This window comes from Phoca vitulina, unplaced genomic scaffold (genome assembly GCF_004348235.1).
Source record: "Phoca vitulina isolate PV1807 unplaced genomic scaffold, GSC_HSeal_1.0 scaffold51, whole genome shotgun sequence".
NCBI classification, from domain to species: Eukaryota; Metazoa; Chordata; class Mammalia; order Carnivora; family Phocidae; genus Phoca; species Phoca vitulina.
Genome location: NW_022589754.1, coordinates 10,937,379 through 11,151,301, shown reverse-complemented (window position 1 = coordinate 11,151,301; position 213,923 = coordinate 10,937,379). Strand labels below are relative to the sequence as shown.

Here is a 213,923-nt window from a genome sequence, read left to right as displayed (position 1 = left end):
AGTGAAACCATATGATAATTGACTTTCTCTGCTTGACTTATTTCACTTAGCATCATCTCCTCCAGTCCCATCCATGTTGATGTAAAAGTTGGGTATTCATCCTTTCTGATGGCTGAGTAATATTCCATTGTATATATGGACCACATCTTCTTTATCCATTCATCTGTTGAAAGGCATCTCGGCTCTTTCCACAGTTTGGCTATTGCGGACATTGCTGTTATGAACATTGGGGTGCATATGGCCCTTCTTTTCACTACATCTGTGTCTTTGGGGTAAATACCCAGGAGTGCAATTGCTGGGTCATAGGGTAGCTCTATTTTTAAATTTTTGAGGAACATCCACACTGTTTTCCAAAGTGGCTGTATGAACTTGCATTCCCACCAACAGTGTAAGAGGGTTCCCTTTTCTCCACAACCTCTCCAACATTTGTTGTTTCTTTCTCTGTCCATTTTTGCCATTCTAACTGGTGTAAGGTGGTATCTCAGTGTGGTTTTGATTTGAATTTCCCTGATGGCTAATGATGATGAACATTTTTTCATGTGTCTGTTAGCTATTTGTATGTCTTCTTCAGAGAAGTGTCTGTTCATATCTTCTGCCCACTTTTTGACTTGATTATTTGTTTTTTGGGTGTTGGGTCTGAGAAGTTCTTTATAGATCTTGGGTACCAGCCCTTTATCTGTAGTGTCATTTGCAAATATCTTCTCCCATTCTGTGGGTGGCCTCTTTGTTTTGTTGACTGTTTCCTTTGCTGTGCAGAAGCTTTTTATCTTGCTGAAGTCCCAAAAGTTCATTTTTGCTTTTGTTTCACTAGCTTTTGGAGATGTATCTTGAAAGAAGTTGCTGTGGCCGATGTCAAAGAGGTTACTGCCTATGTTCTCCTCTAGGATTTTGATGGATTCCTGTCTCACATTGAGGTCTTTCATCCACTTTGAGTTTATCTTTGTGAATGGTGTTAGAGAATGGTCGAGTTTCATTCTTCTGCATGTGGCTGTCCAATTTTCCCAGCACCATTTATTGAAGAGACTGTCTTTTTTCCATTGCATGTTTTTTCCTGCTTTGTCAAAGATTATTTGACCATACAGTTGAGGGTCCATATCTGGGTTCTCTATTCTGTTCCATTGGTCTGTATGTCTGTTTTTGTGCCAGTACCATGCTGTCTTGGTGATCACAGCTTTGTAATATAGCTTGAAATCGGGCAACGTGATGCCCCCAGCTTTGTTTTTCTTTTTGAACATTTCCTTGGCGATTCGGGCTCTTTTCTGATTCCATACAAATTTTAGGATTGTTTGTTACAGCACTTTGAAAAATGTCATTGGAATTTTGATCGGGATGGCATTGAAGGTATAGATTGCTCTGGGTAGCATAGACATTTTAACAATGTTTATTCTCCCGATCCATGAGCATGGAATATTTTTCCATCTTTCTGTGTCTTCGTCAATTTCTTTCATTAGTGTTCTGTAGTTCCTAGAGTATAGATCCTTTACCTCTTTGGGTAGGTTTATTCCGAGGTATCTTATGGTTTTTGGTGCTATTGTAAATGGAATTGTTTCTCTAATTTCTCTTTCTACAGTTGCGTTGTTAGTGTATAAGAAAGCAACTGATTTCTGTGCATTGATTTTGTATCCTGCCACATTACTGAATTGCTAGATGAGTTCTAGTAATTTGGGGGTGGAGTCTTTTGGGTTTTCCACATAAAGTATCATGTCGTCTGCGAAAAGAGAGAGTTTGACTTCTTTGCCAATTTGAATACATTTTATTTCTTTTTGTTGTCTGATTGCTGTTGCTAGGACTTCTAGTACTTTGTTGAACAACAGTGGTGAGAGTGGGCACCCTTGACGTGTTCCTGATCTTAAGGGAAAGGCTCTCAGCTTTTCCCCATTGAGGATGATATTTGCTGTGGGTTTTTCATAGATGGATTTTATGAGCTTGAGGAATGTTCCCTCTATCCCTATACTCGAGAGTTTTAATCAGGAAAGGATGTTGTATTTTGTCAAATGCTTTTTCTGCATCAATTGAGAGGACCCTATGGTACTTCTCCCTCCTCTTATTAATGTGTTCTATCACATTGATTGATTTGCGAATGTTGAACCACCCTTGCATCCTGGGGATAAATCCCACTTGGTCGTGGTGGATGATCCTTTTAATACATTCCTTTTTTTTTTAAACAGAAACATCACTTTTATTGACAAGTTAGGGCCACAACAGACAGCTTCCAGAACAGAAATAAGACAGTCCCAAGACAATGGAGTGTAAAATTATAGCAGACAGGTTAATACTCTTCACCCTCATCCTCTCCCTCAGCACTATCCGCTCCAACCTCCTCATAATCCTTCTCAAGTGCAGCCATGTCCTACGGGCCTCAGAAAACTCTCCTTCCTCCATGCCCTCCCCCACATACCAGTGAACAAAGGCACGCTTGGCATACATCAGGTCAAACTTGTGGTCCAGGTGAGCCCAGGCCTCAGTGATGGTTGTGGTGTTGCTCAGCATGCACACAGCTCACTGTACTTTGGCCAGGTCTCCACCAGGCACCACAGAGGGAGGCTGGTCATTAATGCCCACTTTGAAGCCAGTGGGGCACCAGTCCACAAACTGGATGGTACGCTTGGTCTTGATGGTGGCAATGGCAGTATTGACATCTTTGGGAACCACATCACCCCAGTACAACAGGCAGCAAGCCATGTATTTACCATGCCGAGGGTCACATTTCACCATCTGGTTGGCTGGCTCAAAGCATGCATTGGTGATCTCTGCTACAGTCAGCTGTTCATGGTAGGCTTTCTCAGCAGAGATGATGGGGGTGTAGGTGGCCAGAGGGAAGTGGATGCGGGGATAGGGCACCAGGTTGGTCTGGAATTCTGTCAGATCAACATTCAGGGCTCCATCAAATCTGAGGGAAGCAGTGATGGAGGACACAATCTGGCTAATAAGGCGGTTAAGGTTAGTGTAGGTTGGGCATTCAATATCGAGGTTTCTACAACAGATGTCATAGATGGCCTCATTGTCTACCATGAAGGCACAATCAGAGTGCTCCAGGGTGGTGTGGATAGTGAGGATGGAGTTGTAGGGCTCAACTACAGCTGTGGAAACCTGGGGAGCTGGGTAAATGGAGAACTCCAGCTTGGACTTCTTGCCATAATCGACAGAGAGACGTTCCGTCAGCAGGGAGGTGAACCCGGAACCAGTTCCCCCTCCAAAGCTGTGGAAAACCAAGAAGCCCTGAAGACCTGTGCACTGGTCAGCCAGCTCCCGGATGAGGTCCAAGACAAGGTCAATGATCTCCTTGCCGATGGTGTAGTGCCCTCGGGCGTAGTTGTTGGCAGCGTCCTCCTTGCCGGTGATGAGCTGCTCAGGGTGGAAGAGCTGCCGGTAGGTGCCGGTGCGAACTTCATCAATGACCGTGGGTTCCAGGTCTACAAACACAGCCCTGGGCACATGCTTGCCAGTGCCCGTCCCACTGAAGAAGGTGTTGAAGGAGTCATCTCTTCCCCCGATGGTCTTGTCACTTGGCATCTGGCCATCGGGCTGGATGCCGTGTTCCAGGCAATAGAGCTCCCAGCAGGCGTTGCCGATCTGGACACCAGCCTGGCCCTCCTGGATGGAGAAGCACTCACGCATGACTGAGACTTATAGGGTTCCTCGGGGCGGGAGCATGAGAGGGGACGGCGACAAGGTTCTCCCGCTGACAGACTACCAAGGAGTCCGGGGGAGAAGTAACTGTATTCACATTCTGTATTCTTTTTTCTCTTTATTCTTAAGATTGCTTAATCTCTATTAATTTATCTTTAAGTTCACTAATTCTTCCTTCTGCCAGTTAAATATAGTCTTTAAATCTACTAGAGCCTCTCTAGTGAATTTTTCACTTTTATTATTGTACTTCTAAACTCCAGAATTTTTATTTTTAAAAAAATAATTTATCTTTGTATTGAGACATCGTCTTCCTTTAATTCATTAAGCAAGGTTTCCTTTAGTTCTTTCTTTTTTTAGTTTTTATTTAAATTCCAGTTAGTTAACAGTGTAATATTAGTTTCAGGCATATAATATAGTAATTCAACACTTTGATATAATAGCTGGTGCTCATCACAAGAGCACTCCTTAATCCCCATCACCTATTTTACCCATTCCCCCACACACCTCCCCTCCAGTAACCCTCAGTTTGTTCTCTATGGTTAAGAGCCTGTTTCCTGGTTTGCCTCTCTTTTTCCTCTTATGTTCATCTGTTTTGTTTCTTAAATTCTATATATGAGTGAAATCATATTGTATTTGTCTTTCACTGACTTATTTCACTTGGCATAATACTTTCTAGTTCCTTCCATGTCATTGCAAATTACGAGACTTCATTCTTTTTAATGGTTGAGTAATATTCTGTTGTATATATACACCACATCTTTTTTTATCCATTCATCAGTTGATGGACATTTGGGCTCTTCCCGTAGTTTGGCTATTGTTGATACTGCTGCTATAAACATCAGGGTGCATGTATCCCTTTGAATCGGTATTTTTGTATCCTTTGGGTAAATACCTAGTAGTGCAATTTCTGATGATGAGTGATGTTGAGCATCTTTTCATATGTCAGTTGGCTACCTGTATGTCTTCTTTGGAAAAATATCTATTTATGTCTTCTGTCCATTTTTAAATTGGATTATTCATTTTTGGGGTGTTGAGTTTTATAAGTTCTTTATAGATTTTGGATATGAATTCCCTCTAGTTCTTTGAGTATATTTATTATAATAGCAAATCTGCAATCCTTGTTTCCCAAATCTAACATCAAAACCCTCTCATTGGCAGTTTCAGTTTCTACCTCCTTTCTTGTATACAAGTTATACTTTCCTGTTTTTTTTTATTTCTAATATATATTTATATCTTAAATGGGATATTTTAGATAATATATTGTAGCAACTCTATACTGACCCTCCCTCTCTCAGAGTTTATTGTTATCGTTGTTTGCTTGTTTTTGTTTTTGTTTAGTGATATGGATGTACTATTTTAGTGAAGCCTATTTCCCCTATCATGTACAAACCCTAATGTCATTCCTTAGAAGGCACAGTTTTGGGTATGCATGCAGTCACTCTGAAATGACAGTGGTTTTGCAGAGCTCCTTTTTTTCTTTTTTCTTTTTAAATTTTATTTTATTATGTTATGTTAATCACCATACATTACATCACTAGTTTTTGATGTAGTGTTCCATGATTCATTGTTTTCGTATAACACCCAGTGCAGAGCTCCTTTCTGCCTATTTCTCTGATCTCTCTGTTAAGCTGTCTGCCTTTGTTGGTAAAACAGAGCGCTGTTAGGCACCACTAATTGCCGGCTAATTGCTCTACTGTTTTAACAATGCACTGTGGCATACATTGCTCCTCAGTCTGATCCAATTAAACTTGGACCCCTTTGCAGAGGTAGTTTTTGAGGCCAGCCTTTGAGTTTTGCTCTGACTCCAGGAGGGCTTTTCTTAGTTGTCTCTTTCCCTCAGTCTCTCTAGTAAATTGGTCTACAGTTAATTTAGTGTGGTCTCATGAAGCTACTAGCCTCTTAGTTACCTACCACAAAAATCTCCAGCATTTCAAGAGCATCCTTTGGCTTGAACTTCCCCACACCGTGCTCCAAATAAAGTCAGTTCTCTTTGGGAGAGTTTCAGAGTTCTCTATTCTTATGGCTGTCCTTGAACAAAATCTCTGTGTTACCGCTCCAGAGCTGGAGTTGGGAACAGTGACCTGTATCAGAGGTTACCTACTGTGTTGCCTTTCTTGATGTGGAAAATATCCTATAAGTCAGCTGGGGTGAGGGTGATAGATGACAAATGTTTTTGGCCTGCCATGCCTAGGTTAGAGCTTCCATACTATTAGTTAAGTCTGGTTGGGAGAAAGAAACCCCATCCTCTAAATCATGCTTGGTTGGAATAGAGCTGCAACATGAATCTGGGAAATTGAGAAATGCTGGTTGCCTACCCCTCCTGGAAACAAACCCCATCATTTTTGATTTACTTGTCCACAGTAGAGCTTATGGCACTGAGCTTAGATTCTCACTGCTTTTACCAAGATTTAGTACATTTTCTTGAATAAATATCTTTTCCTTTGCTCTATACCCTTAGGAACATTTCCAGAGATTTTAAATGGTTGTTTTTTAAAAATAATCTTCACCAGTTATGGTTGTTTTGCTGGGAAGAGGGTTCATGGAGCATTTCATGCCTCCATTTTGGAAGTAATCCTCTATATAATGTTTTACAAAACTTTTGTAATATTTTCTAGAGTGGCTGTATCATTTTACATTCCCATCATCAATATAGGGGAATCCTTAAGCTGGTGCATCCTCACCAGCATTTAACATTTATCAATATTCTCTGTGTTCTCACCAGCATTTGCCATTATAAATATTTTTTATTCTAGCCACCTGGTAGATATGTAATGGTCTTTATTTGCACTTCTCTGATAAGTGATGAATGTTTGCATATGCTTTTTAGTCATTTGTACATTTTCTGTGTACTTTTTTGTTTTTGTTTTTTTAAAAAGATTTTATTTATTTGAGAGAGAGAGAGAGTGAGAGGGAGCATGAGCTGGGGGAGAAGCAGAGGGAGAGGGAGAAACAGACTCCCTGCTGAACGTGGAACCAGAAATGGGGCTTGAACCCAGGACTCTGAGATCATGACCTGAGCCGAAGTCAGATGCTTAACTGACTGAGCTACCCAGGCACCCCCATCTGTGTTCTTAGTTTGGATTTTACTAATGGCTATTAATGTTGAACATCTTTTCTTGTGTTTGTTTGCCAACTGTATATTTTCTTTGGTGAAACATCTGTGTAAGTCTCTTGTCCATTAAAAAATAGGGTTCTTTGTTTTCTCACTGTTTAGAAAGTTATCTATACATTTTTTGTTGAATATGTGATTTGCAAATTTTTTATTTCACTTGATTTTTGACAAAAGTACAAAGGGGGGGCACCTGGGTGGCATAGTTGGTTAAACATCTGACTCTCGGTTTCAGCTCAGGTTGTGAGATTGAGCTCTGCATTGGGCAACATGCTCAATATGGAGTGTGCTTGAGATTATCTCTCTCTTTGCCCCTCCCACTTGTGCTCTCTCACTCTAATAAATAAACAAATCTTTTTAAAATAAGAATAAAGGAAATTCAACAGAGAACTGATAATTTTTTCAATAAATAGTACTGGAATAGCTGGATATCTGTATGGGGGAAAAAGCAAACTATGACCTCTACCTCACACCATACACATACAAAAATGAAATATACAGCAATATAAAGTGATGAAATGGAAGGAGTTAAACTTTCAGAATGGTGGAGTGAAGAACTTGGTAAATCCTCTCTTTTCCTAGTTTATTCCTTTTTTGTTGCTGTACAGTATCCCATCAAATGAATGTATCATGGTTTATCTATTTCGTGGTACATAAATAATATTCCAACAAACCTGTTTTTAAAAAGCATGAATACTAATACATATAACAACATGGATGAAAAAAACAATATGGATGAATCTCAAAAAATTATGCTGAATTTAAAAAGCCAGACATAAAACAGTACATACTGCATGACTTCACCTACTGGAATTCTAGAAAAGATAAAACTAACCAGTTATGGCCAAAAACAGATCAGTGGCTTCCTGAGGCTGGGAGTTGGATAAGGAGCATGAAGCAATATATTGGAGTGATAAAAATATTCTATTTTTTGATTGGGGTGGCAGTTACATGGGTGTATATATTTCTCAATGTTCATTGAACCATAGACATAAAAAATTGGTAAGTTGATTTAAAACACAGTCAAGGAAGACCATATCACAGGCCCTCATGAAAACCAGAGAGCCCATCTTACCTTCAGTGATGAGAATGAGGGCTGCCTCATCTTTACTTGGTGGAAGACAACAAGTTGAAGAATTCTGAGGCCACTCCAGAGACTCTGTCTTCTAGGAATGCAATGTAGCCCAACTGATTCTTTATCCACACAAACAAGGACCTCCAAACTTAGACTGGGCATTGTTCTTTCTGATATCAGCTAAAGATGTAATCTGTTGCATGTTCATAAGAACAAACTCAACTTTTTACTCCTGGATGTCAAAACTCTTTTTGGAATATGACCCAGTCTTGCTCTGTTATGGGAAGATGTTATTATTCCTGTTTTACATCCTGAGATTATCAGGGTCTTGTACTCTACTGGTATCTGGGATCTCTCACCAACATTTTAAGTACCATGTTTTGCCCGAAGAACATACAGGATAATTGAAAATAATCTTTTTATAACTTTCTCCCCTGTAGAAAGGGCAATTAAGACTGAAGGATAATAAGATAAAATCTAAAAGTTAGTTTTGTCTTTCAGAGAGTGTTTACACTTTGAGATAGCAACTAATTGTTTTGGGAAAAAACAATTTAGAAATGTGTTGGCCTAAAAATGTGAAACATGCAAATAGTATATTATTTATCATTTGTTATGATAGGCATCGTTCCTCATAATAGAATTTCAATATTTTTTTAAAAGATTTTATTTATTTATTTGACAGAGAGAGACACAGCGAGACAGAGAGCACAAGCAGGGGGAGTGGGAGAGGGAGAAGCAGGTTTCCCATGGAGCAGGGTGCCCGATGCGGGGCTTGATTCCAGGACCCTGGGATCATGACCTGAGCCGAAGGCAGACGCTTAACGACTGAGCCACCCAGGCGCCCTTAGAATTTCAATATTGACAGTTCTCCCCTGAGGACTATGGCTTTGATTTCCAAGATTTACCCAATTATGGGTAAAGATCTCTCTCTTTCTCTCTCTCTTAATTCAACCCCTTCGATTTACCAGATTTTTCTTTTTCTTTCTTTTTTTTTTTTTTTAGTTTCCTGATTATCAAGGTGGTGAATACACATTATAAAAAATTTTAGAAGTACAGAAAGCCTATATAAAGAAACAAATCACCCATCATTTCCCCAGCAAGAAGCCACATGAAACAGTAGACATGGCAACGAAAGGCTATTTCCAGTTACTGAGAAATCAACTTTTTGTTCCTCCACCCGCTATTGATTGATCAGCTTAGCAGTAAGAAGCTAACTCATTTCCACAGGGATTTCATTGATGTGGGGTTTTTAGAGAGAGATACTAAATGGTCATAAAAGGAATGCACTAGGGATGATAAGGGTTCTACAGCAAGTTTTAGCTAGAGATCAGAAAATAATTTATTAGTGACAGCGGTTCTAGGGACTGGCCAAATTTTGCCACATTTCTAGTTTGTTACTTGATCATATCCTAATGGATGTGGCCAGCCCTGTAAGCCCTGATGCTAAAAGTCCTGACTGCTAAAAGCTAGGATAAGGTTTTTGATCATAGTAATTTGGTGTTATAGACAAGGACTCAGGAATACTCATGTTTTGACTTAACCTCATTATGTCTCCCATAGTAAGAGCCATAAAGGATCCATACACACAAGGGACAAAGATAGATAGGAATTAAAACACTACTTTGTGATTACCGGAGTTAGTGCCCAGTACTCAGGTACAAGGCTATCTGTTAAAGCTGGATTTTAGTACATAACTTAAGCTGAAAGTCCAAAAATAGTTTCACTTTTTCCTGTCAAGCCTCAATCTTATTAGTAATTGACCACTGAATTGATAAGAACTATTAAGTACCTGAAATACCAAGTGAAGGAGGCTAGAAAGCAAAATGGCTGGGCATGCAGGAGACTCTGCTTAGTGTTTTAATTTCTCTAAATGACAAAAAAGCACTAAAGAGAAAGTCATCTGCAGTATATAACCTTTTAACTCATAGTGACCAACCCAAACACACTAGCAAATGTGGTTCAAGGGATCTGAGCCAATCATATTACTAGGTCCTCCTTGAGGGAGGGAGTGGAGGTGAGGAAGATGTAATCCTTTCCTTTTCACTCTCACTTTGCTTAACGACCACTCTCAAGGGTTTAGTTCTGTGCCACAGTGGCTGCTGTCATTGCTGTCTGCTCCATGTTCCTTAGGACTGCAAAACCTGCCTTTTAAGAAAGGCTCACCTCTTGGGGCGGGCTAAGCGTCTGCCTTCGGCTCAGGTCATGATCTCCAGGTTCTGGGATCAAGCCCCATATCGGGCTCCTTGCTCAGCAGGGAGCCTGCCTCTCCCCGTGCTTGTGCTCTTTCTGTCTCTCTGTCTCTCTCTCTCTCTCAAATAAATAAATAAAATCTTTAAAAAAAAAGAAAGGTTCACCTCTTGTCGTCACAAATAACTCAACAAGTAAATCACCCTCAAAAAATCCCTGAACGGAAGCTGATGTTATTGATGCTTCCAAAAGTTGTGCCACTCAGTGAGAACCAGTATGTTTTCAGTTGTCTTCTTTCCTGAAACCTTGTTTTCCCTAGGGTTTTTAATTTTCTAGGGCTTATGTAACGTGTAGTACAACATTCGTTTGGCTGTCTTTCTTTTTTCCTTAGCAGCAGTGGCATATGTCTCCAATTCTTCCACTTCCTTCTGTTTTTCCCTTATTTATTTCTTAAGGTCTTGTGTCTTCCCTAGCATGTGTAGGATCACACTATTTGCTGTGTCTATCTCTTTTGTCTTTTTTCCTTTCTTTTTGTTTTGTGATCTTGACGTTTGTTTTCCAAACATACTTCTTCAGGTTTATCCTTATGGAATCCCTCCTATAGTGAAAGTTATAAAGACAAAAAAAGTTCCAGGTCTGCAGAAAGCATCTGCTGGTCAAGTAAAACCTCCTTACCCACATTTACATCCCTGTGAAGGATAGGGTGGTTTCTTCTAGGAGGTATCTTTGCATCATTCAATTACCTAATGCAGACCATACCCATATATATATTGAAATCCAACTTTAGTGATTTAATCTTTTCTCCCCTTTCCTTGGAGCCCTAACTCCTTAAGTGCCGTGAGCATCTTCCCTCCTGGTCCAGGCTACCCCTGCTTCTCCAATGACAAGTACTGTGAAACTCACTAAATAATGCTTGAAGTATCCTATAGTGTTCATCATGATCTTTCTCTCTTGATTTTTTTCTGAATATTTTATAATCAGTCATCAAAAGGATTATAATCTGCTCTTATTATGACACTTTGCAGTTTTCAGAGGGCACCTAAATAGTTTTCTGGATGTGGGTTCCCTTGCAAGAGGGGGTAGGGTAAGGGAGGTCATTCCAGTTCTTCTCATATTTTTCCTTTTCTGTTAAATCTCTTAGATCTGAGTTATCTTCTTTGACTTAATAACAGAAAATATACTCTCCCCTTTCCTAGTCTCATATCAAAACGTTTCCAGGTCTAGGGACATCTTTGGGAGTACATCCTTCTTTTCCTTTTAATGTAAGCTGAATTTGAACTCTAAGGTATTACCTTCTCTACCTTTATTTCTTGATAATCTCCTGGTTTGCCTTCTGAAATTTCTAAAGCTAAACTAGTCTCCTGAGCTATGGTTATTTAAAACATATAATTGCTCTATTGCCAAGTTCCTTAAGCAGTTGTGCCAAGTGGATTCTCAAGGCCAAAGCATTATTGCCACACTCCTTTTTTAGTACACTGTTTTTTTGTTATATATTTTTCTTTTGGTTTTGTGGTAATTTATTTAATTGGTTTTTTTCTGCTACCCCAAACCTACAAGCAGCCATAGTCCCCATGTGTTTATAGCTGTCACACTTTTTGATCTGGTTTCCAATAAAGTCTATCACACTTTGGGCCTTTGAAATCTACAACCAGGATTAGGATCTACCTAAGGGATTACCAGAACAAATTCAAGAACCTGTTGTAGGGGACAGCAGCTCAGCAATGTGGCAGGATACAAATTCGATGCACAAAAATCAGTTGCACTTCTATATGCTAACAATGTGACTGAAGAAAGAGAAATTAAGGAATCCATCCCATTTATAATTGCACCAAAAACCGTAAGATACCTAGGAATAAACCTAACCAAAGAGGTAAAGGATCTGTACACTAGAAACTACAGAACACTTATGAAAGAAATTGAGGAAGACACACAGAGATGGAAAAACATTCCATGCTCATGGACTGGAAGAATAAACATTGTGAAAATGTCTGTGCTGTCCAGAGCAATCTACACATTCAATGTAATCCCTATAAAAACACCACTGATGTTTTTCACAGAGCTGGAACAAACAATCCTAAAATTTGTATGGAACCAGAAAAGAACCCAAATAACCAGGGGAATGTTGAAAAAGAAAACCAAAGCTGGGAGCATCACAATGTCTGACTTCAAGCTATATAACAAAGCTGTGATCATCAAGACAGCATAGTATTGGCACAAAAACAAACACATAGATCAATGGAACAGAATAGAGGGCGCAGAAATGGACCCTCAACTCCACGGTCAACTAATCTTCGACAAAACAGGAAAAAAATATCCAATGGAAAAGGGACAGTCTCTTCAATAAATGGTGCTGGGAAAATTGGACCAATTTCTCCCACCATACACAAAGATAAACTCAAAATGGATGAAAGACCTAAATGTGAGACAGGAATCCACCAAAATCCTAGAGGAGAACACAGGCAGCAACCTCTTTGACCTTGGGCACAGCAACTTCTTGCAAGACACACCTCTAAAGGCAAAGGAAACAAAAGCAAAAATGAACTATTGGGACTTCATCAAGATAAAATGCAGATTAATATAACAATGAAATAATCCTTTTACCAGCAGCCTGGCAAAAAATAAAGAAGATATATTCCTTTTAGAGATATGTGATCAGAGTACTCTCCAATACCGCTGGTAGAAATGTTAGAATCACACTTTCTGGAAAATAATCTGACAATAGCCAACAGTCCCTTTCTTGGGGACCTAGCCCATAGAAATAAAAGCATGTATGTTCTATGAAAAAAAAGACAAAAAGCTTCTGAACAGCAAAGGAAACAGTCAACAAAACTAAGAGGCAACCCAGGGAATGAGAGAAGATATTTGCAAATGACATATCAGATAAAGGGCTAGTATCCAAGATCTGTAAAGAACCTCTCAAACTCAACACCCAAAAACCATATAATCCAGTCAAGAAATGGACAGAATACATGAACAGACACTTCTCCAAAGAAGACATTCAAATGGCTAACAGACACATGAAAAAATGCTGCACATCACTTGCCATCAGGGAAATACAAATCAAAACCATGAGATACCACCTACCACCAGTTAGAATGGCTAAAATTGACAAGACAGGGAACAACAAATGTTGGAGAGGATGTGGAGAAAGAGGAATCCTTTTCACTGTTGGTGGGAATGCAAGCTGGTACAGCCACTCTGGAAAACAGTATGGAGGTTCCTCAAGATGTTAAAAATAGAGCTACCCTATGACCCAGCAATTGCATTACTGGGTATTTACCTCAAAGATACAGATGTAGTGAAAATAAGGGGCACATACAACCCAATGTTCATAGCAGCAATGTCCACAATAACCAAACTGTGGAAGGAGCCAAGATGCCCTTCAACAGATGAATGGATAAAGAAGATGTGGTCCATATATACAATGGAATATAAATCAGCCATCAGAAAGGATGCCTGGGTGGAGTTGCTCCACCCCTTGTCAGGGGGATGAGCTTAATGTGAGCTGGTCATCTGTGTGGATTTTGTTCCCGGGCAGCTTTCTGCTTCTCTTTAGAGGGTCATAATAAATACGGCTGTGCAGGAATCTCTGGCACAGAGTCACAAGGTCGCGATCCCCTTTCTTCAATAAACCCTCCAGGTTAAACTTTCTCCACATCTGTGTGTACCAAACTCCACAGACTCATGCTATTTGCACATGCTACAAGTCTCCCGGGGGAATTCTGGGGACCCGCCAGTATCTCTGTGCTTTGTGACTTTGCAATTGCTAGTGGCGGTGGGCTCGCTCATGCAACCTCTTCCACAGCTCCCAGGTCATGGCTGGCTGCTGCCCCAGTGTCCTTCCAGGGGTCACACCACCCTGAGAGCTGTTCCCCAGTTGTGGGCACAGCCTCTTTGTGCACCAAACCACTGAATCCCATGGTTCGCACCTGCTGCACCTCTCCCGGGGGAGTTACAGGGACCCTCCAGCATCTCTGTGCTTTGTGACTTTGCAATTGCGAATGACCATGGGCTCACACATGCACCCTCTTCCGCGGCTCCCAGGTCATGGCTGGGTGCCACCCCTGTGTTCTTTTGTGGGCCACACTGCCCTGAGAGCTGTTGCCCTGTCTTGGGCATAAGCCGTTTTATATCTTCCCTAGGATGTTAAGCAGCCCGCACCTTCTAGTCCTTGTCAGGGTGGTCAGGCAGAGAGCAATCTCCCTACTGGCCTGGCTCGCAGTTTATGGTGACCAGAACTGAGAGTCCCTTCTGGGCTTGCTGACCATAATCAGTCTCCCCGCTCCACTGCTTGGGCACTCTATGGGTTCAGGCTCCCCCATACTTTCTGAGTCTCCTGGAATCCTGAGACCACAATGATCCACCTAGAATTTTGCCCTATTCATCCCCTGTGCCCTTTTCAGAAAAGGATGTCTCTCACTGGAGCAGATTTCTAAGGGTCCCAATTTTTTGCTTCGGGTGTTATATCACTTTCTGGTGGCCAACTTATGGAGGCTCCCTCTCCCCTCCATTTATCTTCTGATATTTCCCGTGAAGATTCAAGGTTCCACACCTCCTACCTTGCAAAAAGTAGTTTTTTCTGTTTATAGAGATCCAGATAAATTTTATTATATATCAGGTTGAATTCGCGTGTGTTCAGAATGGTTTGATAGATATCCAGCTAAATTCGAGGGACCAGATGAAACAAGGTCCCCTACTCTGCTGCCACCTTGCCCCCCTCCTTTGTCTCTAATAGTAGGAGACTTTAACAGAACACTCACATTAATGGATAGATCATCCAGACAGAAAATTAATAAGGAAACAGTGGCCTTACACAACATAATAGACTATATGCACTTAATAGCTATAACAGAATATTCAACCCCAAAACAGCAGAGTACACATTCTTCTCAAGTGCATATAGAACATTCTCCAGTATATATTACATGTTAGGCCACAAAGCAATTCTGAATAAATTTAAGAAGAAGGAAATCATATAAAGCATCTTTTCTGACCACAATGGTATAAAACTAAAAAAAAAAAATTTTTTTTCAAGAAGAAAAATAGAAAAAACACAAACATATGAAGACTCAAGAACATGCTACTAAACAAACAATGGGTCAACATAGAAATCAAAGAGGAAGTAAAAAAGTACCTCAAGACAAATGGGAATTATAACATTCTAAAATCTATGGGATGGAGCATAAAGCAGTTTTAAGAAGGAAGTTTATAGTGATACAAGCCCATTTCAAGAAACAATAAAAATCTGAAATAAACAATCTATACCTGAAGAAACTAGAAAAAGAACAAAAATCCCAAAATTAAAAAAAAGAAAGGAAATAATAAAGATCAGAGTGGAAATACATGAACTAGAGACTAAAAAAGAAATAGAAAAGATCAATAAAACTAAGAGCTGCTCCTTTGAAAAGATAAACTAAATCAATAAACCTTTAAACTCATAAAAAAAAAGAGAGAGAGAGAGAGAGAGTACATAGGGACGCCTGGGTGGCTTAGTTAGTTGAGTGCCTGCCTTTGGCTTGGGTCATGATCCCAGGGTCCTGGGATTGAGCCACGCATTGGGCTCCCTGCTCAGTGGGGAGCCTGCTTCTCCCTCTCCCTTTGTAACTCCCTCTGCCGCTCCCACTGCTTGTGCTCTCTCACTCTCTCTCTCTCTCTCTCTCTCAAATAAATAAATAATTAAAATCTTTAAAAAAGAGAGAGTACCCAAATAAATAAAATCAGAAATGAAAGTGGAGAAGTTACAACCAATACCACAGATATACAAAGGATCATAAGACAACCTTAGAACAATTACACACCAACAAACTTTTCAACCTAGAAGACATGGGTAAATTCCTAGAAACATATAATCTTCCAAGACTGAATCAGGAAGTAATTAGAAAATCTGAATAGACAAAATTACTTAGTAATGAAATTAAATCATTAATCAAAAAAATCCCAAAAAACAAAAGCCCAGGATTAGACAGCTTCACTGGTGAATTCTACCAAACATTTATTTTTTAAAGATTTATTTATTTATTTGAAGGAGGAGGGGCAGAAGACGAAAGAGAGAGAATCCCAAGCAGACTCCGCCCTGAGCATGGAGCCAGATGTGATTCCAGGACCCTGAGATCATGACCTGGGCCAAAACCAAGAGTCCAACACTCAGCCAACTGCACCATTCAAGCACACCGAATTCTACCAAACATTTAAAGAAGGGTTAGTACTTAAACTATTCCAAAAAATTGAAGAGAAGGGAATGCTTCCAAACACATTCCACAAGGCTAGCATTACTCTGATACCTAAACAAAAACCCTACAAAATAAAGAAAATTACACACCAATAACCCTAATGAACATAGATGTAAAAGTCTTCAACAAAATATTAGCAGGCTGAATTCAACAATACATTAAAAGAACCATACAACATGATCAAGTGAAATTTATTTCAGGTTTGCAAAGATGGTTCAATATCCACAACTTAATCAATGTGATACACCACATTAACAAAGCAAAGAGTAAAAATCATATGATCATCTCAATAAATACAAAAAAAGCACTTGACAAAATTCAACATCCATTGATAATTAAAAAAAAAAAAAACGTCTCAATAAGTATTACAGAGGGAACATACCTCAACGTAATATAGGCTATATATGATAAACCCACACAGGTAACATACCTCAATAATGAAGAGCTGAAGTCTTTCTTCCAAGATCAGGAATAAGACAAGGTTGCCCACTTTTGCCACTTTTATTCAATGTAGTATGGAAAGTTTTAGCAACAACAATTAGGCAAGAAAAATAACCAAAAGGCATCTAAACTAAAAAGGAAGAAGTAAAATTCATTATCTGAATATGACATGATACTATATGTAGAATACCCTAAAGCCTCCTCCATAAAAGCTATTAGAACTAATAAGCAAAGTCAGTAAGGAAATGAAAGCCATAAGGGAAATGCAAATATGTTTCAGGATACAAAATCAATATGAAGAAATCAGTTGTGTTTCTATACACTAATAATGATCTTTCAGAAAAAGAAATTTTTAAAAAATCGCATTGAAATGAAAATCAAAACCACAATGGGATATCACTTTACACTTGTTAGAATGGCTAAAATTTAAAAGACCAGAAATAGTAAGTGGTTGAGGATGTGGAGAAAAAGGAACCATGCACTGTTAGTGGGAATGTCAGTTGGTACATCCACTGTGGAAAACAGCATGGAGGTTCCTCAAAAAATTAAAAATAGAAATACCAGGTGATCCAATAATTCCAATACTGGGTATTTACACAAAGAAAACAAAAACGCTAATTCAAAAAGATATATGCACACCTATATTTATTGCAGCATAATTTGTAATATCCAATATATGTAAGCAACCCAAGTGTTCATTGATAAATGAATGAATAAGGAATATATGGTATACATATACATATATATGTATATATACACACACATATACATACAATGGAGTTTTATTCAGTCATAAAAAAAGACTAAAATTTTGTCACTTGCAATATGAATGGAACTAGAGAGTACAAAAAGTGAAATAAGTTAGAGAAAGACAAATACCATGTGGTTTCACTTATATGTGGAATCTAAAAATCAAAACAAATTAACAAACAAAACCAAACAGAAACAGACTCACGAACACCAAGAACATAGTCATGATTGCCAGAGGGGAGGGTGTGGAAGGAGGAAGATGAAATAGGTGAAAAGAATTAACAAGTACATTCTTTCAGTTATAAAATAAATAAGATGGGGGATTTACTGTACAGCATAGGGAGGATAGTCAATAATATTGTAACAACTTTGAATTCTGACAGATAGTAACCAGACTCATTGTGGTGACCATATAATAATGTATATAAATATCAAGTCACTATGTACATCTGAAAGCGCTAAAATATTTTATATCAAATATTCTTCAATAAAAGAAAAAAATTCCTTTAAAAAATTTCTTGGGGTTCTTGGGTGGCTCAGTCAGTTGAGTGTTTGACTCTTGATTTCAGCTCAGGTCATGATCTCAGGGTTGTGAGATGGAGCCCCCGCATGAGATTGAATCCCAGCATGGAGTCTGCTTGGGAGGCTGTCTCTTCCCCCCCCCTCTCTAAAAAAATTCTTTCTTAATGCAGTATTTTAATGGTATCACTATCAAGGACTTAGGAAATATACAGTAGTCCCTTTATCTGCAGTTTTGCTTTCCACAGTTTCAGTTACCCTGAGGTCAACCACAATCTAAAAGCAGATGATACTCCTTCTGACATATAGTGAAAAGGTCAGTTGTAGCCTATGCTATGTTACAATGCCTGTCATTCACCTCACTTCATCTCTTCACGTAGGCGTTTTATCTTCTCACGTCATCACAAGAAGGATACAGCACAATGAGATATTTTGAGAGAGAGAGAAACTACATTCATATAACTTTTATTGCAGTATATTGTTATAATTGTTTTCTTTTATCATTATTGTTGTTAATACCTTATTGTGCTTAATTTATAAACTAAACTTTATTATAGGGAAAAACAGTGTATATAAGTTTTGGTATTATCCATGTTTTCAGGCATCCAGTGGGGGTCTTAGAAGGTATCTCCTGTGGATAATGGGGGGGGGCTAATGTAATATTAGCACCATACTATTCACAGTGTATTGAATCATTTAAAAATAAATCTTGGGGCGCCTGGGTGGCTCAGTCTTTAAGTGTCTGCCTTCTGCTCACCTCATGATCCCAGCGTCCTGGGATCAAGCCCCAAATCGGGCTCCCTGCTCCACGGGAGGCCTGCTTCTCCCTCTCCCTCTCCCCCCGCTTGTGTTCCCTCTCTCGCTGTGTCTCTCTCTGTCAAATAAATAAAATCTTTAAAAAAAAATAAAAAAATAAAAGTAAATCTTGTTTCTATAAATATCTTTTCACACAGGTACTGACAGTAGAACTTTTTGGTTATTTTTAATTACTGTGTAGTATTCTATATTCTATAGATTATATTCTAATCTATATTAGATTCTTTTTGTTTGTGTTGTTTTTTTAATTTTTATTTGAATTCCAGTTAGTTAACATACAGTGTAATATTAGTTTCAAGGTGTACAATATAGAGATTCAACAGTTTGATACAACACTGATTACTCATCACAAGTGCATTCCTTAATCCCCATCACCTATTCAACCCACCCCCCCCACCCACCTCCCCTCTGGTAACCATCAGTTTGTTCTCCATAGTTGAGACTGTTTCTTGATTTGCTTCCCTCTCTCTCTTTTTTTGGTCCCTTTGCTTATTTGTTTTGTTTCTTAAATTCCACATATGAATGAAATCACATGGTATTTGTTTGTCTCTGACTGGCTTATTTTGCTTAGCACAATATTCTAGCTCCATCCATTTTGTTGCAAATGGCAAGATATCATTCCTTTTATGGCTGCATAATATTCCATTGTACATATATACCACATCTTTTTTATGCATTCATCAGTTGATGGACACAGGCTGTTTTCATAATTTGGCTATTGTATATAATGCTGCTATAAACATTGGGTTGCATGTATCCATTTGAATTAGCATTTTTGTATCTTTGGGTAAATATCTAGTAGTGCAATTGCTGGATCATAGGGTAGTTCTATTTTTAATTTTTTGAGGAACCTCCATACTGTTTTCCAGAGTGGCTGCACCAGCTTGCATTCCCACCAATGGTGCAGGAGTGTTCCCCTTTTTCCATATTCTCACCAACACCTGTTGTTTCTTGTGTTGTTGATTTAGCCATTCTGACACGTGTGAAGTGATATCTCATTATAGTTTTCATTTTCATGCTGAGTGATGTTGAACATCTTTTCATGTGTCTGTTAGCCATTTGGATGTCTTCTTTGGAAATATGTCTATTCATGTCTTCTGCCCATTTTTAAGTTGAATTATTCATTTTTGGGATGTTGAGTTTTATAAGTTCTTTATAGATTTTGGATAGTAACCCTTCATCAGATATGTCATTTGCAAATATCTACTCCCAATCTGTAGGTTGCTTTTTAGTTTTGTTGATTGTTTCCTTTGCTGCGCAGAACCTTTTCATTTTGATGAAGTCCCAATGGTTTATTTTTGCTTTTATTTCCCTTGCCTCTAGAGACATATCTAGAAAGAAGTCGCTATGGCCAATGTCAGAGAGGTTACTGCCTGTGTTCTACTCCAGGATTTTTATGATTTCAACTCTCACATTTAGGTCTTTCATCCATTTTGGATTTATTTTTGTGTATGGTGTCAGAGAGTGGCCCAATTTCATTCTTTTGCATGTTACTGTCCAGTTTTCCCAAGACTGTTGGCTGAAGGGATTGTCTTTTTCCCCATTGGATAGTCCTTCCTGTTGTGTTGAAGATTAATTGACCATATAGTTGTGGATTCATTTCTGGGTTTTCTATTCTGTTCTATTGATCTATGTGTCTATTTTTGTGCCAGTACCATACTGTTTTGATCCCTACAGCTTTGTAATATAACTTGAACTCTAGAACTGTGATGCCTCTAGCTTTGTTTTTCTTTTTCAAGGTTCCTTTGGCTATTTGGAGTCTTTTGTGGTTCCATACAAATTTTAGGATTGTTTGTTCTAGCTCTGTGAAAAACGTTGTTGGTATTTTGATAGAGATTGCATTAAATGTGTAGATTGCTATAGGTAGTATAGACATTTTAACAATATTTGATCTTCTAATCCACAAGAATGGTGTGTCTTTCCATTTCTTTGTGTCCTCTTCAATTTCTTTCACCAGTTTTTTATAGTTTTCAGAATATAGGTCTTTCACCTCTTTACTTAGGTTTATTCCTCGGTATCTTATGAGTTTTGGTGCAATTGTAAACGGCATTGATTCCTTAATTTTTATTTCTGCTGCTTCATTATTTGTGTACAGAAATGCAACGGATTTCTATACATTGATTTTGTATCCTGTGACTTGACTGAATTCGTGTATCTGTCCTAGCAGTCCTGTAACTAGTGAAAGTTTGACTTCTTCCTTAACAATTTAGATGTCTTTTTTTTTTTTCTTTTCGTCATCAGATTGCTGTGGCTAGGACTTCCAGTATTATGTTAAATAACAGTGGTGAGAGTGGACATCCCTGTCTTGTTCCTGACCCTAGAGTAAAAGCTTTTAGTTTTTCCACATTAAAGATGATATTAGTTGGATGATATTTTTCCTAGATGGCCTTTATTATGTTGAGGTATGTTCCCTCTAAACCTACTTTGTTGAGATTTTTTATCATGAATGGATATTGTACTTTGTCAAATGCATTTTCTGCATCTATTGCAATGATCATGTGGTTCTTATCCTTTCTTTTATTAATGTGTGTATTACATTGATTGATTTGCAAATATTGAATCACTGATGCAGACCAGGAATAAATCCCACTTGAACATGGTGAATGATTTTTTTTAATGTATTGTTGGATAAGTTTGTTAGTATTTCCATGAGAATTTTTGCATATGGATGTTCATCAGGGATATTGGCCTATAGTTCTCTTTTTTAGTAGTGTCTCCATCTGGTTATGGTATCAGGGTAATGCTGATCTCGTAAAATGAATATATATTGACTCTTCTTTAAATGTTTAGTAAAATTCACCTGTGAAGTCATCTGCTCCTGGACTTTTGTTTGGTAGGAGTTGGGAGATTTTTGATTACTGATTCAGTCAGTGATTTTGCTGGTTATTAGTCTTTGCTGGTTATTAGTCTGTTAAAGTTTCCTATTTCTTCCTTTCTCAAGGAAGACTACTTTGGTAGTCAACTACGTAGGTAGTTTATATGTTTCTGGGAATTTATTCATTTCTTCCAGGTTGTCCAATTTATTGCCATACAGTTTTTCATAATATTCTCTTATAATTGTATCTCTGTATTGTTGGTTGTTATTTCTCCTCTCTCATTTGTGATTTTATTTATTTGGGTCCTTTTTATTTTCTTTTTGATAAGTCTGACTAGAAGTTTATCAATTTTATTAATTTTTTTCAAAGAACCAGCCCTGGTTTCATTGATTTGTTTTATTGTTTTTTTAGTTTCTATATCATTGATTTCTACTCTAATCCTTATTATTTCCTTCTCTCTGCTGTTTTAAGGCTTCATTTATTGTTCTTTTTCTAGCTCCTTTAAGTGTAAGGATAGGTTGTTTATATGAGATTTTTCTTGCTTCTTGAGGTAGGCCTATATTGGTATATACTTCCCTCTTATCACTGCCTTTACTGAATCCTAAAGATTTTGGACCATTGTGTTTTCAATTTCATTTTCATTTGTTTTCACATATTTTTTAATTTCTCCTTTGATTTCCTGGTTGACATTGGCTGCCTTACTTGCTTACACCAAGCACTGCCCCCCTGCAGTCTGGTGGGACTGCCCTTCTCAGTCAAGCTTGCCTCAGTTCCAGCATGGTGGGCTCTTCCCCCAGAAGAGCAGTGCAAATCCCTGCCCACACCTTGTCTCCAGAACACAGAGTTCTGGAGGACCTCAGTTCTAGTGGAAGTGGCATCAGGTCTCCTCTCACAAGCAGACCAGAGCACACTTAGTTAAATCTCACCACATTGAGGCCAAGGACCAAACACTGCCCACAAGCATGTTGAGCCTCTGCAGACAACTGGCCTGAAGGATAGAGCAGCCAAAACAAAATAGCAGAGAACACATAGCACACACAAGAGACACTACCTATAATAGCAGGCCTTGGGCTGAAAAAATAGAAAAGGAAGGAAAACATCCAAATTCAAATGCCCTCCAAGCTCTAGCACAGCAAAACCCAGTGACCTTTAAAACTCCAGGCTTTAAGCCCCAGTGATTGCAAGAACTCACAAAATTCAGCCCTTCTCACCAAGCCAATGGTTTTGGGGAAACGTTCTCCCTGTGTGTTACCTTATGTGCTCCCCTCTCTCTCACCCTTCTCTGCAACCATGCCTTCCTCTACTCTGCTGCACCCGGGATCTGCTTCTTCCCTAAACCATGTCTCTGCACTTGCTACCTTCTTCAGTGTGGCCTCCTTTCTCCCTTTAGTTGTGGAGTTTGTTCTGTCAGTCTTCCGGTCTAGTTCTGGGGTATTTAGGATTATTTGATAGTTATCTAGCTGTGTTTATACGATGAGGGGAGCTTAATATCCTCCTCTTCCATTGCCAGCTTCCTCTTTCTATAACTAGATTTTTAATAAATGGAAATTTAGATTTTTTCAAAACTTTTGCCATTTTAAATGATGATACATATCTTTTATAAATACATTGGAATTAACCTTTAAGTATTGCAGGGTTCCTGAGTATGTCATTTGAAATTTTGTTAGATATTACCAAATGAACACTATAAAGATTATGCTTTTGATAGCAATGCACAGGACTGCAAGTTTCTTTATACTTTTACAATATAGTATGTTGTTTTTTTAAAACATTTTTGCAAATCTGAAGGGCAAAAAATCTCTTTTGGAAATTTTTTATTACATTTGTTTTATTATGAGACTGTGTGCTTTTTCATCTGTATGAAAGCCTTTTGTATGCACTTTGCTGTGAATGTTAACTCATGTATTCTGCTCATTTTTATTAAGTTATTTTGGTAATTTCCCTTACTAACTATTTATTAAGGAAATTTGTTCTTTGCTCTATGTGTTACAAACTTTTCCTCAGTTTCTCACTTGCATTTGATTTTATTTACAGTATATTTCCCATGCAGAAAAATCATGGTTTTTATATAGTGAAATTCATCAATCTTTTCTCTTTCCTTTTGTAGCTTTATTATTTTGATTATTTTAAATTTTAATTGACATATAATGTAAAGAAAAGTGTACATTTTCACATATATTGTAAGTGTGGTTCAATGAATTTTCATAAACTGAACACTTCCATGTAACCAGCACCCAGGACAATAAATAGAAACAGCCTGAAAGCCTGTTGATGTTCCACACAAGGAATTAAATTAGTTTTGAAAGGCTTTATTCTTTTTATATAACATAAAAAAATCCATTTTTGGGTAAAGAGTGAGTCCAGGATACAATTTTATTTTTTCCAATGACTAGCTAGTTGTACCAATACCATTTATTAAATAATTTATATTTTCTTCATTGATATGAAATTATGCCATCATCACATACCAACCTCTTTTGTGTATTTGAAGCTATTTTTGAACTCTGCTTTGTTCTATTGGTGTGCCTATTTATTTATAATTTCTAGCAGGGGAGTGACATGGTCTAAGTTTTTAAAAGATCCCTCAGGCTGCTATGCGGAGAATGGACTGTGTGGTGGGGAAGTGGGCAGAAGGCAAGTAGGGAGACCATTTACAAGAACGTTGTAGTAATATAAGTGAGAGACAATTGTGACTTAGATTAGGAAGGTATAGCAGAATAGAGAGAAGTGGTCAGAAATGAAGTATGGTTTGGGCACTTGATATATCAGTACCACACAATTCTTTTAATTTATGTATTTTTATAATACACTTTAATACCTCATAAGACCAATCCCTCCTCATTGCTCTTCTTTTTTATACTTTTTCTGGATTTTTCTTGATATGAACATTTTTTATATGAATTTTAGAATTAATTTGTTCAGTTTCAAAAATCTTACTGTCTCCATAGGATCAAATTAAATTTATAAATTAATATAAACAAAATAAATAACATTTTTATACTATGACTTGTCCCATCCAATAGAAGGACATTTATTTAAGACTTTCTGTCCTTCAAAAGTGTATGAGAGATTTATACAGATTTTTCTCTTTCTCATTTTTCAGTCCTGAGGTTTTCTGTGGTTGGTATTTGAAACTGTATCTTCTCTGCCATTACCCTTTTATTGCCAATTATTAAGTATCTCAAATATACAGAAGGAGTTTAAAAGTCAGACACCCATATTTCTACCACCTAGAGATAATGAATGTTAAAATTTTTCATATTTGGGGCGCCTGGGTGGCTCAGTCATTAAGCGGCTGCCTTCGGCTCAGGTCATGATCCCAGAGTCCTGGGATCGGGTCCCACATCGGGCTCCCTGCTCAGCGGGAAGCCTGCTTCTCCCTCTCCCACTCCCCCTGCTTGTGTTCCTGCTCTCGCTGTCTCTGTCAAATAAATAAATAAAATCTTTAAAAAAAAAATCTTAAAAAAATTTTTTTTCATATTTGCATGATATCATTGTTTTTTAACAGTGAAAATTATGTATAAAATTAAAGTCCCCCATCCATCTCATTGGTTTCCTTTCCTCCCTACAGGTAACCTGATATAGGTGAGTATCTGTCCCTTCATTTATATATATCCATAAACATTATATAAAATTGTTTTGTGCATTGTTAAATTTTATAGTTATCAGAGTGTATATGTCATTTTGCAACTTGTTTTTTCTGTTTAATATTTTGTTTTTTGGAACTTATCTATGTTTCTATGTGTAATTTTATTTAATTCATTTTAAGTGAACAAGAGAATTCCATTGTATGAATACAATACAATTTTCAAAAATCCATTCCACTATTAATGGACATTTGACTGGTTTCTAACTTTTTGATATTCTAAACTATATCCTTGTATATATCCTGAAATTTACTGGACATTGCCAAATTTCTGGAAAACAATTCATTTAGGTCACAAATATTTACTTACTCCATAATATGTACCAGACACTATTCTAGGAGCTGTATACAACAGGGAACAAAAATAGACAAAATTTCTTGCCTTCTGGAGATTATGTTGAAGTTGGGGGAAACAGACAAAATCCAAAATGCCTAAATAAAATACAGAATATATTATATGCAGATAAGCCAGAGAAAAATAATACAGAGAAAGAGAATAAACAGTGTTGTGATAGTTAATTTTAATTGTCAACTTTATTAGGCTACATTATGTGGTTATTTAATCAAATACTAATCTAGATGTTGCAATTTTGTTGATTTATGCTCTTATCTTCATTATTTCCTTCCTTCTGCTTACTTTTGTTTTGTTTTGCTTTTTTTTAGTTTCTTGAGGTAGAAGCTTAGAATTTTACCCTAGAATATACTATACTTAAGAGTCTCACCTATACATGATTTAGATGGCATTTAGATATGAGATTTTGATCTTAGAGTTGATGCTAGTTAAGACTTTTGGGGATATTGGGATAAGGTTAATGTACTTTGCATGTGAGAAGGACATGAACTTTGGGGTCCAGAAGGCATAATTTTTATGGGTTGAATTGCATTCCTCCCAAAGGATATGTTTAAGTCCTAACCTTCAATACTTCAGAATGTGACCTTATTTGGAAATAAAGTTGTTGCAGATATAATTAGATAAATTAAGATGAGGTCATACTGGATTGAGGTGGGCTCTAATCCAATATGACTGGTTTCCCTATAAGAAAAGAAGAGAGGCAGAGAGAAACAGACAAGCAGATACAGACAAAGACACACATGTACACAAACACACACACACACGGAGAATGCCATGTGATGACAGAAGTAGAACATGGAGTTACACTCCCATAGGAATGCTTGGGGCAACCAACAGCCTTGCAGGCTTTGGAGGGAGCATGACCATGCCAACATCTTGATTTCCGACTTCTAGGCTCCAGGACTGTGAGGGAATAAATTCCTGTTGTTTTAAGCCACCAAGTTCATGGTACTTTGTTACAGCTACCCTAGGAAACTAATAAAGCATATGATTTAGAAAATTCACAAAAAGAAGCATAGTCTACTGTATTATCCATATTTCTGTTCTTTCCTTTGACCTTTCTTACTTCCTGATTCTCCAACATGTTTTCTTTTATAATTTACTTCTATTTGAAGAACATCCTTTAGACATTCTGTAATGGGGGTGTGCCAGAAACAAATTTTTAGTTTTCCTTCATCTTTTTAAAAAAAATATTTTATTTATTTATTCGACAGAGAGAGACACAGCGAGAGAGGGAACACAAGTAGGGGGAGTGGGAGAGGGAGAAACAGGCTTCCCGCCGAGCAGGGAGCCCGATATGGGGCTTGATCCCAGGACCTTGGGATCATGACCTAAGCCGAAGGCAGACGCTTAATGACTGAGCCACCCAGACATCCCTAGTTTTCCTTCATCTGGGAATGTTTTTGTTTCCCTTTCATTCTTGAAGAATAATTTTGGGGCAAATACTGAATTTGAGGCTGGCAGTTCTTTACTTTGAGAAATTAAAAATTTTGTGCCACTTTCCTCTGGATTCCATTATTTCTGATGAGAATTGGCTGTCATTCAATTGTTTTCCTCCTATAGATGATGTGTCATTTCTTTTTAGCTCCTTTAAAGATTTTTCCTTTGTCTTTAGTTTTCAGAAGTTTGACATGGCTTTCCTCAGGTTTATCCTATTTGTGAATCATTTAGATGCTTGAATCTGTAAATTTGTTTCTCCAAACTTGGGGAATTTTCAGCCATTATTTGTTCAAATACTTTTTCAGTCCCATTCTTTTTTTTTTCTTCTCTCTTTTGGGGGCTCTGATGATATGCATTTTGGATATTTTATTATTGTCACAGAGGTATATGAGATTCTGTTTATGGAATGAGAGTGGTAAATGGAAGGGAGAGGAAAATCTGAGAAGAGAAAATGAAGTGAAATTATTTTGGAGAATGGGAGAAAAAATTATTAGGGGAATAGTTTGGATTTCCAGGAATGGATAAAAGAAGTACTGAGTATGCATTCGATATTCATGGTCATGAATTTAATGAAAGACCCTACACTATATCTTGTTCATTTTGCCATGTATGGTGTTGCATGTGTGCACATGTGTGTAACTGTTCAGGCTCATATATAACTAAATAGTGTTTATCTATATTATTTTCTTTTTAAATATCTCATTTCAATTAAAGTCAACCATAATCTATTAGGATTTGTACTGTTTCTTGCAAAGCCATTTTATTCAATTTTCCAAGTAAGAAAGGCAGTAAGAAAATAATTTTTTTATATCATACCATAAAAAGACACAAGAGCCTCCAAAAATGTGTGTTTCTTGATTACTTAGACTTGGCTTTTGCTTTGGTCTTACAAAATTTAATTTTTAGTCAAAATTTAACAACATTTTTAAAAATTTAGCTAAAAATCAGATCACCTGTTTAAAATGAGTCCACTTAAAGCCCTTAATTTTCCACTGGTGACACACACGGACCATCATTATAGAAGGCAGGCAGGACAGCTAGAGAATTAAATATTGTGCTATGGAATTGGATAGTTTTGGTTCAAATTCTGGCTCTGTCACTTACTATCTGTGACTCTGGGCAAGTTACTTAACCTCTTTATGCCTCAGTTTCAAGATCTGTAAAATGAGGGTAATAGCAAAACTGGCCTTATAAGATATTGTGAAAAATTAAGTAAGGTATGTAAAAAACAGTAAGAATCAGATTTGTCAGTCAGCTTGTTGGTCATTTTTCTCTCTCATGGCCACTTTTGTGCATTCCTTCAAGAGCCTCCTACTGAGGATCTTTGACTGTAACTCCCATAATGGCAATGACACTTTTCAGGTTTCCCACTTCCTACTCCCCCCTCAGCCTCAGTTTATCCCACACAATTTTTTTGGTTTGTTTTACCTTTCTTGGGAAGTGTTCTCTTAGAAAGTGATCCTTGTTTTCCTCCCTAACTTGGAAAACATCTCTTCCCCAGAAAAGTACACACTGTTTGCTTGCTGTCTGGAGGAGGTGCTGTTTTCTCTTTGTGAAGCCCCTTTTGACTCTACTGTGGAACAGGCAGCACAACCAAGGCTCTGTACCTCTAGTCTTCCCAACTGTGAATTAAATACTAGTCCTTATGTTTCTCAAACTCCAGGGGGACATTTGTTATGCAAAAGGCCCCACCTTGAGCTTTCTCTCACTTGGCTTGAGGTGAAGAAAAATATCCAGTTTCATTACCCATGTGAATCAGAGGAGGGAAACTCAGCATACCAGTTCTCCAACGAAATCTTCCCACTGACTCTCTGACCTCAACTCCTAATATATAGATGAAAGTTGGCTTTATGACCTAATTCTGTTTCAGTCTTTTACCATGTCTTTTTGGGTGGTCTGGCACCTCACTTAAGGATATTGGTTGTGGTAGTGATATTCATTTGTGTTGTTCATCAAATATTTACAGCTTTCCTCCCTTTTGGCACATAATAAGAATGCACATCTCTGACCGCCATGAGGCAAGATAGGGCCATGTGACTTGCTTTGCCCAATAAACTGAGCAGAAAGCTTCCAGATAGTAGTTTAAAGAGCAACTACTGCAGTAGTCACAAAAATTAGTGTTGAGATTGAACCTCCATCAAGCTGAGACCCTAAATGACAAGGATAAGCAAAGCCCCCTTGATGATATGCATTGGACATCTTGTGTGAATGAGAAATATACTTTTGTGTGTAAAACCACACATATTTTGGGTTTGGTTGTTTTTACAGCAGAACCTAGTCCAGTCTGACAGGAAAGTATTTGACATTTTTTTTTCTTGGTCTTATGCTCTCTTTGTGAAATTCAAAAAGATAGAAAGATTAACGTTTTGCATTCTGTTAAATTATTATTATTTATTCTTATTCTTATCATTTTCATATTTACATTGGAACATGTGAGATGTGCTGTGTAGGGGAAAGAGACTAATCATAGGGTCAAGAAGGCAGAAAATCTGATTTCAAGTCCTGGTTCCAGCACTAATTTTATATAACTGAACTGTCTAAAATTTCCTCAAGTATAAAACAATGATATATGCCTGAATACCTAACTGAGTTGTCTTAAGGATCAAGGGGACCGTGGATAAGAAAGTGCATTGGCAACTCTAAAGTAGGACACAAACATAGCATATAAACCTGTGCAATGAATCCAAGCTGTGCATTGAACGGCCTATAGACCTTTTTCAAATGTATAATGTAAAGTATTGAGAAGAATATGCAGAAATACTCAGACATTATTTTTTCACTCCTGCGCAGTTATTTGTGCAGTGATATTTATCAATTCCTCACTAAACAGTGTAATAGATGATTGCTTTCAAAAGATCAAAAGCCTTTCAAGCATGTCTGATCTGTTCAGCACTGTACCAGGCAATGTGAGAAATATTAAATAAGTTTAAGGAACTACTCGTGGCATAAAAGATTAAAAAAATAAAACAATATGCATAATTCAGGCACAGTGAGAATGTTGGTAAAGCTTATTCTCCTAAAAGTAATGATAAGTGGGTAAAGTTTTTTAAACAACAATTTCAGAACTCTGGACATCAACCAAAAGCACATAACAAACCGAAAAGCCTATATTCAAGAAAAACTACTGAACATCAGTAAAACAGTGTTATCTGTTAACTTCAGGCTGCTCTTATTCCCTCCTCTGCAATCTGCCTAACTCTGTGATTATGGTGGCCTTCCAAAGACCATCAGCCTAGTTGCTTGTTGAAAGAGGCAGACCTGATTTAGAGCTCTGTTGAAACCCACATGCCCATATGACATTGTTGAAGAAAATAGTAAGCAGTGTCAAAAAATCAAAGGCCAATATGATTAGCTGCCTGAGCCTGCGATACTGGTTGAAAAAGCAAGAGACCAACCAGATTTTTAAAACAAAGATCAGGGGAATAAGACAACTGTAGAAGGTTTTGAAAAGACTGACATATTCTTGGGGATCTGGAAGTTGATGTACATGTATAGGACTAAGAGTATACTAAGATTAAGACCAGAGAGGGCCCCAATTATCTATTTATTTCCAGCTGATGGTGAGGCTCTGCATAAACAGAAATTAAAAGCCAAAGCAGAACAATTAACTGCCTGAAATTTGAATGCATGCCCTAACCCAAAAAATGCCTAAGCAAAGTGTGGAAGATTTACCACGTTCAAAGATCAAGGTCTTTAAGCACTTGTGACTAAACACTGGTTGACCAATAAGCACTGTTGACCCAGGGAAGACTCCTAGAAATCTCCTACAACAAATACATTCAGAGAAGTAGAGGAAGCCATGTTTAAAATAAGGGACAGTATGACAACAATCACTCACCAAATAGAGAATATCAATAAAGAGATGGATGGAAATTATTTTTAGAAAGAACCAAATGGAAATTCTAGAGTTGAAAAATACAATAACTAAATAAAGAAATTCACTAGTCTGGCATAGCAGCAAATTTAGTCTGAAAGAAGAAAGAATCAGTGACCTGGAAGAGAGATCAAAAGAGGTATGCAATTTTAAGGACACAGGAATAAAGAAAAATGAACAGTGACTCAGAGAAGTGTGACACACCATTAAACACACTAACATGCATCATAGGAGAAATAATGGCTGAAAACTACCCAAATATGACAAAACCATTAATCTACACTTTCAAGAAGCCAAACAAACTTTAATTAAGATAAACCCAAAGAGACCCAGACCAAGACATACCATAAACTGTTGAAAGACAAAGAAAAAGAGAAAATCTGGAAAGAAACAAGAGAAAATGACTCACAAAGGAACCTCAATAAGAATAGCAGTTGACCTCTCATCAGAAACAGTGGAAGCCAGAAGTCAGTGGGATGACATATTTAAAGTTCCAAAAAGAAAAAAAAAAAAAAAAAAACCAACACCTGTCAACCAAGAATTCTATCTTTCAAAAATTAAATTTTAAAAAAGGCATTTCTACCCAAAGCCTGAGAGAATTAACTGCTAACAGATCTGCCTTACAAGAAATTCTAAAGGAAGTCCTCAGGCTGAAAGTCATGATATCAGATAGTAAATTAAATCTGTATGAAACATATATAAAGAGTACAGGTAAGGTAATTACAGAGGTAAATATACTAGAGAGAATAAATATATATCTTATTCCTGTTTTCTCTTAACTGATTTTTAAAACCCCAATTAAGACAATAATTTTAAAACTGTATTTTTGGGCTTATAACATATAAAGATGCAATTTATAAGAAAATCATATTATCAGGGAGAAGAGATGGAAATGAACCTTAGTGGAACAAAGTTTCTATGTATTATTGTAATTAAATTAGTATCAATTCAAAGTAGAGTATTTTAAGTTAGGATGCAACTAGTAATCCTCAGAACAATTACTAAGAAAACTATTTTTAAAATATATTTGGGACATCTGGGTGGCTCAGTCGCTTAAGCATCTGCCTTCAGATCAGGTCATGATCCCAAGGTCCTGGGATCGAGCTCCTCATTGGGCTCCTTGCTCAGTGAGGAGCCTGCTTCTCCCTCTGCCTGCTGCTCCCCCTACTTGTGTGCTCTCTCTCTTCCACCCCACAAATAAATAAATAAAATCTTTAAATATATATGTGTTTATATATATTTATATATGTATATATTTATTTATAATTATATAATATTTATTTTAAAAATACAAACTAATGGAAATGGTACGTAAAAACATCTAATTAACACAAAAGCCAGCAGTGAAGGAGGAACAGAGAGCCAAAGAAGACATGAGACATGTATGAAAAAAATACCAAGCTAGCACACATAATCTGACTACATGAAAATTGCAATAAATAAACAACCCAATCAAACAGCAGAGATCATCAGACTGGATAAAATAAACACAAGATCTGGCTATATGCTGTGTACAAGAGATACACTTTTTTTCCAGCTTTTCGAGGTATACTTGACAAATAAAATTGTATATATTTAAAGCAAGTGACATACTTTAAATTCAAAGACATAAAGATATTGAAAGTAAAAGGGTGGGAAAAGATACACCATGCAGAGAGTAACCACCAGAGACCTGAAATGGCTACAGTAATATCACACAAAATAGACTTTAAGACAAAAATGGTTACTAGAGACAAAGAGGAATATTTTATAATGATAACATTGTCAATTCATCAGGAAGATATAATTATTATAATAATCATATTTGTACCTAACAATAGAGTCCTAAAATACATAAAACAAAACTGACAGAACTGGGAAATAGAGAATTCAACTATAATACCTAGAAATGGCAATACCACATTCTAAATAATTGATAGAAGAGCTACGGTTAATCAGAAGATTTTTAAAAACTTGAAAAACACTATCAATCACCTTATGAACTGATATCTACAAAACATTCCACTCAACCAAAGTACAATTTCCATCCTTTTTAACTGCACATGAATATTCTCCAGGATAGACTATATACAAGACATGAAAACAAGTCTCCACAATTTCAAAGAATTGACATTATGGAAAGTATGGTTTCTGACCACAAGGAAATTAAATTATAAATCAACAACAGAAGGACATGGGAAAATACAAAAATACTTGGAAATTAAACAATGCAAGTCAAGATAGTCCATAGATGAAAGAAGAAATCACACAAGAGATTAGAAAGTATTTTGAATGGAATAAAAATGAAAACACAATGTATACAAACTTATAGGATGTAGCTGAAGTAGTACTTACAGCAACATATATTACAAAAGAAGTTCTCAAACCAGTAATCTAAGATTTTACCTTCAGAACCTAGAAAAAGAAGAGTGAAATGAACTCAAAGAAAGAAGGAAAAATAATAAAGATTAGAGCAGACATAAATAAAATGTTAAACACAGAAATTATTGGCAAAAACCATAAACCAAAAGTTGGCTCTTTGTTTTTTTTTAAATTTTTTTAACTTTATTATGTTATGTTAGTCACCATACAATACATCATTAGTTTTTGATGTGGTGATCCACGATCCATTGTTTTCGTATAACACCTAGTGCTCCATGCAGTACATGCAGTCCTTAATACCCATCACCAGGCTAACCCATCCCCCTAACCCCCTCCCCGCTAAAACCCTGTTTGTTTCTCAGAGTCCATAGTCTCTCATGGTTCATCTCTCCCTCTGATTCCCACCCCCTTCATTTTTCCCTTCCTTCTCCTAATGTCCTCCATGCTATTCCTTATGTTCCACAAATAAGTGAAACCATATGATAATTGACTTTCTCTGCTTGATTTATTTCACCTAGCATAATCTCCTCCAGTCTCATCCATGTTGATGTAAAAGTTGGGTATTCATCCTTTCTGATGGCTGAGTAATAATCCATTGTATATATGGACCACATCTTCTTTATCCATTCATCTGTTGAAGGGCATCTCGGCTCTTTCCACAGTTTGGCTATTGCGGACATTGCTGTTATGAACATTGGGGTGCATATGGCCCTTCTTTTCACTACATCTGTGTCTTTGTGGTAAATACCCAGGAGTGCAATTGCTGGGTCATAGCGTAGCTCTATTTTTAAATTTTTGAGGCACCTCCACACTGTTTTCCAAAGTGGCTGTATGAACTTGCATTCCCACCAACAGTGTAAGAGGGTTCCCCTTTCTCCACAACCTCTCCAACATTTGTTGTTTCTTGCCCTGTCCATTTTTGCCATTCTAACTGGTGTAAGGTGGTATCTCAATGTGGTTTTTTTTTTTTTTTAAAGATTTTATTTATTTATTTGACAGAGAGAGAGACAGCCAGAGAGGGAACACAAGCAAGGGGAGTGGGAGAGGGAGAAGCAGGTTTCCCGCTGAGCAGGGAGCCCAATGTGGGGCTCGATCCCAGGACTCTGGGATCATGACCTGAGCTGAAGGCAGCCGCTTAACCGACTGAGCCACCCAGGCGCCCCTCAATGTGGTTTTGATCTGAACTTCCCTGATGGCTAATGATGATGAACATTGTTTCATGTGTCTGTTAGCCATTTGTATGTCTTCTTCAGAGAAGTATCTGTTCATATCTTCTGCCCACTTTTTGACTTGATTATTTGTTTTTTGGGTGTTGGGTCTGAGAAGTTCTTTATAGATCTTGGATACCAGCCCTTTATCTGTAGTGTCATTTGCAAATATCTTCTCCCATTCTGTGGGTGGCCTCTTTGTTTTGTTGACTGTTTCCTTTGCTGTGCAGAAGCTTTTTATCTTGATGAAGTCCCAAAAGTTCATTTTTGCTTTTGTTTCACTAGCCTTTGGAGATGTATCTTGAAAGAAGTTGCTGTGGCCGATGTCAGAGAGGTTACTGCCTATGTTTTTCTCTAGGATTTTGATGGATTCCTGTCTCACATTGAGGTCTTTCATCCATTTTGAGTTTATCTTTGTGTATGGTGTTAGAGAATGGTCGAGTTTCATTCTTCTGCATGTGGCTGTCCAATTTAACCAGCACCATTTATTGAAGAGACTGTCTTTTTTCCATTGCATGTTTTTTCCTGCTTTGTCAAAGATTATTTGACCATAGAACTGAGGGTCCCTATCTGGGTTCTCTATTCTGTTTCATTGGTCTATATGTCTGTTTTTGTGCCAGTACCATGCTGTCTTGGTGATCACAGCCTTGTAATATAGCTTGCAATCGGGCAACATGCTGCCCCCAGCTTTGTTTTTCAACATTTCCTTGGCGATTCGGGTCTTTTTTGATGCCATACAAATTTTAGGATTGTTTGTTCCAGCACCTTAAAAATGTCATTGGAATTTTGATCGGGATGGCATTGAAGATACAGATTGCTCTGGGTAGCATAGACATTTTAACAATGTTTATTCTTCTGATCCATGAGCATGGAATATTTTTCCATCTTTTTGTGTCTTCTTCAATTTCTTTAGTGAGTGTTCTGTAGTTCCAAGAGTATAGATCCTTTACCTCTTTGGTTAGGTTTATTCCAAGGTATCTTATGGTTTTTGGTGCTATTGTAAATGGAATCGTTTCTCTAATTTCTCTTTCTACAGTTGCATTGTTAGTGTATAAAAAAGCAACTGATTTCTGTGCATTGATTTTGTATCCTGCCACATTATGAGTTCTAGTAATTTGGGGGTGGAGTCTTTTGGGTTTTCCACATAAAGTATCATGTCATCTGCGAAGAGAGAGAGTTTGACTTCTTTGCCAATTTGAATACCTTTTATTTCTTTTTGTTGTCTGATTGCTGTTGCTAAGACTTCTAGTACTATGTTGAACAATAGTGGCAAGAGTGGGCATCCTTGACGTGTTCCTGATCTTAAGGGAAAGGCTCTCAGCTTTTCCCCATTGAGGATGATATTCGTTGTGGGTTTTTCATAGATGGATTTTACGAACTTGAGGAATGTTCCCTCTATCCCTATACTCTGAAGAGTTTTAATCAGGAAAGGATGTTGTATTTTGTCAAATGCTTTTTCTGCATCAATTGAGAGGATCATATGGTTCTTCTGTCTCCTCTTATTAATGTGTTCTATCACATTGATTGATTTGCGAATGTTGAACCACTCTTGCATCACGGGGATAAATCCGACTTGGTCGTGGTGGATGATCCTTTTAATGTATTGTTGGATGCTATTAGCTAGGATTTTGTTGAGGATTTTGGAATCCATATTCATCAGGGATATCAGTCAGAAATTCTCCTTTTTGATGGGGTCTTTGCCTGGTTTGGGGATTAAGGTAATGCTGGCCTCATAGAATGAGTCTGGAAGTTTTCCTTCTGTTTCTATTTTTTGAAACAGCGTCAGTAGAATAGGTATTATTTCTTCTTTGAATGTTTGGTAGAATTCCCCAGGGAATCCATCAGGCCCTGGACTCTGTTTTTTGGGAGGTTTTTGATCACTGCTTCAATCTCGTTACTGGTTATTGGCCTATTCAGGTTGTCAATTTCTTCCTGTTTCAGTCTTGGTAGTTTATAGGTTTCCAGGAAGGCCTCCATTTCATCCAGATTGCTCAGTTTATTGGCATATAGTTGTTCATAATAATTTCTAATAATTGTTTCTATTTCCTTGGTGTTAGTCATGATCTCTCCCCTTCCATTCATAATTTTATTAATTTGGGTCCTTTCTCTTTTCTTTTGGATAAGTCTGGCCAGTGGTTTATTGATCTTATTAATTCTTTCAAAGAACCAACTTCTAGTTTTGTTGATCTGATCTACTGTGTTTCTGGTTTCTAATTCATTGATCTTTGTTCTAATCTTAATTATTTCTCTTCTAATGCGTGGCTTAGGCATCGTTTGTTGCTTTTTCTCTAGTTCTTTAAGGTGTAGAGTTAGTTGGTGAATTCGGGATTTTTCTATTTTTTTGAGTGAGGCTTGGATGGCTATGTATTTCCCCCTTAGGACCGCCTTTGCAGTATCCCATAGGTTTTGGACTGATGTGCTTTCGTTCTCATTGGTTTCCATGAATTGTTTAAGTTCTTCTTTGATTTCCTGGTTGACCCAAACATTCTTGAGCAGAGTGGTCTTTAGCTTCCAAGTGTTTGAATTTCTGCCAAATTTTTTCTTGTGATTGGTTTCCAGTTTTAAAGCATTGTGGTCTGAGAATATGCGGGGAATAATCTCAATCTTTTGGTATTGGTTGAGACCTGATTTGTGACCCAGTATGTGGTCTATTCTGGAGAAAGTTCCATGTGTGCTCGAGAAGAATGAATATTCTTTTGTTTTAGGGTGGAATGTTCTGTAAATATCAATGAGGTCCATCTGGTCCAAAAAGCTCTTGTTTCCTTGTTCATTTTCTGCTTAGATAATCTGTCCATTGCTGAGAGTGGAGTATTGAGGTCTTCTACAATTAACATATTGTTATCAATATGACTCTTTATTTTGGTTAACAGTTGGCTCATGTAGATGGCTGCTCCCATGTTGGGGGCATAGATATTTACAATTGTTAGATCTTCTTGTTGGATAGACCCTTTAAGAATGATATAGTGTCCTTCTGTGTCTCTAACTACAGACTTTAGTTTAAAATCTAATTTGTCTGATATAAGAATTGCTACCCCAGCTTTCTTTTGAGGTCCGCTGGCATGGAAGATGGATCTCCATCCCTTCACTTTCAGTCTGAATGTATCTTTAGGTTCAAAGTGAGTCTCTTGTAGACAGCATATGGATGGGTCCTGTCTTTTTATCCAATCTGCAACCCTGTGCCATTTTATGGGAGCATTTAGGCCATTCATGTTGAAAGTGATTATTGAAAGATATGAATTAATTGTCATCATGTTGCCTGTGAAGACGTTGTTTTTATAGATTGTCCCTGTAAATTTCTGTTGTATATCACTCTTGAGGTATTTCTCCTTTTATAGAACCCCCCTTAATATTTCTTGCAGAGCCGGCTTAGTGGTCACATATTCTTTCAGTTTCTGCTGGTCTTGGAAGCTCTGCATCTCTCCAACCATTCTAAATGACAGCCCTGCCGGATAAAGTATTCTTGGCTGCATGTTCTTCTCATTTGTACCCTGAATATGTCTTGCCAGGCCTTTCTGGCTTGCCAGGTCTCTGTGGATAGATCTGATGTTATTCTGCTATTCCTCCCTTTGTACGTAAGGAATCTCTTCCCCCTAACTGCCCTTAAGATGGTTTTCTTGGTTCTAAGATTTGCAAGTTTTACTATTACATGCTGGAGATTGGCCTGCTTTCCTTGATCTTGTGAGGGGTCCTCTCTGCCTCTAGGACATGAATGTTTGTTTCATTCCCCAGATTAGGGAAGTTCTCAGCTACGATTTGCTCAAATATATCTTCTAGTCCTCTCTCTCTCTCCACTCCCTCCAGGATTCCAATAATTCTGACATTGGAATGCTTCATGGTGTCACTTATTTCTCTGATTCTATTTTCATGGATTCTGATTTGTTTTTCCCTTGCCTCCTCTTTTCCCTTTTTATCTATTAAATTGTCTTCCAGGTCACTAATTCGTTATTCTGCCTCGCTTACCCTAGTTGTTAGATTATCTAGATTAGATTGGATCTCACTGATAGCATTTTTAAGTTCTACCAATTCAGCTTTCATTTCTGCCCTTAGAGACTCTATGTTGCCATTAATTGATTTCTCCATTCTAGCCATTGTCTTCACAATTGCTAGCCTGAATTGCATCTCTGACATCTTGGTTATATCTGCATCCATTTGTAAATCTGCAGCATAAGTCATAATCTCGGAGTCTTTCCTATTTTGAGGGTTCCTCCTCCTAGTCATTCTGTTGAGTGGTTGTTGGGGGAATGTATAGAATCCAGATTATTGACCACAACCCAAGCAAGATGCACCTGTTTTCTAGGGACCTTAGGGTTGCTGGCCTCTTGTTTTCCCAGCCTGTCTTCTGGGGGAGGGGCCTGGTGCGCTGTTACTCAGGCAATCCTGTTATGGCAGCATTGCCCTGCCCCTTGTGGGGGGGGGGGGCTCACCTCAGTGAAAACCATTTTTGGGGGGTTTTTGTTCTCTGTTTGGGCAGAGTTGCCCTGCCCCCCTGTGGCGGGGGATGGGCTCAGTGTGAACCAGTTTTTGGGGCTTTTGTTCTCTGGCGGCTTTCCCTGGCACCTTTCCACATCTCTTCTGAGAGTCAGAGCAGAAGAGACCATTTCCAACCCTTTGCCTCAGAGCAGAGAGATCGCAGTCTGTTCTTCAGTGATCTCTCCAGGCCGCACTATTTCCATTTCTGTCTGTCCTGCTATAAACTGCATCATCCTGGGTTGTGGGTCCCTCCACAGTGCCCCCAGTCCTGCCTTCAGGTCGGGGCATGTCTCTGCCCTTTGTGCTTCTAAAACTGCCAGCTGCTCCCAGTCCGCTTGCGTGACCCCGCCACTCCAGGTTTCCCTCCCAGGAGCTGCCCTAAAATCCTTTCCTCGCTGTTCTGCAAGTCTGTGCCCCGTCCCCAGTGCGGGAGGCTGTCGCTCACTGGCAGCGTAGGATCCCCATGGCCAGGCTCCCTCCTGCTGCTGTTTATCCTCTGATATCTGCCCGCGGAATCATGGCTCCTTGCTTCCTACCTCAAAACCAACCACCTGCGATACTCTGTTTGTAGAGATCCAGATCTTCTTACATCTCAGGCTGATTTGGTGGGTGCTCAGAGTGGTCTGGTAGATATCCAGCTCAATTCCAGGGACCAGTTGGAATAGGGTCCCCTACTCCTCGACATCTTTTCTCCCCCCAAAAGTTGGCTCTTTGAAAAGACCTGACAAGCTTTTAGCTGTACTGAGCAAGACAAAGGAGAGAAGAAAAACATTACCAAAATTCTTTTGGTAATGAACATAGAAATTAAGAGGATTATAAAGAAATGTTATAAATGAATTTATTCCAACAAATTAGAAAATTCAGATGAAATGGACAAATTTCTAGAAAGATGCAAATTACCAAACTGACCCAAGAAAAAACAGGACATCTGAATAGATTTATAATGTTAAGGAAATTGAATTTGTAATTAAAATTTTCCCAAAAGGAAAAACCCAGACTTAAATGGCTTCCCTGGAAAGTTCGATCAAACATTTAAAGAAATAATTTCAGTAAATCACAAACTCCCTTCCCCCCACCAAAAAAAAATGAGAAGGAACACTTTCCATCTCATTCTATGAAGGCAGTATTAACTTGACATTAAGGCCTGACAAGACATCACAAGAGAAAAAAACTACAGACCAATATACTTCATGATTATAGGTGCAGAAATCCTCAACAAAATATTAGCAATCCCAACAGAACAACATGTAAACAGAATCAAACAAAATAAAAAAGTGGGATTTATTCCAGGAATGCAAGGTTGGTTTAACATATAAAAATCAATTAATGTAATGTGTTGTGTTAATAGGACAAAGGACAAAAAAATCACGATCATCTAAATAGATAAAGGAAAAGCATTTTAAAAAATCCAATATCCATTTATGATAGAAAGAATGAACAAACTGTGAATGGAAGCGTGCTTCCTCGACCTGACAGGACATTTATGTAAAGCCTATAGCTAACATCATACTTTGTGATGCAAGACTGAATGATTTTCCCTTAAGATCAAGAACAAGGCAAATATTTATGTTCTCATCACTTCTATTTCAACATTTTACTGGAAGTTCTAGCCAGGGGAATAAAGCAAGAAAAAGAAATAAATAGCATCTAGTCACAAAGGAGAAAGTAAAATTTTCTCCATTTACAGATGACCTGATGTCATTTATTGAAAATCCCAAGGAATCCAAAGAAAATCTTTTAGAACAATAAACAGGTTCAGCAAGTTTGCAGGAAACAATATCAAAATACAAAATTCAATTGAATTTCTATATAATAGAGGTTCCTCAAAAATTAAACATAGAACTATAATACAATCCTACAATTCCACTCCTAGAATATACCCCAAGTAATTGAAAGTCAGTGTTTCAACAAAAACTTGAATGCAAACATTCATAGCAGCCCTATTCACAATAGCCAAAAGGTAGAAATAACCCAAATGTCCACCAATTAATGAATGGATAACCAAAGAGTGATGTATCTATAAAATGGAATATGATTCAGTCATAAAAAAGGAATAAAGTACTGATACTTGCTATAACATGGATAAACTTCAAAAACAACATGCTAATTGAAAGAAGCCAGACACAAAGACCACATATTGTATGATCTCATTTATATGAAATGTCCAGTAAAGGCAGATCTATAGAGACAGAAAAAGCATTAGTGGTTGCCTTGGGATGGAGGTGAGAATAGGAAATCAATATAAACATAAATAAGATACCTTACTAGGATCATGAAAATGTTCTAAAACTGGATCTTAGTGAGTTGACTAATTTAGTAAATTTACTAAAATTATTAAGTTTTAGGCTTACATGGTAAATTTTATGGTATGTAAATTAATCTCAATATATGTTTTAAAGAATGTATCATTCAGATCTCCATTTTTCAACCACCTAGTCAACAGGACAAGTAAGCCATGGCTATGAGATTAAGAACTACTGATTCCCAAAAGTTTTTATGTTACTCATTATAGAATCAAAGGACGATCACTCACCTCTCATATAATTCTTTCCAAATAATTAATGGAAAAGATTTAATTTTAAGAAAAGGAAACTATTTGAAATTTATTATTTTTTACACCATCAATAGAAAAGGCTAAGATGGTCAGGTCTTTAACTGGTCAATAGGACACACCTGGAAAGAGTTGGCAAGTAAATGCAAAGTTACAGATTTGCAGAAGAACAGGTACTGCTTAATGATTACTTTTATCCATTGTTATTTTTTTTTCCTTTTGGTAATTTTAATACTTTATTTTTTTAAAATTTCAAACAACTTTATTAGATGTTGTCAAAATAAACAGATAAATTTGGATTGTTCAGCAAGTTGATTTAATTTTTTAATTATTTTTACTTTTTTAAAACCCTTATTTAAATTCCAGTTATTAACATACAATGTGATATTAGTTTCAGGTGTAGAATTTACTGATTCATCACTTACAAACAACACCCAGGGCTCATCACAAGTGCCCTTCTTGATACCCATCATATATTTAACTTATCCACCCTCCACCTCCCCTCCCATAACCTTCACTTTGTTCTCCCACAGGTAAGAGTCTGTTTCTTGGTTTGCCTCTCTTCCCCCCCTCCAAAATGTTCATCTGTTTTGTTTCTTAAATCCCTCTTATGAGTGAAATCATATGGTATTTGTCTTTCTCTGACTGACTTATTTTGCTTAATGTAATGCCCTCTAGCTCCATCCACATCGTTGCAAATGCCAAGATTTCATTCTTTCCTTTTTTATGGCTGAGTAATATTCCATTGTATATATACACCACAACTTTTTTTTTCCATTCATCAGTCGATGGACATTTGGGCTCTTTCTATAATTTGGCTATTGTTGATAATGGTGCTATGAATATCAGGGTGCATGTATCCCTTCACGTCAGTATTTTTGTATCCTTAGTGTAAATACCTAGTAGTGCAATTGCTGGCTCATTGGGTAGTTCTATTTTTAACTTTTTGAGGAACCTCCATACCATATCCCAGAGTGGCTGGGCCAGTTTGCATTCTCACCAACAGGGTAAGAGTATTTCCCTTTCTCTGCATCCTTGCCAACACCTGTTGTTTACTGTGTTCTTAATTTCAGCCATTCTGACAGGTGTGAGGTGATATCTCATTATAGTTTTGATTTGTATTTCCCTGATGCCAAGTGATGTTGAGCACTTTTTCTTGTCTGTTAACCTTCTGGATGTCTTCTTTGGAAATATGTCTATTCATATCTTCTACCCATTTCATAATTGGATTAATTGGTTTTTGGGTGTTGAGTTTGATAAGTTCTTTATAGATTTTAGATACTAAACCTTTATCAGATATGTCATTTGCAACTATCTTCTCCCATTCTGAAGGCTGCCTTTTAGTTTTCTTGATTGTTTCCTTTGCTGCACAGAAGCTTTTTGTCTTGATGAATCCCCAATAGTTCATTTTTGCTTTTGTTTCCCTTGCCTCCAGAGGCATATCTAGTAAGAAGTTGCTATGGCCAAGGTCAAAGAGGTTGCTGCCTGTGTTCTCCTCTAGGATTTTGATGGATTCCTGTCTCACATTTAGGTCTTTCATCCATTTTGGATTTATATTTGTGTATGGTGTCAGAGAGTGACTCAATTTCATTCTTTTGCATGTTACTATCCAATTTTCCCAACACCATTTGTTGAAGAGATTTTTCTCCATTCGATATTCTTTCCTCCATTTTCCTATTCAAATATTAGTTGACCATATAGCTCTAGGTCCATTTCTGGGTTCTCTATTCTGTTCCATTGATCTATGTGTCTGTTTTTGTGCCAGTATCATACTGTTTTGATCACTACAGCTTTGCAATATAACTTGAAGTCTGGAATTGTGATGCCTCCAGCTTTGGTTTTCTTTTTCAGACTTGCTTTGGCTATTTGGGGTCTTTTGTGGTTCCATACAAATTTTAGAATTGTTTGTTCCAGCTCTGTGAAAAAATGGTGGTGGTATTTTGATAAGGATTGCATTAAGTGTGTAGATTGCTTTGGGTAGTATAGACATTTTAACAATATTTGTTCTTCCAATCCATGAGCATGTAATGTTTTTCCATTTCTTTAGGTCATCTTCAGTTTCTTTCATCAGTGTTTTATAGTTTGCAGAATACAGGTTTTTTATCTCTTTGGTTAGGTTTACCCTAGATATCTTATTGGTTTTGATGCAATTGTAAATGGGACTGATTCCTTGATTTCTCTTTCTGTTGTTTCATTATTAGTGTATAGAAATGCAACAACTTTCTGTACATTGATTTTGTATCCTGCAACTTTACTGAACTTGTGTATCAGTTCTATCAGGTTTTTGGTGGAATCTTGGGTATTCTATATAGAGTATCATGTCATCTGCAAATAGTGAGAGTTTGACTTCTTCCTTGCTGATTATTTGGATGACTTTTGTTTCTTTTTCTTGTCTGATTGCTGAGACTAGGACTTCCAGCACTATGTTAAATAACAGTGGTGAGAGTGGACATCCCTGTCATAGAGGATCATAGAGGAAAAGCTCTTAGATTTTCCCCATTGACAATAAGATTAGCTGTGGGTTTTTCATATGTGGCCTTTATTATGTTGATGTATGTTCACTCTATCCCTACTTTGATGAAGGTTTTTATCATGAATATATGTTTTACTTTTTCAATTGCTTTTTCTGCATCTATTGAAAGGATCAGATGGTTCTTATCCCTTCTTTTATTAATGTGGTGTACCATGTTGATTGAGTTGCAAATATTGAACCACACTTGCAGCCCAGGAATAAATCCCAGTTGATCATGGTGAATGATTCTTTTAATGTTGTTGGATTCAATTTGCTAGTATTTTGTTGAGAATCTTGCATTCATGTTCATCAGGAACATTGTCCTGTAGTACTCTTTTAGTGGAGTCATTGTCTGGTTTTGGAATCAAGGTAATGCTGGCCTCATAGAATGAATTTGGAAGTTTTCCTTCCATTTTTATGTTGTGGAATAGTTTGAGAAGAATAGGTATTAACTCTTCTTTAAATGTTTGGTAGAATTCACCTGTGAATCCATGTGGTCCTGGACTTTTCTTTGTTGGGAGATTCATGATTATTGATTCAATTTCTTTGCTGGTTATTGGTCTGTTTAAGTTTTTTTATTTCTTCCTGTTTCAGTGCTGGTAGTTTATATGTTTCTAGGAATTTATCCATTTCTTCTAGGTTGTCTAATTTGTTGGCATCTAGTTTTTCATAATATTCTCTTACAATTGTTTGTATTTCTGTGGTTTGGGTTGTTATTTCTCCTACCTCATTTGTGATTTTGTTTATTTGGGTCTTTTTCTTTCTGATAAGTCTGGCTAGGGGTTTATCAATTTTATTAATGTTTTTAAGGAACCAGCTCCTGATCTCATTGATCTGTTCTACTGTTTGTTTGTTTGTTTTAGTTTCTATATCATTTACTTCTGTTCTAATGTTTATTATTATCCCTTCTGCTGGCTGTAGGCTTTGTTTGTTGTTCTTTTTCTAGCTCTTTTAGGTATAAGGTTAGATTTTTTATTTGAGATTTTTCTTGCTTCTCGAGGTGGGCCTGTATTGTTATATACTTCCCTCTTATGACCACTTTTGCTGCATCCCAAAGGTTTTTGACCACTGTGTTTTCATTTTCATTTGTTTCCATGTTTTTAAAAAATTTTTCTTTGATTTCCCAGTTGGCCCATTCATTATTTAGTAGCATGTTGTTTAACCTTCATGTATTTGTGGTGTTTCCAAATTTTTTCTTGTAGTTGACTTCTAGTTTCATTGCATTGTGGTCAACATAGGTGCATGGTGAGGTTTCAATCTTTTTGTATTTATTGAGGCCTGTTATGTGACCTAGTATGTGAACTATTCTGGGGAATGTTCCATGTGCACTAGAAAAGAATGTGTATTCTGAGAGGGGAGCTAAGATGGCAGTGTAGCAGGAGGACTCTAGGGTCGTCTCATCCCTTGACCACAACTAGCTAACTATAGAATCATTCTGTATCCCCAAGAAATTGACCTGAGGACTGGAAGAACAAACTGCAAAACTAAAGGGAGAGAAGAGACCACATCAAGTAATGTAGAAAGTTTGGAGATGTGGTTTGGAGGAGAAACAGATTGCGGGTGCTGTGGAAGGGAAGGAACCCTGGTCATGGAGAAAAATGAGAGAGATTGGAGCATGCAGGGATATACACAAGGAGAATACTTCCCCAAAGCCATTGGCTGGAAAAATGAGAGGGGCTGATTTTCTTGAGTTTTATAACCAGCAAGGCTCAAAGACTGGAGTTTTAAAGGTTGGCAGGCTTGGCTGAGATAGAGCCTTGAGGGCACTGCCCTACTCCTGGAGAGAAGGCAGGTATACAACCCCAGGGCAGAAAGTGTGATCTGATGATCACCTAAGGCACACAGGGAGAGACAGTTCACTCTTCTTGAGGTGCATCTGTAAGAGGTGGTGTTCACAGAGATGCCTCTCCAGGACAAAAGAGCTGGCAGGTGCCATTTCCCTCCCCCGCCCCTCAGCATAGGTGCACACACCTGCTGAGGGCAGGTAACCTGGACACTGGCTATTTAGCCTGCTTTGCTCCAAATCACATGCCCCTGAGCTCTGGTGCCACTGCCCTGCTCAGTCAAAGCTGCATCTGTCCTAGCATGGTTAGACTGTATCCTAGAAAACCAGGATGTGTCCCCACCACAGCACGTCCCTAAAGTTTAGAGTTTTAAAAGTCAGCAGGCTTGGTTGGGGTAGAGTCCAAAGTGCACTGCACTGCCCCAGGCAGGCAAGCAACCCAGACAGACAGTATGAAAACAGCAATCTGAGAAATGCCTGGGATGCACAGGGGGAAATTATTTGCCCTTCTGGGAGTGCTTCCCTCAGAGCAACAAGCACAGAGACCCCCTCTCCAGGGACAAAGGAGCTGGCTGGTGCCATTTCCCTCCCCCACCTCTCAGCATAAGCACAAAACCACCTGCAGTAAATAGCACAGCACCTACACTGCCTCCCTAACCTGCTTACACCAAGTACCCCTTCCCCCACCCCTGCCCTGCTGTGCTCTGCTGGTACTGCTTTTCTAGGACATGTGTGCCTCAGTCCTAGCAGAGTGGGCCCCTTCCCCAGAAGACCAGCAGAAACTCCCTCTCACACCATGTTTACAGACCAGAGGGTTCTGCAAGGCTTCAGTTCTAGTGGAAGTAGCATCAGGTCTCGTTTAACAAGCACACCAGAGCACACAAAGTTAAAACTCATCACACTCTGGCTAAGGTACAAACACTGCCCACTGCAGGTAAGGAGAGCCTCTGCAGACCACTGGCCTGAAGGATAGAGCAACCAAAACACAGCACCAGAGTGCATGCAGCATACACCAGAGACACTCCCTGAAGTCCCAGGCCCTGGACACTACATGACCTCTTCTTCATAAAGCCATTACTCTTAGGAACAGGAAACATGACAGGATTTTCTAACACAAAGAAGAAGATAGAGACTTAGACAAAATGCTAAGACAGAGGAATTCACCCTAAAAGAGAGAACAAGAAAAGGTCACAGCCAGAGATCTTATTGAATCAGATATAAGTAATGTGACTGATGGACAATTTACAGCAACAATCATAAGGATAATTGTTGGACTTGAGAAAAGTATAAAAGACATGAGGGAGCCCCTTACCACAGAGGTAAAAGAGTTAAAACACAATCAGTCAGAGATGACAAATGCAGTAATTTAGGTTCAAAACAGACTGGATATAATGACCACAAAGATGGAAGAAGCAGAGGAATGAATAAGTGATATAGAAGATAGAATAATGGAAAATAATGAAGCTGAACAAAAGAAAGAAGAATTATGGATCACAAGAACAGACTTAAGAAACTCAGTGACTCCATCAAAATATAATAAAATTCATATAATAAGAATCCCAGAAGAAGAGAGAGGAAAGGGGGCAGAAGGTTTATTTGAGAAAATAATAGCTGAAAACTTCCCTAATCTGAGGAAGGAAACAGGTATCCACATTCAGGAGGCACAGAGAATTCCCATCGAAATCAACAAAGGCAGGCCAACACAAAGACATATTGTTATTAAATTTGCAAAATATAATGACAAAGAAAAAACCTTAACAGCAGCAAAACAAAAGAAGTCTTCTTACAAGGAAAGACCCATAAGGCTAGCTGTGATCTCTCAACAGAAACTTGACAAGCCAGAAGAGAGTGGCATGATGTATTCAGTGGGCTGAATGGGAAAAATCTACAGCCAAGAATACTCTATCCTGCAAGGCAGAATAGAAGGAGAGATAAAGAGTTGCTTGTACAAACAAAAACTAAAGGAGTCTGTGAACACTAAACAAGCTCTGCAAGAAATATTAAAGGGGACTCCTTGAGTGGGAAGGAAAGACCAAAAGTGACAAAGACTAGAAAGGAGCAGAGAAAATCTCCAGAAACAATGACAAAACAAGTCATAATATGGCACTAAATATGTATCTATCAATAATTACTCTGAATGTAACTGGACTAAATGCTCCAATCAAAAGACATAGGGTGTCAGAATGGATTAAAAAAACAAGATCCATCTATATGCTGCCTACAAGAGACTCATTTTAGATCTAAAGACACCTGCAGATTGAAAGTGAGGGGATAGAGAAACATTTATCATGCAAATGGACATCAAAAGACAAATGGACATAAAGTTGTTATTTGACTAACTCTCTTGTAAAATGCAAATTGATAGTTTTGTTTTTTTTCATAAGTCTCTGAGAAAATATATAGAAACAGATGCATACTTTAAATATTGTAAGGTTCAGGATAGTTTGATATACTAAGTTAGGCTGATATAAGTTATTGTACATAAACCTTTATGTATTTTAAAGTTAGAAACAATGCCTAAGCTAGGTGGGCACTTGGAGGGCCAACTTCGAGAGGATATAAATTAGACCCAGTGAAATTAACTCAAAGCCAAAGACAAGTGAGGTCTGCATTTTATGTGAGTGTGTTTGTGAGGGGCTTAGCATAGTTCGAAGTTGGTATAATACTGATAAAGATGGAAGGCATTTCCATTTAATGGCTAAAATGGTATTGAAATGTGGCAATAACATAACAGCTTATTCTTCAAAAACCTGTCCATTATGAAATTAATTTATGCTCTTTCTAATGAATTTTTTATTTGATTTAAAGAATTGCACATAGTCAAACTCCCAAGTTTTTGTATTGTACAATGTGAAGTTTGCCTTGTTGGAATTTCTATAAAATGTGGCCAAATTGGAACACATGGAGCATTGCTTTCTGACCTCATCTCTACTCTTTTTTAGCCACACTGGCAGTCTTCTAGTTCCATGCTTCTTCCTGCCAAAGGTCTTTTGCTTGTGGCTCTTCTGAGATGTTTTCCACTCTCACTTCCATCTTCCTTTTTAACTAGGTAAATCCTACTCATCCTTAGGGTGCCAACCCCAGTATTGAGTAAAGTTTCTTTGTCAGTGGTTCTCACAAAAAAGTATATTCCTTTACTGAATATTTAGAGTTGAATACTGAATACTGAATACTGAACTATTCAGAGTTCTTATTTCAGTTTTAAAATATATTCATAATCAACGTGCTTTGTTGAGTACTATAAGTTTCATGAGGAGAGAGTCAAAGTCCCATTTTGCTCACTGTGACATTCCCAGTACCTAGCACAATTCTTGGCATATAGTTGGTGCTGAACAATAGTTTGTTGAATTAATGAATTGATTCATGAACAAATGTCCATGGTTAATTCAGTAATTTCTACTCTTGCCATAGCAACCCAGATGATACATTGAATCATGGGTTTTAAATTAAAAGACACAACCTTCCAGTATAATAGTAGTTAATATTTATTGGGCATTTATAATATATATATCAGCCACAATTTTAAATGTTTTATATGCACTATCTCATTTAATTCTCCTTCAAGTTCTATGAGAATGGTACCATGATTATTCTCATTTTATTGATGGAGAAATTGAGGTAGGTCTTATTGGTAGCAGGAGGAGAAGCTTGGATTTAATCCAAGGCAGTCTACTTCACATTTCATGCTCTTAAATGTTAAGCTATTTTCCAGGTGGGGAAATTGAGACCCAGAAGGGAAATGACTTGTCCAAGTTTTTATAACCAATTTAGTGGCAAAGCCAGGAATAGAACCCAGGTATCTTGATTAATAATTTGTAACTTTTAACTACCTCACTCTGCCACTGATAATAAATTAAGTCTATTAATGAAACTATTATGCATATCATTATATGTATTACATGCAATATTAAACACGTTATGTTAAATATGATGACTCTTAATTTTATCTTTATTTTTTTAAAGATTTTATTTATTTGACAGAGAGAGAGAGCACAGGCAGAGAGAGCTGCAGGCAGAGAGAGAGAGAGAAGCAAGCTCCCTGCCAAACAGGGATCCTGATGCGGGGCTTGATCCCAGCACCCTGGGATCATGACCTGAGCTGAAGACAGATGCTTAACAGACTGAGCCACTCAGGTGCCCTCAATTTTGTCTTTAAAATGACATCTTTCTCCAAATAAAGATCAAAGACTCTTTGAACTACAAGTTTACTCATTTTCTTAATTTGTAGCCTAATGAAAAAAAACCAAATACTTGAAGGTAGGGAGCTGGAGTGATTTCTAAGGAATCAAAATAAGTGCTATTAGGAAAATGCTGTTCACATCTGTTAAACAATAGTAAATGCTAATAAGTATTACCCAACTGCCCACTTGGTGCTGAATTCACAAGTGTAATCAAAATACGACTATGGGAGCAATAGTCTTGTTATACTAGGGTTTTTTGGGCAGAGACTCTGGGATACAGATATATTAATTTGTCCCAAATCATGTAGCTAGTAAGTGGTGGATTGAGGCTCAAACTCAACTCTGATTCCAAAATAAGGGAAGGGTAGAAGGTGAAATATTGGTTATTGGGAGTGGTATTATGTGATATTAGTTCCTCCATAACAATGGGTGGAAGTTTTTTTCTTCTCAAGTGCTTAAGAACAGCAAATCATTAGTTACTTTACATGTGATTATTCAACTTAAACTGATCAGTGAGTGTTTTTCTATTTCAATTATTAAATTGTACCTCTATGTTTTATCTCTGGGCTCCTAAAGGGCAAGTTATGTGCTTTATATATTTTTTATTTTCTTAGCATCTAGTACAAAGCTGATACAGAATCAAATATTTATTGAAAAATGATTAATGTCAGTATTAATATTTATCATCCTATTTTTGAAGTAGTATAGACAATATGGTTTATGTTAGAAATAAATGTCTTGAGTTAGAGACATGGGCTTTTGATGGGGCAAGCATGAAAGTCAGCTCTGGTGAAGTCTTTGAAAACTATTAGTTGTGTGTTCTTAAGAAAGTTTATTTGACCTGTGTCCCAATTTACTTAAAGATAGAATATGGAAGATACCTTCCTTGCAAGGTTGTTGCGAGAAATGATAATTCATGTAAAGTGCCTGGCACATAGTAGACAATAAATAAATGATAGTATTATCTTGGGTCAGTGGAGAAGAGGAGATAGACTAAGAAACTCCATTATGATGTGGGGAAGATGTTTTGGGAAATTGATGCCCTTCATACAGAAATTCCTAATCTGTAAATACTCTGAAATTCTATTAAAAAATTGAGTATGTTCATTTTCCTGGGGCAAAGCCCCATTGATTTCATTAGATTATCAAAGTGCTATGTAGCCTGAAAGGTTTAATAACCACAACTCTAATTACTTTAAATAGAATACCATATTAAAATAGTATCATAATCACTCCTCCCCTAAACTAAGTCTATCAAAAGGTCAGCTCCAAGACAGATCAAATGTCTTTAGACAAAGGATCTGCCACATTCACCCTAAACCTTGGTACTTTCTCAACTTTGGCCAAGAAAGAAAAAAAGGGATGTAAGACCACTGGGAAAAGAATGGAACCACTCATCTACTCCAACCCTGCGATTACTTTAGTTCAAGAAAAATCTTTTTCTAGGGCCATGTTCACCAGAATACACTTCTGAATCATGCACAGAGTGAAGAATATACATTTGTAATCTCCATCACATAGGGAACTCATTGAAATTGGGAGAAAGCCTCAGAGCATTAGACGGGTCGAATCCTGGGGGCTTCAACTGCTTTGCACCTTGTCGTTTGTCCTCCCCCAGTCCTCTAGCCCTGAAATTCAAAACTTCTTTTTACTGTTTAAAGCGTTTGGAAGCTTGGTTTCAGTCTCTTATGGTCCATGATGAAGAGAAAAAGACAACATAGTGCAGGGGTGCCTGGGTGGCTCAGATGGTTAAGCGTCACGATCTCCAGGTCCTGGAATCAAGCCCTGCGTAGGCTCCCAACTCAGTGGGGAGTCTGCTTCTCCCTCTCCCTCTGCCTCTCCCCCTGCTTATGCTCTCTCTCTGTATCTCTCTGTATCAAATGAATAAATAAAAAATCTTTTTTAAAAAAGATAACATAGAGCACATTTAATAAAGCATTGTCTCATTGTATTTTGGTGTTAAAATGATCTTCTGTGAATTAATAATAAATAGTTTTTTCCTAGTTTTTTAAAATGACTTTATTGAACAAAATAAAAAGTTGACAGTTCTATAGAGGTTCTCCTCTCCATTTCTTTCTCCTTATTGAAAATTTCCAGGGTGTGAAAACCAAGTCTGGAAATCACTGAATTAAGACAATGTTGCAATAGCCCAGGTGAAATACCATGAACATGAAAAACCATGAAATTAACGCAGTGCCAATGGGATAGAAAGGCAGGAGAATTGAGAGGCACCAATTGAATGAGAAGATGGAAGAGAAAGGAGTTGCTGGTGAACCTTGTTCCCTGGCTTGGGTCACTGATTGGATGAATGGCAGCATCATTCACTGAGTTAAAGCACACTCAGAGGGTAAAAGGATTATGGAATGATCTTGAATAGGTAAGTCTGAGAAACTTGCAGAATGTCCAAGTGGAGATAGCTAGCCTATAACTGGAAATATAGGCTAGGGACTCAGGAGAGATTTGCAAAAATCTAGGTGGTGGTTGAAGTGGTGGAAGTGAATGAGATCATTCAGTGAGAATAGAGGGCTACTATCTCATACACATTTTTCAATTTCTTTGAGTAATGATATTTAAAACCAAGGAAGTGGCTGTTGGCTTGTGTATGCCACAGTGACCAGGGCTCCAGGCTCTGATGGGTGGTTCACATGATCTGGGCACTTGGGAGCAAAGCCCAGCTTTTCTATACATACCCAATTTTAAAATACTGAGCACAGTGGGGATAGAGCTTGGGGAAGTCCTGATTAAAGGACAGGGTCTTTGGGTGGGTGGTAAGTAAAATGATGTAGGAATTGTAAGGAATTATGGAAAATCTGACATTTTTGGGGTACCAAGCAAATTAGCATTTATAACTTTTTTTTAGAGTATTCCAACAGAAGCATATTTATTTATATATTATATCGTGTTTTTTAAATTTTTTTTATTATGTTATGTTAATCACCATACATTACATCATTAGTTTTTGATGTAGTGTTCCATGATTCTAGCAGGAAGGGGAAAAAGCATTTATAACTTTTAATAAACAACTTTAACACTTTGAGAGGACTACATCTCTGCAAAATCCATCTGGACCACAAAACAAGGACACCATTTTTTCTAAGGTCTTTGAAGATGGGACACACTAGAAAATGATTCCTCAATTCGAGGAGCAGAAGAATCCCCTGCAAAAAATTCTAGCCCAGTGTTTCTCAAACTTTAACATGCACACAAATTATCTAGGCATCTTGTTAAAATTCAGATTCTGATTCAGTAGAATTGGTGTAGGGCCTGGCATACAGCATTCCTAACAAGTTTCCAAATGATAGTAATGCTGTTGCTCCTACTCAAAGTGTTACTCAAAGCACGGTTAGAACTTTCTATGGCAATTTAACATTGGTCAATGGACTTGTCTCAAATAGGGTACCAGATCTTTGCAATTCTTTCCGTTTTCCCTGTTATGTTTGTTTTGAAATGTAATTTTACATGTTGAATCAAATACATTAGGGCTTTTATTTCTTTTTATTTTCCATTCCAATTTTAAAGAAATTTATTCCTATTGTGTTTTATAATAGAATCAGTTTGTGATGGACAGAGAAAAAAAATCGGTCCCTCACCAGAGATAGTTTGAGAAACACTGCTCTAGACAACCAAGGTTTTTTAAAGTTTTTATTTAAATTCCAGTTAGTTAACATACAGTGTAATATTAGTTTCAGATGTACAATATAGTGATTCAATACTTCCATACATCACCCAGTGCTCATCACAACAAGTGAACTCCTTAATCCCCATCACCTATTTAACCCATCCCCCCACCCACATAACCTCTGGTAAACATCAGTTTGAGTCTGTTTCTTAGTTTGCCTCTCTCCCTCTCTTTCTTTTCTTCCCCCTTTGCTCATTTGCTTTGTTTCTTAAATTCCACATATGAGTGAAATCATATGGTATTTGTCTTTCTCTGACTGACTGATTTCACATAACATAATACTGTCTAGCTCCATCAATTTCTAGACAATGAAGAACTTTTTATTTGGGACATAGAATTTATTTAGAAATGGTTTGATTTGTTACATATGATTCCAAAGCAGTATTTTTAAAGTTTTCTTTTTATTTATTCCATAAACAATAACAAAACTCAGCTAGGTACATTATGACAGTTTCACCATACACTCAGTCACAAATATTTAAAACTTTGCAACAAGAACAACAAAACCAGAGGTGTTACAAGAATAATTTACAAGAAAATCTATAAAACAGCAAGAAGCTCACAAATGTTCATTTTCATTTGCACAAGATCACTACACTCTTTCACAACATGTTTTGTGTTACAAAATTCCCAACAAAAGTGTATTTTTTTCTTTGTATTATGGTTTCTAAAACCAGAAACTTTGAAGTAAATATCCTTTTATTAGCACCCAGTGGTGCAGAAAAAGGAAAACTCTCACATACAGACACTTCACAGCACTTTTCTAAGAAAAATATACACTTACAAAATATGTTACAAATTGGCACACTTAAAAATATACAAGATTTTGTAGGCGTCTTAAGAGTGATCCTTAAGCTTTATACTTCAATTGACTCTACAGATTATTTATAAAGCTTAACTCTGAAAAAAAAAAGGCAAACAATTTCCTAACATTTTAAAGTTGCAGTGTCATATGTCAAACAGAAACTTAAGTTACATTCATAAAAAGGGCCTCTAACATGTTTATTTTAAATTTTCTTAAATGTTTAAAGGGCTTGGGAGAGGAGAACAATGGAGATAATAGTTTCTTTAGCACCATAAATCAGTACTTTACCAAAGAGGTGCATTCAGTTTTATGGAAATTAAATTAAGGACTAGTACATTCAAAACTGTAGGCAGCAAACTCTAGTCAGTGCTACAGGTATCCCAGTACTGAGCATTTTAAGCTTTCTACCCTCCTCACTGGGAGTCAAAAACAAAAGACCTCTTCTAGTTTTTGTTCTAAGCCTTTTCTTTTGTGCTGTAAAACCAGGTATCTCTGAAAGAAGCAGAGTGATTTAAACATCTTCTTTCTTCTTTCTGAAGGGGATGTCTAAGACTCAGAAACCACTGAGCCTGATAGATGGACAAACATCTTTTCCATTTCATGTCGAGTGTTTCTTTTCTACTTACCCAAATACTGATTTTTAAAGCCTCATTCACACCTTACACTTTGTACCAAACCTCTTTCCTTTACATTGTCCTTCTCCAATGTGTCATCTCTTAGTTATGATTCTGAAATGAAGAGTACATCTCAAGTATCATGTAGCTGCAATGGGAGCTCTGCTTCATGACTGTAGCTACTGTTTAATGCTCTGAGTAAAAAAATGTGCCTTAAAGGGTAGCCTGTGTACTGCGATCAAAATAATTCTATGCTGGCTGAGGACCTTCAAGTTGATGACAGTGTTTCCCAAGTTAAACAGCACAGCTAAAAAATTTCCCCCCTTATTCGGGTCCTTGAGAAACCTTCACAAAAATCCCTGGCCTACATTGTGTTGACAAGATTCCTATTTATCCCTAGTTACTAAAATGTTTGGTTTTGGTACTAAATCTTCTAAACATAGTGGTGGGCTTAGTGAATTTTATGATTAGAAAATAAATTTCATATTAATTTTATTTCATAAAAGGACATATTCCTATAATAAGCTACCATTTAAAAAATCCTAAATAAAAATAAAACTCCAGAAATTAGATAATTTCTTAATAATCCAGGAGAAAACAAACACTTATAGTTCTAGCACTAGTTAGGACTAGCTAGTGCTCCATTCTCCTCTTCAGGGCAGAAACTCAGCTCTCTTCAATTCTTGGAACTGTTCTGAGAGCATCTGTAAATTGAAGATGTGGTGGATCTGCGTCAGACTGGTTCAGCTTGGTTAAGAGGTCCTTGGATATGGTTTTTCTCCTTTAGGCAGTAAATGCTCATCAGGACCCACTAAAACAGAAATTCACTAGAACGGCAGAACCTCACATAACAGGACATAGGATGCTAACCAGAGCTGTTTACAGCTTTTGAAGCATCCTTTATGCTTCTCTCTCTTACATACATGCTTAACCCGCTCCCTGTCCTCCCTCCCCCCTGCACACATACAGATGCTTCTCAGCAAGGAAAAAGGTCAGAGAAGGTGAAAGTTGTCACAAAAGCCCACCTAGCACCAAAGACTTCAGGGAGATGGCTGAAGAAGTGATGGTCAAGGTAGTGCAGGAGGTTTGAAAAGATTTAGGAGAAGGTAAGGCCTTAACACATAATTGCACAGAATAACAAGAAGTCAGAAGAGAAAGCTGAGAGGAAGCAGCATATGTGAGGAAGCTGGTATATGAGATGCTGGAGAGTCCACTGGTTTAAGCCAGTTATCACAGCCCAAACATAACCCCCAAAGTTTCAAAGAACCTTGGTCAAGGCTACTATTTCAGCACCCTCTCCACATAGTCTAGCACCTAACCAGGGCAGAAAGGGGATCAGAGATATTTTTACAGACCTTCAAGGAAAAGGAGTTTCCAACTTTCCTTAGTCATGCAATATAATTCTCTCTCTCTCTCTCTCTGTGTGTGTGTGTGTTTAAAATTAGATTTGAAAGTGGCCAAGACAATTAAAGGTAATTAAGAGTGAGAAGGTTGCCCTCTGAAATTCCAGAAGTAGCCTGGCTAAGGTTCTTAAACTCTGACACTTTGAGGAAGTGGAATATAAGATTATAAAAGAAGAAAAGTTCCAAGACCAACGACTGAAATTAAATAAGAAGAATAATGGAGAATACATTTCCAGGAAAATAAAGATTAAATGGGATTCTGTTGAGGAGGCATTAATAGGAAGCAGCGTCTCAAAGAGATGTTAGAAGGGAGTGGCAAGAAGGAATTTCAGACCAAGGAAAATTCCATATATCTGACTTGAAATATCAGTGATAGGGCAAAACACTATTTTTATATCAGTGGTCCTCACTCCACTAAGGCAGATGGTTGAATAGGGGGTCTCCAAAAAGTCAGGCCTACTATGTTGTGACAGGAGGAAAAAAAATTGTGAGCAGTGACAGGACCAAAAAAGCCATAAAAACTGAAGCACTCAGAACATAATATACTGAGAGGATATTAAGTGAAATTAAGAGAATAAGCATTTTCTGCCTTGTCCTATTGCTCATTAATCAAAACTAGTTTCTTGTTATGTTTTAGTAGAAAATGATTGATTACAAGTCACAGATACATATGTTAAAAACATATAATGCACTGTAGTAGGCCATTAAAAACGGTACTTTAAAATGTCAATTCTCTTTGGAGAAAGGGATGAACCATGCCCTAGAATTGGCCCCTAATGGGCTCCATAGGAGCAACTGAAAGAGCATCCATTCCAAAGGACTTGTGATAGCAAGTTCTGACAAGGAAACTGTTTCTGAAAGTTTCAGGCTGTCCTTCTACCCCACCCCCACCCCATTTTCCAAAGCTGAACTGAGAAAAACTGGGACAACTCCTCCCATATTTTTTTTATAAAACACATTGTACCCATGGAACATTTTCTTTATTTCTTCTTTAATTGCCACCTTTTGATTACACAGAAAGCACTCCATTCCTGTAAGTGACTTTGAGGTCTGGAGTCTTGGGGATCATAATACAGGTTGAGTTGGTAATTCCAAGCCAAAATTTAGCTGCAAAACAGAAAAAACAAAAACAAAAACAAAAACAAAACAAAATCTAGTTCCTAAGAACCAGCCATAGCATTAAGCATAAACAGCTAGCTATCAGAGTGGAGAAATAGAAGAAAGTGTTCCAGTTTGATTAATTTCCCTTCTGGATGGCAGCTGTAGAGTAGGAGACATGTTTCATCTGGTGCCTTTCCATTAAGTAATTGTCTAAGACTCACCACACACAGAGCATCAAAGCCTAGGAACAGGCCTGAAGCAGCCTCACAAAATGCTCCTCACCCACTCATTCCCGTAGACACACACAATCACACCATCAAGAACACAGGCTTGTTCATTTTACTACCTAGTTATAAGTAGTAGAGCAGGCTGGTGAAAGGAATCATGGACTGGGAAGTGTATGTACTTATATATGTGACAGGCTTCCTTCCATTTCTCTCTGACTACTTTCAAATGTTGCTTCTCTGTTTGTGAATATATTTAGGTGGCAATGACTAGGTAGGTTTTATATTTTGCTTAAAATTTTCCTTTTGAAACATCTTCCTTTTTTTTAATCTCCCTTTCCCCCACCCACTTATTCTCCACCCTCCCACCCACAGCCTATATATTCACAAGTTAATAGGTTAGTAACAGTATTAGTAAGAATAGTAAGAGTAACAAAGACAACAACCAACAACATTAATAATATTAATCCCCTATATCTGTATAGCACTTTATGATCTACAAAGCGCTTTTACATCCATTATCTCATCTGTGCCATAATGCATCAGTCATCAGACACACAGGCCTTCAACTGTGCAAGGAAAATAGATCAAATGTTAGAAGTCAAGTGGTGAATAAAGGGGAAGAAAAAGCAACACTAGTAGTGTTGAAGCTGTGAACTTGAAAGACAAAAGGGGGAAGGGCAGAATAAAAATGTGATTTCAAAAATGTATATAAAAATTGAAATTTAAGTTTAGTGTTTGGCATCAAAAACTAGTCATCCTCAGACTAGTGTATATATATATGGCCCTGATTAGTTGTTACCACAAATTGTTCAGCTTATCTAATATGTGTACGTAACTCATAGGAGTTGGACTGAGATGCCTTAACATTTTCTTTAAATGACATTGGCATTGCAAGATTAAACACTTAAAGAACACTAAAGCCATGATATGAGTGCAATTTTGACAAAACATTTATGAAACTACTTAAATAAAAGCAATCTATGTACTTCATTTATCATTAGTGTTGATTTTATAGCTATTTTATAATTTATCCCAGACTATTATAAAATATATAAAACTGAGATATAAAGTATCAGCAATATAACTTTGCACTTTAAATAATTTTCAGCTACAGATTTTGCTTTTAGAAAACAAACTTAAAGCAGCTGTTTTGTTTCCTTGTAAAAGGTTCTGTAAATGCATATATTAGGTCCCTGATGGACTTAGCTGTTGTGACTTCCAGACTTTTTCAACAATTGAACTTTTAGACAATGGAACAAACAAAACTTTATTGTGCCTTATTTGTTTATGTTTCCACACAGGACAGTAGAGTTTAAAATTTCAAAATAATGTATGTATGCATATATATATATATATATATATATATTTTAAAAATCCATTAATGAGCTTTAAACTGTGGGGTGAATCTGTGAGATGAGGTAAGGAAATTTGGCACATTTCAAACAGTATCCTTTAAGTTTTGGTAAATTGTGTAACACAACATATTTTTCCACTGTGATCTATAGGTGCTATCCACATAAGTGGGGGTGGTTAATAGCAAGAATCACTGGAATGTTTCTAGTAAATCAACAGGGACAAGCTCCCCAAATACTCACAACCAAATGTTGATATAGAAGTAAAATATATACAATACAGTCACTTGTTTGTAGTTTGGCACAATGTTTTCCTTTTTTTCCTTGGGTAAATAGTGCATAAACTACTTGTGCAACTGTATGACTTTTGAAGTCTTTTACATAGAACATCAGATTAAAATTTGCTTCCAAAGACTTATTCCCACACTTCAAAATTCTTTTCTTTAAGCACTTACATGTCAACATACATACCACAAGGCATATTTTGAAAGAAATAAAACACAAACATCAAATGTCTTTCTGGAAAATGTGAGTTTCTTCTTCAAACACAGGTAAAACCCAAAATGCTGTTTCTGCTTTTAGGAGATTGTAGTTGGAATCCCTGCAGAAAAACCAAACAATTTATGCCACCTTAGTTAGCTTTAGTGTATGTCCCACAAAGGGATCATACAATCTAAATTTGTTTACATCATACTAAATGCTGTATGATGCAGAAAGAGATACAGATACAGGGGGTACTAGAAAGCACTCCTAATTGCCACACGATGAGATTTTGTTTTCCAAATTATGCTCTTTTTGCTTAAATGATGTTGCCCTTTTGTCTATATAACTTTTTGATTCTGTTGTTCAAAATGTTTTTTACTGCAAAGCCCTTCCCTTCCCAAAATCATTCAAGAGCATATTTTAGTTCTATTTTCTCAATTAGTAAGAACTAATGCTGAATAGCAGAAAAAGTAGCCTTGTTAGAGTTTATCCCTAGTAAAGCCACAACAGAATTGCCCAATCTTTGGGTGGCTTAAAGGTATAGGGATTTTCATGCACTTTTTTCTTTTTAATTTGAGAAAGAAGGGAATGGGACAGTTTCTTTCATGCAAACTTTTGCTTTCAAGAAGGAAAAAATGAGGGACTGTGGGCTTAGCAGGTAGTAGGAAAGCTAAGGGTACATCATCTCAGCCATTTTAGTGCAGTATTACCTCAGTTTTTCAAAAGAAGCTGTCCCAGCCTCATCCTTGTGGACCTGTTCTCGCTCCACGCACTTTCCCTTACACTTTTCATCTCTCAGGGCCTTGGAGCTGGATTTGTGACGATATAACTTTTTGTGTGTTGGTCCATTATTGCCTAAAGTGCTCAGGTTATTATACTTTTTATCAAAGAAGGCAGAGCGAGAGTCCTCATAACCATGCATGTTTGCACGACCAGGATCACCTATCACTGCTTTCCCATTGCTTTTACTCACACCCTTGATGGACCTGTGATTCTTAGTGGCTCCTGGGGACCCACTGTTGACCTTTTTCTTAGATTCCTGTGGTGTCCCAGCCAATATTTTGAGGGTTTTTAATTTTAGGCTATTAGACTCTGGGGAGTAGAATATGTTGGGGTCCCCATGGTGCTCCATGGGTTCCCAAAGGGGCTCTATGGAGGCCATCATGAATCTCTGCACATCTGCCATACCAGAGGCGATGTTGGATAAGATATAGGAAGGCTCCTGAAATTCCCGTTGGTCATCATCAAGGAGGTTATTGGTGTTGGTGCCCATGTTCAGGTCGCTCCAGGCTGGGCTACTTTCCTTCCCCAAAGTCCAATCTCCAGAAAGTCCCTTTTGATTTGGCATCTTCATGGAGGTCACAGGGCTACCATGTTGGATACATTCAGCCAATGACTTCCCTGTAGAGGATATGCTGTTGATTTGGCCTCCCCCACGGCCAATGCCAATTTGCATTTTCTCTCCATTGATTGCAGCCATGTATTTCCCTTTCTTTGTTGACTTAGGGGCCTGGCGGGAGGTTTTGCCAGGTGGCTTTTCAATCCCTTTGTTGGCTTTGACAGATTTTTTCCTGGTGTTTTTCTGAGAAGAGCTTTGGTTCATAGCCCCACTCTTGTTGGGTGAACTTTTCTTTCTTGATTTTGACACTTTGTTGTTAGTACTCATTTGGCCAGATGGATCATTAAATGCTGATAGGCAAGGAGTTTTTTGGAGCAGGCTGACAGAATCCTCATCATTGAACATATGGAACTGAAACTGATGATTATTTAAAGTAAATCCATCATCCACTTGGACCTGCCGTGAAAGGGTACTGCAGTCCCACTTGATTTTCTCCATATTGCCCAATGGTCCTGGGACACCCTCTTGGAACCCCTTCAGTGTTCCTAATGTCTTGATACTCTCACATCTGGTGATTTGAGGGGAAAGACTAGGTGTGTCAGGTGGGGACATCTCTGAGAGAGATGAGTGGCGGAATTTGTCAGGAGTGAAGTTGGAGATATCCAGAAGGTCAGTGGACTCCTTTAATGGTGTTATCTCATCAATGCTCTGCTGGATCACCAGCTTGGGGCTGCAATGGGCCAGGAAGTCATCAGTAATATCATCATCACCATCTTTTTCACAGGATTTCAAGCTTAAGGAGCAATAATTGCTTGAGTTGACAGAGAGTGGGGCCATTGAATCAAAGCTAAAGAGCCGATCATCATCCATATTGGCTGGGCCCTGCTGGAAAGGAAAGCATATCTCTCCATTATTAAAGTGACATAATTGATAAGAGTCATCAGATGGGAGTTGGGTGTCTTGCACAGAGGCATATAGGACCTTGTTGCAATTACTGCCACCACTATTGAGGCAGATTCGATTGTATGTTGTAGCTGTGAGGTTATTTTCCATGGGGACTACTTGGGAGACTCCAAATTCGTTAGATTGGGTTGGAGCTATCTCCCTTGAGACTTCAGCCATGAATTCCTGGGGACCAGAAGTAGGCTTGTTGGGCCACACATTTCCATAGTTGCTTGATTCTATTTTGAAGTTTTGGGATGACTGCTGCAGCTCAGACTCAGAGGGTGAGGAAAGCACACAGTCCTGGGCAGGCTGGAGAGGCACAAAAGATTTTTCTGTTTGAGTGAGGCTGCCTTCATTTTGCTCTGGAGAATGGTGAGCGAAGTATGATATACCAGTATTATTTGACAAATCAGAAGCATCTAACAATGTCTGCAGATACCCTCCAGGGATAACAGGTATATTGGTGGCAACATTAGCAGATGATAGAGGCATTTCAGAAGAGCAGGTGGTTGGTAAGAAAGTAGAATTCTTAGCAACCTTTGCCTCATGAAATTCAGATAGATGAGAACTGTTTGAGGTCCCAGGAATAGCTTCATTCTTTAAATTAGCCATAGAGGATTGATCTTCCAAAAGAGGGCTCATTTGAACAATTGGTTTGTTTTCTTGCCCAGATTTGATTTTCTTGGATTTTAACCTGGCTTCACTTTTAAATTTGATTTTGTTGAGCACTTTCCTCTCTGGCCCCTTAAATCCTGCATCTTGGGCTTTGACTTTCACTGAGTCAGGGCCTGTGACGTCATTTAAATGTGATCCATTTGCACAGCCGGGGACAGCCAGAGGTGTTGACTTCAGTGTACCTTTCAGGCCTCCATCTTCTTTACGAGTACTACCTTGCCTCTGATCACTGCAGAATGAAATCTGCTTACCACTTGCAGAAGTTTCCACAGATGGGATTCTTTGAATCCTGTGCCTATTGCCAAGTTTAGATTTTCGTTTGCGAGCAGGTGGCAGGAATGGCACCTCAAAGCTACCTGGTTCAAAGTTTTGTTTTTGGCATAAGGGTATCTTGTTGGAGTCAGTGTTGCTGTTTCTCTGTTTTTTCTTCTTCTGCCAGAAACCCTTCAAGGGGGCCAGCTTGGCATATTTGTTGAGCTGATTCTCACTTAAATTCACTGTTGTCTCACTGGAATCTACCCTACCCAACTTCACCAGCATGTTCTTCTCACCTTTAAAGCGATTGATGATGATATATTTGATAATAACAGGAGGCTCCTTACGAGTTACTTTTCTTCTCTTTTTGGGACACCATTCATCATCATCTTCCTCTTTGGAACCACCTGGCAGCCATTCCTTCCTCTCATTTACTTTTTCACCCTCTAGTGAGTCAACATCATATAGATAATCTTCACTGTACCTGACTTTTCTCTTGGCTCGAAGCCCATAGTTCTGCTGGGAGGAGGAGCTGCCAGAATTAGTGTCCCGAGCCATATAGCGGCTACAGTCCTTGATCTCCCCCATGGCATCATAAGAGACCTCAATGAAGGAACTGTCATCACTGAAATTCCCTGATGCCTCCAAGGAATTGGTAAGACGGCCCTGCTTTGTATTCTTAAATTGCCCTACTTCAGTCCCACTGCATGGTTTATTTAAGGCAGATTTTTCTCCATTATCCTTTTCATCCTTTTTCTCTACACCCTTGTCTTCCTGTTCCTCTTCTTTGCCTTTCTTCTTGTCCAAGTTTTTATCCTCCTCCCCCCAGATGATATTCACATCAGGGACCTTAAACTGGGAAAGATCGCTGTTCTGCTTCAGGACCCCACTCTTAGACTCCCGTTTGGGGCAGGTAGTAAAGACACTGGGGAAAAAGTTGAATTGGGCATCCTCCTGCATTAGAAGGGTGGTCTTGTCTCGAACATTGTCTTGGAAGGACTCATATCGAATTTTCAAGGAACAGACATCACTGCCCAATGTTGACTCATCATCATCAAACATGTAGTTATCCACATCTTCTTCAGAGAATAAGTTGACAGACAGCTCATTTTTGGAACAGAGGTCAAGTAGTTCAATCTTACTCTCACTAATGAAAGTCTCAAAGTAACCCCAATCCTGATTGGAATTTGCCAGCAAAGCCTCTTCCGTATTACACTTGTCTAACAGTAATGCCTCATAATAACTTTTCTGAGCTGGATCCTCCAAGTCGATGTCAGATTTCTCAGCTTCCCGTTTTTCTCCCGCCCTTGATTTGTGCAGAGGAAAACCTAGGAGCTGGTCTGAGAGCAATTGCTCTCCGTATTTCATGTTTTCTCCAGCATTAATACACTGAATCCCTATATCAGAAACTGCACAGGTTTCATAATCCTTATTTAGATCACCAACTTTCAGACTGATCCCTGGCTCAGGATCTACTGCATCCTTGGATTCCATGAAGCAGCCCAAACAAGTCCGGCTTGGCTGCATGAGGCAGTCCCCATTCAGAGCTGACATGCCTGCAGGCTCCATTATGGCGAATGGAGCTTTCTCACACTCATTGGGCAGTGACCATGTATGCAGGCTTTTTGCAACACCAGATGTAAGGGAGATGGCATTCACAGAAGCACTATTAGCAGCATGCTCAGGTGCTTCAATTAGCCCCAAAGGAGATGGAGGGCTCTGCATACAAGGCTTCTTAGAAGGCAGAGGCAGGAGACCCCTGGGATACATCAGGGTCTCTTTCTGAACCACCGGTATAGGCTGGATTGGTGCAGCAGCTTCTAGAGCTGCCAATGACTTTATTGCCACATCCTGCTCCTCTGAATCTGGAGAAAAGGGAAGGAAATGACAGAAATAAAGCTAAAGGTCTTAGACCACACTCATTAACTCTCTTTCCCTTGATCAGTTTCTGGTACTTGATCTTATATAAGCTAAGGCTCAACTTCTCTGGCTTTAGAACTGGAAAATACAAAGTTAAAGAATAACACTAATTTTATATTGAACATTCACGCAAGTGAAAAATAGTACTTCTTTAGATTAAGCTTTTTCTTTAGACACAGACAGAGCTCTCCTCAGAAATAAGGAAATAATTGGACTTGATCAATTTGAAAGTCAAGGCTTTCAGGGTGGGAAAATGCTCAGGTGCGATAGTTATGGTTTTAAGCTATAAAACTTAGTCCTGTCATTCAGACCTCTGTTCTGGAAGCTCCTCTGCATCTGTACGTTCCAAGCCACACATCAGAGCATATTTCTAATTCATTATGAATTTTGAGGAACTTAAGTATTCATCTGACAGAGATGGTTTGCAAAAGCAAAGTGTTTGGATTAGCTAGCTCTTAGAAACCCTTCTAGCCCAGTTAGAAATTTGGTGGAACAAAATTTAGGATTAATATCAATCTCAGAAGCACCCTAGACTTAACCTACTCCAAGTATCCATTTTATGGACACTAAAAATCTACAGTAATAACAAAGGACTACTAGGAGAGATAGTATATACTATAATTAAATTCTTACCATTTTCTTTGACCCCATTAATCAGAGTGTTTTCTCCATTGGCTGAGGCAACAACAGCCTTATCTTGTTGGTTATCCATGAATGTAACCTCTTATTGTTTCATTCCAAGTCCAAATGCTGTCCAACCTGCACATTTCAAATATATAATGTTAGTCATTAAATGTATTTTTTCTCTGTTTTAAGGTTATTTCAGTTAGATAGGTCTTAAAAGGCTCACTGGAATTTACATTTCCAGACTGGCTTCCTTGTTACTATTGTTTTCTGTTTCATAGTTTATACCCACTATATAAATCAGTTTTTAAAATTTTATTTAAATTCAAGTTAGTTAACATATAGTGTAGTATTGGTTTCAGGAGTAGAATTTAGTGTTTCATCACTTACATATAATGCTCAGTGCTCATCCCAACAAGTGCCCTCTTTAATACCCATCACCCATTTAGCCCATTCCCCACCCACCTCCCTCCATCAACCCTCAGTTCTCTTAACTACACAGTATCTTATGGTTTGCCTCCCTCTCTGTTTTTTATCTTACTTCAATTTTAAACTTATACTTCATTCATACATCCTAGATACTTCTATCCCCTCTAGGCTACCATATTATTCATAATGGAAATCTGAAGAAGCAGGCAAACTTACACCTTCTTCCAGATAGGAATATATTTAACCTAATCATGGCCATCCGGTTAGAAAGGATGCAAAGTGAAGTCCAGAGTGACCTGAGATAAGGAATGTATGTGTGTAGTGATTGGCTTTATTTCTGTTTGCCTCATTTCCACTTCAGATGATCTAAAGCTCTTCAAAAACAAGGCAATTCATACACACACACACACATATATACGTCACACTCAGCTTTTCTCTCTCTGTGCCTTAAAATTCTAAGGATGGAAAGAGGCAGAGAATTCCTTTCCTGGTTTCTCAACTTTCATGACCTTAACTCTGTTATTGACAAATATTCCTCCCAGCCCAGCAGGATTTTAAAATGTTGCTACAAAGAAAATCTGAAATTTCTGAAAAGGTCCCTACATCATCTGGTATTTTAGGGCATAGAATACATATCTATAGCCCCTTATCTCCTGCCCACCTACCTGGGTGGTAGGTATATGCAAAACAATAGAAAACAAGGCCACCTGAGATGGAGTTGTCTACCACATGCCATCACAACATGTGGTAGACATATAAATCCTTATTTATTACAACCCTCCTTTTTCCTAGACCTTCTTCTCAGCCAAGTATCCATCCCTTTATTAAAAACACAAACTTCAGGGTGCCTGGGTGGTTCAGTTAGTTAAGTGGTCAACTCTTGATTTTGGCTCAGGTCATGATCTTAGGGTCCTGGGATCAAGCCCCAGGTTGGCCTCTGTGTTCAGCAGGGAATTTGCTTGAGGATTATCTCTCCTCCCTCTCCCTCCACCTCTCTCTCCCTCCCTCAAATAAATAAATAAATAAATAAATAAATAAATAAATAAATATTTTTTAAAAAAGCACAGACTGCTGATGGCCAATCAGCTATTACAAAAATCTCAAATGTATACTCACTTATCCTACCACATGAATAAACCATAAAAAGTAGGTACAGCTTTGATGGAACAAAAAGCAGTAAGCAGAATTTTACATGATTCAATCTCTATGGTATTTTACCTATTTCTTTATCTGTAAAATAAGAAGTCTGTATTAGGTAACCACTCAGTTTTAAAAATGTCAGATTGTCCTGAGTTTCCCTGAACATTTATATATCAGAATTGCCAAACTTTTTTCTCATTTTATACAAGACCTGATTTGAGAGTAGCTAATAAACCACAGGTGCCAGGGAAAAGAGAAAGATATGCTTACTTGTATTTACACAAAAAGAAGGGCTGAAGATTTCTAAAAAGTGGAGAGGAATGACTAGCAATTTCAAAGTCTCCATCCCTTGGCAAGAAGGGCTCATTTGTGGTGGAACTGAATAAACAGGTCAGATGACTGAGCTTCCGCTGCAGATAGAATCATATGGGTCAGATGGAATCATACTACTATCATGGATTCCTCTGTGCAACTTTCTTTTTAAGAAACTCAGTTGGAGGGTGCCTGGGTGGCTCAGTCTGTTAAGTGTCTAACTCTTGATTTCAGCTCAGGTCATGATCTCAGGGTCATGAGATCAAGCCCCGCATCCAGTTCCATGCTGGGCTTGGAACTTGCTTAAGTTTCTCTCTCTCCCCTTCTCCCTTTGTGCCACTCTGCTCATGCGTGCTCTCTCTCCCTCTAAAACAAAACAAAAACAAACTCAATTGAACTTCAGGTATCATTTTACTCTTAACACCCCCCTTCACTAACTCCATCTTGGCAGGGACTTGATAAAGGTCAAATTATTTGTAGATTTCAACAATTTAGTGCCTTATTGTGCCTTATGCCTAAGTCTAGTTACAAGGAAGTCTATTTTCATCACCAGGAAGACCAAGACACAGAAAAACAAAAAACAAAATAAGGTCACAAAATAACATAATAGCAATCTATGAAAGAAACTCAAGTCTCCTGACCAAGAGACTAAGTATTTTTTTCTTAAAACACAAAATGCTTTCTCTATAATTCTTACCACTTCCAACCCCTGGCCAAAACAAAGATATAGAAATATAAGTTTCCACATGTTATTGATCTATACTTTCACCCTCTTTCAGGTAATAAGGAGCAGCTGCTTCAGACAAGGATTAATTATTAGTAAAAATTAATATACCAGAAAATATATGTAGGAGCAATATACTTAAGTATCCAATTATCCAATGTTCTTGTCACGCAGGACAAGAACACTATGTCAGGGGACATATTAGTGCCATTGTAACTTTACTCTGGGATATTATTTTTCTAAGAACAAAATTTTCCTCTAATAGAAAATCTGATCAAGTACCCAGGATTTATGGTTCTAAGTTAAAGGGAATCGTAAAGGGTTTAGAATAGAAGAAATACAATTTGGCAAGAAATAAAGAAGAGGTGGAGAGGGTGATGGGAGCTTAATGAGTTGGAAAGGGGAGAGTAAAAGAATGAATGAATACCCACCAGGTGCTAGGCTGGATATAGTTACAGATGTTATCTCATTTTGTACTTATAATTATCTTTTAGGATTGGCTCTATTAGGTTCACATTTTCTTTAAAAGGGAAAAGTATAGATATTAAACTTAATGATTATAAATTATTTGGGCCTTTGTTCTGCAGAATTAGAAGGCTAAACCCTGGTCCTTTCCTATATCTTTTCAAAGCTCAGCTATGAGACAACTTAAAGTCATATATTTTCCCATATTTTTATTTATTTATATCTTGGTTGCTTATAAAAATGATTTGGGAGAGGGATTATAATTTTGTATCATAGTAATACAAACAGTTCTTGGCTTGCTTTAGTTTTTCCCCACTGATTAGCACTTTGGGCAACAAATTTTGTGAGGTTTTAAAAATCTATTTTGAGCTAAAATTGATGAGCACTTTTGGAATTATGTACAACAAATTGCTTTGCTGATCATGGTAAATCATGCATGTAATGGCATTGAAATAACATTAGCATGGAGACAGGTATTTTGAAGCAAGGAAATGTTCAATTAAACTGGAAAAGCAACCCTGCCTACCTGCCCTTCCCCTCAGTTGGACCTGGAAGGGGACTCATATATCCTATCCCAGTCGGCTGCTATGTTCTTCCCCAAAGGTATTTAAGCCTCAGGTCTCAGAGTCTAAGTGACCTGCCCTAGCATTTGTGCTGTCCTTGACCTTTAAAAAAAAAAGCAAGGCAAGAAAGTAAATCATGTTTCTGCCTATGGACCTGAGACAACATAACCTTTGGGGTTTGAGTAGTGCTGATCTTCAGGATACCAGTTTAAATCAATTCAACAAATTGACTAGGTACCACCTGTGGTAATGGTAGTGTACCAGGCACTGCAGTGGAAAAGACAGGTGAATGAAACTAGATCCATGTTCTCAAGGCTCTCAGAGTCTATTGGGGGAAACAAGCCATAAACAAATTCTAATAAATGTATAATACACTGAAAGAGGAGCAAAACTTTTCTATGGGAGTTCCAAATGGAGAGAACTATTCCACTTCTAGGGAGGAGGGGGATCAGGGAAAGCTTTACCAGTAGCAGCAGCATTTGAGATGGACCTTCATGGATGGTCTTTCAGGAGGTAAGGATGGGGAAGTATAGAAGAAAGGCATCCCAGACTGAAGGAACTTCATGAGATGCCATGAGTCTCTACCCACTCTAGTCTATCTTTTAAACAACTGCTGCAGAATTAATAGGTCTGACACCTTGCCTTAAATATTTCTGTTTTGACTTGTATATAACACCCCTCTCAATCAATCCTCAACTTCTCAAGTTATGTTCTCCTTTCATTCTTTTTACCTCTCCCTATACTTCCAAATATTCTAGCCATCTCTGCCCCCTTAATATGCTAGATCGTTTTTTGCTTCCAAGTATCTTGCACTTGATATTCTCTCTCCTTCCACCCTCCCTCCACCTTCTTCCCTTCCCCTACTCCTTCCATTCATTCTTTCAGCCTCCCTTTCATCTCCCTCTTCTATTCCCTACTCAATTTTTTTCTTGATACCTTCCTTGATTCTCCCCACCCAAACAAAATTAGTATCTTCTCTGCATTCCCAAAGAACACTGATCTTTGTCTTGATCACCTTATATAAACATGACCTCTTTATATCTGATTGCCTCAATAGACTAAGCTCCCTTCACCTCAACAGAGTGTAGCTCACACGTAGTGCTTAGCACATGGCTTGTACTCTGTAAAAGTTGATTAGACAATTATGTTGAATCATAGGAAAAGATGGGGAAGAATTTGGTGAATAGTAAGAATTTGACTAAAATATTAGGTATACACAAGAAGATACGACTGAAAAGAGCTATACTGTGGAGGCCACCTAAATCTTAATTCAGGAAGTCACTGAATAGTTTTGAGTAGGACATTAAGACCAGTGAGAGTGGGAGAATCAGAGAGGTAGGGAAATAGGTTAGGAGATAATGTTCAGGTGTAAGAAGTCAGGAAGATTAGAATTAGGAAGGAGGAAACAAGAATGGAAGGATGTTAGATTTGAGTAGAGCTGTAGAGGTGTGTTTGGAAAATAATTTAAATGTGGCAGGTGAGGGGGCAGGAATCAGCATATACAGAGAAGGGAGAGGTCAAGGAGTTAATAGATGGTTGTGAAAGGAGCATTAGAGATTCTTGGATTCCAGGTCAGAGTAGCCTCAGAAATACAGGTGCCAAGATCTTCATGAGAATAAAACAAGGTAAGTAATAAGTCCAATCATCAGGTCCAACATGGACAATGAAGCTGGCAAGGGTCTTAGCTGTCATACTGGAAAGGAGGCAACTGACCAGCAAGTTGTTATGGATGGGGAATCTACAAGTTTAGTTAGGAACTGAAATGGAACAAGGAGATGGGACTGCTGTAGCCAACAGGTCCAGAGAATGTTTCCAGGCTAGCCTAGCCAAGCTCTGTCTAGTCTGACTCTTCCCAGTTCAATTTTAGTCAGTATGATGGATGGCAGAATCAGCAATAGTTCAGAGAGCACATTTTTATCCATAATGCTGCTTAGCTAATTCCATTTTCTAAACTTGCCAGGACTTCAAGATACTAGGTTAGGAATATGGAGGTATGATGCTTTTAAGTACAGAAAACATGCTTAAATGAGGAGCCATGTAAGTTTAAAAATATCAAGGGTGAGAGAGGCATGAAAAAGAGATGATCACAGTTAAAGAATTCTGTATGTCTCAAAAGTACAATATAAATCTATTTCATTTCTCATTATAAAGATTCCAAAACTCAAAAGCTATAAACAAAAAAACTCTTATAGAAGAAAGGATATTGTCTAATGGACGGAGTACAACCACTTACTAGTTGGCTGTCCTCAGACAAGCTCCTTCCCTTCTCTGGTCCTAAATATTATTAGCTATACAATAAGGGAATTGAATTAGATTATATCTAAGGACTCATCTAGCTTTTAAAAAATTATAATTTATTTAATTTTATTTTTTAAGATTAAAATTACATGTGCAAGAAAAAATTCACATATAGGAAGAGTCCTGATTTAAGTTTTATATGATTCTGAGATGAGCCTATGATGTATACTTGAGGGAACTCTTTACTGTCTTCCATCTCATGTCCCTTCCTGTATTCCTCTGATTTTTGTACATTCCTACCCCAATCCTATCAGAGGTAGGAAATAGGGTGCTGCTGTTGGTGACAGGGCTCTGTATATTCCACATGCCTTCATTTTTAGCAACCACCAATCTGTGGGGAGGGCTTCTTTGCTGTCAGGCTCCTGGGCAACAGCTATAGTGACTGCATTTTTGTCCTAGATTAGAGGTTCAACATTTGGGTGTCCCTTCCCCCACTTTCCTTTTCTCCATTCACCTATTGTTCTTAGCTACACCATCCTTCGTGACATCACTCCAAAGAGATTTCCAAAAAGAGCAAGTGCATAAGACCATAAATCATTGAGAAAGTATGTGAAAATGCATTGTCTATGTTAAAGCTCTATGCCAATGCCATAAAACCTAATATTCAATAAGACTTGAAGTAGGGCTAGAAGGAAACAAACAAAAGTACTCATGCACTCAAGTCAAGAATAGCCAACCTCCCTACTAGTCTTAATTTCTAAACTTTTAGACCATAGGTAGCTCCACTTGATGGGCACATCTGAGTCCCTTTGCCTTTGCAAGTTAATTTTATTTTTAGGTTTTCTCCTGCTTACTTTCTCTCTCAAGTTCAAAGAACAAGTGGTAGATAATAAGTCCAATCACTGTCAGGTAAGGAATGGGTATTTCCAAAAAGAGTCTCTTTCTTCTTGCTGCCAGACCTAAATGGGCAGTATAATGGCATAGTAAGCACAGAGACCTGGGACACCCACTGGTGTGTACAAGATGGTGTCCTTAGAAGGAGCATGCCACTGTAACCTGGCACTCTGTTAGAATGGGTTTATACAAAGACTGTGTCCTAATCACAGAGTGCCTTCACTGACAGGCAGCATTGAGTTACATTTAATGCTTGAGTGCAATAACTGTAGGTTGAGTTATCCTTTGACTTTCTCCATATGGTTTCTAATGTCTTTTCTTACTACTAATCTATCCTGTTAATTGAATTTTATTCTATTCTATTTTATTTTATTTTTAATTAATTAATTAATTTTATTATGTTATGTTAGTCCCCATACAGTACATCATTAGTTTTTGATGCAGTATTCCATGATTCATTGTTTGCGTATAACACCCAGTGCTCCATGCAGTACATGCCCTCCTTAATACCCATCACTGGGCTAACCCATCCCCCTAGCCCCCTCCCCTCTAAAACCCTCAGTTTGTTTCCCGAAGTCCAGAGTCTCTCATGGTTCATCTCCCCCTCTGATTTCCCCCCTTCATTTTTCTCTTCCTTCTCCTAATGTCCTCCATGCTATTCCTTATGTTCCACAAATAAGTGAAACCATATGATAATTGTCTTTCTCTGCTTGACTTATTTCACTTAGCATAATCCCCTCCAGTTCCATCCATGTCGATGTAAATGATAGATATTCATCCTTTCTGATGGTTGATTTATATTCCATTGTATATATGGACCACATCTTCCTTATCTATTCGTCTGTTGAAGGGCATCTCAGCTCCTTCCATAGTTTGGCTATTGTCGACATTGCTGCTATGAACATTGGGGTGCATGTGCCCCTTTTCACTACATCTGTATCTTTGGGGTAAATACCCAGTAGTGCAATTGCTGGGTAATAGGGTAGCTCTATTTTTAACTTTTTGAGGAACCTCCATACTGTCTTCCAAAGTGGCTGTACCAACTTGCATTCCCACCAACAGTGTAAACAAAGTTGGGGGCATCACATTGCCTGATTTCATGCTATATTACAAAGCTGTGATCACCAAGACAGGATGGTATTGGCACAAAAACAGACACATAGATCAATGGAACTGAATAGAGAGCCCAGATATGGACCCTCAACTCTATGGTCAACTAATCTTCGACAAAGCAAGAAAAAATATCCAATGGAAAAAGGACAGTCTCTTCAATAAATGGTGCTGTGAAAATTGGACAGCTCTATACAGAAGAATGAAACCAGACCACTCTCTTACACCATACACAAAGATAAACTCTAAATGGATGAAAGACCTTAATGTGAGACAGGAATCCATCAAAATCCTAGAGGAGATCATAGGCAATAACCTCTTCAACATCAGTCACAGCAACTTCTTTCAAGACACATCTCCAAAGGCAAGGGAAACAAAAGTGAAAATGAACTTTTGGGACTTCATCAAGATAAAAAGCTTCTGCACAGCAAAGGAAACAGTCAACAAAACTAGAAGTCAACCTATGGAATGGGAGAAGATATTTGCAAACGACCCTACAGATAAAGGGCTGGTACCCAAGATCTATAAAGAACTTCTCAAATTCAACCCCAAGAAACAAATAATCAAGTCAAAAATGGGCAGAAGGCATGAACAGACACTTCTCCAAAGAAGACATACAAATGGCTAACAGACACATGAAAAAATGTTCAACATCATTAGCCATCAGGGAAATTCAAATCCAAATCACATTGAGATACCACCTTACACCAGTTAGAATGGCAAAAATTAACAAGGCAGGAAACAACAAATGTTGGACAGGATGTGGAGAAAGGGGAACCCTCTTACACTGTTAATTTAATTTTAAAAATTCTATTAAATTCTTTTCAGAAATATAATCACTGAGGTTCATATATACAATAGAATATTATTCAGTCATCAGAAAGGATGAATACCCACCATTTGCATCGACATGGGTGGGACTGGAGGGGATTATGCTAAGTGAAATAAGTCAAGCAGAGAAAGACAATTATCATATGGTTTCACTTATTTGTGGAACATAAGAATAGTGCCGAGGATCACAGGGGAAGGGAGGGAAAACTGAATGGGAAGAAATCAGAGGGGGAGATAAACCATGAGAGACTTTGGACTTCGGGAAACAAACTGAGGGTTACAGAAGGGAGGGGGGTGGGGGATGGGGTAACCGGGTGATGGGTATTAAGGAGGGCACTGGGTGTTATAGGCAACTAATGAATCGTTGAACACTACATCAAAAACTAATGATGTACTATACGTTGGCTAACTGAACATAATAAAAAAAGGAAATATAATTACTGAATCACAGGGTTAGAAGGATCTTAGAAGATAGTCCAATCCCAAACTCCAAGTCCCGGAAGTGGGAAACTACTTGCCCAATATCACACAGTGAGTTAGTAACACATACACATCCTTGGAAATATCCCCCATGGCACCATGTTACACATCAGAAGAAACAGAATTTATAAATAAAAATAACCACTAATTAGAGCACTACTAACTTTTTGTTTGTCTTTATTGGAGGAAATGCTGTCACAGATAAGAGAAATGTCCTTGCTTGTCTCAAGGGGGTGTGAAAGGGAGTGGCGGGAAGGCCAAACTCCAAATCCACCTGGGAAGGAGGCACTGCTCTTCTAGGCTCTGGATTCTAGAGCTCTGTGTTGTCACCCTGAGGTGTACCAGTCCAAACACCATCTTTCTCCCATTCACACACTCACATAATTTTCATGTACATTCAAAAATCATAGTGCCTTCTTCTATTGTGGAAGCAGGATGGTGCATACTGGACCAGTTGGAAGACAAGAGGAGCTGGGAGTTCATTTGATCTGAAAATACTAAATAAATTTAACTATTCAATAATGCCTAGTTACAACACCACTCAAAATTTTGAATGGGGAGTTGAGGGACCAGGGATACCATGACAAATAAAATTTTTGAAAAAGTCCCAAGTGATCATAGTAGTTTTCTTCTATAGTCTTGTACTTAATCTCTTATTATTACCCCCAAAGCAGAAAATAAGAATATAAAGAAATAAACATCAAATTAATTAATATGTTTATTTTGAATCCCTACAGAATTAGATATATTTACTCATTTTCTGATATATCAGCTCTTCTTAGGTAAGTAGACAAGAATCATCTATCAAGTAAATTGAAAACAACACATAAGTGGCGCCTGGGTGGCTCAGTCAGTTAAGCGGCTGCCTTCGGCTCAGGTCATGATCCCAAGGTCCTGGGATCAAGCCCCACATCTGGCTCCCTGCTCAGCGGGAAGCCTGCTTCTCCCACTCCCACTCCCCCTGCTTGTGTTCCCTCTCTCTCTGTGTCTCTCTCTGTCAAATAAATAAAATCTTAAAAAAAAAAAGAAAAGAAAACAACACATAAACAAATACAAACCATCCCGTGAACAAAAGTGATACTGTTAGCCTGGCCCAGGAATTTTGAATCAATCTTGGTCCTACTAGAATCTTCCCATGAGATGCTGAGCTAGCTGTTACAGATAATGGGGGGGGCCTCAGTTTCATCATTCATAAAATTCCTGGCCTTCTTTTCTAATTTCAGAAATAGTTCCAATGCTTTCTCAACATGTGTACTTGAAGAGGTGCACCTGTCCTCTATTGTAAGTAGTGAAGAACAACAAAGTTCAACACTGATGAAAATCTGAGGATCTGGGGCTTAGTTGAGTACCCTACTTCCTTACCCTCCTGGCTATATGGAGATCAGTATAAACAGCTGGTTGGAAGGCTGGAACTGTCACAAGAGTGTGAACATATGTTAACTCCTTCTGCAGTTATTAAATACCTGTTTTATATGTTAGACTACACCATGAGGAAAACCAAAATGAGAAACACAAGCTCTACAGCCAAGGCACTTAGAGTTTAGGAGACGTAAAAGTATACTTGGCATAGCAGGTATCTCTCAGGGTCATAAGTCTTAGATTGGTTCAAATATTTATTTCTGTATTTTGATTTTACTTTCAAATTATTCTCTTAGCTTTGTCAACCTCCAGGATAGGTCTTCCAGATATTGGTGCAACTGGGATTTCTTTTATCAAAGAAAAAAAATCCCTCTAGTCCATATGCCTAAGGCTTAGTAAAAATGAATCCATCTTTGATCATTCCATGAAGACAAGTGCAACTTCCCACTCAAGTCTGGGCTTGTTCCTATTAAATACATAGCTGCTAAGCAACCCCTAACAAGTGGTAAGACTACTGTTTCAGATCTCACCCCACCTTCATCATACTCCTTTTGCAGACATGTTTGTAGTCGAGTTTGGCAGTTACTGTCAAACTGATAGGCTGGTAGATGCTTGGACCTTTTTACAACCAGAAGATTTGTCATTACCAAAGGTCAGCGGGCCTAGACATTCTCCACAAGTAAGTGGACTCTTTGTGTAGCTACTTATATGTAAAGAGAGATACTTTAAAATGAGTTTGTTTATAAAAATACATAATTTTGACTACTATAGAAGTCTTATTCAACACAGGAAAGGAAAATTCAACAACTCCACAAAATCACTCAGGAACCTAATGCCATATATTTACAAGGTCATGCACCCCCCTCCCATCAGAAGAATTTTTCGTATACTCCCTTAATTTTCTACATGGGACCAGGAATGACTATCCAAAAACAAGGGAAAGGATAGGGGTATAAGGTGGGGAGACATCAGAAAAGAAGAGAGGTTGGGCCTAAGAATAGGTGAGATGTCACTCTAGTTAGAGTTCTCCAATAACTTAGGAATCATCTATCACTATTATCTCTCTGTTCTGCCCCTAGCAATCTATTACTGTCACCCATAGCCAATTCAGCAAAAAAACTTTCATAGTACTAGAGTCTCTGAAATAGCCCCCCTGGGGTATTTTCTCTAACACCCAGCTCACGCCAACCTGGCTCATGCCCAAAGCAATACAGATGGCATTCTGGGGCCCTGTGCTCATTAAAGTCTATTTAGGAAACACCCATTGCATGTGTAATTCCAAAGCTCACATTAGCTAAACAGCAGCAGTAGGACTCTTCCCAATTCCAACAGCCAAGTCCACAGTAGGGAAGAACTTCCCAGGCTTCTGGAGGTTCAACTACTGATGGGAAAAACAAGTCCTGCAGAAGGCAAGGATGGAGTGTTGTTCTTTCCTAGTGATCTTGGTTTTCTCAGATTCCTTTGCTATCTTCTCATCTACTGGTAGGTTTGAGGGTTTCTTAGGAGTGTTGTCTGCAACTACAGCATCTATTTACCTTTTCTGTGCCAATATCTGGGCTCACTTGCAACCTCTAACCTGTCTTATACAGTAACCACTAGTAACACATAGCTATTTAAATTTAAATATAAGTAAATAAAAATTTCAATTCCTCCATCACATCAGTCATACTTCAAGTGCTAATCACATGCAGCTAGTGGTTATCATATTGGACACCACAGACACAGAACATTTTCATTATCAAAGAAAATTCTACTAGATAACACTATTATTCTTACTTCCTAATGATCTAGTCACTGTCTTTATTTGTACAGGATGGCCTAGCATTTTATTTATCTTATTGGTCTCAGGCACACAGGATTGATGTTATCATATTCCTCATTTCATCAGTAATCCAAGCAAAGCTTCTTTCTTGCCATTATTCACTTATTCCCATTTATTCCTACATTCTTTCATACATAGCTATTCTAATGTGGTGAATGTGTATGTATTCTTTTAAAAGGTGTATTGTTCTATGTGTATATTTTTTAAAATTTATGTAAATGGTATCATGCTACAGATCTCATTCTTTTAATTTTTACTATAAATCATGTTTTTAAAGACCCATTCATACGTCTATGCATATATCTAATCTGTTGCTTTTATCTGTGCATAATTTTCTGTGGCATGCACCCACCACATTTTATCTATTTGTTTTCATTATGAAAAGCTTAACGCTTTATAGAACTCTTTTTTTTTTTAAAGATTTTCTTTATTTATTTGATAGAGAGAGAGAGACAGCGAGAGAGGGAACACAAGCAGGGGGAGCAGGAGAGGGAGAAGCAGGCTTCCCGCGGAGCAGGGAGCCCGATGTGGGGCTCGATCCCAGGACCCCAGGATCATGACCTGAGCCGAAGGCAGACGCTTAACAACTGAGCCACCCAGGCGCCCCTGCTTTATAGAACTCTTAGCAGAAGTTTCTGGCTTTATAGAAAATCTTCAAAAAAAAAAAAAAAAAAACCAGACAAACAAAAGTACTTGTTATCTTAGTATGTGACCTTCTTAGTATGTGACCTTTAACTGAGGGTATCTTAACCCCCTAGAATATATATCCTTGTGCTCTCCTTCAATATTCTAACTTACTGGTATCACTCTGCCTGTTATTGATCATTGTCCATTTTTTGTTTGGCTTTGGTCATATATGAGGTTTCATCCTTATTTTAAATTTCAAATAATGGTTTTCCATTGGTCTTTAGCTCTGATTACCTGGACTCAGGTTATTAGTTTATAAAGTCCCTTATTTCTTCTGTTTATTTCTGATTCTTCCTGTAGCTCCTTTTATTCGCCTTGGTGCCACTCAGGATTCATTCTGATGGGTAGTTTTCTGGCTAAAGTTTTCACTGAGGAGTGGAGGTTTAGGAACCTAATGGAGACAGGATTGCTGTACTGACAGCCAGAGACATCCAGGGCCTAATGGGAGGTTTCACATTCTTTGTTAGCTTGACACACAAGGGAAATAACCTTTTAATCCAGTGTAGCATACTTCATTTATTACAGTGTTATCCAGTTTGAAGATGTTATGAAAAACATCCCCAGAGAGATTTAAGATTTCAAAAACATCCTGAGTTTGAACTTAATTCAACTACTCCAGAAAGCTGAAACAAGGGAAGATGACCTTTTAGGCACTTCATATACTGGCACTGTTAGGGCAGATAATGTCATGCCAAATTAGAATGTTTGTCTCCTGGGGAGGGAGGAGGGTTAGTCAGAAGGAAAGGTTGAGGGTATGTGTTTTAGTTAAAATTAGCTGTCAGTGCTAATAATGTAACATTAAAAAATATATTAATCTACAGACATACAAAGAAAAAATTGAACAAGGGACACTTGATGTCTTTAAGGTAGCAGAAAGAGAACAAATATATGTTCTAATCTACTTAGATAGGGATGATATAGACAAATTGGAACTCATTTAGAGAAAAATGTCCAGAAGAAGGGGACCCAAAACTGATTTTAAATTCAGGGAAGAAAATTCAAGAAATGTGTTTCCTGTCTTCAAATACTTGAAGAGCTATTACAAAAAAAGTGAAACTAAACTTGTTTAGTTAGACCACAATGGGAAGTTACTTGAGATAGGAAGACTATAGTTCAACATATGAATCAACAAAGATGTCCAAGGACGAAATGGGTCATGGGAGAGGGGCATAGGGGAAAAAAAACAATCTCCCTACCACTAGCAATATTCAAGCAAAGGCTGGGCAACAGGTAACAATAAAGAACAAATTTAAGCACTGGATGAAGAAGCTGGACTAGACGATTCTAATACTTTATGATTCAATGTAACAACAAGAAGATCAGTTGTACAAATCTGAAACAAATTCAAGGAGCTTTTAGAATGATGTAAAAGAACATACAGCAAAGCTAATAAAATTACTCAAGCTACCCAGTCATCTGTGTGAGAAGAAGAATAACAGAAGACATTCCCACACTATGACACCAAGTGCCATAGCAACAAAGAGCATGGCCTTGTTGGATATGGGCCCGTAGCAACAAGGAGCATGGCCTGCCCATGGACTCAAGCCATGTTGAGGCACGTTTTTATAAAGGACAGAGAGATTCTCTCATGAACAAGGGGCTTTGGTCACTGAAGGAATGCTGTAGTTAAAAAAAATCTTAAAGATCGTATATATAATTTTTTCTTAGCCACAGTCATGACAGTTTTTCAAAGCCACTAAGAGTTATGTAAATTGGCCTAATAGGTAAATGAGGGTTCTTGCTTTTAACTGGCACTACCTCCCCTCCCAAACTGAAAAAAGAAGTGATTTCTACAGGAAGGCTCCGCCACATTTCTCCAGGACTCTGCCCAGAGATTGAAAGCCCAGTGACATGACACTCCACTTGGCTGGATTTTATTGCTTGCTGTACTCTTCTATTTCCTTTTTAGCCCAGACTCAATTATAATCAAGGTTTGCAAAAGGAAAACTACATGCAGTGAACCTGCCATAGTTCCAATTAAGTGCAAACATACCCTGAAAATTAAAATGAAAATCAAATGCCAATGCTATGAAAACACTAACAGCTTCCTCAGAAATGATGAAGAAATAAAGGCAGAGAGAAAAAAAGAAAAAAAAAAACTGCTCTTAGCCTAGCAATGCAGCCCCAGTCTTGTTATGTAATATCCCATGATTGCCCACATTTGCATACTCTATCAAATTGTCTATGTTTTAGCACACTTATAACAAATATATCTTAATGTTGATTTCATAAATCTTATTTAGTGGCATACGTCTGCTCTAGGTTTCCAAGACAACAAATTACTTTGCCCCAGCCACCCAATAAATCATGATTGTCCACAATCTTCAGTTCTCACCTGTGTGTTGACAGGACAAGAGGCACTTTGTGGTCTAAAGAATGGCTCCAGCATGATGGTGGTAGTGACTAGCATTAGAATTGGTTGGTAAGACATGTATTATATGACCTCACTGATATGAGGAATTCTTAAGCTCAGGAAACAAACTGAGGGTTGCTGGAGTGGTGGGGGATGGGAGGGATGGAGTGGCTGGGTGATAGACATTGGGGAGGGTATGTGCTATGGTGAGCACCGTGAATTGTGTAAGACTGCTGAATCACAGACCTGTACCTCTGAAACAAATAATACATTATATGTTAAAAAAAAAAAAAGATAACAGGAAGGGAAGAATAAAGGAGGGAAATCGGAGAGGAAGACAAACCATGAGAGACTATGGACTCTGAGAAACAAACTGAGGGTTCTAGAGGGAAGGCGGGGGATAAGTTAGCCTGGCGATGGCTATTAAAGAGGGCACGTACTGCATGGAGCACTGGGTGTTATCCGCAAACAATGAATCATGGAACACTACATCAAAAACTAATGATGTAATGTATGGTGATTAACATAATAATAATAAAAAAGAATTGGTTGGTTTGGAATCCTGGATTTCATAAACCTACCTTAGGGCTACACTTCAAAAATAGCTACCTGTTACTGTTTGTTATATGTCCACTCAGTCCCTAGTACAGAGTTTAGTAAATATCTGTTTCATTTCTTTTTCTCCCTTTTTCTCTCTACACTTACTTCAGTTCCAGAGGACAGTGATACATAATATAATAATAAGAGTGATAATGACAATAATAACTAATACTTAAATAGTGCTATCTTCCTTCAGAGATGGGTAGAAGTAGGGGTGGGGGAAATAAATTAATTAGTATTAAAATGAAGTAAGTAGGCTGGCTTCTAGTCCCAGCTCTGCCACTTAGGTCTGTGATGGTGGGGACATCATTTAAACACTCTGAGCTCCAGTTTCCTTATGTCAAAAGTAATAGTTACCTCATGGTGTTACTGTGAGTGTTAATTGGTTTATATATATAAAGTAGTACAGCACCTGGCTCATAGTGGGTCATCAAAGTGATAGTTCTAATATTCTTCTCTTTCCCCACCCCAGAATACCATTTAAACAACTCTTGACAAGATACTTTTAAATTGGGAGGTGGAATTCCCCAAGATCTTGAGATGGTTCATGACAGGGTGCACAGAAACCAGTGTTCAAAGTAACTCAACAGCTTGATAGAGGAGAACTACCTGAATGGGGAAGTCTGGTCCTTCTCTTATCTTTCCTCTTGATAAGACATTTTGTGATACCAAAAGCAATGAGAGTAGTTAAGTTTCTACAATCTATTTGGTGCCTTCAAAGTATTGCTGAGCAGAGGGGGCTGCTAAATTGAAAAACTTTACCCTCTGCCATGCAGCTGAGCTGCCCCATCACTGCACACTGGATGGTTTTACATGACCCTAATATAATCATACTTTTTATTCCCTGCCTTCTAGCCCCTCTCCACTTGGGCTATCCTGGTGACTGTATCTTGCCTTTACCCCACATCTTGACAAGTTTATTTTGTCAAATATTAAAAGAGCCAGGGGTAGAATCCAGAATTCATCTGGGTTTTTAGGTGGAGATAGAGGACAGAGGGGAGAGGAACCACTGGTTTTCTGCCCCCAGAAAGTTGACAAAGCCTCTGCTATCTTTCCTCTCTAGCCCTTCCTAGGGGAAAGAGAAAACTATTTCCACTACCTGCTCCATTTAGCTTCCTTTACTCAATGACAGTTTCTCTCTTGCTTATTGCCTCACTCAGCAATGCAACAAGGAAGAATCAAGCTTTGATGTATTGTCTCTAGCATCATCTGTTTCCTGCAGATATGAAGGAAATAGGAGCTTCTAGGAGAAAAAAAAGTCATGAGCTTTCATTCTGAAGTCCTGAGCTCCTTAGCTCCTCAGGTATCCACTTTCCTCATGTTCTTCAAATGCTTACCCAGATTCTTATTCAGATTTTACGAAGGAACCTAGTTCTTGGGAGGATGTCTGGGATATGTGTGTGTGTGTGTGGGGGGCTGCGGGAAGATAGGGGGAATCAAGATACAATTACACTTTTTAGCCAGAAAAAAAAATCAAATGGTGATGAAATCCCAGGAGAAACCATAGATTAAAGTCTACACTTTCTAAATATGTTACTTAACACAGCTGTTGAAGATGATGTCTTTGCTGTGCATTTATACCTATAATTCTGTCATTAGTATTCAGATATGATGCTAACCCTTCCCATTCCTAAGATACATATTCAGAAGGACTTTCTCTAGGAGTGGGTGATTCTACACTGATCCATCCACACGTTCAGCTTGTTACTCTTTATGGCCACAGTATGCGAAGGGAAGGAGACTAACATTCATTGAGTGATATCCTAAGTACTTTAAATACATTTATTACTTTAATTTAGACAACAGTCATAATGAGATACGTATTATTATCTTCGCCAATAGGTAAGGAAACAGACTCAGAGAAAGTTAAGCAGCTCTTTCAGGCCCACCTAGCTAGCTGGAGGGGAATCAGGATTCAAACCTAGCACTGAGTTACTCCAAAGCTCACAGTCTTCAGTCTTTGGTGGGACCATAAAAGTGGACTGACTTACCCCAAGACTGATAGGGCAGCTCCAGTTACATAACATGCTTCTCTAAACATTTAAGTTGAATTCTTTATGTATAAAATATCCCTTGAAAGAAAAGTAAGAAGGACAGGAGAGAAGAGGTTGCAGTAGACTGCCTATCTGAAGACAACCTGAAATCATGTGTTAGCATTTGAGGTACTTTTGTCAGGTCAAACTTAAAAAACAAAACAAACAAAACCAATACAATAGTGTCTTACCCAGGAACAATTTTTGCACTGCTAAGAAAGTCATGCATATTATTTTTCCACTGCTCGTTCTAATTGAAGTTAAGGGATTAAATGAATAGGGTTGACAGGACTACAGAGGGCTTTACAATTTAGTAAAATTATAACACCCATCCTGACACCTGAAAATTACCACACTGTGAGTCAAGAAAATAAGTGTCATCATCTCTATTTATGGATAAGAAAACTGAGGACCAGGCAAGTAATAATATAAAGTTGTTGAGATGGGGCTTGGTGGGTCCTGAAGTCATGAATGGCATCCTTCCTTTAATACATTTTTAAGTAGGGTGGGGGTGACATGATCAAAGTAATACCTTAATACTAGTTGACTTACAATGAATCATGAGAGTCAGAACTGTAGACTAGAGTAATGCTAGGCTAAGAATCAGAGGTTCTGGGTTCTAGTCATGGCTTTATCACCTTTATTAATGTATGATCCTGTAAAATTAAGATGAATATCCCTGTCATTTCTACTTAACAGAGCTACTGGGGACTCAAATGAGAGAAATAATGGATATAAGAGTGTTTAATAGGTCATTAGATACCTTGAAATGAATTAGACCCTTGGTGACTAGAGGAGTTAAAGTTAGTTTTTAATAAATATTCTGAGCACCATCCATTCTGTTGTAACTTATGGTACATATGTACATTGTTGTGCCAACCTAAAACATTTTTAGGTTAACAATAACTCACCTGAAAATATGCTCCATAGCTTTTGGATACTTAAGTACTTTTCTTGACCTAGCTAGGAATAAGATGGATGCAATAGAATTGCTGACTCTTCCCTTATCTGGTTACCTCTTTACTCAACCCAAGTTTCCTCTGAACTCTAAGGACCACTAGGGTCCTAAGGAAGCAGCCTCATTTAAAGGCCAAGATACAAGCAAGAAAGCAGGAACAGTGAGCTTATGAGTCACAGAAGAGAGAGGTACAACAAAATGCCTCTTATCATCTGCCATCATGAAGTTGTGGGATGAAGAAAAAGAAAATCTGCACACACATTTTGATCTTTTCATAGTGCCAGATACAGTTTAATTAGCTCTCAATATATACCTAGATAAAAATATTAGTATACACTTAGATCAAATGAGTTAACTATTATGTCTTCCTATAGACTGTGGGCAAGCAGCAGCATCTTGACACCTATGACAAAGTTTTTTGGGAGAAAAAGGAGATTGTTATCTTAACCCATGTTTTTATATTCCCCTCTTCCTGCCTTTCCATTTTTGCTCCACCTATTTTTCCAATTTTCTTGTCTCAACCAGTTTTGTGCTATCATCCACCTCTTCTGCTCACAAAATGTTCCAACATGTTTACAACAGTTCTGAAATAATTGTACCACATTCAGATAGGTTATTCCCATTTCTGCCCTACTCTACAATTTGTCTAAATTGGTGTTTTGTTTTTGTTTTTTGCCAGGATGCCTGGACTTGAAAAGGTGAAAGCCCCATTATAAAGACAGGGTCCAAAATGTAATCAAGTAATTAACAATTCAGAACCCCTACTGAGACTGTCTAATAAAAGTTGCCATTTTCAAACACGTCATAGAATCAGTTTAGAGCCTGTCATTTTGCTAATGCCTTGCTCATTACTGAGTTTGCTCTGCCAGAGAAGTATTCTTGAATTCTTGGAATATGAAGAACTGAGAGTAAGGAACTGGAGTTTTCCAAGCAATGGGTATGGAAACTTGAAGAATTTTTCAGGTAGGTTAACATGAAAAAATCTGTTGCTATTTCTTACTTCTGCCTCCAACTTGAATATACTAGGGCTCAATCCTGTTACCTTAGGGTGGCAGCTCTAGGTGCTGACACTATCTAAAATTTCTACAGTCACCCAGACGCCTTGGAGTGATAAGGCAATATTGTGATTTGATTCCATTTTGATCAAGTGGCCATAGTAGGCTCAGCATTGTATTATCTACTTAAATGACTGAAGAGAATTAGGTGCTAGAGCTAATGATTTCTAAACACTTAATTTCAGCTAAGTGGTTTCTTTGGTATTTTCTGTACAATTTATTTATACTGAAAATCACATTTATTTATTTATTTAACCATAAAAGTGATCAAGGGCAAGGGGGCAAGATGTGTAGAGTACTTTACCTGGAAAAAGCCTGTTGGACTTTGTACTCCCTTAGATAAAATCCTGGCCCTGTTGAACAGAGAAGGAAACTCATCCGAGCAGAAGGGGAATTTCTTTCAAAATATGAGCATGCCATCATTGCTCCATGTACTGCAAATAAAAGGAGAGTGTTCATGTGTCTGATGTGCATGAACAGGTGGCATAGACAGCTCTCGCAGGTGAATGGCAATAAACAGATCTCACTGTCAACACCTCTCATATGATATCTTTCATTCTCTTTTGAGGTCTGCCAAGTGAAGTCACACCATAGTCAAGGTTCATGAGGAAATACAGGGATGTAGATTTCGAACCAATTAAACTGGAGTCACATCACCCTTAGACATGGGCTCACTTAATTCCTAGAGAGTAGGATTATTTTGTACTACAATAAATAAGTCAATTTTTTAAGGGTAAAAATAAAGTATTCTCCAGAACAAGTTATACATTGGATTTACTAGCTGCTGACCATTCCTCCAACATAACCCCAATCGAATTGTAGGCAGATACGTGAACTGAAAGCCAGACTGCTATTTAAGTAGCTGCTTATGCAACTGGGTTAAATTCTAAACATTAGCAACTACTTAAACAGCAAGCTGGGGAAAAGTTTTGCTACCTTTAGATGAATGTAAGTAAGTCCCAACACTAAGCTAACCTATCACCTCATGATGTCTAATGATAAGGGTATTAACATTTATTTATCACTTACTATGTACTAGAAGCTTTATATTGATTTGCATTTAACCCTTTAAAAAGCCCTGTTAAAGTAGGTAGGAATTAGCATTGCTATTTTATAAATGAGAAAACTAAATCTCAGAGAGTTTAAGTAACTTGCTAAAAGTCACACAGCCTTATTACCATCATTCTAGGCCAATATGTTCAGGTTACATGCAGAAATTTTAATAGAAGAGACGTGTGTGTGTGTGTAAAAGGGAACAGCAGTTTCATGAGTAACTACAGCATAGGGAATATAGTCAATAATATCGTAATAACTATGTATGGTGATAAACAGTAACTACACTTACTGTGGTGAGCATTTCATAATGTATATAATTGTTGAAACACTATATTGTACACAAAAATTAATACTGTATGTTAACCATACTTCAATTTTTTAAAAAAGAACAAATTGCTACTTTAATATTTTTCTCTTATTTTCATGTAACTTCCCCTTCCTTTACAGTCTTTTTGTACTAATATTTTGTTCATTTCTGGTACTTTCTTAATTTCTCCTCAGAGACAATAGTCAAAATAATTCAGTCATAATAACATAAATGCTAGGTCCACCAGCTCTGGGAAAGCCCAGAGAAGAGAAATTGTCGCACATGCTTGCTGCTGAAAACAGGTCAGGTGTAGAAGACATTCACTGATTCAACTCTGGGAACCCACTACATTTTTTCTTTAAAAAAATTTGAATATAGTTGACACACAATTTTACGTTAGTTTCAGGTGTACAAAATAGTGATTCAACTTGTCCACATGTTATGCTATGCTTACAAGTGTAGCTACCATCAGGCACCATACAATGCTATTAAAATTTCATTGAAAGTATTCCCTATGCTGTATCTTTCATCCTTGTGACTTATTTATTCAATTAACTGGAAGCCTGTATCTCACTCCTTTTCACCCATTTTACCTAACTCCCCCCATCCCCTTCTTTCTGGCAACCATCAGTTTGTTCTCTGTTTATAGGTCTGATTCTGCTTTTTGTTTGTTTATTCATTTGATTTTTTTTTTAGATTCCACATATGAGTGAAATCATATGGTATTTGTCTTTCTCAGTCTGACTTACCTTACTTAGCGTTATACCTTCTAGGTCCATTCAAGTTGTCACAAATGGCAAGATCTCATCCTTATTAATGGCTGCATAATATTCCACTGTATATACATATATACACCACGTATTCCTTATCTGTTCATCTATCAATGGACACTTAGGTTGCTTCCATATCTGCATATTATAAATAATGCTGCAATAAACATGGGGATGCATGTATCTTTTTGAATTAGTGTTTTCATTTCCTTTGGGTAAATGCCCAGTAGTAGAATTATTGGATCATATGGTTGTTCTATTTAATTGTTTTGAGGAATCTCCATACTGTTTTCCATAGTGGCTGTACCAGTTTATATTTCTACCAATAGTGCATGAAAGTTCCTTTTTCTGTACATCATTGCCAACACTGCTTATTTCTCATCTTTTTGATTTAGCCATTCTGACAGGTGAAAGGTGATATCTCATTGTGGTTTTGATCTGCATTTCCCTGATGATTAGTGATGTTGAACATCTTTTCATATATCTGCTGGCCTTCTGCATGTCTTCTTCAGAAAAATGTCAATTCAGGTCCTCTGCCCATTTTATTAATCAGATTATTTCTGGTGTTGAGTTATGTAAGTTCTTTCTTTATTTTGGATATTAATCCTTTATTGGATATATCATTTGCAAATATCTTCTACCAATCAGTAGGCTGTCTTTTTGTTTTGTTGATGGTTTCCTTTGCTGAACAAAAGCTCTTTATTTTGACATAGTCCCAATAGTTTATTATTGTTATTATTTTTTATTTTAATTCCAGCATAGGTAACATACAGGGTTATATTAGTTTCAGGTGTACAATATAGTGATTCAGCAATTCCATATATTATTCAGTGATTATAATGATAAGTGTACTCTTAATCCCCTTCACCTACTTCACCCTTCCCCCCACCCAACTCTCCTCTGGTAACCATCATTTGTTCTCTATAGTTAAGAGTTTGTTTTTGCTTTATCTCATTTTTCCCTTTGTTCTGTTTCTTTTTTAAAAAAGTTTTTATTTTAAATCCAGTTAGTTAGCATACAGTGTAATATTAGTTTCAGATGTGTGAGTGATTCAACAATTTCATACATCACCTGGTACTCATCATGACAAGTGCACTCCTTAATCCCCATCACCTATTTCACCCATCCCCTCATCCCCCTCCCCTCTAATACTCATCAATTTGTTCTCTATAATTAAGATTTTTCTTCTTATATTTGCCAATGACATATCAGATAAAGGCCTAGTATCCAGCATCTACAAATAACTCATCAAAATCAACATCCAAAAAATAAATAACCCAGTTAAGAAACAGGCAGAAGACATGAAGAGACATTTTTCCAAAGAAGACATACAAATGGCTGACAGACACATGAAAAAATGCTCAACATCACTCATCATCAGGGAAATACAAATCAAAACCACAATGAGATACCACCGCACACCAGTCAGTATGGCTAAAAGTAACAAGTCAGGAAACAACAGATGTTGGTGAGGATGTGGAGAAAGGGAAACCCTTTTGCACTGTTGGTGAGAATGCAAACTGGTGCAGCCACTCTGGAAAACAGTATGGAGGTTCCTCAGAAAGTTAAAAATAGAACTATCCTATGATCCAGAAATTGCACTACTAGATATTACACAAAGGATACAAAAATATAGATTCAAAGGGGTACATACACCCCAGTGTTTATAGCAGCATTATCTACAATAGCTAAACTATGGAAAGAGCCCAGATGTCTATCAACAGATGAATGGATAAAGAAGAGGTGGTATATATATGCAATGAAATATTAGCCAGCCATCAAAAAAGAATGAAATCTTGCCATTTGCAATGACATGGATGGAAATAGAGTGTATTATGCTAAGCAAAATAGTCAGAGAAAGACAAATACCATATGATTTCACTCATATGTGGAATTTAAGAAACAAAACAGATGAACATAGGGGAAGGGAGGGAAAAATAAAATAAGATAAAAACAGAGAGGGAGGCAAACGGTAAGAGACTTTTTAAAAAGATTTTATTTATTTATTTGACAGAGAGAAAGAGAGAGCACACAAGCAGGGAGAGCGGCAGGCAGAGGGAGACTGAGAAGCAGGCTCCCCACAGAGCAGGGAGCCCAATATGGGACTCCATCCCAGGACCCTGGGATCATGACCTGAGCTGAAGGCAGACGCTTAACTGACTGAACTACCCAGGCGCCCACCATAAGAGACTCTTAACTATAGGGAACAAACTGAGGGTTGCTGGAGGGGTGGTGGGTGGGGGATGGAATAAATGGGTCATGGGCATTAAGGAGGGCACTTGTTGGGATGAGCACTGGGTGTTATATGTAAGTGATGAATCACAAAATTCTACTCCTGAAACTAATACTAAACTATATGTGAACTAAGTTAAATTAAAAAAAAAAAAAAAAGAGTCTGCAGGTGCCTGGGTGGCTCAGTTGGTTAAGCACTGGACTCTTGGTTTTGGCTCAGGTTGTGATCTCAGGGTCATGAGATCAAGCCCCGCATGGGGCTCTGTGTTCAGTGCAGAGTCTGTTTGTCCCTCTCCCTCCCCCCCAAGCTCCGCCCCTCACTTGCACTCTCTCTCAAATAAATAAATAAATAAATAAATAAATAAATAAATAAATACAATCTTTAAAAAAAAAGAGTCTGCTTCTTGGTTTCTCTATTTCTCCTTTGCTTGTTTTGTTTCTTAAATTTCACATATGAGTGCAATCATATGCTATTTGTCTTTCTCTGACTACTTATCTCACTTACCATTATAGTGGCTAGCTCCATCCATGTTGTTGCAAATGGCAAGATTTCATTCTCTTTTATGGCTGAATAATACTCCATTGACTATATATACCACTTCTACTTCATCCATTCATCTATTGATGGACACTTGGACTGCTTCCATAATTTGGCTATTTTAAGTACTGCTGCAAAAAAATAGGGGTGCAAATACCCTTTCAATTTAGTGTTCTCATATTCTTGGCATAAATAAATACCCAGTAGTGTGATTATGGATCATATGGTAGTTCTATATTTAATATAGAAAGGAATTTAATATATAATTTAATATATTTTGAGGAAACTCCATACTGTCTTCCACAGTGGCTGCCACAGTTTGCATTCCCACCAACAGTGCATGAGTGTTCCTTTTTCTCCACATTCTCACCAACACTTGTTGTTTCTTGTGTTTTTTATTTTAGCCATTCTGACAGGTGTGAGGTGATATCTCATTGTAGTTTTGAATTGAATTTCCCTGATGATGAGTGTTGCTGAGAATCTTTTCATGTGTCTGTTGGCCATCTGTATGTCTTCTTTGGAGAAATGTCTGTTCATGTCTTCTGCTCATTTTTAAATTGGATTATTTGGGTTTTTTTCGTGTTGAGTTGTATCAATTCTTTATACATTTTGGATACTAACCCTTTATCAGATATGCCATTTGCAAGTATCTTCTATTCAGTAGGTTGTCTTCAGTTTTGCTGATTGTTTCCTTTGCCATGCCGAAGCTTTTTACTTTGATATAGTCTCAATAGCCTTGATTTCCCTTGCCTCAGGAGACTTATCTAGAAAAAGGTTGCTAAAGCTGATATCAGAGAAATTACTGCCTGTGTTTTCTTCTAGGATTTATGGTTTCTAGTCTCACATTTAAATCTTTATTCCATTGTCAGTTTATTTTTCTGTATGGTGTTAGAAAGTAATCCAATTTCATTCTTTTGCAGGTAGCTCTCCAGTTTTCCCAGCACCATTTACTGAAGAGACTGTTTTCCCCCATTGTATAGTCTTGCCTCCATAGATTAATGGACCATGTAACTGTGGACTTATTTCTGAACTCTGTATTCTCTTTCATTGTTCTATGTGTTTATTTTTGTGCCAGTACCATACTGTTTTGATTACTACAGCTTTGTAGCATATTTTGAAATCTAGAATTGTAATACCTCCAGCTTTTTTTTTTTTTTTGGCCTTGTAACTTTATATCTTAATTCTAATTAGTTAACATACAGTGCAATATTAGTTTCAGGTGCATGATAGAGTTATTCAACAATTCCATATGTCATCTGGTGCTCATCATGACAAGTGCACTCCTTAATCCCCATCACCGATTTCACCCATTCCCCCATCCCCCTCCCCTCTGGTCACCATCAGCGTTTTCTCTATAATTAAGAATGTGGTTTGGTTTTGCCTTGTTCACTATATTTTCCCCTATATATTTCTCTTTTTAAGTTTTTATTTAAATTCCCGTTAGTTAACAGAGTGTAATATTAGCTTCAGGAGTACAATTTAGTGACCCAACAATTCCATACAACACCCAGTGCTCATCACAACAAGTGCACTTCTTAGTACCCATCACCTATTTCACATATTCCCCCACCCTCCCTCTGGTCACCATCCGCTTGTTCTCTATATTTAACAGTCTGTTTCTTGGTTTGTACCTCTCTCTCTTTTTTTCCCCTTTGCTCATTTGTTTTGTTTCCAAAATTCCACATATGAGTGAGATAATATGCTGTTTGCCTTTCTCTGACTGACTTATTTCACTTGGCATAATATCCTCTAGTACCATCCATGTTATTGCAAATGGCAAGATTTCATTCTTTTTGTATGGCTGTGTAATATTCCATTGTACAATGGAATATATATATATATATTTGGCTATTGTCGGAAATGCTGCTATAAACATCAGGGTGTGTGTATCCCTTGAATTAGTGTTTTTGTATTCTTTGGGTAAATACCCCATAGTTTGATTGCTGGATGATAGGGTAGTTCTATTTTTAACTTTTTGAAGACCCTTCATACTATTTTCCACAGTGGCTGTGCCAGTTTGCATTTCCACCAATGCTGCATGAGTGTTCCTTTTTCTCCACATCCTCGCCAACACCTGTTGTTCCTTGTGTTGTTGTTTTTAGCCATTGTGACATGTGAGAGGTATCTCATTGCAGTTCTGATTTGCATTTCTCTGATGGGAAGTGATGATGAACATCTTTTCACATATCTGTTGGCCATCTGGATGTCTTCTTTGGGGAAATGTCTGTTCATGTTTTCTGCCCATTTTTAAATTGGATTATTTGGTTTTTGGGTATTGAGTTTCATAACTTGATTATATATTTTGGATACTAACCCTTTACTGGATATGTCATTTGCAAATATCTTCTCCCATTCCACAGGTTGCCTTTAAGGTGTGTTGATTATTTCCTGTGCTGTGCAGAAGATTTTTATTTTGATGAAGTTCCAATGGTTTATTTTTGCTTTTGTTTCCCTTGCCTCAAGAGACATATCTAGAAAAAAGTTGCTATGGCTAATGTCAAAGAGGTTACTGCCTGTATTCTCTTCTAGGAGGTTTATGGTTTAAAGGTCTCACATTTAGGTCTTTCATCCATTTTGAATTTATTTTTCTGTATGGTGTAACAAAGTGGTCCAGTTTCACTCTTTTGCATGTAGCTGTCCAGTTTCCCCAACATTTGTTGAGGAGACGGGCTTTTTCCCATTGGATATTCTTTCCTGCTTTGTTGAGGATTAATTGACCATATAGTTGTAGGTTTATTTCCAGGATTTCTATTCTGTTCCATTGATCATTGTGTCTATTTTTGTGCCAGTAACATACTATTTTGATTACAGCTTTGCAGTATAACTTGAATTCTGGAATTGTGATGCCTCCAGCTTTGCTTTTTTGTTTCTCAAGGTTGCTTTGGCTATTCAGGGTCTTTTGGGGTTCCACACAAATTCTAGCTCTGTGAAGAACCCTGTTGGTATTTTGATAGGGATTGCATTAAATGTGTAGATTCCTTTGGTAGTATAGACATGTTAATAATATTTGATCTTCCAATCCATAATCATGGAATGTCTTTCCATTTCTTTGTGTCATCTTCAATTACTTTCATCAGTATTTTATAGTTTTCAGAGTACAGGTCTTTCACCTCTTTTGTTAGGTTTATTCCTAGTTACCTTACTGTTTTTGATGCAATTGTAAATGGGATTTATTACTTAATTTCTCTCTCTGCTGCTTCATTATTGGTGTATAGAAGTGCACCCGATTTCTGTATGTTGATTTTGTATCTTACAACTTTACTGAATTCATGTATCATTTCTAGCAGTTTTTTTTGCTAGAGTCCTTTGGGTTTTCTATATAGAGTATCATGTCATCTGCAAATAGTGAAAGTTTGACTTCTTTGCTGATTTGGATTTTTTTTTTCTTTTTGTTGTCTGATTGTTATTGCTAGGACTTCCAGTACTATCTAAAAGAATAGTGGTGAGAGTGGACATCCCTGTCGTATTCCTGACTGTAGAGGAAAAGCTTTTAGCTTTTCCAAATTGAGGATTAGAATTGCTGCCGGTTTTTCATAGATGGCCCTTTTTATGTTGAGGTATGTCCCCTCTAAACCTATTTTACTGTGGGTTTTTATCATGAATGGATGTTGTATTTTGTCAAATGCTTTTCCTGCATCTATTAAAATGATCATACGGTTCTTATCCTTTCTTTATTAATGTGGTGTTTCACCTTGATTGATTTGTGAATACTGAACCACACTTGAAACCCAAGAATAAATCCCAGTTGATTGTGGCGAGTGATTCTTTTAATGTACTGTTGGATTTGGTTTGCTAGTACTTTATTGAGGATTTTTGTATCCATGTTCATCAGGGATATTAACCTGTAGTTTTCTTTTAGTGGAGTCTTTATCTGATTTTGGTACCAGGGTTGTGCTGGCCTCATGGCATGAATTTGGAAGTTTTCCTTTCTTTTCTGTATTTTTTGAATAGACTGAGAAGAATAGATATTAGCTCTTCTTTAAATATTTGATAGAATTCACCTGTGAGGCCATGTGGCCCTGGACTTTTGTTTGTTGGGAGACTTTTTTTGAATTACTAATTCGATTTCTTTGCTGGTTATTGGTCTGTTCAAGTTTTCTATTCCTTCCTGTTTCAGTTTTGGCCCTTTATATGTTTCTAGGAATTTATCCATTTCTTCCAGGTTGTCCAATTTGTTGGCATATGGTTTTTCATAATATTCTCTTATAATTGCGTGTATTTCTGTGGTGTTGGTAGTTATTTCTCTTCTTTCATTTGTGATTTTATTAATTTGGGTCCTTTCTCTTTTCTTTTTGATGAGTCTGGCTAGGGGGTTATCAATTTTATTAACGTTTTCAAAGAACCACCTCCTGGTTTCATTGATCTGTTCTTTTTTTTTCTCAGATTCTATATCATTTACTTCTGCTCTAGTCTTTCTTATTTGCTTCCTCCTGCTGGGTGTAGGCTTCATTTGTTGTTCTTTTTCTAACCCCTTTAGGTGTAGGGTTAGGTTGTTTATTTGAGATTTTTCTTGCTTCTTGAGGTGGACCTGTGTTGCTATATACTTCCCTCTTAGGACCTCTTTTGCTGTAAGATTTTGCATAAGATTTTGAAATGTTGTGTTTTCATTTTCTTTTGTTTACATTTTTTAAATTTCTTCTTTGATTTCCTGGTTGACCTGTTCATTGTTTAGTAGCATGTTGTTGAACTTCCATGTATTTATGGTCTTTCTAAATTTTTTCTTTTGGTTGACTTCAAGTTTCATAGCCTGTGGTCTGAAAAGATGTATGGTAAGGTTGAATCTTTTTGTATTTATTGAGGCCAGTTTTGTGACCTGATATGTGATCTATTCTCGAGAATGTTCCATATACACTTGAAAAGAATGTGTATTTTGCTGCTTTAGGATGAAATGTTTTGAATATGTCGGTTAAGGCCATATGGTCCAGTGTGTCATTCAAAGTCATTATTTCCTTGTTGATTTTCTGTTTAGGTGAACTGTCCATTGATTTAAGTGGGGTGTAAAAGTCCACTGCTATTACTGCATTATTATCAATTAGTTCCTTTATATTTGTTATTAATTGTTTTATATATTTGGATGCTCCATGTTGGGTGCATACTTATTTGCAATTGTTAGATCTTCTTGCTGGATTGTCCCCTTTATTGTTATATAGTGTCCTTCTTTATATCTTTTTACAGTCTTTGTTTTAAAGTCTATTATGTCCAATATAAGTATTCCTACCCTGGCTTTCTTTTGACATCCATTTGCATGATAAATATTTCTCCATCCCCTCACTTTTAATCTGCAGGTGTTTAGGTCTAAAGTGAGTCTCTTGTAGGCAGCATATAGAGGGGTCTTGTGTTTTTTAAATCCATTCTGACACCCTATGTCTTTTGATTGGAGTGTTGAGTCCATTTACATTCAAAGCAATTATTGATAGATATGTATTTAGTGCCATTTTAATCTTTTTTGTCATTGCTTCTGTAGAGTTTCTCTGATTCTTTCTTTTCTTTATCACATTTGGTCTGTCCTGCACGTTCAAAGAGTCCCCTTTGATATTTCTTGCAGGGTTAGTTTACTGGAACTCCTTTAGTTTTTGTCTGTCTGGGAAACTTTTTATCTCTCCTTCTATTCTGAATGATAGCCTTACTGTATAGAATATTCTTGTCTACAGATTTTCCCATTCAGCACATTGAATGTATCATGCCACTCCCTTCTGGTTTGCCAAGTTTCTGTTGAGAAATCTCTAGCTAGACTTATGGGTCTTCCCTTCTTTTCTCTTTCTGCTTTTAAGATTTTTCTTTGTCACTATATTTTGCAAGTTTAATTACAATATGTGTTGGTGTTGGCCTGCTTTTGTTGATTTTGAAGGGAACTCTCTGTTCCTCCTGGATAGATGTCTGTTTCCTTCTCTGGATTAGGGGAGTTTTCAGCTATTATTTCTTCAAATAAATTTTCTGCCCCCTTTTCTCTCTCTTCATCTTCTGGGACTCCTATAATAGGAATGTTATTACTTTTTATGGAATCACTGAGTTCCCTAAGTCAATTCTCATGTTCCATAATTCTTTGTCTCTTTTGTTCAGCTTCATTATTTTCCATTATTTTGTCTTCTATATCACTAGTGCATTCCTCTGTTTCTTCTGCCTGCTGTTCATTGCATCAAGCTTGTTTCCAATCTCATTACATTCTTCATCTCTGATTGACTCTTTTTTAACTCTTTTATCTGTGTGGGAAGGGTCTCACTGATGACTTCTATTCTTTTCTCAAGCCCAGTGAGTAGCCTTATAATTGTTGCTTTAAATTCTCCATCAGGCATTTTACTTATATCTGTTTCACTTAGATCTCTGGCCATAGCCTTTTCTGTTCTTTCATTTGGGACAAATTTCTCTGTCTACTCATTTTGTCTAGGTCTCTGTGCCTCTTTCTCTCTGTTAGGAAAGTCGGCCATGTCTAATGTTTTTGAGGGTAATGGCCTTAGAAGAAGAGGTCCTGTAGTGCCCTGCTGTGTAATGACCCCTGTTCCCCAGGGCCTAGTGCTTCAGGGAGTGTCTCAAATATGTTCTGCATGTGCTCTGCTTTTGTGTCCTGGTTGCTTTATCCTTCAGGCCAGTTAACTGCACAGCCTCTCTTTGTCTGTTGTGGGCAGTGTTTGTTCCCTGGTCTAAATGTGGCATGTTTTAACTGTGTTTGTTTTGGTCTGCTTATGAAATGAGACTTGTTGCCACTGCTGCTGGAAATGGAACCTTGCAAAATTCCTGGGTTGGGATATGTAGTTCAGGCAGAGTTCTGGGCTGGTCTTGTGGGAGAGGGGGCCCACTGCACTGGGACTGAAGCAAGTGTGACTGGGAAGGTTGGTTCCACCAGAGAGTAGGGGTGGGTGTGGGGCTTGGTTTAATTAAGTTAGGGAACCAGTGCCTGTGCTGCGCTAATTCCTGTGCTTATGCTGAGGGATGGGGGAAGGAATTGGTGCCAGCCAGTTCCTTTGTTCCTGGAGGGATCTCTCTGTGAACACTGCCTGTCTGGGACACACTCTGAGATGAACAAATAACCACCCCATTTTGTGTCCCAGGCACTCTTCAGATTGCTGTTTCCATGCTGTATGTCTGTGGGCTGTTTCTCCTGCCTTCTCTCCAAGAGCAGCCCAATGTCCTCTGGGCTCTATCCAAGCCAAGCCCATTGACCTTTAGAACTCCAGGCTTTAAGCCACACTGGTTGTAAGAACTCACGGAATTCAGCCCCTCTCACTTTCCAAGCCAATTGCTATGGGGATTCCTCTTCCTTGTGAGGGCTCCCCTGTGGGCTAGTCTGTCTTTTGTCCTTCTCCTCGACCATGACTCCCTCCCCACCACAGCACCCATGATCCATTTCTCTCCTAGCTGCATCTCCACACTTCCTATCTTCAGTGTGGCCTCTTCTCTACCTTTAGTTGTGGTGTTTGTTCTGCTAGTCTTCAGGTCGATTTCTGGGGTATTTAGGATGATTGATAGTTATCTAGTTGTATTTGTGGGATGATGCAAGCCTAGGGTCTTCCTACTCTGCTTCCATCTTCTCCTCTACAGTCTTTGTATTAAAGTCTCTTTGTCTGATATAAGTATTGTTACCCTGACTTTTTTTTCACTTTCATTTGCATGGTAAATTTTTTCCATTCCTTGATTTTCAGTCTGTCTGTTTTTCTCTTTAGGTCTGTGGTGAGTGTCTTTTAGACAGCATACTGTTTTTTTATCCATTCCATCCCCCTATACCTTTTGACTGGAGCATTTAGTCCATTTACATTTAAGGTAATTGTTGAAAAAATAATTACTGATAGGTGTGTACTTATTGCCATTTTGTTAATTGTTTTCTGGTTATTTTTGTAGTTCTTCTCTGTTCCTTTCTTCTCTTTCTTTGTGATTTCTGTAGTGTTTCTGTAGTGTTTTGTTTGGCTTTCTTTCTATTTATTTTTTGTATCTATTATAGGTTTGCTTTTGTGGTTACCACAAGGTTCCTATATAACGTCTCAAGTGTACAGCAGTCTTAATTAAGTAATGGTCATTTAAGTTCAAATTCTAAAAGAAAACCCTTTTTTATTCCCTTTTCCACTTTTTATGTATATGTATATGCTATCATATTTTATATCTTTTTATTCATAATCTTCTCATGTGGAAATATGGACATTTCTTTTCCACTTCAGTCCCCTTAACATTTCTTACAAGGCTGGTTTAGTAGTAATAAACTCCTTTAACTTTTGTTTTTCTGGGAAGTCTTTATCTCTCCTTTAATTCTGGATGATAATCTTTCCAGGCCAAGTATTCTTGGTTGTTAGTTTTGTTTTTTTTTTTCTTTTCATCATTTTGAATATATCATACCACTCCCTTCTGGCCTGCAATGTTTCTGCTGAAAAATCAGCTGATGGCCTTACAGGGTGGCTTTGTGTGTAAACTTTTGGTTTTTCTCTTGCTTTTAAAATTTTCTCTTTATCTTTAACCTTTAACATTTTAATTACTGTGTGTCATGGTGTGGACATCTTTGAGTTCATCTTGTTTGGGACTCTGTGCTTCTTGAATCTGGATGTCTATTTCCTTCACTAGGTTAGAGATGTTTTTAGCTATTATTTCTTCAAATAAGTTTTTGGCCCCTTTATCTCTTTTCCTCTTCTAGGACCTTGATAATGTGAATGTCTGTTTGCTTGATGTTGTCCAAGAAATCCCTTAACCTATCCTAATTAAAATTTTTCTCTCTTTTTGCTATTCAGCTTGGGTGCTTTCCACTACATTGTCTTTAATATCTTTGATACATTCTTCTGCATCTGCTAATCTACTGTTGGGGAACCCACTACACTTTAAGCCTATAAACTATTTAATGTTATTTGTTTCTGACAGAAATTTTTTTTTTCATAAAAATCACCTGATGCCAGAGTCCTGACTAATTAAATAAAATGTACTCTGACCTTCTGACCCCCATTGTCTTTGTTCTCTTTTCTTTAGCCACATCTTGCTTTCCATAGTCCTTCTCCATGCCTACCACCACATCCTACAAGGGGAGCCAATAAATGAGTTTTTGGTAGTAGGTGTCTGTCTATAGTTAGACCTGCTCATTGCTTCTAACAACACTATTCTCTTTTCAGTTTTTTGGCTCAAGAACTCACAGTGAATCATCACTGCTAATCATACCAAATCCAGTCTCCTTTACAAGGCTTTCAAGGACTTCTGTAATCTGACTCCACCATACCTCAACAGCCTTACCTGGCATCATGCACAGCACTTGCAACGCTTACTATCCTAACACAGGCAAGGTTTCTTTGTCTTCTTCTTTGCCTCTCTAAACTCTACCTCTCAAGGCCCATCCCACAAAAAAAGAACTTTATTCTTCCTATGTTTTGTGGACCCAACCAGCATTGGAGCTCCTGGAAAGCAGGTTTTCAGGATTTTACATCTACCACCCACCATGCCCATAGCAGAGATGGACATGCAACAAGGGATCAGTAAATCCTTGTTTCTTGATTCCCCGAAAATATTTCCTTTGGGTAATTTAGAACACAGATTTATACGGTTTATATTTTGAAATGGCTGGGAGAATGTAGATTCAGTTTTTATCGAAGTTTTTAATATTTTACTAATTGTACTTCCTCCACCAGAACCAGTCTGCTTTAATTACTCATGGGTATACTTTCAGGAATTTCACCAAGAACCAAAGGAAAATGAACTACATTCAAGTGATGTAATGGCTATTGGCCTTTGTATCAAACACAGATAAAGATTGGATTTTTTCTTTCCTAATGTTAACTTTAATCAAAGTGTCCAAATGAGCTGAATCTAAGCAAACCTGGGTCTGTAAAATGGGCCTGGAATGACACAACATAATCTTTTTGGAAGCATGGTTCACAGATGTGATAAAATTCTGTGCTTTTTGATATTTCTTGACTAATATGATAAAACCACTTTACATTTTTCACAGTACTTTATGGTCATAAAACATTTCATATCTATTATTTTATTTGATCTGTAATAAAACTATAAAGTAAGTATTATGTGTGTTTTTTGTATGGTGAAACAAATTCATAATCAGAGAAGTTAAGAAAACTACCCAAGGCCTCAAAGCTAGGAAGTGGGGGAAGCAAGATCTAAACCCAAAGAATAGAGAAATTGGGCAGGGGAAGGGAGGGTACAGCACATGGAGGCCCTAGTGATTCAACTGAACATCTACTGCATGCTAGGTACTGTTAGATGATACAAACATTAACCATAATCCTGACTCTAAAGGAATATAAATGTGTGAGAAATATATGTAAAGCCTAGACAACTGTTAGTTAAAAGAAAACTAAGTCTAAAGTGCAGTCTTCCAACCTATGCTCCTTCTATTATTCCACATTGCCTCCCACAATTCTGTTGCAAAGGCTCAAATCCCACTAACCACCTTCTGTCTTTTCTCCCTTTAGCTTTCAGAGCCTGCCTTTTGGAAGAGTTAACAAAGTAGACTTTAGTGAAGCTCCATGGCTCTTCAGATAAAGGATAAGAGTATATTTGTTGGAAAGAAATATTAGGACAGGTTGCTATGGTGTTTTGCAGAGACAACTGAAAGCAGGTTAGTGGTATGAACAGATGAGAGCAGGATTTTTGTATTTCTGTCCATTGTCAAATATGCAATTTGTATCAAACAACAAACCATAAGAAGTATGCTTGAGAGGAGGTGGAAGAAGAGTAGAGGAAGAGAGAGGTAAGGAAGGAAAAGAGGGAGAGAGAACCCACAGGTTTGGTGTATATGGAATTTATATTAAGATTTACCCTCTTGTGTTATACACAACTAATGAATCATTGAACACTACAACAAAAACTTATGATGTACTATATGCTGGCTAACTGAACTTAAAAAATGAAAAAATAAATAAAATGAATAAAAAAAGATTTACCCTCTTACCAGGTGTGATGGAGCTTTGTTAGTGGAGGCCAATGTGTTTTTGATACTTGCTATTTTTGAGGACAGGGTAGTGATGGACTGATTAAAAGTTTGGTAAGTCTTTGCAATATAGGGGACCAACCAGATGACATGGACATTTAAAAGCCTGGACAGTAGGTAAGAACTTAAGTGCCATTAACCAAATGGTGAATGATAGTGTTCCCCAGAGGCTAAACCCAGATGTTAAAAGGTTGAGAGGGGTGGCTTAAGGAGGTATCCTCTGTCTCAGAAGCTCCTTTTACTTTAAACTCCTCTAATTAGAGTGCCAGAGAGAGGCTTTTAGAAGCTGGCAGTGGCTCCTAGGCAAGGCAAAATCCACATTACCATGACAAAGAGTTCTGAAACTCTTTCAGACTTGTAAGATGGCCGTCTCTGAGCCGAGGTTTAGAAATTTGGCAACTGATATTTTATGCACTGAGCAGGTTAGAATATTTTAATAAAATATATTTTATATTCAGAGCTGACCAAGCCAGGAGGCAAGAGGTTCAGGGGCTTAGGTCCCTGCCATCATTCCTAACTTCCAAAAGAGTTAGCAGACCAGAAAACCCCAAGTCCTCCCTACTACAGACCATTCCCTCATATGAGGCTGCCTGCATGGGCCCTTATTTTCCTACTACGTAACATCTTAACATTTCTGTATGGCATTCAAGACCTGCCCCCAAACAAGTCCTGATACCCTGATTAAGTTTAGCATCTCCACAGATCATGCTCTTCCACCTACCTACTTATGTACTTTTAATGTTAGCTCTGTCTGGAACACCCTCCCCTCTGCATCTCACCTAGTGAAATTATACCCATGTGTCAAAATCCACTTCCTCCTTAAAGCTTTTCTTGACTATTAGGGACTTTGCTGATCTTCCTCCTTCTGAAGAGTAAGTGTGATCTGCAGTAAGAAGTCAGGATAAGGGAAGTAGTGTGGTAGAAAATTTAAAATAGTAGTATAAAATTAGGAGATAATTTGAGTTCAAGTTCACGTCTTCCACTAACAAAAGTAAATGACTTTGGCAAAGTTATCTAAGCTTCAAGCATTTGTTTTCTACTCTATTTCTACTCCATTATTCATTATTTGTTTGATATAGGTTAAGTTGTTGATGGATCCTATCTAGATCTTCCCATTGAAGATTTTACAGTCTAATAAACTTTATATATAATTAGAACAAAAATAGGAAAAATGGTTAAATATCAAGAAAGCATCATAGAAAGATCCTCAAGAGGTCAGAGGAGGTTAAAATTAAATTTCCCTTTGTAGAAAATAACATTTGAACTTGGCCTTGGAGCATGAACAAAAATATTCTAAGGATCAAATAATATACAGGAAAGTGTTAGAAAAATATAAGATGTCATACAAATGTGAGGGTTAGTATTTTAACTGTGGTGAGTGTTAGAAGAAGCTGTTCTAAGGAATGATAAGGTGGGGCAAGGAGTGCTTCAATCCCTTAATTCTTTAGGCACAACCTGCCAAATCCGTTACCTCAGAAGAAGCAATGGGCTCCCTTGATGGAAGGGCCTCCATCTATTCTCTGTCCTTTTCTGCCAGCACACAAAAGATCCTACAGTACATTGTGCATGAAAACTTCCAGGGCCACCTGGAGCAGGGGGCTCAGAAACAGCCTTAGATAATGTTCTGAAAGTCTGGAAGCACAGGGCCAATTTGAGGAGAACTAGTGACATGGCTCACATACCTCAAGGATAAAGAGTAAAAGAACATACCAGCAAGACAAATGAGCTAATTTTAGCTTAAATGAAGAATAAAAGTAACTGCCTCAGGTTTTACTCTTGGGTGGTTTGGGGGCAGGGAATGACAGCAGCTATGTTGGTATAAAAGAAAGGAGGAATCTGACAGTAGCCAAAATACTCTTACCAGGCTCTCCCCTACCAAAGTACCATCAAGGGGCTGGTTGTCCATCTGTAAGATCTACTCTCCTCCAAGCTGTTCTCCAATCTACTGGCTGCCATTACCACCTGGGTTCAGATTGTAAGACTATCCTTTGGTATATGCTTCTAGCAGTTTTAGGTATGAGTATGTGTGCCTCCTCAAGATGACCCTCCTTGTTCCCCTCCACACTAGGAAATCATCCTAGTGCATGATGCCCAAGTTTCCTTTCCATAGCGTTTTTCTTCATCCTTAGAAGGCAATTTAAAAAAAAATCAGGGTTTAGCTGGGCATATAGCCCAGTATCTAGCTCAAATTTATACTCCAACAGTATTCAGGTTCACATAGATTCATCTCAATTCAATTCAGATTCAAATTCACTGTTGGTATTAGCTATATTACTAGTCATAGTTTTTCACTGGGCCTGGATCAGGGCTTTCTGGGAAGCATCTGTCTATGCTTTTCTCCAGAGGCTCAATTTTGCACTTTCCTTGGGAGGGTAACATCTTTGCCAAAACTCTATTATGGGTGGTGGAGCAATTTGGCTTGTGCAACATCCCGCCCCCCCCCCCCCGGGAATATAAAGCTACTGATAAGAAAGTACAATGTCAAATTGGAGAGGGACAGAATGGTTCCAATGACAAAATTATCTCCATCACAGAGAAAAATAAAATCCTTGGTGAGATTTTTTTATAGCCTCCCATTCACTGCTCTGTTGAGTTGCCTTGCAAAACTTCCATTCTTACTGCTTTCAATCATACCCTAAAACACCTCTAGCCCTCATTACCCATTTGTAATAATAATAATCCTTCATGTGTAATGTACTGCTTATCATATATATATGATGATGTCTATGATATATATTTATTTACATTTAGTAATAATTTAATACACTTCATGTACTACTTTATCATATATATATTTGACATGTATATATGTCATATATATACACCATATATATACATGTATATATCATATATATGATAAAGCAATGCATTAAATTCACAATAATTTAATGCCTATTTGTGAAGAAAAGAGTTAACCCAGCATGCCTGCGTTGCTCAAATCTTCTACATTCTCAGACGGGCCTACTTATACGACTGGCCTTTGGCTGGCTCCTGGGAACTGAGGTCTTAGAATTCCCTATGTTACTAACTGATAAGGGCACTGTGTATGCTTAAAGCCCTTAACCACACTGTACCAGCTTGCTTAGATTATATAAAAAATGTGATTTATGGTGAACATCTGCTTTCCTTCTGGGGGGTCTGGAATTTCCATAACTGCAATCAATCACCATAGTTATCCCCAATAAAAACCCTGGACTTTTAGGCTCAAGCAAGCTCCTCTGGCAGAAAATATTTTGCATGTTTCTGGAGTTTGTTGCTGGGGGATTAAGCACATCCTGTGTGACTCCATTGAGAGAGGACTCTTAGAAACTTGCACCTGGTGTCCTTTAGCCTCTGCCTGATTGTACCTTTTTCCTTTATTGATCTTCCTTTTTATCCTTTTGCTGCTGTAATAAACCATAGCCTGATTATAATGACTTTCAAGTCCTGTGAGTCATTCTAGCACACCAATGAGCCTGAGGGTGGCCTTAGGAACCACCAATACAGTCTTACAATGTTATAAGTATTATCACCTCCATTTTACATATAAGGAAACTGAGTTCCAGAAAGATCAGATGGCTTCCCCAAGAATAGAGTTAGTGCTTGAACTGGAACTAGAACACAATTCTTGCCAAATCCCACACTTTTTCTACTATACTAAATTCCCTCTATAAATTTTGTTCAGGTTGGAGGGGTAGATAAAGTGGTATCAGAGGTCTCTTTCAGCTCTGAAAATCCATAACTGTATGTCCAGAAACCCACACACACACAAAAAAAAAAAAAAAAGAAAGAAAGAAAGAAAAAAAGGGGGGGAAGTACAACTAAAAATAATGCAAAGTTTTTTCAGGTCATCTCTACCTATTCCCCCTTTGCCCACCTCACTTCTGTCCTAGGGTATACAGGGCTGTACTGACACTGCAATAATGTGTAGGCAAGGAAAAAAATTACACTTTAAGGAAAGACTAGTTCTACAAAGCAGGCTTTTTACCCAAGGAATCTACCTAGTTCTTGAAAAATAAAACTGTACACATGGATTTGAGAAAGATTTCGTTGGGTTTATAAAGGGAAAATTTATAGCCTTCTCTGACCTGATAATACCAACATAAATTTGCCTTGCTTTAAACTCCCAAAGGACTGGCTTTGTCACTCAACACTTCCCATACACCTGTGTAGTCTGTCTCACTCACTAAGTTATATGTTATGCATATGATGGGAGAGAGATTGTGACTAAGTAGGATAATAGATAAAACGTATGAAATGAATTCCCTTTCATTAAATTTAATATGTATAAAATATGTATTATGTTTTAAAAAGAACAATAAAGCAAATGAACGAATTAGGCTGAAGCCTTGCTTTTATCCCCAACATAAAAATATAACCAGGTGAATTTCAAGGTCCTGGGCTTAGATTTTTTTTTTTTTTTGGTCAGGCTAGGCAAAATTTCCCACTGAGAGAGGAGAGTGGACAGACACCCACCTATGTAACAATTAGTCTTATCCTTGACAATGGCTTCCTAAAGGGTCTTTCTGCTCTGCATTTGGCATCAGCAAGTCCAGTTTCACTGCAATGTATGAGAGTTTTCACATATTTATATCACTCAGAAAAAAAGCATGTTTGTCTATGTGGAGAACTGAAATAATGTGGATTTTGTAAGGGCAAAGAATAAATCAGCTCAATCTGGAGTCAAGCTAATGTATTTTCTACAACTGCTAAAATAAAAAATTACCTACCCACTAAGTTGTGAGAAAAATACTGGGTCATTTTAAGAACTAAATGTACCGATTCTGATGGAGGGAAACAGATTTTATCTTCAAGACTGACTTATTAATGTATGATACAACTTAAAATGTGTAGCATTTTATGTTCTGATTTGATCATTAATAATAATTCACATTTTTGTGATGCTAAATTTATAAAGTACTTCAACATATTTCATACTATTTATCTTATATTGATCTCTGCCAACAGTCCTGTGAGTGTAAATAGGTATGTGTTATTATCCTTATTTTACAGATGATGAATAGGAGGCTGAGAGAGGTTGAGTACTAGACAGCTGGCATTAGAATCCAGGGATCAAGATTCCAAGCTTCTCCTACTTTGAGGTAAGGTCAGCAACGGACACAAACATGATGTTGCATACCCTATTCCAGCTCAAAGTTTGTTATCTAACCCAAGGTTTATCATTACACAAGTTTACCTGTTGGAATCCTTGCCAACATGAAACCCAAGCTTAACTTTCTTTTAAGTTTTTAAAAAGTTTTTAATTTAAATTCAATTTAATTAACATATACTGTATCATTAGTAGAATTCAGTGATTCATCAGTTGCATACAACACCCCGTGCTCATTACTTCAAGTGACCTCTTTAATGCCCATCTCCCAGTTACTCCACCCCCCTACTTCACTCCCCTCCAACAACCCTGTTTGTTCCCTATAGTTAAGAGTCTCTAATGGTTTGCCTCCTATTTGTTTCCTCTCATTGTATTTTCCTTCCCTTCCCCTATGCTCATCTTTTTTGTTTCTTAAATTTCATATATGAGTGAAATCATGTGTTATTTGTCTTTCTTGGACTGACTTATTTCACTTAGCATAATACACTCCAGATCCATCTATGTCATTGCAAATGGCAAAATTTCATTCTTTTTGATGGCTGAGTAATATTTCATTATATATATATTCCACATCTTCTTTATCCATTCATCTGTCGATGGACATCTGGCTTCTTTCCATATTTTGGCAATAATTAAGATTGTTGTTATAAACATTGGGGTGCATGTGCCCCTTTGAATCACTATGTTTGTATCCTTTGGATAAATACCAGTAGTGTAATTGCTGGGTCATAGGGAAGCTCTATTTTTAACTTTTTGAGGAACCTCCATACTGTTTTCCAGACTGCTGCACCAGTTTGCATTCCCACCAACAGTTCAAGAGGATTCCCCTTTCTCCACATCCTCGCCAATATTTGTTGTTTCTTGTCTTGTAAATTTTAGCCATTCAGACTGGTGAGAGATGGTATCTTATTGTGGGTTTGATTTGCATTTACCTGATGCTGAGTGATGTGGAGTATTTTTTGATGTGTCTGTTGACCATTTGGATGTCCTCTTTGCAGAAATGTCTGTTCATATCTTCTGACCATTTCTTGACTGGATTCTTTGTTTTTGTGTGTTGAGTTTGGTAAGTTCTTTATAGATTTTGAATACTAGCCCTTTATCTGATATGTCATTTGCAAATATCTTCTCCCATTCTGTCAGTTGTCTTTTGGTTTTATTGACTGTTTCCTTTGCTGTGCAAAAGCTTTTTATCTCGATGAAGTCTCAATAGTTCATTTTTGCCCTTGCTTCCCTTGCCTTTGGCGATGTTTCTAGGAAGAAGTTGCTGCCTGTGTTCTCCTCAAGGATTTTGATGGATTCCTGTCTCAGATTTAGGTCTTTCATCCATTTTGAGTTTATCTTTGTGTATGGTGTAAGAGAATGGTCCACTTTCATTCTTCTGCATGTGGCTGTCCAATTTTCCCAACACCATTTGTTGAAGAGACTTTTTTTCCATTGGATATTCTTTCCTGCTTTGTTGAAGATTAGTTGCCCATAGAGTTGAGGGTCCATTTCTTGGTTCTCTATTCTGTTCCATTGATCTATGTGTCTGTTTTTATGCTAGTACCATACTGACTTGATGATTATAGCTTTGTAATACAGTTTGAAGTCTGGAATTGTGATGCCTCCAGCTTTGGTTTTCTTTTTCAACATTCCTCTGGTTATTTGGGGTCTTTTCTCATTCCATACAAATTTTAAGATTGTTTGTTCCAGCTCTGTGAGAAATGTCAATGGTAATTTGATAGGGATTGCACTGAATGTGTAGATTGTTTGGGTAGCATTGACATTTTAACAATATTTGTTCTTCCAATCCGTGAGCAGGGAATGTTTTTCCATCTCTTTGTGTCTTCCTCAATTTCTTTCATAAGTGTTCTGTAGTTTTTAGAGTACAGATCCTTTACCTCTTTGGTTAGGTTTATTCCTAAGTATCTTATGGTTTTTGGTGCAATTGTAAATGGGATCCATTCCTTCATTTCTCTTTCTTCTGCTTCATTGTTAGTGTATAGAAATGCAACTGACTTTTGTGCAGTGATTTTATATCCTGCAACTTTGCTAAATTCCTGTATCAGTTCTAGCAATTTTGGGATGGAGTCTTTGGGTTTTCTACATAGAGTATCATGTCATCTGTGAAGAGTGAGAGTTTGACTTCCTCTTTGTCTACTTAGATGCCTTTTGTTTATTTTTGTTGTCTGATTGCTGAGGCTAGGACTTCCAGTACTATGTTGAACAACAGTGGTGAGAGTGGACATCCCTGTCGTGTTCCTGACCTTAGAGGAAAAGCTCTCAGTTTCCCCCCATTGAGGATGATATTTGCTGTGGGTATTTCATATATGGCTCTTATGATATTGAGGCATGCTCCCTCGAGCTTAACTTCTTGAATCAGTAGGGAGGCACATGCTAGGAGACAGAAATCTTGTATTATTTCCTGATTTTGTTCAAATATCCTTTACCAAGAAAAGAGAAGAGGAAGATACAATTTTAACAAGCTTCCGGAACCTTCCAAAGATTTCCAGCTCCCAGGGCTCTCACAAGTACCCTGCCATCTAGTGGTCATTTGCAGGAATTTCATCTCCGTCTATGCTAGGGAGGAGACGTACTGTGGATATTCCATTTTCCATCCACATGGAATATGGTACTAAAGTGATCACTCTTCCAATTGAGTTCAGCAGCAGATATACCACTGCACCATACACACATCCTCAAGCCAGACTTCTTTGAAAGGGATAATGTTAAAAGTTAGTAGTTTAAACATAGACATACCATACAATCCAGCAAGTGCACTCCTAGGTATATACCCAAGTGAATTAAAAACTTATGTCTATACAAAAACCTGCTTGTAAATGTATAGAGCGACTTTATTCATAATTTCCAAAAGCTTTAAGTATTCAAGATGTCCTTCAACAGGATAATGAATAAACATTTTTACAATGGAATATTATTCAGTGGTATATATATGGATATATATATGTGTGTATATATATATATATATATATATATACACACAAATGGACAGATATATAGAAGATACAGAGACTATGGATATATGTGTATACATGGGTTAACATACAAATATACATTTCTTAGATCTGAACACTAAGAAACCTAGAAACAATGATAGCTTAGTAACAATGACCATTCCCAGATCTTAATTTCTAAATACAATTCTAAATAAAAGGAACTAGCATTCCTTGGAGAAATGGCTGAATCTAGGGCTAGGAAAGGGTAAATACAGGATGAACACAGAATAGCTTGTAGTACCAGAAAATAAGGAAGTACTGAATAGATAAAAGGTAGGGGGGCATTTCAAAGGCACACAGGAGCCAACCTAAAAGAATTCCCAATGGTCAAAGCTGGAACATTTTGAGCAACAAAATAAATGAGGTAGTACTGAATGAAAACTCAAAGGATATAATAAATATATATGAGTCCATACACATATAAATGAATGATTGAACAAATAAATAAATGCTAAAGAAGAAAATATCTTCCTTACAGATAATTTCAAATAATGTGTGTGTGTGTGTACTCCCCCTTCCAGAAGGGTAAACTTGGGTGTGAGCTAGACTTAGTGACTTACCTCCAAAGAATAAAGAATGGAAAAAACAAAAAATAGTAACTTTACAGTGGACAAACATGGCAAACACTACCTTAACCAAGTGATTAAAATTAAGTAGTGATAATTACTAGTGACAACTCTTGTTTGTATTATGGACCCCTTGATATAATGTGATGAAAATGGCACTTTATCTCTTTGGTATTCTCCAAAACCAATAACCCCAGTGTAATCATGAGAAAAATATCAGACTAACACAAAGGGAGGGACATTCTGAAAAACAACTGGCCAGTACTCTACAAAAATGTTAAAATCATGAAAAACTGAGAAACTGACAAAGACCACAGAAGACTAAAGACACATGATGATTAAATGCAATGTGGTAACCTGGATTGGATCCTGCCATTTTAAAAAGGATATTAATGGTAAAACTGGTGACATCTGAATGAAGTTTGAAGTTTAGTTAATAGTAATATACTAATGTTTGTTTCTTAGTTTTGATAAATGCTGCATAATAATGTAAGTTGACAATATAAATGGGTGAGGAATGTATGGAAGTTCTCTACTATTTTTGAAAATTTTCTGTAAATATAAAATTGATCCAAAATACAATTTTTAAAAACTTAAACCATATGGAATATATGGAAATGCTCACACACACACACACACACACATACATTAGTAGTTTAAATATATATATATATGTATATGTATATACATATATCAGATTCCTCCTTAACATACAATTAAGGATTGACACAATCTTCTGAAGGTCAGAGGTCCACTATTATCTGACCTTTGTAACCTTGAGTGAGTTCCTTTTTTCAACTCTGAGCTTGAATTTTCCATCTGTACCATGAGGGGTTGAACCAGATGGTCTCCAAAGGCCCTTTCAGATCTACGTAGTTTAGGCTCCTTTTTAGCTGTGTGGGAGGCAGGAACAAAACCCAAAAGCTTCCTTTGGGTTTGCTTAACAATACCAGCTGCTTTACCAACACAAGCTCAAAGTAGAATGTTCCGTGTGAGTTCTAATTGCTAGTAATCCCAGAGAGATGGGTTCAGTAAGAAGCAGGATGGAACTGAGCATGGTAGAAGCCTCCTTTCTGAGCAGAGTTCTGTGTTCTCCAAGAAATGAGGGCAATATGAAAGCCATATATAGGTGGGGTTTAAGAAAAGGGGAAAATGAACCAAAACTTGTATTTGTACAGTTAAGAGATAAGTTGTTTTTTGTTGAGCCACCACTTCTCAACCACTCTAGCTAAGCAAGGGCATATTGCAAATAAACCAAGGTGCTTTCAAAATGTCACTCTTTCTTCCGTTTTTAAAAAAATATTTATTTATTTTAGAGAGAGGAGGGGAGGGGCAGAGGGAGAGAGAGAGAGAGAAGCAGACTCCCCACTGAGCCAGAGCTTGGCTTGATCTCATGACCCTGAGATCATAGCTGAGCCAAAGTCGAGTCAGATGCTTAACTGAATGAGCCACCCAGGTACCCCCAAATGTCACTCTTTCTATTCACCAGACATGGGGAGGTAATATTTGAGAGCAAGTAATGCCTAATTCCCAGGGGAGAGTTGGGGCCACTCATGGCAATCACACTAATATTACTCCCTATTCGTAAAGGAACTTGGCCAGGTCAAACTTTTCAAGGAAATAACCCTTGACTGCCTAGAATCAGAATGTGCTAGTTTCAGAACTTGACATTACTTCAGTGGCTTTATAGCTGATATAATGTGATGAAAATGGCACTTTATCTCTTTGATATTCTCCAAAACCAATAACCCCAGTGTAATCATGAGAAAAATATCAGACTAACACAAAGGGAGGGACATTCTGAAAAACAACTGGTCAGTACTCTACAAAAATGTTAAAATCATGAAAAACTGAGAAACTGACAAAGACCACAGAAGACTAAAGACACATGTCTTTAGGCAAAGACCCCATCAAAAAGGAGAATTTCAGACCGATATCCTTGATGAATATGGATTCCAAAAACCTCAACAAAATCCTAGTTAAGAGGATCCAACAATACATTAAAAGGATCATCCACCACGACCAAGTGGGATTTATCCCTGGAATGCAAGGGTGGTTGAACATTCACAAATCAATCAATGTGTTAGGACACATTAATAAGAGGAGAGAGAAGAACCATATGGTCCTTTCAATTGATGCAGAAAAAGCATTTGACAAAATACAGCATCCTATCCTGATTAAAAATCTTCAGAGCATAGGGATAGAGGGAATATTCCTCAAGTTCGTAAAATCCATCTATGAAAAACCCACAGCAAATATCATCCTCAATAGGGAAAAGCTGAGAGCATTTCCCTTAAGATCAGGAACACATCAAGGATGCCCACTCTTGCCACTATTGTTCAACATAGTTCTAGAAGTCCTAGCAACAGCAATCAGACAACAAAAAGAAATAAAAGGTATTCAGATTGGCAAAGAAGAAGTCAAACTCTCTCTCTTTGCAGATGACATGACACTTTAAGTGGAAAACCCAAAAGACTCCACCCCCAAATTACTAGAACTCATACAGCAATTCAGTAATGTGGCAGGATACACAATCAATGCACAGAAATCAGTTGCTTTCTTATACACTAACAATGTAACTGTAGAAAGAGAAATTAGGGAATCGATTCCATTTACAATAGCACCAAAAACCATAAGATACCTTGGAATAAACCTAACCAAAGAGGTAAAGGATCTATACTCTAGGAACTACAGAACACTCACTAAAGAAATTGAAGAAGACACAAAAAGATGGAAAAATATTCCATGCTCATGGATCGGAAGAATAAACTTTGTTAGAATGTCTATGCTACCCAGAGCAACCTACACCTTCAATGCCATCCTGATCAAAATTCCAATGACATTTTTCAAAGTGCTGGAACAAACAATCCTAAAATTTGTATGGAATCAGAAAAGACCCCGAATCGCCAAGGAAATGTTGAAAAAGAAAAACAAAGCTGGGGGCATCACGTTGCCTGATTTCAAGCTATATTACAAAGCTGTGATCACCAAGACAGCAAGGTACTGGCACAAAAAGAGACATACAGACCAATGGAACAGAATAGAGAGCCCAGATAGGGACCCTCAATTCCATGGTCAAATAATCTTCGACAAAGCAGGAAAAAATTTGCAATGGAAAAAAGACAGTCTCTTCAATAAATGGTGCTGGGAAAATTGGACAGCCACATGCAGAAGAATGAAACTCGACCATTCTCTAACACCATACACAAAGATAAACTCAAAATGGATGAAAGACCTCAATGTGAGACAGAAATCCATCAAAATCCTAGAGGAGAACATAGGCAGTAACCTCTCTGACATCGGCCACAGCAACTTCTTTCAAGATACATCTCCAAAGGCTAGTGAAACAAAAGCAAAAATGAACTCTTGGGACTTCATCAAGATAAAAAGCTTCTGCACAGCAAAGGAAACAGTCAACAAACCAAAGAGGCCACCCACAGAGTGGGAGAAGATATTTGCAAATGACACTACAGATAAAGGGCTGGTATCCAAGATCTATAACGAACTTCTCAGACTCAACTCCCAAAAAACAAATAATCAAGTCAAAAAATGGGCAGAAGACATGAACAGACACTTCTCCAAAGAAGACATACAAATGGCTAACAGACACATGAAAAAATGTTCATCATCATTAGCCATCAGGGAAATTCAAATCAAAACCACATTGAGATACCACCTTACACCAGTTAGAATGGCCAAAATTGACAAGGCAAGAAACAACAAATGTTGGAGAGGTTGTGGAGAAAGGGGAACCCTCTTACATTGTTGGTGGGAATGCAAGTTGGTATAGCCACTTCAGAAAACAGTGTGGAGGGGCCTCAAAAAATTAAAAATAGAGCTACCCTATGACCCAGCAATTGCACTACTGGGTATTTACCCCAAAGACACAGATGTAGTGAAAGGAAGGGCCATATGCTCCCCAATGTTCATAGCAGCAATGTCTGCAATAGCCAAACTGTGGAAAGAGCTGAGATGCCCTTCAACAGATGAATGGATAAAGAAGATGTGGTCCATATATACAATGGAATATTACTCAGCCATCAGAAAGGATGAATACCCAACTTTTACATCAACATGGATGAGACTAGAGGAGATTATGCTAGGTGAAATAAGTCAAGCAGAGAAAGTCAATTATCATATGGTTTCACTTATTTGTGGAACATAAGGAATAGCATGGAGGACATTAGGAGAAGGAAGGGAAAAATGAAGGGGGGGGGGGGAATCGGAGGGAGAGATGAACCATGAGAGACTATGGACTCAGAGAAACAAACTGAAGGTTTTAGAGGGGAGGGGGTTGGGGGGATGGGTTAACCCGGTGATGGGTATTAAGGAGGGCATGTACTGCATGGAGCACTGGGTGTTATATGAAAACAATGAATTGTGGATCACTACATCAAAAACTAATGAGGTATTGTATGGTGACTAACATAACATAATAAAATTAAATAAAAAAATTCAATGGATATTTCCAAATCTTATCAACCTGCAAGAGAATTAAGGAGTGCTTTACTCAGAAAGGAACACAAGGCTATTACTGCCACCGCCATATTTAGCTGTGCTTAAATCCAATAGCTGCTATTATATTTCATTCTTTCCCCCAGTCAGCCAACAGTTCTGTCAGTATAATAGACAACCTGAGGAACTCTGGCTTTTGCCAGGAGTTCACAGCTTTGAAGCCAAAGGGGATTTCTGCAGAGGTATTTCTTAGAGAAGAGTTTCACTTCCCTCTTTATATTTAGATAATTTTCATAAAGAGCAATGTGGACATTTGGGTCCAGATAATATAATTTTCTTAACAGATTTAAAAAAATTTAAACCTTTCTTTTTAACTGCTGTCAACACAGAAGCTCCAGTTAGACAGTGAGACAGCATTGGCTTTTTATTTTAATTTGTACACGTTTTCCCCACAAAACAAAATTATGTTTATTCCTTCTATTAACATATCTCTATTGATGCTAAGTTAAAATGTTTAGTCTCACATCCAGTGTGCTATAATGCAACAGTCAGAGGGTAAAGGAAATAATAGAGAAAAGAAGAAATCAGAGAGAAAGGTGCAAGAGAGAAAGGCAAGAAAAGGGGAAGTGGAGAAGAAAAAAGGAAAGATGGAAAATGAAATGGCTGGAGAAAAACAGAGAAAGTTAAAGAAGAATTAAAGAAAAAAGATAACAATGAAACAAGAAATCAATGAAGAAAAGCCTCAAATTGCCACTTATTTTTAATCTTATTGAGTAGTGATACTGTAGACCTAAGATATTTATTGCTGAGTGTGGAATAGATTGAATTCCAGTTGTCGTTTCTGAATACAGGGAGATTTTCACAAAGGCCTTAATGAAGGTCTGGCTCTCCTTCACAATAAGTCCACAGACTCATTCTCAAACCAGCTATAGGATTTTATTAGAATAGGAAGTTAATGATACAAGTTTGTGCTCATTTCAGAGCTGCCAACAAAAAATGCTTATGACATCTCCTGGAGTTAAAGAACAAGTAAGCCCTCTACTCCTACTGGCCAGTAGCATATGAGTACACATGTACAGAAACATACACACACACACTTCCTCAAATTGGGGAATTTGGTTGGCTCCAAACACTAAAAACTCTCAAAATCCAGTACAGATTACATATTGATAGAAGAGTCAATTCATCAAAAAGATAGAACAAAAACATATACACACCTAACATCAGAGCCCAAAATATATGAAGCAAAACCTGACAGAATTAGGAGGAGAAATAGAGACTTGGATGGAAGAGTTGTATAATAATAGTTGGAGACTTCAATACTCAACTTTTAATAACAGATAGAACAACTAAACAGAAGATCTATGAAGAAACAGAGGACTTGAACAACACTGCAAACTAAGACCTAACAGAAATATAGAGAAAAATTAACCCCACAACAGCAGAATACACATTGTTCTCAAGTGCACACGGAACATTCTCCAGGATTGGCCACTTTTTTAGGCCACATAACAAGTCTCAGTAAATTCAAAAAGACTGAAATCATACAAAGTATCTTCTCTAAACCATAAATTAAAAAATATAAAACTAGAATCACACAAATATTTGGAAATTAACACACTATTTTTTAGATAGTTTGAAGATACTTTATATATGTTTTTTATTTAAACTCAATTAGCCAACATAGTTTCAGATGTAGTGTTCAGTAGTTTATCAGTTGTGTATAAAACCCAGTGTTCATCACATCATGTGCCCTCCTTAATGCCCATCACCCAATTACCTCATCCCTCCACCCACCTCCCCTCTAGCAATCCTCAGTTTGTTTTGTATAGTTAAGAGTCTCTCATGATTTTTCTCCCTCTCTGATGACTTCCCAATCAGTTTTCCTTCCCTTCCCCTATGATCCTCCACACTGTTTATGTTCCACATATTAGTGAAACCATATGATAATTGCCTTTCTCTGAGAGACTTATTGCACTCAGCATAAAACCCTCCAGTTCGATCTACATCGAAGTAAATGGTAAGTATTCATCCTTTCTGATGGCTGAGCAATATTCCATTGTATATATATATACCACAACTACTTTGTCCATTCATCTGTTGATGGACATCTGGACTCTTTCCACAGTTTGGCTATTGTGGACATTGCTGCTAGGAACATTGGGGTACAGGTGCCCCTTCTTTTCCCTACATTTGTATCCTTGGGGTAAATATCTAGTAGTGCAATTGCTGGGTCGTAGGGTAGCTCTATTTTTAACTTCTTGAGGAACCTCCATACTGTTTTCCAGAGTGGCTGTACCAGCTTGCATTCCCACCAACAGTGTAAGAGGGTTCCCCTTTCTTTGTATCCTAGCTAACATTTGTTGTTTCCTGACCTGTTAATTTTACCCATTCTGACTCGTGAGAGATGGTATCTCATTGTGGTTTTGATTTGTATTTCCCTGATATCAAGTGATACGGAACATTTTTTCATGTGTCTGTTAACCATTTGTATGTCTTCTTTGGTGAAATGTCTGTTCATGTCTTCTACCCATTTCTTGACTGGATTATTTGTTTTTTGGGTGTTGAGTTTGAGAAATTCTTTGTAGATCTTGGATACCAGCACTTTATCCGTAATGTCATTTGGAAATATCTTCTCCCATTTCATTGGTTACCTTTTAGTTTTGTTGTTTCCTTTGCTGTGCAGAAGCTTTTTATCTTGATGAAGTCCCAATAGTTCATTTTTGCTTTTGTTTCCCTTGCCTTTAGAGACGTCTCTTGAAAGAAGTTGCTTTGTCCAAGGTCAGAGAGGTTGCTGCCTCTGTTCTCCTCTAGGATTTTAATGGATTCTTATCTCACATTTAGATCTTTCATCCATTTTTAGTTTATCTTTGTGTATGGTGTAAGAGTTTCATTCTTCTGCATGTGGCTATCCAATTTTCCCAACACCATTTATTGAGGAGACTGTCTTTTCTTCCATTGGGTATTCTCTTATGCTTTGTCAAAAATTAGTTGACCATACAGTCAACTGCACTCTCTATTCTGTTCCATTGATCTATGTGTCTGTTTCGTTGCCAGTACCATGCTGTCTTAATGACCACAGCTTTGTAGTATAGCTTGAAGTCAGGCACTGTGATGCCCCCAGCTTTGGTTCTCTTTTTCAACATTCCTCTGGCTGTTTGGGGTCTTTTCTGGTTCCATATAAATTTTAGGATTGCTTGTTCCAGCTCTGTGAAAAATGTCAATGATATTTTGATAGGGATTGCATTGACTGTGTAGATTGCTCTGAGTAACATAGACATTTTTAAAAATATTTTATTTATTTGACAGAGAGAGAGAGTATAAGCAGGGGGAGTGGCAGGCTTAGGGAGAGGAAGAAGCAGACTCCCCACTGAGCAGGGAGCCTGATGTGGGACTCGACCCCGGGACCCTGGGATCATGACCTGAGCTGAAGTCAGATGCTTAACCAACTGAGCCACCCAGACGTCCCAGTAGCATAGACATTTTAACAATATTTGTTCTTCCAATCCGTGAGCAGGGAATGTTTTTCCATCTCTTTGTGTCCTCCTCAATTTCTTTCATAAGTGTTCTGTAGTTTTAAGAGTACAGATCCTTTTCCTCTTTGGTTTGGTTTATTCCTAGGTATCTTATGGTTTTTGGTGCAATTGTAAATGGGATCCATTCCTTCATTTCTCTTTCTTCTGCCTCATTGTTAGTGTATAGAAATGCAACTGACTTCTGTGTATTGATTTCGTATCCTGCCACGTTGCTGAATCACCTCTATCAGTTCTAGCAATTTTGGGGTAAAGTCTTCGGGTTTTCCACATAAAATATCATGTCATCTGCGAAGAGTGAGAGTTTGACTTCTTTGCCAATTTGAATACCTTTTATTTCTTTTTGTTGTCTGATAGCTGAGGCTAGGACTTTTGAGTACTATCTTGAACAATAATGGTGAGAGTGGGCATCCTTGTCATGTTCCTGACCTTACGGGAAAAGCTCTCAGTTTTTCCCCATTGAAGGTGATATTCACTGTGGGCTTTTCATAGATGGCTTTTATGATATTGAGGTATGCCTATACTTTGAAGAGTTTTAATCAAGAAGGGATGCTCTGTTTTGTCAAATGCTTTTTCTGAATCCATTGAGAGGATCATATGGTTCTTGTTCTTTATTAGTGCAATGTATCCCGTTGATTGATTTGTGAATGCTGAACCACCCTTACAGCCCAGGAATAAATCCCACTTGGTCGTGGTGAATAATCCTTTTAATGTACTATTGGATCCTATTGGCTAGTATTTTGGTTAGAATTTTGGCATCCATGTTCATCAATGATACTGGTCTGTAATTCTCCTCTTTGGTGGGGTCTTTGGTATCAGATCAAGGTAATGCTGGCCTCATACAATGAGTTTGGAAGTTTTCCTTCCATTTCGATTTTTTGAAACAGATTCAGAAGAATAGGTGTTAGTTCTTTAAGAGTTTGGTAAAATTCCCCTGGGAAGCCATCCAGCTGTGGATTCCTGTTTGTTGTGAGATTGTTGGTTACTGCTTCAATTTCCTTGCTGGTTATGGGTCTGTTCGTGTTTTCTATTTCTTCCTCTTTCAGTTCTCGTAGTTTATATGTCTCTAGGAATACATCCATTTCTTCCAAATTGCCTAATTTGTTGGCATATAGTTGCTCATAATATATTCTTTTTTAAAAAAGATTTTATTTATTTATTTGACAGAGAGAGATATAAGAGAGCAGGAATACAAGCAGGGGGAGCGGGAGCGGGAGAAGCAAGCTTCCCACCAAGCAGGGAGCCTGATGTGGGGCTCGATCCCAGGACCCTGGGATCATGACCTGAGCCGAAGGCAGACGCTTAACGACTGAGCCACCCAGGTGCCCCTCATAATATATTCTTAAAATTGTTTGTATTTCCCTGGTCATGATCTCTCCTCTTTCATCCATGATTTTATTTATTTATTTATTTATTTGGGTCCTTTCTCTTTCCTTTTTGATATGTCTGGCTAGTGGTTTATTGATCTTTTTAATTCTTTCAAAGAACCAGCTTCCAGTTTCATTCATCTGTTCTTTTGGTTTCTTTTCATTGATTTCTGCTCTATTCTTTATCATTTCTCTTCTGCTTGGTTTAGGCTTTATTTGCTGTTCTTTCTCCAGCTCCTTTAGGTATAAGGTTAGCTTGTGTATTTGAGACTTTTCTAATTTTTGAAGAAAGGCTTGTATTGCTATGTGCTTCTCTCTTTTTAAAATTATTTTTTTTTAAGATTTTATTTATTTATTTGACAGAGAGAGACACAGCGAGAGAGGGAACACAAGCAGGGGGAATGGGAGAGGGAGAAGCAGGCTTCCCACCGAGCAGGGAGCCCGATGTGGGGCTCGATCCCAGGACCCTGAGATCACGACCTGAGCCGAAGGCAGACGCTTAATGGCTGAGCCACCCAGGCGCCCCTAAAATTTTTTTATTAACATATAATGTATTATTTGTTTCAGGGGTACAGGTCTGTGATTCATCAGTCTTACACAGTTCACAGCGCTCACCATAGTACATACCCTCCCCAAAGTCCATCACCCAACCACTCCATCCCTCCCACCCCCCTCCACTCCAGCAACCCTCAGTTTGTTTCCTGAGATTAAGAGTCTCTTATAGTTTGTCTCTCTCTCTGGTTTCATCTTGTTTCATTTTTCCCTCCCTTCCCTTATGATCCTCTGTCCTGTTTCTCAAATTCCTCATATCAGTGAGATCATATGATACTTGTCTTTCTCTGATTGATTTATTTTGCTTAGCATAATACCCTCTAATTCCATCCATGTCATAGCAAATGGCAAGATTTCATTTTTTTGATGGCTGCATAATATTCCATTGTATATATATACCACATCTTCTTTATCCATTCATCTGTGGATGGACATCTTGGCTCTTTCCATAGTTTGGCTATTGTGGGTATTGTTATCATAAACATTGGGGTGCATGTACCCCTTATGATGACTACATTTGTATCTTTAGGGTAAATACCAAGTAGTGCAATTGCTGGGTCATAGGGTAGCTCTATTTTCAACTTTTTGAGGAACCTCCATACTGTTTTCCAGAGTGGCTGCACCAGTTTGCATTCCCACCAAAAGTGTAGGAGGGTTCCCTTTTCTCTGCATCTTTGCCAACATCTGTCACTTCCTGACCAGTTAATTTCAGCCATTCTGACTGGTGAGAAATGGTATCACATTGTGGTTTTGATTTGGATTTCCCTGATGCCAAGTGATGTTGAGCAATTTTTCATGTGTCTGTTGGCCATCTGGATATCTTCTTTGCAGAAATGTCTGTTCATGTCTTCTGCCCATTTCTTGATTGGATTAGTTGTTCTTTGGGTGTTGAGTTTCATAAGTTCTTTATAGATTTTGGATACTAGCCCTTTATCTGATATGTCACTTGCAAATATCTTCTCCCATTCTGTCAGTTGTCTTTGGTTTTGTTGACTGTTTCCTTTGCTGTGCAAAAGCTTTTTATCTCGATGAAGTCCCAATAGTTCATTTTTGCCCTTGCTTCCCTTGCCTTTGGCAATGTTTCTAGGAAGAAGTTGCTGCAGCTGAGGTCAAAGAGGTTGCTGCCTGTGTTCTTCTCAAGGATTTTGATGGATTCCTGTCTCAGATTTAGGTCTTTCATCCATTTTGAGTTTATCTTTGTGTATTGTGTAAGAGAATAGCCCACTTTCATTCTTCTGCATGTGGCTGTCCAATTTTCCCAACACCATTTGTTGAAGAGACTTTTTTTCCATTGGGTATTCTTTCCTGCTTTGTTGAAGATTAGTTGCCCATAGAGTTGAGGGTCCATTTCGGGGTTCTCTATTCTGTTCCATTGATCTATGTGTCTGTTTTTGCGCCAGTACCATACTGTCTTGATGATTACACCTTTGTAATACAGTTTGAAGTCCGGAATTGTGATGCCGCCAGCTTTGCTTTTCTTTTTCAACATTCCTCTGGCTATCCAGGGTCTTTTCTGGTTCCATACAAATTTTAGGATTATTTGTTCCATTTCTTTGAAAAAAATTGATAGGATTTTGATAGGGATTGCATTAAATGTGTAGATCACTCTAGGTAGCATAGACATTTTCACAATATTTGTTCTTCCAATCCATGAGCATGGAACATTTTTCCATTTCTTTGTGTCTCCCTCAATTTCTTTCATGAGTATTCTATAGTTTTCTGAGTACAGACCCTTTGCTTCTTTGGTGAGATTTATTCCTAGGTATCTTATGGTTTTGGGTGCAATTGTAAATGTGATCGACCCCTTAATTTCTCTTTCTTCTGTCTTGTTGTTGGTGTATAGAAATTCCACTGATTTCTGTGCATTGATTTTATATCCTGCCACTTTACTGAATTCCTGTATGAGTTCTAGCAGTTTTGGGGTGGAGTCTTTTGGGTTTTCCACATAAAGTAACATATCATCTGCAAAAAGTGAGAGTTTGACTTCTTCTTTGCTGATTCAGATGTCTTATTTCTTTTTGTTGTCTGATTGCTGAGACTAGGACTTCTAGTACTATGTTGAACAGCAGTGGTGATAGTGGACATCCCTGCCATGTTCCTGACCTTAGGGGAAAATCTCTCAGTACTTCCCCATTGAGAATGATATTCGCTGTGGGTTTTTCATAGATGGCTTTTATATGGAGGTATGTACCCTCTATCCCTACACTGTGAAGAGTTTTAATCAAGAAAGGATGCTGTACCTTGTCAAATGTTTTTTCTGCATCTATTAAGAGGATCATACATTTCTTGTCCTTTCTTTTATTAATGTGATATATCGCATTGATTGATTCCTTACAGCCCAGGAATAAATCCCACTTGGTCATGGTAAATAATCCTTTTAATGTACTGTTGGATCTTATTGGCTAGCATTTTGGTGAGAATTTTTGCATCCATGTTTATCAGGAATATTGGTCTGTAATTCTTTTTGATGAGGTCTTTGTCTGGTTTTGGGATCAAGGTAATGCTGGCCTCATAAAATGAGTTTGGAAGTTTTCCTTCCATTTCTACTCTTTAAAACAGCTTCAGAAGAATAGGTATAAATTCTTTAAATGTTTGGTAGAATTCCCCTGGTAAGCCATCTGGCCCTGGGCTTTTGTTTGTTCGGAGATTTGTGATTACTGCTTCAATTTCCTTACTGGTTATAGGTTTTCTATTTCTATTTTCTATTTCTTCTTGGTTCAGTTTTGGTAGTTGATACATCTCTAGGAATGCATCCATTTCTTCCAGATTATCTAATTTGCTGGCATATAGTTGCTCATAATATGTTCTTATAATTGTTTGTATTTCTTTGGTGTTGGTTGTGATCTCTCCTCTTTCATTCATGATTTTATTTATTTTGGTCATTTCTCTTTTCTTTTTGATAAGTCTGGCCAGGGTTTTATCAATCTTATTTATTCTTTCAAAGAACAAGCTCCTAGTGTCATTGATCTATTCTACTATTCTTTTGGTTTCTGTTTCATTGGTTTCTGCTCTGATCTTTATTATTTCTCTTTTCCTATGGGGTTTAGGCTTTATTTGCAGTTCTTTCTCCAGCTCCTTTAAGTGTAGGGTTGTGTATTTGAGACCTTTCTTGTTTCTCGAGAAAGGTTTGTATTGCTATATACTTTCCTCTTAGGACCGCCTTTTGCTGCATCCCAAAGATTTTGAACAGTTGTGTTTTCATTTTCATTTGTGTCCATGAATTTTTTTAATTCTTCTTTAATTTCCTGGTTGACCCATTCATTCTTTAGTAAGATGCTCTTTAGCCTTCATGTATTTGAGCTCTTTCCAAGTTTCCTCTTGTGATTGAGTTCTAGTTTCAAAGCACTGTGGTCCAAAAATATGCAGGGAATCATCCCAATCTTTTGGTACCGGTTGAGACCTGATTTGTGACCCAGGATGTGATCTATTCTGGAGAATGTTCCATGGGCACTAGAGAAAAATGTGTATTCTGTTGCTTTGGGATGGAATGTTCTGAATATGTCTGTGAAGTCCATCTGGTCCAGTGTGTCATTTAAAGCCTTTATTTCCCTGTTGATCTTTTGCTTAGATGATCTGTCCATTGCAGTGAGGGGGGTGTTAAAGTCCCCTACTATTATTGTATTATTGTCGATGTGCTTCTTTGCTTTTGTTATTAATTAGCTTATATAATTGGCTGCTCCCATGTTAGGGGCATAGATATTTACAATTGTTAGATCTTCTTGCTGGATAGACCCTTTAAGTATGATATAGTGTCCTTCCTCATCTCTTATTATAGTCTTTGGTTTAAAATCTAATTTGTCTGTTATAAGGATTGCCACCCCAGCTTTCTTTAGATGTCCATTAGCATGGTAAATTGTTTTCCACCCCCTCACTTTCAATCTGGAGGTGTCTTTGCATCTAAAATGAGTCTCTTGCAGACAGCATATCAATGGGTCTTGTTTTCTTATCCAATCTGATACCCTGTGTCTTTTGATTGGGGCATCTAGCCTATTTACATTCAGGGTAACTATTGAAAGATGAATTTAGTGCCACTGTAGTGCCTGTAAGGTGACTGTTACTGTATATTGTCTTTGTTCCTTTCTGGTTTATGTTACTTTTAGGCTTTTTCTTTGCTTAGAGGACCCCTTTCAATATTTCTTGTAGGGCTGTTTTGGTGTTTGCAAATTCTTTTAGTTTCTGTTGTCCTGGAAGCTTTTTATCTCTCCTTCTATTTTCAATGACAGCCTAGCTGGATATAGTATTCTTGGCCACATATTTTTCTCATTTAGTGCTCTGAAGATATCATGCCAGTCCTTTCTGGCCTGCCAGGTCTCTGTGCATAGGTCTGCTTCCAATCTAATGTTTCTACAATTGTAGTTTACAGACCTCTTGTCCCAAGCTGCTTTCAGGATTTTCTCTTTGTCTCTGAGACTCGTAAGTTTTACTATTAGATGTTGGGGTATTGACCTATTTTATTCATTTTGAGGGTGGTTCTCTGTGCCTCCTGGATTTTGATGCCTGTTTCCTTCCCCAAATCAGGTAAGTTCTCTGCTATAATTTGCTCCAATATGCCTTCTGCCCTCTCTCTCTTTCTTCTTCTTCTGGGATCCCAATTATCCTAATGTTGTTTTGCTTTATGGTATCACTTATCTCTCGAATTCTCCTGTCATGATCCAGTAGTTGTTTATCTCTCTTTTTCTCAGCTTCTTTATTTTCCATCATTTGGTATATCATTTTTATATCACTAATTCTCTCTTCTGCCTCATTTATCCTAGCAGTTACAGCCTCCATTTTTGATTGCACCTCATTAATATCCTTTTTTATTTCAACTTGGTTAGATTTTAGTTCTTTTATTTCTCCAGAAAGGGATTCTCTAGTATCTTCTATGCTTTTTACAAGCCCAGCTAGTATCTTTAAAATCGTCATTCTGAACTCTAGTTCTGACATCATACTGTCTGCATTGATTAGGTCCCTGGCAGTCAGCACTGCCTCTTGTTCTTTTTTTTGAGGTGAGTTTTTCTATCTTATAATTTTGTCCACGAGAGGATAAACAAATGAGAGAACAAAATGCGAAAAATATGCTAAAAGTGTAACAACGACCCCAGAAAAATATACATGAAGCAAATCAGAAAAGACCCAAAACCAGGGGGAAAAGAAAGGGAAAAAAAAATATGATCAGGCTGGTGAAAATAACAGAGCCACACACTAGATTTTGGGTGTATTTTGGTCTGTTAGAAGAAATTGCTTCCCAAAATTTTAAAGAAAGAAAAACTTATATATGTACAAAAACAAGGGGAAATACGATGACAGGATGGAATGTGACTGTAAAGATGAAAATTAAAAAAAGATTTCTAAAAAGGAATTGATAAGATAAGAAGTTGGTTGAAAAAAGAATAAAAAATTTTTTTTAAAAAGAGAGAGAATGTGATCAGGTGGGAGACTAGGACAATGTCATACACCACATTTAGGGTATATTTTGGTCTGTTAGAAGAAACTGTATCCCAAAATTTTAAAGAAAGAAAAACTTATATATATATAAAAAATAAGGTTAAATACAATGAAGAGATATGACAGTAAAAATGAAAGATTAAAAAAGATTTTAAAAAAGAAATTGCCAAGATAAGATGTTGGTTGCAAAAGGAAAGAAGAAAAATTTTAAAAAATATATAAAAAGAGAGAAATAAAGAAAATTTTCAAAATTAACTTTGAAAGACTAAAGAATCATGGGAAAAAAGCCATGAATTCTATGTGCTTTATTCCCCTAGCACTGGGGTTTTGCCATTCTCATTGATTGGTAAACTTGGTCTTGGCTGGATGGTCTTGCTGATCTTCTGGGGGAGGGGCCCATTCTCAAATGTCTTTGCCTGAGGTGGAATTGCCCTGCCCTTGCCAGGGGCTGGGCTAAGTCATCTGCTCGGGTTTGCTCTCGGTAGCTTTTGTTCCCTGAAAGCTTTCCATACAGCTTTGGAGGATGAGAAAGAAAATGGTAGCCTCCCAATCTCTGGTCTTGGAGGAGCCGAGAGCTTGGGGCCCCACTCCCCAGTGCACCCTCAGAGAAAAGCAGTCAATCACTCCTGTCTCCCTGGTCTCCAGCCGCACTCCATGCTCACCCGGCCTGTGACTGAGCATTTCTATCTCTGGCACACGACCTTGTTTGAAGTCTCCAAACCCAGCAGATTCCTGTGGTGTGCTCCCGTGCTGCTCCTCCTGGGGGAGGAAGGGGAATATCCCTTGATCTGCCACTTGTTGGGTCCTTGCTCCAAGAGCAGTGGCCCGATTGTGCCACGGATGACAATTTATGGCAACCCTGAGGTGAGAGCCCACTCCTCGGCTCTGTCTTTACAGCTGGTTTCCCCGCTCTGATACCTGGGAACTCGGCCACACTCAGGCACCCCTGGTCTTTCTGTGACCCCGAGGGTCCTGAGACCACACTGTCCCAGCTAGCATTCCATCCCCTGCTTAGCCACTGGAGCAATGTCCCTCAGTGGAGCCAACTTCTAAAAGTTCCAGTTCTGTGCTCTGCTGCTCTATCACTTGCCAGTAGCTGGCTGACGGAGGCTCCCTCCCCTGGCAGTCTATCTTCCCGTACATTGCCTCGGATTCACTTCTCTTCACATCCTACCTTCCAGAAAGTGGTCGCCTTTCTGTTCAGAGAGTTGCTGCTATTCTTTTCTTCGATCTCCTGTTGAGTTTATAGGTGTTCTGAATGGTTTGATAACTATCTAGCTGAATTCCTGGGACCAGACGAACTTTAGGTCTCCTACTCCTCCACCAACTTGCTCCTCCCCCTCCTATGTACTTCCCTCTTAAGACAGCCTTTGCTGTATCCCAAAGGTTTTGAACAGTTATGTTTTTGTTTTCATTTGTTTCTATGAATTTTTTAAATTCTACTTTAATTTCCTGGTTGACCCATTCACTCTTTAGGAGGATGCTCTTTAACCTTCAATTATTTCAGTTCCTTCTAAATTTCCTCTTGTGATTGAGTTCAAGTTTCAAAGCATTGAGGTCTGAATATACGCAGGGAATAATCCCAATCTTTTGGTTCTAGTTGAGACCTGATTTGTGACCCAGTATGTGATCTATTCTGGAGAACGTTCCATGTGCACTCGAGAAGAATGTGTATTCTGTTGTTCTAGCATGGAATGCTCTGTATATATTTGTGAAGTCCATCTGGTCCAGGGTGTCATCCAAAGCCTTTGTTTCCTGGTTGATCTTCTGCTTAGATGGTCTGTCCATTGCTGTGAAGTTGGTGTTAAAATGCCTTCCTATTATTGTATTATTATCAATGCATTTCTTTAATTTTGTTATTAGTTGGTTTATATAATTGGTTGCTGCTGAGATAGGAGCATAAATATTTAGAATTGTTAGATTTTCTTGTTGGATAGACACTTTAAGTATGATATAAAGTGCCTCTTCATCCCTTACTACAATCTTTGGCTTAAAATCTAATTTGTTTGATATGATGATTGCTACCATAGCTTTCCTTTGATGTCCACTTGGATGATAGATCATTCTCCACCCCCTCACTTTCAATCTGGAGGTGTCTTTAGGTCTAAAATGAGTCCCTTAGAGACAGCATATGGATGGGTCTTGCTTTTTTATCTAATCTGATACCCTGTGTCTTTTGATTGAAGCATTTAGCCTATTTACATTCATTGTAACTACTGACAGATATGAATTTAGTGCCATTGTATTGCCTATAAAGTCCCTGTTTCTGTAGATTGTCTCTGTTTCTTTCTGGTCTGTGTTACTTTTGGCTCTCTCTTTGCTTACAGGATCCCCTTTAATATTTCTTGCAAGGCTGGTTTAGTGATCACAGATTCTTTTAGTTTCTGCTTGTCCTGGAATCTTTTATCTCTCCTTCCATTCTGAATGACTGCCTTGTTGGATAAAGTATTCTTGGCTGCATGTTTTTCTCATTTAGTGCCCTGAATATATCATGGGAGCCCTTTCTGGCCTGCCAGGTCTCTGTGGATAGGTCTGCTGCCAGTCTAATGTTTCTACTTTTGTAGTTTAAGGAGCTCTTGCCTCGAGTTTCTTTCAGGATCTTCTTTTTATGTCCAAAATTTTCAATCTTCACTATTATCTGTTGGTTTGTTGACCTATTTTTATTGATTTGGGGGGCATTTCTCTCTATGTTTTGGACTTGAATGCCTGTCTCTTTCCCCAGATTAGGGACATTCACAGCTATGATTTGCTCAAATATATCTTCTTTCCATCCCCCTTTCTTCTTCCTCTGGGACCCCAATAATTCTAATACTGTTTTACTTTATGGTATCGCTGACTTCTCGAAGCTCCCCTCATGGTCCATTAGTTGTTTTTCTCTTTTTTCCTCAACTTCCTTCCTTTCCATATCTTGTCTATGTCACTGACTCTCTCTTATGCCTCATTTACCCTAGCTGTTAGAGCATCTATTTTAGACCTCATCTCAGTTACAGCATTTTTAATTTCAGCCTGATTAGATTTTATTTCTGCACTAAGAGATTCTCTAGTGTCTTTTATGCTTTTCTCAAGCCCAGCTAGTAACTTTATAACCATTATCCTGAATTCCAGGTCTGATATTTTACTTATATCCATATCGATTAGGTCTTTGGCAGAGAGTGTCACCTCTGGTTCTTTCTTTTGCTGTGAATTTCTCCTTTTAGTCGTTTTGTCCAGAGCAGAATAGATGAACGAGGGAACAAAATGAAAAATATCAACCACAACACCAGTGAAATACACACTAGACAAATCTGAAGAGTTCAGAAACCAAAAAACAAGAGAAAAAAAAAGCAAAAAAATAAAGAATATAATCTCCCAGGTGGACAAAAAAGGGTGACCCACTTGGTTCTGGGTGTATTTTGGTCTGTTTGTTAGAAGAAACTAAATCCCAAAATAGTAAAGAAAGAAATACTTATATAAATACAAAAATAAAATTGAATACAATAAAAGGAAGCCAAACATGAAGAATATATCTATAAAATGTAAATGTAAAAATGAATGTTAAAAGATTTAAAAACAGAGAATTGGTAAAATGAGAACCTAGTTGAAAAGGAAAAAAGAAAAAGAAAATTTTAAACTGAAAGGTAAAAGAATCATGAGAACAAACCTCGAGTTGTATATACTATTTTCCCCTAGCACTGGAGTTTTGCAGTTCTGTGTGCTTGGCAAAGTTGGTATTTTCCTAATGTTCCAGCTGATCTTCTGGGGGAGGGGCCTGCTGCACTGATTCTCTGGTGTCTTTGCCTGGGCGGGGTTGCACTGCCCCTTGCTAGGGGGTCGGGCTCAGTGTAAGCTGCTTTGGATTGTTCTATGTGGCTTTTGTTCCCTGAAGTCTTTCCACACTGGTTTAGAGGATAAAAATAAAAATAGCCATGTCCCAATCTCCAGACCCAGAGCTGAAAAATCGTGACTCCCTCTCTCCTGTAACCCCTCAGGGAAAAGTGGTCTTCACTTTTGTGTACTCTAGTCTCTGCAGGTTCCTGCAATGTGCACCAGTGCCGATCCTCCCAGGGGAGGGAGGAGGGTCACTGTAGGCCTGCCACTTGCAGGGCCCCCACTCAGAGAGTGGTCCCCTGATCCTGCCACGTTTCGTGGTTTATGGCAACACCCAGATGAAGGCCACTCCAGGGCTCGCTAATTGTACCTGGCTTCCCTGCTCCAATGCTTCAGAACTCTGCCACACTGAGGCATCCCTATTCTTTCTGTGAACCCTGGGATCCTGAGACCACACTGTCCCACCTAGGGTTCTTCCCTGTTTTGCCACCTGAGCATCTTTCAGGCAGGGACATCTCTCACTGGAGCAGACTTCTAAAAGTTCTGATTTTGCACTCTGGGGCTACATCATTTTCTGGTAGCTGGCTTAAGGAAGCTCCCTCCACCCACCATTTATCTTCTAATATATCCCTTTCAATTCACTTCTCAGCACCTTCTACCTTGCAAAAAGAGGTAACTTTTCTATTTGTAGAATTCCAGCAATTCTTTTTTTTACATCTCAGTTTTAATTCATAGGTGTTCAGAATGATTTGATGATTATCTAACTAAATTCAAGGGACCAGATGAAACAAGGTCTCCCACTCTTCTGCCATCTTGCCTTTATAGCTAAACAATACACTCTTAAACAATCAGTGGTCTGGTCTGACTCCAGTTTGCCTCAGTCCCAGCATGGTGGACTCTTTCCCCATAAGACCAGCAGAAAACCCTGCCCACACCAAGTCTCCTAACCAGAGTTCTGCAGCACTTCAGTTGTAGTGGAAGTAATAACAGCTTTCATTTATCAAGCAGACCAGAGTACACCTAGTTAAAACATGCCACATTCTGGGCAAGGACCAAATACTCCCCACTGCAGGTAAGGAGACCCTCTGCAGAAGACTGTCCTGAAGGATAAAGCAGCCCAAACACAACAGCAGAGTGCATGCAGCACACATGAGACACTCCCTAAAGCGCCAGGCCCTGGACACTATATGACCTGTTCTTCATAAAGCCATGGTTCTCAGGACCAGAAAACATAATGGGCTTATATAACACAGAGAAGAAGGCAGAGACTTAGGCAAAATACCAAGATGGAAGAATTCATCCCAAATGAAAGAACAAGATAAGGTCACAGTCAGAGAGCTAAGTGAAACAAATATAAGTAAAATGCCTGATGGAGAATTTAAAGGAAAAATCATAAGGATACTAGCTGGGCTTGAGAAAAGAATGGAGGACTTCAAGAAGACCATACCACAGAGATAAGAGTTAAAAAAGAATCAGTCAGAAATAAAAAACACAATAACAGATTGGAAACAGACTTGATACAATGAACAAAAGTCTGGAAGATGCAGAGGGATGAATAAATGATATAGAGGACAAAATAATGGAAAATATAAAAGCTGAACAAAAGAGAGAAATAAGAATTAGGGAACATAAAAATAGACATAAGAAACAGTGACTCCATCAGTAATAATAACATACATATTATAGGAGCCCCAGAAGAGAAAGAAAAGGGGACAGAAAATTTATTTGAAGAAATAATAGCTGAACACTTCCCTAATCTGAGGAAGAAAACAGACATCCATATTGAGGAGGCACAGAGAACTCCCCATCAAAATCAACAAAAGCAGGCCAACACCAACACATATTATAAGTAAACTTGCAAAATATAGGACAAAGAAAAAATCTTAAAAACACCAAGACAAAAGAAGTCTTTAACTTACAAGGGAAGACCCATAAGGCTAGCTAGAGATTTCTCAACAGAAACTTGGCAAGCCAGAAAAAAGTGGCATGATATAGGCAAAGTGCTAAATGGTAAAAATCTGCAGCCAAGAATACTCTATCCAGCAAGCCTATCATTCAGAATAGAAAGAGAGATAAAGAGTTTCCCATACAAAAACTAAAGGAGTTTGTGATCACTAAATCAGCCCTGCAAGAAACATTAAAGGAGAATTTGAGTGCAAAGGAAAGACCCAATGTGACAAAGACTAGAAAGGAACAGAGAAAATCTCCAGAAACAATGACAAAACAAGTAATAAAATGGCAATAAATATGTATCTATCAATAATTACTCTGAATATAATTGAACTAAATGCTCCAATCAAAAGACATAGGGTGTCAGAATGGATAAAAAACAAACAAGACCCATATGTTGCCTACTAGAGACTCATTTTAGACCTGAAGACAGCTGCAGATTGAAAGAGAGGGGATGGTGAAACATTTATTATGCAAATGGATTTCAAAAGAAAGCTAGGGTATATTGGACAAAATAGACTTTAAAACAAAGACTGCAAAAAGAGATAAAGAAGGACACTACATAATAATAAAGAGGACAATCCAACAAGATCTAATAATTGTAAATATTTATGCACCCAACACAGGAGCACCAAAATATATAAAACAATTAATAACAAATATAAAGGAATTAATTGATAATAATACAATAATAGTAGGGGACTTTAACACCCCACTTATATCAATGGACAGATCATTGAAACAGAAAATTAACAAGTAAATGATGGTTTAAATGACACACTGGATCAGATGGACTTTTTTTTTTAAAGATTTTATTTATTTATTTATTTGTCAGAGAGATAGGGAGAGCACAAACAGGGGGAGTGGCAGGCAGAGGGAGAAGTAGGCTCTAGGGAGCCTGACATGGGGCTCAATCCCAGGACCTTGGAATCATGACCCGAGCTGAAGGCAGATGCCACCCAGGCATCCCTGGATCAGATGGACTTAATAGATACATACAGAACATTCCATCCTAAAACAGCAGGATACACATTCTTTAGGAATACAGGCCCACCTCAAGAAGTAAGAAAAATCTCAAATAAACAACCTAATCTTATACCTAAAGGAGCTAGAAAAATAACAAAAAACAAAACCTAAAACCAGCAGAAGGGAGGAAATAATAAAGACTAGAGCAAAAATAAATGGTATAGAAACAAAAACCCACAATAGAACAGATCAATGAATCCAGGTGCTGGTTCTTTGGAAACATTAATAAAATTGATAACCCCCTAGCCAGACTTATCAAAAAGAAAAGAGAAAGGATACAAATAAATAAAATCATAAATAAGAGAGGAGAAATAACAACCAACACAACAAAAATATAAAGAATTATAAGAGAGGGGCGCCTGGGTGGCTCAGTTGGTTAAGCAACTGCCTTCGGCTCAGGTCATGATCCTGGAGTCCCTGGATCGAGTCCCGCATCGGGCTCCCTGCTCGGCAGGGAGTCTGCTTCTCCCTCTGACCCTCCCCCCTCTCATGTGCTCTCTCTCATTCTCTCTCTCTCAAATAAATAAATAAAATCTTTAAAAAAAATTTAAGAATTATAAGAGAATATTATTGAAAAATATATGTCAACAAATTGGACAACCTGGAAGAAATGGATAAATTCCTAGAAACATATAAACTATTAAAACTGAAACAGGAAGAAATAGAGAACTTGAACAGACTAATAACCAGCAAAGAAATGGAATCAGTAATCAAAAATCTTCCAACAAAGAAAAGTCCAGAACCACATGGCTTCACAGGTGATTTTTACCCATATTAAAGAAAATTTAATTCTTGTCAAACTATTCCAAAAAATAGAAATGGAAGGAAAACTTCCAAATTCATTCTATGAAGCCAGCATTACCCTAATACTAAAACCAGATAGACTCCACTAAAAAAGAGAATACAGGACAATATCCCTGATGAACATGGATGCAAAAATTCTTAATAAAATACTAGCACACTGAATCCAGTGGTACATTAAAAGAATCATTCACCACAATCAAGTGGGATTTATTCCTGTATTATAAGGGTGGTTCACTATTGGCAAATCAATCAACATGATATATCACATTAATAAAGGAAAGGATAAGAACTATATGATCATTTCAATAGATGCAAAAAAGTATTTAATAAAGTACATCAATTCACGACAAAAACCTTCAACAAAGTAGGGTTAGAGTGAACTTACTTCAACATACTAAAGGTCATATATGAAAAACCCACAGCTAATATCATCCTCAAAAGGGAAAAACTAAGACCTTTTCCCTTATAGTAAGGAACAAGATAGGAAAGTCCATTCTCACCACTTTTATTTAACATCGTACTGGAAATCCTAGCCTCAGCAATCAGACAACAAAAAGAAATTAAGGCATCCAAATCAGCAAAGAAGAAGTCAAACTTGCACTATTTGCAAATGATGTGATAGTTCATATAGAAAACCCAATGGACTCCACCAAAAATTACTGGAACTGATACATGAATTCAGTCAGTCGCAGGACAAAAAAAATCAACATACAGAAACCTGTTCCATTTCTATACACCAATAATGAAGCAGCAGAAAGAGAGATCAAGGAATCAGTTTCATTTATAATTGCATCAAAAACAATAAGATACCTAGGATAAACCTAACCAAAGAGGTAAAAGACCTGAACTATGAAAACTATAAAATACTGATGAAAGAAATTGAAAAGGACACACATAAATAGAAAAACTTTTCATGTTCATGGACTGGAATAACAACTATTGTTAAAATGTCTATACTACCCAAAGGAATCTACACATTTAATGCAATCCCTACCAAATACTACCAGCATTTTTCAGAGCTAGAACAAACAATCCTAAAATTTGTATGGAACCACAAAAGACCCTGAATAGCTAAAGCAATCTTGACAAAGAAAAAGAAAGCTGGAGACATCACAATTCCGGACATCAAGCTATATTACAAAGCTGTAGTCAAGACAGTATGGTACTGGCACAAAAATGGACATATAGATCAATGGAAAGGAATAAAAATCCCAGAAATGAACCCACAAATATATGGTTAATTAATCTTGCACAAAACTGGAAGGAATATCCAATGGGAAAAAGTCTCTTCAACAAATGGTGTGGGGGAAAACTGGACAGCAACATGCAAAAGAATGAAACTGGACCACTTTCTTACACCATATACAAAAATCATTTCCAAATGGATTAAAGACCTAAATGTGACACAGGAAACCATTGAAATACTAGAAGATAACACGGGCAGTAATCTCTTTGACATTAGCCATAGCAACTTCTTACTAAGTGTGTTTCCTGAGGCAAGAGAAACAAAAGCAAAAATAAACTATTGGAACATCATCAAAATAAATAGCTTCTTTACAGTGAAGGAAACAATCAACAAAACTAAAAGGCAACATATGGAATGGCAGAAGATATATGCAAATGAAATATCTGATAAAGTTTTAGTATCCAAAATATATAAAGAACTTATAAAACTCAACACCCCCCAAAAATAATCCAGTTAAGAAATGGGCAGAAAACATGAATAGATATTTTACCAAAGAATTTTACCAGATGGCCTACAGACACATGAAAAGATGCTGAACATCACTCATCATCAGGGAAATACAAATCAAACCATAATGAGATATCACCTCACACCTGTCAGAATGGCTAAAATTAACAGCACAGGAAACAACAGGTGTTGGCAAAGATGCAGAAAAAGGGGAACCCTCTAATCCTGTTGGTGAGAATGCAAACTGGTCCAGCCACTCTGGGATACAGTATGGAGGTTCCTCAAAAAGTTAAAAATAGAACTATCCTATGAGCCAGCAATTGCACTACTAAGGATACAAAAATATGGACTTGAAGGGATATATGCACCCAGCCATAAAATAGAATGAAATCTTGCCATTTACAATGACATTGATGGAGCAAGAATATTATGTTAAGTGATATAAGTCAGTCAGAGAAAGACAAATACCATATGATTTCAGAACTTTTTTTTCCTAAAGCTTTTATTTATTTATTTTAGAGAGAGAGAGAGCACAAGCAGGAAGGGCAGAGGGAGAGGGAAAGAGAGAATCTCAAGCAGACTCCACGCTGAGCACTGAGACAGACCCAGGGCTCAATCTCAGGACCCTGAGATCATGACCTGAGCCAAAACCAAGAGTTGGATGCCTAACTGACTGTGCAAACCAGGCACCCCTAGTTTGAGAATTTCTATTCAACATTGTACTCAACACCATAGCCAAATAAATTAGACTGGAAAAAAATAAATAAAAGGCATCAAAATTGTAAAGAAAGAAGTAAAACTATCTCTATTGACAGGTGCCATGAGCTTTTATACAGAAAATCCTAAAAAAGTCCTCAAAAACACTATTATAGCAAATAGATTCACCAAATTTACAGGATATAAAATCAACACAGAAAAACTGGTTGTATTCCTATACATTGACAACGAACAATCCTTAAAGGAAGTTAAGAAACTATTTCATATTTAATTTTATCTGTAGAATAAATACATGCATCTTAAAGTGCTATTTTAGTGTGTCTAAGAATTTGTAGTTATCAGTATCTCTTATTTTTTTTTAAAAATAATTCTATCCTTTGGAAAGACCACAGTATACTTATTTCTCGATAACAGGACAATTGTATTTCTAAGTTTTTATTTATTTATTTATTTATTTATTTATTTATTTTTTAAGATTTTATTTACTTATTTGTCAGAGAGAGCACAAGCAGAGGGAGAAGCAGGCTTCCCGCTGAGCAGGGAGCCCGATGCGGGACTCAATCCCGGGACTCCAGGATCATGACCTGAGCCGAGGGCAGTTGTTTAACCAACTGAGCCACCCAGGCGCCCCAAGTTTTTATTTATTTATTTACATATTTATTTTGATGTAGTGATCCACGATTCACTGTTTTCATATAACACCCAGTGCTCCATGCAGTACATGCCCTCCTTAATACCCATCACCGGGTTAACCCATCCCCCCAACCCCCTCCCCTCTAAAACCTTCAGTTTGTTTCTCTGAGTCCATAGTCTCTCATGGTTCATCTCTCCCTCCGATTCCCCCCCCCTTCATTTTTCCCTTCCTTCTCCTAATGTCCTCCATGCTATTCCTTATGTTCCAAAAATAAGTGAAACCATATGATAATTGACTCTCTCTGCTTGACTTATTTCACTTAGCATAATCTCCTCCAGTCCCATCCATGTTGATGTAAAAGTTGGGTATTCATCCTTTCTGATGACTGAGTAATATTCCATTGTATATATGGACCATATCTTCTTTATCCATTCATCTGTTGAAGGGCATCTCGGCTCTTTCCACAGTTTGGCTATTGTGGACATTGCTGCTATGAACATTGGGGTGCATATGGCCCTTCCTTTCACTACATCTGTGTCTTTGTGGTAAATACCTAGTAGTGCAATTGCTGGGTCATAGGGTAGCTCTATTTTTAATTTTTTGAGGCCCCTCCACACTGTTTTCCAAAGTGGCTGTACCAACTTGCATTCCCATGAACAGTGTAAGAGGGTTCCCTTTTCTCCACAACCTCTCCAACATTTGTTGTTTCTTGCCTTGTCAATTTTGGCCATTCTAACTGGTGTAAGGTGGTATCTCAATGTGGTTTTGATTTGAATTTCCCTGATGGCTAATGATGATGAACATTTTTTCATGTGTCTGTTAGCTATTTGTATGTCTTCTTCAGAGAAGTGTCTGTTCATGTCTTCTGCCCATTTTTTGACTTGATTATTTGTTTTTTGGGAGTTGAGTCTGAGAAGTTCGTTATAGATCTTGGATACCAGCCCTTTATCTGTAGTGTCATTTGCAAATATCTTCTCCCACTCTGTGGGTGGCCTCTTTGGTTTGTTGACTGTTTCCTTTGCTGTGCAGAAGCTTTTTATCTTGATGAAGTCCCAAGAGTTCATTTTTGCTTTTGTTTCACTAGCCTTTGGAGATGTATCTTGAAAGAAGTTGCTGTGGCCAATGTCAGAGGGGTTACTGCCTATGTTCTCCTCTAGGATTTTGATGGATTTCTGTCTCACATTGAGGTCTTTCATCCATTTTGAGTTTATCTTTGTGTATGGTGTTAGAGAATGGTCGAGTTTCATTCTTCTGCATGTGGCTGTCCAATTTTCCCAGCACCATTTATTGAAGAGACTGTCTTTTTTCCATTGCATGTTTTTTCCTGCTTTGTCAAAGATTATTTGACCATAGAGTTGAGGGTCCATATCTGGGTTCTTTATTCTGTTCCATTGATCTATATGTCTTTTTTTGTGCCAGTACCATGCTGTCTTGGTGATCACAGCTTTGTAATATAGCTTGAAATCAGGCTACGTGATGCCCCCAGCTTTGCTTTTCTGTTTCAACATTTCCTTGGCGATTCAGGGTCTTTTCTGAATCCATACAAATTTTAGGATTGTTTGTTCCAGCAGTTTTTAAAATGTCATGGAATTTTGATCGGGATGACATTGAAGGTATAGATTGCTCTGGGCAGCATAGACATTTAACAATGTTTACTCTTCCGATGCATGAGCATAGAATGTTTTTCCATCTTTTTATGTCTTCTTCAATTTCTTTAGTGAGTGTTCTGTAGTTCCTAGAGTATAGATACTTTACCTCTTTGGCTGGGTTTATTCTGAGTATCTTACGGTTTTTGGTGCTATTGTAAATGGAATCATTTCTCTAATTTCTCTTTCTACAGTTACATTGTTAGTGTATAAGAAAGCAGCAGATTTCTGTGCATTGATTTGGTATCCTGCCACATTACTGAATTGCTGGATGAGTTCTAGTAATTCGGGGGTGGAGTCTTTTGGGTTTTCCACATAAAGTGTCATGTCATCTGTGAAGAGAGAGTTTGACTTCTTCTTTGCCAATTTGAATACCTTTTATTTCTTTTTGTTGTCTGATTGCTGTTGCTAGGACTTCTAGTACTATGTTGAACAATAGTGGCAAGAGTGGGCATCCTTGACGTGTTCCTGATCTTAAGGGAAAGGCTCTCAGCTTTTCCCCATTGAGGATGATATTCGCTGTGGGTTTTTCATAGATGGATTTTATGAACTTGAGGAATATTCCTTCTATCCCTATACTCTGAAGAGTTTTAATCAGGATAGGATGCTGTATTTTGTCAAATGCTTTTTCTGCATCAATTGAAAGGACCATATGGTTCTTCTCTCTCCTCTTATTAATGTGTCCTATCACATTGATTGATTTGCAAATGTTGAACCACCCTTGCATCCCAGGGATAAATCCCACTTGGTCGTGGTGGATGATCCTTTGAATGTATTGTTGGATCCTCTTAACTAGGATTTTGTTGAGGATTTTGGAATCCATATTCAACAGGGATATCGGTCTGAAATTCTCCTTTTTGATGGGGTCTTTGCCTGGTTTGGGGATTAAGGTAATGCTGGCCTCATAGAATGAGTCTGGAAGCTTTCCCTCTGTTTCTATTTTTTGAAATAGCTTCAGCAGAATAGGTATTATTTCTTCCTTGAATGTTTGGTAGAATTTCCCAGGGAATCCATCAGACCCTGGACTCTTGTTTTTAGGAGGTTTTTGATCACTGCTTCAATCTCGTTACTGGTTATTGGCCTATTGAGGTTGTCAATTTCTTCCTGTTTCAGTCTTGGCAGTTTATAGGTTTTCAGGAAGACATCCATTTCATCCAGGTTGCTCAGTTTATTGGCATATAGTTGTTCATAATAATTTCTAATAATTGTTTCTATTTCCTTGTTGTTAGTGGTGATCTCTCCCCTTTCATTCATAATTTTATTAATTTGGGTCCTTTCTCTTTTCTTTTGGATAAGTCTGGGCAGTGGTTTATCGATCATAGTAATTCTTTCAAAGAACCAGCTTCTAGTTTCATTGATCTGATCTACTGTGTTTTTGGTTTCTAATTCATTGATCTCTGCTCTAATCTTAATTATTTCTCTTCTAATGTGTGGCTTAGGCATCGTTTGTTGCTTTTTCTCTAGTTCTTTAAGGTGTAGAGTTAGTTGGTGAATTCGGGTTTTTTATATTTTTTTGAGTGAGGTTTGGATGGCTATGTATTTCCCCCTTAGGACCGCCTTTGCAGTATCCCATAGGTTTTGGACTGATGTGCTTTCGTTCTCATTGGTTTCCATGAATTGTTTAAGTTCTTCTTTGATTTCCTGGTTGACCCAAACATTCTTGAGCAGAGTGGTCTTTAGGTTCCAAGTGTTTGAATTTCTGCCAAATTTTTTCTTGTGATTGAGTTCCAGTTTTAAAGCATTATGGTCTGAGAAGATGGAGGGAATAATCTCAATCTTTTGGTATCAGTTGAGACCTGATTTGTGACCCAGTTATGTGGTCTATTCTGGAGTGAGTTCCATGTGCACTCAAGAAGAATGAGTATTCTGTTGTTTCAGGGTGGAGTGTTCTGTATATATCTATGAGGTCCTTCTGGTCCAGTGTGTCATTCAAAGCTCTTCTTTCTTTGTTGATTTTCTGCTTAGATGATCTGTCTATTGCTGAGAGTGGAGTATTGAGGTCTCCTGCAATTAACGTATTGTTATCAATATGACTCTTTATTTTGGTTAACAGTTGGCTCATGTAGATGGCTGCTCCCATGTTGGGGGCATAGATATTTACAATTGTTAAATCTTCTTATTGGATAGACCCTTTAAGAATGATATAGTGTCCTTCTGTGTCTCTAACTATAGTCTTTAGTTTAAAACCTAATTTGTCTGATATAAGAATTGCTACCCCAGCTTTCTTTTGAGGTCCATTGGCATGGAAGATGGATCTTGATCCCTTCATTTTCAGTCTCTTGTAGACAACATATGGATGGGTCCTGTCTTTTTATCCAATCTGCAACCCTGTGCCTTTTTATGGGAGCATTTAGGCTGTTCACATTGAGAGTGATTATTGAAAGATATGAATTTATTGTCATCATGTTGCCTGTGAAGAGCTTGTGTTTATAGATTTTCCTTGTAAATTTCCTTTTCTATATCCCTCTTGGGGTCTTTCTCCTTTTATAGAATCCCCCTTAATAATTCTTGCAGGGCCAGCTTAGTGGTCACATATTCTTTCAGTTTCTGCTGGTCTTGGAAGCTCAGCATCTCTCCATCCATTCTAAATGACAGCCTTGCCGGATAAAGTATTCTTGGCTGCATGTTCTTCTCATTTAGTATCCTGAATATGTCTTGCCAGGCCTTTCTGGCTTGCCAGGTTTCTGTGGATAGGCCTGACATTATTCTGATGTCCTTCCCTCTGTACATAAGGAATCTCTTCCCCCTAACTGCCCTTAGGATGGTTTCCTTGGTTCTAAGATTTGCGAGTTTTACTATTACATGCCAGGGTGTTGGCCTGTTTTCCTTGATCTTGGGAGGGATCCTCTCTGCCTCTAGGACACGAATGTTTGTTTCATTCCCAGATTAGGGAAGTCCTCAGGTATGATTTGCTCAAATACATCTTCTAGTCCTCTCTCTCTCTCCACCCCCTCAGGGATCCCAATGATTCTGACATTGGAACGTTTCATGGTGTCACTTATTTCTCTGATTCTATTTTCATGGATTCTGAGTTGTTTTTCCCTGGCCTCCTCTTTTCCTTTTTTGTCTATTAGTTAGTCTTCTAGGTCACTATTTCGTTCTTCTGCCTCGCTTACCCTAGTTGTTAGATTATCTAGATTGGATTGGATCTCACTGATAGCATTTTTAAGTTCTGCCAATTCAGCTTTCATTTCTGCCCTTAGAGACTCTATGTTGCCATTAATTGATTTGTCCATTCTAGCTATTGTCTTCACAATTGCTAGCCTGAATTCCACCTCCGACATCTTGGTTACATCTGAATCCATTTGTAAATCTGTGGCATAAGTTATAGTCTGTGATTCTTTCCTATTTGGGCGGTTCCTCCTCCTAGTCATTCTGTTGAGTGGTGGTTGAGGGAATGTATAGAGTCCAAATTATTGATCACAACCCAAGCAAGATGCACTTGTTTTCTAGGGACCTTAGGGTTGCTGGCCTCTTTTTCTCCCAGCCTGTCTCCTGGGGGAGGGGCCTGCTGTGCTGTTACTTAGGCAACCCTGTTTGGGCAGAGTTGCCCTGCCCTGTGGTGGGGGGTGGGCTCCGTGAAAACCGGTGTTTGGGAAATTTGTTCTCTGGCGGCTTTCCGCATCTCTTCCAAGAGTCAGAGCAGAAGAGACCATTTCCAGCCCTCTGCCTCAGAACAGAGATAGCAGTCTGTTCTTCAGTGAGCTCTCCAGGCCACACTATCTCCATTTCTGTCTGTGCTGCTATAAACTGCAGTGTCCTGGGTTGTGTGTCCCTCAGCAGCGCTCCCAGTCCTCACCTCCAGGTCAAGGCATGTCTCTGCCTTTTGTGCTTCTAAAACCACCAGGTGCCCCCAGTTCCCAGCCACGGCCCGCCGCTCTGGGTTTCCGTCCGGGGGATTGCCCTAAAGTCCTTTCCCCATCGCTACTGGTCTGCAAGTCTGTGCCTGGTCCCCAGCGTGGGAGGCTATCTCTCCCTGGTGGTGTAGGATCCCAACAGTTCAGCTCCCTCCCCCTTCCACTTATCTTCTGATATCTGCCTGCAGAATCATGGCTCCCCGCTTTGTACCTCAAAACCAACCGCCTGCGATATTCTGTTTGTAGAGATCCAGATCTATCTTCTTACATCTCAGGCTGATTTTGTAGGTGTTCAGAGTGGTCTGGTAGATATCCAGCTCAATTCTGGGGACCTGTTAGAATAGGGTCTCCTACTCCTCCACCATCTTCCCCCCCCCGTATTTCTATGTTTTTATTTATTTATTTATTTATTTTTAAAGATTTTATTTATTCATTTGAGACACAGAGATACAGAGAGAGAGAGAGAAAGCATCAGCAGGGAGAGAGGCAGAGGGAGAGGGAGAAGCAGGCTCCTCGCTGAGCCAGGAGCCTGATGTAGGGCTCGATCCCAGGACCCTGGGATCATGACCTGAGTTGAAGGCAGACGCTTAACCATCTGAGCCACCCAGGCGCCCTGTATTTCTATGTTTTTAAAAAGAAGCTCTGTGATTACTTAAAAGGAAATCATTTCATTTACAATAGTATCAAAAAGAATAAAATACTCGGGATAAATTTAATGAAGGAGATGTAAGACTTGTACATTTAGAACCAGAAAACACAGTTGAAGGAAATTAAATAAGACACAATGAGAAGATATTGTTAAGATAACAATACTTCCAAATCAATCTACAAATGCAATGTAATCCCTGTCAAAATCTCAGTGGCCTTTTTTGCAGAAGTAGAAAACTAATCTTCAAATTCATATGGAATTGTAAGGGACTCAGAATAACCATAATAATCTTGAAAAAAAAAAAACAAGCAATTGGAGGACTCACATTTCCTAATTTCTAAACTAACTGCAAAGCTACAGTAAACAAAACAGTGTGGTACTCACATGAGGATAAAAATATAGATCAATGGAATAGAATTGAGATTCCAGAAATAAACCCATACACCTAGGGTTAATTAAATTTGACAAGGGTGGTGAGGACATTCGATCAGGAAAGAATAATCTCTTCAACAAATGCTGCTGAGACAATTGTATATCGGCATGCAAAAGAATGATATACATTTATGCCACACCATATAGGAAATATTCATTGAAAATGGTTTAAAAATTTAAGTATAAGAGCTGAAACTATAAAACTCTTAGATGAAAAGCATACAGGTAAATCATCACCTTGGGTTTGATGATAGTTTCTTAGCTATGATACTAAAAGTATAAGCAACAAAAGAAAAACTAAATTTGAATTCATGAAAATTAATAACTTTTTGCCTCAAAGGAAACTATCAAGAAAGAGAAAATACAATCCACTAAATGTACTCTGGTACCCTGAACATATAAAGAAAGCTTACAACTAAACAACAAAAAGACAAATAACCCTGGGCAAAAGACTTGAAAGAACATTTCTTCAAAGAAGATATACAAATGGCTAATAAGCACATGAAAAGATGTTTAATGTCATTAGTCATTAGAGACATGCAAGCCAAAAGTACAATGAAATATCACATCACACCCAGTAGGATGACTGTAATAACAAAAATGAAGAAGAATAGTAAGTGTTGGTGAGGATGTGGAAAAATTGGAATACTGAAATATCACTGGTGGAAATGGAAAATGCTATAGCCACTATAGAAATCAGTTTCATGATTCCTCAAAAATTTGAACACAGAACTACCATAATCCTGTAATTCCACTCCTTGGTGTATACCTAAAAGAACCAACAACCAGTGTACAAACAAAAACTCATTTGAATATTCATGGCAGTACTATTCACAATAGCACTATTCACAATAGTCATATGTCTATCAGTTGATGAATAGACAACCAAAGTGTCATATACCTGAAAGAGAGGAAAAAGGTGGTATAGTAGGAGGACCCTAGGCTTGCCTTGTCCCACAAACACAACTAGATAACTATCAAATCATTCTAAATACCCCAGAAATAGACCTGAAGACTGACAGAACAAACTCCACCAATAAAGGGAGAGAGGAGGCCACATTAAAAAGGTAGGAAGTGCAGAGATGTGGTTTAGGTGAGAAATGGATTACAGTTGCTGTGGAGGGTAGGGAGCTGTAGCCATGGAGAAGGGCGAAAGAGAGAGAGAGAGACAGAGAAAGAGAGAGACAGAGAAAGAGAGAGAGAGAGGAAGGAGAGAGAGAAAAGATCACACAGGGGAATGCATAAGGAGAATATTTCCCCAAAGCCATTGGCTTGGTAAATGAGAGGGGCCAAATTTCAAGAGTTCTTACAACCAGTGGGGCTTAAAGCCTGGAGTTTGAAAGGTCAGTGAGCTTTGCTTGGAGAGAGCCCAGAGGGCACTGTCCTGCTCCTGGAGAGATGGCAGGCTAACAACCCAGGGGCAGATAACATGGAAACAGTGATCTGAAGAGCTCCTGGGGCACACAGGGGGATTATTTGCTCTTCTGAGTGTGTTCCTGAGAGGCAGTGTTCATGGAGACACCTCTTCAGGAACAAAGGAGCTGGACAGCACCATTTCCCTCCCTTGCCCCTCAGCATAAACACAGAGCCACCAGAGGGAAGTAGTGCAGAGCCAACACTGGCTGCCTAACTTGCTTATACCAAGACTCACCCTCTTGCACTCCAATGGAACTGCCCTTCTCAGTCATGCTTGCCTCAGTCCCACTGTGGTGGGTCCCTCCCCCAGAAGACAAGCACAAAACCCTGCCCATACCATATTGCCCAACCAGAGAGTTTTGCAGGACCTCAGTTCCGATGGAGGTAGTGACAGGTCTCATTTCACAAGCAGACCAGAGCTCACCTAGTTGAAATGTGCCACACTCGGCCCAGGCACCAAACATTGCCCACTGCAGGCAAGGAGAACCTCTGCAAAAGATGACCTTAAGGATAAAACGGCCAAAACAAAAGAGCAGAGTGCATGCAGCATGCATCAGAGACACTCCTGAAGTGCCAGGCCCTGGGTATTATATGATCTCTTCTTCATAAAGCCATTACTTCCAGGAACAGGAGACATGTCTGTCTTTTATAAAATAGAGAAGAAGAGAGAGACTTAGACAACGTGAGAAGACAGAAGAATTTATCCCAAATGAAAGAACAAGATAAGACCATGGCCAGAGATCTAAGTGGAACAAATATAAATAAAATGCCTGATGGAGAATTTAAAGCAACAATCATAAGGATACTCACTGGGCTTGAGAAAAGAATAAACAACATCAGTGAGACACTTACCACAGAGACAAAAAAAAGTTTAAAAAAGTCAATCAGAGATGAAGAGTGCAATAAATGAGGTTAGAAACACACTTGATGCAATGAATAGCAGGCTCAAAGAAGCAGAGGAGCAAATCAGTCACTTAGAAGGGAAAGTAATGGAAGGTAATAAATATGAAAGAAGAGAGAAGAAGTATGCAACATTAGAACAGACTATGGGAACTAAGTGACTCCATCAAACATAATAACATTCATATCATAGGAGTCCCAGAAGAACTGGAGAGAGAAAAGAGGGCAGAAAATTTATTTGAAGAAATAATAGCTGAAAACTTCACTAATCTGGAGAAGGAAACAGACATCCAGATATAGTAGGCACAGAGAACCCCCATCAAAATTAACAAAAAAAGCCAACACCATGTCAAATTGTAAAAAAATATCTTAAAAGCATCAAGACAAAAGAAGTTCTTAACTTATAAGGGAAGACCCATAAGGCTAGCTGGAGATTTCTCAACAGAAATTTGGCAAGCCAGAGGGACTGTTATGATATATTCAAAGTACTGAATGGGAAAAATCCACAGCCAAGAATACTCTATCCAGCAAGCCTATCATTCAGAATAGAAGGAGAGATAAAGAGTTCCCCAGACAAATAAAAACTAAAGGAATTCATGACACCAAACCAACCCAGCAAGAAATATAAAAGGGGACTCTTTGAGTGGAAAGGAAGACCGAAAGTGACAAAGACTAGAAAGGAACAGAGAAAAACTCCAGAAATAATGACAAAACAGATAATAAAATGGCAATAAATACATATCTATCATCAATCATTTTAAATACAAATGGACTCAATGCTCCAATCAAAATACAAAGGTGGTCAGAATGAATAAAAAACAAGACCCAACTATATGCTGCCTACAAGAGACTCATTTTAGTCCTAAGGACACCTGCAGATTGAAAGTGAGGGGATGGCTCCTACACTGTTGGTGGGAATGCAAGCTGGCGCAGCCACTCTGGAAAACAGCATGGAGGTTCCTCAAAAAGTTGAAAATAGAGCTACCCTACAACCCAGCAATTGCACTACTGGGTATTTACCTCGAAGATACAAATGTAGTGATCCAAAGGGGTACGTGCACCCCAATGTTTATAGTAGCAGTGTCCACAATAGCCAAACTATGGAAAGAGCCTAGATGTCCATCAACAGATGAATGGATAAAAAAGATGTGGTATATATATACACAATGGAATATTGTGTATATATCAAAAAAAAAAAACCCCAAATCTTACCATTTGCAATGATGTGGATGGAACTAGAGGGTATTATGCTAAGTGAAATAAGTCAATCAGAGAAAAGACAAGTATCATATGATCTCACTGATATGAGGAATTCTTAGTCTCAGGAAACAATCTGAGGGTTGCTGGAGTGGTGGGGTGGTAGGGATGGGGTGGCCGGGTGATATACATTGGGGAAGATATGTGCTATGGTGAACGCTGTCAATTGTGTAAGACTGATGAATCACAGACCTGTACCTCTGAAACAAATAATACATTATATGTTAAAAAAATAAAAAAAGAAGATAGTAGGAAGGAAAAAATTAAGGGGGGGAATCTGAGGGGGAGATGAACCATGAGAGACTATGGACTCTGAGAAATAAACTGAGGGTTTTAGAGGGGAGGGGGATGGGGGATGTGTTAGCTCGGTGATGTGTATTAAGGAGGGCACATATTGAATGGAGCACTGAGTGTTATACTCAAACAATGAATCATGGAACACTACATCAAAAACTAATGATGTAATGTATGGTGACTAACATAACATAATAAAATAAAATTAAACAAAAAAAAAGAGAAGAAAGTGAGGGGATGGAGAAACATTTACCACGCAAATGGATGTCAAAAGAAATCCAGAATAGCAATACTTGTATCAGACAAAATAGACTTTACACCAAAGACTGTAACAAGAGATGAAGAAGGGCACTATATCATAGTAAAGGGGACTATCCAACAAGAAGATCTAACAACTGTAAATATTTATGCACCCAACATGGGAGTAAGCAAAATATGAAACAATAACAACTATAAAGGAACTAATTGATAATAATGCAATAATAGCAAGGGACTTTAACACCCCACTTACATCAATGGACAGATCATCCAAACAGAAAAATCAACAAGGAAATAATGGCTTTGAATGACACACTGGACCAGATAGATTTAACAGATATATTCAGAACATTTCATCCTAAAGCAGCAGAATACACATTCTTTTCAAGTGCACAGGGAACATTCTCCAGAATAGATCACATACTGAATCACAAATTAGGCCTCAACAAGTACAAAAAGATTGAAATCATACCACGCACCTCCTCTGACTACAATGCAATGAAACTAGAAGTCAACCACAAGAAAAAACTCTGGAAAAACCACAAACACATGAAAGTTAAATAGCATACTACTAAACAGCAAATGAGTCAACTGGGAAATCAAATCAAAGAAGAAGTTTTAAAATACATGGAAACAAATGAAAATGAAAACACAATGGTCCAAAACATTTGGGATGCAGCAATAGCAATCCTAACAGGGCAGTATATAGCAATACAGGCCTACCTAAGAAGCAAGAAAAATCTCAAACAACCTAACCAAACACCTAAAGGAACTAATAAAAGAACAACAAACAAAGGCTAAAGCCAGCAGAAGGAAGGAAATAAAGATTAGAGCAGAAATAAATGATATAGAAACTAAAAAAAAAAAAACAATAGAACAAATCAATAAATCCAGGAGATGGTTCTTTGAAAACGTTAATAAAATTGATAGCCCCCTAGCTAGACTTACCAAAAAAAAGGAGAAAGGACCTAAATAAATAAAATCACACATGAGAGAGGAGAGATCACAACCAACACCACAGAAATATAAGCAATATAAGAGAATATTATTGAAAATATATGTCAACAAATTGGACTACCTGGAAGAAATAGATAAATTCCTAGAAACATGTAAATTACCAAAACTGAAATAGGAATAAATAGAAAACTTGAACAGACCAGTAACCAGCAAAGAAATTGAGTCAGTAATCAAAAAAAACTCCCAACAAAGAAAAGTCCAGGACCACTTAGCTTCACAAGTGAATTCTACCAAAAATTTAAAGAAGAATTAATACCATTCTTGTCAAACTATTTCAAAAAATAGAAATGGAAAGAAAACTTCCAAATTCATTTTATGAGGCCAGCATTACCCTGATACCAAAACCAAATAAAGACTCCACTAAAAAATGGAACTATAGTCCAATATCTCTGATGAACATGGATGCAAAATTTCTCAATAAAATACCAGCAAACTGAAGCCAACAATACATTTAAAAAAATTATTCACCATAATCAAGTGAGATTCACTCCTGGGATGCAAGGGTGGTCTGGTATTCACAAATCAATCAATGTAATACATCACATTAATAAAAGAAAGGATATAATCATTTTTAATAGATGCAGAAAAAGCATTTAACAAAGTACAACATCCATTCATGATAAAAAAACCTTCAACAAAGTAGAGTTAGAGGGAACATATCTCAACATAGTAAAGGCCATCTATGAAAAACCCGCAGCTAATATCATCCTTAATGGGGAAAAACTGAGACCTTTTCCTCTACAGTCAGGAACAAGACAGGGATGTCCACTCTCACCACTTTTAAGAGTACTGGAAGTCCTAACCACAGCAATCAGACAACAAAAAGAAATAAAAGGCATCCAAATAGGCAAGGAGGTAGTGATACTTTCACTATTTGCAGATGACATGATGCTCTATATAGAAAACCCAATGGGGCACCTGGGTGGCTCAGTCGTTAAGCGTCTGCCTTCGGCTCAGGTCATGATCCCAGGGTCCTGGGATCGAGCCCCACATTGGGCTCCCTGCTCAGAGGGAAGCCTGCTTCTCCCTCTCCCACTCCCCCTGCTTGTGTTCCCTCTCTTGCTGTGTCTCTCTCTGTCAAATAAATAAATAAAATCTTTAAAAAAAAAAAAGAAAAAAAAAAAGAAAACCCAAAAGATTCCACCAAAAAACTGCTAGAACTGATACACGAATAAGTCAAGTTGAAGGATACAAAATCAACATACAGAAACATGTTGCATTTCTATACACCAATAATGAAGCAGCAAATTAAGAAATTGATCCCACTTACAGCTGAACCCAAAACAATAAGATACCTAGGAATACACCTAACCAAAGAGGTGAAAGACCTGTACTCTGAAAACTATAAAACACTGATGAAAGAAATTGAAGAGGACACAAAGAAATGAAAAGACATTCCACCCTCATGGATTGCAAGAATAAATATTGTTAAAATGTCTGTACTACCCAAAGCAATCTACACATTTAATGCAATCCTTATCAAAACACCACCAGCATTTTTCACAGAGCTAGAACAAACAATCCTAAAATTTGTATGGAACCACAGAAGATCCCGAATAACCAAAGCAACCCTGAAAAAGAAAAGCAAAGCTGCAAGCATCAGAATTCCAGATTTCATGTTATATTACAAAGTTGTAGTGATCAAAACAGTATGGCATTGTCAAAAAAATAGACACAGATCAATGGAACAGAATAGAAAACCCAGAAATGGACCCACAAATTGATGGTTAATTAATCTTCCACAAAACAGAAAGGAATATCCAATAGAAAAAAGACAGTCTCTTCAACAAATGTTGTGGGGGAAAACTGGACAGCAACATGCAAAAGAATGAAATTGAACAACTTTCTTACACCATACACAAAAATAATTTCAAAATGGATTAAAAACCTAAATGTGAGATAAGAAAACATTGAAATCCTAGAAAAGAACACAGGCCACAACTTCTTTGACATTAGCCATTGCAACTTCTTTATAGATAGATCTCCTGAAGCAAGGGAAGCAAAAGCAAAAAATAAACTATTGGGACTTCATCAAAATAAAAAGTTTCTGCACAGCGAAGGCAACAGTCAAGAAAACAAAAAGGCAACCTGTAGAGTGGGAGAAGATAGTTGCAAAGGACATATCGGATAAAGTGTTAGTATCCAAAATCTATAAAGAACTTTATGAAACTCAATACCCAAAAATCAAATAATCCAATTAAATATGGGCAGAAGACCTGAATAGACATTTCTCCAAAGACATCCAGATGGCCTACGGATACATGAAAAGATGCTCAACATCACTGATCATCAGGGAAATACAAATCAAAACTACAATGAGCTATCAAGTCACACCTGTCAGAATGGCTAAAATCAACAAAACAAGGAACAGCATATGTTGGTAAGAATGTGGAGAAAGGGGAACACTCTTGCACTGTTGGTAGGAATGCAAACTGGTGCAGCCACTCTGGAAAACAGTATGGAGGTTCCTCAAAAAATTAAAAATAAAACTACCCTATGATCCAGCAATTTCACTACTAGGTATTTACCCAAAAACTACCATTTCAAAGGGCTACATGCACCTCAAGTTTATACCAGCATTATCTATAATAGCTAAATTATGGAAACAGCCCGGGTTTTTATTGATTGATAAAAAAATAAGCAAGATGTTATTTATATATTCAATGGTGTTATTTATATATTCAGTGGAATATTACTCCACCACATTCACCATACAAATGAGATTCATTCCTGGGATGCAAAGGTGGTCTGGTATTCACAAATCAATCAATGTAATACATCACATTAATAAAAGAAAGGATATGATCATTTTAATAGATGCAAAAAAAGCATTTAACAAAGTACAACATCCATTCATGATAAAAAAAACCCTCAACAAAGTAGAGTTAGAGGGAACATATCTCAACATAGTAAAGGCCATCTATGAAAAACCCATCTATGAAATCTTGCCATTTGCAATGATGTGGATGGAGCTAGAGATTATTATGCTAAGTGAAATATGTGAGAGAAAGACAAATACCATATGATTTCACTCATATGTGGAATTTTGGAAACAAAACAAATGAGCAAAGGTGAAAAATGAGAAAGAGTCAAACTAAGACTCATGTATAGAGAACAAACTGATGGTTACCAGAGGGGATGTGGGTGGGGGGATGGGTGCAATAAGTGATGGAGATTAAGGAGTGCACTTGTGATGAGCACCAGGTTTTTTATGTAAGGGTTCAATCACTATATTGTATACCTGAAACAAATATTATACTGTATGTTAACTAACTGGAATTTAAATAAAAACTTAAAAAATAAGTAAGATTACAAAATAATTCAATGAAAGTAGGCTTTATCAAGAAGAAAAAAGAAAATATATCAACATTGCTTTGGTACTTTTGAAACAAAGAAAATTTCAATGTATTTTCTTCTCTAGACAGAGTAAGATAATGATTACAATTTATAAAATGAATCATCTTTGTACAACTTGAAAACTGTATTCCTTTGAAATTAGGATTTTTTGGAGAATTACCATTATGAAAACTTGTCTCGATGATAAGAGGTCTTTCGATTATATTAATTTTTAATAAAATGCTGGATTTTAAGGACAAAATGGGGAGAGAAGTAAGTGTGGGGTTTTTCTACTGGGTTTACCATAAATAATGTACATTAGTATGCAAATTACTGTTCTTGCTTAATCTTGTGCCATTCATATAGCTGTAACTTTAAAAGCTACCCAATATGGTCTACCATAGCCTTGGCAGAAACAAATTAAAGTAACCTAAGCTCCAGTTTTTGGGACTATGGTGCAATGAAAAAGATATTGAATTTAGCATTAGGAAATCTGACATTATTATGTCACCTTAGGCAATCGATTTCTCTTCTAGGCTTCAGTTTTCAACCGCTCTATAAACTGGAAGTGATATAATGGCTAAACAGGGACCAACCTCATTTGCTTCTTCCAAACTTATTCACCAAACTGGAATCAAAGGTCTATAATGTGAGGTCCAAAGATTACTCATAATAGCTACTATTTATTGAGTACCTACAACATGATAGGCACTGAACTTTATGTACATTATCTCACTTAATATTTGTAGCATTTAATATTAATAACTATGTAAGAGAAATTATTACCCATATTATACAAAAGAGAAAAGTGAAGCACATGAAAGAAGCAGCAACATAGAGAAAATTCCATAGTAAACATCAGAAAGAGGAATTCAAAGCAGGTTTGTTTAAACCTCAAGGCTACCCTCTTCTAAACTTTTATAATCCAGATCACAACAAGACTTGCTCTAACTGTATATATAAACAATAAATTTTAGATTCCTCAGCCTGGTATTCAAGATCTTCCAAGATAAGACTTACATTGTTTACTTTCCAATGTCATCTCTCAGTATGACTTCCCCTTTCATTTTCCTTTTCCTTCCATATACTATCTGTAGGCTATGTGCCACAGACTGGCTCTTTCCTATAGAAAGTGTGTAAGAAAACATCCTACTTGAGTAGAAGTTGTCTCCATTTCAGGGTCTCATTGTTGATAGCATTCCCTTGTGTCTGGTGTTAAAACTACAATTCACATATTTAGCATAATCTTATAGACAAATCCAAACCCTCCACTAGCTTCAGGTATTCACTTATATCTCAATTCTTAGCTAGTAGCAGTTGTCACAGAGCGTCAATTGAGGGGACTAGCAGTGAGGGATAAGACTGAGTTCATATGCCTTCAGGAAAAGTCATCCATTCCTCTAAGCAAGATAGTGTTACTTAGCCATCTCTCTGAGCCTGTTGGCTAGTTAAATTCTTTGAACCCACCCTCCTCCAGACTGGGAGAGACTAGCAGCATCATATAGCCAGCTTCTCACATTCTTGGCTCCCCACAGGACAGTAACAAGATTCCTTTATTTCCCACAAGGTCCTAGGATGCTAAACTCCTAAGTGATGTAGGAAGAAGGCCTCTGTGCTCTTTGCTCTTGCCTTTCAGGCATCAAGAAAAACCTTAAAACAAGGGGGGTTTGGGTGGTATAATATATTCTCATGTGAACATAAGAGAAGGAAAAAATCTAGCTTCAAAGAGAACATTTATGTTGTTTGACTAATCCTTCTCCTTTCAACTAGATATCTAAATTATAACATTCTGAAAAATATGCTATGATTTAGCGAAGATTAGATAGAAAGCCGAATTGGACCCTGGGAGTAATTAGGAGGTAGAGTTTCATGCTATCAGTATTTCTAGCATTCAGCCTCAGTAAACAATAACTAACACATTCCAAAAGCTATTCTACTCACTATTAATCACTAACAATAACTCCTTTGGTACATACACTTTACACATCAGATCCAAATAACATCCAAACTTAATTAAAATTATACACATACATATATGCATCCCCCACACCAATTTAATACATAGTTTCCTTAGCTTGATAGCCTCTTTTTAAAAATGTATTTAAATAAACTTCTTCATTAGCTCCTTAAAGCAAAATAAATCTTTACCAAGTTATTTAGGATCTTTAATCTTCATTGTGTTTAATATTTCATATTCTTTTGATAAGCGATGAATTAAGATATTGTATCCTTTGTAAAGATGCCAAATTAGGTTCACTTTCTGTTCATTCAAGGATGATGTAAGAAACAGATCAACTAAATATTACATAGGACAATATGATACCAAGAGGATGAGGGGCAGACTAAAGAAGATCAGAGTCAGGGGTGCCTGGGTGGGTCAGTCGGTTAAGTGTCTGACTTGATTTCAGCTCAGGTCATGATTTTAGGGTCCTGAGATTGAGTCCTGTGTCTGGCTCCGCACTGGGCAGGGAGCCTGCTTAAGATTCTCTCTCTCCCTCTCCCTCTGCCCCTCCCTCCCTGCTCTCACTCTCTCTCTCTAAATAAAAAAAAAAAAATCAGAGTCAAGGCTACAAGAGACAGAGCTAGTCTCAGCAGGATAAGAAATAGAAGAAAGAAAAGCTGAGTTAAAAAAAAACAAAGAGAAGATTAGAGAAAGGTATCCAAAAAGAGAGCTTTAGAAAAGCTTATCACTTATCCCATTTTATTGACATCCAGAATGCTTAACTATTTGCCCAAGGTTATAAAAGAGGCAGGACTAGGTCTAGAGGCCAAGTCTTTTAGCTCCAAATTCAGCACAACTGCCACCTTCTCTCTTGGTGTGATAGATTACTGGCTGGCTGAGTTGGGGAAAACTGCTACAGTGAACAAAGCACAAGTCGAGTAACACTGCTTTTTAATCCGAGAGGGCATTTACTTTCTTTATACCTTAGTTCCTCCTGCTGTCAAACAGCAATCATAATAACAGGCCCAAAATTCCTAGGGAGGATGTGAAAATAAAGAAGAGAGGTGAGAAAACACTTAGAAAATAATTATTTTATTCAATTGAGAATCTTTAAGGAGCTGTAATAATTAGGTGGCACAGCCTTAATTAAACAAAAAGAAAGCAAACAATACAGAGCCTCTACATTATTTTTCATTAAACTCAAAATCGAAACAAAACAAAAAGCAAAATGAAAGGCAGATGTATAAAATAACATGCTGGAAAAAAACGCACTGATTAACTGTCCTTAGGTCCCTCCTTGAGACAAGTCACTTTACCAAGTCCTGCCCACAGACGCCACCAGAGACCAGAGCAACTCTATGCATTCTAAAGACAAATTTTGTAAACGTTGGGTGGGATTAAACCAGTATTCTATTGGAGACAATAATCTATTTGAAGCAATAAACATCTTGTGAACGCATTTAGATAAGAACACATGCATATATGAATATAAACAAAGACATATTTCTCTTACAACTAGTGAGTTAATAACTACATCAGAACTAATAGCCAGATTTCTTCACTCAGAGTTCAATCCACCAGAATGTGAGTTCCATGACAGCAGAAATTTTTATCTGTATCATCTGTATTTCCACTGATACATTGCCAACATCACCAGTACTCAATGTTTTTATTGAGCACATGGATTGATTTATCATGTATTAAGGACTCAATAAAGAAATTAATGCTTTTAACACATTTATTTCTGTGGTGAAGGTCAAATGAGATAAGAGCTGTGAAGACATTTTTTTTACCACAAATGGCAATATACATGAAGAGGGATCGTGAACATTATAATCACAGCATTTTAGAGCTTAACAGTACCTTAATATTGGCCATAGATACAGCTACTCAGAACCAGAATTTCTGAATAGATTTTTCAAAAAAGTCATTTATTGTCATCCCTGTAGCACATCTCAACAAAATGGACAATGGGTTACCTGTTCTCGCTCCCAGGAACTGGTACTGCCAGGATATTTACCTGTTATTGTATTTAATCATCACAACCAGTTGCCATGGTAGAAATTCTCATCCTATTTTGCAAATAGAGAAATTCTGAGCTCAGTGAATTTAACTAGGAGGCCCGAGTGGAAAAGCCAAGAACAGATCATTAATCAGTCAGATCCTCTCATTTTACAGATAAATATATATTTCTACTTCCCAGTTTGTGTCTGCATGATTGTATACAAACATCCCAGTATCTCTGGGACTAACTGTAATAAGAATATAAAATAATCTTGCTGGTATAAAATCAACATTTACAGTACTGTTGTGAAATCTAAAGTGTTACAGAAGTGCACAATAGTACTATGGATCCAGACAAATATTCTAATATGCCTTATTCTACCTCAACTCTTAGCCATGTGCCAGGTATCATGCTATTCATTGGAGGGAACAAAAGGGAAGCATAGTCCCTGTCCCTGGGGAGCTTCCAGTTTACCTAGGAATACTGTGTCTGATGCATGTGAAACAAACAATTTGACAATAATAGAAGGAAAAATATGTAATTGACACAAACCAATTAGCCAACAATACACGACTGAATATATAATTGACATGAAACAATTACAGAACAATGTGAGATTGAATATAATTGACTTCTTGCTTTTTAACTCCGTGTTGGTTCATAAATGACACCCCATACATTTTTGTGTTGTCATGGAGCCTCAGGGAACTTTCTATTGACTTTAATTTCTAGACAAAGTGGGCTGAGCTCTGGGACTGGCTTGGCAATGTTCCAGTCGCTGCTGTCAATAAGCTGCCTTGCCCTTCCAGAGACCCCCACAGAGGGCACAAAATCTTTGCATTAGTGGAATAGAGTATGTCGATTTAAATCACTAATCAAGAAGACTCAATTTAATTAATATTTCTATAAAAATGCATACTTGTTTGATTCAACCTTAATACACATTCTTTACAACTCAGATACAGAGTTTATTTTTAGGAGATATGTAGGAATATAATTAAAATAATGACTTATATTTTACATTTTTAAGATTAATTTTCAGCTTCATCATGAAACTGAATTTTTTATCTTATGTATCAAAGCTAACAGAAATAAGTCCTTTCAGGATCACTGGAAAATGTCTGGAATTAAAACTACTATCCTATTTCTGTCAAAGTCACAATCATTTCAGGGTTTCCAATCTGAGCAATTAGGAGCCATTCCTGTGCCCTAAATCTATTGGAGTCACCAAATCTAATCACTATTGTATCTTTTTGCAATTCTAATAGTACCCTATGCTAGGCCCTCATTCCCTCATAGTTGGGTTAGAGTAAGACCTTTCTAGCTGTTCTCTGTGCCTCCAAAACATTTTCTACACTGCTTAGCAAAAACACCCGCTTGAAAAACATCCTCTTTGCACATGCCCTAATCTCCCTACTCAAAAGCCATCAGTGGTTCCCCACTGCTCACAGTGGCTCCCTAGCCTGGTATTAAGGCACTTCATGATATGAACCTAATGTATTTCAACATCCTCTGCCACTATTCCCTAATATAAATTCTTGCCCCTTAAACAAACTATTGCATTACTGGCTCCCCCATACAACAATATTTCCATTTCTGTCTCTCCACCTTAACACCATTCATTAATCAAATAGGGAATTACATTATTTTCTTTAAATACTAGTTCTTTCACTATCCTGTTCAAGTTCTATCTTTTTCAAAAAGTTTTCTTCAACTACCCCAGCTCACAATGACCTCTGGCTTCCTTTTGAAATTTATTTATTTAAATTTTTTCTTCAGCTTTATTGGGAGATAATTGACATTACCCTCCATCAGCATCTCCCCATTTCCCTCACCCCCCAGATCCTAGCAACCACCATTCTACTTTGTTTCCATGAGTTTGGCTTTTTTAGATTCCATATGTAAATGATATCATACAGCATTTTTTTTTTTGTCTGACTTATTTCACTTAGCACAATGCCTTCAAGTTCTACCCATGTTGTCCAAATGGCAGGATTTCTTTCTTTCTTATGGCTGAATAACAAACACACACACACACCTCACATCTTCATCCATTCCTCTGCTGACACTTAGATAATTTTCATATCTTGCCTATTGTGAATAATGTTGCAATGAACATGGGAATGCAGATATCTCTTCAAGACCCTGATTTCATTTTTTTGGATATATATCAAGAAGTGGGATTGTTGGATCATAGGGTAGTCCTAGTTTTAATTTTCTGAGGAAGCTCCATACTGTTTTCCAGAGTGGCTGAACCAATTTACTTTCCCACCAAAAGTGCACATGGGTACCCTTTTCTCCACATCCTTGACAACACTTGTTATCTCTTGTCTTTTTTATGATACCCATCCTAAAAGTGTGAAGTAATAACTTATCATGGTTTTGATTCGCATTTCTCTGATGATTAGTTATGTTGAGCACCTTTTCATGTACCTGTTGGCCATTTGTATATATTCTTTAGAAAAATGTCTGTTCAGTTCCTCTGTCCATTTTTTTAATTGGATTTTTTTGGTTTGTTTTTTGTTTTGTTTGTTATTGAGTTGTGTGAGTTCCTTATCTATTTTGGATATTAATCCCTTATCAGATATATGATTTGCAAATATTTTCTCTCATTCCATAGGTTGCCTTTTCATTTTGTTGATTGTTTCTCACCAAAAACAATGAGCATTTATGCTATTTTTATTTAGAGCAAAATTATCTGTGTGTTAAATTAAGTGAACATATTTTTGAATCTTACAAATCCAAGGTAAGGGTTTTTTTTAAGAAATTCAAGCCCAGTCAATATGAAAAGAAACTAAAATATTGGCTTTTGTAGCTAATTTATTCAACCATTTTCTTTATAGATTGGAAAAGATGAGTTCCTGCTTTCTTAATTCCCAAATGATTTGTTCTATTTAGAATGAATAGGTAATGAATAAGCAAACACTTTCTTCACACTTAGAGATAAAAGCATTGCTTTTAAAAGCTAGATTAACATTTTAATGGTTCTTGATGATCCTCCTGCTTAAGTGCATCCCCCTTCACTTGATATGACTTTCTTTAAAACCTCATCAGTAAACATAGATTTCCTGAATGAGTTATACTTAGCCCTAAAATTTCTTACTTTTATTTAAAGGGATGACAGCAAAACATCCACATCACAAGTAACTCCTTTTCTCCAGCAGTTGAGGACTTGGCAAGAAAATGGGTCTAAGATAGTATAGCATCTGCTGTGACTTATTAAACCCTTCCAACAACTTAAATGATAATGTAATAAAATCTGTGAACGTTAACATATTAAAACATACTTTGTACTGATTTCTTACACAATGCATTTTATACACTTAAAAGTCCAATCTAAAATCTGATTTCTCCATTTAAATTATTGATTCTTATTCACCCTTATCTATTTGTACCATTAGAATAGGGAAGCAAGCCATAAAAGACTCTTAACAATAGAGAACAAACCGAGGGTTGATGGATAATATAAAAGTGTATTTTGTTCTCTGGTGTGAAATAAAAGAACTTGAGAGATTCAGAGATGTTTTTATTTAGTTAAACTTCTAATTTAAGCAAAAGCTCACAGTGAAACAAATATCTAGTGTTGGGAATAGAAAACTAAACAGAATTTCAATACATGAATTTGCTATTTTTATTCTTTGTTTCTTATTTTATTCATTACAAATGGACTCACAGAATGGAAAATTACTGTAACATCAATGCTGTCACCTAAGTCTTAAACTGTTAGTTCCTATTGAAGAAGCCCCACACTATGCTAGTCTAGCATAGTTCATACAACATCATGGTCGACCTTCCAGAAAATTAAGGCAAGACAACAAGCTTTCCACACAATCTTTTATGAATAATGAAAAATAACATGCCAGATTACTTTAATACCCACATACCACAGGGTCAGGAAGACCTTAAAAGTCACCTAAACTAAAGCTTCATCTGATGCTGAAGTACCTCCAGTGAAGAGTCTTCTCATTGCCTCCTTTTTAAAAATGTATTATTATTTTTTGTTATTATGTTCAATTAGCCAGCATCTGGTACATCATTAGTTTTTGATGTAGTGTGCAACGATTCATTAGTTGCGTTTAACACCCAGTGTTCATCACAACACGTGCCCTCCTTCATACCCATCACCCGGTTACCTTATCCCCCCACACCCCTCCCTTTTGTAACCCTTAGTTTGGTTCCTGGAGTCCAGAGTCTCTCATGGTTTGTCTCCCTCTCTGATTTCTTCCCATTCAGTTTTCCCTCCCTTCTCCTGTGGTCCTCCACTCTATTCCTTATGTTCCACATATGAGTGAAACTATATGATAATTGTTTTTCTCTGCTTGACTTATTTCACTTAGCATAATCCCCTCCAGCTGACTCCTAAAAGTAGTCACCCCATTCCATGCTCACCTATGTTGAAACAAACTTCTTTTCCATATAGCTTCTGCCATATAATAGAAGTCTAATTCTTCTTTCTTTTAAGTCCTTAAAATATGTAAAGAAAGAAATCATGCCACTTCTTTTCAGTGTTCTCTTTTTTAGGTAAACAATCCTATTTCTTTAATCTTCTCTACAACTCTACTTTCTTAATATTAATAGCCCTAATTTATTTAGTCTTAAGTGATCTTACACAGTAGAAATATTAACCTTCAATCTCAGTGCTCTAGAAGAAAACAACTGTTTGCTTTTTAAAAGAAGGAGCCTTTTCTGCCTTCTCTTCCTATACCTCCTCCATTCCTTCCCTAACATTAATTATCTTATTTCTCTCCTCCCCCTTTCTTCTTTCTTATCTTTTAACTGACCATGATATAAAAGTGAAGAACATTTAAATTATTTGCGATATTTACTTGGTTCCCATTCTAAATTTTTAAAATCTGGTAGGTGAGTTTATCTTTGTATAGATTTTATGAGGCATTTATATGTGGAATCTAAAAAAAACACCAAATTCCTAGAAATAGAGTAGAATGGTGGTTGCCAGGGGCTGTGAGGTGGGAAAATGGGGAGCTGTTGGTCAAAGGTACAAACTTAGTGTCATAAGATGAATAAGTTCTGGGAATCTAATGGACATCATGGTGATTATAGTTAACGATACTTTAGTATACACTTGAAAGTTTCTAGGAGATAGATCTTAAATGTTCTCACCACGGAAAAGAAATGATAATTATGTGAGGAGATGGATGTGTTCATTAACCTTATTGTGGCAATCATTTTGCAATATATATGTGTATCAAATCATCATGTTGTATACCTTAAACTTACACAATGTTATATGTCAATTATATCTCAATAAATCTAGGAAAAAGCTATAACTAAAATAGGTTGCTTTTTTACTTTTATTTATTTTGGGTCAGGGCTTCCTGAAAGGGAAAAAAGTACTTTGTCTTTGCCATGAGGTATTTCTTTAGCACTTCCTAGTTTTCTGTTACTCCTACAGACAATCAACTCTCAATATCCTAAGATGCTAGGGGACAGAGAGAAAGTTAATGATAAAAACTACATCAAAACCTCATTTAACTCATTAGTTTTCAACCTTCTTCTTTCCCTTCTATTACCAAATTAGCAAGTTTGACTGATTTGTGGCAAAATTCTAGTAACCTGTTCAATCCTTACTTAAGATATAAATTATCCTTCTTTTCTCAAAGGAGTGCAGTCAGTTGTCACTATTAATTAAGTCCAGTAGCTATTAAAAATAATTATCCTGGGTGGGGGTGGAACATGTATTCCCTACCCTGTGATAATCTCACTCAGAGTTATTTACAGATCACTCTTATCACATCTCAGCACCTTATACCATTTAGAACAGTTAACATAATTTCCCTTGCATTGTTCTTTATTCCTCTTCATTTAATTAAACTAAAAACTATGTGGTGGCAAGGGGGTGGGATTCTGTTTATCTCTGCATCCCCGACAGAACTTTTCATGTAGTAGGTACTCAATGCCTACTTAAGAATGACCCTTCAGGTCCTCTCCTAGAGATCTAAGAAAACTATCCCAGCTCCTGACTCTTCTTTGGGCTGCATCACTTGGGTGAGCCTTCTATTTATAACTCTGTAGCATTTGTCATTGCCTAACCTAAGATTTCAAATTATTATTATTAATGAAACCTTTCAAAACTAATGGGTCCTGTTTTGGGTTTCAATACTTTCCACCGCTTCCTAAGTCTCCTTCCTCCCCACACCATTTACCTCAAGAGAACAAAGAATAGTTGCTTGCAGTAAACCTCCTCAACTCCCCTGGCGAGCCTCATGAACACCTAATACAGGGGGGGCTAGAGAGGAGAGACTGAGGAGATTTCTAGTCCACAGATGACCTGTCTGATTTCTTTTTAAGTGAGCTAAGGTGCCTTGGTTACTCATTTAGACAAAAATAACAGACCCTCCCTATACTTTTGGCTGTAACTATATCAGAGCTCCAAAACATTTTGGAAGAGGTGTTGCTGCTGGTTTGATAGTTATTCAATCTCTGAACTCAATAATTCAATAAGCATTTTTTAGTGAGGGAGTGGGGGGCAGAGGGAGAGAGAGAGAGAAGATCTTAAGCAGGCTCCACACCCAGCATAGAGCCTGACTTGGGGCTCGATCTCATGACCCTGAGATCATGACTTGAGCTGAAATCAAGAGTCGGGCACTTAACCAACTGAGTCACCCAGGCGCCCTCAAATAAGCATTTTTATGCTTCTTATGTACAAGGTGAGGTAAGAAAGAATACAAACTTAAGAGACTGGAGTATTAACTTAGCTGTATCTAGTAATACATCTATCACCATTTTCTCAGCAAAACCAGTTGGACATAAATGTTTTAAAAGGGGGCCAGGGTTTGCCCTGATTGCTTAGTAGTTGACAGATATAGCAATGGATAGACAAACAAACAACCCAAACCCCATCAGAGCAGCTATTTGCAAAGAAAATGGTCATCTACATATATCACTTGTTAACTACTAAATGCTTAAATGCCCCCTAGCCACAGGAATTAGGATTGCTAAATTTGACCTTATTTAATGTACTGTGTACATTACTCAGTAATTGGTGCTGAGGGGGAGGAGCTACATAGAGAAGTAGAAGCCATGCTAAATAAGGATGATAGAATTATAATTTTCCCTATAGTATAAAACAGAGGCCAACATAGGTCCTTGCTCTACCACTAATATGTTATGCCTTGTTTTCCTGCTTCAGGAAATGGATGATCTCCTGTGAGGATACACATGGATCAAAAATAAAAATAAAAGTTCTGTTTCCACAAAAAAAGCCCACCTACAGGGGCTCAATTGAGACACTTCAAATAACTCACATTCTATGTCCTCATTTGCAGTGAGGGCTAGAAACACCAATCGAGAGATTCAAGCATGTTGGCATGCAACAGATACAGATTAAGAGTTCAGGTTGTAATGGTGGGGGATGGAAAATGAATGAGACAGTGAGAATAGAGGAAGGGAAAGTGAAGATGCTAAGTATATGCGCCTATATGGCCATTAAAGTAGCAAGAGAATCAAGTTCTACTGTTTCCAGTATACGCAGTGCTATTTCAACATCACACAAACACATTTGCAATGTAATTCAAGAATTCAAATGGACAATGTATTTATTTTACAACTGACAAAAACTGAGCCTTTCCTCCTAAAAGTGAGTTACAATTTGCCTTAAAAATAAATAATAAAAATCCAAAGGGGGAAAAAGAACCTATACACCAAACCCCCTAAGCCTTAACTGTAACCTTCTCTCTCAAAACATTTCTAATTATCAGCTCCCAAGAACAGTATAACAGAAGAGGCACCAAGCTTATTTCATTATGCAGCTGAGTCTTTCCACATAAGTAGTAGATGCTTTACTGGCAGCAATTTAGTTGCTCATCTAATCCTTACTTAACGTAAGTGTTTTCAAAAACCTGCTACAAGGGCGCCTGGGTGGCTCAGTTGGTTAAGCGACTGCCTTCGGCTCAGGTCATGATCCTGGAGTCCCGGGATCGAGTCCCGCATCAGGCTCCCTGCTCGGCGGGGAGTCTGCTCCTCCCTCTGACCCTCCCCCCTCTCATGCTCTCTCTCTCTATCTCATTCTCTCTCTCAAATAAATAAATAAAATATTAAAAAAAAAAAACCTGCTACAAGAATTTTCAAATAGAAACAATTAGCACCCATTGTAATTAACATCTTCTTTCCCAAAGCTAACAGTTCTGTTCTGCCAGAAACCATTGATTCTCCTCCTAACCACTCTGAACTGCTATAGCTGCTAGGCAAGGGGCCCAGTTTTAAAGGGTGAAATCATCTTCAATTTTATCTACTAATATTTTCTCCACACCCTTTAAAACAAATCCCCCTTTTCCAGGCAGATAGAACAAATAATATGCATACTCATCACTGTATAGGATTTAGTCAAAAGCCCCTTCACCTCACTTAAGAGATATACTCCATTCTGTTTTCAATCTGTCCAATTTTTACTTGAATTTTAAAGCCCAGTGTAAGTTCTATCTCCACCATAAAACCTTCTCAAGACCATTCTGGCCTATGGATATCCCACTTACGGAATATTTTACTAGCTCTCTGTACCACTCATTTCTCCCTTATCATACACTAGCCAGCACTATTACCTGATTATTTCGATCATATCCTCCTGTCTAGAAATTCTGATATGTGAGGATGACAGAAGGACCTGAGTGTGCTTGGCCTGCAGAAGAGATGTTTCAGGGCAACATTAAGTCAATATATTTTTAAATAATTGAAGCTTTGTCATATAGAAGAAGAATTAAGAATTAACCTGTGCTGCTCCAGAAAGTAGAGTTTGTAGGAAGTACATTTGAGGACTACATGAGTAAGTCATAAACATTTATCATGTACTTACTATGTCCCATGTACTAAATTGAGCACATGCCCACATCTTGTCTCAGTTAACTATTGGAGGTTTTCCTAATAATATAACTGGGTAACAAGGGAATAGTGTACCTTACAAAGTAATCAGCTCTTTCCTTCAGAACTGTGGGAGGTAAGGATCCTATGAGAGGGGATGATGGGTAAGGGAGGGATGGAACTAGAAGATTCAGAATGTCAAAAACTAATGATGTACTATGCATTGGCTAATTGAATTTAAATTTTAAGAAATGTCCCATTTCAATGCTGATGTTATGTGGAGTTTGCCCATAATGTAATGAAACAACTTTGTTTTTAGAAAACAAATACAAGTGTATGCATACACATGTGTTCTACTTCAAAGAAGTCGCCCTAGAAAACTTGAACTTGGTCCCAAATGATAAAGCTGCTCAAAGGACAAAGACCTGTCATCCCAAAGTAGATTCTAAGCAACTTGCTGCAGGCTCTGGAGACAATTTCAATAAAAGAGTACCAAAACCACCCTTAAGCAATGGCAGTTTTGTGAGGATAATATAAGTTTCCTAAAGTGATCAATTTGGAAGGGGCAATATGCATTTGCATATGCAACTGTTGGTTTTTTAAAGCAAATATTTGTTACTTAATAATCACAGTTCATATACCTTGTCTCTCCACCTCAATTACAAGTGCTTGTTGGCAAGAACACTTTCAAGGTGGCAGTGTGCACAGTTTGTAACACTCTCTTCATAGCTCTTAAAAGGTAACTATGTCAATGCAAGGTCACAAGATAATTGATGGTAATGATAATAACAACATAAAATTAAAATTTAAGTCCATACTATGTGTAAAACACTTGCTGAGCATATATATTCATCTCACACATTAAATGGCTCTTCAATCAACTAAATGGTTAGGCAACTCAGAGACTTAACTGACTCCTCCCCATTCCTCCAACTGAATTGTTCAATCCTACAACTGAATTATTCCTTTGCCTTTTAATCATTGATACAGCTCATGTCTGGTCTGGGCTGCTTATTTACCAATTTTAGTCGGCATTCCCACAGACAAAAGCCCTTCCTGTTGAATAACATTCAAAGGTTATGATTATTATCTATGCCTGGTTTTTCTCCTGTGATCAAAAATATGTGTCCTTGCTTATTTAAAAAATCAATAAAGCAAAACTGCTGGTTGGGCAAGTAATTAACACAAATGACCTACTCCTCCATGATAAACAAAGCAAATTCAAGCCAGCTAACAAAGAAACCAGATGCTTAATAGTGATTGGGCCCATGTCCTCAAAATACTGTGGACTTAAAGCACATTAATAATTGTATTAGTTTCCTGTGGAACAGGAACATGGTGGCATAAAAGAATAGCAATTCATTCTCTCACATTTTAAGAGGCCAGAAATCTAAAATCAAGGACTTAGCAAGCCACACTCTCCTCTGGAGGCTCCAGGGGAGAGTTCATTCCTTGCAGCTTCTGGTAGTTACTAACAATTCTTGGCTTGTGGCTGCACCTTTCTCTGCTCCATCTTCATATTGCTTTCTCCTCTACATGTCTCTTTTCTTCTGTGTATCTGTGTTATTTTCCCTTGCATATTTCTTATAAGATACATGTGATGGTGCTTAAGGACCACCCAGATAATCCATGATGATCTCCTTATTTTGAGGTCCTTAACTTGATTAAACCTACAAAGACTCCCCCCTTTTTTTTTAAATAAGATAACTCCCATAGATTCTGGGGATTAGGGCATTGACAGATCTTTTTGAGGGCTACCATTCAGTCCACTACAATAATCAGTGTTTAAAAAAAAGACACTTATTAGCACTTGCTTAACAAGTTCAGAATAGCTGAAAAACTAATAAGGAGATCTTGATAAAGAACTGAACATTTAAAAAACGGTAACTATTAATATGCTTACAAAGACAATAAGGATATTAATTAAATATGCAAATGGACACAAATTTCATCTTTTCAGCTACATCTGTCTGTAAAGATAGTACAACTTGGGGTGCCTTGGTGGCTCAGTCAGTAGGACACATAACTCTTGATCTCAGGGTCATGAGTCAAGCCTCATGGTGGGCACAGAGATGCAAAAAAAAAAAAAAAGTACAACTTACAGTGTCACTATGTTTAAAGTAATAAATATAAGCCTATAAAACTATAGATTTTTTTTCTTTTTTTTAGAAAGAGATAGAGAAAGCATAAGTGGGGGAGGAGGGAGGGGCAGAGGCAGAGGGAGAAGGAATCTTAAGCAGGCTCCACACTCAGCATGGAGCCTGACACAGGGCTCAATCCCATGACCCGGAGATCATGACCTGAGCTGAAATCAAGAGTCGGGTGCCTAACCAACTGAGCCACCCAGACACCCCTAATACTATAGATTTTTAATGAGAGATTATCTTGAGAGTGGAAGATGATAAGCATAAGTATGGGAAGCAAGATATCAAAAAACAGTAAACTAAAAAACACTATCTTTAAAAATGGTGATATTCTCATCAGTTTGGGATGAAGGTGGAGTATCTTCAGCACACCTTGAGGATGATTCACTAACCAAAGGATTGTAGTAGTAACACTTCCATTCCATAGTTCTAATATACATAAGCATTCACTTACTCATTTTGGAGTACTCAGCAAACACAGGAATGTGTTAAATGCTATATAGTAGTGGTCTTAAAATTGTGGCTTGTACCATGAAGATTTTTCAGTAAATAAGAAGGCAATGATAGTTTCAAAGGAATTCATTTGAAGATCCTCAACTTCCATATGTATTCTTTCTTTAATATGAACTGCCTGAGAAAGAATCTGAGGTTAAGGAGTTCCTTTTCACTATGGCTCTTCCTTGTCTTTACTCAAGAAATGTATACTTCTCACTTATTCTGAATCTTAATATGTGCAAAGTTTCAGGTACAAAAGTCTCCAAGGCATTAAATACAGAAATAATTCCAAATATTGTTGTAACTGTTGAGAAAGTCAATTATTCTGTTAACTAGGTAATGCATATTTTGCCAGGCAGATAGCATCTAATTTTTTACTTTGAACAAAATTAAAGGATGTTCAGCTTATATATAATTAAAATAATTTTTGATAATAGATCATTGTAATTTGTGTCAAATAATGTGAAAGGAGTTCAAAGAATTGGGTAACATTGATAAATAAAACTTCCATTCCCGGGGCACCTGGGTGGCTTTATCCATTCATCCATTCATCTGGCTTTATCAATTCATCTGTCAATGGACATCTGGGCTCTTTCCATATTTTGGCTATTGTGGACATTGCTGCTATAAACATTAGGGTACAAATCATATCTGTTATATGTTAGAGATAGCAGTCATAAGGGGAAGGAGATGCTTTTGAGACATTAAACTAAAGGAGAGAGGCAGGAGAATGCCAATGCCTAGGAGTACTCTCATCATATACATGAATTCAGAAGGCTACATATCTCTCCTTTTTGCTAACTTTACAACTCTTTTTGGACCTGGGGTGGAAAGTTTCAGAATGAAGGAGAAATGAATACAGTTTCACAGGCCACTATTTAAGTTTATTTATTGAAATATTATTTCTAGAAAAATTACCATGGCTCTCCTCTCTTGTAAACTTATAAGCAAATAGAGGGATCCATGTAGGAGACTAAAAAGACACGACAACCGAATGTAGTACATGACTCTAGAAACAATCCTGAAATGGAAAAAAAATGCTATGGACATTATTGGGTCAATTGACAAAATAGGAATACAGAAGATAAAGTATTGCCCCAATGTTAAATATACTGAATTTGATAACTGTACTGTAACTATTTAAGAGAATTTTCTTATTCTTTGGAAACATACACTAAAGTAGTTAGTTTAAAGGGCCATAATATATGCAACTTATTCTTAAATGGCTCAGGAAAAAAGATTTTACATATATATACACACATGAGAAAAAATGATAAGTCAAATGGGGCCAAATATTAACAATAGATGAATCTGAGTGAAGAGTATGCAGGTATTTTTTGTATTATTTTTGCAAACTTTCTGTAAACTTAAAATTATTTCCAAGTAAAAAGTTAAAAAATGGTCCCACTAAGAGGACTATTTCTCCACCAACACCAGAAAAGTCAAATTAAATATCTAGGAATTCGGAGTGACATCAGCGGGAAAATCCTCTCCTTTATTCACCCAATGAGATTAGTGGCAAACAGTGTCAGAATTAATATTAAAGGTCTGCAGCAATCCAGGGAGCATTTATTCAAGAAAAATGGTTGTATCTCAGTAAGAACAGTGAACTTTGGTAGTTTTTTTTAACTTTTCCTATTCCTGTCTCAAGCCTTGTCTTTATTTGACTTGACTGGGAGCTCTCCCAGTGCAAATAACCTTTCCCCCAGAGGCATTTGTTGAAAACAGTCAGTGGAAATTGTTTCACATGATGGCTGTTTGGACAGTGGATAACAGATGAGGCAAACAGTAGGCTAACTAAAAAGCATAAAAGGAAAGCTGGGGAAATACGTATAAGGATTTGAAATACTCTGACATATTCTTGGGGATCTCGATGGCCATATGCATGTGTAGGGCTATACTCATGCCCAGGGCTATGTACTCAGGAAATACCCGAGAAGGGTCTAAGCTCTCACCTCTGGCTGACTCCGAGGTTCCACACAAGCAGGAAGTGAAAGCTAAGGTAAAGTTGTCGACTAACTGCCTAAGTGTTGAAGACACAGCCCCAACATGCACACGGAGCTTCTTGGCAAAGACTGGGAGATTTATTGGTTCAAGGTATCTATGGAAATCTCTGTCTAATCATTAGCTGACCATTAAATTAGTCAAGCAGAGACTTCAGTGGCCATATATGACAAAGAATACAGACTCTACCAAATTAATTCAGAAAATCAACAATAACAAACCCTGTAGAGGTAGCAGAAGATCTGATTTCCAGATATGCCACACTGTATTATTTCAAATACCCAGTTTCCAATAAAAAACATTACCAGATATGTAAAAAGCCAAGAAAGTATGGCTCATACACAGAAAAAAAATAGCAGTCCATAGAAACTGTCCCTGAGATAGCCCAAATGTTGAACTTACTAGACTTTAAATCAGCTATTATAAATATTTTCATGAACTAACAGGAATCATATCTAAAGAACTAAAGAAAATCATGAGAACTCTAAAGAACTGAAGAAAATTATGAGAACTGTGTCTCACCAAATAGAGAATATCAATAAAAACAGAGATATTATAAAAATGAACCAAATAGAAATTATGGAGCTGAAAAGTATAAAACTGAAGTGAAAAATTCACTAGAAGGGCAAAACTGCACATTTGAGCAGGTAGAAGAGAGAATCAATGAACTTGAAGATAGGTTAATTTAGATTAACAAGTCTAAGGAAAAGACAAAAACATGAAGAAAATAAGTTTTACAGACCTGTGGAATACCATTAAATACACCAACATACACATGATAAGAAGCCCAGAGGAAGAGAGAGAAAAAGGGGCAGAAAGAATATTTGGAGAAATAATAGCCAAAATCTTTCCAAATTTGATAAGAAACATTAATCAACAATCCCCAAAGCTCCGAATTCCAATAGGATAAACTCAAAGAGATCTACACCTAGACACATCAGATATCTATGATAAATTCATCAGGAATTATTTTATTTAGATGATGGTATAAAATGGGAGAAAAGAGGCTAGTATGAAAAAAAAGTAAAGAGAAAACAAAGGGGAAAATGTTAAGATATTTAGAAAATTATTTATCACTTAAAGATCAGGCCTGTGGTCTTTAGTATGTGAAAACAACTGGGAAGTAAATTTCAGGAAAGCTATACAAAGTATACATGGTAAAGAGCATTCTCATTTCAAGAAGGTATGACATTTAGAGGGGTGGTCTGATATTGAGCCATTGCTGAACACTGGTCATGGTATCTATAGACTACATAATTAAATAATTTGTTACTTAAAGTTAATTTTCCTTGTGGATTATTTGATAATTTCTTTTTAATCCCACACTGACTTCCTATAGACTCTTGACACATGTAGGTGAAGTTCATTTAAAAAATCATAATAATACACTTTAAAACTCAACAGAAAAGATTATAAAATCATCTGATGCTTGGGACCATTTGCAACACTTTTTTTCTTCCTTGCCATGGATAATGGAGAAATAATCATATATTGATATTCAAATGCATTCTCTAATTAACATACCAATAAAATATTTCCAACATTATGTGTGCATATATAAATTCATTAGTATTCACCATTGAACCATATCATATTTGCTAATGGCTGCCAGGCTTAACTCAACCTTTAGGAACTTAAATGCATCTATTTCAAATGGCAGAGTTTTTATGCAAGGTGAACTACAATTAGAGGACTATCTCATTTCCGCATCACCTTATCTTACACCATTCGTGAGCAAACACTCCCCACTTCCCAATGCATAAACCCCACACAAACTTGGAGGGAACAGCAAAGGAGGAAGAATGGAAATCAAACATAACTTCCTAAGGAAGGACACAGACTTAACTCCTTTTTCCAACAGCAACAGAACTCAAAGCTCAGCATAGCGCCTCCCACCTATGAATTTCATCTGACATAATGAGGAGGGCTTAAGAGAAGAGGGAAGGAAAAAACTGGAAAAGGTCAGGTTTCCAGGACTTTACCAACACTTGCCCTTGGTTACATTTGGTGATTCCCAGAGCCCCACCTCTACATTGCAAAACTTAATATTCTGCACACTACAAGTAAAGGTTTTATAAGAGTTTGCAATTCCTTTAGGGCCACACTGAATGCACTGAAGGAACTCTTATTCCAACCTTTGTTTTTACTCAAACACAAGCACTGTGATAAAGCCTAAATGAATGAGCTTCATTTATTATCTATAATGTCAAAATTGAAAAGGTTAATCACCATTAATCAATGGAAATTAGGAGTGGATAGCAAATTATTTATCACATGAACGAAGGGGCTTTGAATTGAAGCCCAAATATAAAACCACAAACACATACCCAGAGGCTCAGGCATCCCTTTCACACTCCAAATGGCTACACCCCTTCCTCCCATGTGCACTGCTCTCTCTTTGGATCCCACATGTTCACATCTGTAGCGGCTGAGTGTATCACAATATCTTCTTACACATAGACTATTGGAGAAAAGCCTAGGCAACCATCACATAAGCCACCCACCCCCAAATTTTCCTCTCAGTTCAACCTAAAAGAAAGTACCCAATTCATCTTCAAACCTCAAGAGCACTTCATTAGACAACTTCTAGGCACTTCTGGCCAGATTTGTGTCCTAAAGCTGACAGGAGCCGCTTATGCCTAATCTGCAAGTAAGAATTGAGGCGTATGGAGTCTGAGAATTGATAGAAGCAAGACAGATATACAAACAGCCACTCTCAGGCAAATGTTGGCAGCTGATTCTGTGTCCTTGGGTGTGTGCACTGTACCTACAACCCCAGAGGAGCCCAATACCCTTGGTGAATCTCCCCTCAAGTGGACTGTGATGCACACTCATTTCTTCACAGCACTATAATACTATGCAGGTGTTCTGAGAGCCTTTCTTACATTTACTTAGATGGATAAGCCCCAACACATGCGTGCATGTGCACACACACATAAACACACACACATACACACACACACAGACACAGACGCACACATACAAAGCAAGTACAGGGGAAAGAAGCAGAGAGCAAATCAAAACAACTCCTATGGGACCCAGACTCTTCACTTAGGCCATAGTTTCTCAATCTGGGCACCACTGATATGGTGGGTTAGATAATCCTTTTTGTGTGTGTGTGGAGGGAACAAATGGTTCACCTATGAATAGTAGAAAGTTTAGAAGCATTCCTGGCCTTCACCCATTAGATGCCACTAGCAGCCCCTCCACCCAGTTGTGACCAAAAATGTCTCCAGACATTGCCAAATGTCCCAAATTTTCTTCCTCCCTCCCTTGAAGACCACTACTTTAGACCAAAAGGGTTCCTCCAGTATGGCTCCAGTCAGCATGAAAATTGCCCCATTACAAAATACATCACAAAAATAGATGTAAGATAAACTAGTCAGACCTTCTAGTACAGAGTCAGGGAGGAGGTTAGAGATTTTCATGACCAGAAGTCCCTCTCAGCAATGGGAAAGGGTCCCGGACATCTAGTAATGATTCTTTTCTGTGACAGCCTAATCTAGGATTGTCTTGGCTTCTTTTCTGACATAGCTTCCCACATAGTGTTCAAGCATTAAGTGACCCAGCTGGGCCCCTCCACATGTGATTTCCTGCCAAACAATTTTCCACATTTCCTCTCTCAGCAAGTTCTCACATTTGCCAAGCAAATTCACATGTGTGTGTGTGTGTGTGTGTATATATATATATATATATATATATATATATATATATATATATGAGAGTGGGTTGTGTAGTGAAAAGTTAATCATCTAAAAACCTTATTAGCTCTATCCTTAGTTCTTAGTTAGTTGTATGGCCTTGAGCTAGAATGGGGTAATAATCCATGCTCTGCTTACCTACTGAGGTGTGGAGAGGATCAAATGAGATAGTGGATGTGAAGGTACCTTGAAAATACAAAACACTATACAGTTATAAATTTCTCATTATTTCCATTAATGCCCAGGTCTGCAAAACTGATAAGACAAAATCAGCTGTGTGGGGCAGGATGGGATATTTTAATTCCCAGGGCCAAAATGGAAAAGTAAGAAAGAATGGAATGGGATGGGAAAGCAAATTGTTAGGCTTTGAAATGAACACCACAGTGAGATGGATGGATGCCAAGTAATAACATTGGATGATAAAAGGTTTTCTTTTGTTGGGGCACAGAAGTGGCAAAGACCATATGGACATGGAAACCAAAATTATAAAGGAAACATCATTTGATTTAAAAGCTTCAAGTCCTCTAAATTTCAAAAACAGTTTCTCAAACTGTATGCATTGGAACTCAACAAGTATTTCTCAAAATATTACTAAAAGGAATTTTCAGCAAATGAGTTTGGGAAAAGTTGCATCTCCCCAGAGTCACAATATACATTAACAGAAAGACTCTGGAAACTTACAGTAAATAAATTGTTTTATTTTGCTTAATCCATTATTTCTTAAAAACATTTGACTTGAGAAATTATTTATTTATTTATTTACTTACTTACTTACTTACTTACTTACTTACTTACTTATTTATGTCTCTGTTAGGATCAGATCGAGAGATGTAACACTCAAAGGATTTCAGGATCACAATGGACTATAAAGAAAATGAGTCAGTCAAGGTGGTTGTTGAGTGTACATGTGGTTTCATGTTACAAATACAAGACAGAAAGGTAAATCTATCTTCCCAGAGCACTGATCAAATTCTTCTTGAGGTAGCACATCTAGTTCTGGGTTCCCAAATGCCATGAAAAAGAGAGAGTTAAAAAAGACTGTGAAAGTGGTAAATTCATTAAAGAAATGGGTTGAAAGATCTACACTGTGTACATCTCAGAGTCAGCTGAAAGATAATAAGAGAGAGAAACGAGGGGTGCTCAGTGAACAGCCATAACCAGAAACACAGTTCTCCTGAGTTTGCTTTAGCTTCTATCTTCCTGCTTCAGGTTCTTCCTGACCCAATTTCTCTCTCTCTTTCTCTCTCTCTCTCCCCCTCTCTCCCTCTTTTGTGTTCTCTCCCTCTCTCCCTCTTCTCTCTCTCTCTCTCGACCAAACTCGTATTTAGTTTCTTCCTTCTCCCCATAGCTCACTACACTACACATTCCAGCTGTTGTCCCATGGGCCTCTGTCTTCATCTTGGTTGCATGTCTGATGACCTTGATCCTATTTCAGGACTTTGATCCTAGACCTACATGTTTCTCTTAACCACCTATGGGAGAGGTTTGTGCTGCAAGTGAAGAAGATATTCCTAACAGAGGAAGTATAGGAGACAGGTTTTCACGGACAGTATTAAAACTGAATACTCATCTACCCTTATTAATTAGGTGCAATTTTACTTTGAAGAGAAAACACAAACTAGAAGAGAATAGAAGCCAGGAGAAAGAAAATCCAGAAGCTACACTTTAGAGCAACTGGAAATTGACAACTAGCCTGAAAACACATTAAGGGAATCAGGTATAGGCACACTAAAGAGTCCTAGACAAAAATTAAAAAAGAGAAACCCCAGTATTAAATAATGTGGGCATGCTCCAAAATACATTATTTGAATTATGTACATGTTCACAAACATATTCTTGATAAAATTAAAAAGACATTTTATTCCTTTTCCAAAAATCCTCAACAGAACCTGCAGCCACAAGGACAAACCCACACTCCACTGCAACACTTAAGCATTTCCAAACTTGGAAACTAGACTTCCAACTTTTTCAAGCCATATGTCAGAGGGACAATGACTGAATACTGAATGGCCAAGTGTGAAACCGCAGGAGCTAGTGAGAAATGTGGCCACAGCAAGCTATTGAAGCTTTGACCCTGCTTGCCAGAAAGCAGTACAGTGGAGGGGAACTAAACCTAACAGTGGCAAGACTACATCATAACTACATCTTGCAGTACCCCTTCTGTCACTGCCACAAAGTAAATAAGGGGAGAAAAAAAATCCCTTTCTCAAAACAGACCTAGAGTGGGTGTGTAGCTTTGATCTGAAAGTCTCATTTTACTTCAGTGCTTTGGGGAGGGTGGGGAAGAGGGAAGGAGAGAGAGGAGGAGGTGAGAGAAAAAACACAGCCATTTTTTTTGTAATTAAATTTCAGAACCTTTTCATTATGCAGTTTCAATTCATTGAAAGTTATTTTTCCTTCCAGCCCCCCTCCTTCCTTAAAACTCTTGCTCCACTCACTACCCGCTCCTGTATGAACACACACACACACACACACACACACACACACACACACAAGTGTTACCCTTGAAATGAATCAAAGCAGGCAGAGCAAATCCACCTCAGTACTTGCCTTTGTAACCAGGGATGTAAACAATATTCAAGAGGTTTTCTGGCCTTGAGAATGGTTTAACAATAATGGTACAGTTCCACTTTTACTCAGGAAAACCTGAAAGGAAACTAAAAGGCTTAATAGGTACAAATATTGGGCTTCAGCTACAATCAATAAATAATGCCAAAGTGGAAGAATGGCAGTGCATGGCAAGGTATTGAATGATGCTGTTTCTGGTAATCCTCCAGCAAAAGCTTTTGTGAAATTTTATGCTGCTAATCACATTAAATTGACCTCCAAGGGCCAGGACATAATGTTTTGTTATTGTTGTGTGTTTGTTTGTTTTACTATTTAATGGCTCTCATTTTTAAGCTTAACTTAAATTAGGGGATGATGCAGGGGGGAAAAAAACAAGCAAATCCAAGGTTTGACTTGATGAATTTGTCCAGGAAAGAGTATGGGATTTGGACACAATCCCATAGGATCCCAATCTCCTAGGCCTCTGGCCAAGGAGAAATTATTGCTGTGGAGCATGAGACTGAGAAGCCCAAGGCTTCAGTTTTGAATTAATCAAGCCGTGTTCTTTATATATTTGATCCAGTCTATTCTACTTCTCCAAAATGGCTCCTGTCTCCCTCACCTTTTCACAGTTCAACCCGGAGTGAAGTCATAAAGAATACAGCACAAAAAACTGGTGTTCCCAAGCTGGGCTAGTACAAAACATTTCCCCAGGGTCAGCAATACTTGCATGTACAATGACATATTTTGAGGGAAGTTTTACCAAGTCCTAAATATGTATTTTTTTTTCCTCTTGGAAATTCTACGAAGCAATATTAGTTGACTTGGCCATAGGCCATAAAACCTAATTAGTTCTGTGAAGTTGTTCAATGTTTAAGCCTAAACATTAATGGACAGAGAAACGGACCCAAAGAGGTTTTCTGAATTCAAAGCTTCAATGCAGAGGGACAAAAGCTAAAGAGAAGATAGAAAGGAATCAATTTCTCTTTAACCTGGGCTCTAAGGGAAAACAAAAACCCAGGGAGGGAAAAGAGATATTAGTGACGGGCTTCCAGGACTCTACAGGGCTCTGGGGAATTAACCAAAGATCTTACACACAGCTAATAAAGCATCTACATTTTTCTTTTTAGGCACTCAGGCCACTGTACACATAGTATATTTGTCATTTTCCTCAGAGCCTGGTAAAGTAGGAAAAGCAGGTACTTTTATCCTCGCCACCTTAATAGAGCTTTAGAGGCTTTGTCCTCCTGTCAGAGTCCCTAGGGTTTCACTATTGAGTGATACGTAGATACATATTGCATAAGCAGCGTTGAAGCACTACCTTTAATTCAGCTACTTCATCAAATCTCAGATCCACAGAACAATGATCAACTCTGTGTTCATTTTCCAACATCAGCTACCTCATTTAAATGGCACTATTTTAATGACAATAAATGTTGCATGGGCACTGTGAAGTGAGAAACATCACCCTGCATTAATACCCCATCTGCTTGCCATTTCCCTAAGATCCTGAGGCATGTTTCAAACCAAGCATAGGAGAATTTACACCTAATTAAAACCACAGGGGGAATGGAATGTCAGAGGCAGAATTTAGTTTCTTTCTTAGAATTAGAGTATTTTTGAGGTGTCCGACTAGTCTGTCCACTGGACTTGCTGAAGAGGGAAAGAGGGAAAGAGGGTAAGGGAGAGAGGAGAAAGAGAATGTATGTATGGGAAAGGGAGTGAGCAAGGAGGAGGAGCTAGACAGTTATATTTTTAAAACTAAAGATGATGACTTAGCTATGAAGAAATGAGAGTACTAGAAATGGACTGATTTTTATCCCCACATTTTTCTGTTTCCCTCTGCATGCCTAAGCCCTGCAACTGCTCTTCTGGTAGACTCAGAAATATAGATGATAGATAGATAGATAGAGATATAGAGATAGATATATCACACGTACACACACACACACATATAAATTTTAGTAGAAGTTACACTGAACAGCCAAAACATAAAGAAACAAAAGTCTGAATAATCTACAAAGCAGATGACTTCAGATAATACAAAACTGAATGTGTCTCATTGTATTATTCTAGAAGCTAAGGGGGAGAAAGGACTTTTCCTTTTTTTTAAAGTTTAGTATCTATCTTTGCCACCTAGTTCTAAGTTCTAAGTCCTAAGGCTGCAGAACAAATGGAAGAATTAAAATCTGAAAGTTTTTCTTTTGTTGTTTCTTCCTCTCACATTTTTAAAAAAGACTTAAAGGGTTTATGTGATGAGGGAGCTAAGACCTGTATAGACTATCTTATGCCTGGCCTTAAGGTCACAGCTAAGCAAGCCATTTTATTTTGTGTGCAACATTATTATACTTAGTCTTGTGCATTCAGCAAACATGGGAGAAAGAAGAGATGAGAGAATGTAGGAGATTTGGCACCCAAGATGGAAATGGGAAGACTGGGTTCAGATAAGTTAGAAAATTTTTTAAATACTTGGTACCCATGTACCCGTAATAAGAGAATGTCTATGGATGGTGTGGAAGCTTTTCTTCAAAGTCTCATTTTGGGCTCATCAGACCCTTTAGAGAAATTCTTTTCTCCTAAATTTACGCAAAGCTGCCCGACAACCAGGGCTAGTCAAGGCCATTTGGACCTAGAGTCATTACCTGGCTCTGCCATTAATTTAGATACTCCTATCTAGGGGAAGGAACGTGTTGATCACATTTACAATGATCAATACTTTGGGGGATAAAGGAGGATTAAAAAGCTCAGGTTTCCAAAGAACTTAGGTTTTCTCCAGTTAAAAAAAAAAAAAAAAAAAAAAAGAATTCACATTCCTTATATGTACCTCAGAACCTCTTTCAGGTAGCAAAGAAATAAAGTTCATGATTTCAAATAATTAAAAGCCCACCCCAATCTCCTCTTTTTCTAGAATAAATTCAACTACTTAGTCATGCTTACCAGGTTCCTCTATCAACCCTCCATCTCAGAGATCCATAAAGTATTAAAGCTAAGAGACCTTCCTTATCAACCTCCACTCTTGGAATAGGGATTTGTGTCTATGCTCACTTACTCCTCCTTATCCTTTGTTATCAGAGTTGAAATGTCTAGCCTTCAATCTCTTTGCTGCCTGCTTCTTTCTCCAGATACTTCTCCTCCCTCAGCCCTAAAATTCAACCCTTTCTATTCGCCAACCAAACCTCCTACCTTTCAAATAAATTACCTTTTCCATCCTCCCCACACCAGTAGGTGGCGCCATAGACAGCTAGCTGTTTCTTTTCAACTGATGACTCCTTGAAGGCAATAGGCTCTTTGGGTATGGCAAAAATTCATCCCCAAAAATTGTGATCTGAAATATTCTGTATACACTGCAGTTTCTGGTTTGAACAAACTGGTTTTAATATGGAGGGAGTGATCAGGTAGAAAGGGAGAAAAGTTTTCCAGCTCTTTTATTTTCTCCACACAAGTACCAGCCCATATGACAAAGCTCTTATTATCTTCTTGCCCTGGTTATTAAAGAGCAGAGACATCTCAGTAATAAAACTTGGTGTCACTTGCCAAATCTCCCAGTGCAGTCTCTGCAACCTCCAAAATAGAAGAGAAGGGACTGGGCACTAAGGTGTGTATGTGTGACAAAATATTACTGTATAAATTATCTGGGGATTATACACTGTTTGGGATTAGCTGCACCTCAGCACCTTTCCATTAGAATGTGATAAGTGGTGAAAAAGAGACAAAGCTAGCTGCCTAATATCCGCAGCAAGCAAGGACAATTAGAAAACATTTATTTTTGTTCTGTTCACACTTCTATTTCCAAAGTTAACCTATCTGCCTCACAAAAGGGTTAGAAGGGTCAAAGAAATGAGATCCTAAGTTGCCTTGAAAAATATTAAGCTTTGCACAAAGCAGGAGCATTATACTTCTCCTAGGGGTCTTCATTCTAATAGAGGGTCATTTATTCATGATAAAGCTTATGTACTAGGTACTATCACAAATAGTTTCCAGAAGTGAAACTACTTTTGATTTCTCTCAAACTTTATAATACAATGTTGTGGAAGGTAAAGAGAGTGGAAGGAGGTAGTTCAAGTAACTGACAAAATGGAATGTTTCCAGAAGAAAACAACAAAGAGAGAAAGGAGTCAATAAATCTGTCACATGAGGAGTGTCTAAAGGAATGGGTGGGAAATGTTTAGTCTGGAGAAGAGTAGATGGGGTAACGATGGTTGTTTTCAGAAATCTGAAGGGTTGTTACACATAACAGAGACTTTTTGTGTGTGTGGCAGAAGGCAAAACAAAAACCAACCAGGCTCAAAAGAAAACAAAATTAACCCACAATAATGGAGATATGCCAAAGGAACACAGGAGCCAATTGAAAAAGCTCCCAATGGTCAAAACTAGAATGATTTGAGAAACAATATAGAGTAGAATTGGACTATAATCCAAAGTTTAAGATAAAAATCCATCAAGGAAATGTAAATCAAAACTACAATGAGATATTGTTTCACCTCACACATGTCAGAATGGCTAAAATCAACAACACAAGAAACAGCAGGTGTTGGTGAGTATGTGGAGAAAGGGGAACCATCTTGCTCTGTTGGTGGGAATGCAAACTGGTGCAGCCACTCTGGAAAAGAGTATGGAGGTTCTTAAAAAAGTTAAAAATAGAACTACCCTATGATCCAGTGATTGCACTGCTTGGTACTTACCCAAAGAATACAAAAACACTAATTCGAAGGGATACATGCACCCCTAAGTTTATAGCAGTATTATTTATAATAGCCAAATTATGGAAACAGCCCAAGTGTCCATAAATAGATGAATGGATAAAGAAGTGGTATATATAAATGAAATATTATTCAGCCATAAAAATGAATGAAATCTTATCATTTGCAATGATGTGGATGGAGCTAGAGAGTATAATATTAAGGTGAAATAAGTCAGTCAGGGAAAAACAAAAACCATATGATTTCACTCATATGTGGAATTTAAGAAACAAAACAAATGAGCAAAGGGAAAAAAGGAGATAGAAATAAATGAAGAAACGGACTCTTAACTATAGAGAACAAACTGATGGTTACCAAAGGGGAGATGGGTGGGGGAATGGGTTAAATAGGTGATGGAGATTAAAGAGTACACTTATCATGATGATCACTGAGTAATGTATAGGATTATTGAATCACTATATTGTATACCTGGAACTAACATAACACTGTATGTTAACTATATTGGAATTAAAATACTTTATAAAAAAATCCATGAGCCCATACTGATATAAATAAATGATTGAATAAATAAATGAGAGAGAACAGACACATCTCCAGTGCACAAGAATTCCAAATAATACATGTAAATACTTCATTCTCAAGGAGGTGGTACATGATTCTGCACTCTTAAAATGTGGACTGCCCAAAGTAACTCCTTCCAAAGAACACATTATGGAAATTTTAAAAAGTAACTTCACAGTGGAGAAACCTGACAAACACACCTTAACCAGGTCATCACAGTCAGCATCAACAGTGATAAATCATGTTGATAGATATGTACCCATGATATGATGTGATGAGAATAGCATTTTACCTCTCTGGTCTTCCACCCTAAAACACATTACTCTAGTCTAATCATGTTAAAAACAGCAGATGAATCATAAAGGAGGGACATTCTACAAAATACCTGACCACTAATCCTTAAAACTGGTAAGGGAAAGTCTGAGAAACTGTCACAGTCAAGAGGAGCTAAAGAGACATGATGACTAAATGTAATGTGGTATCCTGGATAGGTCCTGGAAAAAGAACATTAGGGAATTAGTAAGAAAATACAAATATATACTTTAGTTAATAATAAAGTATTGATATTCATTTGTTAGTTGTGACAAATGTACCATAGTAATGCAAGATATTAATAATAGAGGAAACTGGATGGGGGTTTATGAAAACTCTATACTTGTCACAGTGTTTCTGTAGATCAAAAACTGTTCTAAAACAAAAAGGTTATTTAAAAAAAACAGGGAGGTGCATCTGGGTGGCTCAGTTGGTTGAGCGACCAACTCTTGATTTTGACTCAGGTCATGATCTTGGGATTATGAGATCAAGCCCTGCATTGGGTTCGGCACTCAGTGTAGAATCTGCTTCATATTCTCTTTCTCCCTCTCTGCCCCTCCCCTCACTCTCTTTCTCTCAAAATAAATAAATAAAATCTTTAAAAAACCCAACAGGGAAAGCTACAAGAAAACACATTTTAGCTCAGTTTAAGAATAGGTTTTCTGAAAAGAACTAAAAAGTATCCAAGTTGGAAATGAAGAAGAAATTTATCTCTATTTAGATGACATGACCTTACATATAGAAACCCCTAGAGATCCCACAAAAAAACTGTTAGAACTAATAAACCAATTCAGCAAAGTTGCAGGATACAAAACCAACACACAAATATCAGTTATGTTTCTATACAATAACAATGAACAATCCAAAAAAATTAAGAAAACTATTCCATTTACACTAGGATCAAGAAGAATAAAATATTTAGGTATAAACAACAAAGAAAGTTAAAGACTTGTACACTGAAAAGTACAAAATGTTGCTGAAAGAAATTAAAGAAAACACCAATAAATAAAAAGACATTCATGTTTATGGATTGGAAAACTTAATGTTAAGATGTTAAGATGTCAATACCACCCACAGCAATCTATAGATTCAATTCAATCCATACAAAAAAAACCCATGACAGTTTTTGCAGAAATAGAAGAATCCATCCTAAAATTCATATGGAATCATAAGGGACCTCAAATAACCAAAACAATCTTGAAAAGAAGAACAAAATTGGAGGCATTATACTTCCTGACTTCAAAAATTACTACAAAGCTACAGGAATAAGAACATTATGAAACTGGCATAAGGACAGACATATATACTAATGGAATAGAATAAAGCACAGAAATAAACCTCCAAATTAATGGTCAAATAATTTTCAACAAGGGTTCCAAGACCATTCAATGGGAAAGGGACACTGTTTACAATAAATGGTGTTGGGAAAATGGGATATCCATATGCAAAAGAATGAAGTTGGACTCTTACCTCATACCGTATACAAAAAATTAACTCAAAATGAATCAAAGACCTAAATGCAACAGTTAAAACTATAAAACTCTTAGAAGAAAACATACAGGAAAAGTTCATAATGTTGGATTTGGCAATGATTTCTTGGCCAGGATACCAAAAGCCCAGGCAACAAAAGAAAAAAACTAGATAAATTGGACTATATCAAAATTTAAAAATTTGTGCATCAAAAGATATTATCAACAAATAGAAAAAGCAATCCAGAAAGTTGAGGAAGATGGCAAAAGAATAGAGGACCCAAAATTCTTTTCTGCAATTCTACAAATAGAAAAGCGAACACTTTTTGCAAGGTAGGAGGTGTGGAGACATGAATCTGGGCGGATATGTCAGAAGATAAACCCCAAGAGAAGGGAGTCACCTTAAGCTGGCTACTGGAAAGTGATAGAGCAGGGGAGTGCAAAATCAGAACTTTTAGAAGGCTGCTCCTATGAGGGACATCCCTGCCTGAAAGGTGCTCAGGTGGTGAAGTGGGGCAGAATCCTAGTTGGGACAGTGTGGTCTGAGGATCCCCAGGGTCACAGAAAGCACGTGGGTGCCTGAATGCAGCAGAGTTCCCAAACATTGAAGTGGGGAAGCCAGCTTAAATTAGCGAGCCCTGGAGTGGCCTTCAGATAGGTGTTGCCATAAACATCTGGCAACTACTCTCCAAGCAGGGGCCCAGCAAGTGACAAGCCCTGGGAGACTTTGTTCTGTCCCCTGGGAGGAGTGGCGAGGGTGTGCCCACGATCAGGCAACCTCTCCCCAGCAGGGGCCCAGCAAGAGGAGGGGCTGCAGTGAGAACCCCCTCCCCCACCCAGGATTGGTGCTGGTGTGCACCACAAGAGCCTGTGGAGTTTGGTGCACACAAAAAGGATTGACTGCTTTTCCCTGAGGGTGCACTTAAGAGTGGGGGCAGAGATCTTTCAGCTCTGGGGCTGGAGATCAGGGAGCTGCCATTTTTAATTATTTTTTTTTCATCCTCTAAAGCAGTGGGGAAAGTCTTTGGGGAACAAAAGCCATGTAGAGCAACCCAAAGCAGCTTATACTGAGCCTGGCACCCTGGCAAAGGGTGGTGTAACTCCTCCGAGGCAAAGACACCTGAGGATCAATGCAACAGGCCCCTCCACAAGAAGACCAGCTAGAACATCAGGTGAATACCAAGTTTATGGATCACTCAGAACTGAAAAACTCCTGGGCTAGGGGAAAATAGTATATAGAACTTGAGGTTTGTTCTCATGAATCTTCAGTACTTCAGTTTAAAATTTTCTTTTCCTTTTTCTTTTTTTCCCTTTTCAACTAGTTTCTTATTCCACCAAATCTTTGTTTTTAAGTCTTTTAATTTTCATTTTTCTAGATACATTTTATAGATTTATTCTTCATTTTTGGCTTCCTTTCACTATATTCGATTTATATTTGTATATATATGTAAGTTTTGCTTTCTTTACAATTTTGGGATTTAGCGTCTTCTAACAAACAGACCAAAATACACCCAGGACCAATTGGACCACCCTTTTTTGTCCACCTGGGAGATCATATTCTCTCTTTTTGTTTGCTTTTTTTCTTTTGTTTTTTGGTTTTTGAACTCTTCAGATTTGTCTAGTGTGTATTTCACTGGGGTCGTGGTTGATATTTTTCATTTTGTTCCCTTGTTCATCAATTCTGCTCTGGACAAAATGACTAGAAGGAGAAATTCACAACAAAAGAAAGAACCAGAGGTGATACTCTCTGCCAAAGACCTAATCGATATGGATATAAGTAAAATATCAGACCTGGAATTCAGGATAATGGTTATAAAGTTACTAGCTGGGCTTGAAAAAAGCATAAAAGACACTAGAGAATCTCTTAGTGCAGAAATAAAATCTAATCAGGCTGAAATTAAAAATGCTGTAACTGAGATGAGGTCTAAAATGGATGCTCTAACAGCTAGGGTAAATGAGGCATAAGAGAGAGTCAGTGACATAGACAAGATATGGAAAGGAAGGAAGTTGAGGAAAAAAGAGAAAAACAACTAATGGACCATGAGGGGAGCTTCGAGAAATCTGTGATACCATAAAGTAAAACAATATTAGAATTATTGGGGTCCCCAGAGGAAGAAGAAAGAGAGAGAGGGAGGGACAGAAGATATATTTGAGCAAATCATAGCTGTGAATGTCCCTAACCTGGGGAAGAAAACAGGCATTCAAGTCCAAGACATAGAGAGAAACCCCCTCAAAATCAATAAAATAGGTCAACGAACCAAGAGATAATAGCGAAGCTTGCAAATTTCAGACATAAAGAGAAGATCCTGAAAGAAGCTCGAGGCAAGAGCTCCTTAAACTACAAAGGTAGAAACATTAGACTGGCAGCAGACCTGTCCACAGAGACCTGGCAGGCCAGAAAGGGCTGGCATGATATATTCAGGGCACTAAATGAGAAAAACATGCAGCCAAGAATACTTTATCCAATAAGGCTGTCATTCAGAATGGAAGGAGAGATAAAGAGCTTCCAGGACAAACAGAAACTAAAAGAATCTGTGGTCACTAAACCAGCCTTGCAAGAAATATTAAAGGGGATCCTGTAAGTGAAGAGAGAGCCCAAAAGTAACACAGACCAGAAAGAAACAGAGACAATCTACAGAAACAGGGACTTTACAGGCAATACAATGGCACTAAATTCATATCTGTCAGTAGTTACAATGAATGCAAATAGGCTAAATGCTTCAATCAAAAGACACAGGGTGTCAGATTGGATAAAAAAGCAAGACACATCCATATGCTGTCTACAAGAGACTCATTTTAAACCCAAAGACACCTCCAGATTGAAAATAAGGGAGCGGAGAAATATTTATCATGCTAGTGGACATCAAAAGAAAGCTGGGGTAGCAATTCTTATATCAGACAAATTAGATTTTAAACCAAAGACTGTAGTAAGGGATGAAGAGGGACCTTATATCATACTTAAAGGGTCTATCCAACAAGAAAATCTAACAATTCTAAACATTTATGCTCCTAACTCAGGAGCAGACAATTATATAAACCAATTAATAACAAAATTAAAGAAACATTGATAATAATACAATAATAAGAGGGGACTTTAACACCCCACTCACAGCAATGGAAAGATCATCTAAGCAGAAAATCAACAAGGAAACAAGGGCTTTGAATGACACACTAGACCAGATGGATTTCACAGATACATACAGAGCATTCTAACCTAAAGCAACAGAATACACATTATTCTTCAGTGTACATAGAACATTCTCCAGAACAGATCACATACTGGGTCACAAATCAGGTCCCAACCAGTACCAAAAGATTGGGATTATTCCCTGCATATTTTTAGACCACAGTGCTTTGAAACTTGAACTCAATCACAAGAGGAAATTTGGAAGGAACTCAAACACTTGGAGATTAAAAAGCACCCCACTAAAGAATGAATGGGTCAACCAGGAAATTAAAGAAGAAGTAAAAAATTCATGGAAACAAACAAAAAAGAAAACACAACAGTTCAAAACCTTTTGGATGTAGCAAAGGCGGTCCTAAGAGGGAAGTACATAGCAATACAAGCCTTTCTCAAAAAATTAGAAAAGTCTCAAAATACACAAGCCTAAAGAGACTGGAGAAAGAACAGCAAATAAAGCCTAAGCCAAGCACAAGAAGAGAAATAATAAAGATCAGAGCAGAAATCAATGAAATAGAAACCAAAAGAACAGTAGAACAGATCAATGAAACTAGAAGCTGGTTCTTTGAAAGAATTAATAAGATCAATAAAGCCCTAGGCACACTTATCAAAAAGGACAGAAAGGACCCAAATTAATAAAATCGTGAATGAAAGGGGAGAGATCACGAGCAACACCAAGGAAATACAATTTTAAGAACATATTATGTGCAACTACATACTAACAAATTAGGCAATCTTGAAGAAATGGATGCGTTCCTGGAAACTTATAAATTACCAAAACTGAAACAAGAAGAAATAGAAAAAGCTGAACAGACTCATAACCAGCAAGGAAATTGAAGCAGTAATCAAAAATCTCCCAACAAACAAGAGTTCAGGGCTGGATGGCTTCCCAGGAGAATTCTACCAAACATTTAAAGAAGAACTAATACCTATTCTTCTGAAGCTGTTTCAAAAAATCGAAATGGAAGGAAAACTTCCAAACTCATCTTATGAAGCCAGCATTACCTTGGTCCCAACACCAAAGACCCCATCAAAAAGGAGAATTACAGATCAGTATCACTGATGAACATGGATGCCAAAATTCTCACCAAGATACTAGCCAATAGGATCCAACAGTACATTAAAACAATTATTCACCACGACAAAGTGGGATTTATTCCTGGACTGCAAGGTTGGTTCAACATTCACAAATCAATGTGATACATCACATTAATAAAAGAAAGGACAAGAACCATATGATCCTCTCAATAGATACAGAAAAAGCATTTGACAAAATAAAGCATCCTTTCTTGATTAAAACTCTCCACAGTGTAGACATAGAGGGAACATACCTCAATATCATAAAAGCCATATACAAAAAGCCCTCAGTGAATATCATTCTCAATGGGGAAAAACTGAGAGCTTTTCCCTTAAAGTCAGGAACACGACAGGGATGCCCACTCTCACCACTGTTGTTCAACATAGAACTAGAAGTCCTAGCCTCAACAATCAGAAAACTAACTAACTAACTAAATAAATAAATGACATTCAAATTGGCAAAGCAGAAGTCAAAATCTCACTCTTTGCAGATGACATGATAATTTATGTGGAAAACCCAAAAGACTCTACCCCAAAACTGCTAGAACTCATAGAGCAATTCAGCAATGTGGCAGGATACAAAATCAATGCACAGAAATTAGTTGCATCTCTATACACTAACAATGTGACTGAAGAGAGAGAAATTAAGAAATTGATCCCATTTATAATTGTACCAAAAACTGTAAGATACCTATGAATAAACCTAACCAAAGTGGTAAAGAATCTGCACTTTAAAAACTACAGAATGCTTGTGAAAGAAATTGAGGAAGACACAAAGAGAGGGAAAAACATTCCACACTCTTGGATTGGAGGAATAAATATTGTGAAAATGTCTATGCTACCCAGAGCAATCTACACTTTCAAAGCAATCTCTATCAAAATACCATCAATATTTTTCACACAGCTGGAACAAACAATCCTAAAATTTGTATGGAACCAGAAAAGACCCTGAATAACCATAGGAATGTTGAAAAAGAAAACCAAAGCTGGGGGCATCACAATGCCTGACTTCAAGCTATGTTACATAGATGTGATCATCAAGACAGCATGGTACTGGCACAAAAACAGACACAGATCAATGGAACAGAATAGGGAACTCAGAAATGGATCCTCAACTCTATGGGCAACTAATCTTGGACAAATCAGGAAAGACTATCCAATGGAAAAAAGACAGTCTCTTCAATAAATGGTGCTGGGAAAATTGAACAGCCACATGTAGAAGAATGAAATTGGACCATTTTCTTACACAAAAATAAACTCAAAATGGATTAAAGACTTAAATGTGAGACAGGAATCTATCAAAATCCTAGAGGAGAACACAGGCAGCAACCTCTTTGACCTCGGCTACAGCAACTTCTTGCTAGACACATCTCTAAAGGCAAGGGAAACAAAAGTAAAAATGAACTACTGGGGATTCATCAAGACAAAAACTTTTGCACAGCAAGGGAAACAGTCTACAAAACTAGAAGTTAACCTATGGAATGGGAGAAGATATTTGCAAATGGCATATCAGATAAAGGGCTAGTACCAAGATCTATGAATAACTTACCAAACTCAACACCCAAATAACAAATAACCCAGTCAGGAAATGGGTAGAAGGCATGAACAGACATTTCTACAAAGAAGATATACAAACGGCCAACAGACACATGAAAAAAAAATGCTCCACATCACTTGCATTTCAAAATACAATTCAAAACCATACAATTCAAAACCATAATGAGATACCACCTTACGCCAGTCAGATTGGCTAAAATTAACAAGTCAGGAAACAACAGATGTTGGCGAGGATGTGGAGAAAGGGGAACCCTCTTCCACTGTTGATGGGAATGCAAGCTGGTACAGCCACTCTGGAAAACAGTATGGAGGTTCCTCAAGACGTTAAAAATAGAGCTACCCTACCACCCAGCAATTGCACTACTAGGTATTTACCCCAGAGATACAAATGTATTGATCTGATGGGGCACCTGCACCCCAATGTTTATAGCAGCAATGTCCACAATAGCCAAACTGTGGAAGAGTCCCAATGTCCATCGACAGATAAATGGGTAAAGATGATAAAGATGTGGTATACACACACACACACACACACACACACATACACACACACTCACAATGGAATATTACTCAGCCATCAGAAAGGATTAATATTTACCATTTACATTGACGTGGATGGAACTGGAGGGTTTTATGCTGAGCAAAATAAGTCAATCAGAGAAAGGAATTATTATATGGTTTCACTCATATGTGGAGCATAAGAAACTGTGCAGAGGATCATAGGGAAAGGAAGGGAAATCTGAATGAGAAGTCATCAGAGAGGGAGAAAAACCATGAGAGGTTCTTAACTATAGGAAACAAATTGAGTGTTGTTGGAGGGGGCTAGGCAGGGGGCTGGGGTAATTGGGTGCTGAGCACTGGGTGTCATAGGCAACTGATAAATTATTGAACATTACATCAAAAACTAATGATGTAGTATATGTTGGCTAATTGAATTTAAATAAAACAAATGAAAAAGGATTCCATGGAATGGGAAAAAATATTTGCGAATCATATATCTGAAAAGGGATTGGTATACAAAATATATAAAGAACTCCTACAACTCAGCAACAAAAAACACCAAATAACCCAATTAAAAAATGAGCAAAAACTTAAATAGACAATTCTCCAAGAAAGACTTTTTAAATGGCCAATAAGCACACGAAAAGATGCTCAATATCACTAATCCTTAGGGAAATGGATATTTAAACCACAGTGAGATACTACTGCACAAATATTAAGATGGTTATTGTTAGATAAAAAGGAAAATAACAAATTTTGGCAAGGATATAGATAATTTGGAACCCCTGTGCAACTCTTCGTGGGAATGTAAAATGGTACAGCTGCTATGAAAAACAGTTTTTCAAAAAATTAAAAATAGAATTATCATATGATGTATAAATTTCACTTCTGGATATATATGCAAATGATTTGAAAGCAGTCTTGAAGCAATATTTGTTCACAGAAACATTCTTCACAATAGCCAAAAGGTGGAAGCAAGTGAGTATCAACAGATGAATGGCTAAACAAAATATGATATATACATATAATATATATATGTATATAAAATATGATATATATATAATAGAGTATTATTCAGCCTTAAAAAAGGAAATTCTGACACATGCTACAACATAGATGAAACTTGAGGACTTTATGCTAAGTGAAATAAGCCAGTTACAAAAGGACAAATAAATATTGCATGATTCCACTTATGTGAGGAACCTAGAATAGACAAGTTCATAAAGACAGAAAATAATATGGTGGCACCGGGGGCTTGAGGGAGGGGGAAAGCTGGAAAATTGGAAGTTATTATTTAATGAGTACAGAGTTTTAGTTTTGCAAGATGAAAAGAGTTCTGGAGATGGATGGTGGCTATGATTGCATAACAATGTGAATGTACTTTATTTTGCAACTGTACACTTAAAAATAATTAAGATGGGAAATTATATGAAATATATATGTATTATGTGTATTTAGCACAATTAAAATAATAAAATAAATATATATATTTATATATATATATTATGTGTATTTAGCACAATTAAAATAATAAAATAAAATAAAAAGAATAGTGTTCTGGCATGGACTGCCTATGGAGGTAGTTGCTTGTCTATGGATATATCTAGGCAAGGTAATCTAGAAAAGTTGATTAATGTATCAGATAAAAATGGTTTTAGATGATCTAGTTATTATCAGGAGGTAGAACAAAGAATCTTTGTGGCCAAGAGTCAATGTGAGACTTGATAAACATACAATAGCCAGGAAGGTAGTGCTTTTAAATTTTGTTGTGATTTGCTGCACAAAGCACCAGTGAGGCAAAACTTAAAACATCTATCTTCTTCTAGCAGGCAGTTAGAAATGGTACAGTTGCTGGTTTCCTCCTTTTCCATTATACACTTTTTCCCCCAGGGATTCCTGCTGAACAAAGTATTATGTATGCAATTTACAACACCCAGAGACATGTACTATCTTACATGTTGCCTTCAAATAGTCCTGTGCACATATTTCTCCCCTAATAAAACAGTTTCCCTGAAATGAGGGCTATTTTACTCACCTACTCACCTACTCATTATTACTCCTACCACCTCCTTCCTCCCAGCTATAGTATCTTAAACTTAGTAGGTAGTCTTTAAGTATATTGTATCTATGAACAACTAAGCTTCAGATAAATGGAATGAGATAGCTCCTTTAATACACCTTCCAGAAATTGAGAGCCTGTCTCAAATCTCAAGACAATTCCAAACCACACTGTATGCCTTTAATGTATATTAAAGTCTCTCTCTGCCTGACTGTTAAGCTGGGACATTGGTCGCCTGTCCTAGGACTGGAACTTACACAATTGGCTCTCCTAAACCAAGAAGTCCATTATTCATCTGTTTCCAGTGTCTCAGGTAAGTATATATTGCAGTCCTCACTGGAAAAGACAAGAGAGGTAAATAGATGAGGAAGCCCAAAAGAGTTGCAAGGGACCTCAGCCACAGATCAGTTAGATCAGTTCTTCTCTATCTTTTCATTCATTTCCAAACCCTTCTAATATCTTTTTTATAAGGCCCAAGGCTTCTATGAGTTTTTTTTCTTCTGAAAAAACTGCATTTATTAAATAATAGCTTTTCCATGTTCACGCATGCACGCACACACATGCGTCAGACTTTCTGATCAGCATGGATAACCAATGTTACTGTGCTTGGTTGTTGTAATTTGGGGAAAAACAAACTTGACAGATAACTGGGGCAGCTATATGATAGTTAAGTGCTCTATTTTCATTAAAGTTTGAAATACTGAAAATGACTTAAGGATCCCAATGATTACTTTTGTGGTCCATTAGAATGACCAGAGACCTCAGGCTGGGAACCACTGATGTAGTTAGCTCCTCCCCCCTCCATTTTTGAGTCACGAAGTAAGGCTTTTGCCAAATAGAAAGTTAATCTTTGAACTGGAATTAAAACTCACCCCATTCAAGGCCAGTTGCTTTCTTGGCTTTCTTCATGACACTTTTGGCCTATAACTTTGACTCATCTATGATCAGATTTTTTGTAAATGTCATGAAAGGGACTTTTGGTCAAAATCTGTATTAGAATTCTCCAGAGAAACAGAACCTATCTATATCTATCTCTATCTCTATCTATTTTGATATATCTATATTGACATATAGATATATCACTTCTCTTGTCTTTTCCAGTGAGGACTGCAATATATACTTACCTGAGACACTGGAAACAGATGAATAATGGACTTCTTGGTCTGCCACCCTCCTTGAGTCTGAGGACAGCTGTAAGCTTTCTACAGTCCCCTTATGCTCCCTACACCCACACATTCAGACCTGACTGGTTAGGGGGGGCCTTTGGATTGGCAAAAAAATTGCAAGGTTTCCCACAGCCAAGCTGGTCAGCATGCAAGCAAGTTCTTTGGAGTCTATATGCAGTAAGTGCCACTTCACATTTCCCAAAGCCTTTGAAAGGTGTGGCAGGTTAAGACTCCCACAGAGAAGCTATCTGCCCACTTTGAAGGGGAAATGCTACTCAGTGCCTAAAGCCACTCCTTGTTAAAAGCAGCTTTAGCTCAGCAGCTTTTGCTGTGGGGAGGGGAAAAGGGTGTGGAAAGAAGCTCCCTTGAATTGAAACTTGAATCTTGGGGGTAAACACAGCTGGGACTTGTTCCAACATCGGCTTCTATGGCCTGGAAACAAGAGCACCCTATGTCCCAGCGAAATGCATGTTTGCTGAGCCTCATCCTGCCTATTTCTAAATCTCAGTCAACTGCAGAAATAAGTGTCCTTAAAAATAAAATCTTTTGGCAGGGGAGAGGGTTCTTTTTAGAGGGATTTTAAAAATTATTTCAATTTATAATCTTAAATATTCCCAATCCTACAGTCCTCACTAATTCGCAGGCATACATGCACATGCAAACGAACACACACACACACAGACACACACACACACACAGAGCCCCCAGTAAGCTTAGGGCAGAGATACAGCTAGCCACTGGTGTGACTCCTAGCTTCCCAGCCCTGCGCAAAAGAATAGAGCCCGGAACTGAAAAATTGAAACTGTCAAGCGCTTCTGAACAACTGCAAATAGACACTTGGCCAATGTAAAGAGAATCAAAGACAGCATGGGCCAGCTAGCAAAGAATTAAACTGATTAAAGCAGAAGCACAGCGAGCTTCCGTGGGCTAAGTTCTGGCTTTCCAAGACCCTAGACCAGGAATAACAGTGCTTTCATTTTTTTAAATTTATTTTTTAATTTCAGCATGGTGCTTTTTTGCTATGCGAACTTGAGCACGTGGCTTAATCTCTCAGTGCTTCGTTGTTTCAAACACACTGAATTGTCTAGGATGATAAACCATTACCTCTGTCCCAGCAGGTCTTAATAGTTGAATGAAGTTTTGCATGTGTTACAATAAACGCAACCAAAATTGTACTCAACAAATTCTAATCGTGTATGTGTGTGTGCGTAGAAATGGTGTGGTTTGTCAGGGATGGATGCCTCTCTGTCATAGTAAATGCTGAAAAAGTTTTAAAGACTATCATCCTCTTTGTGCTCCAGCTCTGGAAAAATTACACACCCCATCCCACCCCCCTGACCAGGGAAAACAACCACTGTCCTTTCCTCAGGGTTGGCTTCTTTGAGCTGAGCATCTCCAGAACTGGTTCCCTGTGGGCCTCAAGGGCACCTCTTAACCTTGGTTTGGAGGAGGAGGGGTCTATCAGAGAATCTATTGGTCACACCCCAAGTCATTTCTGAGCACAACTAACCATTCTGAATGAATATTTCAGGAGCAGGAATCATGGAAATATCAATCTTGTTGTTCTGTCTTTTAGAAGAATAAGATCTGGTCAAAGGACAGGAACAAACTTTCTGGGGAATATACCATAATCCTCATTTCCTTTTCTACACAAGTCCTTGCCTGTGCTATTTTAATGGCTAAATAGCAAATTGTGCCTTAAAAATTATTCACTGGCAAGATTTCAGTGTAGAAATCTGCCTTTTGAAAACAGTGCATTATGACATTATAATGTTAAGTGGAAGAAAACCAAGATAGGTAAAACCATAGAAACATAACGATACACAGGAAAAAAGATTAGAAGATCAAAATATTAAAATAGGCAGTCCTTGATTTCTTCCCATTTTTCTATTCTTTTGTTTCTCCCACATATTATTAAAATAAATTATTTTTATAATAAAAAATATAATTTTCAATTTCTTTCCTCTCTCTTTTTCCTTTTTTGAACATGGAAAGATTTCACATACAGGACAGGGAGTCAAGAGTCTCAAGTACAATATTAAATGGATGTGTGCCCTTGCTAAGTCATTTACCTTCTCTGGGCCTCTGTTACTCTCATAAAATGGGGTAGAAGACTGACAAGAAGGTATCCCTAGAGAGGCTTCCAATTCCTTTTTTTTCTTTTTTTTAAAGATTTTACTTATTTATTTATTTATTTGAGAAAGAGAGAGAGAAAGAGAAACAGCATGAGAGGGGAGAGAGTCAGAGGGAGAAGCAGTCTCCCCACTGAGCCGGGAGCCCGATGTGGGACTCGATCCCAGGACTCCGGGATCATGACCTGAGCCGAAGGCAGTCGCTTAACCAACTGAGCCACGCAGGTGCCCGAGACGCTTCCAATTCTGGTCTTTAATGTTTTATAGCCAAAATCACTGAGCTGGCTGAGTAGCCTATAGCCTTTGCAAATTAAAGTCTACAGTAGGACTTAGAGTTCTCTGGTCCTAAGAGCTATCAGTTGACAGAATTTTCCAATTTTCAGATTATATATTATTTTATCATGAAAAAGTAATGTACATGTCATTGGCTCTAGGGCATTGTTAGAGTGGAAAAGGGAATGTAAAAGGAAAATGAAATACAACCCCAAACAAGATGTTGAATGAAAAAAAGAAACAGGGGACCTGGGTGGCTCAGTTGGTCAAGCATCTGCCTTTGGCTCAGGTCATGAACTCAGGGTCCTGGAATCTAGCCCCATGTCAGGCTCCCTGCTCAGCAGGGAGTCTGCTTCTCCCTTTCCCTCTTCCCCTCCCCCACACTTGTGATCTCTCTCTCTCAAATAAATCTTTTAAAAAAAAGAAAAAAAAAGACATACATTGTAGAATGACACATACATTAGGATATTACTTATGTAAATTAAGAAAAACACACAGAACAATTCTGTCTATATATTTATATATAGAATATATATTCTAGTCTATATAATATGTATTCATATGTACATGTATATGAATGAAATGGAAGAATACATACCAAATACATACCAAATTCATTTTTGCCTCTGGGAATGGATAGAGAGGAATGGGGTTGGAAATAGGGGACAGAATTTAACTTGTCTGTAACATTTTATTTTCCCACTAGAAAAAATATCTAAAGCAAACTTGATGTTAAAAATAGTAACAGAGAAACAATCTGGTGGTTACCAGAGGGGAGAGTGGGGATGGGTGAAATAGGGGAAAGGAATTAAAAGGTATAAAAGTCCAGTTATGGGATGCCTGGGTGGCTCAGTTGGTTAAGCGTCTGCCTTCAGCTCAGGTCATGATCCCAGGGTCCTGGGATCAAGTCCCGCATCGGGCTCCCTGCTCAGTGGGGAGTCTGCTTCTCCCTCTGCCTGCTACTCCCCCTGCTTGTGCTCTCTCTCTCTCTCTCTCTGACAAATAAATGAATAAAATCTTTAAAAAAAGACAAAAGTCCAGTTATAAAATAAATAGGAGATGGGGATACAATGTACAGCATAAGGAATATAGTTAATAATATGTAACAATTTTTATGGTGACAGATGGTACCTAGATTTATTGTGATGATCACCTTATAATGCATAAAAATGTTAAATCACTGTTGTGCATCTGAAACTAATATAATATTTTATGTCAAATTACACTTGAATAAAAAATCTTAACAATTTTATTTGTCAATTACATTTCAATAAAGGTGAAAAAATAAAAGAAACTTAAAAATAGTAATAGTTATTATTCAACATGAATAAGTTCTAGAGGTCCACTATATAACACAGTGCTTTACTTAACAATACTGCATTGTACACTTAAAAATTTGTTAAGTGGGTAGATATGTTAAGTGTTCTTACCACAATTTTAAAAAGTTACATTTGTCAATTCTGAGTAGAGATCCAAGTGTGTTTGTTACATTATTGATTCTTAGTGTTTTCCAGTATTTTTCTAATTACTCAAAATAAAAACATAAATCATTGTTAAAAGCAAAAAATTAGATTTCTTTTCTATATTTTTCAAAATCTGTGAAATGTTTTGATAAATGACAAATGATTTTAATCTCAAAACTAGAAAAATGGAAGAGAGGAAAAAGTAACAGGACAAAGAAAAATGAAAGAGCAGTATCACTGGGATTAAAGGCCCTGGGAACCTCAGGAACTTTTTGCCCAAAAGTAACTAACAAATTCCCATTTTAGATCATAAACCAAAGACTTAACAAGTGGACCTATTACAAGACGGGAACCCCTGAGTGTTCCAGCTTCCATCCTCTACCATATATTTAAAACCCCACTGTGTTTCAATGATTTTCTCTGGATAGAAACTTCCAGTGAGTCTCCTCCAACCGCTTAGCCTTTCAGGGACAAATTTTCCATCTCAGCTTCCAAGGCGACTGTTACAACACCACAAATCACCTTCTGCCATCCCTTCTTAAGCCAAATTCCTACTGATTTCCAGGAATCATATGGGGAATGTGGCTCTCTGAATTTATTGCCTCGTAGTACTCAGCTCACAACATTTCTTAAACTAAATGTCTTACTATAAAAGCTGAACATGCTGAAGATAAAGCTTTCCTTATTCCCCTACTGGCCTCCCCCAACCTAATCCCTGTCACAGTCAGAAATGCCATTTTATCCCCCAACTCTGAAGAAATCTCAGTCATCTTGGCTCTTTGCTGCATACTGATCAATGATTGAATCCATTTGTTTTTATCAACTCACTATCTCTTGATTTCCCCCATGGCCCCTTTTGTCAGCCCTTTCCCCCAAACCCTCCTTGCTTTTTGTGGGCACTTCACAATATGATGTTTTTAAATGGCTCTTGCCCTGGCCATCTGCCACACCCAAGAGCCATAACCTCTCTCAGCTGATGTAACTTAAGTGCTGGCTCCAGACTTTGCTCTCTAAGGGTGGCAATGACCTTGCATGCATCCAGCCACACAATATGCCAGGAAAGGAGCTACAGTCAAACAAGCTATGGATCCCAGGCAACATCAAGGGGAAGGTTAAAGGCTCTGCTGATAAGTGAGGGGGAAATTTGGGAAGGTGGTTAGGTAGGAGAGAGTGTTAAATGGAATGGATAAGTACAGGCTTCATGTGTTCAGAAACCAGAATCCTCCGTACCTCACTGTTCAAAAAGACCACTGATAGGGCATTCTAAGGGAAGGGATCAGGGCCTGGCCTGTAATGATCACTCTGTCCCTTATTTATACTGTGACTTTGAGCAACTCAATGTAAAGTATCTGAGACTCAATTCCCCCACCTGCAAATGTTACCATCATGGAAACTCTTACTGTGGGAAAAGCCCTTAGAGATCAACCCTCCACCAAGCCTTCAATTCAGTTTAAAAACTCTGAGGCCCAGGGAGGAGAAGTAACTTGTCATGCACGGTCTTCAATATTTATCTTTCCTAAGTCCATGAGGTTGTTTGTGAGGCCAAATGAAATAAAACATTGGAGCCTTTTAAATTCTTTAGAAGAGAAGGGCTATAGAATTATAAGGTGTTATTACTGGCAGTATTAGTGCCTATACTCCCCTAACATAACTTAGTCTCTTGAATGAAGACACATCAGTCTGAATTTTCACTTCCTCAGGTCTACTAAACACACAGTTGTCTCCTTCAGCTGGCCATCTCAGCAACAAGACAGCAGCTCTCTGCCCTATTGTTCACTGCAGCCTCTCCCACCTCAAATTGTCTCAGCTGCTTGAGCACTCCTTCTACCCCAGGGTCTAGAAATAGCTGGTCTTCCCTGCACCCTCCTCTGGGCCCAGATGACCAGTGATACCTTACATCTCGTGACAAACAGCATTTCAGTGCCATAAGTAGATGACATGGAGCAGGGAGAAGTTCATTACCAAGGGCCTCCTAGAGGGTTACTGGGAGTGGGGTCAGAACCACAGAGATCAGAAAAAAGCTGAAGAAGTCCAAAAGGACAGAGGGTAAATAAAGAGGTAGGATCACACTTTTCCTTTCAGTACCTATTATACCAAATGGCTTTTCATTTAAAAGACGGGACGCCTGGGTGGCTCAGTTGGTTAAGCATCTGCCTTCGGCTCAGCTCATGATCCTGGAATCCCGGAATTGAGCCCCGCACCGGGCTTAGTGAGAGGGAGCCTGCTTCTCCCTCTGCCCCTCATCCCGCTTGTTCTCTCTCTCTCTAAAGAAAAAAGAGTAATTTGAGGCTGCTTTTGTCTAGTATATGCCCTGGATACCTGAGGCAGTCCTGTAGACTTTTCAGTTTAATAAACTCAACTTTCAAAAAATAAAGGACCCTCATTCCTGACATTAGCCATATCCACTTAAGGCTTCCATTAGTCAATGGGACTCCATGTTGGAAGATATCAAACTCATACCTGAGGGTAGAATGGTAGAGGTGAAAATCAAAAGAGAGAGATTAGTCCACCTACCTGTTCTTTAGCATCTTTCAGTGGTTGGCTAGAAGTAACTTGGCCTTGATGAATCATGAATCATTGGGATCAGTAATATCATGACATCACCACCTTAACTGAACAATAAACAAGTCTGTCTTTCCATTTATTCAGGTGCTAAATATATAGAAATGTGTAGCTACCAAAGAACTGTTCAAATAGGACCAAAAAACAAAACAAAACAGTGGCTTATAGGAAAAGAGTGAGATCAATGGCAAGGAAGGCTGATTCTAAGTTCTCTTCCCAGATCTGTATAGCAGTACCCTGACCCTTTGGCCACTCTGCTTAACTGGTGACCACTGTCTTCAGAATTAAATAGCATATTTGGAGCCTTCTTGAGAGACAAAGTGACAAATTGGGATTTTGGTTTTTCCCACCATATCATCTCCACATCTTTGAGTAAGAGACCAGGCATATTCACCTCTTCCCCCCACACACACACATGAAAGGATCTAGGTAAGCCATAGCCTTGGGTTTAACAACCAACACTTTGGCTTTGGGTTATAAAGCATGCCTATCTTTCTCTTTACCACACAAATTTCAAACTGCTTCCTCTTCAGATGCATATGTGTTTTTGTTTAGCTTTAAGTCAAACCACATAAATCCGTGAAACTCACTGTAGCCTGGCACAATTCCCCTTCCTTTCACCTATTTAGCCAAATGGATTTGACTGTGTCATTTATGAAACATCTTAACATGTCAAGGCTACAGCTTTGCACATATAACATTTGCTATAGGAAAAGGCAATGTGACTCAGTAAACAGCGGGTATACTTCTTTCTTTGCCAAGAGGTACAGTAGATAGGCAGTCCATAAAAACAAGCACACAGAGATATACACACAAATACAGAGAGCCAGTAAGGAAAATGTTACTGAACTGCCCCAAGGGGAGATCAAAAACACTGAATCTACATTGAGGAAACCCCTACAAGTCAAAGGAAAGAGAGATTTCAGAAAGCAACAGTTATGCCAGTGCACAAAGAAGCTGTGTAAAAGGGTCAACTGATTCTCTGAGCCTTGGACAAAAAGTGCCAAGAAGTTAACATGGAGCTCTGTGAAGGACAGAGTTCTTTCACAAATGCTTCCCACCTGGCTGAGATGCTGGAAGCTTCAGGGATCTGAACATTGGGGCCACAAAGATGCCAGATAAACCCTAGATTCTAAAAAAAAAAAAAAAAAGAATAAATACCCTTTTCATAACCTACTCCTTTCTGTTAATATTTCCTCAATCGTTATTTCAGTCATGGAGATGGAGTGTGTGTTGTTATGAATAAACAAACTAACTTCTCCCCAATAGGGGAGATTATCTCTTTAACCAAACAGAGTAGTACAGGAATCTGTAGCATGTCACTCCACCTCTCTTACAAGAGTCAAGAGGAAAAAATTCAGTTAATACTATGATATAGTTTCTACCAACTCTGCTGGGTCCATACTATCCAGGTGAGTTCCCTATTGCCCATATCTCCCTAGTATTCATCTCTGCCAAGATGACAGAGATGTTAGAATTATTTCACAAATATTTTAAAGCAGTCATGATAAAAATGTTTCAATAATCAATGACACTCTTGAAACAAAAAAAATAATAAAGTTTCAGCAAAGAAATAGAAGACACACGGAAGAACCAAGTGTAAATTTTAGAAATGAAAAATACAATAACTGAAACTTAAAAAAATCTCAACAGATGGGTTCTATAGCAGAATGGAGAGGACTGTGGAAAGAATCAGCCAACTTGAAGATAGAATAATAGAAATTATTCATCTGAAGAACAGAGAAAAATAGACTGAAAAAAATGAACAGGGCCTCAGGGACCTATGAGACTATTAAAAATATCTAACTTTCCTGTCATTAGAGGAGGACTGGAACAATAAGATATGAGAAGGCAAGACAGAAAAGGTATTCAAAGGAATAATGGCTGAAAACTTCCCAAATCTGGCATAAGATACATACCTACAGATTCAAGCTGAGAGTATTACAAACTGGATGAACCCAAAGAAATCCATGCCAAACACATCATAGTCAAAGTTCTGAAAACTCTAAAGACATGGGAAAAAAAATCTTGAAAGCAGTGAGAGAGCAATGATGCCTTAACTACAGGGGAAGAAAACAATTTGAATGATTTCTCATCAGAACCCATGGAGGCCAGAAGGCAGTGGCACAACCTTTTTTCAAGTGATGAAAGAAAAGAACTGTTAACTCAGAATCCTGTGTCTTGTAAAAACATCCTTCAAGAATAAAGGGGAAATTAAGAAATTCTCAGATGAAAGAAAATTGTTTGCCAACAAACCTGCACTAAAAGGATGGCAAAAGAAAGTTCTCTAAATGGAAAGAAAATATAAAAGAAGGAATTGCAGAACCTCAGGAAGGAAGGAAGAACAACAGAAAAAGCGAAAGTAAGAGTAAATACAATTGACTTTGCTTCTCCTGTTGAGTTTTCTCAGTTATGTTTGATAGTTGAAACAAAAATTGTAACACTGTCTGATGTGGTTCTAAATATATGTAGAGGATATGCTTAATTCAACAATATTATAAATAAGGGAGGATAAAAGTTTAAGTTTACTCAAACAGGTAAAATGTTGATACTAGTAGATTGTGATAAGTTATGTGCAGGCACTCCGGAAGATAGTTTTGCAATTTCTTAAAAACTAAACATGCACTTACCATAGGATACAGCAACCACACTCTGGCATTTTCTCCAGAGAAATGAAAATTTATGCTTACATGAAAACTTGTACACTAACCTGTACAGCTTTATTTGTAAGAGCCAAAAACTGGAGACAACCAAAATGTTCCTCAACAGGTAAGTGTTAAACAAACTGTGATACATTCATACCATGGAATACTGTTCAATAGTAAAAAAGAATGTACTGTTTATACATAAAACAACTTGGACAGATCTCAAGAGAAGCATGCTGAATAAAAAAGTCAATCTGAAAAGGTAACATACTCCATGACTCCATTTATATAATATTTTTGAAATGACAAAATTATAGATATAAAAAAAGATTAATGATTGCCAGGAGTTAGGGATAGTGGGAGTGAGGGGAGTAAGTGTGACTATAAAGAAAATAAAGGAATAGCATAAGAAAGATCTTTCGTGGTGATGGAAGAGTACTTTATCTTGATTGTAGTAGTGGTTACACAAATCTACACATGTGATAAAATGACACAGAACTAAACACACCCATTGTTCCAATGTCGAGTTCATGATTTTGATCTTATATATATATATACGTATATATATATATATATATATATATATATATATATATATATATATGTGTGTGTGTGTGTGTGTGTGTGTGTATATATATAAGTATATATATACGTATATATACACATATATATATGTAAGATGTAACATTTGGGGACATCGGGTGAAGGGTATATAAGACATCTCTGTCCTTACAACATACTGTGAATCTACAATTATTTCAAAAGATAAAGAAAAAAAAAATCAAGTCAGTGTGGTAAGCAGAGTAATGACCCTTTAAAGTAGTCCACATCCTACTTCAAGAACCTGTGAATATGTTAAGTTATATATCAGGAGGGGCATTATGGTTGCAGATGAAATTATGGTTGCAAATCAACCAACCTTGAGATGAGGAAATTATTCTGTAGTATCTATCCAGGTAGACTTGATGTAGCACAGAGGTCTTTAAAAGTGGAAGAGGGAGACAGAAGAGTGAGAGTCAGAGAAGGACATGAGACAACGAAAGCAAGATTGAAGGAATGCAATATAAGGAATTAATCTACCATTGCTGACTTTGAGGATGGAGGGTGCCCTTGAGCCAAGAAATGTGGGCAAACTCTAGAAGCTGGAAAAGGCAAGGAAAGAGAATCTCTCCTAGAGCCTCCAGAAAAAAATGCAGCCCTGCCCACACCTTGACTTTAGCCCAGTGAGACCTATTTCAGATTGCTGACCTCTAGAACTGTGGGAAAATAAATTAATGTTGTTTATAAACTACTAGGTTTTTGATAATTTGTTACAGCAGCCATGGCAAACTAATACAATCACCAACTAGTGGTTAAAAACTAAATCACTCAAAGATGGACAGCTGGCTTTTTGCAGAGTACATTCAATTCATTATTCAAAAGTCAGTAACTCTGTACTATAGTCTTAACTCAGTGGTTAATACATCATGGCTAATGGTATTTGCAATTCCACATTACCAATGATAGCAATGATAGAAATCTTGCCTCAGAATTGCAGGGAAAAGAAACATGTTACTCTTTATTAAATAGGGCCTCCTAAGTCAATGCAGAAATAAGAACAGAAGCATTTGTGCCATGAAGGCTGAAAATCTTGTCTCAGCTACAGATACCTGTTTGCAATGAATTTTTCTGTTGTGTTAAAACAGGGCATCTTAAATAAATAAAAAAATATATTAAAAAAAGGGGGGTTGCCTGGGTGGCTCAGTCGGTTAAGTGTCTGCCTTCGGCTCAGGTCATGATCCCAGGGTCCTGGGATCGAGCCCTGCTTTGGGGTCCTGCTCAGCAGGGAATCTTCTTCTCCCTCTCCCTTTGCCTGGGGCTCCGCCTGCTTGTGCTCTCTCTGTCAAATAAATAAATAAAAATCTTAAAAAAAAAAAAAACAGGGCATCTACACTTATTTTCTAATGGGGAGAATATAGAAACAATAGAAAAATGCATCGAATTAGAAAAAGCCTGGGGTAAATTATTACAGATGATAAAAAGATCTAGCTAGGAACAAAGCTAATTTCCTATAAGACAAGAGAATCTGTTTTATTCTTTTCTGTCCCCAGTATCTCAGTGCTTAGCATATAGTAGGTGCTCAATAAATGTTTGCTAATTAAAGTAGATATAATGATTAATGACCTTTCCAAATTTAGGATTCTATTAGCCCTCATACTCTGCCATACTCCAGACTGCTAAGATAAAAAGCAGAGACAAGCGATAAACAGTTATTCATGGATAGGGATACCACCAATTCCTACCACCCCAACTGTAAGACACAGATATGGCATATGTTCTTGTTTGCAGAGCTTAAGGAGCTTTGCTTTTAATATATCATGTTAGATCACCACGATGGCTAAATAATCCAAAATGTCCATGAGTACCAGGGGTCCTCGTGAAGATATCTGGATACCACCTTCCTCTCTCAATTGATGCTAGCAAAAGTTCCCTATTTTGGTCAAGGCCATTGGCTAAGATAAACATATAAAAAGAGGTAGATGAAAGAGAGATGCGGGCAGGCAAACATGCATGAGGTTTTATGGAATATATTTCATGTATTAATAATGAATTTGTGAAGAGTGAGTGTTGAACAGGCATTCTTAAGAATTTGAAAGTTGACAAATCAAGGATTTAGGGATACTATCCTTGACTTGTTTTTGGTGAGAATAGTCAGTCAAAGTGAGTGCTAAGTGATCCTTTTTCATAATAAAAATACTTGTGCAGGTTAATCAGAAAAATGCTTGTAAGAGAGCAGTGGACCAGAAATATATTAATAAGGGGCTTTCTTGAAAGAATCATTTTCATGGCTTCCATTTCAAGCTACCCTGACCATCAAAGCCATGCAACAGGAATTCTTGTAACAACTGAGCAAAGGCTAGTGCAGAGGTTTTTAAATCAGAATGTATGGTTGGACTTCCTAAAAATGTATGCAAGTGTCATATATGTAAATGTGCACTTTTCTGTAGACAGTTTCCTTGGCATTCATCGAATTTTCACAGGAGTTCATGCCAAAAATAAGGGTTAGGAACCACTAAGCTAGGTGGTGATGGCCCACTTTTCCTACTCCCTTACTCAGTAAAGCATGTCTTCAGAATGTGTTCCAGTTATTTAGTAACTAAAGAGACAGAAGGTCTCTGTTCAAGCAAGTTACTGAGACCTGGTCTCTGGGTTAATAAATCACATGCATGCTTGGAATAACATGGCAAATATCGGAAAGGAGGCCAGAAAGAATTTAGTAGCACCACAAAATTTAGGTTACTGCAACAGGCAGGAAAGAAAAGATCACTATTAACGTTTGGACTTAAACAAACAAATTCACATGTGGATTTTACTTTTGGGGTCATCACCCAGCCACTCCACCAGGTTCTGAACTATCTCTGAAACCCTAACTATCAGCTGATAAGTACATGTTCAGGAACTGTGGACCCATTTTAACACTGGCCTAAGTAAAGCTCAATTACGAAGGAGACACTTGAAAACATTTGCAAAAGCAACTCTAAATAGCTCCACATTTTCTTCCTGTGTGCATTATTCTTTTTCCATACTGGGCCAGATCTGGCCTGTGGACCATAGTTCCTTTTGACCCCTGCCCTAGATCAGTGAAGGCCAATCATAGATACTTAGAACTGGAAAGTAGTTTAAAAGGTCATCTTCGCCATTACAGAAAAAGCAAATGGAAATATATGTAATAGCTACATATAGATATATACATATAAATATAGATATAATTTCTATATTTACATTTGGCAAGACCACATGCAAACTATTTGGGACAGAGAGATAATTACTTGTGCATTTCTCAAAACATATTCTAAAAAGATGAATTCACACTTCTGTTTGTACAACCTTCTTTTGTCTTAAAACAGCCATGGTAAAGATGATCTTTCTAAACCCAAATGCCTTCTGGTATGCTTTAAGCTTATTACCTATCACCAGTCTTTCATGAAAATAAGAATAGCCCTGCTCCAGCATGCAGATAGCACCTCTTTGTTTGATTTAAAGATGCCTTATAGTTAGGATGACCACAGAATTTTTTGTCCAAACTGGGACGCCTTTGAGGGTGAAATAAGTATGCTGGGACAAGAGGTTTAAACCATAGCATATGGCCACACCGCTTACAGACCTCCATAGAGGAAATGGTTTAACTTGCCCCAAAGAAAATCTATCTCTGTGCCTTTTCTCAATGGAGGATGGCTTGGCATTACTCTAGCAGTCAGGCCCATGGTATAATCTTGGTCTCTAACCTCTAAACCCCCTTAGGTTAAATATTAGGAGTAGCTCCTTGCTTAGGCTAGTTGTGTAATACTTGAAAGGGGCTACTAAGGGAGAAAGATGTAACTTTTTAAATGAGGTTTGGGAGTGTTTGAGAAAATAGTAGATAATTGTTTATATCAAAATCATTTTGTTGGGAATGGATACAATGACCTATTAAAATGCTTTTTAGAAAAATAAAAATTATATGCATAATAGTTGGTCCTGAAGATTTCAGTCCTTTTTCTACCAGAGAACAAGGGAGGGAAAGACATCAAGTCATAGTGCTTATCAACAGAAAAAGAGACCAAAAAGAGCACATTCCCTAGCAGAGGCCTGCAGATCACCAAGGGAAATGAAGGACTGAAGGGAAGAGAGACAAAGAGCATCCTCACCCCTTACCTATAGTTGGCCCAGGAAAGGCCCTACCATCAGTATAAGGCAGCTTCTCCCCACCACCCTCCATTCTCCAGGCTGACCCCATCCCAGACCAGATCTCCCCAAGGTTGTGATGTGCTTACTTTGCAGAAGGCTAGTGTTGCTTAAGAAGAAAGGAATGGTGATCTCTGCCTAAAATGAAATTTTCTTGGTGAGAGAAAAGATCTGAAGTTAAAGGTAGGCCCAAGTGATGATGCAGTCTCATCCAGTGCCCTTTGTTTTGTTTTCAAGCAGCCCTGGAAAAGTGGCACAAAGAGCATGGCAAGTCCTTTATGTCCAACCCTATGACCTTGGGTTTGAAAGGGTGCTTTCTGGTGGAGAAACTGTTAATGAGGGAGCTAGTTGATGGACAAATTTTTCATAGGAGGTAAAAGGAAAAATAAAAAAAAATTAAAATGTCCAAACCTGAAATCTTGTTTTGTTTTGTTTTGTTTTGTTTCTGTGCAAATAGGTGTTTGTATTAAAACGTGGGGGCAAGACCTGTGGGCAGAAAGAGCTGCACTGTGATTGTGAGGAGTGATTGATTATAAACTTTTAAGTTGAGGGAGATCAACTTAATAGAGATAAAGGAAGTTTCTAAAGGGATTTTCATATGTTAAAGAAGACTTAAAAGATACTGGAGGTCTGGCTATTGTCACTGAAATCTTAGCGGAAAAGCAGGGTAGCCAGATGACCTACTCCTTATTATATCATTTCCCTTCCCTATCATCCTTGGTTCTTCTCTCTTTTTGGTTGCTACAAGCAGGAACACTTACACCATGTATGTGTCACCAGATAAATAAGTTTAAAGATAATGTGACAATCAAAGGCCAGTTAGAATCTCCTTCTCTCCCTTTACTAAGGTATTTGGAGGGGAAAAAAAGTATTCACTAGAACTGGACTTAGGAACAGAGAAACTGCAATCAATGAATGCTTTTTGGGTTAGGCTAGTCCCTCTTGGTTAAGCAAATACTTTGGTGAAACCAGGACCTCCATGGTGATTTTGTCAGATGAGCACATCTTTGAGTGTTTAAAATCCAGCACTTAATCACTTTCCTCATCTCTTTTCTCCCACTCCTAAACACAGGCAACACCACCATATCTTTAGTTCTCTCTGCTTACTGGGTAGTTTACAGGTAATCAGAGGATTGTGAAAAAAATAAAAATGGAGAAAAGAGGCAGTGAAACAGAGAAAGTGACAGTGTTCTGCACTTGTTTGACTTTGGCAACAGGGTGTTATAGGTTTGCGTGTGTGTGTGTGTGTGTGTGTGTGTGTGTGCACCTGTGTGTTTTAAAAAGCATTGATGCATCAAAGATTTATTCACTGAACAGGTTGATTTATTTAACAAACTTGACATATGTCAAATTCTACCATGTGCTTACATAATTGTTACCCATTAATCAAAGCTATTATTTAGCCAAATATTTGTTTTAAAAGTATTTTCCTTTAAATGACTTTTTCTAGTCCACTGCACAATCAATCAGTGGTTCATTTTTATTATGTTCTGTTCTGTTATGTTAACAACAGCTATTTTAAATTTAATCTTCTAGGGCCATTCCATCTCCACCCAAAATCTATTCCTTTTTTTCCTAGTAACAAATATCTGGTTAAAATCACATAATAGGGAAAAATTTAAAAATATGTACAATGTCCTTTCATGGTATTGTATTTTACACTCTTGATTTCAAAAAAAAAAAAAAAAAGCAGTTTCTCAACATACTGATAAAATCACAGATTTGAATACTGTTAACCTAAGAAACTGGTTATAAGGACAAAAGGATATGATTTTGTGTGTGCGTGAGTGTGTGTTTGTGGAGTGTGGAAAGGTGGTTGGGACAGCTAGGGAAGAGCTAGGTGGATAATTAAGATAAAAGAAAGTAAATGGAGTCAAATTTCAAGTCTTGAATTTTGTTGAATCACCCTACTCCATCTGAACACATGTACACAAAAAATTATATTTTGTTCAACTCAAATGCATGCAATTGGAAGGTATTTCTGAGAAACAAAAATGTCTAATCACTAGCTACCAGTTTGAGTTCTTCTATTGCAAATATGCCATTTGCAAAAACAAGAGGCTCATTTTGATCTCCCAGGTCAAGGTGTGAGGACTAGGAAAGATGGGGGCGGGCGGGGAGGAAGGGAAATCCCACCACCACACAATTAAATCTTTGACCTAGTAAGCAAATACGTTTTTGTTGTTACTGCTGGGTAAAATGTACAAGTCTTCCAGAAATTAGACACTGTAATAAAAATGTACCAGCCCAAATTTAAATTGCTCACTAGACAGATGGTTAATTATATTCACAGCCACATATTTCACTGGGATAGTTTCAGACACTCAGCCAGTTTTATTTGATTATCCAGTTTCCCAGTTAATATGTAAAATGACAGTTACTTAGGGCTTTTCTGTTCCCTTCTAAAAATGTATTTTAAATAAGTGTAAATTCTCCTCAGCCACGAGAACATCACTGCTGTAAATAAAATGTTTGATTATGGCACCCTGTGTGTAAAAGATGTAAGGGAGATTCATCCCCTGAAACCCGAATGGTCTCTGTAGTTCAGAGAAGACTATTGGAACACCTTTCCTCACCAAGCAAAATATTTCAGGAACTATCAGCACACTCAGCTCCTCCGCCAAAAACAACCGAGGAGATATTTAAATCACTGGTTGACATGCTTTCGATGCTTTTTAAAAACAGCTCTAGCAGCCCTACACACAAATCACGTCTCTTCAGATAAGAGTCTAGAAAATGGAACGTTAGGAAAAGGCCACATAGCTAAGTACACTGCTGTGCACAGAATTCAACAATATGCTGGGAGCCAAAACCCAAAAGCAAAATATAAAACCCACTGATTCCAAAATGCAACCAGAAGCTCGACAAAAATCAAGTGTGCCGATGTTGAAATGGAGATGCCAATTTTTTTTTTTTTTTTTTTTTTTTTTTTTAACTTCGAAAAAGACAGGAAACCTTGCGCGGGTGATTCGGTCCCTCACGAATCAGACAGAGAAGCAGTCATGCTGAAACCACTGGATTCCTCAGCAGAACGGCGCCAACTCAGCGGCGCGTTTTCCATACTTTCCCGGAGCGGGCCCCGCTCCCCACACCGGCTCGCGGCCTCCCAGCCCCACCGGGTGTGCGAGACCCCAGCGGACGTGTGCAGCGGGGCGCGGCAGAGCGAAGCACCAGAAGCCACGCAGGAAAGTGTCAATTCGATTGCCACCGAAAGCGGGAAGGGGCCGAGGGCCAATTTCCGCGAAGGTGACAAGCTGGGCGAGGCTCGCTGGGGCCCCCAACACACACCCTACCGCGGCCCTCGGTCGGGTGGCGTGTGCTGGGGAGCGCTCCTTGGTTGGCAGGGCAGCCCCAAGCGCGTAGGGGGCGCTGACGACCGTACTTCGCACCTTTGCCGCTTTGGCCCTGGCTCCCAGTCGCGGCCGCCGCGTGGGTTTTCCCGCTCGCGCGGAAGCGTGTGGTGTTGGTGCCAGTTCCCTGGCCAGGATCTCTCCGGCACCAGCCCGAAAGGAGGCGTCACACTGCTGTCTTCGATGCCGGGCTGTGTGCGTGTGAGCGCCAAGGCTCCGGCCCGCTCGCTTCCCCTCCCCCTTCTCCCAGCGCAAGCAGAGGCCTTTCCTAGATTGCAGTGCCTGTCAGGGCTAGCCGAGATCTCTCGCCCTTACCGCCTCGCTCCCTCGTACACAGACACACAAATGCACGCCATTCTCACACAGAGGTCCTCCCTTCCGTTTTCCCTTCCTCCTCTTTGAGCTTGGCTTCCCTCAATTCGTTCCACCCCTTGCCACCTCGAGCCAGCCGGGGAGCCTGCGAGAAGGCCAGGGAGCTGGTTGGTAACGCTCGTACTCACCTCACAGGCCGACTCAGGAGGCGCAAGTCGCTGGCGGGCTCAGGCAGCGGGCGCTGGAACTAGCGCGGTCGCAGTCAAGGCTGGGCTGCCGCCGTCGCCGCAGCTGCTTGAGCTGCCGCCGCCGCCGCCGCCGCTGCTACTGCTGCCGCCGCCGCCGCCGCCTCTGCCTCAGCTCCATGCGCCAGGCCCGCCAGGTGGACGCGCCTGTGTCCCTCAGGCGCCGCCGCCGCCGCCGCCGCCGCCGCGGTGCTAGATGGAGTCAGAGCTGTCGGGCTCTGGCCCTGAAACTCAGCACCGCAGTGCCTATGGGCTGCTCCCGGGCTCCGTGCTTCGGGTGCACCACCGCACGCTCCGGCCGGGCTACCTCAGCAGCGGGCTGCGCGCGCGGCGCTGGAGCCCTCTCAGTGCGGTGGCTGCGGCGGTCGGCGGGAGGGAGAGAGAAGGAGGGCGGCTGCTACTGTCGCCGTAGTCGTTAAAGCTATTGCTAAATGCTGTTACTGCCGCTACTGCTACTGCTACTGGTGTGGCGGTGGCGGCTGCTGATGCTGATGCTGATGCTACTGGTTTTCCGTCCCGGGTTCTCCCCCTGCCTCGTCCCCCCTCCCCCCTCTCTCCTCCTCCTCCTCCTTCCCCTCCCTCCGCTGCTTTTCTCAGAGCCTCGGCGGGCGCTGCCTGGTCTCCCCTTCTCCCTGAGATGCCTCTGCCCATTCAGAAAGGTGCCCAGAGTGGGACTGCCTCGGCTGCCACCATCGCTATTGCCCCTGCCATTGTTTCCTCCAACACGGTTGTGCTTGCTGGCCGCGTTCCCCCCAGTATCTCCCTTCCCCAGAACAGCCTTCCCTTTCCCTCCTGCGCTCTCTACCTTGTCTACGGTCCCTTCCTCATGTGCCCCCTCCCACTCTGTCCGTCTGTCCCTCCCTCCCCTTAGGCGCCCGGGAGCGCGCACTGCGCGGCCACCTGTCATAAAGGGCGCGCACCCCCCTTCCCCACCCCACCCCGCCCCCCACTCGCATTCTTGCAGCCAGCCCAGTCCACCGCGCCGGTGGCGCGTTCTTTCCTAGGCAGACCCGCAGCCGGACACCACTCTCTCACATCTTTTAGGGCAGTTATGTGTACAGAGAGGGGCGCTCTGAAGTTTGGGGAAGAACAGTCTAATGGCTTCTTCCACCAAGCATCTAACCTTTCGATCTCGACGATCTCTACCTACCCTTAACTTCAGAGCCTAGGCCCCCAGGGGGTTGGGTCATGAAGGGTTGGATGAAGGGCCATTCCCCAGAGAATTGGAAAGGGGAGTTTTCTGGAATAAAGAAGGAGAGAAGAAGGGAACATGAATATGCCGGGAAGGAAAAGGAATCTGCCTGAATGCGGTCATTGAGAAATCCCTTAGGTGATCATTACCGAATTCAGAATTCCTGGGAACCCAACGGGAAATGGCAAGGGATTGTAGAGCAACCCAGAAGGGACTCTTTAGCACCCTGGAGCCCTGGGTGTAAGGTTGGGGCCTGAGCCTTTGAACCACCACCACTAGGAGCCAGGGCAAGAGATGGAAAGGTTGGTGCTAGAACAGAAGGGGTAAAACTAAATTATTTTGTGTATACTTGCTCCAGCAGCCCATTGCCAAAGCACAGCTTCTCCAGTCAGTCAGCGCCCAATTTCAGGTGTCTCTGCTGCCACAGCTGCAGCCTCATTTTGCTGCCACCACTCAGGCTTTCAGACTGGATGTGTGCAACTTCTCACTGTTACCCTCAGCAGAGCCTCTATGGCCTGTCACACAACCCCTCCCCAGAAATAGCACAGGTCGGGGTGGGGGGGGGGGAGGTTCTCTTTCTTTGGCAAAGTACAAGAGGCAAATGTTCTAGATATCCCACTGTCAACAAAATGTGGGTTTCCTTGTCAAGTTTGAGATGCTCTCCATGGGTCTTTCATTGCTGAGCAGTATAGTGTCTGTTGGGCATAGGGGCCCTTTTACAATTTGTCATCTCCATGCCTTGGTTTCTAACATTCCACCTGCTTGGAACATTCCTGTCCTTTCCCCCTCTCATTTTGTATCTTTGAAACTCATCCATAAATAATAGCTCATCCTTAAATAATGGACACTTACTGAGTCTTTATTATGTGCCAGATACTGTGCTAAGAATTTACACAAACTATTTTACTTAATCCTCACGATTGTTTTATTCCCATTTTACAATTGAGAAAATTGGGTCACAAAGAAGTTAGATATACACACCTTGAGAATAGAAACAATATCTTCTTTATCTTGCATTTGTTAAGCACTATGCAAATACATTTGCATCTTTCAGACACCGGGGTAAATATGAAGAAAAAAAAGATTTGGCTTCTGCCCTCAAAAACAAAAACAAATAATATTGAACATGTGAAATGCTACACTGTGTATTGGCTGGATCTCAATGGTCACAATGAATTGCTCTTTTCCCATTGTTGGAAAGCACATTGTTTTCACATGTATTAACCACATATGCTATTCTTCCTTTTTAAAGTTAGTCATTTATTAGTTACCAGTTATAATTTATGTCAGTGCTCTCCACCCGAAGACTAGCAGGAACACACCTATTGTTGAAAAAGTTAGGTTTATTACTTGTTACAGTGAGGGAGAATGCACATCATAGATGTTATGGGCTGAACTGTGTCCCCTCCCAAATTCATATGTTGAAGCCCTAACCCCCAACACCTCAGAAGGGGACTGTATTTGGAGGTAGGACTTTTAAAGAGGTGATTAAGTTAAAATGAGGCAGTTATGGTGGGCCCAAATTCAATCTGACTTGTGCTCTTATAAGGGGAGAAAATTTGTACACACAAAGAGACACCAGGGGCATATGTGTACAGAGTAAAGACGATGTGAGGACAAAACGAAAAGGCAGCCATCTGCAAGCCAAAGAGAGAAGTTGGAGGAGAAACCAAATGTGCCAATACCTTTATATTGAACTTCTAGCCTCCAGAACTGTGAGAAAATAAATTTCTGTTGTTGAACCACTCAGTCTGTGGTATTTTGTTATGGCAGTCCTAGCAGACTAATACAATAAGGAATCATGAGTGTCTTAGTAAAAGTGTGGTAGAAAAGGAGAGTCTTAGGAAGTAGGGGTTCATTCTGTATTAAATGCCATCAGCAAGCAAGGGCAATTCTATGATTGGGCATCTTAATAAATCTTATCTGTAAGATTTGGGTAGACTAAAGTGGGGATAAAGCTTTTGTGGTTGATATAGTGACCTTGTTTTTGTTTATGCTTAGACTACATTATGAAGTGCCCTTATTTTGTCTCACTTTATCATGTTCTCAGAGTAACCTTGTCTGATGTTGGTATTTTGTGAGATTGTGTATATCCAACGGGGGAACAACATGGCCTGCCTGTGTATGCCAAGCCAGCTTTCATGTATCAGGAGCTGCTTTTTTCCCCCTCATATGTGACTACTTAACACCATTTATTAGTTGTAACTAACTTGGCCTTAGGCAAGTTACTTTACTTCTCTATGCCTCAGTTTCCCCATCTATAGTTGGGAGAAATGGAACTAAACATAGGGTAGTTGTGGGAATGAAATGAAAAAATATATATGATATCCTTTGAACAGTGCATGGTACTTAGGCAGCATTCATTGGATGTGGGCTATTATCCATTTTTGTTTTCTCCAACAGACCCTTGAGCACAAATTACAAATTATTATAGTTATACATTGGTACTTTCTCCTTGCTAGACTGTGAGCTCCTTGAGGGCAGGGATATTGTCTACTGCCATAGTAATCATAGCCAACTTTTACTGAATGCTTTCAATGGGCAAGCCACTGTTGTTAGTTGTAGTTATTTCAAGAAAGCTTTTGAGGCCCGATCTCTACCTATAGCCTAGCCTAGGTGCCTTTCTCTGTGTTCCCATTGCACCTGGGTTTACCTTAAATTACTATACTCAGCATATGATACTAACACTGTCTACTTATGTATCTTCTTCCCCTTCTATACGGTTCACTTAAAGAGAGGAGAGCAGGTACTTTTTAATTTACAAATAAAATGTGTTTATATTTAAGGTGTACATTGTGATGTTTTGATATATGTATTCATTTTGAAATGGTTACCATAATCAAGCTAATTAAAACATCCATGACCTCACATAGTTATATATTTTTTTTTGGTGTAAACACTTAAGACAAATTCTCTTAGCAAATTTTAAGTATAAAATACAGTGTTAACTATAGTTACCATGCTGTACTTTAGATCTCCAGAACGTACTCATCCTGAATAACTGAAACTATACCCTTTGACCAACAGGTCCCCATTTCCCCCATCCCCAGCCCACAGTAAACACCATTCTATTCTCTGTTTTTATGAATTCAACTTTTTCAGATTCCACATGGAAGTGAGATCATGCAGTATTCGTCTTTCTGTGTCTGGCTTATTTCACTATAATGTCCTCCAGGTTCATCCATGTCACAAATGGCAAGATTTCCTTCTTTTTAGGGGCGCCTGGGTGGCTCAGTCGTTAAGCGTCTGCCTTCGGCTCAGGTCATGATCCCAGGGTCCTGGGATCGAGCCCCGCATCGGGCTCCCTGCTCCGCAGGAAGCCTGCTTCTCCTTCTCCCACTCCCCCTGCTTGTGTTCCCTCTCTCGCGCGTGCTCTCTCTCTCTGTCAAATAAATAAATAAAATCTTAAAAAAAAAGATTTCCTTCTTTTTAAAGGCTAAATAATATTTCTCTCTGTCTCTGTCTCTCTCTCCCTCTCTCTCTCTCTCTTTCTGTTTCTGTGTGTGTGTGCAATATTTTATTTATCCATTTATCCATCTACAGACACTTAGGTTGTTTCCATTCCTTGGCTATTATGAATAATGCTACAGTGAACATGGAAGTGCAGATATCTCTTCAAGATACTGATTTCACTTGACAGCAGGTACTTTTAACTTTGGTGTCCAAGTCTGAACACAGTACCTAGCACAACAGAGGCACTCAATGTAAGGGCACTGATCAGATTTTCACTACATTCTTTGCTTTGTCTAGGGTGAAACTCAGGTCAAGACAGCTGTCTTGGTCAACATCATCCTTTTCCCTGGGATCTTATTGACTAAAAAAGTAACAAAGGATCTGTTCTATAGTTGCCCTCCCTGTAAGGTAGATCTAAGGAGAGAATCACTGTGAGGCCTT

The 213,923-nt window shown here is 38.1% G+C and overlaps 1 protein-coding gene and 1 pseudogene across 2 annotated transcripts; both read right to left on the bottom strand.

Moving 5' to 3' along the window:
- Nucleotides 1–2,269: 2,269 nt before the first annotated feature.
- LOC116621865 lies at nucleotides 2,270–3,618 on the bottom strand (annotated as a pseudogene).
- Nucleotides 3,619–53,855: 50,237 nt separating this feature from the next.
- On the bottom strand, nucleotides 53,856–209,689 carry NEXMIF (neurite extension and migration factor). Of its 2 annotated transcripts, XM_032387825.1 has the most exons (5): nucleotides 208,781–209,689; nucleotides 85,731–85,860; nucleotides 65,383–65,508; nucleotides 60,326–64,694; nucleotides 53,856–59,733 (listed from the first exon to the last, which is right to left on the bottom strand). In XM_032387825.1, exons 3-5 carry the CDS (start codon nucleotides 65,459–65,461, stop codon nucleotides 59,640–59,642), a joined length of 4,542 nt encoding a protein of 1,513 aa, XP_032243716.1. In that variant the 5' UTR covers nucleotides 65,462–65,508; nucleotides 85,731–85,860; nucleotides 208,781–209,689; the 3' UTR covers nucleotides 53,856–59,639. The 2 variants fall into 2 exon arrangements, with proteins under 2 accessions (XP_032243716.1, XP_032243715.1); XM_032387824.1 differs by lacking the exon at nucleotides 85,731–85,860.
- Nucleotides 209,690–213,923: the final 4,234 nt, after the last annotated feature.

What these genes read in the sequence shown, in the direction of transcription:
- NEXMIF (XM_032387825.1), bottom strand. Translation starts at nt 65,461, where the DNA reads ATGGATAACCAACAAGATAAGGCTGTTGTTGCCTCAGCCAATGGAGAA. An exon ending in TAATGGGGTCAAAGAAAATG is followed by an intron (nt 64,695 to 65,382) that starts GTAAGAATTTAA and finishes CCTTTTCTCCAG; the next exon opens with ATTCAGAGGAGCAGGATGTG. An exon ending in GCTTCTTTTGAAAAACTGAG is followed by an intron (nt 59,734 to 60,325) that starts GTAATACTGCAC and finishes GTTTTTCTGCAG; the next exon opens with GGATTCCAACTACAATCTCC.